Source organism: Cyanistes caeruleus, chromosome 2 (genome assembly GCF_971803275.1).
Source record: "Cyanistes caeruleus chromosome 2, bCyaCae1.hap1.1, whole genome shotgun sequence".
In the NCBI taxonomy this organism is placed as follows: Eukaryota; Metazoa; Chordata; class Aves; order Passeriformes; family Paridae; genus Cyanistes; species Cyanistes caeruleus.
In genome coordinates, this window is record NC_141702.1 from 40,516,748 (window position 1) to 40,805,105 (window position 288,358).

At 41.5% G+C, this 288,358-nt stretch overlaps 8 protein-coding genes and 4 long non-coding RNA genes across 29 annotated transcripts; 6 read left to right on the forward strand and 6 right to left on the reverse strand.

Moving 5' to 3' along the window:
* Window positions 1-42,001: 42,001 nt before the first annotated feature.
* FAXC (failed axon connections homolog, metaxin like GST domain containing) lies at window positions 42,002-69,518 on the reverse strand. The gene is made up of 6 exons (XM_023922204.2): window positions 69,212-69,518; window positions 68,653-68,788; window positions 63,292-63,488; window positions 55,893-56,110; window positions 50,204-50,320; window positions 42,002-48,663 (listed from the first exon to the last, which is right to left on the reverse strand). Exons 1-6 carry the CDS (start codon window positions 69,478-69,480, stop codon window positions 48,380-48,382), a joined length of 1,221 nt encoding a protein of 406 aa, XP_023777972.2. The 5' UTR covers window positions 69,481-69,518; the 3' UTR covers window positions 42,002-48,379.
* Window positions 69,519-79,984: 10,466 nt separating this feature from the next.
* Window positions 79,985-88,213, reverse strand: COQ3 (coenzyme Q3, methyltransferase). Of its 4 annotated transcripts, none has more exons than XM_086876623.1 (7): window positions 87,870-88,213; window positions 86,652-86,775; window positions 86,129-86,281; window positions 85,866-85,965; window positions 84,184-84,426; window positions 82,803-82,962; window positions 79,985-81,369 (listed from the first exon to the last, which is right to left on the reverse strand). In XM_086876623.1, the coding sequence occupies exons 1-7, from the start codon at window positions 87,928-87,930 to the stop codon at window positions 81,152-81,154; spliced, it is 1,059 nt and encodes a 352-aa protein (XP_086732749.1). In that variant the 5' UTR covers window positions 87,931-88,213; the 3' UTR covers window positions 79,985-81,151. The 4 variants fall into 4 exon arrangements, with proteins under 4 accessions (XP_086732749.1, XP_086732751.1, XP_086732748.1 ...); XM_086876625.1 differs by having other exon boundaries at window positions 88,034-88,184; XM_086876622.1 differs by lacking the exon at window positions 87,870-88,213 and adding an exon at window positions 87,661-87,768.
* Window positions 88,214-91,456: 3,243 nt separating this feature from the next.
* Window positions 91,457-116,660, reverse strand: PNISR (PNN interacting serine and arginine rich protein). Of its 3 annotated transcripts, none has more exons than XM_086876620.1 (12): window positions 116,430-116,660; window positions 104,412-104,530; window positions 103,059-103,244; window positions 101,072-101,295; window positions 99,214-99,400; window positions 98,756-98,946; window positions 97,978-98,115; window positions 96,861-96,960; window positions 96,098-96,151; window positions 94,643-94,813; window positions 92,044-93,145; window positions 91,457-91,803 (listed from the first exon to the last, which is right to left on the reverse strand). In XM_086876620.1, exons 2-12 carry the CDS (start codon window positions 104,497-104,499, stop codon window positions 91,773-91,775), a joined length of 2,472 nt encoding a protein of 823 aa, XP_086732746.1. In that variant the 5' UTR covers window positions 104,500-104,530; window positions 116,430-116,660; the 3' UTR covers window positions 91,457-91,772. The 3 variants fall into 3 exon arrangements, with proteins under 3 accessions (XP_086732746.1, XP_023777969.1, XP_086732747.1); XM_023922201.2 differs by lacking the exon at window positions 116,430-116,660 and adding an exon at window positions 115,376-115,970; XM_086876621.1 differs by lacking the exons at window positions 91,457-91,803; window positions 92,044-93,145; window positions 94,643-94,813 and having other exon boundaries at window positions 95,962-96,151; window positions 116,430-116,618.
* LOC147654745 (uncharacterized) lies at window positions 115,965-122,693 on the forward strand. Its single transcript, XM_086875205.1, has 2 exons — window positions 115,965-117,145; window positions 120,092-122,693. The coding sequence occupies exon 1, from the start codon at window positions 115,965-115,967 to the stop codon at window positions 116,793-116,795; it is 831 nt and encodes a 276-aa protein (XP_086731331.1). The 3' UTR covers window positions 116,796-117,145; window positions 120,092-122,693.
* Window positions 122,452-171,283, reverse strand: USP45 (ubiquitin specific peptidase 45). Of its 11 annotated transcripts, none has more exons than XM_086876614.1 (19): window positions 171,172-171,283; window positions 164,166-164,264; window positions 162,630-162,739; window positions 160,390-160,559; window positions 158,820-158,923; window positions 158,338-158,438; window positions 149,639-149,784; window positions 148,318-148,413; window positions 146,095-146,225; window positions 137,320-137,407; window positions 134,037-134,118; window positions 132,966-133,057; window positions 130,917-130,973; window positions 129,437-129,580; window positions 127,498-128,167; window positions 126,174-126,271; window positions 125,693-125,779; window positions 125,076-125,229; window positions 122,452-123,623 (listed from the first exon to the last, which is right to left on the reverse strand). In XM_086876614.1, the coding sequence occupies exons 3-19, from the start codon at window positions 162,727-162,729 to the stop codon at window positions 123,490-123,492; spliced, it is 2,454 nt and encodes an 817-aa protein (XP_086732740.1). In that variant the 5' UTR covers window positions 162,730-162,739; window positions 164,166-164,264; window positions 171,172-171,283; the 3' UTR covers window positions 122,452-123,489. The 11 variants fall into 11 exon arrangements, with proteins under 11 accessions (XP_086732740.1, XP_086732737.1, XP_086732738.1 ...); XM_086876611.1 differs by lacking the exon at window positions 171,172-171,283 and adding an exon at window positions 170,751-170,832; XM_086876612.1 differs by lacking the exon at window positions 171,172-171,283 and adding an exon at window positions 170,388-170,654.
* A 1,782-nt stretch (window positions 171,284-173,065) lies between these two features.
* TSTD1 (thiosulfate sulfurtransferase like domain containing 1) lies at window positions 173,066-175,617 on the forward strand. Its single transcript, XM_086876627.1, has 4 exons — window positions 173,066-173,190; window positions 173,329-173,484; window positions 173,699-173,858; window positions 175,196-175,617. Exons 1-4 carry the CDS (start codon window positions 173,094-173,096, stop codon window positions 175,257-175,259), a joined length of 477 nt encoding a protein of 158 aa, XP_086732753.1. The 5' UTR covers window positions 173,066-173,093; the 3' UTR covers window positions 175,260-175,617.
* Window positions 175,618-177,181: 1,564 nt separating this feature from the next.
* On the reverse strand, window positions 177,182-195,099 carry CCNC (cyclin C). Of its 2 annotated transcripts, none has more exons than XM_023922195.2 (12): window positions 194,999-195,099; window positions 193,623-193,729; window positions 190,063-190,147; window positions 189,748-189,817; window positions 188,255-188,306; window positions 185,587-185,642; window positions 184,286-184,321; window positions 182,771-182,862; window positions 181,977-182,044; window positions 181,617-181,696; window positions 179,612-179,730; window positions 177,182-178,951 (listed from the first exon to the last, which is right to left on the reverse strand). In XM_023922195.2, the coding sequence occupies exons 1-12, from the start codon at window positions 195,097-195,099 to the stop codon at window positions 178,897-178,899; spliced, it is 921 nt and encodes a 306-aa protein (XP_023777963.2). In that variant the 3' UTR covers window positions 177,182-178,896. The 2 variants fall into 2 exon arrangements, with proteins under 2 accessions (XP_023777963.2, XP_086732752.1); XM_086876626.1 differs by lacking the exon at window positions 194,999-195,099 and adding an exon at window positions 194,660-194,840.
* Window positions 194,843-198,975, forward strand: LOC111926062 (uncharacterized). The gene is made up of 3 exons (XR_002862640.2): window positions 194,843-198,147; window positions 198,597-198,701; window positions 198,831-198,975. It is a non-coding gene; the product is annotated as an uncharacterized LOC111926062 (long non-coding RNA).
* A 14,643-nt stretch (window positions 198,976-213,618) lies between these two features.
* PRDM13 (PR/SET domain 13) lies at window positions 213,619-221,346 on the forward strand. Its single transcript, XM_086875206.1, has 4 exons — window positions 213,619-213,759; window positions 215,434-215,565; window positions 215,664-215,784; window positions 219,881-221,346. The coding sequence occupies exons 1-4, from the start codon at window positions 213,619-213,621 to the stop codon at window positions 221,344-221,346; spliced, it is 1,860 nt and encodes a 619-aa protein (XP_086731332.1).
* Window positions 221,347-224,465: 3,119 nt separating this feature from the next.
* On the forward strand, window positions 224,466-228,426 carry LOC147654747 (uncharacterized). Of its 2 annotated transcripts, none has more exons than XR_015283055.1 (2): window positions 224,466-224,681; window positions 226,198-228,426. It is a non-coding gene; the product is annotated as an uncharacterized LOC147654747 (long non-coding RNA). The 2 variants fall into 2 exon arrangements; XR_015283056.1 differs by having other exon boundaries at window positions 224,466-224,658.
* A 30,436-nt stretch (window positions 228,427-258,862) lies between these two features.
* On the reverse strand, window positions 258,863-271,650 carry LOC147654748 (uncharacterized). The gene is made up of 3 exons (XR_015283057.1): window positions 271,391-271,650; window positions 270,439-270,535; window positions 258,863-263,763 (listed from the first exon to the last, which is right to left on the reverse strand). It is a non-coding gene; the product is annotated as an uncharacterized LOC147654748 (long non-coding RNA).
* LOC111926061 (uncharacterized) lies at window positions 261,791-265,994 on the forward strand. Its single transcript, XR_002862639.2, has 3 exons — window positions 261,791-261,915; window positions 263,283-263,329; window positions 263,641-265,994. It is a non-coding gene; the product is annotated as an uncharacterized LOC111926061 (long non-coding RNA).
* Window positions 271,651-288,358: the final 16,708 nt, after the last annotated feature.

The following is a 288,358-nucleotide window of genomic DNA, read 5'->3' on the forward strand; positions in this document are numbered from 1 at the left end:
TATATATGTACATATATATATATATATGTATGTATGTATGTATGCATGCATGCATGTATGTATGTATTTACCCCCTCCCCATTTATTGAATTTATATCTTGGGCCAAATGCTCATCACTGGAGCCCCATAAATCACATTAGCTCTGCGTTATCAGAGCACATGTTTGGTTTGCAGGACAACTGCACACGCACCCCTGCACAGGGCAGAGCTGCAGGGTTCACCTCCTGTGCAGCACACTTGCATCCACCCCTCTGCTGACAAGTGGGGATACAAGGAAATCTGCTGGGCTCTGCCAGGTTTTCGTCTTTCTTTCAGCAGATCCTGCTCAGCCAAAGCCACCACTCACAGTTTTTTGGCTAATACGGGGGCAAGCAGCATATGGCTTTGGTTGAGCTTTGTGCTTGGGTGCAGGCAGCCAGCACGAGGCGTGCATGGGGCAGCTAGAAGTGTCAGGAAAATCTGTGGCTTAGGAGGAGATTTGGTTCACCCTCAGGAGCTGGTGCATTCCTAAAGGAATGGGAGTTATCAGAAAAATGCAGCACCGTAAAAGGTAAAGGACTAAAGGGAACTCTTCCCCTAGCAAAATCATCATTAGCAAAAGCTACATTTCTGGAAAGCACTGAATTTAAATAGTAGCACAGTGCTAACCTGGGACAGAAAACAACTGTGTGCCTTACAAGCCTGGACTCCTTGCGTTTGTAGGGCCTTCTGACCTTGCCAGTGGGCCAGGATTTGGGACACACCCCCATGGCACATGAGGGCACACCAGGCCCTTGGGAGAGCTGCACAGTCCCAAGGAGTCCCAGCCTGCTCTTCACAGCTGGAATAATAGCCAGCTCTGCCTCCTCCCGCAGTCTGGCTTCGAGGAGGAGCACTTGGAGACTGGGAGGTGTCCAGAGGCCACAAGGATGTGTGTTTTCCCTCAGCCTAGCTCCTATCCTGAGATGTTGCACCCATGGCTGTGGGGAGGGGGCTGCGGAGGCAGTGTGAGCTGTAGGCAACGGGATCCTGCACCTCATCGAGGACACCCTCTGTAATATCTGCAAGTTTATTTTTGGCAAATCTCTGTCTCTCTGCAGCAGTGTCTCACTTGTACTGCAGCTAATGCCCAGCTGAAATTCAAATTGTTCCAGTCCCACCAGCAAGGAGAGCCTGGGGAGTGTACTCTGCCTCCATAGGGAGACATGCCGGTGCATGAAATCTTACAGGGCACTCTTGTGCCACAAGCAGCAAACCCAGCAAGCAGAGACCCACCTGTGGAAATAAAAATACTGCGTATTCCTCTCTCCTCAGCATTACAGGAGGATGAGAAGAAACAGCTTACATAGTGATGAGGATGCTCTGGCAAACATCAAGAGTACCTTGAAGCTAGATGCCATCGTTTCACAACCTTAAAGCCACAATGCATATCTCTAAGAGAAATTATTCCAATGCAAACTGGAAAACTAAATTTAAAAACTCTGTCTTGTTTTTTTTTTCTTTAAATCTTTCAAGATTTGTATTCTGTTCTGGGTGTTTCTCATAAAACATTAGACAATATCAGACATTTCAAGCCACCATTAAAAGGAATTTACTGTAAAGTTTTAGGGATACTACCACACATAAAAAGATGCAAGCAGAACACTGAGCATAGGTGAATACAACAGAGAGACATTTCAATTTCTGCTGCTTAAAAAATACTTGTTTCTTTAACTTTGGGCTACTTGTGGTTCAAAATCTAAAGAGCTTTGTCTTGCCTTTAAAGCTGCTCTTTGAACTCCTTTAGAAAGAACCTATGACAAGCAGAACAGGTATCAGGCCTTAATAACAGGGGCTAAACTCCAGTGTCTGCGGAGGATTATGAAGGATGGCCACTGCCAGAAGAGAGGGTTTACAGGCAGGAGCACATTTCAATTTTTATCTGCAGTGCAGATGATAAAATAAAATCTCGTACAACTCACCAATGACACTAAGATTGGTAGAGTGGTAAACAAGGAGAGCAGTTTGTTGCTACAGGCAGAAGGGAATTGCCTGGATGGATGGTTGCAACTCAGCAATGTGCATTTGAGGATAGGTGAACGAAGTGTAGTTCAGGTAATACATAGGGGAGCAGAGAGCAGGCTTTGCCTCCGGAAAGACCCTGAACCACTGAAGACAAGAGCCCCTACAGAAGCTCTCACAGCAATGATACTGCAGAAGGGACAGTGTGGTCTTTGGTGTATAAAGAAATACCTGGTAGAAATCACAATCTATCCTGCCTCCACAGTCCTAGATACTAATGTCCATCTCCAGAGAAGACCCCAAAGGGTCCATATACAAATAAATTAAATACAAAGCAGGGCTAAGAAGGGCTTTTCAGCTTCTCCAGTGTGGGCACAACACAGATGATGAGCAAGAAGCAAGACAAAGCACAGGGACTCCATGTTTGTGTGTTAGGTGTCTGGAGACTTTTCAAAGAAAAGGAAGCATAAGGGTATAATGTACAGTGAATTTGTGAGGTTTAAAGGAGTCTTTTATCATCCGTAAAATGTCCCTCAGTCTGAATTGTGGCACCAGCAACTGAAAAGTTATAGTGGATCCTCAGCACCCGCTTAATATTTATAATGAGCCTGGAGATCTCAGTGGCAATTCAGCCACTTGCCAAAACCCTCTGTCAGGTTGCTGATAATAATCTGAGGTCATGGGCAATGAAGTATGGGGCAGAGATCCATGCTCTTATGTTTCCTTGGAGATAGGCTGCTGTCTTATTTCTGTCCATGCTTCAGTCAGGGTGCTGGACTAAATGACCTCCTGAGGTCCCTTTCAACCTGATTTATTCCATGATTCTACCATGATACCTTATAAAATGTGAATATCAAGTCACAGGCCTCAGCCCCAGACCCTGCAGGGTTTTCCTGTCCATCACCTGTGTAAGTTCCCATCTGGACCACTCTTAACACTGAAACACTGCAAGCACCTCTGTGATGAGTGGAATTGCATGTAAGGAAAGCACGATTTTGGCCACCTGGGATTACATTATAAACACTTCTAGAAGAAAAAAAATAAATTACTCCTAGGAAATAATTGTCATTCATCATTATTTCAGCCTTCAGAAAGAGTTTTGCAAATAGTTATGCACTGCCTTTATATAAAAAAGTTAAACCATACCATACATATATGATATGCATAATATTTCTCCCTGGGATTGGCCAAACACAAGAGAGATTCTAAGGTGTGAATTTAAGTGGTTGCTTAAGTATAAATTCATACTGAAGTTAGGGATAGTTACCCTAGATCTAGCTACCAGCATTAATAATATAAACAACAACAATTAGGAGATTTTTCCCAGTTCATCATATCTAAGGCTTAGATTTTAGTGATGTGTAATGTTAATCCACATTGTTTAAATGCCTGCTGCCCTTCAAAGTATAATCCACCTGGAACAATGAGAAAAACAAGAATCAGTAATAACCAGTGGTGCTATTAATTATCCTTCATGGATTAAATGCTTCAATTTCACTGAGTTATCACCCTGTAACACTACTGCTCAAGAATTCTGCACTATCTTTCCTTGCCCAAACAAGCTGAATCACATCATTTCTTACATAGTGCTGCTAACATAGTTCAAGGCATCGTCTACATAATGTTGTTCCTGGGAGCTGGTGACAGAGAGCGCAAAATGTCTGTCCTGAGGGTTTCCAATGAAGGGCTTAAATGGAATAGAAAGTCAGAGGTCCTGAGAGGCCTTCTGGTAAAGATTGTTTGCTATGCCTTTGAGCAGAGCCCTAAACTGCAAGAGAAGCAGAATATTGGTGGGTTTTTTCTCTGTTTAAGGAGCCAATCCTCTTGAAGTTATTCAGACAGTTCTGATTTTGAAACAATTTTTTCTGGGTACCATAACTGCAGATTTAATTTCTTACTTGTAATAACTTGATTAAAATTCATCGACATTTCACCTGGAGGCCAGAGGAAAAAAAAAGTGTTACTCAGACCTTACCTTGGACTTGATCCTGCAGATCGAGTCAGTAGGGAGGTGGCTTGTATGAGGACTCCTGGAAAAGATCCTTAGTGGAATTAATCAGTATTACATGTGCTAGCATTTCTTGCAAGTAATTGACATATTTTCCTGTAAATCAGTTCAGAAACCAGCTGAAATGAAGTGGTGCAATGGATTTGGCTTCACTTTCTCGTTCAGGTCAGTGATGTGGGGATGCACAGAATCTGCTAGCAGAAAAGACAGGCATTTTCCTAACGTTTTCCCAGACACCCTGGGAGTCCTTCTCTCCATCAGACCCCATCATCATCTTACCTCTTCATTTCCTCAACAAACCCAAGCAGCTAGAGCTGGTACTGCAAGCAAATACATTCTTACTGAATGCTAAACATACATATTTTATTTGTGAAGCCCTTTCCACCACAAACGAGGTACTGGGACACTATCCATTGAGTAAGATTTAACTGCAGGGTTTAGGGCTTGTGTTCTGCTCCCTACAGCACCTTTCTTCTTCAGTTTTTGCTATTTCAACTGCTAAAAAGGGCTATCTTGCTATCTTTCCCTGACTATTTGCAAACCTGTACATACACACACACACACACACATATATATATATATATATATATATATATATATATATGTATATACACACAGAAGAGGAAGAAATTAGCAAACAGTCTAATTGATTAGAACATATGTTCTCTTCTTTCATGAAATTATGCCCAGTCTGTATTTTTTAAGTCAGCTTGTTAATCAGTATGAACACTGAAATAAAAAGCCAGTATATAAAAATGGGCTTTTCGGCAGTTCTAGGAAACTGCAAAATAAATGGAAATAGTCATTTAATGCTTACCAAGTTCAGTATATATAGATTTATTAAATGTAAGAGTACAAAGGATATGATTAAAATGTAATATTTGTTATTAAAATGCACCAAAGACTACCTGTTCATATATATGTCTCATCTCTACTAGAAACAGAAATGATCACAAAATGTATTGCTTACAAAAGGTTGCTTTGACTGTAAATAACTGCAGGTGAAATCATAGCCAGTTCAGTGAAATTTCCTTTTTTAAAAAAAATCAGCATTGTGATGTAAAAATGTAATTTGGAATCTAAAAACTTTACTTTGTGTTTATTTGAATTTCACTTAACTGCAAATATTCTCTAACTGGATTACATATTTGCATGGTCAGACTATGAATGTGTATTTTAATTATTATGTTATCTTAATGGCAAATTGACATTTTAAAATGTCACATAAAAGCACAAATTAAAGAGGCTAGTTTAGTACAATAAACATGATGTGTGACTGAGAACAGGTACTTTCAATTTTCTTCTGTTAGCCTAGTAATACTTAATTAAGCTATTTTGGGGATTAATAAAACTGTTTCAGACTAGTTTATTAAAATGCACAAACAGAAGAGAGTTTGATCCAGCAGAAGAAGGTTCAATCCCAGGTAAGTAGCAAAAACTAAAAATTCATATTAAAACTTCACAGTTTCAATCCTTATTTTGTATGATACTCCTTTAAGTAAAGAGCATAAAATTTATTTTAAAAATAAATAAAATTAAAGAATTTACTATTCAGAATGGAAATGCCCAAAATTTGCAGAAGGCTCTTGCAGTAATTCCTATTTAATGGAGAAATTGAAGATGTTTGACATGAAAAGGCAAGACAGGGATGGCTTATTACCCTTAGCATATTGATGTATTATATGGTGAATGGAAGAAAACCACTCTGAATGTCTCAGACCCCACCTCCTGATTCCTTCTCATGGACCATGTCCAGTGCTCAGGTGCTTTTGCTGGCAGAAAACTCCTCTTCCCCATACCTGATGCACATCTCCAGGACTACTCTGACCTCCAAAGCACACCCAGTTAACTCTAACACCTCCCATTTTTGCTTATGGTGCATTAAAATTGGCCCATGTCCTTACTCTTATTTCTTCTTCAGAGGAAACAAAGAAAGCCCTGAGATATGTTCTTCCAAAGGTTGTGTTTGCTGTGCCTGTTCCTGCTGCCTTTCCCTGGCCCCTCCTCTCTCTGGAATATGCAGTACCTAACACTGGTCTCCAGTGCTGAGCACCATGCTATCTGAATATCTGCATACTAGCACTGAATGTGTGGCTTTAATTATTCTTATGTAATGCTCTGGACGTACATTCATCATTACAACCTCCAGCTCCTCTGCTGCCAAACTGCTCCCTTGACAGTTATTCCCTTCCTTGCATTTCTGCAGTCAATCACACTTGTGAAGTGTAGGAGCTTGCATTTATCAAAGACTACTCCATTTTTTTGCAGATAAATTCCTAAAAATATTCAAGGTAATTCTGAATTCTAGCCCTGCCCACCACTGCTCTTGAAGTGTTTCTCAGTTTGGTATTTCTCTAAGTCTCTCAGCTCCCTGGAATCAGCACAGAGTTGCAGTGCAGCAGTGAAGGGTTGCCTGCTTTCTTTGGCCAGCTTTCCAGTTAGCCATTCACCCACCTGCCCACAAACCACTGTGTTTCTACATTTGCTCGTGAACCTGTCATGTGATACGTGACATCCAAGAATCGAGATCTATCCTGAATATCATTTTTCTTTCTCCATGAAGTCTGTTGCCCATAAATTGGTTTCTTTGGCTGGATATATTTGGCTTGATGAGGCAATTACTGGCTGTTGGACACTTTTTTGTTTCTATCTAGATGGCTGATCCATTAGTAAATGGATCACATAATGCAAAATATAATATAGCATTATAAACACAATCAAATAATTAAGTCAAAATTAGTCTAATTCCCGGAATCCCTTTTAAAGAGAGACAATAGACCCCCAAGCTGCTACTACCCACACTTCTGAAGATGCACATTCCCTTCCCAAAGGCCTGCTAATTCTCCAGCTCTTTCAGGCAGCTTTCAAGATATTCAGCCCCGACTTGTCCAGCTGTTTTGAAATGTCTCAACTTTCATGTTAATTTCTTTCTGATTTTAGCCACAGTCCTTAGCCATTAGTAACTCTTATTAACTGCTTTAGCCATCTATTTAATCCTTCATGAAATACAAAGAAATACCAAAACCTTTGCCTTCTTGGTTCTCTTCTTGTTAGATTTTCCTCACTTTTGAAGACAAGGACTGGCATTTTTGTCTTGTCTTCCTCTTACTAGTAGCATATTTTCAGAATCATGTATCTTTTAAAATGAACTTTGTTTGCTGCACTTCCATTTAACTCAGAAAACATCACCTAAAAACTATTTTTATTTTGAGGTGAACACAAAAGGAAAATGCAATTGCTTCCCATAACATAATCAAATGGAGGTTTTTCAAAGTTCCCGTGTCATTTAAATAAGCTGTATCAGTAGTGGCATGGTGAATGCCAATGAAGCACCACTGTTGTATTATAACAGCATCATTCTGCTGGTAAATTTCCCCATGTAGACAAGTCCTTAGCAGTATTCCCCAGTCTTCCTCCCATTGTGAGTGACATTTCATGGAGCTGAGAAGAATAACATTGAAATGACCCCAAATCATGACGGAGCGTGGCAAAATTTTGAAAATGCTGAGGCTTTGAACATGAATTATTTTAGGTATATCTTTCTTTTACTAATCTAGTGGAATTAGGAAGCTATTAAATACAGCAGATCAAACAAAAAGAAGCCAGGAACTGTCACACAAAAAAATCATTCCAGTCAAAGTGGGACCACCAGGCTAACAAATCTCACTGCAAAACACCTACAAGGTTACACCACTATTTGTACACCTAGACCCTGGTCATAAAATTCCATATGGTGATAAATTCAAGCTGTGAGATTTTTTTTCTGGGAAATGTTTTTTTTTTTTAATAATTATCATAATTACTTCTGTCTCTAAATGCCATGTAGTTTCTCTTCTCTTGCCAGCCTGTAGCCCTTTTAGCTGGCTTTTGTGTTTCCCTTGACAAGCTGTGGCTTCCCAAGGTGGGAAGGACTCTGAGAACATCTCCAACTTTTCCTCCTGCTCCAGAAACATTGCAGAAAGCCACCAAACTTGGCTGAGGAGGCAGCAAGTCAGCGTGTCTTTTTTCTTGGCTGTCCTGTTAGCAATGTCATCTCAACTGCATAGATGGCATTAGCTCCCATGTGTCGGCCTCTGCAGAAAATATTCAGAATTTCAACAAAACATACAACTCTTCCTTTCATTTGTAACTTTCAGGTAATGGCCAGACCATCAAACTCTATTCAGTAAATCCTCAGCAAATGATGCATGTAGAGAGAGGATAATCCCAATCATAAATTAATTGTGCATCAAAGGAGGTCACATCTTGGATATCTGCTCTCAAGAAAAATCTTCTACTGCAAATTTCCTCCCCCAAAACCTGGAGACTTATCAGGGTAGCTAACAAATATATCAGGATAAACAAGTAGCAATAAGCAGGATTCCATCCAGTTGGGATTTGAATGCCTGCAAAGATGGAGACTCCACATGCTCTCTGGCAGCCTGTATCCATGTCACTCGCATCATAAAAAAAGCATTTCTCGATGTTCAACATGTTCAAGAGGGACCCTCCTGTGTTTCAGTTTTGTGCCACTGGGTACCACTGAAAAATGCCTCAGTTCTTTGCACCCTCCCATCTTTATACCTTCTCTCTTATTCAGGTTGAACATTCCCAACTCTAATTCCTTTGTACAGAAACTCATCAACTTTAAATTGTGGTCTTAAAAGTACTTAACTTAGATGCTCATCCGTCACCGGCCCTCTCCAAGAAGCCTTTGAGCTACATCAGCAGACCACTACAGAGAAGACTTGGCTGTCATGGGCTCTGCAGTATCTATTTGGTGTTTAAATGGGAGGCTTGCAGTTGCAACCCTGTCCATCCAGCTAGGAGTAGTAAAATTCCATTTTTTTAAAAGATTTGTCTCTGTACTTAATCACGTTCCTTGCTTGCTCTTTGATAATGCTCGTTTTGGTCTCACATCTTTTTTTGCATGATTTTAAAGTGGGTGGGGGGAGATATTTCACAGGGAGAAAAATACATATATATTAGCAAAAAGAGTTTCATGCAACTATAATTCCATTTAGATCACTGTCAGTGACAGGCAGAATTTACTTTAAGATATTTTCTGTGCTTTACGGTTACTCATTCATGCAAATAAAGATAGCCCTTGAAGCCAAGTCACCTTGCCCTCTCAATCATCCACCTTGCCCTCCAGAGCTCTGGGGGGAATGCTAAATTAAAATCTGTCTGCTCTGGCAGAGGTGGTTTTTTTGATATAAAGCCAGAATAATTATTCAGACATATGTTTACAGCTGCAAGGTTATATTTTGCTGAAGATTTTTTAAAGTGAAAATGTAACTTGGTTGCTAAAGGGTTTTCTGTTTAATCACTGCAGAGGTATGGAAGACAGAAAAATTTGTGTATTTGCCCTCTTTCATCTCAGTCCTTGTGATTTGTTTGTTTAGCTCCCTTTTTTTTTAATAACATAAAATTTTGAAGGGTCAAAGACATTTCCATATCATATTATTTAAAGAGTTTAATTCTATTTTTGTGCATAGAAACAGAGTTTCCCCTTTTTTTTGCTTTCTGTGATGATAATAAACAGTGGTCAGAGTGAAATGAAGCACTACAGGAAAGTTGTGTTAGTCATGTTAAGAAGAGTTCAATGGAGGGCTTCAAACAATATTTTGAGTTGTTTTGTGGCAGTGAAGATTAGCTTGAAGGATGACAAATGCAAATCGAGAAAAGCCTAGTTGGAATTTACAAACTGTCCTGTAATAAGAAGAGATCCAGACTTTAATTTTTTAACTACAACAATCCTCAAAGCAACAAGTACAGAAGAAACAGATTCTCAAAAGGAAAACAACTTTGATGATTTAACGGCGCTCATGTTTCATAAACTTTGCAGGAAAAGGTAACATAATACAAAATAAAGCTTCCTCAAATGTGGAAATTCCACTTCAGCTATTAAACTCTCAAGAAGCTCTCTGTCATCATGCTAACTTAGTGAAAGACATGAAATACCTCTGCATGTTCCTTCTCACCTTATATTTAGCCCTCTCCTCAGTTAAGCTGGAGCTTTCAAATGATATTTGCTGCAAAGCAGGTCTGGGTAGTTTAGCAGATTGTCCCTTTTCACCTCAACAGCTGGAGCACATATGTGGCACATGAGGTACATAGTGCATCCTGATTTTTGCCTCGCTCTTTCACTAGTGTGTTGTCTAGCTGCTCCTGAAAAACAATTCTAGTTAGATCAGTGATTTTCAGATATTCACCTGCCTTGGGGTTTTCCATTGCCCTGGAAGCACTGCCTTGTGAAGATAGATTTCCAGAATCTTAGTTTTTATAGATTTATTTATTATGTAAATAATATAATTTATAGAATACATATTATATAAACATATATTATTATTTATATAATATATATTTATATAATATATATTATATAAATTATATTATATTGCATATTATTCAAACAAAAATATTTAAGAAGTGATTGACTGCTGTAAGCAGGCACTGTTAAGAGGTACCATGATCTTTTATGCTGCATGGCTTTTTGGTTCAGCAGGAAAAGACGTCCAGGTGTTTGAAGTCAAAGCTAGAGAAAAAAGTATAAACATATTTTTTTAAAAGGAGCTTCATTAAGATCTAAAAGAATCACAAGGTGAAGTTTTATGAATGTCTCAGAGCTTTCATTTCAGGAATGGATAAGTTTCTAAATATGTAAGAAATATGTAAATATGTAGGAGCTGCCTGGGCACAGAGACTGGACACACTGGCTTGTGTTCAGTGTCACATGAGCTGGTCACTGCAGGTTCCTCTGTCCTTGCAGTCCCATGGAATCAGGGACTCTGGGAAAAGAGTCTCAAGAAGCTTGCAGACAGGGAGAAATTACCTGGAGTCTGTGAAGTCTTACTTAAAGCCAAGGACCAGTTCTCAAAAAATCTTTGAAACTAGGCCACATTTTGTGGGTCCAGAAAGGCAAAAGGAGGAAAAAAATTTTTGCAATTAATTCAGAGAAAGTCTGCTTGTTTATTTTCTTCATCTGCCTGTCTCATAATACATTACACATTGTGAAATTGAAGGCTTGAGTGTAATAAGAGAGTTTGAGAAAAGAGTCATGTGCACAAAGAAACTTTTTCTCAGTTATAATCTCTAAGCCTGGATAATGACATTACATTTTTGAGACACCAAGATCAGCGTTGCAACAGCCCATTCCAAGACCTATCAGCTTTCATTAACACAGTGATTCATCCCTGCCTTAATCTTTCTTCTTAAACTATTCAAACTGTGAACCAAATAAAATGTCTGTATCCACAAGGCTTAAGTTTTACTAAAGTCTGATATTTAGCTCAAGGTCTGATTCACTAAAACATCTTCCTGCCAGTCTAGATTTGTACATTGATTTTCAGGTAAGACATCTCTTTAAAGGACCAGACTTCATATTGGAATTTAACACTGAGTACAGAAAAAGGCATGCTAACATTCAGTTCAGGGGCTTAATGAATCAAATCAGAATGATTCAGACCTTATTAGCCCCAATTATGTGTTGTTCCATCTTCTCCCCTGCCCATTTAATTTAAGAATAATCTTTTGTCTGTTATTTTTTTTTTAAGTTAGGAATCAGATGGACTGCAGTCAGGGCCACTTTCTGATACAATTTTTTCCTCTTTAATGAAAAGTCAAGGTACTTTCTAGTCTTTCTGAAGGAAGCTCATTTAAGGCACCTTTTATATTTTTTTTAAGGAGCAGATTTCTGCTCTTTGAAGATATTGCAGAGTTGTCCTCTTGTTTAATTGAAAAGCAGCCATGTTTGATGGAGAAATTCCAGCCTCAACCTGTGAGCTGATGCTTTCAAGGTCCCTAAAATACCCAGTGTTCTGTTTCAACTGCGTCACATTATGAACGGGCAAGAATCTGGGTTATCTGTAGCAGTGCAGAGAGACAGACACCACAGAATCATCACAGAGTCACAGAATGGTTTGAGTTGGGAGGGACCTTAGAAGTCATCTAATTCCAGCTTCTCTGTTGTGGGCAGAGACACGTTTCACTAGACCATGCTGCTCAGAGCTCCATCCAACACGGCCTTGAACATTTCCAGGGATGGGGACATCTACAACTTCTCTAGGCTATCTGTTCCAGTGTCTCACCTCCCTCACAGTAAAAAAAATTCTTCCTAATATATAATTATCACTAGACCTCCTGCATTTTGGATTGCTACTGCAGTCCTGTAAACAGGCACTGCTGTTGTCAAAGAAAGAAAAATCTCTTTTGAGAAGAGTTATTTAAATCCAAAGCAAATCCTTCAGATTTATTTCCATGGTATTTATCAATAACACATTTACATGTGTTGATATGATAAATAAATCATTTACGGAGAGTCCTGTTAGCATGTGTTGCTAAAAATAAGCATCAAGACAGAGGAGTTGGGGAGTACAATTGCACCAAGTCATAGAGAGAACACCAAATACTTGCCTCCCTTCATGACCCACCCTGGGAATCAAGCTTTGAAGTAGTGCTCCAATCCAATCCCTTCCTTCACTGAGAGTAACTCGTCATTCCCCAAGTGGCCTTGCTGATGGAGAGGTAAGGAAGTGTGGGAAGCCTTTGCCTGCATAGCAACCTAAGGAGCTTGTGAGCCTCCATGGATCAAATAACTATGTAATGTGGCAAGTCCATTGGAACCATTGTCTGCACATAGGAGCTCATAGACATGCCTGTCTATCTGCATGTACACATATATACACATATGTGGCACCTGCACTCTTATCAAATCCTGCTGATTGGATGGAGAGATAAATTTCAAGCAAGAATTTTTGCAAGTAGCCATCCAAATATCTTGTAATAGCATAAAAGAAAGAGGCAGAGCAAGCCATGATCTGCTATGAAACATCTCTCTTCCTCAGTCTGCAGCCCTCTCAAAAAGCACCACAGCTCTCGTTGTGCAGAGCTACAGCTGTTTCTACATCAAGCAAACCAATGAGGTGTTCTCCACAGGTCACTAGCTACAACATGAAACTCTCCACTGCATTCTGACAGCCATCCAGCTCCATCCCAAGCCTGAGTTCCTCTCCTGCAAAAGGATTTACCTCCTTCCCAAAGGCCCAGGATCTCTGTGCTCTCCCTGCTACAGCCTCTTGCCACTGATGCCCAGAGATGAGTGACGCTGGAGAGCTACGTAAAGGCACACAGACAGCTTGAGGTATGACCATGAGGAGACACAGGCTGGTGCAGATGGCATTAATTTCACAGCAGTGCACTGGAGAGGCAATTTTTGGAGCTGCCTGGTGTGTGAAGAGACTTTTCTGCCTCCCAGAACATTGCTATATGTTAGCAGCAGAGTTTTCACAGATATCCAGAGACAAAGACTCTTGACTTTTTGCCGTCGCCCTTAATACCACTGGAGTCCTTTGAGCAGGTAATACTTCCACTGTAACTGGCACCGCAGTGCTTGACAGACTTGTAAATCCATAGGCAACTCAAGTTAATATCATCCCTAGGGATATATGGAACTTGCTTGTAACAGGTGTTATTTAGCTTTTGAAGTTCCTGAAATTGCCCAGAAGTTAAGGAAGAGAGAAGAAATTTGCACAAAATATGTTAAAATACTTTTGGGGGTGTAGAGAAGGCAATGATACTGAAACCAGTGCCATGCAGATAATGCTAAAGCATTTAAATTTCAACATTTGAAGCTTCAGATTAGCTGGCTATGGTCAAATTTTCAGTCTTAGAAGCTAAGTAATAAGATCTAAATGCGACAGTGCAATTAAACCCTTGTATTTAGAAGCCAAAAAAGTATAGCTGTTTGACCTCTCCTGAAATGAGGTGAATGGGTGTTAAGTACTTACAGACTCTAGTAAGCTCCTGTAGTTTTAAGAGAGATACAGTACCTCATTCTTAATCATTCATGTCTTAAACCAGTTTGCAAAGATGCCTCAGGTGAACTTAGAAGAAAATAAGCAGGACACAGATCTGAATTTTAAAGGTACGTACACAGTCTCGTGCTGCAAACAAAGTTAAAACCAGAAAACAGGTATTAAAAACAGGATTCTGTCTTATCAAGTAATACAGTGGTGGATCTCTAAATCAGAGCTGTAGCAGCCCTTGTAGAGGAAATTTTCTATAGCAGATGGAAGAGAGAATTTATGCTCTACACTGATGAAGTCTGGGTGAAGAAAAGCACTACCAGTAGACCACAGATGTATGGATGAATGAGACAAGAGCTATTTTGAAGAGAAAATCTTTGTAGCTAATTAAGGAGACACAGGTAGCCAGTAGAGTTGCCCCCAGTACCTGGGACCAAATGGAAATTGCAAAATGTGTCTTCACTGTTCAATGAAGAGCCTTCTTCACAGAAGCCAGGTATGTCCTCTCCATACCAAAGGGTTGCCCAACTCACGTTTCCTAAGTCCCATCCATGAGGATGAACCCTCAGTCAGCTGCATTAATCAATGTCCCAGTATACCCCAGACCCTTGGAACACACCTTGTCTGGGGGTGACAAAAAGGACCTTGAAACTGCATGATAGCATTAAACATCTCACCATGCCCCTGTGAGATGGAGCAGAATTTTGTGATAACTCCAAGGTGACAGGCACCATTTGGACAAGGTACAAATTTCTTCGAAGACAAATTCACACTGGATTCCTGTCCTTCACTTAGACTCAAACCAACCAGCAAAACTCATTAAATTCTTCTGAGCTGTGTTTATCTGCAGTCAGATGAAAGAATGACAAGAATAAAGGGAGCCTAGGAAAACAATCCCTGCCATTTAAAAAATTATAGTTGAAACCTATGTTAATTTTTTTGATAACCTTTTTTTTTTTGTTGTTGTTGTTGTTTTTTTTGCCCAAATTAATCTTTTCATTCTTATATTCAGGATTGTGCAGAAACTTCAGTGCCTGCAGTATACTCACATACCCATATTCTCTCATAACTTCTCCTCCACATCCATCTTTTTTAAATAGCAACTCTTAGATAAGAAAAGTTTCTTCAACTCTTTCGGCATTTCTGTTACAGCACCTGACCAAGCCAGCCTGATCATGGAGAAAGAAAGAAAGAAAGAGTGTTCATTGCCTCATCTAGTTTCCTCTCTCTGCATGGTATAACCAGCCTGGATAACACTGGAAGCCACAAGCCTGGTGTGCATCAGTCTGATATGAACCTTTACTGATCATGTTTATCCAGCACCCACTCGGTTTGATCTGCATACCGAGCCACATGAAGGCTATGAGGCAGAAAGTGCATTTCAAAAATGTGATTTTCCTTTCAGATAAATGCGTTTTACTCAGAGCAAGCTGAATTCTAACTTCTGTCCCAGATTTTGCATTTAAAAATTACTCTTGAAAGTTGAGCAGCTAAGCATCCAAATCTATGGGGAAAGTTCCATCATCAGTCTGTTAGGCAGGAGCTTTACCCATGCACTGTGCTTTCTGCTTCAACTTTTGGTTTGTCTGGAATTTATTTACTTTTCATTGTTTTAATCACAACAATTTTGGATGCTTTTAAATGCCCAGAGGACTGCTGATCAATTGATAGAATTGCAGATACCGCCCACACAAGTCTATGGGGCTGGATGAGATCCACTCAGGGCTGCTTAGGGAGATGGTGTAAGTGCTCGCCAAGCGACTTTCCATCATTTACCAGCAATCCTGACTAGCCAGGGAAGTCCCTGTTGACTGGAGGCTGGCAAATGTGAAGCTCATCTACAAGAAGGGTGAGAAAAATAATCCAGGGAAGTGATGGAATCACCATCCCTGGAGTCATTTTAAAAACTGTGGATGTGGCAGCTGGGGACAGTTTAGTGGTAGACTTGGCAGTGCTGGGTTAACTGTTGGATTCAATTATCTTAGAGGTCCTATCCAACCTCAGAGATTCTATGATTCTAAAATTACCCAAAGCAGGAAAGGTCTTCTTTTTCACTGAAGTTACTTCTTGGTAGTCAGCTTTAATTGGGTATTCTTCACATGAAAAGAGAAAGTAGTGATTGGGAAATGTCCACCCAGCTGTCACTGCCCATGCTGCTGCTATGGCTTACTCACCTGAAATGACTACTGTTTTTGGGGAAATTTCACATAGGTGGGATATGATGCTGCACAGGACCACATGGAGGCTTTCTTCAGTGTTACAACCAGGGTCTATAGCAAGATCAGACTGATTTTTCCTATGCTTTCTGTGGTGTTGCTGTGTAATACCCCAAGGCCCAAAGAAATATTTGGCTATATGTAACAGAATAGGAAGATGAGCTGAAACAATAGCTGGGCAGATCAGAAAATATCAAAGTCATTAAAAGATGTGTCAAGAGTGACTGTGCTTTATAGATACATGCTTAAATAGAAATAAAAATGTTTGGGGACAATAAAGCCCAGGTCCCACACATCTCAAACTAATCACCTGGAAGAAGTCTACCTGCAGCTCCTCCTTGCCTCCAGTTTTCATCTGTTAGACAAAAATAGCACTGTTACCATCACCACTCTCTTTGGAGAGCCATGAAAACAAAACAAGGTTTCTGAAGCACCTCAAAACCACAGTGTCAAACAATACAGAAAAACTTCACAAAAACTAAAAACTTCTGCCTGCCAAGCTAAGTTTGAATAGTAGGCAGAGACCACACACAGAATAATTCAAAAACAAGGGGCTGAATAGTTGCCTCTTAAATAAGTATTGCCCCTTCCATGTACAAAGTAAGGCCACAGCACTGTGGGAAAAATATTGTGCAATGCTGTGACTGAAACTTCTTATTCAGGGGGGAAATTAAAGGCTGCACAGAAAACTTGGACTGTCTTGGTGTATCTCTTCTGAGTGCTTATCCACATAGCAGTTTCTTTTGAAACCATCTTTTGTTGTAATAAATATAATTGAGGGAGAGAAAATTATTTAGAGCCATGTGAAGATCCAGAGATAAAAGAAATATTTAGTTTGTGCTCGAGTCAACTCTGAGTCAGTATTCCTTACATGGATTTCTCTGATTTCAGACCCTTTATATGAATTTTTCAAAAGGAAAAAAAAACCCATCAATTTCTAGAACCTAAAGCAAACACTTGTTTGTTAAATTAAAGTTTCTTCTGTTTTCTTTCCCATACATCCCCACAGCCAGTGGTAAATAAATGTCTTTTTCTGATAGTGTTCACACAAAAGGCAAATACAGCTGTTTGAGGACTGATTTTTTGATGATCCAGATTGATTTGTGAAGAGCTTGTCACAGAATTTCTACACAAGTTCACTTTTATAATTATATGCCCTCACATCCTGAGGCATCCCAGCAAAACCTCCCAGAAGAGAAACCCTAAAATGTTCAGGATCCGTATCTCCATATCCATTAATCTCTCTATGTATCTGTATATAAAAACACAAATGTACGTACTAAATATACAATTACATTTATATACAATTACATGGTTCTATTTAGATGTATTCCTATATCCATATTTTTTTCTCTGGATATGATAAGTGGTATATCAAAGAGCTGGAGAACCAACTATTGACTCCCCAGTGTGATGCAGCCTCAGCCTGAGTGTCTGGGAAATGCACCAGGGAAAGGGAAAGCACTCATGTACTGATGTGGCTGTGGCCTCATCCCATCCCAGTGCCAGCACAGTCTGCCTTGGCTCCTGCTGGTGCTCCCAGGGCAGCCAGCGGGGCTGGCACTGGTGGAAGCAGCAGGACAGGAGCAGGACAGGGACTGGGATGGGGTCAGGGAGGAACCGATCCGTGCCGTGCCAGTGAGGTCCCTGGTGACGGCACAGATATCCCCTGCTGCAACTCAACCTTCCCAGGGAAGAGAGGGCTGGGGAGAGGAGGGGAGGCTTGGTTCCCCAATTAAATTTTATACATCCCTCCACTGTTTCTCAGGTTGCTTTCAGAATCAGAAAATCCAAGAAATATATTCACAGATGTTCCCTTGTTTATTTGTTGACTCTGTGTAATTTGTTTGCCCTAATTTGTTTTTGTCTATCATGGGACTTCCCTTTTTAATTTCCCTTTCTCTGTTTACCACTCTTTGTGGAGCAGCGGTCTGTTAAGCTGTGAGAGGCACATGCCAAATTAAAAAAAAAAAAAGGGGGGAGGGGGGAAAGGCACCGCAGATTGTTTTAAGCACTGGCTGCCCCTTTGGGCCTGAAGGCCTTGCTTGCAGCCTGCACCTGCTCCTCCTCTTGAGACACGGGGCTCCTGATCTTTATCCCCTGCCTTTAAGCTGCCTGATTCCTATTATCCAAACTCAAACAGCGTTCTCTACATTCACGCCTCCAGCACTTGGCATGAAATTAATAAGCCTGGCTGATATATTTCCCTGGAAGCCTGCCACTCTTTAACAGTGGTGTTAGATTAAAAATTTTGGCATGGTTAATGAACAGGGAAAAGCTGAAGCCAAAAGTTTCATGCAGCAATGCAAAGATTTGGGGGTTATGAAAAGAATACCAACTTTGTTCACATTTTCTGAATGCCATCCTAATTACAGGGTTAGATAACAGACACAACAAAATAGTCATGGCTAGAAGAAAGGACGTGTTCTCATCCTTCCCTCGCATTTGATTTTATCTAGCCTTTTCAATCTCATCCCATTCTGCTGTATTGTGTAACCTGAAACACAGTGGTGCTCAGTTGGGTTCAAAACTCTGCATTCACACAATTAGCACTGAAAGGGGCCACAAACCCAGATGCTGCCCTGTCCCTGGGGTCTGGGAGCAGTGCAGTCCTCCTTCAGACTCTACTGGAGACTGGGAACTACCTCTTCCCCAAATAACAAAGTCCAAGGTGAATTGCAAGTGGCAATCATGTCCCCAGGTCATTCGGGCCTTTGGGCATTCCTGATCTTCATCCATCTTTGGCTTTAACAGATCTCATTTGTAGGATGCTGACAGCACGCTTAGGTTTTTTTCACTAGAAAAAACAATCCTAACAAGAAATTGCATGTGCACCCATGTGAGTCATAAATACATACGTATATACATATAGGTATACATATGTGTAAGAAGTGCTGTTGATTCTTTCAGGTGCAAACCTTGTATCCAAATTTGTGTGACACACAGTATGCATTCACTGACTTTTGTTCTCCCACTTGGGAAAGGAACAATCTTAGTTACCCCAACAAGTGTCACTTTCTGCCCCCTGGTTACTAAGTCACGGCTATGCTGTTACTACCAAAACTATAAAAATGCTCTGAAACATACAATCTGCCAGACTGAAAGAGACATGAAATTAGTGCTAAAGCATTCTTAGCATGTCACTTGTGGGCTTGAGGTAGCATTAGGGAGAACACAAGACGTGTTTTTTTCCCTGACTGCCACAGGTCCCCTAGCTATAAAGCCACAGTGTCCTACTAGTGGCAGAAATGCTTCCCTCTTCCATTTCCTATGGGCTCTGGGCTGTACTCCCAAAAATCTCTTGAAGTACCTGACCACCCACCTGAGCTCCACACCAAGGACCATTCTCTGCTGCAGAGGCACATGCTGGGAGGAGCTCCAGCAGTCTTCTTGCTCTTGAAAACTGCAACAGTGCTACTGACAACAGAAAAGAACAACTTCTCCAGCTCAGTGCTCAGGGGAGACATGAAGTGAAAGGGCATTGTATCACCTTACTATTGTCCTAGCTGCTTTCCCTCCCCTGGCCCTTTTCTCCTCTTTTACAAACAGATTTGTCACCAGGTCTTGACCAAAGCTATTTAACATCTCCTATCTCTTCTGCAGCTCACCCCTTCCCTCTCTCCTTTCCTCCTGCCTTCTGGGATGCATTTGTATTCTGTTTGTTAAGGTATCCACTGGAACTCCATTTTCCTGGTCTTTCCATGTAGCTTTCATCCTTCAAAATTTCCTCTTCCCTACTCTATAGTGATTTCCAGCTGAGCGAAAGGAACATCTCTTCCACGTTCAAAAGTCTTGGCCATCCTGCAACCACTGAGGTGGCCAAACTCCTCTCCCTTTAGAGCAATGGCCTGCCCTCAGTACCAGCTCTGCAGAAGTGAATTGTGTCCCTCCCTTGAGTGCTGAACATGAGGTGCCCTGGTTGGGCTGGCTGTTAGCTCTTTACGCACCACGCCGTCGGGTGCGGCTCAGGAGCGGTGTCACACAGCAGCTCATGCATTAATGGCTCGCTTGCGCTCCCACGCCAGCTGCGGGCTCGGTTTATATCACAGAAAAGTGTGAAACGATAAGGAAATTGCTAATCTGAGTGATAGGGCATGGCTCTGTGCAACTCCTACCTTTCACAGCTGCTCTTTACACATGCATGCCCTTGGACAGCTTCCCAGGCTGCCTCACTCCAAGGGTCTCCTGGAACGCCCCTCCTCTCCACCTAGGGTCAAGTCATCTTCTCCTACGCTAGCACCAACAGCTGGAGGCCAATGACATATGAAGTGCATGCTGAACATAATAAGAGTTTACAATGCTAATAACTTAAGCAGGCAGCATTTGACCCAGGCATAAGTGTGACATGGCAAAAAAAAGTGATACGGAAGCACAACTTGTCAGGCTTCGCATTTTACATCTAGATGAAAGAAGGCATCTGCAAAACATGACCTTTCAAAGTGTCCTGCTTGACCTACTGTAGAGCTATTTCAGGAGGCAGGAGGGACAGGCCCATGGGGAGCTGACTAGACAGTGGGAGCCTTTGTTTCAGAAGTTTGAAATTTTGCTGAGAGTCTAGAAACCTTTTTTTCTTCAATTGCCTGCCAAAGAGCAGCAGTTTATAGTTTTTGTTTTGCAAGCAACAGTTTCAAGGAAAATTACTTTCCTTCTGTCAAATTACCAGTTTCCCATTTGAAGAAAATAGACTGGAAGGGAAGTTTTCAGCCAGTACCAGCCACCAACCACCAGTTTCTTCATTCTGCAATCCTCCTTTATGAGTCCTTTGTGCGCCATTGATCTGCACTCTTCCAGCCTACCTGACAGCCCCAGGCACAGTGAAACCGTGATTTTCTCTGTACAGCCAGAACAGACTATGCAAAAATGCTATGCATTTCCATTAGATCGTAAGGCAAGGTAGCCCCAGCCATACGCTCCAAATATTTGCAAATTTATGATGTTTTGAATGTCCAGCACACCTTTAATTTTTATTGACGAGTTGCACATTAGTTCATCATTAGTAAAGCATAATCAAAATTAATTGATTATGAGCTCACTGTGTATTAATCAGAATTGTCTGCTATTGCTGGAAATGGCAATTAGTCTATATTACCACTGTGTGAAAAGCAAACAACTGGTCTAAACACATGGTAAGTCATCATTTAGTTCCCACCATTCTGGTCTCTATTCCATGTAAAAATGGCAAAATCAAAAAAGATGTACAGCATAATCGTTTTGCCTTAACTACTGCTGGTATAAACAATAATGGAGAAATTATCTGTTCATGTGGCATTTTGGAAAGAATGTGATAAAAATGTTAAATATCTCTCTACATAATCTCACTACATAAGCTGTTCCTAGTGTCTGAGTCAGCCATACTACACGATACCACAAACTCCTCAGATTACATGGAGTTTGAGAAGTGCGGATAAACACAAATGTTGTAATTGCCAAAATAAAAGAGTGTTAAGACAGGCAGAATCCAGTTTAAAACCTAGCTTAAGAGGCTGGATCCATCCTCCTTCTGAAGCAGCTTCAGCTGAGCACATTCAGAAATCTCCCTATAAATCTTCATCTGTAGCAGCGCTTATTTCCTCCATTCCCAGCAGGCAGCCTGTTGCCTCATGCCTTGGAACCCTTCTTTAAATTAATTTCCCTTCCCCTTGTATTTTATCTGACTAGAAATTTTTTCCCCCTTAATCTTTTATATTTTAGTTTATGTTGACATATGGAAACTAATGAACATAAGGGAAAAAGACATCTGTATTTAGCCTGGCTTGCAGGAGTAGTTGGCATAACAGACAGTGGCTGGGACCTGGTTTTTGAGCATTATCCTAGTAGATGCTCTGAAGAGCTTAGCAGTCTGCATAAAACCACGATGCTAGTCCCTGTTTCAGACCTGTTCTGACACATTTGTTTGTCTGCTTTCACTGTCCAGCCTGTCCTCACACCTCTTTCCCAAAGCCTGTGAAAGCAAGTCCCAGGCTAATGCTGGCACACGGTGAGGCACTAGCAGAACCAGTCGTGCACGTCACCATTTAAGGCTGAATGAGTTGGAGGTGAAAACTCCGGTATTATTTGAGGGCTGTGCTGAGAATTGGGGCTGTGGGGGTTATTGAGTGACTCAGGGAAGGAGTGTATGAGAAATGGATACTCTGTGTGAATTGTGCACGTGTTTTGGAGACCCAGACTAAAGGTGCGTCACAGGGACAATATGATAGAAGAGATACACCAGAACTGGACCTAAGGACAACAGTCTGCTGTCACTTATTCCCCTGGCCTCTCCCAAATGGTGTCAGATAATCAGAGGTCAGCTGTCAAGCAGGAAAAATCACAAACCTGTGGCAATGCAGCATCTTGAGAAGACCACCTGTTCTTCAGAAGCCTTACTAATTCTTTGTCTTATGTATTCACAAGAGAGTGGTTTGACTACTGGTTTCTCCAGAAATAACCCAGCTCTTCCTTTTTCCCCCCCCATTTGTCTTCCTAGATTAAACTTTGACTGTATTAATTTCAAGATTTTCTCACATGATTTTTTCTAGCAGAGGAAGTGTCAGGTGTTTCCCATGAGACCCACTCAGCTGGTGTCCCCTTACTCCGGCTTTGCCGCAAGGCACAGAGGCTGGACCACCACCTCTCCCAGTCCCCAGTCTGAGTGATGCCCCTCATTCCCAGTCACACATGGGTGCTGGGGAGGTGTGGCATGAGCACAGGGCACCAGGAATGCATCCCCTAGGGGCTCCTGCTCACCTGTGATCTGGCATATTTTGGGACACAGTTCTTTTGTGATCAGTGCACATGACTGCGTCCATCATATGACTCAGTATGGCAGATTTCCATCCCAACATGTGACCTAAGAATTATCACAGTACCTTTCACACTCACCTAATTCCAAGCTGTATCTCAGCAGCTCGTATTTCCTGTCTCTATGTGGATTTCCTTCTCCTCTGGATTGTTTTTTTCAAGGCAGTGGATGGTTGTCAAACACGGTATGTGCACAGATCTGTCCCAGTCAAAGCTGGAGCACATCACTGGAGTTTTTCCCTGGGGGTGTCTGAGAACTTCATGCAGCACTCTGTGGCAAGCTCTGCATTGCCCTGCAACCAGCAAAAATATCTTTAACTACCCCAGGTGCCAGCTGCATCCTGCCAGATGGTCAGGCATTTTTCTCCTTTGGTTTCAGACTGACCCAGCAAAGATGGAACGCTCCCATCTACGTGACCCACCACAGAGCTGTGTCCTTACGCTCAGTCAGCTTTGAATGGCTGCTCTCCCATAAATGCGATACCGTCACTTTTTTAAGAGATCTGGGAGGGAAGGATCAATCTTCATTAATTTGTGAAACAGGGACCTTGCTGTTACTGAATGATTTGTTCCATGGTGCCTGGGAGCACACTGCTGCCTCCAGCCCTGGAAAACCCCAGTGCCAAGCACCAGCGTCACCTGGTGCAAAACTCCGTGCCATGGACTCGCATCTCACCACGCATTTGCTGGAACGCCGAAGGCCAGATATGCTGAAGATGCCATGCATTATCCTGGGGCCTTGCTGACACCCTGCCAGAGTCAGGCTGGCAGGAGCTGCTGAGGCAGATGCTTGCCCACATCTCCCAGCAGAAGCCCTGCCGAGCAGTGACTATCCATTGGAGGGGAAGAGGTACGAATGAAATCCTCAATACGAATGAAATCCTCAAAGTAAGAGCGTGGTGCGCTCGTGAAGTCTGAGTCTTTCCCAATTATTTCACTTAGCATTCTTAATGTTGCCAATTATACAGGAGGGTGCAATTATTCATGCTATAGGAATTGCGACATGAGAGCAGGTCAGTGGACTTTTTATTATTAGATAAAGTTCATCTCTCCAGAAATATTCTCATGGGCCAGTCTGTGGCAGCTGAATGAACTCTCCCAGGAGTGGTGAACCATTGCTAATTCCACCTGATCCATATGCAGAACACATTTCACCATCCTTGTCATCTTTAACACTATCAGCAAGGTACCTTTTAAAAAATCTGAAAGACCCTACAACAAATGCCCCTGCGGCTCTTTGCCATGGAAAAACCACAACATTTAAAAACAAAAAAATTAAATAAACATTATTCAATGTAAGTTAGAAGGAGTTTAATATAGACATGCTGAAGTTATTGTTATTGAGATAGAATAGAGAGAATAGGATAGAGCAGAACAGAAGTTGCTTCTTTGTACAGATCAGTTAGCTTATATTCTACAATTAGGAATAGTTTAAGTTGATGATACTGTCTGCTATCTCTTTGAGTCATTTTTATTTACAGGCTTGTGTACAAGGCCTTTCTTCTACCGTCCCAGTTCTACATCTCTTCCAGCCCACGCTGTACCCAAAAAATTAGTTTTCTTCCCTTGTCTTTTTCCAGCATCATGTCTTCTTTCCTTTTTCTCTAATATAGTAGATTTTCTTGGCTACATAGTTCACCAAACTCTTCCTCTCCCTCCCCTAACTAAGTTCATTTCCAACCAGGTTTACAAGAAATCTAAATTTTCTGCAACTGTTGTATCTATTTTGGTCCTGAATGCAGTGTAGTTGCCACATTCACAAGTTTTGATCAGGTTTTCCCTAATCTCCATCACAAAAATAGAGTAGTCAACCAAAGTTTGATAGTGTCCAGTGACAGATGGCTTGAAGAAAGATGCAAAAATCTTCATACAGATAATTAAGGAGAAACCTGTTCTTGGAATGTAGGACTCTACATGGAGGAAGTGTCTGCTTAAACCCTGTCTCTTGACTGGTTTCTGTATTCACTGAGGTAAAAAGGTTTATATTCCTTTTGCATTTTTCATTGCATCTAATATAGCTGTAGACTTCATTGTTGTCTGCTCTAATAGTAAATTGTCCTAATAGTAAATGTCTAATTTGCTTTTAATCCTGCTAACCACTTGGAGCTCTATCATATCAAACCACCATGACTTCACATGTTTATTTTGCATTATGTTAAAAAAGCTTTTTGGTTTTTGTTTTTAAGTAGTAGTAGTGCTTTCCAGTTTAGACATTCATTTCATCTTTTCATCTGGCATTACCAGAAAGAATATGAAATCTATTTACTCTTCCATTTTCCGCGCTATATATTCTGCCAATATGTTCCCACTTCCTTGTTTTCTTTCCAAGCTAAGCAGTCTTAGTCATTTCAACCATAACTCAGATGGAAGCACCTTCTATTTTAACAACCACCTCTGCTACTGAGATTGCAGCTTCTGCTTCACGCTTCTTTTTTGAGACAAAGAAAGCAGAACTCAGACCAGAATTCTGGGTGATGTTATATTTTATGATTTTCATCTTCTCGTATTTTATGATTTGTCTCTTCATGACATGTCAGGTATGACTGGAATGTGTTCCATCTTCAGCTCCATTCTGTGCACAGACCACCTTTCAATCCTCTCACCACAGCTCTGTATTGATCAGCCACTTCCACTGGCTATCCCAATTATTTTCTCAGTTATGCTGAACTGAGATCCCAACAATATTTATGAGTAGTTTAATCTACTCCTTCCAGTGAACTGTATTAACAGAATAATTTAAGCTCCCTTGTATTCACTATGATCAGAAATCAGCACTTTCTACATCACAATCTATCAAGTAATTTATTTTCTTTTATAAATCATCTTTTCAAAACCTGATAGTCAACACCAAGAGTTTTTGGCATAATCTCTCAGGTCATTGAACTTTTTCCTATTGGTCTTAGTTTTCACCCCTACCTGAGTTCTGTTCTAGGCCTGAGTTGATGTGTCCACCCTCCTTCATTGATTTCTTTGCATAAAACAGAGGAGTTGATTTCTCTCCCTGTGTATCATGAAAATTTACATCCAAACAAGGAAAAGCTTGCACCCTGGCTCAGGAACACATGATTGTGCTGATACTTCCTCAGTCTTAACCTAGTAGTTCAGTAAACACAAGATCCAAAATACATTTAAAGTCTACTTTAAGGCTAAAGTTATGCAGAAAAAATTCCAACATTGTCACCAAAGGAGAAAGGGGGAGAGAGAGAAGAGAGGCATGGCCTGCTGATATAAGTAGGACTGAATATGGCAAATCCTCTGCAGTAGGTGGAAGAATTTTTCTATCAAGTTTTATAACCACAGACACCACAATCAATGCATTCAGTTATCCATGATGACACATCTTCAGTCTGGCTCTTCCAAAGTGTAATTTGATTAGAAATACAGACAAACAAAAGAAAAATGTGCAATTATGCCTGGCTCCAAAGTTCTTAACAATAAACTAGTATCACTGACCCACTTGCATGACAGAAAAACTGCTGCCTGGACAGTGTCAGGAGACATTATATAATTATGTAATGAGGAAAGACCAAGATTTTCAAAGAAGGAATGAAACATGGAAACCTATTACATGACAAAAGGAGCCATCTTACCAAATTTGCAGGGCTGAAAAGCTGGCAAAGCATGACCTTGTTGATTTGTAGGTTTTTTAATTATGAACAAGAAGAATAAGAAGCCTGCAGAGGTGATGCATTGTCATCTGTTGTATATGTCTGTCTGAGGATGTTACAAAATGCTCTCTAGAGATAGATACTTGTTCTGTACATTGGATAATGAAGGGTGTCTCCATTATATCATTTCAATGTAGAGATCCAAGAGAGTAAGGGAACTGGATTTGACTTAAACCTCTAACTTGAAGACAAATGAATTAGTTTGGATGTACTTAACACAGTCTTCCTTTTGTTTAATTGCATCTTCCTTTCCAAAGGAAAGATTGTGACTCCAGTGCACAGTGACCTCAGGTGTTCACTGTGCAATGGACCCAAGGGGATGCTGAGCACAGCAGCAGCCTGCAGCAGCTGACATTGCAGCAGCTTCTCCAGAAATGAGTTTGGCCACCTGCCTTTTTAGCTAGGAAGACTCCAATATATATGTTCTGCTTTCTGCTGCAAAGCACAGGAAGACTCAGGCTAAAACCTCATGCACCTGCATTCACTGCAAAGAATCAGAATTGCTTGCAGGCGCCTGAAGAAAACAAAACACAAAACAGCAAAATTTTCCCAAATACCCCATTAAACCCACAATGAAGAGAAGAAAGGGAAACATGAGCAGCCATGAGAGAGGCACACTTACATGACTAGGTGCAGACGGATGTAATCTCACTCCAGTGTGGAAAACAGAGAGCTGCGTTACTGCAAGGATGTGCATGAGCTAAAAACTCACTCTTGTCTTTCCTCAGACCTGAGTGTCATTGCAGGAGGGTTGGTGGGGTTGGTAGTTGTGAACACCTGCTTGACAGAAATGAGTGCGAAATGCAATACTGCTTGTTCAGCTCTTTGGCAATGTTAAGTGGCTCTAAAACACTGCAAGTGCTACACATATTATCCAACTTTTAAAGGTGTAACGGGAACTGGCAATCATTATTGGCCTGGCCAGAGTCTGTGTCACATTTGTTCTTGCTGGAATTAAAAAGCATGGCTATTAAAATTTGAGTAGGAAAACTCAATCATTAGCTCATATAATTGCCTCATAATATATAAGGACTGGTTTATCCCTCTGTGATCAGACCAGGGAAATAAGCTCATAATTCTCAGGGCCCGTATCACCAGCTTTACTACTGGCCATGCACAGGCCGAGAGCCCAGTTCAAATTCTGCTCTGGTGGAAACTCTCTACAGATCAAGCACAGGCAAAAGAGCTGAGTGCAATATGAACTTTAGAGATAATGACAGGGAATGATAAAAAGCAGAAAACAAGATAGAGAGTCCTACCCTAAAGATACAGCAACACAATCCCATTAGTTTGTTGCCACTTCTCTTCTCTTGAACTCCTCTTGCCATCGGACCTTATCAGACAGACCAAGGTTGTGCTCCAGCAGCTGCCTTGCCACACAACATGGTCTAGGCAATAGTCTATTCACCAGCCAGAACCTGAGCATCTCCTACACATCATCCTGGCTCTGCTCTGCACTCCCAGAAGTTCACCCAGCCCTGATAACCCCATGGTTTAAGGAAGAGTTAATTGAACATATAAATATGCAGACTTCCTAGAGAATTAATTCCCCTGCACAAGAAAAAAAAAAAGGAAAAAAACCCACTGAATTCCATTAGAGCAAAAATAAAGGCAAACGGGCTCCTAAGGATTACAAAAATGGAAAGTTCTTTGAAACTACACTTACTAGAGTCTTTGTCACAGACTTTCCTAGAATTTGCATGTGTCATATGCCCATCTTCCTGGGGAAGGGTATAGTTTGATAAGCGTATTGTGTTTGCTACAGGAGAGCCTTCTGTCAGAAGCCACCAGAAGCTTCCCTTATGTCCACTGAAGCCAGTGCCAGCCAACTCCAACACAGACTCTCTGCTGGCCACGGCTGAACCCATCAGCAAATGCTGAATGGAACCTCTGGGATTTAAGCCAGGGTGGGCAGAAGGAGGGAACAGTGCAACAGCAACTGTGGCTGGAGGAGAGGAGCAAGAATATGTGAGAGAAATAGCTCTGCAGACACCAAGGTCAGTGAAGAAGAAAGGGGAGGAGGTGCTCCAGGTGTTGAAGCAGAGAGTCCCCTACAGCCCCTGGTGCAGACCATGGAGGCAGCTGTGTCCCTACAGCCCATGGAGGTTCAGGGAGAGCAGAGTTCCACCTGCAGCCCGTGGAGGACCCTGAGTCAAAGCAGCTGGATGCCCAAAGGAGTCTGTGACCCTGTGGGAAGCCTGTGCTGGAGCAGGCTCCTAGCAGGACCTGTGTGTGGGAAGTAGAAAAAGTAGAAAACTTTCAGAAGCTGTGTGACTTTAAAGTTTGTTAATATAACCTTATGTAGAAAACTTGTAACACTGATTTTGCTAGATGAGAAAAAATGTGCTGTAGTGGAACTATGTAACACAAGGTAATTAATAATTAACAAAACAATTAAGAGGATTTCTTTATAGTTGTACCAAGAGGGGGAAATTGTGGGAAATAGAAAAGGCAGAAAACTCACAAAAGCTGTGTGAGAACAGATCTCAGAATAGAAGAAATCAAGAATACGGAGATGCAAGGACAGGAAACAATAAGGCTGTGATTTTGAGCTATGTAGAAATAGGCCTTAGACAATATGGTAAGCAAGATAATAAAAAAATGTAATTTTAATAATGAAGCTTTATCCATTGTTTTTAAGTTATGACAAGCAGGTGTTGTTAGAGGCAAAGTCTACATGTAGTTTTAATGACTGGCTTAAGCAAACGCTTGTAAGCTTTTAACATTGCCCTGTTGGTTAGAAAGTTTTTAAAAAGGCCTTGTAACCAAGAGAATTTTGGCTGCTTTTGTAATGGCACCAGCTTTCAACATCTTTCGTGTCTCAACTTGTATTGATGAGGTTGATGCTGAACAAAATGCTCAAGGAGCACTGGCAGTCCTGTGCTATTATTGATAAATAAAGATCCAGTGCCTGTGTATCCATGGAGAGAGGAGCCCACACTGGAGCAGGTTGGCTGGCAGGACTTGTAGCCCTGTGGGGGGACCAGCTTGCGCCTGGAGGGCTGCACTCTGAGGAAGGGATCTGCACTCTAGTAGTTCATGAAGAACTGCAGGCTGTGGGAGGAATTTGCCTTGGGGAAGTCATGGAGGACTGCCTCCTGTAGGAGGAACTCCCCTCTGGAGCAGAGGAAGAGTGGGGGGGGGTCCTCCACCATGAGGAGGAAGGAACAGCAGAGACAAAGTGTGATGAACTGATCCTGTTCCCCACCCCACATGCTGCTCAGATGGGAGGTGGTAGAGAATTCAGGAGTAAAGTTGAGCCTAGGGAGAAGGGAGGGGTGGGGACATTTTTTTAAGATTTCGAGTTGTTGCCCGTTGTCTCAACTCAGTCTGATTTAAAGGGCAACAAATTAAATTAATTTCCTCAAATCAAGACTGTTTTGCCTGTAATGTTAAGCACTCAGGGATCTCTCCTTACCTCATCCCACAACACTTGTCCTCTTTTCTCTCCCCTTTCCAGCTGAGGAGAAGAGCAATAGAGCAGCTTTGGTGGGCATCAGCAAAGAAAATAATATAAAGGTGGGGCAACATTTCAGGTTGGGCAGTACAGGCATGGATCTCACCAAGGTTTGGTTCTTTTGAACTGAAATGAAAGATGCAATGAATGCTTAGGACTGACTGCACAGTTAGAGATGAATCTGAAGGAGCAGGATAAGATCTAGAGGATGGGGAGGTTTTTTATTTAGAATGAAAGGGAATGCTATGAAGGTGAGGGAAAAAACAGGCAATGAGTTTGAGAACACCTCAAAAAATCTTTTGAAGGTCCACTGGAAAACAGCTACACCATCTTCATTGGGAGTTTAACTGAGACTGATGTAGCAGGTAAAAATACCGAATAAATTTGGTCAAATATATCAGAATTCCACTGGCATGCAGCAGAGATGGACTTGATCTACTGTTCTGACACTATAATTATCTGGTAGCTGATTTATCTTCTACCCTTTATAAGATATGACAGCGTTCACTGATCAAACATAGCTTTCTTCAATCGGAAAAGGTGGTCAAACCCTTTCGTTTTGTGCGCTGGTGCCTGGCTATCCAGACCTCTTTGTATTAGTATTCTGAGGGTGGCCCAGCAGCAGAGTAGCATGGAGGGTAGCAGTTGTTTTGTTTTGAGCCCATTTTGTGTTTTTCAGCCCCAAGCATTGCCTCCAGCCACTTGCACTTCCTTAAGAGGATTATTTGCCAGTGATATTTTCTTGAAAAAGCATCAACACAATGTAATGCTGTTGCTTTTTCTTAGGAAAATAAGAGAAGTTAATGACCAGGCATATGTCCACGAGGGATTCCTGATGTCATTAACATTTCTTGTTTATTTGGTGGCTTAAAAATAGCAACAGCAACAAAACCAGACTTGTCTCAAAACTCTCTCTTAGTGAAGACTAGTTGATCTTGGTAACCTCGTGTTCTTCTCTCCCCTTCCACCACCCACTTCACTGCATAGCCTGGGAAAAGAAGCATTTGGCTTTCAGCTCTACAGGCAACAGAAATAGCTCTCAGAACCAAAATTTTCCTCCAGGTTGACTCAGATTAACATTTTTTTCAGTATTTCAAGTTAATTTAGACTTCATTTGGAGTAATTTTTGGTAAAGACTAAACCACTTGGGTGAAGTTAGAGTCAATATCTTTCATGAAGGGGTCAGTTGTGGTGAGGAGGACTTTGTGTTCTGGTGCTGAAAGCACTGGTGGAGGTTGGGCTGCATTGGTGTGGGGTTGGCTTTGGTGTCCTCCACTTACACTTGACACAGACCTACCAGCCATAGGCAATAATTCCCTTTCCACCCAGAAAAACATGTTTTTTACAGGAGAAACATCAGTACTCCTTCAGTGGGAACTTTGTTGTTATGTTCCAGGTGGGACCAGTACGTATCAAGGCAGGTTTCCAGCCTTCTACACAGCATCATTTTTCATATGTCTATGTCTTTACACATTGCTCCCAAGATAACAACACTCAATACAAAAAAAAAGTAAAAAATATCTCCTGTTGGAATTCATACGTCTCTATCTTGGGACAACAAAAACTCAGTTTCTAGTGTATTATTTTTCCAAAGAGGGAAAAATGAGGGAGTACTGTTCCTAATTTGTAAATAGAGAACTTGGAGGCCAGGTGGGCTGCCAAGACCTCAAAGGAGATGAGTTTTTAGAACTGGTTGTTGAGATGCTGGGAGAAGATCCAGATATCAAAAGTAAAAAGAAGTAATACTTTTTTTAATGAAATAAAGGGAACTGTCTGCTTATTGGTAGATAGGTCACAAGGAACCAGCTGACAGTAGGCAATGTTCAATATCTGAAACACATGAAGTGGTCACAGGCCCCATGCTGCATTTGCTGCTGAAAGGTAACACAAGGGTCTCTGTGATATGGATTCTGCATTACTCTCTGGTTTTTTACAAAGGTCATTTACAATCTATTTTATTAGAAGATGCTTTTGTCAACACATCTTTACTCCCCTGACTTTATTGAGGTAACAAATTAGAAAAGGGAACAAGGATCTAATAGCAGAAATGCTCTCCCTCTTTTCCCCAAAAATCAGTTACTTGTGGGCTGTGTAGGGATATGTGGTCATACACCAGTGTTGGGTAAGTTTCAGTTTGATACAGGTCTATTTGTGAAAGCAATGTAACAGAAAATCCCACTTCTTGAAGTTCAATTTTACATTCAGTTTTGGATGTCAAATCCAAATGGATTGGATTTTGGATCCAAACCTTAATTTGAAAGAAACATGTTGCAACCCAAGGCAGATCTGGGAGGCTGCAATTCCATGTAAAATAAGCCAGATTTGTAAATCTGTGTGAAACCACTGACAGATAAATTACACGTGTACCTACACAGTGAGTCCAATCCATTCACAGTGGGCATGTGGAGCCTGACCCAGCAAGCATCAGGCTGGCCAAATCGAGATTTTCATCAGCCACCCCATGGTTTCTCATCTGCCCTTCACGGTTAAGGGTCAGGCTCCTTTTGCTTCTCCAGTGCCGCCTGAGCATCCCCTCCTGCCAGCGTGGGCATGCTGAACCTTGCACTGGGAACTGGTGGCCAGCCAACCTGGCAGCTGAAAGGATGGGTCAATAACCTACTGTTGTGCATCTGGCCAGTGTATCTGTATGTTGTCTGCTACATGGGGTCAAAACTACCTGGGCGCCAGTCACAGAGCTCCCACCTTGTCAGCTGCTAAGGGTGGCTTTTCCATCAGAAGCTGGTGGAGATTGTACCTGGAAAAATGTGAGTTTTGCCTCTGCTGGAACCTTCTTTTTCTGCCATGCCTCAGTGCAAAGACTGGCTACTCTACTGTAAATGTCAAAAAGCTCCAAAATGCTGGACAGCTGATACTACTCAAAAGGCATCCTCTCCCTATAATCCTAAAGTTGCAAAATGGGCTCCTTGACAGGCACTCAGAGGTACTCTTGTCCCCAGTTTGCAATAGGGAAACTGAGGCATGGCAAGCGTGGGTGACTAGCACAAGGTCATACATGCCAGTGGGAGTTCTGGGAATAAAGCCCAGAAGCTTCTGGCATATTGAGACACAGGCATATATTTCATACCGCCTTGGCAGGCTGTGGATGCTCTCCTCTCCTCCCCTCACTGTGTGTGCCACAGAAACAGCCTTTGTTCTCTGTAACTTGCTTCCAAATGTTTCAAACATCGCTTCTGCTGTAAAACTGTAAAACTCGTGCTCAGTCTCTAAGGAGCACTTGTCCAGACAGTATGTGGCTGCTTCTGCTTGCTGCTAGGCTGGACTTCTGATCCTGACTATTTGCCAACTTCTATACCTTTGATCAGCATTTAGGGTCACTCTGGAGAGCTTGTCCTGACATTTCTAGTTGTTAGAGACCTTCTGGCCACTAACACTGATCATGAGGACATTTGTTTTCCTTTGGCTTTACCAAAAATTTCTACTTCTGCTTATAACTACAACTTTTACCCTCTGCTAACTTAGCAAAAAGCTAAGGCTAAAAGAGACCAGCCTATTAGCAACCCACAGGATGGTCTAGATCTGATTTTATTAAACTGTTTGTTGGCTGAAACCTATGTGGAATGTGGGTCGAGTCTTTCAGTGAATAAGGAATATTTTGGAGTGTATCTAGGACAACTTGTGAGCACCACAGATAACCACTAAACTTTGTGGGCTCTCTGCTGTTTTTTTTATTCTTGGAAGGAAGTCCTGACCTTGAAAGTTGTGCAAACATAGGAGTTGTGCAAACACGTTTCCCCTGCTCCCTTCTTGCCCTGCATGCAGCACCAGGAATGGTATCACACACTCTCCACACACTGATGATAAGCTGAACTAACAAGAATATGAGGAAAATGTGCCAAACCTGCAGAGGGAAATGAAAATCAAATCCCCTTTCTCGCATCAGCGTCAAATTTTTATTTCTTGACAAGATAGGAGCTCTGTGGAAGGGAAACGAAACGATTAAAAAACAGATAAAAACTAGAAAGAAGCTGCATATACAAGTCATTCACTGCCCTCCCGTGGCTGTGTGTGAAGCACATCCAAAGCACTCGGCAGCAAAGGAAGGCCTCCTCTTCAAGTCCATGCAAATACATTTGCCAAATCAGTAGATTTTCTTTATCTTGTCTTTCCCCATCACTTAATGTTTGGCTTTTGGCTGAAAAATAGTTTATACCTTAAATATGGGTAGAATATTACTAGAAAATAACAGAGGGTATGTTACATGTACAACTGAATTGAAAAACCATCAGAAGGTACAATGTATTAATATGAATATTTCTTTACAATTTTTATAAAATTATAATAGTGCATTCTTGTGACAAAGGGAATTCAGAAAATCTTGCTATAAAACTATTATTCTTTGAAATTAACTCCATATTTTTCCTTACTACAACGCAAGAATCCCTGAAAAATTCCTGATCAGGTGCAGATGGGATTACACAGTCTTACTCATTTTCCTGTGCTGTTGCCAAAGAGGAAGGATCAGGATTGTCAAGTGTGCTGGAATTGTTATTTTGCAACTTTTAATCCAGCTGCATTTTTGTCATGTGCTGCATTTGTAGTCAAGAGATATACACCCGAGGTTTAAGAGGTGTTTGGAAATTCTAAATCAAAAATTTGGGTACATTTTTCAGAGTTTATGCTCTTTGCCTAAACTGTTTCCCACTTTTGTTCATCAGTGATCTACAAATTGCTGAATTACTGCCACACTGCCGACACCACACAGGGGAAAATAAAGGGAAGATGCGCTGTCACCACAGAGGCAGAAGCTGAATGACAGGTGTCATTGCAGATGTGATAATTAAGGGACAGCATCTCTTCTCTGGATGTCCCCACACCATGCAGTGGCAGGGGAATCCAGCAGAAGGATGTCCCTTGGGGCCCAAATCCACTGCAGCCACCCTGTGGGCTGTTGTGAGGAAAACTCTGAGCAAGGGCTGGAGAGGGAATTTTCAAGGATGTGCAAGTCTTTCTATTAAAATACAGCTTCTCAGTAAGTAGCCAGCACAGAGGGAGAAGGCTGGGCCCTGGTTTCCTCTCCACGAGAACACAGAAGAGATGACTGATTTGGTGAGATGCAGCAAAGCCTGGAGGCATTTGTTTCAGCACAACATCGTGCATCCAGAGAGCACGTACACTTGGACAGCTACGCCCAGACACCACAAAATGAAGAGTAGGTGGTCAGGAACTGAAACAAGAGAAACTAAGGAGGCAGATTTGTCAGCACAGGGGGATCCAGGAGTCAGCCAAGCATGCTGGCGATGCTGTGCTACCACCACCTGTGTATCCATCAAAGCAAGCACAGAAGAGGTATTTGCAAAGGAATGATTGAGGACAGAACTGGGAACTTCCCTGCAGCTGACAGCAACTGATCATTAACAAGGATTCTGCAATAGAAGAAAGGGGCACAAACAACAGAATTATGTACTCTTCCCTGATGTATAAACACAGCAAGATTGGATGGGACATCTCATGTCTCTCTTCTAGGAATAAGACATAACTAAAATCAACAGCAGTGTCACATGGGCAACCCCTTGAAGGAAGATGTCAGGGTCTTTTTTGCAGCTTCTTCCAGCAGATCTCTTCAGAGTCTCTTTCAATTTTCCCCAGGAAAGAAAATAGGAATATTTATGATCAAAAGTTTCACTACTCGATCCTCTCCTAGTGAGATGGCAGACTGCACGAACAGGAGGATGCACATCATCGTGTGCAGGAGCAGCCAGCTCTGCTGGAGACTTGTCAGAACAACCAGGAGGAGGCTGAACAGCACAAGCAAGCTGAAGGCAAATAAGGTAGAAGCCCAACTTCAGTCATCCACAATGATGTTTTGCTGAATGCAAAGTGGATGATTTATTTCTGCTTCCTCATATATGGCTACTAAGAGATGAAGCACCAAGTAGGGAGCACAACACATTTCAAAAGCATGGGATGTCTGCATTAGATGATGTAATTTTGCTGCTGAAAGCTTGTGGCCTGATTCACTTGGCTTGAATGTTAAACTGTCTGGCTATACCCTGCTTCGGAAGGGGAGGTTACAGGAGGGAAAGATCAGCACTTTAAATTACAAACATCACTCAGTCATTTAGAGTTATGGATAAACAAAAACTAATGACACTTTTGAACACATAAACAAAATGCTGACTAAACTAGGCCAGAAGTGGGGCATCCAAGGGGTCTGACATCTCCGGTGCCAGTCAATCACTCATATCTATTTCATTTCATTCACATGTCAAAGAGAAAAATATTTACTTGCCTAACAAAGCTTTGTGTGCTTCTGTTAGCCGTGGTCTGATGACATGAGCTCCCCTCAGCTGCGGTACAGGGGCAAACAGGCTTAGATTACAGCTAAAAACAGCACTTCTGTTTGAGGGAGATTACACACAGAGTGAGAATGAAAAACCAGCTAAACAGAGACTTTGTTGGGCCTTTCCTTATTCGGGGCATTGTTATACCAGATCAAAATCAGGGTGATTGACGCCTAAGTTGTCATTTTAACCCCAGCACTGGAAGTTTAGGGATGTGCAATTAATAACTGGTCCTGGTGCCTCCCAGCAGCGTGGAATCAGGTAAGGGGCATGGTGTGAGCTGCTTCTTGGGCCAGGGCTGCATCAAACTCATTTCTCTAATTTTTTTTTACTTTGAAGCATCATTCAGTCTTGAATCTGATTGGAAACAGGAAAGTTTCATAAGATTTGCAAGCTGAAATGCTGCAGGATGACTTGTTCTTCAACATTTTTTGCCTCATTGAGTGACAAAGAGTGTCATGTGAAGAGGCTGCCCCAGGGGGCTGCACCATCCCAGGCTGCAAGGAAGTATTCACTCCAAAATAAATGACTTGTGGCTCCTTCAAGTAATTTCTGACATGTTTCAGTATCTGTGAAACTTAATCATCAATATTTGTAATAAAGGCTGTACGAATTAGGATTTTATAAACATGTTTACCTGAATATTAAGTATTGTATTAATCATTTCCTTCCTCATCCCGGTTTCTTTTCCCTCTTCCCATCTCCTCAGCCATCAAAAGCCAGTAGAACACAAGATTGTCTGTAGAGCCAAGAGACTGTTTAATTTAGATGATGAATGAATTTCTTCCTGACTTACAATTCAATGAGACAAGTATGCACTTAGATTTTTGCAAGTAAAAGATGTTACAGAATCTACTAATGGTTAGTTCCCATCCTGAAAAGAAACCTCAAACCTCAGCAGCAAAGAATTTTCTCACCTTATTAGCATGGGAAATGCTCAGTGTTAAGGTAATCTGACAAAAGTCATTCTGAAACTTTCAAGATGCCACCAAGCTTCAGAGCCTGGCTTTATCCTGGTAAAAGTTTATCCCAGAATCTACCTAGCCAGCAGCAGCTACTTCAAGACAGCCTGAGCCATAACTGCAATAAAGCATGCTGCTTCCTACAGACTTTGTGAACTGGAACTTGCCTGCTGCAGCCACTTGATCTCTATTGTCAGGTATCACAGTGTTAAATAAGATGGCGAGAGACCCTCCTGTGGATCTCATCCCCTTTCTTCCCCATGAAGCTTTACAATCATACTAGCTAGAATTTTAAAGCTTCACATAATAACCATAGGTTTGCATGTGTAAAATGATTGCCTGTCTTCTATTACACTCCTCCTATTCAAAGCTTCTGGTTTACCCCATTTGTTTAAATGCTCGCACCTCACCAGTCGTGGCTATTTGCCAGAGTATATCACAGTACATGGTCCTTTCTGATGCCACCAGGCTCATGGAAAGCATAGTTCCAAAGCTCTCCAAAATCTAGGTACAGATTAAAAAAATGTATTTAATAATAGGCAAGGCATATCATTGTGAAGCATTCGATATTTATGCAACCAAAACCACAGACAGATCACTTTTACAGTCACACCATTCATTCTTGTTTGTCATGTTTTTTCACTTATTGTAAAAGTACCAATATTTTCATGGCTTTCAATTTAAAAAATGAAAATTTCTTTAACAACTTTTCTGAGGGATTTGATTTTGTGAACTACTTCAGTAAGCAGGCTTTAAAATGGCTGCTATTCACTCTGGCGCTCCAAGTGGGTTCCAAATGTATCCACAGATATATAAACGGTGTATCAGATGGAGTTGCTTTTTTTCTCCTCGTCAGTTCTCCTCTTTTGGCCTCAGCAGAAATCAAATCCCTAACAATAGTTACAGCAGCTAGAAATTCTTCATATCATCCTCACACTTCTACAATTCTTTGTTATTCTGCAGGATTTTGGTAGCTGGTTATGTGCTACAATGAAATTCTAACTTGTGTTTGTTAAGACACGTAGAATAAAGTGAGTGTACTATTTGAATTATTTTATAGGAATAGCGGGGCTGGCATTGGCTTTCAGAAAATAGCTGGGAGAATATTTACTATTCAGGTAGCACTAAGCTGGGCAGGCAGAGTAGCTACAGTCCCACCTTTAAAATGTGTAACCATACTTTACAGTTGAAATATTACAGGAAAATTCTCCGGAGCTGTAAAAAGCATGAGCTGTTCACAACTCGCTCAACTACTCAGAAGAGAGAAGGCACCAACTTCACCCCCTGCTTTATCAAAACATGCACACATTTGGGAGCCACCTGCTTTCACAGTGATGCTTTCTTCACCAGCAAACCTTCGCATTTTCCCCTTCTGAATCATTGTGTGACAGTGAATCACTGATGATCTTCAGCGGCAGGACCAAAAATAGGGTTGGGCACAGAGAAAGGCTGGGGTAGGGGCAACCTTTCCTATGTTCAGCCCTGGGTCTCCCAAGCAACAGTGAGCAGGCTGTTCTACCTCCAAATACTTCAGATCCTCCTGGGAGCAATCACCTTTCCCTGCTCCACGGGCTATTTCTGCAGTGCTGCACTCACAGTGCCGAAAAGCCGCGGCAACAAGAGCCGCATTAGCATGCGGTGAAGTTTGCACCCCGGGTAATTATGGTTTTCTTTGTCACAGTGAATCACTGCATGTGAAATTACGGCAATTTCCCTATGCATAGATGTAGTTGATAAATCAAAGCTGCTTACTAGATAATAACCGTGCTTCAGGTGGCTCCCAAAGAAACGCTGCCTTCGAAACCACAGCCTAACCTCCAAGTCTTCACGCCTAAGCAGAGGAAACTCAGCTCCCTTCACTGCTGTCCATAAGGTTAGCACACCCTCAGCCACCACAGAGCCTACTGTGAAGGACAGAAAAACTGCTTCTGCCTGGTGACAGCCCATGCGACCTCTCTCCAAATGTTATTATTTCTGCGTCGCACTTCTCCTTTAAATAATTTCCTCCCTGATTTGATAAATAAGTCTTTATTTTAGACCCTCAGTTTCCATCCTAATCAGCACTTCCCTAAGACCCTCTAACCCACTTAAACTGCATCTGCTAAGAAACTATTTGATGCCTATAACTTGTTTATGTCTTTCCTTCTTTCTTTGAGTCCACCCACTGGCGCTTCCTGTATCAAATTCCAATTTCTTGCACTTAGTTTCAAGGCTCTTGACAACTCTATCTTTCTAGTCTTGTCTATTACTGCATTTATCAACTTGTTAGTATTTTTGAAGCACCCAGAAACCATGGTAATGACTGCCACAGAGAAGCTCACGAGGAAATTAATCATTCTGCTTCCACTGTAGAACTTGAATCCTGTGCAGTAAGTAAAGCTTGGGGTTCAAACTCCAAAAGAGATCCCCACCAGCTCATCATTAATTCATCACTCTCTACACCCTGCACCAGATGAGGCAGAGGTCTTAAGGAAAAAAAAACAGTAAGAGAAAGAAAGAATTGAAATCTGCACTCCACACCTACGCAAAAGAGGTGGCATTAAAACTACGTGTGCAATGGAACTCTGGTATTTCCTAACCATGGAGTGCTCAGTGTTAGAGTCTGAAGTTCCCTTGAACAGCTTCCTCTGCCTCAAACAGTACATCATGGCCCAGAAACAGTATCAAAGCAGAAGTGATCACTGGGCTTTCAGGTAAAGACACAATCGTTTTTAGGTGGGATTCAGCCTGAGATTGTGGTGTTAAATTTGATGTCTGACCATAGGGTACACTTCTGAACCATGTTCATCTCCCACAGTCCCCCTGGAGCTCTGGATCATGCAGTCAGTTCAGCAGGAGCAGTTCAGCTCACCTGACAGCAGACACTTCTGCTCTGCTGAGGAGCCCTGAGGCTGCAGGGCCACTCAGAGCAGCTCCTCGTGGATTACAACAATGCAGGCACCTAGAGAAGCCTAGAAAAGTCTTAAGATAAAATCAAGTGTTCATGGCTAAATGCACAGCCAACACTGCAATAAGACTATCTCTTCTCTCTCTTGCTGCACCTTTGTTGCTCAGACTACAAATTTCACAGCTGGTAATCTGAGCCACTGAAGAACACTGCATGCAAGGACTCATGCTGGCCAGATTATCAGGGCCCTACCACAATATAAACATTGAATAATATTAGTTGCAACACCACCATCACTTTCATTTTCCCCTTAGCTGTTCCCTTTAGGTAGGATTGGTTTGCAGCTCTTTAGCCATCATTTCAGATACTGTAGATAGCCTGTCTGGCCTCCAACTGCTGCTCCTGCTCTCAGGTCTCACCTGGATCCTGCCAGCCTCAGGTCTCCCAGGACATGCCTTGCGCCCTTGAGCCCATCTCACAACAGACATCAGCATGCAGGAAAAGCTGGCAGAGTTCTCACCAGATGCTATGAACAACTTAACTGAAACATGAGCAATATTAGAATGTTTTGGGGCTGAATGGACCTTTACAGGTCCACATTACACATCATGCGAACCCCACTGAAATGAGTAGGGACGTTGCCACACAGGATCTGGCCAGTAGATAAATGGCTTTTCAGGGAACTTACTTGTGCAGTGCCCCACGGGTTGCTGTCCTGGGGCACTCTTGGACCACATGCCTGCCTCCATCTCCTCACACAGAGAACACAGGCACACACACCCCCACCTTTTTGGCAGCACTCTGAAAGATCAGGTTTACCACCAGTTACTATAATTGACCAAATTCCCACTGGCAAAGCTGCAGTTAGCAGCTGTGTGAGCCCATATGGCCCACAACTACTGTGTAGCATCCAGAGTATTTCTCACACGCCCCAATTTAGAGATTTTAGGAGTAGGGAATAAACAAGAGTTTGAGTACTTCACCAAGATAGAAGTTCACTAGTACAGAGAGACCTGAACTTGACAGGACTCTGCTTTGGCTGCCAGCTCTTCCAAGCTTGCAATATTTAGTGTTCCAGTTTTTAGTGTTTCTGTATTTAAACCTAGGTGCACATTTCTGACCTCTGTGTTTATTAAAACATGGAAATTTCTACCCTTCATGGAATGAAAAACTCTATAAACAACCTCACCAGTCATAATAGTTTAAGGCAATGAAAGGAGCTAAAAATCTGCTAGAATGGTACTACAGGCTTGGGCTTGACTTGTCTTTGTTTTTTTGTGGGGGGTGGGGGGGGCAGGTGTGGTGTTATTTTTGGTTGGTTGGGTGTTTCAGGGGTTTTTTTTTGTTGTTGTTTTTTTAATGCAACACTGACACCGTCACTCTGTGAGGTCTGAAAGCTCAGTGTTGTTTTGCAGCTTCACTGTGTGCCCGCTGTTGACCTGTGTTTGTTCCAGCCAGGCCATGTCTCCTCCTCCAGGTCAGCCCCTCTGCTGCGTTCAGAGCAGCACACTAAGCCTGGCCAAGGACTTGCACTTGCTGAAAATTTTCAAAAATACAGTGAAACCAGCTATCACTGTGCTCTGAGCAAAGACCTTAATGTTTCTGCACTCCTGAGAGAGTTGCCTTCTCAGGATTACTTATTTTCACATTGGCAGCAGTAGCCATAAAAACAGAGCAAGGAGAGCAGGGACCCCTCCTCAAATCCAAGTTTATGTCAGTCCTTCTCTTGTGCTACACCCTGAAATCCTTCCTGAGAGTCAAGGGGAGAGGGGATCAGTGACAGAATGGTTCCATTCAAACAATGCTGGCGGCTAAAGTATTTGCCTGGGGAGATGAGGGCTTAACTGACTGGTCATTAAAGTTTCATGCAATTCCCACTCTCAAGAGAGCAACTCTCAGCTGTTCACAGCTCTACAGAAAACACAGACACAGAATAAGGACATGAACCAGAAAGGTATCTTAGATCCATTAGTTATAATTTACACACCAATGACATACAGCATAAAGACAAAATATACAGATCTTCATATATATGTACATTGATCAACACAGTGCACGATTTAAAGTTATGTTACAATTAAGTGTACAACTTCAAATATGGCTTTATAAACTAGTAATAACAGTGCTAAAATGACATATGTCTCGTGTAGTTCATAGACAAACAATATAATGCAGCTACAGCATCAGAGTCCCCATTTAGAAATGTGTTGCTTCATTTTGTTAAACCTTGTACACTGCATCTAGAGCTGGATATATCCCTTGCCCATACACATCTACATACACTTTATTCTTGCTGGATTGCACACCCCTGTCTTTGGGACTTTCATTCTTCAAGTATCCTGAAAAATAAAAACCTGTACATTCAAAGAAAGATAAGTTAGAAGAACAAATTAAGAAGTGAGGGAAGAACACAAACAATCATAGTGCCCAGTGAAAATATCAATGTGACCAGTGCAGCCGAAAAAAGCACTTTTTTTTAGGGAGCTTAAAAAAGAACAGCCACATCTTGTTTGCTTTACTGTCCACAATAAAGAAAAATTTTACTTAAGTATAATTAACTAGACAGAAATGAGAGAAGTGGTAAATTCAGGGTCACTTGGAAGCTCTGTTGGAAACTCCGGCACCGCTGAAGCAAATGGCACTTTTGTCAACGACTTCAAAGTGGAGCAGGATTTTATTTATTCTGCAAAACCTGAATGCCTTTTGGAAGCATATGTTTCAGCTTTAGCTTGTTGAGCTGAAAGTGTAAATCATTACATGAAATCCCACAAACCCTTTTACGCTGAAGTCTGACCAAAAGCCCGTAACTATCTCCTTGGCCTTGAAAAACCTGGGAGTGGTGCAACCAGGACACAGAACTAAGAGTTTAACATTGTAGTGACACACAGTGTTTTCAGTGACTGGCATTCCTGTGCTGTACACAGACTAATACCATTTAACTTTCCAAATTTCAGAGAGCTGCAGAAACCTCTAAGAAGTACTTCACAATGGGGCACCTCCATGGGGAATGACCACAGAAGAAGCCCTCCCCAAAGGCCATCGAAGAGAGGACTGCCCCAAACCACTGAGACAGAGCTGATTCACATTGCAACCCTTCTCTCCACTGAGGCAAAGCTGTGAAGACTGGGGTCACTGGCCTGAAAATTAAATGCACACACGTGGTGCAGGGGAACACCTTCACTCTATGGGACACCAGCTCAATACAACAGCCCACGTTCACCAGCAGAGTCAAAGCTCTGCTCACTGCCAATGCTCACTCCCAAACAGACCCTTGTCTCTGCAGCTCAGCTATGGGATGACAGCAGGCTGATGCCCCACAGGAGCCAGAGCTACCAAGATGAGCCCCTGCACAGTCTACCCAGCACTAAGGAGCACCCAAAGCACAGCATACATGGCTACCCCATAGCACTGATCAACTGCTGAAAGGCACTGCAGTCATTCAGAGAACCTCCAGTCCTCTGGTTCCGTGACATTAAACAGTACAGCGTGCGCGCTCCTCCGGATCACAGCTGCTGAGATGTTTGGGCACGACTCACACCTATGGATACCCATTTCCATATCCCAGCAACAGGACCATCCAACTTAATTCTGCATTCAGAGAGAATAATTTGCTTTATTAGTATCACATGCCTAAACCATAATTTTGCAGTATTTGGGGAGGGAACGAGGGTAAGGCCAAACAGCTACTTGTCAAAAAACAGATTCAAATTCTTATTCAAACACGTAAGGACAAGACCCACTTGAATTCATCCCCTGCCACAGAAATTTCACTTGGTGAGCTGCCCTGCATAAATCTGCACATAACACGCTTTTCCAGCAGGCAATATTTTGTAAGGCTTAGCATCTGACAGATACAGGCCTTTCAAGGAAAACAGTATGAAACTGTCATGATTACTTGAGCAGACATCACTGACAAAAGCAAATTTGTGCCTGAACTGTTGCTGCAGAAATATTTCAGGCAGTATTTTTTCAAAGAGAATATAGATCTGGAGGGACATTGCCAAGGTTTTAAAGATCAAAATGTGTTACTTGCAGTGCTATAATTGGATGGAAACAGTCCTCCAGATCTGAAACATCAGGTTCAGTTTGGTTTTTAAATCAAACACCACATTTTCAGGATTTCTGTAGGACCTATACATCCCAGCGCCTGTTTCCCCCATCGGTAACAGTGAGCTCTGCTGACAGAGCCAATGAGACTGACAGGGGTAAACAAATCCATTCTGACACGACAGTGTCACACAGTCAAAAACTGCAATTCACATGAGAAAAACCCAACAGACTGCTTCAAATCTAACTCCATTGGAAATGCAGGGCTTGTTTTGAACTCCCATTTGCCAAATGAGGGGCAGACCAATTACTCACTCTTTTAAAGCAGCACTATGGAAACACAAAGGCAGTACTTAGCCTTTGGCAGTATTTAAGATAAAGTAACCAGGAGGAACGGTGCTGTCTCCTCTCCAAGATATGAGCTCAGGCTCCAACTCAAGCAGAGCAGATTGGAGGATGGAGGTCCCACCCATCCACTGAACAGTGGCATGAGCCAGGCCACAGGTACAGCCCAAGTCCTCCTGCAGAGACCCACCACTTGGCAACTCCCTGTATCCCACCATCCCCTTCTCCACTGCCTACTCCAATGACCATCCAAGGGCTCCCCTGCCCTATTTTGAGAGGGGCTGCTCCTATTTTGAGGAGGTGCAGTGGAGCCCCAAGACAGCTTTCCTCCTGCCAGTACCTTGCACTGCCACTACCCCAAACCAGGCCAGGCTTGTGGCTGGGACCAGGTTTGGTGCTGGCACCCATGATGCTCTCAGAGACATCACTGACATCTGACTTGCATCAAGGGCCCCCAAACCCTTCCTAACATCACCCCACAGTGAGTTTCTGGCTGTGGCAGAGGGACCCCCAGCCAGGGAAAAACCTTATGTGGTCTGTGTCAACTCAGAGATGGCGTCCTGGCATCCATCGGCCTCCAGCTCCTGGCAGAAGCCGCTATCCCAGCTCACCTGCTGGGCAGCTGGCAATCCACAGCTGTCCCAGGTTTCATGGCTGCAGAGACACCTGCTGACCCTCAACCCACCAGGAGCACAGTCAGGACCTCCAGCATCCCTACAATGGACTCGCTCACAATTTTAATCAGTGAGGGAGGAAAAAAATAAAAAAAATAAAAAAAAAAACAAAAGGAAAAAAATATGCTCTCTGACTATTTTTAGTTCTGTACAGCCCCTCAGCACTAACATTAAAAATAGATATGATGGGAAAAAAAAGACTGCAAAACTATGAAAACGTTGTTCTTTTAGCAAAATTTTGGAAAGTCAAAAACAATTGGCTCCTCTTTAAGAAAACACTTTTTTTTTTTTCCCCAAACCAAGATGAATGAACACATTTTAATTAATTTTTTAAAACTTGTTTGTTTCCCCACAACAATTTACCAAGACAGCTTTCAAAAGAAAATGCATGGATTTAATCCTTTAAAAGAGGTCTGACTGTCCTTTAATGGTCTTTTAATGACTGGGACTCATCTGCTGCAAGCACACCTTGCAATGCTGAACAAATGGAGAAAGCACAGCCTTCAAGCATGCATCAGTAAACGAGTGAGAACATCTCCATCAGAATTTCCAACACACTAATGCTTTCAAATAGGAGCTTTTTGACACAGATTCCTTTCATTCAGAATTTCAATACCTATATTTTTGCAGATAAAATCTCTCCTGACTTGGCCATGGAGTTATTTCAGGCCATCACCTCTGCACTTTCAAGCCCAAGACTTAACTTCTTGTACCCTATACTTGTGCTTAATATCCTGAGAAGGGTCCCAAGTAACTAGATGATATCTTCCTCCTCAGTTTTGGTCCACTTTGCAAATGATACTTGTCCACAACATTGACTGGAACATGGCTCCAAGGACACGCCTATGGAATTGTGGAAACAGGTGTAAATCCACACCAAACTTGTCAGCTCTCACTGTCAGCAGTGGCTCCCATGCATGAACAGACCTGGGGCTTCATTGCAAACAAAGGTGTCCCTGCTTTCAAAGCCATGGCTAACTCCACGTTTCCCCAGAGCAGGCACTTTCCTCTGCCGAAGGCACTCAAGGATCCCAGGGAGAAAGCTATTCTTTGAGTGCTGGAGTTATTTCAAGCTCCAGACTCACTACAACTATCAATTAACATCCTAAAGCAGTCATCTGCCCTGTCTGCTCCTACAACATTTGGTACAACCAGCACATTATAAAAATTTTGCTGAGGGATACTTATTCATTTAACTGTAAATCAGTGAGAAAGTCATCATTAAAACGGGCCACCAACAAAGTGTGCAGTCAAATACCCAATTTTATATGCATATTTAAAAACACAACAGCTCAGTACATTTGATATGCTCTCTCTCTCTACTAAAATAACTAATCATGGCCAAGCAACACTGAAGTACATGCTTAACTTCAAAGCTGTGAGTAAATCTAATGGATTTATTCTCATCTCTAACCTGCATTTAGGGAGACATGAACACAAAGCATGTCAGAACCTGTGCAATCATTATGAGACCCAGATCCACATCCCAGATGTGCCAGCAAAGGCAACTTAAATTCAATTCTGGTCATGTTTTCAGTATCTGAATTTCCCCACACACATAGCAGTGCTGAGGGAACTGTCCCGTCTCACCTCCTCCCGTGCATCAGCTTTAGAGACTGTGCACTGCAAGCCAGCACAGTGCCCAGCACCCCCTGAAGCACGTTCCTAGATAGCTATAAAGCATTCAACTGCCTGGGCCAACATCTTGCAACTACACAGCATCCCACGCCTACTAATACTTCAAACTGCTTTGCAACCTTCATAGGTTTGCTATGTCTGTTGGTAAAGTACACAAAGCACTCACTGCTGAGACACACCAGACTTTTAGCAACAAATCCCAGCTCTTGCCCAGAAATAGCAGACAGCAGCCATGGGCAGGGAGTTAAAAACATAATAGTTATTCAAAAGCACAGAAGAAATTTGACCAACATGCATTCCAGATGAGTTAACATTGACATCTCCCTCCTGCATAGAAGTATTCCAGAGTAATGATTTCAGCTTTCTGCAAAGAACAAGAAACACTGACCAGCTCCTTTTTGCAGGAATATGCTTTCCTCCATCCTTCCTTGACTGTCTCCAAAAGAACTGGGAGCAATTCTTCCTGCAGATCCTGTAATATATGCACCCAAAATATGGTAGCTATCAAATAAAATTCCCCTGAAGCTTAGCCAAATAACAGAATCTTTTAGCTTGGGAAAGACCTTTGAGAGCATCAAGTCGAAGTGTTAACCCAGCACTACCAAGACCACCAGCAAACACTGTCCCCCAAGTGCCACATCTACATGGCTTTTAAGTACCTCCAGGGGTGGTGACTGGGCAGCCTGCTCCAATGCTTGACAACTCTTTCAGTGAAGGTCTTCCCAATACCCAATCCAAACCTCCCCTGGCACACCTTGAGTCATTTCTCTTATCCTAGAGCTTGTTGCCTGGGAGAAGAGACCAGCCCCCAGCTTGCTACAATCTCCTTTCAGACATTTGTAGAAAGTGATAAGGTCCCTTCTTAGACTACTTTTCTCCAGGCTAAACACCCCCAGCTCCCTCAGCTGTCCCGCACAAGACTTGTGTTCCAGTTCCTTTCATCAGCTTCATTATCTTTCTCTGGACAAGCTCCAGCACCTCAATGACTTTCTTGTAGTGAAGGGCCCAGAACAGAACACAGGATTTGGGGTGCAGCCTCACCAGTGCTGAGACAGGGGCACAATCACTGCCCTGGTCCTGCTGGCCACACTATTGCTAATACAGGCCAGTGTGCTGCATGAATCTGATGCACCTCAGCACACCACTGGCTTATCTTGAGATGGCAGTCAACCAACACCACCAGGGCCTTTTCATTACAGCATCTCATCTGTTTCCATGGAAGAAAGCTGTACCAGTCATGCCTCTTCCATTTTTGTCCTCAACCCGTTGCTGTAAAGGTAAGATAACAGCACAAACCAGTTGTGACAAATGCTCCACTTCCCAGAAGTTCATCCCACTTGGATGGGGGATCTGGTTCTGAACATGAACAAAAATAATAGATTTAAAGGTCCTGCTGCCCTCTAGACCTCCAGTTTGCCCACATGTGTTTAAAATGTGTTTATCTTGGTCCACCTGAACAATTACACAAAACAAAATATGGCTGAAATAGTCCAAGCAGTATGTGACAGCTGAATCAAGCACAATAGTCTCTTCCAAAGTGGTATAAACCTCTTCCTGACCTGAAGGAGAAAACAAATCAGGTGATCCCAATAAACAGCTTATCTGCACAATGGGAGACACTTGTACATTTCACTTGCATTGTTCATGATCTCTGTACTCATCCATGTCCACATCCGAGTCAAAGAGGGAATGTCCAGTGTAATCTGTGTCAGGGGTTTGGGAAATACTGTTCCCTTCCTCATCAAATGTTTCTGTCCTTGAATAAAAACTGAAGTCCTGCAAAGGGGAGTAAGTCTTGCTTGCTTCGCTGCTTTCCTCAGATTCATACAGAGTGTTGTCATCATCATGGTGCCATTCTGGCCAAAATTTCCTCCTTATTCTTTCACAATACATTGCAAGGTTAATCAGTTCACCTGCAACATAACATAGCAAAATAGACTTCAGTAGACATATCCAGCCAATAATGCTCTAACTCTAACCTGATGATGCAAAACCAAATTAGCTGTGTTTGATACTGTTTGAAACTTTGTAGTGCCTTTGCAAAGAGGTTTCAAAATTCCAAGATGCCATCAATCCTCTTAGCAGCTTTGTTTTTAACTTTAAGGTAACCACATACAACAAGAAGGGTTACAAATGAATAAACACAAACGCATGTATACACAAATAGAAAAATAAGTATCCCAAATTCAACCTCTATAAAAAGAAATCAAGACAAGACACTAACAGGTCTTTGTAGCAGAACTTTTTGCTTAATTGCAAACACCTGGTTCCTAAAGACAGAATTTGATCTTCTAGATGGCACAGTATGCTTATTAAGTACAGAGAATGTGGGGTTTTCACCACCAGATGGCAGCGTTGTCTGCAACATAAGTTCACATTTAATATGGCCACTGGCTCACTCCTACTGCTCCCAGCCTTAGCATCTCACGCCTTGTTTATAAATACATGTATGCTTACAGAGTAAATCATTAAAAAACTCAAAGAGGAGAGAAAGCATATTAAAGGGGAGGTGTATGTAAAACCTGTATTCATGACAGCATAAGTAGGTTGATAGGTACAATCAACCACTCTGCTTGAGTATTTCAATCTATTATTTTCTATTTATTTTCGTTAGAGACTAACCAGTTCAACAAGCATAGTAATCCTTCTAGACAGCCATGAACCCTTCAGAATGTTACCTGTGGTGCCCCAGACATCAAGGGAAAGAACTGCATAGCCAATATTTATATCCTCAAGTGATCATTATGTGAGGAAAAGAGTAAGTCTGTGCCCCTTAACTGGCAGGTTTAGCAGAGCTCTCTTGCATAGAGTAGGTTTACAGGTCAGATTCATTCCTTTTACACTATTTTACATCCTGTTCCTCCTTAGCTCTTCCCATTTTTCATGCTGTGTAGTTTTACTATGAAAAGGGATGCAAAGATACTTTAATATCTATATCACCCCACTAAAAAGAACCAAACAAAACACCAACTCTCTGTGAGGAGAAGGGTAGGTATGTTGGTTTCCAACTCATGCAAAAGCAAAGTGAATCCAAGCCAGATTTCTTCCTTATCTGGAATCTTAAAGAACAGCAAAGGCTGTAATTTCAGTGAGACAATGGCACTTGCAGTTCTACTATCAAGGAGAGTACTCAGTCCAGCAGAATTTGGCTAATGGCTGTTCTTATGTTTTCTCATGCTTTACCCAGCATTCACTACTTAGAGGCTTTAAGGCTTTGCCACATTAACAAGGAAAAGATCAAGCACAGAAATAAAAATTACAGTTTAGAACATTAAAGAGAAAACAAAGAATTTTAAGAGAAAACAACATTGCAGGATACAAATGCTACATCAAAGGCAATAACAGTCTGCAGAAGTACTGCAGTCTTCAAAATGTCCTTCCAAGATACTCCAAGTTTAAGCATGGAAAACACCACCAAGAGCTTTTAATCAGAGATCACTCAAGTTTTCTTACCTTTGATTAGTCTCTCTGGTCGAGTCCCTGGTAATGTCCACATTGCCTGTGCCAGATGTCCAAAGACAGTGGCATCAACAGTGGAAACAGTTGATCCCATAATGTACTTCTTGTCACCTGTAAATACAACAGCAAATATTTATTGACTGGATGTTACTTCTCCCAAATTAAAAAAAAAAAAAATTACAGTTCCACCTTTAGCATATTTATTTTACTGTAATAATTTCAGTGAAAAGGTTCACTTGTCAAAAGACAGGGATTCCAAAGCTGTTTCTACAGTTCAGCAGGTGAAATCTAATAGTGCAGCTTCCCCTAAGCTCAAGACTTCTATAACCAGGCCAATTACAGAGCCACCAGTGGCCAAGGAACCTCCTCACAGCTGGCAGCACTCACACACTGTACTCGTTCTGCTGCATTTAAAATCTGCTCTGCAGAAACAAAATGCCTGAAAACACCTCTACTGCCTTGGTGCAAACCCCAAACCGCTGAACCACAATCCAAAACCATGAACCTGCTGAAAGAAGCTGGTCACCCTTTACCTCTCATCCATGCAGATCCAGGTTCAATTTACTCATCCCATCAGCTGGAAAAAGAAAAGTCACACCCAAAGCTTTCCTCTCACCCTAGTTGTTCAGGCTGAAACAGCTGCAGCAGTCAGACCAGCAGCAACTTCTCAGAAATAACCTGTATCTCCCAGAAGAGGACAAAGAGACAGGCAGGAGCAGACAGGTCCTCTCACACACCAGCACTGCAGTGCCCTCACCCCCACTGACCCCTGACAGGTAGAAATCAAACAGAGGCATGTTGGGCAGGCAGGCACTAAGTGAAACAGCAGCCCTTTGGGACTGGCCAAAGGGCAGTGGAGGGACATGTCTGCTCCTCACAGAAGCTCTCTCTTCTTACCTCTCTGGGCACCCCAATGTCGTGATGGTCCTAAATGGTCACCACAGCACAAACAGAGGGGTAACCAAATAAGACAGGGAAGAAAATAACATGTTTCAAAGCCACTGTTTGCAACAAAACATCCACTGTATACTTGATTTCCCATCACAGGCAGGAGACCTGGAACAAAGACTGCACACAGTGAAACATGAGGTATTGCAGAGGTCAGGTTAGCTGGTTGCACTGTTCCTGCTTTGCCCCAAAGTGCTATAAACTCTGTGAAATGTGGTACCTAATTGAATCCTCAAAATCCAGTTATCCTATCTCCCCAGGACATTCTTCCGAGCTGCCTGTAATTCAGCAGGTTATGCAATGTTAGGTTTATTGAACAAGTCTAGAGGAACTGTCCAGTGTAAAATGCATCAAATTCCAGTGTACAGTACAAGGAATGCTGCCAACCCCCTGCACAAGAGCAGAGCAAAACAGTGCTCAGGAATAGCCAGTAACAATAACCTTCTCTGGCCTGTCAGATGTCATTTGAATATGCAGTTATCTCTCACCAGCTCTTCCACAGTTCCATCAATTTATTGTTTGAAAACTCTGTACAGGGTAAATGTTTAGTCTTTTTGGTATTTATCTGACACCCAAGCACTCATCAATCTCAAACACAGTTCAAAAATTCATCCCTAAACCACAGTTACGTGCCAGCACCAGGAATTTAGTACCATACAACTGGGTCTTGAGATTCAATCCATAGGGATGCTGGGAAGAAACACTGTTTCCATCTTGCTACAGTTAAAGCAGGCTCTGAGTTAGGGCTAAACCATCCCACCCTCTGGTTCCCCAGGCACAACACCCTACCCTTCAGGTGCATGGAAACAAAGGGCAAGAGGAGAAAATAAAACCGTAGGATCATAAAACTCCAAATTTGGTTTTAAGTCATGCTGCACCACAAAATACACCATCTGTGCACATTTTCTCCCACCATTTCCAATCTGTTCTCAAAATTTCCAGTGCAACTTTTGTCCAGAAGACTTTCTGATAGACCAGATATCTCTGTGTCTGTTTTTAGCCCAGATTACAGTGTCTGTCACATCCAGGCTGCCACAGCACTGATCATCTCAAACACCTCTCTGCATCCCCTAGCTAATCCAACAGAAATGACATCACCTGGTCACACTGGACTTGGATCAACTTTGTACTGCCCAGGAATTTGAGGGTACACAACTCCACTGTTCGCAAATGCATGCACCAGAGGATTCAAAAGCAGCTACTTCAAGAGTGAGTCAAGAAATCCCTGCAAGAAGCAGGTCTGTGGGACACAAGGCTGCACCCCTCCACAGAGGCAGGTACAGCACCTGCAGTCTGCTACAGGGCACTTAACTAACTTTAGAGTCTCAGATCCAGCTTAGTCTGACCTCTGAGTTTTCAGCTCTGAGCACCCCTGCCCCTCTCAAAGCATCAAATGCATTTCAAAATCTACTTCAGGAAGCTGCTGGCCTGCAAATCCCTGCTCAAAATCCCATCTACCAAAGAGCTGAGAGGCAGACAGCTGAGATGGCACCAACAGATTTACAGTCAGTCACTTGCCTCTTCTAAACAATTACCAAAACGTGTATTTTTATATACTGCTAATTCATGTGCTCATTCCCCACACTTCTTACACTATCACCAGACAGTAGGAAACTGCTACAATACAAGGAAATTACATTTGTGGTTTAAAGACTGCAGGACAGAGAGAAAGGTGATACCAATGGGACAGGTTGATCCCCTACAGTGGGATTAGTTCCAATTTCCATGTTTATAAGACCTGGAGGAGTCTGTCAAGGAAATGGGTATAAGGGAGAAAGAAAAATTATTCTCACAAATAAAAATAAAAACAAAAACAAAAATAAAAATAAAAATAAAGCACCGAAGATATGATTGGGAATGTCAAAATTAACATCATAAGAACTGGCAGCTGCAAAGTTGTCATTCTCTGGAAGCAGCTCTTAGAATCAAAAGTTATTCTTGTTCCCATGTGAACGGTCCCTGTTAAAAAAGGGGAGCATTAATCTGATTTTCTTGTCAGCTACAGTTTGGTATGTGCAGCGATTCGGCACCACAGGCATCATTTTTAAGCTCTTAAGATAATAGCCAAAATCCCAACTACTTTCTCTTCTGGGAAAACACTTGGATACGTATATATGGAGGGAAATCTCACAAAGATTGTGCAGGCAGTAAGCTGACTGACCGCATTCTCCTTCCCCCTTAGAAACAGGGGAGCCTCTAGTTAGACTGGAAGTCCTCATCCCACCTTCTGTCCCCATTCCAGGATACTACCTGGAGGCCACACTTACTAGATCCAATCATAAACAGATGGCTGGAGAAAACATGAGCATACTGATGTTAATGAAAATTAAGGCAATTGCAGAAAAGTAGACAAATTCACCAATAATGGGGAATTATATAAGGGAAAATATAATGATTCATGTGACTGTACACCGACTTATCTGACATCCAGTTTAAAGGGGCAGATGAAAAAAATGTACAATATTCAGCTGGTAATGTAATAAAATAACAGGAATACAGAAAATGCCCATCAAGGCTTTTTGAAGTACACGAGCACATTCTCAACAACAATCTGAAATTAAGAAGAAAAACTCTGCTGGTAACATAGGAATAATACAATTAAAATTTTGATACGGTGAAGAAGTGCTTGAGGATTTCCAGCGCTTTTTCCACAAAAGCCAGAGACTGATTACAGCATTTACCTTCACAGGGAGACGACCCAAGCTACCCAGGAAGAGAGAAGTAGGAAGAGCATCTGTCTGCAAGCTAGACAAACAAACTCTCATTTGAAACAAGTCCAATTTTGAACACATTTAGACAGTGACTAACATCTGTCAGCAAAACATGGTGGCACCTCCACCTGCTGAAACCTCAGAATTAGAACTGGATGGCTTTTAGAAAGCCATCCCCCAAGGCAGCAAAATGGCACAGGCCTCAAGACAGCAGTCAAGCAGTCTGATCCACAGAGATCTGTCTATAAGATTAAATGATTCCTTTGAACTTGAAATCTTACAAATCTGAGTGCCAGTATACACTCAGGAGAAATAAGCAAATCAAGATACTTTTACAGGTACTCAGGTACACATTTTAATTTTCTCTTGAAGGTTCTGTCTGCTCTTGGCGGAAAGAGATGACTTTAGCAGACATATCCACTGCCACTCCTTTCAGCCTGACAGAGTTGTCTAGCCAGAACCAGGGTGCTTTGCTGAGCTACTAAGTCATAGACTGAACTTGCTCCAGCTCCTGTCCCAACCCCAATCCTTGTGATGAGCATGGAGCCACGCAGTGCCAATCTCAAAATTACAGCATTGGTAGGCCCACAGAGGAGAACGTTTGGAGCCGGCCACAGCTCTGAAGCAGGCAGGACCAGATCTCCTCTTCTAAAATGAATTGCTTCCTCCCTTCTTCCCTCTCAAAGAAAAGGGACCTCTTAATCTCCAAACAACAGATTTTCTCTGAAGAGGCACTAGAATAGATAATTGCTTCCATTAACAAATAAAATACAGCATAAGAAAGTGCTGTCAAAAGAGGAGCTGTCCCCTTTCCCACTGTGTCCATGCACCTCATAGGTTTTTCCCCACCTTGGTCCCCATCCAGCAACTCAACAAGTTTTAGAAAACAAAGTTACAGAAAACTCTGTATCTGGGTCCACTGCAAATACCTTCCTTTCCAAAACAGCTTGGAAGTCCAGAAGCATGTTTTTTCCTTCCCTTTCTCAGAAGCACTCAGCTTCTGCCTTCTGCTGGGCTCTCCCCAGCTTGTTCCTTTTACCCACTCCACACTTATCTCTTTAGAGCATGTGCAGTGTGTCCCACCTCTAGAGCACAGGGCAGGGAGGCATCCTCCTGTCTCCACTCAGCCACCTCTTTACAGCAATTGTTACAGGGAACACACAGGTACCATCTCTCTTGGCTTCTCTCTTGGTTTCTCACACAGAGACATAAGCTCAAGGAAAGTGACAACCTGCACCAAGGCAATTCCTCCAAAAGCAAGTTTTACACAGATGCACAATATGTTTAGCTCTCGGTGGAGCAGAAGGCAAGAAGCACAGTGCAAAACAGTTCCAGTGCATATTTCAGCCTGAGCCATGCAACAGAAATGAGGTTCATGTAATTCTAGCTAAGTGAAGTCAACCTTAAGACTAATTGTATGGGATCCACCCGAGATAACCAATAATCTTAAATGCACCTATTTTGACAGCACAGAACCATCTCCTACTGGGAGCTTTGAATAAAGCTGCTGACACCAGCTCAACACGACAAAGTTCAGCTCATCAAAATAACATCTGCAAAGGGTTTTCAAATGGCAGCCTCATAACAATCTGTCAAACAGCCACAAATAAAAAACAGGAAAGGAAATACAACCAGGAAAAAAAAAATGAGACGCACACACCCCAGCCCCCAAAAAAGGTTTAAATAAGAGGTTTCATTTGCAGAACTAAACACTACATTTTCCTAATTTCCTGTCGCTAAATGCTCTTCCAAAACAACAGGCCACGTTTTGCTCCTCTACATACACAAACTCTGTGCCCAGAGAAGGAATCCTCGTATGCCTCTACACACACAATTTGGCAGCAAACAGTGGGAAAAGAAACGGTGTCTTTGCCAGAGCAAGAAAGGCACTAAATGACAGCTTCTAGCTTTTGCCAAAATGAGTTTATTTGTGTGTGATCAAGCTGTCAGGAAGCACTGGAGGTCAATTCCACCCTGTGGAGTGAGAAGCTGTGAAGAGAGCACCGTAACTCGCTGTACCTTACCCAGGAGGCCTGCCAGAGTCCGCATGTCCTTCTCCATCAGCGTGTACATCTCCTCCTCCGAGAAGCGCCCAATGCCATGGCCGTACATTTCCCGCTTCACGATTCCTTTGGTCAGATGGCAAAAGATCCACTTCAGCAAGTCGCTGAAGGGGCCAAAAAGCGAAACCATCTTTTGAGTCTCATGAAGATTTTCCACCCATTGGCAATAAGCTAAAGTCCTAGAAGGATGCAGAAAGAAGTTATAGCAGTGTAATCCCCAGTGAGCCCAACACCACCCTGCAGAGGCATGCACAGAGGTCAGGCAGGTGAGTGCTCACTGCCCTGATGGAGAGGTAGCTTCCCTAAACAGCAGACTCCAAGGCAACTCAGAGTGCCAGCAGAGCAAACCCATTTTACAGTACTTAGGCAGACTGCCTGGTGCTTATTCTCTCATTAAATCATGACTCACTCCAGGAGAAAACAAGATTCCTGTTGAAATATAAAGTAAAAGCTGCAGAATTCTGCTAAACTTGTGTAACAAAACGCAGTGCCAAACAGCTTTATTAGCTAAAGATGACTCACTGCACAGATCTGGGAAAGACAACAACAAAACAGCCCCCTAAAAATCAATCTTTCCCACCAACCTTTCTCCTTTCTATACTGCTCACACTTAGGCAAGCAGTAACTTTGCTCCAACATAAATACTGAAGCAGTAACTTTTCAGAAGATTTCACTTCTCCTCGGAAATTAAGAATAACACAATCTTTAAAAACTAAAATATAAAAAAGAGGTAGTGGTCATTACGTTGGTTTTCTCATGTACAGCTTCCTCCCTTCAAAATGTTGATTTCCTGAGACATTTCTAAAGGACACTGTTGCCTTCCATGTTTTATTGAATGGCAAACATTATTTTATAAAGTCTTTTTATAAAAATCTGTTTCACCAGCTTAAAGTTTTGTTTCCCACATGAGTTTTTGTTCTTTATCAATATTATAGGCAAACATACCTTAATTTGTTGCTCCAGAAACTTAAGGAAAAGCAACATTAACTTTCTTAATATCCAGCATCTTCAGAAATTACAAATAAACCACAAAGACCATATATACGAACTTTTGTCACCAAGTTCAAGGGTTGTTGGAAAAACAACTAAAGACATCAGAGTAGACAAGAAAAACACAGGAAGCCTACAGGGTCTCAGAAACACTGGGAATTGATACATGTATTCTAATCCAAGCCATTCCAAGGCTTCATTGTTTAAGTTTGGAATATTACTTCAGTTTTATCATTGTACATATTTCCAGCTCCACATCATTTCCTTAGTGCTGGTATGATTAACCTAATTCAAGAAAGGAAAGGGTAAAAAAAAGCCATTATCTCCTGGAGAACCCCTGTGAGTTTTGGTAACATACATTTTATCAAACTCACGTTGTCTACTGCAGTTCAATGCCTTCTGCTCTGTTTTCACTGAAGTCAGCAACAGTGAGGTGTGAACAGGTTTTTGCTGCAAATGTATAAACAGGGAAGAACAAAAACACACCTGCCCTGCTTCTGATGGCTTTGACCCTCCACAGATTACTCCACAACCTCCAGCAGTGTATAATTATAACAAAAGCATCCTGCTGACATTTCACGTGTTTCAACACTTTTAGAATGGGGTGTTCTACATGGTCCTGTTTTTTCAAACTTGATGGATAAACTCAAGTCGTTGAGCAGATTACAGAAATGCAAAGCTTGAATCAGAGACAGATTTAGCAGCAGCACCAGCAATACAGGAGGAATGTGAAACCAACAAATGCAGCAGCAAAGAGCTACTGAAATTCCTTAAGCACTGACTTTGTCTGGAAGATGCGGTGTGAGACTGCCCCAGTTCCAGGAACAAAGGTAAAACAGGACTTAAGACAAATGGAAACAAGGCTGCCCTGAAAGTGTAAGGGCACTCTATAGAGCAGAATGTTGCAGCAGTCATGTTTCAGTGGCCTGGCAAAGGACAAGGTCTCTTCAGCAGGTACAGCTCTGAATAGGAAAAACTCCTGACGTGAACACTAGGAAATAATTAAAATACTATGACTTGGGTTGGTAGGGACCTTAAAAATCATCTATTTCCAACTAGATGTCCACTGCAGGGACACCTACTCCATGGGCAGGGATATTACCCGTTAATCTAAATATCAGGTTATTTTAATCACCATTAATCAGGTTGCTCTGAGTCCCATCCTGGCCCAGTCCCAGCCTGGCCTTGAGCACTTCCAGGGATAGGGCATCCACAATTTTCTAGGCAACCTGTGCCTCACCACCCTTCGAGTAAAGAACTTCTTTCTAACATCTAATTTACATCTCTCCTCTTTTGGTTTAAAACTGATTCCCTTGTCCTATCACTATCTACCCACGTAAAAAGTCACTCTCCCTCTTTTTTTAAGCCACATTTAAGTACTGGAAGGACACAACAAGGTCTCCCTGAAGCCCTCTGCTCTCGATGCTGAACAACCTCAGCTCTCTCAGCCTGTCTTCACAGGAGAGGTGCTCCAGTCCTCTGATCATCTTTGTGGCTTTGTCTGGACCTGCTTAACAGGTCCAGATCTTCCTTATGCTGGGAACTCAGTTGAGCTGGAAAACAGGTGGCTTCTCACAAACAGAATAGAAGGGAAAATCACCTCCCTTGACCTCTCTCAATGCAAGCCCAGCATGCTACCTCACACTGCTGGCTCATGTCTGGCTTTTTCATCCACCAGAGCCCCCAGGTCCTTCTCCACAGTACTGCTCTGAATGAGTCCTTTTCCTAATCTGTAAATTATTATTTGAATAAGCTAAGAACTTGACCTGTGAAAGCACTGCTCTGTCTTGCTGCAAAGACCCTCCTCCCCCAGGATGGACCTGACCTGCTTCATCTGGCAACTCTACAATACAATTTAGTTCCTTTAGGACAACAGGCCTGGCCTGGAGAAGAGCAACAAGAAAAAGAAGGCAAAACAAAACAGAAAAAGAACACAGGAACTCCACTGCAGCAATCCAGCTGCACAAAATTAAACCTGGCCCTATGGACTTGCCATCATTATTGCTCATTCCAACCACACCAGTGAGCTGGCATCACATCAAGAGTGATCAACCATGCCCAAAATTATTTTAATTTCATAAAACAGAATGAACAAGGTTTCCCACAAAGCTAATTGGCCCAAACTTTAATGTAAAAATACATTTCCCCAGAGCTCACTTTCTTGTCATGGGAGAGAAGGTCTTTGGGTCTGGAATAGGCAGAAATCAGATCAGGCCTAATGACCAGGACAGCAATGGAGAACTACACAGGATTTAAGTAATCCTGCTTAGGCTAAACTGTCAAGCACAAATCTTAAGACATCTGCTTGTCCCTCTGAATGAGCAGGACTGTTACATGTCCCAAATGTCAAATTTACATGGGAACTGAAGGCAGCTAAACAGACAATCACAGGTTACTTCCAAAATGTTACAGTTCTGAGTACACAAAACAAGGAAAAAAGTATTCTGTGATTGAGGGAGAGATAAAAACACTTTTAAAACCGGCTTTACAAGCACTTTGTTGAAGTTATTCTATTCAAGGGTTCATTAATCTGTGTTTTCTACTCTTCCCAAATTTTTATTCCACCTATCATTCCTCTATTCATACTACATTAATGGAGTATTATCAATATTACAAAAGGTTAGGAAATGCCAGAATTCAGTAGTCTACATAATCTACTTCACTACAGCACAACTATACATTTTACACCAGAGTAAATATTTATGGGATGACATAATTGTTTTAAATACTGGACTGAACGGAGCATTGTGGGAAACATTACCACTCGCATTTGTGCTAGCACATCTGTACAAATCTTAGAGTATAAATAAAACAATAATGCATTAAAGAGCAATGCTGTAGGGGTGAAGTAAATCTGAAGTCTAAATGTAACAGCAGCTTTGGCCTCAATACATAAATCAGGCGAGGAGATGAAGAAAGTGACTCATCAACAGCAGCTTGTCTGATTATCCCAAAACTGGCTGAACCTCAAGACAAGGGTAAGGCATTCACAAGAATGTGAACAGGATGATATTTTCCTATCTGAACCTGTGCAGACTAGAATTCCTTGATATACAAAAGGATTGTAGAGCCAAATTCATTCCAATCAGCTGTAGAAACCCCACCCGCTGTGCAACTTCTCAGAGCAACTGGCTTTCAAGCCACAAGTGGCATTCAAGCCTCATCACTGTCAGCAGTAGGAGAGACGCTACTCTTAAAATTTGGCTTGATGTATTCAAAAATATTTACACCACAGAAATATTTTTTATGTTTAACACGTGGCAAGTCTGAATACTGACCAAAGTCAGATTCATCCATATTCTCATATCATGCTCTTCCTGTACTTCAAGCATTCATCACATATGATGCATGCTTCTTGAAAGACAAAGCAAGAAACAAGTCAAATATATTTGCAAGTGTATATATACATAGACACACATTTATAAATCACACATGTATTTATAAATCACTACAGTTGTGTTTGACAATACAGCTCAACCAATCTAACGGGTTAGTCTGCTTAAGCCAAATATTCAAGGCTTTATGTTCTCACTAAGTACATTAGTGTCACAGACCTAAGATCCATCTCCTGAGATCAAAGTGACAGAAAGCATCTCACAGTGACTGCTAGCCCTACAGGCACCAGGACCTGCCTGGCCTGAATCCCAGCAGAACTGTCGAGCCCAGCATGCCAGTTCCAGAAGGGAGTGAGAATCAGGCCTCTCTTAACCAGAGGTCCGATCCCACAAATTTGCAGCACTTATACCAAAAAACCCAATGCACTCCCCAAGAGTGGCTGTGAGTGCCCCACTGGTTTCTGGGGGCCCACAGGTCACTGCAGGCAGTGAAGCTGACTCAGAGCAAGTGTACAGAAGATGACAGAGGTCTGCATTGCATCCAGGACCTGGGGTGAGAGTCACAAAATTATTCCACTTCCATCTCTTCACTACTGCCTCGCCTCAACACCCATTCAGCTTAGAGGACTGTTTTTTCTTTTGCCAACTAAACACAGCAAAAACCTAATGGCTTACTGCATTCTCCAGGGACTGGAGCTCCAGCACCAGCTCCAAATCAGTCTTGTGCATCTCAGAGATACGGTGTAACCCCAGCATAGAAACAGGTATGCTCACTTGTCTTTCTGCCTGAGCCCTGCCGGGTGCCACAGCCTGGGGCAGAGAGGTGTCCAGACGAGGAGGTTCTAACAGCCCCACACTGCTCTCAACTCCAGCCAGAGCAGCCAATTCCACATGTAAGAGGCACTAACTGCTGAAGATGAGCCACTGCCTTGGCAAAATGAAACACTTCTGGAGGAAATGCTGAGCTTCACCCAGGGACGGCACACCACAGGATGTACTTTTCTTCTTTGTCCGATAAATGTACTACAGCATTACTTATTTATGATGAAGCTAGTTCATGTGCTGCTGGCAATGAAACAGTAGGAATCACATGACATATCACTGCTTTGGAGGCTTGGCTTTATATACCTTATTCTGCAGAAAGGCAACCACTGTTTCAAATTCCTCACCATGGGACACAAGGACACCAAAAAAGCCCTAAGCTTCTGGTGGGAAGGTTCAGGGACAGATGTGAAGGGACCCTACAACCACAGATGCAATGCTGTCAAGGAGAAATATGGTCCTACACAGTGAAAGCCTGATTTTACTTTGGTGTAAGCACAGGATGGTCAAAGTTGTTCTCCAGAAATAACAGCAGTGCAAGCGCAACACCTCATGGCTCAGGCTTTGCCTGCTACAAGGAATCTGCATAACCATGCCAACATATCAAGCCTCTGGTACAGCCAGAGGGACATACAGTAAGACTCTGAGTTGGACTTTTGACTGCACTGCAGCAAAGATACATGCCTTGGATGAACTCAGCTGTGTGACTACACAGGAAAGGAAACAGGGATACACTGCCAGGCATGCACATCTCTGCTCTTGATGTAACTTTGTCCGCCTGTTTTAAAGCCCCCTCTCTGGGCCAGTGCCTAAATTTGCAATACCTGTCTCCAACACTTGCCTGTGTCACATCCAGCAGTGCCCAGCCAGCTCCAGGGGAGCCTGGATGGACGGACAACAGCTTTACAGAGGATAGCACTTTGTAATTGAGACACAATAGCAGTATAAGCCTGCCATCAGCAATGATACATTTAACGCAGTTAAATCTATCAACCATGAAACAACAGACACTAAGGCAAGGAGATGAAGCATTAGGGGACTAAAAGGCTTCATCCTCCCTTTGGCAGCTGTAATAGCTGAGGGAGGAAAAATGAACCAAAAAAAAGTTAATTTACAGGCTGCCTGTATCATGTTTGGGAGGCTATGACACTGCAGATGGGTATAATTGGTGAAGGCCACACTTCTTGGAAGGCATAGATTTAATTTTTAAACCAAATCACTTCAATCTGCTAATTACTGAGTGCTAAAATTGTTCACAGGAGACACTAAAAATTATTTGAAGGACTATATGTACATGTATTGCTGCTGATCTTCAATCAAAAGGTGAAAGAAAAAGCAGCTAAATGCATTCAATTTAAAATTCACACATTGTTTTGAAGAAAAAACGTGCAACATTAAACTTAGTGTAGCAAGGACTTCAATGCACACTAGAAAGTAAACTATTGGGATAAAGCCTTGTGCCTGCTAAGGCAGCAAATGCAGCATCCAAGATGCATCTCTGACCTGTTGTCACTATGCCTAAACTGGAAAGGGCACCTAAAAAGGACTAAAACGTAAAGCACCAAGGAAAATATTATTTTCAAAGGTATCAGTAAAATGCATAAAGTACCAGAAAGGTTCTATTTCTATTTTCCATTCATACACACACTTCAGCTTCTCAGGATGCTGTGGCTAATACTGTACACTACCAATTGGCAGTGCTGTCAACAATACATATCAACAGGAGTACCCTGTGTTACAGAAAAGGCAATGATCTCTACTACAATCACTCACACGTAATTAAAACCAGCAAAAGTAAGAAAATAATATTCTGGATTCACCACAAACACTGGGTTCACTCCTCTACACTCCCCAAACCACAAATATATTCAGCCACTTTGATCTTTTGGTCTTTATTAAGCAGGCTGCTCCTGTTCAGAAATCATGTTGAACAGAGGAGCATCCCACTGCTGTTTCCTTCTACAAAGCTGCAGTCAAAGGGCCTGACTTTAACTTGCTTACACAGGACAACTTTTCAAGGGAATTATCCCTGCCTCATGCCACTGTACACATAAAGGAGCAGCAGTTTCCTAGAATGAAGAGAGTTGTGAAGCTAGTAACTGGGTGCCCAAGATTTCTGCAAGAGAAAAGAGGCATTCATGTCCCGTGAGGCCCGAGCTCAGGGACACATCTGACAGCACAAGAACACAGCCAGCTCTGCCATGCAAGCTTACCAGTACAGGTGCTCCTCCACCATTTTGGTCACAGCTCTGGAAACAGCTCTTTCATGGGGACCAAGGTGTTTATTTAAATTCACTCCAAGTTTCTCTTCCAAAAAGTCAATAATGAACTCGGTGCCAGATACTTTCTTGTGATTGTATTCAATCCAAGGCATTTTCCCTTGAGGGGAAAGTTTTCCATCAAAGTAGTTCTAAGGAAAAAAAAAAGTCAAATAAACAAACAAATACACAGACAAAAAAAGCCCTTTGGGTTCTGCTCCAATGAGAATATATATTTTTAAATAATTTTCTGTGTTTCTAAAGAAACAAATCCACAAATCCAACAAATGTTGTTTTTTTTTAATTAACCCTCTAGAGTAGCAGAGGCTATTCAATCAGAGCAGCAGCTTTACCCTACATGACAATTCAGGAAAAATTATTTCCAGGCCCCGCAAGGTGTTCCATGCTTTTATGCTGAATGCCATGTGATATTATATTATTTATTATTTAAATACCTGGGTTAGTTACGGTTTGGAGATGCTCAGATCTCACAGAAGATTGGACCCCTTATTCTAAACAAGTTTTAAATCACAGGACTCACAACTAAATTCAGTTCCTGCACACATCTGCACTTTTCATGTTAAAAGTACCATAAAAAAAAAATTACTATCCAACTCAGATGGCTGCATAAGGACAAACCACACACAATCACAAGTGTACATGAAAGGCGTATCATTCCCTCCTGAGCAGAAGGAAAATCTGCTTTCAGCAACTTCAAAACTTACAAATCTCAGATGTTTACACACCTACTTGTTACAACTGGGTCTCCCAAGAGGCTAGCACAGTAGAGCACAGCTGAATACTGCTGTACCTGCTCAGCACAGCACTCACACAGAAGCAGCAATGTGTTTTTTCCATGACAAGGTAAAACACGGAGATTAAAGAATTTCCATCTCATGTAACAAGCAACTGCTGGCTACCAAAACATGATCAGACATTTGTCTTCAATTCTCTTACTCCTGAAGGCAGAGACACAGGGCATAACCTTTTTCCTTTCTTGTGATTCCCATCCCCACATCCTGTTATTTAGTGAATGAAAACTCCTAGCACAGAAAGCTGAGCAGTAAAGGCTCTGCATTCAATCTCTGGCAGTCACCTCAAGCATTTCAGGACCTAGCTCCTAATTGCTGGAGGTTTAAGGTTTGTAGCTCTGGATTGATCTGTTTGGGTCCCAAGTATTTACCCTTCCTGAATCCACTTAAGATGGATTAAGGTGTTCTGGCAGCAAGAAGCATAAACCGGAACACAACTCCCGCTCAGTCTGCGAGTGCCAGCATCCTGCCACTCCAAATGCAGATGTGCAATGCACTAGGATCATGCAGCCATGAAAACAAATGGGTAACACTTCTGGGAAACAATGCCTTCTGGCTGTAGCCTCTTTCAGCGTTTGTGCCCAAACAAACAGCATGGCAGGGACACTGGATGATGTCATGTCTCACCCACCACACCCCTGCGTGGGTGAATAAAGCACCTGAATGCCTCCCACCCGCATGTGTGGGTGACACGGGGGCCATTCCATGGCACAAGCACTAAAACCACTCAATGTTTGAAACTGAAAGGGGAGCACTGCCCTGTCCTTCCACCTTCCAAGATCCTTCCTTCATCAAAAATGGTCGTTCAGCACTGAAACTGACTGATAGATTTCCATAATTTTTCATTATAACTTTACTCCAGAAGCACAAGGTTTTCCTGGAACTACACACCATGTTTAGAAGATCCTGAGCATTACTGGCTTAATCTTTATTAAGCCCTTCCATTAAGATACTTCCCTTCTTGTGCACAAACACTGGTAGTTTGCAGAAGCTGGACTTGAAGATGTGTTTATTACATCTTGCAATTACTGCAGTGCATACCATAACCCAGAAAAAAAAACCAAGTTGTTATTACTCAGCTGCACATTTCTTCAAGCACATGTATCTTATACACATAAATACATTGCCTAAAAAGATTTTCATTACATACTGTTTATCAAACAAAATAGGAAATATCTTTCAGTGACCTGAGAAAACCTTCATCTCTTGAGAAATCTGTTATACTGTTATTGTATCCATTGTTTTCAAACAGACATTTTTAGGCTTGAAAACTCTGTATCCTTATGGCTGATACTAATTGCTATCAAATATTTATAAATTTTCCACTTAAAAATTGTTCCAGTCGCTAAGCAGGGAAAAGCTATGGTAGCATTAAAAAGCAAAAGCAAACCAAAAGAATATCCCTTTTCATTCACAGTACATTAAGTGCCAGCAGAGCAACAACAATAGCTCTACTGAACCTCATTTACAAGGAATTTATAAAAAGAAGGACACAAGGTATTTCTAGGGTAATTTTATAGTACTATGCAGAAGAAATCAGATTTCACATTTTCAATTACTCCTGTTTATGATTTTACGTTCACTCACGTCTTTTCCTAAGGAGGCTGCCATTTCCACAGACCTGGCATGAAAACAGCACATTCCCACTGTGCTAATTATTTATCAGGTTACATAAAGGCTCAGCTCCTCATATTCTTGAGGAAATCAAGGAATACCCAAAAGATCTTGATGAGCACACAAATGGGGCTCTTTCAAAGCAAGCTTTACCAAGAAAAGCATCAAATGTTTTGAAAACCCACTAGGGATTATGACAGCCCAGCTGGGATGGGGCTGCCCAAATCATTTTTCATGGAAACTCTCACATAGAGAGGCAGATTCAAGAAAACACAAGCACATGACAGTAGCACATGTGTTGGGAGAAATTCAGGTGAGAGTAAGGTAGGAATACGTCACTCTACTCCAACCCTCACGTGCCATTAAAGCAGGTTGTATAACACAAAGCACAATACTCAACAGTCTGATGCACTACAATAAACACAAGGAATCAAAAATGTAAAAAAGCCGTCTGAGCATCGCACTGCCTTCTCTTCACTCCATTTCATAACCCTCCCCTTAAAGCAGTCCTTCCTCAGCAAGGTGATGACCACAGCAGTTCTCCTGGGATGAGCACCAGCTGCCACCTGCAGCACTTCTCCATCATGGCCCCCGACAGTGTGCAGGGAAGCAAGGTGTTTCCTTCTGAATCCTCCCTACACACCCACCCTGCTGCCTGCCAGGCAGCCATCGGCTGCCTCTGTCACCTACAGCATCCTAAGGGTAACACAGTCATGAAGGAACAAAATGAAAGCCTACAGGCAGAGTATAAGAAACCATAGCCAGGAACAGTTCCCCCTTCAGTTCCCCTCTCGCTCAATCCCACAGCAGCATCGATACTTTCCTCCACCTGCCAGAGTCCAATGCAGCACCATACTCCTAACACAAGGAGAGAAACAACATCTGCTTCTTCCAGAAAAGAAGAGCTGTGTCCTCAGTTCATAAGCTCACCTCCACCAAACTTGCCTCTAAAAGCCTTCAGAGGGTCACTAACCCACAAACACCTTAAACCCATGTAAGCCAGCATGGCTAAAAGCACCAACCTGGTGCTCCCAGCACCCATTCCTGCTCCTCCAAAATGGCATACAGACCATGTGGGGAACCAAGCTGAGTTAAAACCAAATAAACTAAAATGTCATGCCTCTAGCTAGGTCAGCTCTGATCAGCCTGAGCTTCTACAGAAATGCATGTGCAGGAAGGGACAGGAGGAAGCAGCTGAACGTAGGAATGTTGCTTTTGATGGTCTTGTCAGTTTAGTGTACTCACAGCTATTGAGTATTGAGGGATAGAGAGACATGCAACACCAAAAAGCAATGCTGACATCCAGTACAAAAAATAAAGAGGGGAGGATAATCCTCTGGAAATTCCTCTCTTTGAACAGTTGTGTCATTTCTGACCAACATGAGCTCTCTAAACGACTCCATCCTGAATCACAAAAATGTGGTGTTATCACTCAGAAGTGGCCATGTCCCGTCACAACCATCTTTTATAACACAGCTTTCTACAGCTACTCTCCACCAGAGCAAACTTGAGCATCACAAACCTTTGAACTGCATCAGCTGCCATTGGAAAGAAAAAAGATCTCACCAAGAGAATCATCCCCTCAAACATGCAATTTCTACCCAAATTATTTTGAGAAAAGGAATGTGCACAAAGTCCTCCTGCTCAAAGGACAAGTTCATGCTTCAGAATTTTGCAAGTTCTGTAAACCTAAATGAGGAAAATACATCCCACAGGATGGAAGTCTTCCTCTTTAGTACTCCCATGTGTCTGATTCAAGTACTACTGAATTGTAAGGAAACACTAAACTCAGGCTTTTAAACAATTAAGCAAAATGTACTGATTAGACTTTCTTTCTCCTCCAATGTAAAGGAGTTATGAAGCTAAAAATCAATGGCAAATGTTAAATGTTAAAAAAAAAGAAGTTGTAATACCATTGTTTTTCCGCTGTACAACATTTGACTTATACAAAACATTCTTCCTCGGTATGGAGTAAAATGCCAAACTTACATTATCTAGGAAAATCCAGAGGGAGAAGAAAAAAGGAAAAAAAAACAAAAACTCAGGCATTTCTTTTCCCTAAGATCTTAGTTATATACATCATCATTATTTCATCATCTTAAAGGCATTCAGTGCTTAACACACACAAAAGAAGAAAACCATCCCATGTCTCAAAGAGCCTGTGTGCTGTACAGCTTGCCAGCACCACAAGATGTGTGCCACGCCTGCAGCGTCCCTGCTCGATCCCAGTGCTAATGGGCAAGACCGTGAGATTCAAGTGTCCACTCGCACAGCTTTCACTCGCTAGAGTAGCTCAGGCTTCATTCCCTGCAGGAAGATGGCATGGGATGCACCCAACCACAATTAAGGAGCAGCAGACATGACCTCTGTAAGCAATCCTGTCTCACTTCACTAGGGAGGAAGCATCAGCCATGGGAGGTGAAGCAAAAGGTAAGCACCTCTTCCCAGGAGAGCTGCAGAGATAAGGCCTCCAGAAAAACAAGAACCTGCAGCTGTCTAATCTTGATATCTTTAGCATGGTGAAATTCAAGGATCAAATAATCAAATAAAGCAGTGTTCTGCTTCAGTTTTGGGGTGTTATTTAATGTTATATAAACTCCAGACTATTCTCCCACTTCAGCATTTCCAGCCAAGTTAACTTATAACAATGATTTACCTTTGCCATTTAAATCTACAGCTGCTCCAGATGATCTTATTCAAGTCATATCTTTAAAGGTTATACACCAAATTCAATTGGAGACATAAAAGTGTTGGCATATCCACCTAGCTGTAGGTGTACGTTTACATCTCCCAGGGTGAGAGAGACGGAGGGGGATGAGAGGCAGGATGCCTATGTACCATTTCATGCAACCACAGAGAGCTGCAAGGCAAAGGCAAACTGCTGATGTACCTGGTAGGGTAAATCAGCCATCCTCAAGTACGTTTCCATTTTCAGGCAGAACGGGGATAAACTCGGAACGCCATTCCTAGGCCTTGAAAACTGATGCAGTATGATAGCATCTTTCGAATCGAGCTCTTCCTCTTTACTGGAAAAAAAAAAAAAAAATAAAATTAAAACGGACAGGTGCATGATACATCAGTACATTAAACGGACAAAGGAGAAACCCCGGCCCTGGAAACACACTCGTCAGCCCTTAGGGCTGCTGCAGGTTTTGGTTGCCCGGGTCCGGAGGCAGCGAGAGGGCCCAGTCTGGGCCACCTGTGGGGGCGAGCGCAGGGCTCGCCGCGGAGCCGCCTCCCGCGCTGCTGCAAAGGGGAATGGGGGAAAACGGGGGGAAGGGGGGGAAAGAAAGGTAAATGGCAAAAGCACGGTGAAGGAGAGGTCCCCCCCCCCCAAAGCGCCGGACCTCTCCAACCTGACCAGGCAGGTGTAAGCGGCTCCGAGCGCGGCCTCGGCTCGGCGGGGAGCGCCCTGGGCCCGCTCCCGCCCGGCAGCCCCGCAGCCTCACCGAATGGCCAGCAGCTCGTGGAGCAGGTACGCGGCGGCGGCCAGCAGGGCTCCGCCCGTCAGGTACAGCGTCTTCTTCCACCAGGAGTCGGAGCCCAGCGCCGCCATGGTGCCGCCGCCGCCCGACAGCGGGAAGGCGACGATCTCGCCCCCATAGAAGGCGGGCGGCGGCTCCTCGGGCCCCGCGCACCAGCCCAGCGACAGGCTGCGGTTGCGGCTCAGGTCCGCCACGCAAGAGCGCGGCGCCGCCAGGCCCACCCCCCACAGCATCCTGCGCCCGGCACCCGCATCCCCCGCCGCCGAGCCGCCCTGCCCTGCCCTGCCCTGCCCTGCCCTGCCCTGCCCTGCCCTGCCCTGCCCGGCCCTGCCCTGCCCTGCCCGGCCCGGCCCGGCCCAGCCCGGTGCTGCCGGGCCCAGCCCGGCCCCGCGGCGGGGAAGGGCCGCGCCGCGCTGGGCGGCTCCGGCGGCTCCCTCGGCCGGCGCTGCGCGGCTGCGCGACCGGGCTGGGAAGGGAGGGGATGGGGAGGAGAAGGAGGGGATGGGGTGGACCGGGCCGGGTGTGTCCTGCCCTGCCCTTGCGGAGTCCGCCGGGCCCGGCAGGCGCTGTCCAGAAGCCGCGCTCGGAGGGCTGTGTGTGTGCCTGCCCTGTTAAAATGCCCGCGGTCCGAGCATCGCCGCGCTGCTGCTCCTAGAGGAACAGAATTCTCGTATTCACCCTGAATTTGGGACAAAAAAACACACGCTCACACATCCCACCCCACCCCCCCTTCGGATGTCTGGCCGCGGCTGAGCATTGCCACACTGTGTCTGTAAACATCCGCGGCGATTTTCTTATTATTATTCTAGTGCTCGATGAGGTGACTGAGGAAAACATCTCTCTGAGCAGAAAGGGAAGCAAAATGGCTTCAAAGCAAATCCCTTGGCCCGCAAGGTCACGAGATTTTACTGGCATTGAGGGTCCCAGCATGCCACTGCTGCCGTAGGATTTTTGGGTACCCCATGATGGCATGAGCAGGACTTCACCTACTTTCTGCCAAATATCCTTGGCTCTGCATGTCACACCAACCCCAAGAAAGCGCCCTTTGTTTTTTGAGTAATGCCATGGCCTAAGTAGTCCTTTGGCAAATGCTGTTTGCAAAGCTGCTCCAAAATGCTCCCACAAGTTGGATATTTTATTACGCCGTCGGGCAAGAGAAATGACCTTATCTTTAATACAAATGACCGACTTTCAGTGTCCAGGAGGGATGGACAAAGTGTGTGACCAGGACTTTGTAGATGCTTCACCTCAGGATATGGGACAGATGGGACAAAGGAGGTGAATGAGGAAGAGGAGGACCCCAAGCAAACTCATGAAGTTCAGATCCATATAGTAACTTCTAGTACCAGCAGTGGCTGGTTTTGCATTTAATTTTGCTGTGTAACATCAGTGAGAGCAACTTGAAGCTGTCAGGAGAGATTTAGGTTGGATGTTAGGGAAAGGTTCTTTACCCAGAGGGTATTTGGATGCTGGAATAGGCTCCCCAGGCAAGTGGTCACAGCACCAAGCCTAGCAGAGTTCAACAAGTTCTCAGGTGTGGTTCTTGAAGTTGTCCTGTGCCGGGCCAGGAGCTGGACTTCTGTGACCCATGTGGTCCTTTCCATCTCAGGATATTCTATGATTCTGTGATTTTATGAACTGTCTCTGCCTCCTACCTGCGCTCACCAGGGAAGGTTGCTGTGCTCTGCAACTTTTCTGCAGTAGCTCCTTGCAGCATTTTGTTTTGTTCCTCACTTTTAGCTTGTTGTTTACATATATTCAGTGGCCACAGGCTGCCAGGCAATTATGGGTTTGATACTGTGCTGATATTCCACCCTCAGGAGTCAATGTGATCAGAGAGGTCACAGCAAATCTCATTTCACTTACAGGTTATGCCCTCCAAAAGGTGCTGCATTTCTTTGTACTCATCCTTAGCAAGGTTCTGGCTGAGCAGCTTCTGCACATCCCACATGACAGGTGATGCACAGGTAATGAAACAAGAGTGGAAAGTGAGAGCAACAGCCTTTTCATGCCACAGCTGATCATTTGTAGGCAGGGCAATGAAGAGACAAGGAAGGAAAGTGTGTTTTCTCTGCTACAGCACCTGCAAATCTCAGGCTGGAGATTTGTTTCAAGTGGCAGACAGCCTAATAAATCTGGACTGTCACAGCCTGGTAGCTGGTCTCAGCTTTTGTTCCTGCATGGGAATTGCTTACTGTGTTACTGATAAGAGGGATCCAGTTACAGATGGGATCTAAGTTTCTGTGAGGGCAGGGAGAGGTCCTGGGCATCCACATCCCAGCTGCTGCCACTGCTTGACTCTCTGAGACAAATGAGCTATCTTAAAATCTGTGTTTTTATCAATGGCTGGCACGAGTGGGGAAGACCTGTGAGGGAGAGGAGAGAGGGAAGGTCCTAGCACAGACCCAGAAAAGTTAGGCAAATCTGGATGCATTACTGCAGTTAATGCTCTGAAAACTGATGCTGTTTTGGTAGTCCAGCTTATGCCTGGTTGCCCCAGGATTCTTAGAGCAGGACTTCAGTCGGGTGTTTAGCATTTGCTCAGTAAGGGCACTACTATCCTTCTTTTGGAGGAGGGCTTTATGCTGTGTCAATCCCATTTTGGCTGCAGTGTTGCCTGGAAGCTACAAGGGTCCCAAGCATAACGATGCCTCCTAGAATAGTGTGGGAAGCCTCAGCAACAGAGCACATGCACCTCATGGTATGTCAGAAACACATCTGCATAGAAACCCCAGCAGCCTTGCTCTCCTGCTCATAAACAGGATTTTTGGAGATTGATTATGACCTGCATGGTGCTGACCAGACCTGGCCATTTAAAAGGTGCAGGTCCCAATGTCACATCTTATTTGCCAGAGTTTAACAGCAAATCAAGAATATGGATAGAACACAAGAACCCTCATACCTGTCCCACACGAGGTTGTCTCGCTAGTGGCGCTCTGCCAGTCTTTCTTCCTTCAGGTTTCAAAGATTTCTGCCATCAGGTATTGAATCCATTTGGCCTGGCAGTCTGGTAGTCAAGCTTATCTGCAGGTGAAACAGCAAAAAGCGTGTTCTTAGCCTGCCTTTTCCCTGGCTGTGGAAGAATGCCATGTCCATTCCTTCAGACACTGTTGCCTGTGGCAAATGTCTTGTATTAGAGAGGATTATTAGCTGGTAGCAGGGCCCACGAACCCAAGTATTGTTTTTCCTCCTGTGCATTACAAGTGCTGCAGTCTGGGTGGTCCCTGAGATATGGTCTGATTTTCACAAATTTGACTCAAAGAGGTTCACAAGTGATGCCCACTGTACTGGCAGCTGCCTCGCTGTCTTGCTCAGGGATAGCTAATTAGTATGTTTGCTAAATTACTACTGTTCACTTTTTTGAGTGGGGAAAAGAAGAGCTAAGAGTGATACACTCAAAGCCTGTCTGGCTGCAAACACACACCGAGTGCACCACAGACTGCAACAGTAATCCCTCAGATACATCACACAGAGCAAAACAAGGTCTAATACATTAAAGTACACTTCTATGTGTAATCTGTTCTAGTGCAGCTGCTAAAAGGAAGAGAGAGTAACAGAATACAATAAGTAGATTTTTCTACTTAACATAAATCTAAGTTTGTTCTATAGCAAGCCAGATTTTTCTTCTAAAGTCTGCAATTTGATTTGGGGGCAGGAAGGCACTTACAATGTTACTACATTCTGTACATTGGCATAAAGACTCTTGATCTTGATTACTTTTTTTTTTTTTCTGTAATGTCCTTGAGTTCATTGCACATCTTTTTAAAAGCCTGAGGTTACCATGGCAAGCTGCCCACAAAGGTGGCATCGGGTGTGGAAACCACAGTCTGAACCCAGTGGTTGTGATGGGACTTTGCAGAGTGCCAGAGCACAAGCTGTCCCATCTGTGTCTTAGCTCAGAACTGAGAAAGCTTTTTAAAGATCAGAGCTCATGCTCTGAGCTCATGCTTACCGCAGGTTTTACTTTCATGTACTGCTGCCAGATGGGTTTGAACAGCAGAGTTTCACTGGCCAGATCACCCCTGGGGCTTTAAGAAATAGGGCCACCCATTTTCCACTCACTTCTTGCACTGTGCTCATCCGTGACTCCTACTCACTACCTCTCTCTTTTCCAAGTGCTCAAAGGCTGGGCAGCTTTGGACAGCTCCATGAATCAGCGTGGGTTGGTTTTACAGGTTGTTCTGCCTGAAGTGAAAGCACCTTGCTGTGCCCTTGCACGGGGACTGGCTGTCCCCAGCTCAGGCTGGGCTCTCACTTCGTGCAGGGGTCATCATCCGGTGGTATGGAAATGCTTTCTTGCTCTTTGAAGCAGCCCAGACTTCCTGAGCCCTTCACTGTAGATGACATAATTTAAGGGGTTTTGTGGTGAGGGATGAGTTTATGAGAGGTTGAAAAAAGCTTTTTCATTGCCAGCAGGCTTCCAGGATCCTTCTGAAACAATCACTGACTGCTGCCAGGATTGGTTTTGTTGTAATATTAATGATCTCTCAGGGCAGCTTGAGTTTCATAAACATGTCTTTTTAATTATTCAGATAAAAATAGCCAAGGTATAGATGCAAAACAGTAATGCTGTGTTTCAGTTTGGATTTAGAAGAGGAGTTAATGATACTTTAATGACATATGAAGGTACAAATGCATAGAAAATGCAGAACATCAAGAATCTAAACTACTTCAGTGCTATACGGAAGTATCTGTAAGTCCACATTAAGTGCAATTCCAGCAGTTCTCCAGAGTTTACTTTGCACTTGCTGGTAAACAAAGCCACTTTCTAAGGCAACACATATCCTGAGGATGCCCTGAATGATGTAACTCAAGTTCCTTGCTTTCACAGGAAAAAAAAAAAGAAAAAACCTTTGCATAAAACCTCCTGCCTTGTGCAGGTGGAAGTACTCAGGCTGGTAGCTGGGTACAGCTGACTGCTACTCAGCTGACAGACCTGCAGTTTCAATTCTTTAGTTGTTTTTAATTTTATTACTCTGTTCTACAAGCTTTTTGGACAACTGACAACTCTCACAATGTCATGATTACATGATTTATTCTCAGGTCTTTCATATAAAACTTTCTCGATAGAAGAATAGTGTTGGGAACCTGCTATAGATTGCTTGCCATAGCCTGGTTCCAAGTCTTTGCCCATTTACAAGTGCTCTGTGATTTACAGCATCCTCAGAAGAAGATTTGCAGTACATACTGACACAACCTGATTGGCATCTCAGTTCATATTTAACTAATAATAGAGATGTATGAAGTTTTTGCAGATTTTCTTACACAGATTTCCTTTACTTACCATATTTACTTTTTTTTCAAGAGATCTATATGATCTTCAGATTTTACCCTGCTAAGTAAGAATTGTTGTTCTTTGTGGGAAAATGAGTTGCTTCAATGCATCTGCCTTAGATTTCCTTGTAACTAGGCTAAGGTGGTAATAGAGGTAAAAGCACTGGCTGCTGCAGACACTGCAAAATGGAGCAATGTACCATTAGGAAAAACAAACCCTGCCAATCCAGAGCAATATGACCACAAAATGGGAAGAGGAGATCATTCCAGCATGACACATTTGTCTGCAAATAAACTCTCAGCTGAAAGCAGTTGGAGGGGAATGAGGAGGGATGGGAACAGGAAGGAGAGACTCTTCCTGAGGCCAAGGCAGTGCTTTCATCTCCCAAGAGCTCTGGAAATAAAGACAGATAGGAGAGACAGTAGCAGAGCCAATGGCCTGGAGTCTGCATCCTCCAAGAAGGTGAACTGTTAAGCACTGTAGAAGGTAGGAGGATTTTGGTGTAGTTCTGGAAAAAAAATCTTGTTAAGTAATCCTGTAGACAGAAGCTTATCCACAGGTAAGATTAAATAAAGGAGAGATGCTGCACAATTCAGATGGGAATGCTGTCCTCCCTAGACAGGCCAGGTAAAGTTTCTTTCATTACCTGTCTTGAAGTTTTTTTAGCCTGTGTAGCTTCCTCCCTTAGTTATCCTCTCAAGAGACATCATCTCATCTGACAGCACTTTCGGAAATTTCAGTGTCTTCATCTCACGCTTCCCCTGGAGAAGGTATAACCAAGGTTTCTCCAGAGTATTTCATCTTCAGCCACAGCAGTATGACCCAAGTCCTATCCTACACACACATATTTCTTCTTGGCAGACACCTTTGGTTGGCAGCTTTGGCAGGACTTTTCTCACTATGGTGTACTGAGAAATGCTGTTTGGGTGATTCTAAATACAAGAGGTCATTTTTCCTGGCTGCAGAACAGAGGCCTCTGGACAAGTCCATGATCAGAGAACCACCTCAGTATTCCAAAGCTTTGTGCTCTTGAGAGGTTAGATGGTCTTGCTGTTAGGATTGGGAGGGCTGAGAGGGGAGTAATGAACACATACCTCTCTTTGACATCGAAAGGCAATCTGGTAGTGCTTTGTGTAGAAAGAGCAACATAGGGGTTTAGTGGTTTTTAACATCCCTGAGCATGGGAGAGACACAGTGCTCAGTGTTCCTGCAGCAGTGGCAAGCACTGGGTGGCTGTGGATGTGCCCATCCAGGTCAGGACCTCCTCAGTTACAGCTAGGGAGCACCCTGAAGGGGTACCCCAGGGGCAGCCAGGTCCCATCAGTTTTGTAAAGCATGACTTGGAGGTGGATCAAGGAAGGCAGGGTGCTGAGCTGCCACTTCTGCAACAGCTGGAAGGCAAAGCTGGAAATTAAACCCCATGTTTCAGTGCTGGGGCTATGCTGCATCACAGGACATTTGAGACAAATCTGCTTATTTAGATTTGAGTTGGATACATCCTTCTGAGGTATCCTTTATTGTATGTTTTGTTTATTTATTTTATGTCTTGTATGCAGTTGTATGTGCATATTATAACTCGGGAAAATAAACACCATATCATTTTCTCTATCTTCTACTGCTGTAAGTTTTTATACTACTACCATACAAGGCAATGTTAGCAATTCAATCTCCAAGTTATTTTGGGATTTTTTTAACATATGCAACAGAGATTTCAGATTTATTAATGGAACACTAATGGTATCCTTTTAAGAGGAAAAAAATATTGTATCTTTTTAGAATAAGTGAATATTGATCATAGTGCTGGGGTGACTCCATGGGGGAATACAAGCACAATAAAATGGAGAACAAAGTATATACCCTGAATTCATAATGCACTGAGAGGTGACTGTGCAATTAATTGCATGTAAGTCAAGACAGGTAGGTGATTTTACAGTCTAGGTGAAATCCCAGCCTTTCTAGCCAGAATATAACATGAAACTTTATATTGCTTCAGTGGAACACATCAATAAAAGTAAGGTGTGCTGTCAGTGCAAACTTTAAGTGATTAGAATTTTGTCCTTTACTTGGAGAATAGCATGAATGAGAGATCTGTCCACAACTCATGATTAGTAAGTTGCCGCCTTTCCTTCTAGGAGTTCAGCAAGGGTGCAGGCATTTGGAATGAGGCACTGGAGGTAAATGCACAAAAGCAAGTGGGAGGCTGTGAACACCTGAATTTTTATGCTTCAGTTTGACACAGAGCCACTCTCTCAACCATCAGTAGTTCTTCTTCAAAGGCACACTACACTGCCCTCTATACCTCTACTTCACATTTCATCTCTCCATCAGAATCATACTTATCTTCCAGGCATTGCTCATACTCCTTCTATTTCTGGCTTTTCAATGTTCTCCCCCATTCCAGGTACTCCTGGGCACCTCTCAAACCCCTGAAAATTCAGAATCAGCACCACACCATAATAGGTGTTCTTTCTCACTTTTTCTCTTCCAGTCTGCTTCATCAGGCTGTCCTATTACAGACACTGAGTCTTCTGAACTTCTAGACTGCATAGGATTATTCCTTTCAAGCATTTATTAAAAGTGTATAAAAAATAAGTTTATTTGTTTGTTGCCTTTTTTAAAATTAAAGCTGAGATTTCAACATAGTTAAAAACTTCCAACAAGATATTCATTATTCTTGTCTCAATTCACAGCCACTACACAATTCCTTAACCACTCCTTTCTCTCTTTTTTCCATCCCCAAGGAACCTGACACAGGGTGTTAGTGGAAATACAAGGAAATAAATTGTCAAGTCCTGCAAAAATGGCCATAAAATGTCACTGGACCACAAAGGAACAATAGGCAATAAGATAGCATAATGGGAACCATGGAAACTTCAAGTTGTATTTTTATTTAAAATGGAGATTAAATGCAGACCTCCTCTGAGGCTCTCATACTACTCCAGTTGGGCTTGAGCACAATTAATGTTTCAATTATTATCTGAATGTGCTGTTCTACAAGACAGGCTGAGCCAACCTAAAAGCCTACTACCCCTCAAGGAGCTGTTCTGTCCCATCTTCTCTCTGTCCGTTTATTCCCAGTGCTTACCTCCCAAATGGCACTAGTCCTCCACAGTGGGAGAATTCAGCTCCCTGAACAGCACAACCACCAGCAGCATCCCAGGGAAACATAATAAAATAAAGGAGAGAAAGCAAAAAAAAAAAAAATATTTACTTCAGACAAGAATCAATCTGAGCAAAGAGCTGGGACCAGGACCATGTGGAACAATGTGGGAGAGATGAAACAACACAACAAGCCAAACCACAGCTGAATAGCCAAGACCACCCAAAACACCATTGTTTGCTCTGCTGGATTTTTTTTTTTATTTATTTTTAATTTTTTTTTTCCTTTTTTTTCAGGAACAGCTTCTTACTCCGATTTGTTTTATTGCAGGAATAAATGACTAGTAACAGGAGAGCCAGGGGTACAACTAGAAATAAACACATAGCCTGAAAAAGACCAAGCCCCAAATACAGTTTTTTCCCTATCTCAAGGTAAGAATCACCTCTTACCTCACCCCTAGTCCTGGGTGCATGCTTACTGCAATAGCATTGCTTTTTCACCTTCCTACTACCACTGTTCCTGTAAGCATTGAAGCTATGGCTCCATAAACATGAACAAGTTGCAAAATGAAAGCAAAAGATTTGTGTATTTATTTGATTTAAATTCTGTCCATTTCAATAGCATCTACTTTTTTTTTTTCTACTTTACTTTTACTAAATTTCTGGGCTAAGAGAAGTGTGAAAATAACATTGATTTTCTATGCACAGATTTTAAGGAAAAAGTTTCTGGAGCACAAGTGCATAGCACATATTCAATTTGATTACACTGTGCCAGTTGCACATTTATGAAAGAGGTAGTGATGTAAAACACCAAAACCAGTTTACAAGTATAGGATATTTTTGTACTGTTTGTTTTCTCATTAAAATTATTCCTACTACATTCAATCATTTCTGCATTAAAACAAAGTTGTTTTAAACAGAGGGATGAAATGCAGCTGGACTAGTTAGGATAATCCCCAGAAGAAGAAAACTGAGGAGTAAGGACTGGGGATGGAGCATATCAGGACATCTGGAGACATACTAAAAGCACAAGGAGTTGTTCAAGCAGTCCCATCTCATTTGTCCACACTGCTGTCAAAACTCTCCTGGATTGACAGGGCTTCAATACCCATGTATGAGCATTAGATTAAGTGATAAGGTTTTTGTCAAAACCAGAGGTATCCATGGATAACCAGGTCCATGTGCATGTTGTTTAAATGCCAGCCTTTTGTTCATTAGGTACAAGATCCCTCTTGTGAGCTTGGAGAGAGAACCCAGGCAGCATCAAAGGCTTTTTGTCCTATGTGCAACAGAAATAACAGTGAAAGTAGCAAAACAAAATACCCTTTGCCTAAGTGGTTCATAGTTTAATGAAAAACTACAAGGAAGTAAGAAGTAATTCACTTTAGTTGGGACTTAATCCTTGTGTGTCCCTCTCAACTCAGAATATTCTGTGAACCTATGAAGTGAGGAAAAAGAGAAAGGATGAGAAAGCCAGGGTAACAGCTACTCACACAAACATCTGGACTTAGGGCTCTTAAATAAAACAAAAATCAGCTCTTTCTCTGCAAGTTTTATAACATTATTTTTATTTCACTTGACAAGTCTCAAAACAATTCAGTGGAGGGGGGACTGCGTCTTGGGGGAAGTTTCTTGTCAGCTACCTCAGACTGTCCAGGTCTCAGTGCTTTTCAGAGCTGCTGGCAGAATTTGAAACAAGAGTCACACAGTTGTAGTAAATTAGATTGATGTTGGTAATTTGGTTAGGGGAACTCACTGGAGGCACGTGGTCTAACATGCTGGAACAGAGTTAGGAGCAGAGTTGGTTATCTCTTTTAACTCCACATTTTCTTCCAGCATGACTCCTCTTCTAAATGCTGTGCACCACACTGGTGCACACATTGGTGCATGCATGACCAATGGAGCAGAGACTGCAGAATAAAGACAGACAGGGAATGATGTACTCCTCCTGTGGACAGCATTAGTGAAATCCTTAATGAAATGTTGTAGCCAGTTCCACTGCCATGCTCCAGAAACAATGTTGACCACATGACTTTATGTGAACTTGGAAACTCACTTGTAGCAGTAATAGCTGCCATCTCAGACCACTTATCCAAGAGAAAATTAAGGGGTGACAACTCAAAACTGCAGCTGATAGAGGTACTTAAGGGTAAAAATGAGGATGTTAAGACATCACTGGTGAGGTTCCAAGGTTAAACTGCTTCCACTGATGAGCCTTTGGAACAATTTATTTACTGGTGTGGTGGCTTCTCCATCACTAAACTCGTAGCATGATGATGAATTTTCTTCAGAAAGCCAAGCTATAGTCCACAGAAATATTATGAAGCAGAACTTATTGTCATGGAAGCAATCACACCAGATACTACTTTTTAATCTTTATTAGCTATGATTTACTATTATTTCCATTATAAATTAACTATATCCTTCTGGGCATCATCAAATCCATCAGGAAACTTGGATCTGAAGGCAACATGCAGATACAACAAAGGAGAAAGAATGCGAATGTGTAAAAAACTAATTTAGCCCACCATACCTGTACAAGTAGGAGAAATGCACAAGCAACTAAAACAGGGAGAAAAATAAGAAGGGGGGAAAAAAAGTTTTGCTTTCATCCTTGGAAACAAAAACATAACACCCTTCTAGCTGTGTACAAGCAGAAAGAAAAGGGAGAAAGAAGGAAAGAGATGCAATCATAGACACACACGACACTTTATTTAGAAAGTCACTGTAAATTACTTTTCCTTATCTGGGCTCTAGAACATTAAGAATAAATAGGTATGGCACCTCAGTTATAGGACAGACTGGTAATGTGTCATTCTTCTATGGAGCTCTGGTTGCTTGGTAAGATTTTACCTTCAGTTTCTCTTTATTTGGGCAGAGGGAGGAAGTTGAGTAATAGGCACAGATACAAATATCTTTATGGTGAAGGGGCTTTGACAGCTGAGGCAATCTGGTCTCAGGGACTCTTCTTCCACTTCACAGTTACCTCATCTCAATGGCAGAAACGGCAGGACTCCACAGTAAAAGTTCACTATTTTGTTTCCTGTCCTCAGGGAGAAATGTCTATTACAGATAAAAGTGTAGATATTAAGTGTTTCATATATTTTTACCAAGTTGCGTATCTTAAATACTTAGGCTATTTTACTTATTGTACAGCACTGTGGTTTGTAACCCACTCTATATCTACACCATTATTCTGTGGAGATCTGAGTCCCAGCAGGACTGAAAACGCCACCACATAATAAAGCTTCCTCCAAGCTACCAAAAGAATAATTTGCATTTCCCTGTCCAACAATTTGAAACAAAATTTCTCATGAAAATACTTATTTTTTTAAAAGTGTTGCTCATTTCAATATTAAAAGATTCCTGAGACAGCGGGCACTTGATTTGAGACTGCCCTAAATATTTGGCCACAAATAGCACAAGTATTATTGATGTAAACAGGAAGCTTGTTGTTAGCAAAGGTTTTATTGTGTCCATCCGAGTAAAAGCTCATTTTCTGTTCTGGTGACAGTCTATCACCACACATGTCAGACAGTGCTGTCTGGGACAGTGCCAGCTGTGCCAGCTGTGGCTGAGTGCTGTTGAATGTCTGTCTGTGGCGGGGTGTCTGTGGTGTGTGACTGTGCCCAAGTTCCAGACTTGACTGCGTGCACTGCGTAGTTCAGGCTCGTGCTCTCCACCCAGCTCCAGGAGCCCGAGAGCGGATTATACAACATCCCATTCACCGTCTTGACTGAAAAGCCATCTAGGAAAGAAAGAAGCCATATAAAGCAACAGATGTTCTTAAATACTGCTCATCACTGTAATATCAAGCTCTTTAGAACTGCAAGTCTGTTCTAAAACAGAAACATGCGTCTTCCTCTGGGCTGGGGAGGAAGCTGGCCTTTGTCAGACACTCCCACATGCAGTGCCACTGGCATTGCTGGTGACAGCAGGTCCTGCTCCTGGCAAAGGCTGCAACAACTCTGTGCCAAGACCATGCAGCACCAGCAGCTACAGGGCTCTGCTAAAAACCCCAGCCTCACACCTCCTCATCTGGCTGGCTGGTAACATTTTCTGTAGGTGGTGACATGCTTCAGATTGACATCACACACTCCAAAATCAAAATCTGAGCACATCTTTGCAAGGATTCTTCAGATTCCCTTTCAGAATGGAAAACTGTAAGAAAAAGGCACACGAATGCCATCAAGGACTTGGTGTAAATAAAGAGTGATTTATCACTCCTGGCTGAGCAGCACTCAGTTCACTGCATGGATCTGCTGTATCCCAGCAGGACACAGGATGGAAGGCAGAAAACAAACAGCCTATCAAAATAAATCACACCACTGCACCTGCTTCTTTCAAAGGAAGAACTAAAAGAACCACCAGTATGTGAACCAGTATTAGTCATATTCCTTATGGCATCACTGCAAAGTGCCAGGAAAAGACCTTGCCAAGTAAATAGCTCTACTCATACTTCACCTTCCCTGCAGTGAACCAGAGCAAAGTGAAATATTTGGTGAGAGGGTTTTAAAACATCTGTTGTGAAGGAGGGCAATGGGTAGAAATTTTCCCAGCTCAGTGCTTTGTCTATTTTAAAAGCAATCAGACCAGGATAATTTAATTAGAAATAATTAAAAGCAGTATCACAGTGTTTCTCAAGAACTGACTAATGAATTTGTGGTAGGTTTTATCTTCACATTTTGGAAGAAATCTTTTAGTAACATATGAATAGAGAACATGGAGCAGCAAACCAAAAATAAAAACACCTCCTCCCAAAGGAAAGGCGAGAAACAATGCAGTGGCAGCAGTGCAGCCCCAGAGTGTCAACACAGTTATTTCCCCAAACCTGACCTAGAGTTTATGAACCACTTCAGAGCATACATTCTGTCACCAGAACACAATGGAAAGCATTGGAATTTTTTATTTAGGCTATTCAACTGAGGGCAGCTGCAACAGCGATTTTGCACAAGTAATCACTGCATTCTTAGGATTCCATTTAATTTATTTTATGCAAAATCCAGTAAGCAGCAGTGTCTTTAAACCAGGGATGATACTCTTAATATACAACTGTTAGCTCAAGCAGGAAAAGTTGTGTATTGTTGCTAGCACTCACCCCACCTAACTTATCCCTTTGCCATTTCTACTGGGACCATTTGGATATCTCTCTGCATTCCCACCATCTGGCCTGAAACTTACTTGATTCCAGGAGGCGCTCCAGTTCTTCAGGGGGAACAAATTTTTCCCATTCATGTGTTCCTTCTGGTACAATCCCCATTATTTTTTCTGCAACCACAATTCCCAGGACATAGGACAATTGTGTTTTATTGATTGTCGTAATGAATAAAGAACCTTCGGGCTAATTAAAATATTAAAATGTTCAATTAGAAGAGTATTTCGGTTTTTTAAATTGTAAATTTAATCACATTAAGACAAATAATTTGTCTACGTCAAAGTCTACACAATGGAAGAGTAAGAAGTAATTTCATCCCAGGATAGATATTTATAACATTTTAATACAAGAAAGAATATAATGTTCTAACAGTATGTCTCAGGAATCTTCAAAGAATAAAAATAATCAGGTCTTGGGTGGCCTAAAAACTATCTCCTAGCCCAAAGAACACTTAGAAAAATCACTTATAATACTTCCTGCCCAGGACATGGATAAATAAAAGGTATTAAAGCATACACAATATCTATTGTAAAAAAAACCAAAAACACCAAATAACAACAACAAAAACCCACAAAAAACCCCAATAAAACAATGAAGCAAAAAATCAAAATAAAACCACAAACCACTTTTTTAATTGAAACCAAAGTAAAATGTGAAATGCTTCCTTAATTTTTGAGACTGCTGATTGCCTTGCCATGCTTGTTTTAATAATTACATGAGCAAAGAAACAAAGTCAGAAACAAATTCTAAGTCCTCAGGAATAAGGGATAATTTCTTTGTTCCTAGTAGGCTAAAAATTAGTGATGCATTCCATTGAAATAATTTATATTCTTCTGATGACCAGAAAAAGATTAAAGAAAATCTTCCACTTCTGTGCTGAGCTAGCACCCTTCTTTGCAAATGAACTAGTATCAAGATGAATAACAACCTGATTATCTCCAAAGCTTAACTAGGAACGTTTAAAAGCAATCCAGGATCTTATCTGATGTGTTGCTAGTACTGGAATAAAATCTTGTGTCAGAAACATCATTACAGAGTTCCCATGCAGTCTGAGCCACAGCTATCCACCAACAGCAGCACTGCCACGTTTTCTCTCACCTGAGTGAAATCAGATGCACCCAGATTTCTTAAGGTCATGATGCAATGCAAACCTGCAATGCTAGGTAATGCCTTAACACCTTTCTGAGGCTGAATTGGGAAAATAAATTTACCCTAACTGTGGGTACTGAATTTGGGAAGATGTATTTGCATCATGGAGAAGAATGAAAGGCACCTCTAGAACATGCTTCTGACTTAGTGGAGAAATGTGTGCATTATAATGTGAATGTGTTTTCACATTCCTTTTAAAAAGCCACAATATTAAAAGAGCATAAATATTCCCAATAATGAAAGCAAAAACTCTCTTACCTTTAACACCTGAGAGCAACACTTGATAAACATTTCAAGGTCAGCCACATGCTCCACTACTTCGGAAGCTACAATTACATCAAAGGTTTCCATAGACTCTTCCACAATCTCCTCCAGTGAACTGGACTTGTACTGTATTCTCTTGGCCAGGACTGGATCAAATGACTTGTGCTGATCTGCTGTTCTAATGTTGTCCTCCACAGGATCAATTCCAGTAACTGAAGCTCCCAGTCTACCTAAAGGCTAATAAAAAAGAGTGTAATTTATTCTCTGCATGAAAACAATTTACTAAAAGGTTTCTGAAACTTTGCAATGTACAGACAAGATGCAGAAAGCATCAACACAAGACAAACAACAGTAAATGATGAGCTCTGATCCACCAGTTTTATTTTAAATGTTTATTAAAGCAAGAACACCCTTAGATTTGGGAAAGGTGGTATTAATTTTCTTAGAAAACTATATACTGGACTATACACACATCTAAATTGTCTTCTAGAATAATTTGTTTCCAATCCATTTTGTTACACCAAATAAAGATTTCTTTACCCTACACTCCGATAGAGAAAAAACAAAGGAGGAAAATCAATACAGTAATTAAAGGGCAGAAAACAATGTGATATTTAATTACTGTCATTACTTTCTTCAACATCCACCTGTAATGGTAAATCCTCATATCTTTTTAATGGTTACTTAATACATGATTATCTCTGTGACTTTCTCACTGCTGAGAACTAAACACTGATGTCTACTAGGATAGCAACAGCCTTGGCTGTCACTCAGGTTTCTCCGGTGTCTTCTTACTCCAAGGTTAACACCTTAGTCATCACCTCTTCTGAAACTGAAACAGGCTGCAAAACATGACCACATGTATGATATTCCAACCTGAAATTCACCAGTTGTTCAGCCTGAGAAGGTGATGCAGCACACCAGTTTTGTTGGAGAGACTCCTCTCACAAGATTACAAGATTTTGCTCAGAAGAGGAGAAAAAAAGAAGAAAGAAAACACAGGAGAGATTCAGGTCTGTTTTTAACACCTCACTTCAGGTGCTGATGAAGTTCCCAGAGTAAGTCAGCCAGATCTGTAACCCTAAATTCACAAACCATCCCTAGTCTATTGATGGGACATGGCACTGTTCAGAGCCTGAGAGAACAGTGTTCCACCACAAACAATAACTTATCAGTCGCAAGTTTGTGCAGACTTCTCTGGAGGCCATGTTACATCAGCCCCTGTACCACTGCAATCACTACTGACACAAGAGGTATGATTTATTTGCTTGATGTTATTCCATGCATTTCCCATAAGATCAAAGGTGAGAATCCCCACCCCCATGTAAAACACTGATGATAAGCAATTCAAATAAATGAATGTGTAAGAACAAATTTATAACAAAAATTACTTCTTTGGTAGTGAGAATATGATGATTCTCCTGATTTAGAATCTCAGAATTTTAGGATTTCTCATTACCAATTCCCTCATTCTCTGTAAATCACCACCACTATGCTATCTGAATACTCTCTGGGTTTTTTTGTAAGAGTGCACTGCACTCTACTCAGAACTAACATATCACAGAAGAGAAAATGTCCTCCTTGGAGGATTAGAAATTAAGCTGTGTAATCACTACAACAATTCAAATACTTTGCATGCCTTTTAACAAGAAAACGCACAGCACACTGTTCCTTACCTCACTCAGCAGTCCTCCACCGCAGCCCACGTCAAGAATCTTGATTCCAGAAAGTGGATTTCCCAGATGATAATTACTACTCATGCTCAACAGAGTATCTCTGAAAGAAAAGGGATGTGATTAAGGTCGAACCCACAAGGTGATTCAGTAGATGCAATATGTAGTTATCTTAAGTACTGGTAATTGGCTTTTTTTACAGTATTTTCTGAGGTCAAGCAGAAATAGTACATATTAAATAAAAAAATCTGTCTTCAAAACCATACCTAATAAATGGCACTCTAATGTCATTCATAGAATGAAGGGCTGCATATTCTCCTTCTTCATCCCACCACTTATGTGCAAGGAGCTGGAATTTTTTCATTTCCTTTGAATCCACTGATGAGTGTGAAGTGCTGAAAGGTCTCTTCACAGTGAACCTAAATAATGAAAGCTGAATGTCATTATAAACCAATACATGTATTTCATGCAGGTTAAATATGGAAAAACAAATACTGCATCAGAAAATGCAAAGAGATAAAACTCATGTTTCTTCAGAGATTCCAGTTACACTTGTTTAGCAGCATACAGATATTATACACTGAATAGGTAACATATCTTCCAAAACTGATGGCTGCATGCCAGCAATTTTTCAGTTGGCAATCAGTAAAACAACAACAGGCCACATCAAACATTGAAATGTGTGAGATATATAAATGGCTCCACGTGACACTGTCATGAAGTCAAATTAAATCGTTACAGAAAAGGGTAGCCCTTATCACACAGGGTTATTTTAGATACAATACTTACATGTTGCTTTTCATTTCAGTCAGAGAGACAGGCAAGGTACTACTGGATTTCAGTTGTCTTTTCCTGTTGTAATCTTGAAGGATACATCTCAGACCCATCTGAAGAGACAGATCAACATGGTCATCTGCATAAATAAAAGACAACCAAATAGAAAACATCAGCTTTACAAGAAGTCAGAGGCAAAACACGTAGTTGTAAGAGTGCTGCTCTAGAAGAATAGTAACCATTAAATCTTTGCACATTTGCTCACTATCATACTTAGGGAGCTGGGGATTAAATAAAAGAATGTATGCTAGTTCATCACCTCTGTACTCATCAAATGGATGTACTATGCCATGTTCAGAGACTGAACAATGCAACTGAAATATTTCAGTTAGTGTGAATTTCCCCATAATATTTACTCTGACCGTGAGCTGCGCACACACACCCACTCAGCAGCGCTGGGTTTATTATGTGTTATTAATAATGAGACATACACAGCTGCACACTCATTTTGCACTGTAAGGAAACCTAATCAAAAAAACCTCACGAACGATGCACAGACAGGCCAGGGACAATATCCCGCAATTGTTCTCCACTCCTACTTAGCCGAAGCAGGGCTCTCCCTAGCCCGGCGCACACTCGCTCACATCCAGCTGCTGCCTGGTCACCAACAGCCCCCGAATCACAGCAATGTCTCACTGCACCCAGAATAAACCACCCCGCGAAGATGATCTTAGGCCGCAGCGAGCGATGGAGCGATCCAGACAGCTCTGGACTGCAAAGGAGGCGGCAGGAGAACACCACCTTCCCGACGGGCCGCCGCTGGGCTAGAGCTAAGCAGGCCGGGGGTGCCGTGAGACGCGGCCGGCAGCTGCCGGACACATGCCCGGGGCCGCCGGCGGCGGAAGGTTTGCGGGGCCCGGCTGTGAGGGAGCCGGCGAGGCCAAGCCCCGTTTCGGCGTTTCTGCCGCCTGCCGCGCCGGGGCCCTCCCGCTCGCTGTCCCGTGCCCACCCGGCGCCCTCTCACCGCCCGCAGCCCCCGGCAGCGCGGCCGCCGCCCGCCGGCGCCGCAGGGCGCGGCTGAGGGCCCGGGCAGCCCCGCCGCCCCACATGCCGCGGCCGCCGCCGCCGCGCTCGCCCCGCCCCGGTCCGCGGCCGCCTGTGCCGGCTGCCTCGCCGGGCGGGCGCCGGGAAGGTTCCGCCCGGCGCAGGGGCCGGTGACAAAGCCAGGCTCACGGCAGCACTCGTCGCCAGGGCTGCACCTGGAGCGACTCTGCTTTAATGTGTGCCCCGTCATTGCCACGTCTTGGACCACGAAAATACCCGAAAGCAGGGGCTAATTTGGATTACGCAGCGACGAGCCCACAGCTCCCAGTCCCTTTCATTAGCAAGAAACACACCGGGCTTGGAGGGCACGGCACAAAGTACAAGAGTACTCGCTTCGGGGCAGGCTCAGGAGGGAAGCGATGCCAGCAGCCGGCACTGCGGCCTGGAGCAGAACCTCTGGGGTCCGCATGAGCCTGTGCCTGGGGCGGGCTCCTCATGGGAACCATCGGAGCTGGCATGCTGCCGCCTCTCGCACAGGCTGCCCTGCCATGGCTTGCAGATGAAGTCCAGGCTGTGGCCCAGGAAGGAGAAGGCTGCCTTCACTGCTGCCCAGGGCCCCGAGCTGAATGAGGTTCAGGCGAATGGCCCTGGCAGTTCAGGGCTGACACACACAAATGGAAAATAATTAAGCCAGTTTTTTAACGACACTTTATTGAGCTGCAGACCCAGTGAAAATCAAAGCCGTCTGTAAGGCAGCAGGACAGTGCAAGGCACAGGAAGCTGTGAAAAGCAGAGCTGGCAGCGCTCCCGTGCCCGCCAGGCAGATGATGATCACAGGCTGGGTTCCCTGCCTGGCTGTGCAGATGCTGGCATCTGCAGGCAGGAGGCACGGCCTGCACAAAGCCAAGGGCAGCAGCATTCTCCAGGCTGCACGAAATTTGCAGTAGTATAACCAGTCTTGGCTTGACTTCCCTCTGGTGCCAGAGCGTGCTTTATGAACTGACCTTGCTTGATACTACAACCCTCACTGCTTGAAATCTGCCTGTTTACAGGTCTCCTGTAAATACAGTATAACTCGTGTAGTAGTTAAAGTTGGATTATTTCATTTTTAAAACTAAATAAGGACTGCTGAAAGGGATCAAAAAAGCTTGACAGCAATTAAATATATGGCACGCCTGCTTAGTGTGTACCTGCCTCACTTTTCCACTCACCTGCTTTCTATCCAACAAAGCTCACAGTGGAGTTACAAGTCATTAATAACACCTCAGAGCCAGTGAAAAAACCAGAGCTCCAACAAATCCTTTATGCTAGGATAGTCTCCTTAAGAGACAAAACTAAGCCTCCCTTCAAAGCATGCATCCCCATATTATCCAGCGTTATTACTTGTCATCCATTTAGCAAACGCAAAATCTGAGCGAGAGCCAAACCTTACGTTGCCATTGTTTTTATATTTGTGATTTTAAAACTGGTTACAAGCAAGAAAATACATGCACACTGGCAATGTAGTCTACTTAACAGTAGTTAAGTACATGCATGTTTGCAACTAGAATTAGCTATTCCATGAGACAGAGCCTCAAATACAGAACAGAGCTTTTGTTATTGCGCCATATTTCAAAACACAGCACTGTTCAACAGCTGCTGAATCTTTTACTCAATTACTCTTTTTTGTCCTATCCATGGCCACAGCTAATTCTTGTTCTTATATGGTGTAGCAGGTACCTGGGGGCACATATGGACATTGGCTTGGTTGTATTCACCTTCAGAACAGTTTGCATGGAAATCATTGTTCATTTGATTCCGCACCATCCCTTATTTACTAAAAAAGTCTTCAAGGGAAATGCCTCCAACTGTTATGCTGCTGCATAACATTCAAAATCCTATGTATTTCTTTCTTGTAGTGCACTGACATATTTTTACGGTGCTCATTTTAAAATTATACATTCCCATTTTTGTACGTGTTTGCACATTTTAGGATCACTTCAGATGTATGGAATTAAAAGAGTGGTTGTTGTTTTAGCCTTTTCTGGTGAAAGGCATTTCTAAGGGGAGCTTCCGAAGCACAAAGAAGTTTAATGTATGTGATGCTGACGAGTACCGACGTGTATTTAATTACTGAGTGATGAGTAGGCCGTTATAGTAAGATTTCTGAAACAGTTAAGTACAGAGATCGTATGCTCTTTTTATTGGCATACAGTCACTACCCATGTAAGTGCATTTGTGTCAAAAAAATAATTTTCATATTTACAGGAAGTGACAGAATTCCAGTTGTTGGCAGAGTATATAAAGCTTTTCATACACAATCTTTTTTATTATTAGACAGAGAATATAAAATCTGAACTGAAAATCAAATTCAATGCATCCTGGAAACTGTATTCCTCAACAGCTTTTCTTAAGCTTATTTCTAGTTTTTTTCTGGTTCTCACAGAACATCCTTCTAGGTCATCTGAACTGTTATGCTACCTACTTTCCAGAAATTCCTCACTCTTACCCAGAGCCAAGAGTGTAGTGAGATTGGATCAATACATTTTCATTTATATTGCTACCACTGCAAGTAAAAGTTGTGTGTTATAAATTATGCTTTATTTTTCTAATAAGTATGACTGCTTACTCTATGTGAAAGATATAATTGAGGGGGTTGTTATAATTTCTAACTGATTATTTATCTGTAACAGTGTTTTGATAAACATGCATGTATTCACTGGCAATTCATTTGCTTATTAAAAACATAGTTAAAATGTATTTCTCTGCACTGAAGCAGTTTATTTCTGCATCTTATTTATGAAAATAATTACAGTGGAAAAAAGCTGCATAGCTGAATTCTGATTTAGTTAAATGGATTAATCTGTTCATGAAGGCATGCTTTGCAAGTTGCCTGTACGAGTATAATTTTTTTTCTAAGAAGATACAGCCAATCAAAGAGAATTTACTTTGATGCTAAGCCTTGTACCTTTTTTACAACTGGTGTCATACCAGACCTTTTAGGCACAGATCTGTCCCTGAATTTATGTTCTTCTGTAACAGTCACTGGCCTAGAGTTGGGTATTGTTGGTTTGTTTTTTTACTTACATTATTTTACACTCTTATTTCTAACAGCAATAGTCAATTTCCCTTAAGTAGGTAATCAGTGACTTCATTCACTTTACGGTAATATCAAAATCAAAAATTTAGCAGCACTGCTAATACATCAGTGTATCAGCTTTACATGAGTCACAATTCTTGTGACACTAAGAACCAGCTTTAATATTGACTATGAATATTTAATGCATGTGCCAAAATGTAAAGTTAACCTATTGTCAGTTTTCCAATGTGTACTGAGTGACATTTATAAACATACTCCATAAAAACATCTAAAATGCTGAGATGTGTGTAATATCCCTGTAATATCTCTCTGAAAACTGGGTGAGGAATAAAGTTCCAGAGTTTAACACTGCCACGTGAGATCTGTTAATCGCACATATTCCTAATGGGGTTCAGTCTCTTTAAGTATAGCTTGTAATACAGTGACCCATATTTTACACACACAGCATATAGTACCAGCTAGACCAAAAAAAAAGGGTTATTAAAAAACCTATTACACATATCTAAAGAAAAATAAAATGTCTTTTCTCTGTTCTTCCACACCCCCAATGAAGTTATCTCATCATGTCCATGGATTACAAGTGTTTCAGGTTAAATCTTTTTCAAGTACTTTAAAAATCTGTTATACCAAAAAAGCTGCCTTTTTCTTTTTTTTTTAAGTACTTTCTACCATTTACCACAAAATTCAGGTGCAAGAATTTTAAACAAAAAATGAACTAAAGAGCTTTATTGACATCACAGTACATTCAATAGTAATTTTAAGAACATTACAGCTGAAAGAGAATGGCCTGTTTTATAGTCTTAATAAGCACTACCGTTCTTGAAAAAATGTAATACAAAGAAATCCTATTAGGTATTTAATTCTGAGCAGCATTTGGAAAAAATACACCTATTTACAGATAAAAAAAAGGATTCTGGTTTCACCTACATAGCCACAATGTGCCTCTATAATGAGACAAGCCTTTTATAACTCATGGAATTTTTAAACGTCATAGCACTGATGCCATAAATTCCTCAGCGTTTACGATGAAGAGGACTTGTTGATCTGAAAAATAAACGAAAAGGGGGAAAAAGTTAATTGGAAAAAATAAAAGACCCCCAAACCCACACACACTTTAGGCTTAGTAATTAATAGTTTTAAAAGATTCTCCAATGTTACTTTTGCCTAAGACAAAAAGTTTAATAAATACCATACTTTATTAAAAAAGTTCATATGCCGTACACATGAAGACGAATATAAAAAAACTTTTTAAAAGTCAGACAAAATACTTAAAAAGTATACTACCTTGATCGTGACTTAGACTTGTGTTTGCGGCTTGCCTTCTTACCAGACCTTTGAGATTTCTCCATGGAGCATGACCGAATATGCTTCGATTTCTTAGCCTTCTTTTCTTTACTACTTCCTGGTGATTCAGAACTACTCCTTGCACTAGATTCAGAGCCTGATCGTTTTTTGCTATCTTTGGTAGTAATTTTTTTGCTTTCTTGTCTGGAATCCTGTCTTATTATTTTCACACATATTGATTCACTGCGAGAGAAAGTTCTTTCACTGTCTCTTTTTCTCTTTAATCTACTGTCGTCATGATTGCCAGCCTTACTTTCTTTTTCCTCTTTTTTGGGCTTATCTTTTCTTTTTTCCTGATCTCTCTCCCTTTCTCTGTTCTTTTTTTTGTCTTTATCTACACCTCCACCCTGCTCCTTCTTCCTTTCTTGATCTTTACCCTCACTTTTATGTTTGTGCCTATTTCCAGTAGGGCTTCTACGCTGGTCTTCGGCTTTACGTCTGTCCCTGCTTCTGCTGCGGCTCGCACGGTTGGCTCGCCGGTCTCTGGAGCGGCTGCCGCTTCTACGTCTATCCCAGCTTCTCTCTCTCGAAGGACTCCGATTTCTCCGCCTCTCCCCTCTTTCAGCACTGTGATTTCTACTAGATCTTCTCCTTTCCCTTATTTTCTCCCTGCTCCTACTCCTCTCTCTCCTGTTTCTGTGGGAGTAACTCCTGCTTCTACTGCGTCTAACTTTATGTGACGGTGTCCTACTGCGACTGTGTCTCTTCTTCCTTTTGGGAGAGGAAGACCGTGAAGTGCTGCGACTACTACCTGAGCTAGTGCTAAACGATGAACTGGATACTGTGCTGCTACTGCTGCTGCTCCTGCTATTGCTGCTGCTGCTACCACTGCTAGAACTTCTTGACCCATTCCTTCCTGTCCTCTCTTTACCCTCTTTCTTGAGTTCTACATCAGGTACAATTGCATTTGGAGATCTCTTCTTTTCATTAACCATGTCTGCTTCAATTTCTTTTGTCTCCTGTGATGCTAAGTTACTATTTTGTTCTTTGTTGATAAATTCATTCATCTCTTTTGAAACTTTTTCATTTTGTAGCTTTTCTTCTAAAAAAAGAGGCACACAGAAAAAAAAAACCAATTAATTTAGAGCAATATGTCAGTAATTTTCACACCATTACACTGACAAAACAAATTTTCCAAGCACCTCTCATAATACTTATAATTAAAACACTGCCACCACACCAACTACTTAACAAACCATGCTCTTTTTTTCTGTATTCTTGTAATTCTAAGAAAGTTATCCTCTTGACTTAGAAAAAGTATAGAGCCCAGTCATTCAAGAAGTCTTGATGTTATATCACGTTTTAGTGCTTTAAGATTCTCAAACAAATATCCTGGGACACCAGAACTCCTAAACTGATCTACACACAAGACTTTTTCCTTTTGCAACCTTTCTGCACACATGATTCTCTCTCCTTCCTACAAGGCTCCTCATCAGTACAGTAGGAAATACTGATGCTTCCTGCCTTTATTCGAGCCCCAGTCGCCTGGGTTTAAGGATTACTGTCTGGTCTGAAGAAGTTGTATTTCTCACATACTGAGACCCTCAGAGCGTTTCACAGAGGTTTCCAAAATAAAAAATAATTTCATTCAACCTTTGCATCACTGCCAACTTTATTTCCCCATTTTAAATTGTATCCAGAAAAAAATAACTGAGATATACTTTTTGCCTAAAAATGGCCTTTTGATGTGGGCAATCATTTCCTGAATTAATTTAGGGAATAAAACTGCATCCAGAAACCCAGAGTGGTCCAAATGGCAGCTAATGGTCAAATTTAACCCAGAAAACCATTCCAGCTGGTCCCCAAGTTATTAAGCAATACAGGCAGAAGCTAGTGTATGTTAGAAGATGCTGTACTGTCCATTAGAAATGCCTTTCCAAAACACTGCAGGAGCATTCTTCAGTATTTTGGATGTGTGGAATCAACTGCTTTACACTGTAGTTTTGCATTTCTGCAAACAGTCCCATGGAGATGTCTCCACACTGACATCTGGCTTCCTGCACTAGGAAGGCAGAGGTCACAGGCCACCACTCAGTCACTCTCCATATGGCTATCCTGTTATGCATACATCTTCAAACACTCAAAGAGAGACAGGAATATTAGGAAAACCAGAAATTTAGCTAGCCCAGCCTTTTATTAATGGCTCCAGATATTTTATTTTCAGGCCTTTAAATAAAAAGTTAAAAGGAGGAAACCATCAATTTTAAGTTCTATCATAATAACACTTTTTCCTCCAGCCTGTGAACTTGGTTCATGACTTCTTAGCATTGCATCCATCTCTAGACAGCTCCTCAGCACCGGGAGGTGACCATGCTACCATTTTGGCCTACATTACTTGTACAAAAGACAAAGTGCACCTTGTATGGAGAAGTAGATCACAGGGTTTTGTTTTTTTTTAAAAATGTGTATTAAAAATACATTATTTATAAATTTAGTTTCACATTTTTTTGCTTAAAACATTTCTTTGCTGTCAATTTACATACAGCAAGTAGTGAACTCCATGTGTAGCGGCACAGTAAGAAGACATTTTATGATTTACCTTCTAACTGTTTTTCTAGCAGTAGTTGCTGTTCTCTCTCTTTTCTCCAAAACGCTTCCTGTTTTTGCCTTATCCTGTGTCGCAATTCCTCATCATCAGTATCAGATGATTCAGAGCCTCTGTCACTCCGCTCATCTTCACTGTCTCCTGATCCATAACCACCCAGTCCACCTGCGTGCATAAAGTCCAGTCTATCACGAGGAAAGATTAAGCTTTGTTCTTAATACTTCTGTGAGGCAAAGAGGAGAGTAACATTGCCCTTCCTTCACTTCCTTGTCTCTGAAGAAGTCACTTTATTCTGGTAAGTGCCAGTGTTGTTTGCCAGTGTGTTCAAGGCCCCCGTGTCTGCAATGATGGTCACTGTCTGCTTCTACTCCTTCTGGAACAGCTTTTCTATTTTCAGCAAGCAACCACTGTGACCATGGTACTTTTTTCCAGTGTATGGAAAGGCCAAAAAAGCTCCCTGTGGAGACTGTAACAGTGCCTGCCTCTGTATCAGCAACGGGACAGAAAATGCCTGGGATCTTTCCCAGAAGACATCTCTGAAATGACTTCAGCTGCCTCCATAGTCCAAGGCTACAGAAATCCTGAATGCCATATCAATTTTTCCATATGAATTAGAAAACACTGCACTTTGACAGGTATGGAGATGGAATAGAAACAGACTTTCTTCTCCCCAAGAGATATTTGTAACTAGTGGACTGATAAGGATAAAGTCAATTTAAACATCGGACATGGATTTCTTTCAATCTGAGGTCCTTAGGATATTTACTGAGTTAGTTTTGAAACATGAATACTTGTGATGGTAACATTCAATCTAATTCATCAATATTCCATGTAATGAACACATAACTGATCACTGACACTGCTGTAGTACATTTTAGATGATAAAAGTCATGTTGGGAGAAATCTCTTGCAGTTGTGTCTCAAGCTGGAATTTCAAATCTCTCTTTCCTGTGTTGTTTCTGGCAGTATATGATATGGAAACCTTTGTGTTTATGTAGCTTTTCAATAAAATAATAATTACAAAGACTATGATATTTTTATTTATAGACTTTCACATTACTCTTCTATCAACTTTCCCCTCTGGTTTCCATGGATCAAAACAGAAGAAAAGTATGAAATAGTATTCCTTTTTGTGAAGGCTGCAGTATGCTTCTATAACTATCATACTTTTAAAAGTAAATCTAAAATTTTTACGTCTTTTCAAAATTAGGGCAAGATTCTCATACACTAAATCACACTGCCTAGTCCTTTACTCCAGCAATTATCCCACTTATATATCAGTAGGATCACCTGTGGAACAAACAAAGGTGCTGATAATGATAAAGTTATCAGAAAGTGACCCATACTCCCAGGCAATTAAAATCTAATTTCAAAATGCAATTTCTAGAAATGCAAGGCAAAAGTGAAACTCCCCCTTTAAGCCCTCTCAAAAATAAGGAACATACTTACCGAGTCCAGTGAGGGAAGCCAGTGCACTGGACTGTGCCAGCTGTTTTGCAGGAGCTTTGTATCACATCAACAACAGGAACAACATGTTAACACAAATAGCCACGATTTCATAGTCATGAGTCTATGGTATTGTTAAATCTACTACTATTGCTGTTCTTTGGAGGGAGAGAAGAAACATTAAAAACGCATCATCCATTTAAAACCACTTCTAGATTTTCTGACCATGAAGATTTAGAATTTAACTGCAAAATTAACAGCGAACAGAAAAAACCCAAATATATACTCATAAATCAAGTTCCAAGTTACAGCATCTGCACGTAATTTTCAACTTCAGTAGTTACAGACTTAGATTAACTCTGTTACGTTAAAATAATCTGTTCTGTAAGTACAATACATGTTAATAGCAAAAGCAAATTAATTACTAATTGAGGACTCAAAGTTCATCTCTTTTCACTTCTGAACAGCTTTGAGATAAAGATGACAGTAGTAAGGAACAGCTAAAACTCAAGAGCCATTGACACACAGGTACCATTTTAACTGAAATGGATTGTATGAAAAAAATGGAATAACTCAAGTAACTCACAATACACTGCACAGGACAACAGTACATGATTACTGGATTTGAACTCTACCCAAGTTGGATGCATTATACTGGAATTGTTCTTGAGGGAGAACTATGGAGGTTAAATGTTCTAAAGACATGCAAATACAGAATTTTCGCAGAAGAAACTAAAAAGAAAAAAACCTCCCAAATCCGGCATACCTTTAGTTGCTTTACGGTGAACATCTTTGGCCACGTAATAGATTTCTTCATTTGTGACATCTAAGAGAATCTCTGTCAGCAGCATTTTTGTTAGCATCATCTGAAAAAAATATTGCATATACAATTAAAGGCCAAAACATCTTGAATAAATGCTGCATTCAAATTATATCCATACAGCTTCACTTCTTTTGATGACTATGAAAGTGGCCTCCTGTATATTTTATTTAATGACTTCTTTCAAGAGACATGACCAAAAAACCAAAAAAAAGATTGAAGCTCTTTAAATGTGACCTGATTTCACAACTTTCAAGTTTCCATTTTAACTGTAAACTGTGTTTGCATGTATTGCACACAGCTATCCAAGGTACTGATCCTAATGTCTAAGATGATGTAACAAATGAATATGTAAATCAGAAATGTACTTAGACCAATTCCAATTATTCTTTCAAAAAATAAAAAGCACTGCTCTGACTGGTATGCTGCCTGTAAATCATCAGAGGTTACTTACATAGCATTTTATTATCACATATTTTCTACAAATATTGAAATGGTAGCTAGTTCTCAAAGTTGTTTATGTCTGGCCACATGCTCTACAAAAATATATTCATCAAACCTAGGAGAATGCAGGGCCTTGATTAACAAGGATTTAGTTGTACTATTTATATTTAACTGTGATTTCGAAGTATGAAGGTTGTGCAGACAGTGAGACTTGCTGATCTAGGATTTAGGGCTGTAGCACTTCCTTGCAAGAATACATTTCTTAAATTCACAGGAGCTGAGGTTGAAGCACAGATTTGGAATGGATGCGTTTAATCACTAAAAGTTTTCAGAAATTTGGTATTTGAAGCAAAACCATAGAATTAATAAAGATCAATGCAAAGATTACAGTCATTACATTATTTCACTATTGTGCTAAATATGAGTTATATAACCAATATCCTTGTTTCTATGAAAAAGCATTATGAAGAGACATGCAAATATAACCCTGCTTTACTGTACAATGCATACTGTACCGCTGTTGACAGTACCAGGCATACAAAAAGTGATTTACTTTGATATGCCAGAAAAATATGAGCAATTAAACAGAAAAACTTAGTGAGAACTACATTATTAATACCATTTGATACTCCTTTTCTTCTTCTGTCATTTCTGGTTCACTTTGCTCCTCTTGAGGAGCTGGGGATGGACTCCTGCTGATTTTCCCAACACTTACAGCTTCTGTGTTTTCAGCATCTTCATCTTCCTCATCACTGTCCTACAAGAACAGCATTACACACTTCAGGAAAAACTTAAATATCAAGCTCCTTAGTTTACGTTTGTAATAGTCAATTTCATTTACTTTGTACTGGAAACTGTATTATAGTTTCCATAAAACCATTTATTTTCTCCCTTCCAAAAAAATATGCAGGCACCTGTACCCACACAAGCTAAGAAAATACTTAGTTGTTAGATTCCTGCCAGACACTTTGGACTTTGGACTACAAACAAGGTAATTGCTAAAATAAAGGCAATGCAAGGTTTCCTAAATTGGCCTAGTTTAGAAAATACAGGTATAGGAATTTTTTAAGCTGCTGATTTGGAATTCTGACTTTCAAAAGCTCTGTATGTTCCAAAAGGGGAAAAAAAAAAAAAAAAAAAAAAAAAAGTTCAATTTCAGTCTTGTTTCTTCACTACTACAGATCAAATTACATACTTCTACCTCTTAGCCATTAAAAACTTCAAAAGTTACTTCAAAAGTAAAATATCAAGTAATTATCAAGAGAGCAGCAGCTTAACCTTACTTTAAATAATCAATGAGGTAACCAGGAATGCAGAGTCTCTCCCTTGAAGAGACTAAAAAATTGGTACCTTTCAGGAAATACAAACCTGAGCAAAAAACAAACCCTTCTACTTACAAATTTACTTCTCTGAGGTAACCGTGGGCCATCCCCTTCTTCAGCCTCCTCACTTTCCTTTTTCTCTTTCTTAGACATCTGTGAACGTTGCTGCTCCATTCTCTCTTTTTCCAATTTTTTCTGTTTTTCTCTTTCCATCTTTTCCAGGCCCTCACGAATCCAGGCAGGCAGAGTTCTACGCTTCACAGCATCTACATAAGCAAGATTTACAGTTTTGCAAGATGAAAAAACCTTCCCCCCCAAAAAAGGAACAAAAATATCCCCCCAAAATAAAGAAGTAAACCCTCCACCCCCATCAAAACAAGTCCCACATCTGATTGTGGGGAAAAAACATTTATAATGGCTTTTTCCATCCCTGCTCTTTTACTTTCTATTAAAAAGAAAAAGGTCTTTGAATTCTGCAATTCTTATAAAACACAGCTTTTACATTTTTTCATTAAGGAGTGGTTAACATGTACCAATCTGGGGAGGCTCCTGCTTCACAGGCATCGCAATAGGTGAACGCTGTCGATCTCTGAACGAGGGTCTTTCCCTTCGATTTTGAGTAGGTGCAGGAGGTGCTGGAGGACCTGGTGGCCCTGGTGGTCCTGGCTGCCAATAAGGTGGGTGAAATCCACCTTGAGGTGGACCAAAAGCAGCCCCATGCTGAAAGAGTAATGCAGTTTATTTTTCTTCACATGGTAACACTAAATGCAGCATGTGAGCAAGTCGGTCTACAAAAATCCATGCAAGTAGGAATCCATGATTTCTATGCTACTGAGATCTCTCAATCTCTTTTACCGTGGTCCCCAAGAAACAAGTTTCCTTTAAATATTTAATGACTAAACTTAGACTTGAACAGGGATACTTAACAAACCTGAAAGGGCTTCAACCAATCTTTCATATTGTGCTGAACACTAAGCTCTATAACCACCATCTAGCTCCATCAGTTCCGTGCCAGCTTAGCATCAGAGCATGCAGTTAAATAAAGAGTGTACAACACTAAAATTCAAAAGTCTAGCCACGTTAGCAGTCTTAACTACAATATGAGAACAAAAATTTAAAGTTCAGCCTTTTATTACATAAGAATTTTGCACTGTGGATTTTCCAGTAATCCTTCATAGACCTTATTAATATGACTGATGAAATTATTAGATGCCTAAATATGCAATTTTAGTACAGATCCTGGCTTCTGGGCAATCTGTATGCAATCCAAAAATCTTGAGGCATAGATGAGGAGTTTTTTATTTTAATATTTACTGCCCAGAAATGCCTAATGACACTATTTAAGAAGAGAGTGTTTAGGAAAAAGAGTATAGTATGAAATATTCTACTGAGTATTTAAGTTACTAGCACTAAAGAACTCTCCACTACAATTTCAGGTTAAGCACACCTCTTTCATTCACGGCAAAACAAGTTTTCTATGGTATTTAGAGAAGCTAATTTTAAGAGTTTGTCCCATGACAATAAACAAAAATCATAACAAACTCATGTATTGGAAAATTTTTGGGTCCCTATTTAACAATACTTTTGAACAAGAGAACTGTAAGAGGAAAAATAATCTAGGAGATAAAAAATAGGCTAGAAGATAACAAACAAAAATTCTGCCCATCTTCCATAGTATTTATGAACCGGAGGTAGGTTTTTACACAGTTAGTTTGTCATTCATATCAGGAGTTTTGAAAGAAAAATACTGAAAATGGAGGGAAGATACAAAACTTCTTTGTGTTTAAAGATCTATGCAATGCACCCTGTTATTATTAGTGATAAAACCACCTATATGTTTATTATACTATACATGTTATATGCCAAAATGAAGAAAAAAAGTGGATATGGATTTTTTTTTTTTTAGAAATACCATTGTTTATTCAAAGAATCACAGTAGATAGATATGGAAAAGATCAATGGATCATCCAGTCTATCTCCCTGCAAATACAGGACTGTTTCCTGTGGTACATTATCTAGAGTATTTAAGCATATCTTTCTGAACTTTATTTTTTTTTCCTTCTCTTTTGTTTTGTTGGGGTTTTTTTTAAATACAAAGCTACATAATGTTAATTTATATACTGGAACACAGTGATTCATTTTAATATTGCAGAAAACAGCCATTTTTCATTACTACGGTAGAAAAATAAAACCCTTTTGCCTCTGAACAGAACTGAGAACTCTAAAGTCTCTTCTGTCAATGTTTGGTTAAAATGTATCTTAGCAGACAACAGACTCTGTAGATGTTTGTAGAACTGAAGAATGAAAGTCGCCGCTAGATGATATTAGAGGAACACATCCATGGAAGGGACTCTGCGCGTCTACAATATTAAAGCAACAAATATGTTTCACCTGATAGTCAAACTGGTTCACTGGCCCCATTGCAAAGTTATCAGGAGGTCCCCCAAAGTTGTGATTGTTCTGGTTAAATATATGCCTGTTGTCAGGAGTAAATTCCCCACTGTCCTGACTGTTGCTGTCTTCAGATGGAGGAACAATTTCCATTTGACCTGGGGTTGGAGTCATCCACTGCTGATCTGGAGGTGGGTGAGGGGGCTGGTGAGGCATTCCCCATTCTGTTTAGGAATTAGAATACAATTTGATACCAAGTTAGAATAATTTATATGAGTCACCAATCACTCAGTGTTCTTGTATTTATCACAAGGTTCCTCAAAGCACCACAGATGATAAAGCAATGAAGAATCATCAATCTGCAGACTGTATTATACTGTCTCAATAATTCCTTCAACTAAATGAATACAAATAGCTATAGCTGAACTGAAACATGCAGTAGGGGGACAGAACTGGACAGACATCCTAAAAATTTGTTTTTACAAATTTCTAGTGATAGTGAACTCACCACAAGACTTACAGATTGCTTAAACTGTTAAAAAACTGCTCCTGCTTCTCTACATCAATTTTGAAAGCTAAAAAGGAGCTATTTTACTCTTTTGCATAATAGACTTGAAATGCCTGCTATGGAAAGAAAATGGTTTTCTAAGCAGCACAACCACTGAAACCCGTGCTCCAATGTCTTGAGTCCGGATAGTGGATGATTCCTTGGATTGCCCAGTATCTAGCAGAGGTCCTAGGATAAGCTATAGTCATAAGCCCTTAAACATATGTTACAATTGGCTAACAGAGTGAAAAGGCTCTAAGGAATGAATTAATAGCTTGTGTAGCCATAATTTTTGACTGACTCCTCAAAAAGATAAATTTTATGTGCACTATACAGATTCTTATAGACCGTGACAGAGCTGCCTTATAACTCTCTCCAGTAAAAGAATTAGTATCTAGCCTCTCAGGTTAATTCCTACATTCTATCCAGTCCTTTAATACATTTCTTTAATTTTTACTGTCCTTCCCATCTGCATCATAATTGGATCCATTACTGTAGCAACTAAAAAGTGCTACCATAGCTTTTCTATTTCTGTGAAAATTTCTATTTACTGTACAGAAATATAGCCAGAATACATTCTGCCACATAGAAAAGATAAAAATTCTTACATGTGCCTACAGTAGCTTGTAGCCTAGTGCAGTTAGGTGAAGCCTGATGGCTACCTCCCTTTTACTACACATATGTAAGAACTACCAATAACATATTAAGCTTACTTTTATTAAATGCTGCATTTCAATAAATTTGGATAGTGACAGTGAAAACTGGGAGTGTTATTCTTTCAACCATTAACAGAATCAAGCACAAAATGCAGTTTTCCCCAAAACAACTGAAGACATGCACATATGCTTACTAACTGTCTTGTCCATATACTTCAAGTTGCATTGCAGTATAGTGTCATAATCCAGCTTTCAGAAAACAATTTCAGAAAAATTCTTAGTGGAAAATAACCCATTTCTATACCATTCTTATTAGCAGTGGTATCTTGTAAAGTTTTAAAAAGAAAATTAATTTTTGGAAAAAAAACAAGTTTTGAAGAAATTAACAGAGGCATCCAATCAACTTTAACTTACAGTAACTGAAAAATGCTGACAATCAGATACCCAAGTTAAAAAGGATAAATCCTAAGCATATGAAACGCAATAAAAACATGCTTTTCACACAGAATTTTGCTGATCTCCCTTTTTAAAGATTTTAAGACACCTAAAGCCAGAATGAGTTATACTGTGAACTCATTCTACATGTCAGGATCATGCCAGAAGCAGGTATTACACTACAGGAGAGGCAAAAGTACCTCTCTAAGTAGGAGCTATGATTAATAAATCAAGTAGTAGTTTTGAGTTTTGAAGCCTAAGGGGCAGGGCATGTTCACACCAAAAAATGTCTGGTAAGAATAAAATGAAGAAACATGAAAAAAAGGAATGAACAGGAAGGGAAACAAACCTGGCTGCCACATTCTGTTGAAATTGGGATCCCCCTGAAAATTATTATGGTTGTTTGGACCAGACTCTATTCCTGAAATATCCTGTCCGTTTGGCATCATTCCTTGTTGTTCCACTACATTCTGTTGCCCTGAGGCTTCTCGCTGAGCAATCCATGCTTGAGCTAATGCAGCCCAGTCAATCTGGCCTAAAATAAACAGAGGAAGTTAAAAAGGTTAGAACTCACACATTTGAAGTTTAACACTTTCTCAATTATGTGTCTTATTGCTCAAGATAAATGGGCAACATTTACCTTCAGCAAGCACTGTGAGCACCATTTAAACTTATTCACAGTGTACAGTCAAAAAAAACAAATCAAATGTCAGTGTACAGACTTGCTGAAGTACAGTTTCTCTGCATATGTTCAAAATGTTGTAAAACAGATTATTTTAGATCCACATTAGGACTGAATGGGTGGTAGAAATGCATTTTTTTCATAGATGAGATAATTCTGACATCAGAAATTAATATACATATCCTTAAATTATAAATTCATTAAGATTTGAGAGTAAAAAAGATACATAGTTAGAAAATTATTTTTCAATGTACACTCTTCATATAACCCTTGCCATATATTATGTTACAGTTATCGCTCTCAGATAAGAACACTAGTAAGTCTTCTGCTTATTATCAAGTCAGAAAAACTCTCCAGTGAATTTAACAAAAATTAAAGTGAGAGTAAAACCTGTGTGCCTGATCACTTTGCATTAAATACATACCTGCACTTTCATCCATTTCTCTATTTCTCTTGATATTTTGAATTGTTCCCACCTCATTTCAATTTAAGGTATATTATGTTCTACTGTTTAAAGCATTTGGTGGTTTTGGTGGGGAAAAATAATTTCAAACAAGAGATCATGATTATCACTGCTGTAACCTATATCAAGACCCATATTAGTTTTCCAGTGAGGTTTTTCCCTTTATATATAATCTGCATTAATACTTCTGCCACACAGGTACTGAATAAAAAAGCAGATTCTCCCAAACAAAGGATTTAGCTTGGCTGAAGAACTGACAGCTATACAGATCTGGTAAATGAGGTCTAAATGTTGATCTGTATGACTGATAAAATGTTGGTAATTTGTGTAAGATAACTCATACCTTTTGCCTGTATTTGCATATTATATATTAACTATGTGAAAATATTTGGAACTAATGTATGTTTTCTGTTTTCTACTTCAGAAAAGCATCACAAACGTATTATCTTAAGAGCAGCTACAAAGGCAACTATGAGTCATGCTCTGTTACGAAGATTCAAAAATTTAAATGACAACACATTAAAAGAACTAATCCACAAAGCTTTCTATATACTTACTTGGATCTTGCTGGTGCTGAAATGACTGCATCCACTGCTGTTGGTTCAAAGGCCATTGCTGCCAAGGTTGTCCACCTTGATCCCACATCTTTTAAGTCTTTATATAGTCTATATTTCAACTAAAAATAATAGTTGTATGTTTAAATAGATGCCCATGAAATATCACATAACTGAAACTTACATAACTGCAGATACAGTTAAGCCTTGCAAAGCAAGCTGAAGCAATGCTGGCTTAATATTTTAAGCTGGAGGAAAAGGTTCATCCTTTAGAGTAATATCTGAAATATTACTGAAAGATTTCAGGAGTCTAGTACGCTTTCTCTATATTTTCACAAAGAAATTAACTACCAAATGATGTTCAAGGAGAGATATGACAAGTTTGTATGACAAGATCTCATCTGGCAATAAATGCAATTTAAAGCAAGTAAAAATATAAAAGGCACGATTGGTATCTTTGCCTGCTTCTTAAGGAAAAGATGTGTATTTCTCTAAACAAGTGTCATGCAAGGCTGTTAAGCAAGACAAAAGTCACCAAATGGTAAAACACATTGTTAATGATTGCACAGGACAACTGCACAGGTACAAGACAGTGCCCACATGCATGTTATACATTGTACAGGCTCATTTTAATGTCCAAATAATATACACCTTCAAATCTGAGAAAGAAAAATAAATATGACCACACAATTACCACCATCCCTTAAAACCACGAGAAACAATTTTTGCCGTGCCGTATATGCTTGCTGAGCAAGCAGCAGCCCTAGGTCCAGATGGCAGGCAGCAGAGCTCCACAGCCTGCTTAGGGTGAAGCTCCAGCGCCAGCTCTGTGTGAATCTGATGAGGCACAGCAGTCCAGGCAGGTGTGCTGCAATGGCACACCAGTTCTTTCCAGTCTTTTGTACCTCTGGCACACACCTAACCTGCTACGTGCGGAAGACCTGAGAGCAGTCACTTGCATTGCTCCCAACAGTTTCTCCGAAGACAAAGACTAGGCACAGTTCTGGGAACACTTCACTCCAGAAGCTGTTCCCAAAAACCAGTATGGATAGAAATGCACGGAGTGTGACCCCCTCTGTCCTACCCAATCTGTTAAAACTTCTCAACAGGCTTTCCACTCAATGAATATATCCTCATGGAATTGAACATACAATCCCTGAGTTCACGCTATTAAAACATCAAGCATGTAGGTTGTTTCAAGCAATCCAAACTCAAAAGAAAGAGAAAAATTCATCCCCTGAGGTCACAGGAGCAGCATACGGGACCCAGTCATGGCTCACAGCCAAGAGCAATACAAAATAGATGAATAGAACCTCTCTGCTTCAGAGCAAACCAGTTCAAAGCAGCCAGTGCCACTTGGGTGGCCAGCCAGGAGCAACCCCAGTGGTTCTGAGGGAGCGGGACACACACACCCCACAGACAGAGCCCGCTCTGGGCACAAGGACAAAGCAACTGGACTGGAACCTGCTCGCAAAGGCATCTTGTGCTCGCCTGCTCACACAAGGAACTGCATGACTGCTTTGAAGAGAGCATCACTCTACAAAAGTGCACCATACAAAGAGCTGCACTCAACACCAGGGGTACCAGCCCATGCAGAGATGAATGCAAGCTTGTATGCTGCATATTTCTGTCAAATTAAATCTTTTATCTGTAGATCACCTTTGTTTTGAGACCACTTATTGTCAACACTGTACAAAAAATTACATGTGTGGCTCTGAAACATTCACTTGCAAATGCCTTTTAGAGGGGCCTTAAACAAGACCAGATCAACTCTGGCAACAGGGGGAGTATTGGAAAAAACCTATCTAATACTTTATTATTTTCACTATCTTTTCTTGCCAAACTAAGTATGGAGGCTTTTTCCCATTTCATGAATACTTTTATGCTATTCAAACCATTAATAAGTGAAGACATCACCCTTTCTTTTGTCTCTTCCCATTTTTATCTGTACCTAAGAAATTAACTTATTTCACCAGTTGAGTGTACAGGTGGCTACTAACACACTTAATGCAACACTTTAGCTGACTTAAACTAGCTCTCCAGGAATTCATAGACACGTATTTCATACACTAGGCATGAGGCAGTAACTGCAAATAATATTTTCACCCTATAGTAAGAAAAAGTAAGTAAATGTTTCTTCCTTCCCTCAGTTCATCTTTCCATCCAGAATAAAAATTCTTTCAAATGTCAAAAGAAACTTGTTTACATCTTAAAAGTTATAAGAATTGGGGTTCAAGACTACTGCACAGCCTCATGGTGTCGCTTCCTTTGTTTCTAGCTGTTAAATCCTACCAGCAATAATAAGCATCAATTTCACAAATTCTGGTAGTACTTTTTTACCTCAATACATATTATGTTTCAACAAGTTTATGGAATTACACTAAAACTTAGCAAAAGATTTAAATTTTTTCAGTAATGATTTAGAAGACAGCTTTGCATATAACTGAATGCAAAAAAAAAAAATTCTACACAGTTAAATACCAATTTCTCTCACTGAAGTGTAACAATATTAAGACCACTTCTACAAATGAAACTAAATTGGAACCTCCTACACACAGCTTTCATGTGATAGGATTAGATGAGATTTATTTTTACTGGACTGGCCCTGTCTCTGTCCTAAAATCTTCAGTATTCCAGATTTTTTAAACATGTTCCAGCTAACACAATTATATATCTATTTCTCAATTGAAATGGACACTTAAAATTCCGCCCATTTTTTGTTTCTTACTCTCATGTCTTGATCCTCAGTATGGACAAACTGAAGCACTTGTTTAGATCATTAACAAGGTCTAAGGCAACAAATGCCCCTCCATCTCAGTAAAACCTGCCCTCCCAAGACAATAACTGCCTTATTATTTTACAAGATATTCAAATAAATCTTGTGGGAAAGATATATTCCCTTGCAGCCTGTAGCGACTGGCATGTGAAATAGTGACCAAGGGATAAAGTAGATAGGCAGTGACCTCAGGCAGCAGCAGCATTCATTCACCCCCTGGCTGCCCTGCCAGCACATTATTATGCCCTAGGACAGCGAGGGCAAATCCACACTCCTAAAGTAAAGGAAGTGGTACTGAAGGACCCCACTGTGTCCCCTTTAGAGAATAGCACTGCCCCAGGCCACCCCGCACTCTCTGGGTGCTTCCAAGCCCGTCTCAGGTGTCAGCATGGACCTGGGAGCCCACAGGCAGTTAGGACTTGTCCAGTCTAGTTTGGAAGGTCAGAGGCTTTCACTCAGCACCACCTGGCCGCAGAGCCAGAATAAAAAGCACAGTTGGGTTTTAGCTGTTAGCATACATAGTTGCTCATCCACTGCTCTGCAACATAATATAGCCCAGTCTTCAACTTGCCCTAGAGAGATTATTTCACCTTATTCCTGCTGCTCTGGGGAATGAAATCAGGTGGAGAAGTACAAAGCAATATGTCATGGCATGGAGCTGGTTTATATTTTGATGCACAACATTATGACAAGACAGCAACAACAGTGTAAAACCCTGAAGAACTTCAACATTTGATTAATTCAATTTATGCCATTCAGAGCAAAATAATTTAAAATCACTGCTATTTGAAACAGCTAATTTTAGTTTGTGAACTGTATCTGAAAGGTTTTAATTCTGTATTTCATTTGTACTTCTACGGTTTTCTTGAAGAAATGCTGAGTTTCATAGGATCGCAAGTATAAAATATGCTGGCTTTCAAGCACACATTTATTACCAAATTCAATGTAAAAACATACTTTACTGATCAGAAATATGTACTAAACAAATACTTAAGCAATGACATCACTCTTTTTATGCAACATGCAGAAGCTCTTTTTCAAATATGATGTGAAAACTGTCCAAAACTGATTTTTATTTCAACTCATCTCCCTTATTGAGCAATGTGTGTTTTACAGAAACAGGAATTAAACATGGAAGGAATAAAATTCACACTTTAAAATGTTTATAGAAGTACTCTTTACATATACAGGCTAAAAGAAAGTCACATGTATTCAAAATTTTTAATATTGAAGACTAGATGTGTGGCTCAGAGCCATTGAACAGAGGAGATTAGTTCTAGGGCCTCTCTCTATATTGTGACCTGCAACAGCAGGACATAATTTTCTGGGAAACAGAGTTCCCTGCTTTTTAGTTCTCCACTTATTTTCCTGCATTTTCTCCAAGTTTTCACCAACTGATACAAGGTAAACAAGAAAAAGGTACTTGATACAATTACAGGGAGGCTAAAGGCATTTAAAGATGGTTCATTGCCTTCAAAAGCTGTTTTGCCAAGTACTGCAGTATCTATTTATATAGATATTAGATATTTATATAGATATTAGTTTCATCTGCTTTTAAGTTTCAGAGGCAAAAACCCCACTGAAACTTTTAGCTCTTCATTTGCAGTTGCCATCTTCTAAAAGATAACTAAAGTAAGCATTTATGCTACTTGATGTTACTCTTTTTTACCTAAGGGCATTAAAGGCTTGAAACAACTGGAATCTCTTGTCCTAATGCATGTGATAAGAAACAACCTGAGACACAAGTAGCAATTACTAATGGAGAGAAGAGACTCAAAGTCCTCTCCCACTAACTAAAATCTGCACTGACAAAACTAACTTAGGATGCTGCCACACAAACAATAAACAAGTTTTTTTTTCTTAAAAGTTCTGAAATCAGCACCACCTGAAATAAAGAGGCTTCACACCTAATATAACTGACAGCTCTATTTCCCACCAGCGATCTAAGGCCAAATACGCAGCAGAGCATCCAAATCAGAGTGAAACAAGCTTTATTTTCTACTGAAGCTGGAGGGGAGGGAGATGAATACTGGCTAAAATTCACTCAGTTCAAACGTTACTTTAGACACTTAGTAACAGAAGGGTGCCTCAAGTCCTTAAGAGGTACTGGTTCTGACATCACTAGTGCATACAGGAGGTTTGAAAAGCAACAGGTGCAAAGAACGGATCCATTTTACAGGCACCTACTTCCAAAGGAAAACACAGATACTACCCCTCCTTTACAATGATGGGTTAAGGTTCTTTCACTTAGCTGTTCTGTCCCTCAATTCAATTGGACATAGCCTTTTTTTCTTTCCTCTCTCTCAAGCATACACAAAGAAACAAAAGAACATTTATTGGTGCTACAAGAGCTGTTCCCCAATGTCTGATCACAGAACAGGAACCTGAATCTATTAAAAATCTGTTTACCAATGAAGAAACAGAAGCCAATTCAGGATTCTTTTTGTTTTATACAGAAGCACAATCACATGAGCAAAACACCCCATCAACTCACATTTCATTTCAGTTACACATATTTAACAGATTATGGAAAGTTCACATGACATTTCAAAATCCTGCTGGAGCTCTTAAGAGCAAACATATTCTGAAATACGTTCTTTCACACGTTGGGTTTTTTTCTTTTTAAATTAAATTTCTATTCAAAGGCTGGACCAGAATCTGCTGAAGTTTTGTTAAAGCAAATTACTGGTATGAAAATGTGCCAGCCTTGATAGGGCTGCTGGTGAGGGCTCCCCTGCTGATGATAAAAGCTGAGACAGCAACATAGATAGGACTTACCTTGATCACCATCAACCTCTGAGAGCCAACAGCACTCAGAAACATTTAAATGTGGTGTCAAACTCTCTGTTTTTGTATTTAAACTAACTTTGGGTAAACACAAAGAGCATATTTTTAAAGGCACCTTTCCTTTCCTCTCTTTGATTGTAACATGCATCTCAACTACCAATTACATCTCAACGTTAACTTGTTCTTTAAGGTAAAAAAAGGCATCTCCTTCAACCTATTTGTTAGCATAATAAGGTATTTTCCAACACAGTTGCACAAGGTGTCCAGGCACACCACACACTGAAAGGCACACATTTAGAAGATACTTACCTGTAAATAGTCTTAAGTGATAATCTGCAAGCTCACCTTTAACTCTGGGAGACTCCCCCAAGCACTTCCCACAAAACACAGCTATCTTGAAGCAAATTACCTATTTCCATGCCAACAGGAATATACCCTGTCCAGGAGAGCATGGTTTCCTGAGAATTCACCAATGGCATGGTGCTTAGTGAAGGCCCTTGATGTCAAAGATGGGGCCATCTTTTAGACAAGGCTACCAACAGAGCCTGAGCACTAACAGGCTCACTCAGGTTCCTTGGACAGCCCTACCTCAGTAGTTTCATACTGTAAACTCAGAAAACTCATTACCAGTTCAACAGCACTTGTGCAGAGCTAACTGTGCTCTGACCTCTCAACACAGGAGAAGAGCAGTCTTAGGGAGCAAGGCTCAGTCCTGGGAACATCAAAAGAAAAAGCTTGCTTGTCATCCTGGGGATACTATCTTCCTTAAATGCTTTATGACATTTGCTGCAGCAGAACTGAAAAATATCAAGAAATCTCCCATGGAAAGATAAGCAAGATCTGTTCCCAAACAAAATTTAATACAGCTAATGGATAAACTGAATTGCTCCAACTCATGCAGCTAGCCCAACACAAGAAGCACAGGGACCTAGGAAGTTAGCTCAGCTCCACAAAAGAATCAGGAAGATAACTAACCATACCAAGCTGTCCTGATGAGTGCATCTTGCACACACTTTCTTGCTCCTTCTAAGTAACTCCCATCACTCTGACAATCTACTTCTTCCCAATATGAATGTTACACACCATCCTGACTATGCAGAACACCTCACAACTCGACAGCTTCTGCACCAGATACAGAGATTCTGAATGGCTTGCCAGGAAATTCATGAAAGTGATATTTCTTAGAAATGAGAAAAAAGTAATCTTCAGAATATGAAATCAAGTATTTGTTAGAAGCTAGATTATCTTAGCTCCAAGAAATCAGGAGACAGCCTAAGAGCCAAGCCTAGACTAGAAGGAGAGTGGCACTCACCTCCTGCTGTGTGATGAGCAGAAGAGATCAAGGTTAGGAACTCCTGCATCAGACATCAGTATCACTGAACCTGATCTTCAGGGCACAATCTGTTGGTGTCATTTATTCAACCCTGTAGACAGACTAACAATTCTGGAGCCCACAGCCAATAATCAAGAGCCTTCTGATGCTGAGGGGATGATGTTGCATCACCTTTCTGATCCTGCTACTCATCATTCCTGAAGAGCAGGTCAATATATGACACAAGATGGCCTGACAAGTTTTACCTGCAAACTGAACTCTTAACACACAGCTGCAGGAGCTTTTCTGGTGACTAAAGATCTTGTCTTGCAGGCATTCCAAACAGTCATTGCATTCAGCAAATAAATATCCATCATAGCAAAGAAATATCATCAACAACCAAAAAAAAGCTAGACAGATGTTCCACATCCTCTAAGATAACCTGACAGTGCAGCCACGATTTTTGACTATATTTAGGTCTACACAGTTGAAGGGAAAGACCCCAAGAGGTAGGAGTCCTTGTTTGTAACAAACTGCAATTACTGGTTTTGAAACAAATTATTATTAAACAGTCAGTGTCATTAGATAGGTAATCTTTTGGTACGAGTTTAAGACAGTACAAGCAAAAAAGACAGATTAGTCTCTGAGGCTCTCTGTAGAACCTGGGCTACAGAAATCATCTACATCACATCTTGAGAAGGATCTCAAAAGCATCTCATACTCTGTGGGAAGGGTTTCTTTATCTCATATAGATTTAGGCTCTGAAGGTGAACCTAAAGGAAAATGGAGATGTTTCAGAGCTCTTTGAAATCAATAGCCTGATTTCTTGATATTTCATGTGGGTGCCTCATTCTAATGTAAGGGTTTTACTTTTCATTCAAGACAGCTGGTATTGACTCGGTGAAGTTTTAGCACAGTGACTGAAAGCTTATGATGAGTTTCCATCATGAACTTTGTGCAACTGTTCAGTTGCAAGCAAGACAAATCTACTCCTACATTCAGCAGACCAGGATCAAAGCAGTTAGTAGAAAGACAGGAACAAGGCCAATACCTCCAAGAGTTCAAGCTGAACAAGTGTTGCTGGAGAGCCATTTCCCTCCTCCCCTTCCTCCCACTATGCTATTGCTTCAACAGGGCTATGGTAGCAAAGACATCACTAATGAGGTTGGAAGGAATAGTGGATAAATACTCTAGGGATACAACATACGGCTCACATAGTTCTCCCAAGGAATTAGAAAGAGCAGCTCATCCATGGTATTATCAATATCCAGCCAAGCTGGAATCCGAAGTCAGTAATGGACACATATTGTACAAACTCCAAAGACATCTATTTCAAAGCACTCCATACTGGAAGGAAATGTAAACTGAGCACTTCTTCCATAACTGTGTCACTGGAACAAAAAATACTTTTCTGTAAGAATTTGTACATAAGAGGTGCAACTGAAGAGAATTGCAAATGAAAAATAGTTTTGCATACCCAAAGGAGACCCCTACCAAGATGAAAAATTTAATGCAGAAAGGGTATGACAAGAATTATCATTGGCTGGTGGTCTTAGCATAGGAGACCCAGGTAAGTCAGAACACTTCTGCAGTTAAAGAGATGTGGGAGTCTGGAAAAGTGCCGTATCCTATACACCCACATAGGAACGAGCCCTGCAAGATACTACAGAGTGGCCACAGACACATTCACTCTGAGACAGAATGAATGTATACTGTCACTCAGACAAAAAAATACCAGCTTCAATTTTACTTGGTAGAATTCATTTTTACTACTATATTATACTCAGCTGTTGATCATAATATCAAATATTTATGGCGTGATTTAAGGCTACAATAAATCAAAAAGTTAAAGTAACTGTCTTCCCTGCTGTTTCACTCATTACACTTTCACTTGGCCAAAGACTTTAATACATCATGTAGGGCACCACCCTAACTTGTTCCTGGTATTTAATGACCAGATACTATGCATCATTTCTCCTCATGAGGGCCAGAAGCTGTACCTATTTGCCTGTTGGCATCTGTTTAGCATGGTATCAAGTCAAAAAACATGTGAAATCTTCCAGCTCACTTACAGTTGTGCATCACTAAAAGTTGCTCCACTGCATTTTTTAACATCAGAACTGTTCCTTCTCAGACTGAAGAATAGAGGCTTTTCAAATGTGTAACCAAGATTCAAAAACAGAACCAGAAAAAGAACTGATGAAAGTATCCAGTATCTTGCTCAGTATCCATGAAGTTTTCCAGAACCTGGTTCACATATCAGTACATCTGACTAATATTTACAACGCTAACAAAATGAAGCGGCATGAAAAAAGTTTAAAAAACAAAACAAAACAAAATACCAACTAAAAGAAAAAAAACTGTGAAATCTTCTTCAGGGAGTCATCCTCCAAGGTCTGTAATTTCAAATGTAAATCCACATATCCACTGACCTGAACACAACTCTTAAAAAAAGAACAAAAGGACTAGATATTGGCATCCAGGTACCATTTACTTATTTTTTGTATTTCTAAGACATGAAGACAAACATGTGATTTGATTATTATAAAGTACCAAAATCACTGCTAGAACATTTACTACCACAGAAACATTATCGTAACTTGGGCAGTTTAAGTCAAAACTCTACTGGGTTTGGGGCGGGGAAGAATTTATTTTTTTCCATGTACCATTCCACTGAAAGTCCTGATGCAGGATTTTCAATTAGCCTTGTAACACAGCATTATTTCTTTTCTCAAGTGAATGGTCCATCTACAACCTCCTCTGCAATGAACATGCTCTGCACAAAAATAAATAGTACCACTAACTCCTCAGTAATCATGAGCAGATATTACAATTAATGATAAATACAGTTATCACTTAATAAGGGATCAGCTAGTGATGAAAGTAAGAACACTTTGAGAGCACCTAGCCAAAATATTATTTGTCACCAAAAGCAGAATAAGAACATACCTCAGTCATGAAAAGAAGTGAGACCAGACACTCCTGCTCCCATTGTATATTTGCATAATCCTGCACCTAACTAAAAATCAAACATGGTTATGACTGCCCTCTACCACTACAGTTTATAAGGTGAGTTAACCACTAACAAATTGTGGAACTGTGTTAAATTGTGGACTTTTAAGCTCTACAACACCTCTGAGCCCAAAGTATAGAAAGCATTCTTATCAGAGCAGGAGTTTGTATGTCATACGGAACAAAGACAGTACAGGAAGTCTTGTCATGGCATAATAGCAGAGATGACACAAGGTTTGCTGCTGCACCAAACAAATTAAAAACCAGGAGCTTGTCTGTCAGCAATCCTAGCAACTTGTCCCCGGACACAGCTGAGACTTTCAGTTCCCCTCCATTCTACAGTCAGGGGAGCTGGAGCATCTGTCACCTCCATAGGAACCATCTTTAGTGCAGCTGGACTCCAAAAAGAGGTTTCTTACTCCTACCAACAGTACATGTGTTCAGCTGGACTGCATCGGTATTTGTAATCCTGTCTTTGGAAAATGATGTTAGAATACTGTCTGCTGGTAGACATGCTTTATGCTTTGAAGACCACCATTCCCCCTCTCTAAAAGGTGGCTGCCTCTGCATTAAAACAAAGCCTTTAGGGCAACCCTTGTTTCCTATACCCCACATTTTCCAATAGATTATTTGCTTGGAAACATTTACAAGTGTAACTATAAAAGAAGAAATGAACAACCAGGGTGACTGAATACTCTGCATAATCACTTGTTACAGAAACTTCATTAATTTTGTCTGGGGTAGCACATCACAGAATTATCCAATGGTTAGAGTTGGAAGGAACCTTGGAAAACCATCTAGTTCAACATCTTGCATGAAATGATGTTGCTGAAAGTTCTGTCCAAACTGATCTTGGACAGCTCCAATCGTGCAACAACTTATATGGGAAACCTGTTCCACTATTTCTGCACCCTTATCATAAAAAAATTCCTCTTTATGTTCAGCCTAAATCTGTATTTCAGTTTAAAACCGTTGTCCCTCATCCAGAGCTCTGGTAACAAGTCTTCCATCATTTTTTTCATGTAATAAAGTACCTCTCATACCATTTAGGTACTGAAAACACCAAATACCACTACATACCGCAATAAGGTCTCCCTGGAGCCTTCTCTTTTGCAGGCTGAACAATCGCAGCTCTCTTTGCCTGTCTTCACATCAGAGTAGTTCCAGCCCTCAGACCACTTTCGCGTCTCCAACCTTAACTGTAAAGCCTAGCACGTCCCATTAAAATTCACTTCAACAACTTTGTGGGATTGCCTAATGAAGTACGGGGAACCTGCAGGGATAGGTGCTGAAGGCAAAAGGCTTTCAAACCCATCATCTGAGGATCCATTTAAAAACATCCTGCGTTTGCCAAGCTACTGGTCCAGGTATCTTACAAATGCTGCTGTGTGAATTTCAGTTCTCTGGAGCCCTCCAGTGGAACGAACTCACAGGAGCGGCCACGAAACCCATGAAACAGCACAAATATCCCACAAATGCACTTCATCCGCAGGAGCCAGGCTGCTGACACAGCCAACTACCAAATCCCAGTGCACATGTTGCTTCCCTAACTGGGTTACCGGCTAAACCAAGTAGACGCTCTGCCCCGCGGATCCACGGGCGCTGCTTCCCCGGCAGCCGGCGGCTCCCCGGCACGCCCGGGCCGGCCGCGCGCTCCCAGCATCCCAGGATGGCCGGCCCCGCCGGGTCGCGCGCTCGGCACCGGCCTCTCCCGGCCCCGCCAGGGCAGCGGCAGCGGCGCGGGGCGGCCCCGGGACATGCGCAGTGCCGGCCCCGGGCCCGTCCCCGCCGGGGACCCCCGCCGGGGGGGGCGGCGCAGGGCAGGGGGGTCCCGGGGGTCCCCGCCGGCCCCCCCCGCGCCCTCGCCGCGCATGCGCAGCGCACCGCCTCCCCCCCACCCCCGGACGGGCGGCGGGGGAGGGCGAGCGACTCTCGGCTCGTCCCTTCTCGTCCTGGCCGCCGGTTTCCGCTGGCGGCGCCGCCGGTTCCTCACGCCCGGCGAGCAGCTGCTGCCGCCGCCACCGCGGCGCGCGGCGCCCTCCCGGTTCGGCTCGGAGCGAAGGGGAAGACCGGGTCAGCGACACCCGCCGGCCCCCCGGGAGCGCTGACGAGCGGAGCCCTCCCCGCTACTTACGCGCTCCCCCGCCTCCCGCCGCCGCCGGTGCCGCCGCTCCGCGGCCGCGCTGCTGCCGCTATCACTCCTCGTCTTCACGGACAAGACAATATGGCGCCCGCTGGCGCTCACCCGGAAGTGAAAGGCGTCACGGTGCTGACCCTCGCCTGGCCCACACGGGCTCCTGCCGCCGCCATCTTTGCTGAGGGCGGCCGGGCGGCGCTTCCCGTTTCCCTTGTCCCGGCCGGCAGCGCCAACACCGCGCTGCCGCCATCTTTACTGCGGGCAGCCCCGCCGGTCCCGCCGCGGCGGGAGAGGGAGGCGGGGACGCGCTCCTGCCCCGGAGCGCTGGGAATCCAGCGGGATTCACCTTCCCGCCTGCGGTAGTGTGAGGAGGCCCAGGGGAGGCAACTTAGCTCCGGGGCCCCACAGGAAACTTCTAGTCAGAGTGAGATCCGCGTTTCCAGTACGGAGTCGACATGAAGAAGTATATAAAGCTGCGTGAAGAAGTATATAAAGCTGCGTGAAGAAGTATATAAAGCTGGTAGCTACGCGTGGAAGTGGTGCAAGCACGTAAGTGGACAGGCTCTGGACAATGGCCCTACACTGAAATACTTAACTTTGTGTTGCACAGCTACAGGGTGTCAACATTCAAAGTCAGGCCGGTGTATGGCTATCAGGAGTGTCTGTGAAGCAGGACAATTCTCCAAGTACTTTATTCTGAATATCCAAATTCTGTGAGTTCTACTTTGATTTTTTTCCTTTTGTTTTAATGTATGAAGAAAAAAAAAACCTCACCTGCAGTAAACAGCTCTTCTTGTATCAACAGTAGGGATGATTCTGTAGGCAGGGACTGGGACTGAGTAATTCCATTTCTTTGTGTGGAGCAGAGATTTCCATTAGCTGGCACATTACTTACCGCTGGGATCACTGCCTTCTCTTCCTTCAGCGTCATGGATTTAAATGCCTAAAACATCCACAATCTCTCTGGTCATTGCATGAAGTGATATTAATACCCACACACTTCGTTACTGCAAAGTTAACTCTTATAAATCTTTAGAAAAATGAAGGATTCAATAAACTTTTGTGATTATTTCAGTGTAAGATTTGTCAGTGCCACTTAGGCTACATATTAGTGTTGGCTGAAACATTCTAGATCTTCCCCTTTACGTGTCACATGGAATGGCAGGATTGAGAATGCTTTCCATGGACAGAAATGCTGTGGAAATTTTAAGTCTGTCCAGTATCATCCCACAGCTGGAACTCCAGAGTGATGCTTACGGATGGACAAACTTCCAGCTGCTACTGAAACTGGGCATGTGAGGGAGTCCCACTCTTGGTCTTGGTCTTATAACAGAATTACAGAACTCAGTTCTTGTAAAGGGAACAAACTTTATCTATGCCCTTTGCCACAGATGGTGAGGCAGGGGAAACAAGCAGTATAACTTTGAACTCATCTCTGGGGAGCTTTTTCACAGGCAATGATGTGAGATAAGATAAAAATACATTAACTCAGATGTAAAACATACAGCTTATATTTAAATAACATCGTTTTCCAAACGGCTGGATGTTTTATATACACATTTTTCTAACTATATAACAGATGAAAAGACAAAATTAATAGATGACAAATGCAGCTATTCTCTCAGAAACTTGTTAAAGCACCTTGGGCAGACTGGAAAACTGATCAGACTTGTGTTTGTTTTTTAAATACAGCCTGTACGTAAGACCCTGTTTAATTAGTAATATTTGGAATTGGAAACCTACAAATGAATGTACCATGTATCAGCACTGTAATGAAATTCTAAAAATACTATTTGTTATTTAAATATCTGCAGAGTCGAGTCAGATTATTAGTTCAAATAGATGAAAAAAAGAAATGAATGAAAACTAGATGAAACTTTTAACATGCTTGATTTATTGCTCACAAGTATTTTGAACTTAGCAACAAGATTTTTGGTTACTTAGATTGTCTTTTGTGTAAATGCAAGCACATATGACCATATCAGGGATTATCTCCATGTACAAATGACAGAAGAATCAGAACTCAACTTTGTGGAATGGCTAAATAGAGAATGGTTGACATGGTGGTTTCATTACAGAATACACTAAAATAATTCCCAGGTTACACAGCTCAAAAGAAAAAAAAACCTAAACTAGCAAAGCAATGAGGAAATTGCTAAAAGGTCATAATCCCACTCAAAATAAATGCTCTTGTTTTCTTTTAAAAGCAGTACTGCACCTTTATATTTTGTACTAGAAAAATACTGGAAGCTGCAATAGATGTAAGAAACACTCTAGACACTTAAAAGTTCGTTTTTTCTACTATCAATGAAGATAGAAGTATTTATAAATTTATCTAAGTGGAATTTACACTAAGTAGTTTTGAAGTGGTTGCAATGCATTGCAATTATTATAACATATAAATTCACTTAGATTTCTTATGTAATGTTCAAAGAAGTGTTTTGACTTGGATGAACAGACATCCATCTGAAAATATATTTTATAATTAATTTACAAAAAAAATAGATTATGAATAATTTTGAATAATCACTTTTCCACCATTTCTGCATTTTGTTTATACACCAATAGGAGAAGTACAACAGATAGAACAGCTGGTAAAATGACAGCCTAAGACATGGTAAATAGACACAGAAGCAACAATAATTGGTTCTAAAATAATTAAATTGTTAATAATAAATTAAAAATGGTTCTACCAAAGAATAGTGGTATTTCTTTCACATAGAAATATAAATCTTTGTACAAATGCATAAATCTGTAAAGGGTACAGCAAAACAGAGTCCAGAAAACTAAGGAATATCAAATCTTTGTTTAATCAGGGCTGCTGTAAAGCTGTTTTCTGAGGTGTGCTACCATTTTCTAATGAAAATTGAATTCGCAAATTTTTGTTAACAGAAGAATTGTATTTAAATGCATTCTTTGTTCCCATCTAATTTGTTTCCATTTTAATACATTTCTGAGTTTCTACTAAATAAATGACTCCTTTCTTAGTTTGGTACCAATATGTTCAAATAAGATTTTTATAACAGGTTGAGAATGTAGATGCTTTCATTTCATGCCCCTTTATGATTCAGTTTATGTTAGTATAAAAAAGAAGCATACAGAGAAGCAAATGGTGGAGTTAAGACATTTCAGCCTTTTAATGAATTTATAAACCACTCTCACCTGCTACCACTTGAAATCCATAGGCAAGAGCACTTCATTGATACATACAGAGGGTGCAGATGGGAAAGGGAAGGAAGGTTTGGCAGACTGCATAGATTTAATTTTCTAAACAAAGGCAATTACAGTGTATACACTCTGGGCAGCAAAGTTCAGGGTTTGTTTTTCCTTCACCTCTATTTGTAGCCATCTCTTAGGAGAACAGACTAATGCAAACATGATGTCTGTACACATATTGTAGATAGACTGTTATAATAAATCTCTCCATCACTTTTTGCCACTTTTGGTGTAAATGATATATAAACCCAAAGATAACAAAATTCTTTCTTATAATCTGTACTAACCCTTAGGTGATGCAGTGGTCTTTGTTGATGTCTCTGTTCTGGGAAAACTTATATGGAGTTCCAGTTGTCCATATATGTAAATCAGCTACTTCCCATAGGTGAGGTTTACTTACTGATGAGTGAGGAACTATCTAATTTGAATCCTTTGTTTTACAGGCACTGTCTTGTGACTGGTCAGCAGAGAGCTGTTCAGGAGTCACAGCTTTTCTCAGGGGTATTGCAGCCTGTAGGCAGAGCCAGTGTGGTGCTGGGGACAGACCAGTCTACAGCTACAGTAGCTTTTCCTGCAAGAGCTTTGCAAGTTCACAGAGTAAGTGATCAGATTGGGAACTTCTTATTATGCTTAAGGATCAATGAAAGCAAAGACATTGACACAGAGGCTTATGGAGACCCCAAAAACATAAAGAACAAATGGGGCTGATGAAGAAAGCAGTGGTGCCTGTGTGAGAATAGAAGGGTGGAATGAAGAGAAAGCCATTTTGAAGCTATGCCGCATGAAGACCCAGGCTACTGCACTTTTTCAGGATGGGGGACCACAAAATTGTGGTGAAGCTCTGTAAAGAGTACATGTTGTAGGCCTAAAGAGACTTTTGGTTGGTAATATAAGACATTTTAAGGAGAGTCTTAAACTTTCAAGCCCTTCACTTAAATTCTGAAAATATACAGCTTTACAATAGTGTGCACACATCTGGCAGTTGCAGGAAACTGCCAGTTCCTTGACTCTAGAATCATATTTAACATTCTAGCACATATAGGATGTATACTCTGGTATTCTCAGAATGCTCTGAGCTTCTTTTCCAATTTCTGATAAAGTATTATAAGAAGTCTTCAGTATACATATGTATGTAGTTTCTTTAGAGCCAAACTTCACACAAAAGAACTTATGTCTGTGTAAAGGACATTGTGACTTGAATCTAAAATCGTGTGTAACATCTTGCATTGATCATTGGTTTTTTCATTTTGAAGGCATAACTTCACCTATTGCCTTTATTTTTAGAAACTGCTTTTTTCTATCATATTTTCATCTGTTCCTGACTCAAAGCTTACAGTTCTGCCAACACAGCTTTTTATTTCAACTCAGAATGCCTCATCTAGGAGAAACAGTGATGGCTATCTTGAATAAAGGTGTTGGGTATTTTTCATGGCACTTTCTCTCCATGTTCTATAAAATACTTGTAAATACAAGTAAATGTTCCCTGGCTGTTAATGAGAAAATAATCCTGCCAGCATCTTTTATGGCATCCTAGGTGGTTATGTCCACTTGGGAAAATTTCAGCAAACAGTTTGCAAAAACAGTTAAAAAGAAGCAAAGACAGCCTCACGAATTTGCTGAAAATAGCATTAAAATAAGAAGTAACAGCTTAAGAACCTTGTTCTGTTTCTCTCCTAGTTATGCAGTCTAGGGAAGTAGTTCTAGGCTAAAAATTAGATTAATACGGGTACTTAAATTCAGTAGTTTTACTGAAGTCAGCAAAAGGAGTAACTTCACTCTGCTGGCTTTAGGGTGGAGGATTCACTCCATGTATCCTCCTGGCAAGATTGTATCACACAAGTGACACTGTTGCTATTTGCTACAACTGTTGCCTGGTACTAATTCTGAGTGTTGAACAGCTATACACAGAGGAGAAAGGTGTATGTAGGTGGATGAATGGTATGGGAAGAGGCTAAAAGAGAATTAAGGTGTTTTAACCAACTCTCATCTAAACATTATCTTTCTTTCTAACTTAGTGTAGACTTAGGTTAAGATGTTGTTAGCTGGAATACAGATGGCTAAAGCTGGCTGCTTGGTTTCTCTGTGTTTTACTACTTTTGGGTAGACTGAGACAATTTTACTTTGTAGAAGGAAAAAAAAGCATGGTTTTGGCCAAAACACATAGCCTAATTTTGATCTAAACAGAGAAGTTTTCCTTTTGAAAATAAAATCCTGTGCAATCAGAGGCTCGCTCCATTATGACTGTCAGGTGTATGGCCTAACAATCCTTAGTGCCTGCAGAAGAATGTGCAAGTCGTGTGGCTGTGAGATACACCTCAGCAGTTTGAGCAAGTGCAATTCCAGCAGGTTGTGCCATTTTCTCATGCACAAGAGGGAATGCAAGTGGGATGAAGCTTCGAAACAGATGTAGAGAATGGGAGAGTCAGGCAGGTAGGTATGACAACATGTGGTACAGACATAGGGACAGCATGTTTTTTCATTAAAAAAAACATTAACATAAATTAAAACAGTAAGCATATATTAACATTTTTTCTCTACCAAAAGAGGAAGTCATACAGGATGGAACTATTACAGAAGTAATTTGTATTTAAACAACTGCTTATTAAAGAAATTAATTACCATTTAACTTCAAGTAGTCATTAAGTCTTGACCTTAGAATGTATCTATTACTCTGTGGGATGGAAATGAGAAATTACCCAAGGAAGTAACACCTCAAAACAGGGCAGTCAAACAGTCTACAGAAACCAGGTCCGCCATTAGGACACCTGCTGTCCCCCACTGCTGACAAAAGGAAGTCCAGACATTTATCAGAGGGCAAAAGTTATCATTTACTGTCCATCTCACACACACAGTGCAAAAATAATTTATAGTTTATTACTCCTGTGAGAAAAGTATTCAGGAACAGATAAACAAGTTCATATTTGGAACCAAAAGTAACAGAATTTACTGAATTATGCTTAAATTCTGTACATACACAAGCTTATATGCTGTACATTGTCATAATTGTGAAGTTGAAAAATTAATAAATACAGAAATTATTTGCAATTCTCTTTCCTAGAAGGTAAAATGACAATAACTATTGATGGATTTATGGTGTGTATATATATCTCAGAGATATACTTGATGCACTCCAAGTACATATTTATATTGAAACAGGAGTACATTGCTATACCAGTGCTGGTTGGGGACAACTGAAAGGGTACTGGGTATCTGAGGATTCACTGTCACTATTTAGAAGCTATGTTTTCCCAATCTATTCCCAGCTCTTATCAAGAAAGTGCACTGAAGCATTGCCCAGAGACAGCTGTCGTTAATCCATTCTGGAAGGACTTTGCTTTCAAATTACTAAACACGGAAGCAACACTATTAAACAGGCTCTTGTTTACAGAAATCTTAACAGCTGACATCCAACCCAGTGATGGGAAGGGTCTGGACTGGATCAAAAGAAATTGAACACCTTGTATTGTTACTGTACACCAGCAAATCCAGGCACTTAGCGCTATCAGTATTTCTATTCTCAACTGTTCTACAACTATGGGCAAAAGCTTATCTTTATCATAATCAAAAACAAACCTTCCCTAGACCTCAGTAGGATAGGACATCATCTTACATTCTAACGGTACTGCGTTTTAATGAACCCAAGAATTTTACATGTTTGGCAAAGTGCATACTTCAAGAGAATCATTCAGATATTTATAATAGCTTAACTGAACTTCAGAGTCAAAATATGATAAATTCTCTACAAGATAAAGGCACAATATTTACAGGTACTCTTATCACTGCAGCTTTAAATAAGGTAAACTAAATAACACTATCATCTTTGAAATTAAACTGTTAAGAATTATAGTAATAATCTTTCATAAAAAAGTAGATATGCTTGTGCATTTAGTACTCTTGATTCTGGAACCATCTGAACATGGGCATCACTAACGTACACCCACTGTCCTCCTGATGCTCCCATGGCTTCTTTTAAACCTGAAATGCAGAAGCAAAAGAATTTTTTTTCTTGTCTTTCATGACATCATCAAGCAAATGCAGTGGCTATTTCAAAAAGCTAGAGCAGCTTCTGACCTACAGGAGTAATTCATTACTTAGATACAGTCTGCTATTCATTTTACATGTCACAATGCACTGTAAGAGAAATTGGTAGAAGACAATGCCTTGGAATGGATGCTAACATAGTTTTTTTCATATTTTTTTTAGAAAGCCTAAGATATTTCCAGTACAGCTTGCTGAGTTCCAACAGTAAGTTATACTACAGCACAACCAGTTCTGACATAGCAAAAAGATCTTATTTTAAAAACTGTCCAGTGTGAAATTAAGAAACAAAAAGATCTAATCTGTTCTAATAATCACTGCAAGACAAGCGTAAGACTGAACAAAACTTTGATTTAATGAATAATGTAAAAGATTGTCTTTCTGGGAAATGAGCTTCAAATGCAAAGTGATACTACATATGATAGAAAGGGTAATGCTTGGTTCTCACTGTCCCCCAAGAAGGGAAACAGTAAATAGATTTACCTAACTTTGACAGCTTAATATATTATTGCTGCTGCAAATTTTTCACTAAAGATCATGTCCTGGAAACTTATTTCATTCTTGTCCTTAGGTGACTTTATGATGCTTGTATTCTCAATTGTCTGTTATGCATATCCATCAAGTATTAATAAGAAAGAACTAGTCTGCTGTTCTCAAAATGCCAACAGAAACCCTACACCAAACCTTGTATCTTCCATGATAAAGATTCTTGCTGTTCACATTAAACCAGAGTATTTCAGATTTTTAAGTATTAAAAAATTCCCAGTCCTAAACATAAGATACATAATAAATGCTCAAATATTCAGAAAATGTAATTTAATTTAATGTCATAGATTTGGTGTACTAAACATACATAGAAATGGTATGTAGAAATTTCTACATATAAACATAACATAGAAATGGTGTACTAAACCATTTTCAGATACCAAATATGCCATATAATTAAATTTTACCAGGCACAACTATTCATATGGATGTATTATTTTGAGTAGGAAAGAGGGGAAAGTTTTGCCTTAATTATCTGTTTAATAGCTGAATCAAAATTCCATTATTCACTCAGCTCTATATGGGATTAATAGGAGAAGTCGGATATGCATTGTGTGCAACAACAACAAAAAAGAATAATTAATAGAATCAGAGGTTGGTTTGGGTTGTAAGGAACTTCAAAGATCATCTAGTTCTTACAGCTCTGCCATGGATAGGGACACCTTCCACTGAGGTTGCTCGGAGCCCCATTCAGCCTGACCTAGAGCACATCCCGGAATGGGGTTTCTACAACTTATCTGAAAATCACAGATTATTCTCAGCTAAAAGATTATTTGCTACTAATCCCTGTAGACAGTTACTTTTGGTTTATAGTAAAGGAAAGGAAACGCTGTTTGTACATACCCAGAACAGTTTTAGTGGTAGAAATATGCTCTAGCAACTTCTTGGAGGATGTCCTGACTTTCACATACGCCGCATAATGACCACCTCTCATTGAGCCGCTGTGCTCCACTATTCCATAAAGACTATACAGCACTCTTGCACCATCCATAACATTCTGCAACCCCAGAAACACAAAAAACAAAGGTGAATTACTTCATGATGAATTTTACAGGCCTCTTAAGTAGCTATCAGCAGTATGATTCCAAAAGATGCAAACATTCACAGCATTTCTAACAGCAAATAGTACTTGCAAATAGCAAGTAGTACTTCTATTACAAGTACTCAGTAGTCTTACTAATTTAGTTATCATAGTGGCAGTAATACTTGTCCTTAATGCTGTTGTATACACCAACATCACCAGGCCCCACAGCTTAACTAATGTTACTGTGATATTCTTGATATGAATGGGATTGCACAGTTACAGTTCTGATCTTAGGACATTATTTGAAAAATTCACTCTACAATTTAATTTAAAAAGGAGGAAATAATCATCATTATCATCACAATCAATCCAATCTAACTTGTGGTCAGGATACCAACAGCTGAAGTACAATAGAAATGAAGATTTGATACAGTACCTTGCAAGATGCAGCACAAAATGGTGCTAAGTCTAAAATCAATGGGAAATCCACATGCCTGTTTACTTTCCGTAGACTCAAACCAGCCTTCAAAAGAAAAAAAAAAAAACAAACTGTAAAATAAATATTTTTACTAGGAAGTTTTTTAAAGATAAGATGTATCACTATACTATTAAAATTAACCAAATCCAAGAGTAAGATTTTAAATGGTTTAAATGATTTAAACCTTCTTTGTTATGTTTTCAATACAGTGTCTGCTATACATAAGCATGATGGACTCATAAGGCTTTTCCCTGGATAGATTAGGATTGCTAAATGCAATCTGAAGGTGTTAGGATAATCACAACATCAGCATGTTTCAGACAGTGCTTCCACCAGATCTCCATCTAAAAAGGCAGTATTGGGGTCCACAATGACACTTGAAGAATTGCACATCCACCAATGGGACAGAGAAATATACAAGAGGAGTTTGGCCCTTTACCTGGTGGAATCTTTTCAGGTGGAGAATAAGAATAGCAGGAACTGAGGAAATCAGGAGCTGTTTCCGAGCATTTGTGTAGACACCTTCCATTTTCTTTTCTGTATTTATGAATATCAAAATAATTTGTAAAGCGAAGGCAGTTACATGAAATTTTTACAGTACTTTCTAAACATCTGACAGAACAGATCTATGCTGTGTTTTTGTACTTGTTATATAAAACACAAGGGAAATTTTGTAGAGTAACAAAAATATTTTCTCATTTTCCTGGTTATTAAGAAACATCATCTGTGAAATCTGAGCATTATTTTAGCCAGTCTTGTGAAAATCAGATCAGAAGCTGGAAGCCTGTCCATTTGAGGTATAATGGAGCATTTAATGTTTAATTGGGTTACTCTTACATCTTTTGTTTTAGGAAGAAAAAATAACTAATGATTAGTTGTGAATTGGTTTTCCTTTTCCATGGTGCCCATGGAACCAAGGTGTTATGGACTTAGAGTCCAATGATGATTAAAGGAATTATTATAAAATACAAATAATTTTTCTGAATTTTCTCATGCTTAACTTTTATCTCTCCAGATATCTATAAATGCACTGCAAACAGGCATTTTTTGTTTTTATACAAACTACCTTTATTGTATTTACAAATTCGCAGAAGAGCTTAATTTTTTTATTCTTCTGAATTTCCATACATTAAAAACCCCAACCCTCCAGTCCTTCTAAAATGTTAGTTTTTCATTAAGCTGTTTTTCTTATTTGGTGAACTCTAATGGTCCACTTGAGCTATACAAGCATGGAGGAAAACATTGCCATAAGAGGGTACTTCTCTCTCATCTCCATTCTTACAAATTTTTGAAATTTTTTTTCCTCTCTTCATTAGAACTCTCTTTTTTTGCCTCTTTTCCATAGGTAATTACATTACTTCCCTGAGTATGTAGGCTACTGGGGCTGAATTTATTTATTTCAAGCATTTATTTCAGCATTTATTTCAAAGCTTTGAGGATTGTAAGGAACAGGAACAGCAGCAAAGTTTAGTATCGAGTAATGCACATACTCCGTTTACAGTCTTCTTTAAATTCTTTATCTTGGTTAGAATAAAGATGCAAAATGAATTCTATGTTGCATTTACGATTATGTTCTAATATAAAAATTAGTTTTGTTGCCATGGCCTGATGAAGTTTTAAATTGTTATAAGCAAGCTTTGCTTGGGGAGACATTTTCTATTTAACCACAGCAGGGAGGCCCACGCTGGAGCAATGAAAGAGCAGCCAGCACACAGGCTTTGGGAGGCAATGCTGGAAATTGTACAGCGGTATAAGCACTTTACCTGTGGAGTTGGTTTTCTTCTGATACTTCTGTTTCCTTTCTGTGCAGCTCTCACATAAAAGCTTGTTGTTCCCCATTAAGAGCTCTACAGAGGTGAACTGGTACAGGCAGGACTGAACAGAACATTCCTTTGAGCTAGTTATGTAGCTTTGGGAAAGTGTCTGGAAAGCATTTTGAGGGTTTTGGGATAGTGAGGATTTGCCTACTGAGAACATGGAATTATTTGATAAACCTAATGCTGAATCTCCACAGCTTGATTTTTTATCCTCGTGTACAGGATCACAGAAGTTAAGCTTGGATATGGCACTGGAAATCATCTCTTCGTTGCTGTCGCTTGGCTTGTTGTGCGGCGCTTTAGGGTTTAAATGGTTGACATGAGCACCAGACACACTGCTAGGTGGGCTCAAAGGTGTTTGTTTAGAAGCACTTTCACTTTCTGAGGCTTCACTGTCTGCATCAAAGCTGCTTTCGGAGCGGCTGGCTTCCTTCTCACTGCCCTCCGTCTGGCTTCCATTGACAGCCGCCTCTGCAGAGGGGTCTTTGGAATACAGCACACCAGAGCTACCTTCCAGCTCAAGCTTTCTGGCTTTTTCCTGCATGATAACAGGACTTCTTTCTTCTTCCTTTGAGGAAGCTTTTCTGGCAAGCCGTCTCTCATGGTTCAACTGATTCTGTAAATTATGGCATTATTAATTGCCATAAATATAAATAGAGGGGAGAAACAGGAAGCAGATTTGTAAGCAAACAAATCTTTTGAAACATGACAAATGCAAAGCAAATTATTGGGGGGTTATTTTGTTTTATATTCTCCATCTCTTATGATTAAGATAGGTGATTTCCTTAAGATGATTTTAAACTAATTTAGGATTAGGAATCTACATCCCAGTCAGCTAAGAGCATTATACTTACTGTGAGATCAATATTTCCCACAACTAATTACTTTCACTTTGTGACAGCTGTAGATGGCACATTTGAAGTGGTATTCCCTTAATCTAATTTAAGCTTCTAAAAGGTCCTCAAGTTTAAGCTATTCCCCTGGCCTCCCATAAGAGACCGTAGTTGATGAGCACCTTGAATTGCAATTCACCTTGCAGGCATTTGTCATAGAATTGACAAAGGCAAAGGCATCCCTAGGAGGATGTTTGCTGATTTGAATGTTATCTGAAGTTGACTATTTTTTAATCAAGATTCCAAGAAGGAAAAAAAGATTGCTTCCAAAGAAAACTACTCCTGTAGATATAAAAAAACAAACCCACAAAGCTGCCATAATTTTAGGTGATTTGCAAATGTTCATGACTCTTTTCTTGCCTACTTTTGTTTGGCTACTTTTGAAATTAAACAAGCAACTTTCCTTCCCCTTTTTTATTTTTTCTTTATTTGAATTGGATCAAAATTCCAGTGGTACCAATGGGAATCCTTCCATTCATCTCAATAGTTTCAGTTTTAGGCCTTTTCTTCTAAAACAATCAGTTTCTGCACTACTTCTTTCCATCCTTTCCTTTATTTCTACCTGGTGTCCTTTTTCTACTTCTGTCTCATTCCCTTCTCCTGTCATTCTTTTATATTTTGTACTTTATATGTTGGATTTTATACAATGCATTTATTCTCCACATGTCTTTAATATGTTAGGACCTGATTCATATGAGATTTTATGGCACTCAACAGAGCACAGACCCCTGCAATAGTCCCAAAAGCAACATGAATTTAAACTAGCCTGCAGATTTTTTTTTTCCTTATAAATGAAACCCTGTAACTGAAAGCTAAATGGTTACCAATGACTAATTTCTCACACTTCTAATGATGACCTGACAAGTCTATGTCAGCTATATATATATACTAAAAAACCCCAATGACAAGTGTCAAAATTCCCTAGAAGTTCTCAGTCACCCTAGAAACCTGAGTTAACTCAGGATGACTGGTTAGCGTATTTAAGTTCTTACCTTATCTTTTGTTAAAGTGTGTTTCTTGACAATTTTGGGTTGATTATTCAGTGTACCGATAGAAGAACAATTATACTGACCAAGATCTGCCTCCTGTACACTTTTACTTTTACCTGTTCTTCCCAAAGGCACAGGTTTTGCAACCTAAGAAATTAGACAGGAAATTAGGAAAGGCAACATATCAATTTTGTATTCCTTTGCAACTTACAGAAAAGATGAATGTAGGTGGATTTTTTTCCTTTATTTTAGCAAACAGCAACCTACATAAAACCATTTAAATGACTCCCTGAATTGTGAAATAAGACTACTTTTTAATTTTTTAAATCATAAACTCACTGTCAGCTCTGAAGGTTCAACTGAAAGCCACAAGAAATAGGAATGATACAAAATTTCTGTATGTAATACAATACAAAATAATCTGTTCTACTATTGTATAAGCACTTGCATAGCTGTATGAGATGTAACTTTATCAAAAGGGACACAGGTCCCCCTAAGTCAGTCCCTGGTGCGGCCTCTGACGACAGAGCTGCCACACCCCCTATCCGTCACTGGCAGCTGCACATGTGGCCTGTAAAGGAAAATGCTGACTATAAAGTAATGCCCATCCTCAAGTGAGTACAGAGACTGCTAAACACCCACAGAAATTGCTCTCAAACAGAACCCAGAAGTGCCCTTGTTACACATGGGAGCCAGAAAGGACAGGAGCCTGGATACTCAAAATGCTCTAAAAGCCTTAAGTCCCATATGCATCTGCACTCAGTGCACCCACAAAGAATTTGTTATGGAAAAAAAAAATGGTGTTTGGAGAAAAATACATTTTATACAGGAAAAAATATTACTTAATTACTCTCCCTTAAATGTAGATGAATATATTCAGGATGGAAGAAGAACCACTCCCAACCCACCCCCACCACTCTCAAATTAAAAGCCCGAGTCCTGAAAAAACAGTTTATGCCTTCAAAGGAACACAGCAGCTAATGGAGGCAATCCATGAAATGCTGAGAGCACCAGAATAAATAAATTAAAATATCCATTTTACAAGTGTCTCATCCTGTAGGTAAACATCAGCCCAAGGGCCTCAGGTTCTTTAGATGCAAACCAATAGGTTAGAACCTGAGTCTGTGGACCTCAAGGAAAAGAAAAAAAAAAAAAGGGCTTACAATCATTTTGTTTATATAAGTACATGCTATTGAATTAAGCAAATCTAAGACCTATATATTCTGTGGGTTACTGTGGGCGTTTGATCCAAGTTTGGACTAATTTAAAGATATATGCACTTATGACATATTGCATATATATATATGTATATATAAGAAAATCATACAATGAATAGATGGATAACAGTACATGTAGGTACTGTTAACAGACAAGGTTACATTTTTAGGCTTGAAATTGAAACTATGTGTACATGGATAAATATCTTCACAAGGCTATTAGAAACAATCCACTGGAAGCATATATTATATATTCTGTTTCTTACCCTCTCCTCTATTATAGGAAGTGAAAGATCAATGAAAGGTTCTTTTACTGTTGAAATCTTGAAGAAAAAGAGAAAATGCACTTAAACACAAAGAATAGTATATGGGTTTAGTACATAGCTCCCTTTATTTAATCAATGTATTATCAAAAACTATACAGCAAGCTAATTACTTACAAGAGGTATGAAACTACAATGAAGAACTTCCCACTAACTTTTAAGAAAAATTATTAAGGTAGCTCTAATTTTCTTTCTAACACCAAACAAAACTTCAGCATGGCAAGGCAAAGGGCAATGCATGTTCATCTGGACATGAACTGATTTGAAGCAGTGTGGTGCTCACTTTCTCTGAGCTCCAGATGGATTTTCAAGTCACATGGGCCTCTGTGGTACCATTCTGCAGAAAGCTACCTTTTAGAGTTTCCTGCTTCTGGACACTTCTGCCAGGTGTTTGAGTTGTTATGCAGCAAGGACTGGTTAATGATAGTTAAGTGACAGGTTCTAACCTCATTCTCTCAGTTAAGACTAAGTCAGTTTTACTGGTTACACTCAAAAGCTTTGTTAGGTTTTTTGATACCATATACTAATTGGTAAAATAAATTAAATTACAGGGGAAAAGGGACTTGGAAAAAAACCAACCTCTTTTTTTGTACTGAGGTTTCACTTTGCCATGTATAAGATGGAAATATCATGCAAAGCATACCTAAAGACAATCTCTTTCAGCACTTTCAATCTGCCTTTATCCCTAAGTTCCTTATGGTCTCTCCCTTGCTGTTCTCAAATTCCTTCCAAAACTGACTTATCTTACCTCGGAAAAGACTGTGAAAAACTAAACCTTAAAAAAAGAACTAAAAATCATGTTGTGTATTTAAGTTACAGTCATGCCATCAATTATTGTCTCCATGTCCCTTCTCTTGTATTTGTGACCCTGTCTTCCACCTGTGACATTTGGTATGGACTGCAAGCTTGTTTTTTATCTGTTGTGCAAGGGACTCAGGAATGTTTAGGTTCCAGTAAACCAATAAATGAGATCAAAAGCAGGCAGCTCTGGTGACTTATTGCCTGGTGTGCAATGTTCAAACAGGGGTTCCTCTAAAGTGTCAGTTTGCATGAACAAACACGTATCAAAAGTATCTTGCCAGTGCGGGAAAAGGAAAATGGAGGCTAAACTCTTCCTCAAAGGGCTACAGCTAGCATATTCCCAAGTCCTGTGCAGGCAGAACATAAGGATCCAGCAAAAATAGATGAGACATGCAAAATACATACAACCTCTATTTTTTATATGGTCAAAGTTCTTCATTGGTACTAGTAGCACATTGAAGAGTAATCTACACATCACACACAGAGAAGTTTACCTGGCACTGCAGGACTGTGATTTATTTTTCAGATTGATTAATTTACTTAATCTCTATAATATGAAATAGAATGTTTTAAACCAAACACAAATGTAACATTCAATTAGAAAAGTCATGCAATTAAGATTTTTCTCTGCCAAACTTAAAAGAAAATTACAAGGATCATGAAAAGCATTTATGATGGAATGTCAGTAATATTAATTATGAAAGGAATATACTGTTCATTAGGGTTATTATGTTAATTATAAAAAACACTTCAAAGAAAAGGAAGTAATTTTAGCATTTTCCCAATGATTCTAATTCAAAATAAGTAATTTCCAATTTTCAGGTGTATCCCAGAAGAGAAGGCAGGAGGATTTATGTTTTAAAATAGGTGTTTTGAAAATACCAAATAACTCAGTTAACATGTAACACACGTGATTATAGAATTTGGAACCTCCAGCCTTAAGTCAGATGCAAAATCAAGCCCAGTACTTGAATCCTTTTTGAATTCAAAGGATTGCTTTTCCTAGGTTTGGGAGGATAATGCTTTAAAGAAGGAATACATCATTTCAAATGAGAAAGTTTCAATAAAGGCTTGTTTTTAGAAACAAACAAACAAGTATAAAATTGGCAACACAATTTTATACTTTCAAGACAATGTAATCAAACCAGTATGTGATCTATTCCACATCAAACCAAATTCCAGAATACCTACATTTTCACATTCCTCACACATGACAGTGCTAGTCAATTCACCAACAAAGATCCTATCTATGAAGTTCATCTTCACACCCTCTCTTCCATATGCTGAAAAAACATTGCCTTTTTTAAATGTGAAAAATAACACATCCAATGCCACACTATAAGTACAACAAAATACTTTCTAAGATATCTCAGAAAGCACAATTTTAAACATATTCAAAATGTTTTGAACACAATACAGTAACTAATACATCATACACTGTTATCTCAACTTTTAAAAACATTTTAATGAGAAGGCTCCCTTTTATCCTTCCCTTCCCCATCTTCTGTAAGAGTAATAATACTGATTATCTTAAGAAGAAGCTCTTAAAAAATCTCAATTTTCTTTTGAATACATAATATTGCATTGCCTTGATATAGACACTGGAGTAAACAGAGAGATTATCACCCTTTCGAAATGGTTTTTGCAACTATAAAGCTCTAGAACATGAAACAAAATCTTTTTCTAATGTATTTTGGACAGATTTAGGAAGGATAACTTACAAAACATCTAATTCATTAAAACCTTAATTAAAATAAAATCACCCAAATTAGAACTACTGAATAAACAAACACATGCAAAAAAAAAAAAAAAAAAAAAAAACTTCTTCTTTTGAAAAAAAACTGCCTTCTTTAAAAACAGCTGCCTATCTTGACATTGTAATTGTATTTAGAGTGCTCACAGTACCAGTCAACTGACAGAAATCAGTTTTATTTATGGAAAGTGGCCTCTCTGAGTATAAAGTAATTATGACTATGTAACAAATATAGAGCAGGTTATTTTAGAAAACAAATTTAAATTCTACCTATTTTTAAGAGATGGACTGATTACCATTGGGGAGCCTTTCTCCTGGATACAACGATGCAAGTCAGCACATACTAAGTCTCTAGACTTTAGGTACACACTAGGCGGCACTAGAGTAACACAGAATAAAGTCTGGCCGTTACAGCACTTCGGATCTCCTGTTCACAATAGGCAGCTCTGAAGAAAATGGTATTTAAAGACTAGTGCAGTTTTAGAAGTTTTCAATAAAGAGTTGCATACCTTTGACTTTCCTTCTTGTTTCTTCATCTGCTGTCTTAGTAGTTGGGTTATTGAATGCTTTTAAGATACCAGTTTGTATACGCTAGAAGTAAAAATAAAACCAAGTATTTTAAGTGTAAATATTCTAAAAACCAGTCATATATGATTAGACTTTATCTTATTTACATAAAATAAACATAATTTAATATTGTAGAACTGTTGTTGTCATTCATTAAAATAGTCAAAACTACATGAGCTTAACTTCAGTAGATAATCATTCAAAAATTTCCTTTCCTTAAGAGGGAACCATCATAGGGCACTTCAGAGGTTACGAAGAAACTATGAGATTTTCAGTGAACTAATGCTATCCATTTCTCCCACTGGGAATGGACTTACACTAATTGACTAGAATACAAAATGCTTGGAAGGCAGCTAAGAGTCTTTCAGTAGCCAGACTTCAGTGACTGCGTTTGAGCAGAATTTTTATCACTTCTGTTTATTTTCTAACACTGCCAATTCCAGAGGGATGTTAGAAAACCTTAGAAGAGAAAGAAAACTTCTTACAAATCCATGTAAATGTTATCAACATTCACTCAAAAAAAATCCTAAAAGCTATAGTTTTGAAAGAAGGATCAAAAAGAAGCAAATTCATTTATGAGTTGTAGCTGCCCTTCCAGACAGGGGGTCCTTCTCCCTGCTATTTCTCAACTCCCTGGAGGTGAAGAGACGTATTCCTGGCAGCAGAACTGCATGGGCTGGTAGAAAAGCCCAACCTCTGACATGCTGCAGAGAGAGAAGCAGGAGGATGAATCAGGTCCCCTGACTCTGCTAGCATGCATGACCTGTGCTTTCCCTTTTCCTGGCAAATATCCTGTCTCTCTGATCCACAAACTCTAGTAACATGTACGAGTCTCCCTTGTTGGTATGCAAGTGACATTTATAATTAAATACTGAAGTCGCACTTAGAGCAAAATACCATTCTAAGAGACAAATGGTGATCTCAAACCCTCTGTCCTAACAGGAAAAGATTAATAAATGGCTCTAGTTTCCAGGCAGCAAAGCACACTTCCAAGCCACATATCACTGTAGTGTGAGGATGACAGTGTCAGAGGTTTGGTTTCCAGTTCAGACACCCATCAGACCAAGTCATACTCCGACCTTATGAGTGTGTGACCTGGCTTGTGAATTAACTCCCGCTGCCCCGAGCTCAGCTTTGTTCATCTTAAAGCCAACAATATACTAAAAGGATTAATCAATAGGTAATTCATGAAGTTGAGCACCATAAATGGGTTTAGGGCCATAAGCAACCCTTTTGTTGGGATTAGCTCGTTGAACCATTTATTTAGGTCAAAGAAAGACATAGTCTTTGAATGGGCAGGGTGCTTTGGACAATGGCAGCAGACATTAATCAATTAGCAGCAGGGTTCAGCCACTTCAGGCCCCGGTGTGAAACCATCTCCAGCCCACATTGCTAAAGACAGCAGACGCTATGTCATCTTTATTGTTGTATGGCCAAGCTTTTAGCTTAAAAGTCCACTTGTATAAGCTTTCTAACTTTTTTCCTCAGGAATATGAAAAAGTTCAGCACTGGTGTCAGATACAAACACAAAACTACACAGAACAGGCAAAAGTGTAACAGGATTTTCAGTTAGCTCCCAAAACTAGTGCTGTGTCATGTATTATATGTATTTCTCATCAAAATTAAGGGTTTAAAAACAACTAATCCTGACAGGGATAGGAAAGCAGGGATGACCAGGCTCCTGCCTGTGCCCAGCTGGTTGTCTGCCATCTACAGACCTGAAACATGGGATAATTTAAAAAAACACAGGGGGAGGGAGGGGGAAAGAGCTTTTACTAGTACTGTCGGTGGCAGAGCACCCTGAGGTGATAAAAGATATGTTTGCAGTCATGCACCATTAGGGCAGCAGTGGGATGTAATTGCAGGACAGGGTGGCACCTACATCTCCCTGCCTGGTGATGGAGTGGCAGAAATACTGCCCAAAAATCACCATAAATTCTTACCAACTTCCACCACTCTTTTTAGGTAGGTACTGTAGCTGTCACTGCTCTCTAATAATAAGTGATTCAAAAGGAAAATGCTAATGTAGGTTATTGCAATGATGGCACATCCACTGGTGAAGGTGACAGGAGACTGACTTGAGGGGAAAGTACAAGCACCTCCTGGAGAAGCAGCTTAGTTGTTGTAATAATCCTGTGTGATTGTAATGTGATGTAATAATCCTTTCTGTAACATCTCCTTTGTCAAGAAAACATAGTTTTCACCTTTTATTACATAAAAATAAAAAAATAAAAAAAATAAAGCTTCCCTCTGCTGCAAAAACATGACAACTGTTTTCTAACTGAAGTCAGCTGCTTCTATTGTGTGCCATGTTCAAGACATCATTTTCTAAGCGTGAGTGTCAAGGTTTAACTGCTTCTTCTTCCAGTTCAGTTCTGTTTATAATCAAGAATGCTTACAAGACCAATAAATATTAGGATTCTGGCAGGATGGGGATTTGTTCAGCTCTACTCTAGTGCCAGGAGCCAGGCTCAGACACAGCTTTACATCTTATCTGTGAGATAATTCAGCTCAGGATCACAACATTCATCAGGTTACTAAATGAAAGGGAAGAGGAAATACTCTGGTCAACACAAGATTTAAGCCCTTCCTTTAGAGGAGGCCTAGAAAAGGCTATTTACCACAAAGTATCATCTGAAAAGAAGGGCCCAAGACTAAGTTAGACAGATTAAATCTGATATGGTCAAAATAGGAAGCACAAATAATGAAGGAAAAGACATCAAAAAAAAAACTCACACAGGGACGTATTCAATATAACACACTGCTTCTACTGCTTCATGTACTTGGGCGTAGATTTTAAGCAAAGAAAAAATGGATATATATAATAACTATGGGTAGACCCATAGCTATGAACTGCTAATTTTTGTTCCAAAGCTTTAAAATTCACTTTGTCAGCTAATGCAGAGGTCCTACCTTTACTTTCTTGACGTCTCAGTTGTCTTATTTTTCCACCTGTTCCTTTTTTTAAAGGCAAACAACTTGGATTCCTAAAACTCTCATTTTCTACTTACCTTATTCCTACTGCTAATTGAAACTTTGGTTCCAATCAACTATTTTAACTCAACATGAACATAATGAAATATCTTTTAAAAAAAAATATTTTTCTCAAGATAATGGAAATAGACACTCCTACTTCATTGACTACATCTTTAAAACATTGGGAACATAAAGAACAGTTAAGCAATGACTACTAGTTCACTTTTAAAAGATACACAAAGACATTACTTTTGTCTCCTCAATCCTGATTGCATCCAACAGATAGTGAAGAAGCTCCTGGCTGTCCTGCTGCTGGAACCCCTTAAATCGAGGAGCCCTATGAAAGAAACAGTAAAGAATTTTAAATTATCTTGGGAGATTCTTAACAAGACAATGTCAACATCACACACTTGTTGAATACTGGGGTATAAATAGGTACAATCCCTGCAGAACTTCATGGGGCTTTGGGAAGCTCCTGGTGCAGCAGGCAATTTCACCAACAAGGCTGCACTTTAATCCAGGTTACAGTTTGATTCTACAGAGTATAGGTTGACTAAAATACAGATTTGCCAATGGAGTATCATCCATGCTAGCAGCCCTTTCCTGACAGACTAAACCAGTACTTCTATATCATCAGTCATTCTCAATGTCATGGAAGAGAGAGAAAGAAGATTTTCCAAGTGCATAACCTCCTTTGTTATCTCATCCTTTTCTCAATCAAGGAGACATCTCAAATGTGCATAAACAGTCCTTTTAGATCATCAGCAGCATCTGCATCACCCTCAGAAGCCAGAAGAGGAAAAACATCCATTTCTGACTATGCTCCCATTTACACTGGTGATCTTTTAGACAACTGCACAGGGGTACCGTTGGATCACTTCTGAGACAGCCATTCAGTACCATCAATCACTACTATTCAAGAACTGTTGAATTCTTTTTTTTAGTATTCACAGCATTTAAATGTACTCCAAATATCATATTTTTCAGGCAGAGATTACAGAGAAATTAGAAAAAATAAACCTATGAGTATATGGATAGATCCTTAAGGTGCTCTCCTTGCCACAGCCAGAAGGCTTCTAATAAACAGTTTGCATCTTCAAGATCTTGCAACCTCAAATGAGTGAACAGTATTTACTATTAACACATCTCTATTCACTATTTAAACTGTAACTGACTGGCCAAACCATACCTTTCTTGATAGGTTACGCTTTAGATCTTTAATTACAGTCTTGAACTACTTAAATTAAAACGAGATTCCAAAGAATCACAAGGAGTTGGAAGAGACCATTGGAGGTCACCTGAGCCAACCTCCCTGCACAAGCAGGGTCCCCTAGGGCAAGTTACTCAGGATTGCAACAGATAGGTTTCTGAATTTCCAGTAATGCCACCAAATGGCAGGTGTGACTCTTGCTGCAGACTGAGGTGAGTACATGCAGGCCTGACCACGTGCACCCCTTCCAAAACCTGCACAGGGGACAACTGGATTAGCACAGCTCAAACAGGAATTTCATCAAACTGGCAGAGCAGCCAGAAAAACCAACCACTCACTCAGCTCCTCAATTTTACTAAATACACATTGAGCCAGTTTTCACTCTGAGCTGTGGATTGCATGCTGTGGCTAGCCAGTACACAGAGCTGCAAATACACATTGGTATTTCCCCAGCACAATGATCTCACTTGCCCAAGCAACGCTCTTCAGCTGTTCAGGTATCCGAGGGTTAGTGAGGCTTCCATCCCACTCACACACTAAAGCTTCTCAGATTTGCCTTAGAAGTTTGTGCTCATGGAGAGGAGAAATTAAAGGTGATCAGAAAAGACCCCAGATGTGCAACACGCCTACAAGTGTAAAATGTAAAGCTGGGCAAGGTGTCAAAGCGCCAAGTCAGGGCACAGCAGACATGGGCTACAGGCAGGATAGAGACACAGGGGTCTCAGCTTTGAGCCGCTCCCTGGAGGCACCTTGGGCTGTAACTGGAGAAGGATTGAAGGTGACAACGCAGAGATCTAAGGTCAGTGCCTAAAATTAAATGGAGCAAATCTGGACCTGCATATGCAAAACAACATGTTCACATTTACAAATAAGATACTTTCATATTTGCACTTCTTATCTAGTTTTTGAAACAAAGTTGGCAATATCCTGAGTTAAAAATTATTTAATGATACTACTGTACTGTAAGGCTTACCATAAAATCTGGAATCAGTAGAGTGGCTGACTTTTTTAAGCATTCTTTTGAAAACTATTTTTTTTATGAGCAAGGAAACCTCAAAAAATTGATTTCAAATTTAAAAAATTGAAATAATCTTAAAAATTAAATATTTTGCTTAATATGCCTAAAATGTTATTTTTTCTATTAAAATAACATGTTTTATTTCTAATAAATTTGATTTTAAATCGCAAATACTTTATGAAAAGCACTGAACCTTTATTTTGGTTCCACTAAAACAGTCAATATACATTAAAAAAATAAATAACGTATGTAGCTGCATGCATGCAGTTTCACTTTTCAGTTCACTAAAACAGTTTTCTCTCACTGAATGTCCACAAATCTGAAAAAACCCAGATGCCAAAATCAGTTCAATTCTGAGAAATCTGGTTACTAAGCCACAGTATTATCATTAATTTATAAGAAATTTCTTATTTTCCTGAGGCAGTGAGATCAATGAGTATGTTCAGCCCATCTCCTCCAGTACAGGCACATTAACAGTTCCACTATAGCAAGAAAACCTTCCACATATACATGTTCTGGATCCTGATATTAATAGGGATTTTATTATTTTTTGGTAACAAAAGCAGGATCCCTGAAAGGGGAAGGGAAGGAATAAAAGGGAAGAAAAATTAATAATTACTTGATAAAGGAGAAAGCAAAAACTCCATCACTATTACAGGAGGGTTTTTTTCACTGCAGAGACATCTCACAAAATTAAGTCTTTAATGCAAATAAGGAAAAGTCCCACACATACTTGTTGTTACTGCAGTGTAAACTACCATTGATGAGTATACAAAAACCATTTCAGGTGAAAATTATTTTAGTAATTTATATTCCAAAGTAAAATAATTTACCTGCATGTTCCACACAGCTTTTTTAGCTTAAATTAGAGAGGAAAAAAATAATTCAGCCATGGAAATTTTTAATTTTGGTTTGTTTTGGGTTTTCTTCATTTTATTAGAACACAGTGCATTTACAAGTACGGGATTAATTAGGCTTCTCAGGGCCTGTACTAAATCTATATGCCTGATTTTAATGGAAACAAGGATGATGGGAATGAAACAGCTGCCACTTCAAAAGTGAAGTGGCAGGGAAAGTGACTTGTAAAGGGTCCCTGTAAGGTTGAGTCATTTACTTGGACTGACAAATAATGTCATTGTTAACACTGCTTAAAACATATCTAATCTGTCATTCATGTACAAAGCATGCTATGTAATGTTGCATATAGTAATATCTAAATATCTCATCTTCTGTGGAAAACATTTGAAATTAGTGCATTTGTTTTGGGGGGGAACCACAAGAGGAAACAAAAAAGCAACACTAAGAAGAAAGGGGAGAATTTCACACCTTACAATGCATTTACTGGAAACTTCCTACATTTATAAACCAGTATGAGAGAAGAAAAAGGAATTAATCCATGCTGATACACAGAAATCTGACAACTAAAAGATGTGTGCTCTCGTCTCCTTGAAAATATGCTTCAAGCAATATCCTTGGCAAAAGTGGGGGACTTGGAGATGGTTGGTTGAGTTGACCGCTCACAGATGTGCTGACATATGGAAGCCAGTGCCAATGCGATACAACCTGTTGTACAGTGTCAGCAGGATAATGACAGAACAGGTTGAACTCCTGCTAATGGCCATAAGTGGTGAAGGACAACTGTGACATCTTATCTACCCTCTCGCTGCTCATCTGGAGACCAGTTGTAATTGCTCGATTGTCAGTTAAAGAAATACTTTTCATGAAGATCTACTTCCTAGAATGCTGCAATAACAAAAACTACATAGTAACATAGTATTTCAAAGAAAAAAAAACCTAATAGTTTTAATTCCTGTATTATATTCATTTGAGAGAAATTAAGCTATGCATTAAAAGCAGGACTGAGATACAATTAAAGTAATTCAATCATACTGCACAGAGCTGACATACTTTCACTGTCTCTATTAAAAATCTCCTCCAAAATCATCCTTTCAAGATCTATCTTTGTGCAGAAGATAGCCTAATACCTTGGAAAACTCTAGAAACAACAATAAGCACCTGGAAACAAAAAACAGAAGATGCTATTTGATTTTTTCCGTAAGGCAACATGCACAGGAATCCTTTAATGCTGTACATACACTACAGAGTTCTGCCTGGTAGGAGGTGCTTGGGAGGAGCCCAACCAAACATGGGCTTGCCTCCACATGTAAGTAAAAGATAACACCAGGCACTACTGCACTATCTCAAGGGCATGGTTAGACAGCAGTAAACTCTCCTTTGGAGGTACTGGCCCATCTATTTCATCTCACCTTCCCCTAAAAGGGAAAATGAGATGCCTCTACCTTCTTGCAATGCACCAGATCTATTTCTTCCTTTATGCCCTGCTGAGATTTCCAACAGCACACTGCTCTGACAGCTAGTTCCATAGGTTAGCCCTATAAAATGTTTAAAAAACTCTTTTTTTTTTCCCCCAGCTCTAAATCTACTGCCTTTCTGTTTCACAGACAGCTCCTTGAACTCTTATGAGGGCAATTAAAGAAGCACAGATAATTTATAATTTATCATTCATTGTCTTCTCTTGCTGTCATGTCTTCTTTTCATGTTCTCTCCTGCTTAAACTCCTAATATTCAAGTCCCTGTTGACATAAAAGCTTCCTATTTTTGTTACCCCTCCCTAAATTCTGGTTAACCCAAATGGAGAATACACTGCCAATGTACCTAATAAAATTACTGATTTTCTTCTTCATTTTAGCTATAAGCTCTGCTTATGCAGCTAACCAATACCACACACTGAAAATATATATGTGTGTTCTCCAAAATGCTATACAGGTCTTCCTCCTGAGCAGAAGTGAACATAAAGCTCAAGAACACATGCAGATGATTGCTGCCAACACACGCTTTTACATGCAAATTGTCTACTTTGCACTCATAAACTTGTTCCTAAAATTATGAAAACTCTAACAAAGTTTGCTGAAAAAAAAAGACATGTAATCTCTCAACTGCCGCTGCCCAGAGAAGCTGTAATCTCCTCTCTCAGAGCTCCTCAACGTGACACAGCACCACCAGCAAGGCACATGGAGGCATGACAATGACACACAATAATTCATAACTACTGCTCAAGGAAACATAAACTGTGCGTTCCGCTGCTATTATACTCAAATGGTAAAAGTCAAATGGGGAAAATAAGTAGGCAAAAAATCTTTTCTAAGAAGATATTTTTTCTTAAGCAGTATTATTTCAAAAGAAAATTATTTCAAAAGAAATGGCTCAAAAAGACTCCTTAACTAATGAAATAAATCCTGTTTCCTTGATCTCTTATATCTTGTATAACATTACCTCAGCTTTCCTTAGCATTTCCTCTCAAAAGTGATAAACACGTAATTGTTCAGGTCTCCCCTCCAAAGCTATTGTTCTGTTAATATCAACAGTCCTAACCACACATGACTTCCATTCTGCCAGTCCCACCTCTGCCTTCAGTTCTGCTTTCTGCACATGAGAAGGAAGGATGAATATCTTTGGAGAAGGAAGACCCGTGTAGATTTTGTGAACACCAATAAAATCTTTGTTAGGGAAGTATTTTTTCCTGCATGGTAATGTAGCAATAAAATACCTCTATTAATATTAATGGAAGTTTGAAGCAGCTAAATTTTGTAACTCCTTTCTGGACTCATCACTTACATGCTTCAACATTTACTTGCCATAAAAAACTAAGCCTTCTTCCACCAATAAAATTATTCAGTCATAACAAATAAAGGAAATAAAATTTATGTCCTCTTAATACATCAGTGTTGCATTAGTCACTAAGTCTCCAGATAAGTCAGAAGTCTGCAGTCCTGATATTCAGCATAGTGGAAAACCAACAGAAGGGCCCCGTAGCTATGCTCACAATCTGTCCTCGCAAAACATCTGACAGCTGCAACACTAACAAAATTAACAGTGGATGAATTAGTACCAGACGCTAAACAGTTGCTATAGAAAGACTCATCCACTTCTTTTCTTCTTCTCCCCTTCTTCAACCTGGCTACTCCACCACTTGATAAAATTAACACTTGGTATCATTTTTTTTCTTTTATTATTCAATTTTAAAAAAGAGCACCACAAATGTCCTTTCATACACAAGATAATGAACTTCATACCATGATTTCCTCAGACTCTTAAAGAAGCAGTTTGCAGTTGAAAATGACTGTTCCAGTTCTTACTGCTTCTGAGCAGTGAAAGTGTATCCACTTGCAGGTTTTGGGATCCCACTCAGGGATATGCCAGAGCTGCAGCTGAACAAGGCAGTGTCTGTGCCCTTTTCTATTCTATACTATCTGTACAATCTCCTTCATAAATTCTTTACTGAGGAAAGGTATGGTGATCTACTGTATACTTGCACTGAGACAGAAAGAGCTGTGATGGGGAAAGAATGAATTAAAAAAATTAAAAAAAAAAAAAAAGAGGTTGCAACTGGAGTCAGCAAACTTTCATGTAATATATATAAACCCAAAACATTACTATCAGAATAGTAATGCCCTTCCCCAGGTCCTTCTCCCAGATACTTGTGTCAGTGTAGTTCTTCCTGTTCTTCCTTTTACATATTCATCCTGTCATCTCTTTAGGAAAGTTGTTGTCTGAACTTTGCTTGTTGAATAAAAAGAGTTTGTGCTAAAGCAGCATGAAGACCACAACTAGTACCCGCCTCTGGGATTACTTCATTAGCACAACCTCTTGGCAGCATTCAAGAAGCAGTTTTACAGAGAACACTGCAGTAACACAGACTTCTTCCTAGCTGAAACTCCTGCAATATTGCCCTTCTCTCTCTTGTATTTCAACTTTGATGAAAAACAGAATGTCAACTTTAAAAAAAATAAAAAGGCTTTGTAAAAATGGCATGACAGAACATTGCATTCATACTGTTAAAGCTAATAAATAATACATGTATTCAGTTTGCAAAGATAAAGATTTCCCATTCTCCTACTTTTACCAGTGCACACTGCTGAATTTTCTGAAACCCTCCCTTTCTTGCTTGTGTCACCAACAATGAGAAAACAATCCAAAGACCAAAACCTTCTGTCATACCTGTCCAGCACCTTACTGCCCCATAACATCTAACTTCTCACTAACAGGATGTGGCTGACACTTTAGTTGTTTGTTGATAGCAGAGCTAGTAAAGGACTTGTATCTAAGTGGCAAAGATAATAAAAGTAACAAAAGTAAGAAGTAGGGATGAAGGCAAGAGGTAGGACCTGGCAGATACATGGCTGAGCAGCAAAAGTCTGCTGACTACATTTAAAATGCTTCCATTTTAGCTGCCGTTTAAGTGTATGCACATCTTAATGATCAAAAGACAACAAAAAAAAGAACAACTAGATAGCTGAGATTTAATACTAACATCACTTGATGTCTACACAAATCCACATAGAGCAGAAACAAAATACCTGTTACTTCTAAAATTACCATGCCATCTGAAGTGCACTGCATTGTGATTATTTCACAATGAATTTGCTATAATGGGCTTCAAAACATGTTTTACATCATTTCTTCACTTCAATCCTTAATACTCACTGGGAAAAAACTACCATTGTTATTTAATAATTTTCCTTCCATTTCTCAGCCAACTTTAATTCTTACACTCACATTTTTGAGACAGCTTTGAAACACAAGGATAAGCAAGAAAACAAAATAGTTTTCCTTCCTATATATTTTTCTTCCAGGTAGATAATGCTAAACAAAGAATATTGCTGTTTGATTCAAAAATGTGTAAGGTAACACTCATTTCCTTTTACAGATCAAAAGAATCAAAAGGAAGACAAGTACAATAGAAAAAATACAATATTAGATTTCTGAAGGTGAATTTTGAGGATAAAGGAAAGGCAATGACTTATTTCTTTACAGAAGTAAATTGTCCCTGCTCTATTCTAAAAGCTTTTGTTTCTTTCTACCATATTTTAAATCCATTCCTGCTCAGTAAGGTTGTCCTGGAACTCCATGATAGAAGGCTGCAACTTTCTGCCTAACTCTTGTGCTGCAGTATGCTTAAAGTTCCATAGAATAATACTGTATAAAATAAATTATCATACAACATTATTCTTTTTTAAATATGAAATTCATATACACCATCCTCCAGTTACTATGCTTCTACAGATTCTGTTACTATTAAGTCAATAATTAAATATTTGTATCAACTTTTAAGTAGGTCTTCTACAGGTGTTTTAAAAAGCAAGATTGTTCGCATCATAATTGAAAGTACCTACAAAGCACCACTGTAAACATTTTCCACACCAACAAACAGGAGTTTCTTTAGGGCTTTTAAGCTCTTTACAATCTGGAGCCGTATGCCATTTCAGTACTGCTTCAAGTCCTTACTTGTTAGACCCTTTTTAATTTTGAATTGATGCCAAGGTTGGACATCATAGCAGAGATTCCCATTTAAAATCTTATTTTTTTTTACAAAATACCTACACACACTTTGTGCTACTTTGTTCACTACTTTGTAGTGTTAGCACAGCTTTATGCTAGCAAACAACAAAACCCGGAAGGTAGTCCTATTTTGTAGTCCTATTTTCTTCAGTATTACCATGCCCTCTTCTGCTCCCTCACACTCAGTTCAAAGCCTGTTGCATGCCATGGTTATGAACTGGGCCATACATTATGGGAAGAGCAGGTAAAACTCTGGAGTGCAACAAGGAGTCCTTCAACATCAAAACATGAAGAAGCTGTTTTCTGGACTGCCTGGTAAAAATCTAAGTGTTTTTTTTAAAAAAGTACAATAGACATTGCACACTTAAAAACACATCACTGGAAACTAAAATTTAAAAAAATAAGTGAAAGATGAGCTTGAGGACACAATACATACTTTTGACAAAGCTGGCTGAACAGCACTTTTGGAGACAGAGGACCTTTTCCAGCCTCCCTCATGCTGTGAAGGAACAAGAACATTGCTGAAGTCAGAGGTCCTGGGCTGGACAGGTTTACCACCAAAGGATCCTTCAAAAACAAAGGTAAATTACACATCAGATTTCAAAAGTAATGACACAAGACCTCTTTCAAGTTACTAGATGAGTGATAAAGAGCAATGTAACTTTCAGTCTTAAGAGTGTTCCAGGGTGCTTTTTTCTAAATGTTGATGTCACCCATTTGATTGAAATAAATAATAAGTCTGCTCTTAAATTAAGGAGTAATAGTTGCAAAACAAAACAATTTTTGGTGGTAACCGATAGCTTTGGAAACAGGCATGTCAATGAGCCATTCTGGTTCTCACAAAAACACACAACCTTTTTATTACCTGCTTTACCCTACCCCCACATGCACTGAAATTCATCTGGAGAAACAACCCAGGTGACCACCTCGGTAGGCTAAAGTAAGATTGTGCTCAGTGGCTCTCTGTTACCCAAGCTTAGGAACAGAGTCCAGCTTCTCTGATCTGTGAGCCACACACTGAAATTCCCACACATCTGACAGCCACGGAAACACACCCTGTTCCTCCACAAACCAGGTGCTCTGAAGGTACCAGCAGTGGTTCACAGCAATAGCTGATGGCAGATCCCACACACACCCTGTGGCACTGGGAGACAGGCACAGGGCACATCCTGTACAGCCCCTCTTGGTATGATGTTCACCCCAGCCAGCATGTTCTGGGTCTGGAAGGATCCAGCCAGGTGCCAATCAAGCCAATTTTAAAGAAGAAGACAGTGCTACACTGCTTACGCACCACATGCCACAATGACCACAGACCACCAGCTTTCCCTAACATGCTCCAAGGTTTGTATGTGCCTGCAGTGCTCCCTACTAGCTGACCTGAGTCTCAGAAAAACAGATTACAAGTGCCAGATAAGCACTTGGAGAGGATGCCATGTCCAGAAAGCAGATCAACACAAAACATAAGCACTATGGATACACATAGAAATAAAGTATTTGCTTTATATGCACTATCAAAAGGTGGGAAAAGGCCCCTTCCCAAGCAAGAAGCTGCAGGCTTCTACACTAGTAATAATTAGACTACTGCAGCCCTCTTATTTTGCACTGGCATACAATGACCAGAAAACACAGTCCAAAGACCTTATTTACATTTTAAGCACTGTCATGAAACAAAAAAAAAAATAAAAATCTTTCAACCTTATGGCTGTGCAAGTTACACATCAAGCATAAGCCAACACCCCACTGGCTTGCTAAGCCTTCAGGCAAAAACAAGCTCCAGACCTCTGTTGTGGCTCAGGGTAACTTTGTGAAACATGTTGCTGCTCAGAACTGCCACTGGAGGAAATAAAGATAGCAATGCAGTGAATTTCACACTGTTCTCGCCTGAAGAAGCTATGAACATCACCTACAGCAACACAGTGAAATCATCATCATTTCAGAGGTATCTGAAGCAGAATACCATTCCTCTACCCTCACTGCTACCAGAAAGCTCACAGCAAACAGCAAGAAAAAAAGGAAAAAAACTAAGAAAAAATCCTCTGTATACTGTTTGCTTCAGCTAGCAGAGGGAAAGGAGTATTATCTTTATTGCCAACAACATATGATGAAACCCCAAGTCCCTAAGACATGACCAGAAAAGCAGAATATTCTTTGGATAATAGCCATAGGAGACACTTTCCCATATGCCTGCAAGGAGCTTGAAGACAAGAAACTTGTTCCTCACTGAAATTTCGCCTCTCTCATTTTAATCCCCTAGCCTGTGAAACATGTAATAAACTTCACAGGCCTTATCAATGAAGGGCTGGGATGGACTGGAATAAAATACTTCATGGACACTTTCTAGAGCCAAACAGACTATTTTCTGTATCATATGTTGATACTGAAGAAATTAAACTGCAAATAGAAATAAACCAGCTGCTCCTCCTTATCATTATTTGATACTTCAATATCACAAAATGTGAACTGAAGTAATTCTTCCTCCTTCTCCAGGGTTGAGCAATGATTTTTGCAAAAGAAATCAGTTCTCATGATCAGTAATATAAACCTGCTAACAATTAAAATGCAAAAGAAATGGGAGAGTAACAGTGTGCCTTTAATGCCTTCCTGTCCTCCAGCTTCCTCCCACGTGTTCCCAAATTTGTATTTCTTAGTGCATACTTACCAGTTGAGAATCTGAAGTATGACAGATTTTTAACTTTGTTCCTTTCTCCTTTATCTCATACATCAGTTCATTTAGTACGTGAGTCTGTGCCAAGTTCTTAAGGAAAAAAAACAAACAACAAACCATGAGAAACATGCTGATTGTTCAATTACAGTTTCTTTAGATTCAGGGATAGACCAAACCAGATACACTTCATAATGTGTAACTGAGGTTTAGATCTGACCACTAGAAAGAGAACTAAAAAAAACACTGACCTGTTTCTAAAATTGTATTTATTTCTTTTTCTGTAATTTCAAAAATAACTTTGCTATTTACATTGAACAACAAGATTCTTTTTTTTTTTTTTTTAAGATGAGGACATTATCAGAAACCATTTGCCTCTTTTAAACTCTGCAGTCGCTCTCATCATGACCCATGAAGCACAAAGGCTTTGGCACAATGAATATTACCTCTCTGAATTTAGGAGAGAAACCAGCTGAATATATCTCAGCCTTTTTTCTTTATTTTTGGTCAACTCTGACAGCAGATAACTTAGGTTTCTATGATGTCCTAAGTATGGACAGATAACAATTTGCAGTTCTATTATCTGTTTGACGAGTTTTGTAATCAACACCATAAACACACTCACATAAAGGTGAGGTGTGCCAGTGCAGAACACTTTTGTAGCAGCTTTCTTTCACTTGTTCAATCCTGTCTGCAGACATAGAGATATCTCTGCTCAGCTGATAAGCAACAGGATGGTGCAATATAAAACCAATAAGGCCACTGCTTTTTTTGAGGATGTCGGATTGGTTGTACACTAAATATCAATAGATGTGTATTAGTATAGCTCATTCCTTTGAATGAATTTTCAGAATATAGTCCAAAAAAAATATAATCAATAAAAGTAATTTTATAACTGCATCCATTGTAGGGGTTTAAAATCACACCAATGAATAGTGCAGACATTCACCTTATGCACACAATACCACTATCACATCACCAGTATGGTAGGTACCCTGCATTAGTCATGACTGATAATGCTGAACTTCAAATAAAACCATATGCTACAGTACAACCCACACACATACGCAGTGTGTAAAACACTTGGCATTTTCACTTGTTTCATTACTGTCCAAAATGCTACTGATCCAGGAATTCTTTTTTATTATAACAAGAAACAATCTTTGGCTAGCAAGAAGCAAAAAGAATTTGAAAAGGACTTTCAGAAAGTAGAATGAAGATTTGTAATACTCAAAACCTTTTCAGAAGCCCATAGATTATACAGAGTTAGTATTTCTGAAATCTGTTAAGATTAAGTGGTATGATATTTCCATCTTACCTGCATGACAGCATTAAAAAAGCAGGTATTTCCTAAATTATTTATTCCTTTAACTGGAACTGATGCACCATTACCAGAGCTTTTTCCTTTCAGTATTTCACTTGTTTCACTGTTTTCTTCACGAAGACGTATGATTTTTGATGAACCTATAATTAAATTATAGATTAATATGATGACATAACTGCATAGTTTAATCAATGAAGTCCTTCCATAACTATGTCCATTAACTTTAACATATATGGAAGATACCTTGGTAATACTCTATACTGTATACTAATTGTCTGCTATGTGCAGACTTAAAAACACCAAAAACCCAAAAAAACAGGCACCAACAGATAAAGCCCTGGGGGGTAAAAAAATGCCCTCAACAACCACATATATCCAATAAAACCTTCCATAATAATCGTACCATCCTATAAGACTTCCACAATTACACAAGCAATAATAAAGTAAAATGAGTTTGTTTATTAACAATAGACAGCAAAGATATATGTTCATTAGACACATCAGAAACACCACCCAAAGGCTGCTTTTTGGTGCACTTGAAAGGAGGCAGCCCAAAGTTACCACTGAACCCTGCAAGTCTTTATCAACTATAGTGCTCCATTCCAACTGCCTTGTCAACAGCCCAACTGGACTCATTATCCCTACATTTGCTCCTCAAATCACCTCCCTTTGTCACAGCCTGAGGAATTATTAATGCAATCCACATACATACGATGCTAGTGTTTTAATTTCAAGTAACAAAAAATTGATAAAACTATACTATAACATCCACATAATTCCCTGTTTCCCTTATTATTTAAATAGATGAGGGGCAGCAAAGTTAGACAGTCATTAACTTGTAGCCTAGAGGTAATGGAAAGACTTGAGATAACAATATTTAGCCTGGAATTCTACTAGCAACTTTCATATTGTCATGGTTGCAGGACTAAATGTGAACATTACTGACATCTGCAGTGTCTTAAATATTGATTAACAATGCACGTCAATGTAAACGAGTTATGGACTTAATAGATGCCAAGAACTGTGATGCTACAATCTCTGTCTTGACATATGAATTCATGTATTTGTTCTAATGAGTTTCACATTGAAGTCTCATTAAAGTGTTCTTGAGAAATAACTAACAGACCTATTTACGTTAATGAAATTCTCATGCCAAAAGGTTCTTTTATGTACACTCCTAAATACCTTCTTGCTTAGAAAATGAAAAAAAAAAATAATTAAATAAAAAAGAAGTCATTAAAATATCTATTGTATCTGGCAACAAGCTTCTGACGCAGTCTGCCTGCACCCTACAGTGCCATCAAGGCACAACTGTTCTTCCAAATTGTATCAGAGTTTTTCAAAACAGAGTTAGAGGTGCTTTGCTGTTTAAAAACATTTTTAAATGTTCTTGTTAACAGTGCTTACACAGCTTTAAATTACTCTCCTTTCCACTCAGGTGGAAAATTAAGACAGTACAAGGGCAAAGTAAAAGACAGAGTTCTCCTTGAAAAAGCAGACAAAGTGGTTTTGAACATAACAAACAACAAGCGAGCTGCTCATACCCTGAAACACGCACTGTTTTAAGGGCTACATGAAGCAACACCTTTTAACTGGCATGCTTAGAAGGGGGATGCTACAGTATCTGAGGCTCTTCCACGCACAGAGCTCCAGAACAACCACAGCATGGGAATGGAAGCTCCAAATATCTGCAACTCAAAGGCACTTCTCTCTCTCAGAAGTTTAATATTATATCTGGAGATGTTTTCCCCTCAGAGAAGAGGGCTAACCAGAGTAGTGCTGGGGAAAAGAGATGGTTAAAAAGAGAAAAAAAAAAATTATAGAAAAAAAAGCCAAAATTGTGGAAATAATTTGTGTATTAGTATACCACAGTTGTTGCATTTATCCATCGGCATTCAAAAACATCTGGGACAGCATCTTAAAGTAAACAATGTTCACAGGGCCATCTGGACAAAACTGCAGGCAAAAATTAAAGCATAAGCATATGGAAAAGCAGATTTTTCTCTTCCCTTTAGCTGTACAGGATGACAAATGTCAAACCTAGATCTGTCCACGCTTCACTGTGCTATGCTTTGCAGCACCACCTGGCTCTCCTTGCACAGCCACCAAATATGGACAGCACTGCCACAGCGGACCATATCTGCAGGGCAAACTCAATAAAAGCATTTCACTTCATGGTTAAATGGCAGCTTCACACAAGTAGCAAGGTTCCATTTGCTGAACCTTACATATAAATTATTTAAGGGAGGGAAAACAAAGCCAAAGCATGCAGCTTTGTGATAAGAGCTGGATGAATATGCAATTAAAAAACACAATAAATGAGAACCAGACATCCGATTGCCACAAAGCTGGATAATTAATATCGGGATAAGAAATAATAGGAAATAGGAAAAATGCCTGGATGTTGGTATCAAAGTTAGGAACCTCCTTTCCTTCAGGTTTTAATTACTGCCTCTTGATTTTTTAATAATTTTAAAAACACAATCCACGTGACATTTTATTGGTTTTTGTATCTGTGAAAAAGTCCTGACAGAAAAGTGCTGCTTTGCCATTACAAACATTATCCGCTGCCTTGCTTATAACACACGTATTTTTAAGTACATACACAGAGCCAGAGGAGGTACAGCCGTTTTTAATTTAGCTCTGCTCAATGTCCCCGGCTCAGTGATAAATGACAGACAGGCCTGAAGCTGAATGTTTACTTGACATGTGAAGACTTGGTCAGTTTTAATAGAACATGCTGGTAATGACTGTGATAGCTAATACTTCTACAGACTGGGGCTGGAGGGTTCTCCTGCAAGATTAACCCAAGGCTACAAGCATGTTATTAATCAAAAAGCTAGTATGTAATTTTTTAAAGTGAATTTGCACTGAACAACTGTTTCATGGACCCTTGCCGACTCAATCTTGCAATCCTGTAATTTAACGGGCGTGCTTTTGGGTATGAAAAGTGACTTTTAAGCCAGCATATACACAAGGATCCCAGCTGAAGGATTCCATCAAAATGGCTGTCATCTGCTGCTGCCCACAAGGACCTTCAGCTCCTGGCCTAACAGAATAAAAGAAGTAGTCCAAGTCATTTGTCCACATGCAGTAATATTTGTCATGAAGGACCTTCTTAACATTAAAGAGAGACAGACGGGTGAAAAGCACAGAAGTAATTAAATTCAGACAGACTTCTGTCGTTAGTTAACCCATCTTGTAGAGAATTGACATGGTGACCCTTAAGCTCTCTGCCTTTTTCAGGTAGTGTGGACTTCAGCTCCAGGCAGGCCAGTCTGTCCACAGCAGGGACAGAGCATCCCACTCTGCCTGGGACTCACATTCAGACTATGCTGAATCAGACTCTTTCTGCTGTTTTGCTGCAGAGGTGACCTTTCTGATGCAGCTATACAAGGAAAATTCTCACCTAAGTTGTGCCTTGATCATCAGAACTTTCTCTTCCTTTGACAAAGTGTATCTGGCTGCAGGGACACTCTTCTTGAGCATTCTGCCAAAACCCATTGCTTAGCTCCATCCAGACCATCACACCCTACTGACCACCTCTCCAGAGGCACCAGGTCAGTGCCTGCCTCTGCTCCCACCATGACATCCACCTCCAACTCTCAGACAGCTGCCTCTGTACACACAGACACAGCCTCACACTTAGCAAAGCTTCCCAACATCACCCTGCTCTCCCCCAGGAAGCCTAGAAAGCCCTTTCCACCACAGCCCTGCGAAGAAGGGCAGCAGAAGCTCCTCCTCTGCTACAGCTCTTGATTCCAAAGCACCCTTTTCTTCAACTTTCTTTGTGCCTGCTCCACTCACCTGTGCTCCTGTCCCATAAGCTCTCTGCAGCCAGGGAACATTGCTTTGTCCCACAGCCGCTCAGCACCAGCCTCATGGGCAGTGACTGAGGTTCCTAAGCCAAACATTAGCACGGACAACGATTCATTCCACAAAGCAGAGCCACTTACTGCACCAGGAGTACAAACACACACGGTGCTGACACATCTGCCTGCAAAAGGAAACTCACTGTGGGTTCCCTATCAATTTATTTTGCCAGCATTTCAAACATTTGCAATGCACATGGACTTCTGTACCACCTTTGCTGAAACTGAGCTGTGCCTGGGGCTGCAGATGGTATGCAAGCAAGAAGATAAATGACATCAATTTTTTTTCAGCCAGGGGTGTAAGCACTTTTGCTCATCTTTTCAATGCAACTTTTTTTTTAATTAAAAATAATGGTTCCAGGAATACGTACTTTTATTCCAAGGTCAAGCCTTTCCTATTGAATACAACTCTGGTACTTCAGCTGAAGGTCTTCACAGTAAAAGCAAGGTTAATAGACTTTCTTTTACCAAGTTCTCATCATGCTGTACTACAAAATGCTACTAAATTGTCTGGCACTCCTTTTTTATCTAAAAAATTTAGATTTTTTTTTCAACACTGTACAATAATGAGAATCCAACGTTAAGAAAAACAGCCTGGTTTTCGTCTGAAATGATCACTACCTTTACATTTTAAAAGCCCAATTTCTCTAGCAATGTTAATTTGCTACTAAATCAGAGATTATAAACTGAAATTATATTTTATGAGTCTTGCCACAATGTTACAAGCTAGAAAAGACATCTGCACAGCGTGGCAGAGCAACCTATTCAAGGACTGCTTTTCATCCTCTATTCTCAGATGACTTGTGTTAGTTACACCTCAGAAGTAAATAAGTACATGGACAGGAAAGGTAAGAATTTGTGGTTAAATATGACAGAATGCCTAAAAAATTTTTGTCAATGACTCAAGTTTTCATTCCTTTACAATGAGCTTACTAGCAAGTAAGCAAATATGAAAGAAAATGTCTGACCAATAACAGAAATGTCGTTTTGCTAAAGTGTATTTCATATTCAGAGAATCAACATAATCTGTTTTATTTTGCTAGTTAATTTTAAGTAGATAGAATGGTCTTCTATGACTCCAAACTACATGTAGTAAAAGTCACTTAAGAAAGAATACTATTTTTTTTCAATATGATCCTTTGTCGATTGCTAATATCCACAGCAGAATGCAAATCTGTAAAGCTATTTGTCACACTACCTGTTTTTCCATAGGAGTCTGCAACTCTCACGTGTACTGTAAAATTATATCTATTTTTATACATCAGTTTCAGCCATCAAAAAAAAAATCAAGTTTCTAATTTTCACTTATTGGCAAATCCAGGAAGCTGAACTTACTAGCAAAACCTCATTCCTCTGCTTGCCCCTCCCAACAATAAATTTAACTTCAGAATTCGAGAATATATCTTCTTCCTTCCCATTCTATTGCCACACAAACCAATTTAATTAACTGCTCTAGAAAAAGTATGCAATCATATGCTTCCACCAACATATAGTTTGGCTTTTGTAAAGGCAAATATGCATAAGATTCACTTTTAAGACTGCAAAACGATTTGTTTTCTCCAGTAAATGAGCAGACACACAGATTGCAATGTCTCAGCATGGTTCCTGTGTACTACATGTGCATTATGTCCATGTGAAGCTCACAAGTGTGCCACACGGACAATACTGCACCTGCCTTTCTGTGGAAATCATCACGGCCTGCTAACCTTCTCCACAAAACAAATTTCTGGGTGGTACACCCTAGAAAGCAATCTTGCTTTCTTCTTCCAGCTTGTGCCCAACATGACCTCTTAACCAAACAGACTCCTTAAAAAAAAAAAAGGGGGAAAAAAAAGAAAAGAGCAGGCATTGCTGGGTACAACAAACCATAGGATCAGATGTGAAAATCACACAGCTGCAAGCATTCTTTTGGGAACCCAGCACTGGGATTTATCTCAATCGCTTAATGTAATTACAAAAGTCAGTCATGTAGTAGTAATGTAATTTGCACATTTTTACAGCTGAAGTGAAGTTGAATCTTTATGAGAGACCAAATGAAAAGCAAGGATCCTGCTGCCACACTATTCCACCACATTAGTACCAAATGACAAGCATTTTGCTTTTGTTTATTTTGCAAGATGCATTAATTAGGAAATCTATATAACCCTCTCTCACATGTTTCAACTGATCATTTTATCTTTAAACGAATCCTGCACTTTTGAGAACTGAAAAAAAAAAATCCTAGCAGCCCTCATTTGCTACTTAATCCATGTTGATACTGCATTTCTACAGAAATTTCTACACAATGCTATTTGAATTTTAATGATGTACCATGCCAACCAGTTGTTACAACAAAAAGAAATACAGACATAAGATGAATTTTTGTTACAATGCCACATTCTGCTATGAGAACTGTCTTCACTTTGACTACTTTTTTAGAAAGAAATTGAAAAGCAATGGGGAAAAAAAGTACAAGATTGATTTTTAAGTGAGAAATATGAATTTATTGTTAGTTTTACACTACTTCTCACAAGTTATTTTTCATTATTTTAAAATTAGCTTATGTTTTTAAGGTGTGAATATACAAAATAAATTTTTTAAGTCTACACCACCTAATAATTTAAAGAATGATAGTTACACTGAAAATATCAGTGGAACATGAAATAAAATGTTACAGTAAAAGAAATTAAACCAAAACAAAAGTAGATTTAATTTTCACAGTAATACATCATGTCCTTTTGTGTTCTGGACAAAAGCATGAATTACATTTCAATTTCAGATTTTATTTTTTCAGAATCCCTAAAAGTAATCTAATTTAAAGAAAAGAAAAAAAACCTTTAGACACATTTCTGTAGGGGAAGTACCAAGTCTGTCATTTATTAAAATGAACCAGGAGTGCCAATTCTGGTCAGGAGTTCCCTGTCCTGCACACCAGACAGTTATGAATGCATGGCTATTTTCCAGCCTCTTCCAGCAAGGAGCCTGGCCTAAAGCAACAGACAGTCCCAGGCAAAGAGCTTTTCTGCCTTTTCCTCGCCACTCAGGAAAACCCAACAAATCATCTTTGGGCCAACGTTCCCAGAGCTTTCGGGAATGCAATCCAAACTGCTCAACACAGAGTGGAGAGGGTCACAGACTTTCACCTTTAAAACATCACTGGAAGTACACACATACATGCTTTATGCATGAATTCAAGCCTGCACTTGAGCCTCAACCCCTTCCCAGAATGTAGGAGACACAACTGCCCTGCAGGAGTGACCCTGGCATGCTCAGACCACTTGCTGCCAAGGCAGACACCTGCAAGGCTATGCCTAAGCCCTAAACAAAAAAAAAATACAATTTTGGTTCCAGTTACAGGGAAGTTTCCAGTTATATCAGCAAACATTTACATGAAATGCAAGCATTTTCAAAATAGACTATCAAGATTAAACATGAATATACAGCAGAAACATATGCTGCCCTGCTCTGCTATAAATACACTTAGTTTTCCTGAGTTAGTCTGGAATTTTAGTTGCTTAATTTAAGACATTTCACAGAAAACTTCTAAACTTCTTAATCTGAAAGCATTAGATGTTCTGAAGTTTCACAAATTAAGAGTCTAAACCATAAGGCACAGAGTTGTATCACAAAGAAAGTCTTATCCAGCAGTACAATAATGGAATAAAATGGTTTTCATTACATTAAGTGAAATAAAACCACCACAGCATTTTCATCTGCAAGAAAGCTGCAACATTCATTAATTACACATAAATTTGAAACAAAAGCTGTGAACAGAAGTGAAATCACATGTTGTATTTTCACTGCTCCAAGAAAAAAAGATGCAAAAGGTAGCAATATATCAATTTATTAAAATTAAAAATTGAATATACAACCTGTGACTAGAACAAAATTTTGTATTTTTAAGCAGCCCATCATTTTTTCCCTCAAGAAATATGTAACATCTCTTAAAACTGGTAGGATTTACCAGCTGCACATGCAGCTAGAATACTTAGTGTAATTCTATAAGGCAACTATTCTCCTTTCTTACTTCAAAATGGTTGATTATCTCTGTTAAAAGATGCAACCAATTGTTTTAAAAGCTTACTCAATGTGTGTTTTGAGAAGCAAATGTGGAATTCAATGCACTCTCTTAAGTCACAAGCCAAAATGCTGCCACATGTGTTACAGCAGGGATGAATAACATCAGCATTATCAAGAGTAGACAGCGAGGGCCACACATACAAAGTTCTATCAACTATCACATATATTGAGAAGGTATAGTATGCTCCTAATAAAAGAAAATAATTTAATACTATTATATTTTAATAGAAATTAACATTCTACCAATTAAAACCAAATAGCAAAAATGGACAAGACATCCAACAGCAGAGTACTAGACAATCCACTTACACAAATCTAGCTAACTGTGGAGAACAAGTTTAAATCTGACAAATTTAAGCTGTGATACATCCATGCCAAGAAAATTAAATTATTTTATAGTGAATGTATAGTGTACACTTCAATATATTTTTATGCATTAATGTATTCATTTATATGGCCTTATCTTATTTAAGGTAACAACTCCTCTATGGTAAGCTTTCTTTGTTAGAGACAGAATTTTGAAAAACTGTCCTACAGTGCCCAAAATATTTTAAAAATATAATCACACTGGAGAAAAAAAGTGACACTATGTTTCGACAGGCATTACTTCCCCAAGTAGATTTCCAATTATGAATTACATCATGGTCACATTGTACACAATTTTTCATTTGCATTTTTAACATGACTCAAAATCTGAAATGCATATTTTTAGAGACAGTATGTTACAGGTGTCTTCAGACAAAACTATTTGTGCAAACTTACTTGGTTCAGCCCTGGCACCATGTTTTTGAAGGAAATCAACTATCTGAGCCAGAACCTTTTTGTTGCAATGCGTTGACAGCTCTTCATCACATTCATAACACCTAAACGAAAGAAGAAACAAACTGGAATTCAGGGCTTTCTGCATGCACATCCCAGCTCTAGCAAACCTCCCAAACAGCCTTACACAAATTACTTAAGCTCTCAGTTTCAATTTTTCACACTAAAAAATGGAACAAAATTGAATTCCTTCATCTCATGTATGCTCCTCTATAGATCAGTCCCAATTCATTGTGGTCCTTACAGATTTAAATAATTTCAGAGAATACAAAGGACAAACACATACTGCCTCCAAAAAGCCTACCTTTCTTCTATAGAAAGCATTAATTTTATCTGTCAGCATCATCCTTTATCCTGAGAAGACAATGCTTTAAGTTAAGTCCTTATGTAAAGGCACACAGAAACACCTGCATACTGACTCTTACCATATGATCCATGTGCTGAGGTTGATAACGATGCAATGAGGTTCTGTGCGTGCAGTTTGGAAGTGTTTCAGAGAATGCTGGCCTTCCGAATTCTTACTACATCCCTAAAAATGGACACATCAACCCAGTAAGGGGGGGGGGGGAAGGAAGCAGGAAAAAACTACATCATTAGTAAAAAACTACAAAAACTCCATTTTTCAAAACTAGACAAGAAGCTATTCTGTCCTCCTTATTTAGCAATTGTAAGGATTGAGAGAATTTAACATTCTCATCTTTTCTACTTGGAAAAATCACTTAACAATATAGAGATTTATTAAGTTTGTTCTACAGACAAAAAATTATACCATTCACAAAAGCAAGAATGCTCTAGTAATTATGAATGAAACAACTATGTAGCATATTTGGTCCACAGAATATCAAGGAAGGGGACAGCACAGGTAGCCCTCACTGCTCAAGAACGTCAAAGGCATTCCAGATGGCAAATGAAAAAAGTACATAAAGTGCTTTGTACTACAAAGCTGCTCAGAACCCACCATTTATCTACAGCAATTTTGAGAGAAGGCATTTGCAATTGTTCAAGTGTGAACAGAGTGGGACTTAGATTCAGGACTGAATCTCTGAATAGGCATGAGTTTTAGATAGCGTTAACAGCATGATCATGAAGAAGCATACAGAATTAACTCCTTTTAAAAGCTCTCCTTAATGGAAATTTTTCAAACAAGATGTATGAGTCCTCCTCAGATCTAGTTAACTATCTTCTGAACCCTGTGAACAGCATGTTTCTTTGCAAAACCAAATATGTTCATATTATACTGGTAGGAGATGGCTTCTATAGTAAAACCTACTCAAAGTAGTTTTCTATAGTAAAACCTACTGAAATCCCAAGAAAATTGTGAAATACTCTGTTCAGGAAATTACTTGCTGAACCAAGCCTCACACTGTCCATAAACTGAATTTTTTCTTTACATCACTCCCAGGGCAGAAATCTGTGAAAGCCCTTGGGATCAGGACCTGCCATTTTAAACTCTGAGGCCATGATTTGACATTATAACTGATCCAATCTAATGGCTAGTTGCCACAGGAGCAGCATTCTTACTCCAGCACAGTCCTTTCTCCCTTTCTGGTTTCAATCAAATCTAGGAATTGAGTCTTCACAGCACAAGCTCATTCAGCAGTATACATGTTTGGTTTTTCATTCATTCCTATTTATGGGAACTTCTGCCAGAGGAGCCAGCTGAACGGATGCATTTCGCAGCCACACAATTCCCATAGCCAATCGTCTGTAAGTGGCAAGAGGATACAGATAAGAACAGAGAAAAGGCAGAACCATCACTAATTGTGAGGCCACACCACACTGTGACACACAAAGCTAACCCTAAACACTGCCAAAAAACAAGATAGGAAGGTAAGGTCACATCCCACTTCGCGAGGAAGCTGAAGCAAGGACTCTCGGAACTAAGCACTTACGTCACACTGTTCCTCTGGAGGTAATGAGATGCCAAACACAAGGATCCACAACAGTGGTATCCTTTAGGAATGCCACCTCTGCAAACTGAGTGCACATGCTTACCTGAGAGCCACATTTGAGACACAGCCAGATGTCTGAAGGCGCCACAGGCTCACCATCGCTCATCCGCCTCTCCTTCAGGCATTCTGCACAGATTGACCACACGCTCTGAGCCACCGCTCTCTTCACATGGTGCACATCCACTGCTTGGCTCACGTGCTGGCAGGTTAGCCCTACAGAAAATAACACATACTTGCTTTCATCCACCAAAAATAATAGCCATGAAAGAGAGCACATGTATACTCAAAGACCATAGTCTTCAATGAATTCAGCATTAGGAAAAAAAATAGCAAAGCATTAGAATAGGAAAGATCAGCCAGCTGCTCCCCACGTACTGAATTTTATGAAGGAATCTTTTTCAGTCTTTCCATAATGGAAATTCTTTTCAAGTCAATAAATGCCACCTCTTAAAACCAGATAAACTACTTTGTACAAAAGTACAAGGATTACTTTTGTAGAAATCTAATTTCCTGGTTTTTTGACAATGAAATAATAGATGAATCTATTTTTGTATATAACAACACAGGCCATTGACCTCTTTTCAACCCATAAAGAAAGATTTTCAAATACCAATGCATCCCTACTACAACTGCTCATTCTGAATGTGAATATCAACCATTCTTCTCTGTCATATTTTTGTTCACAAATTCCACTATATCACAGAATAACCTAGGTTTGAAGTAATCTCTGAAGGCCATCTTGTCCAAGCCCTCACTTAAAGCAATGCCAAATACTAATTTAGATCTGTATGCTCATAGCTTTTTTCCGCTTGAGTGTTGAGCTGAGGGCTCACCAACTCACTAGAAAATCAGGTTTCTGTCTGACCACCCTCAGAGTGAATATAAAATAAATTTCCTCACACCTAGTCAAATTTTCCATTTCCAAATTTGGTCTGTTGCTTTTAATCCTTTCATTGTAGACCTCCTACAAGAACCTGGTTCTGCCTTCTCCGTAACTACCAACAGGCAGTCAATGAAAGAAATTATATTTTCACTCCTTTGGCTAAATAAAGACATTCCCTTCAGCCCCTCTTCCCACATCATGTTCTCAATCTCCTCAAAAATGTGGAGGGGGATGAACCACTAGCCTCACTGGCAAGACAGCCTTTCTTGTAAGAGGGAGCCCACAACTGGGCACAGTTCTCCCAATGAAATCCCACAAGTGTTGAAAAGATGGAAAGAATCACCTGCCCGCCTTGCACTCTCCTTAATACAGTCCTGCCTACAGTAGCACATCTTGGTTTTATTCAGTGTGTACATTAGGACCCCCAGGACCTTTTCTGCAAAGCTGCTTTAATTTCCACCCTGTAATGGCATGTGGTTATGCCCAGGTGCCAAATTCTCCACTTGCCATTGTTGAACACTGAGAACTTTCTGCCTGCCCATTTCTCCAGCCAGTCTAAGTCACTCTGAATGGCAGACCTATCCTCTTGCAAATCAACTGCTCTCCTCAATTTGTTGCCATGAAGAGATGGCAGAGCACAGCCTCACAATGACATCAACCAGTTTTCTCAGCACCTTCAGATGCACTACATCTGACCCCATGGACTTGTGCATGTCCAGTCTGGTTAACAGTTCTCAATTTTCTACTCTGGACAATGTCTATATCCCAAAGTCTGCCATTAAGGTCAGGAGTCAGGGAGGATCAAATGCAGAGCTCACATGTGAGGATGGAAGCAAATGAAGAATTGAGTTCCTCAGCTTTCTCCCAAATCCTGTGTCCCTAGAACCCCCACCCCCTCATGCAGCAGGCTTGCATTCACCCTAGTCTTCATTTTACTGCCAGTGTATCCATACAGGCTCATCTTACTCTTTAAACCCCTCACCAGATCCAATTCTAACTGAAGTTGCTTTACCTAATCCCTAATCCTGAACACTCCAGACTTCTGCAAGGGCAGTCCAAATCTGCCTCCACCCTCTCTGCCATTCCTTTTTCCCCCTGAGCTCAGCTGGAAGCTCCCTGTTCAGCCACGCAGCCTCCTGCCACGTGTGCTTGACCTCACATGGAGAGGAAAGGACCGTTCCACTTTGAAGAAGTTGTCATCGAAGATCAACCAACTCTCCAGCCCTTCAGGGAAGTCAGTGTAACAACTGATCATGTCATAAACACTTGACTGGGGATATTTCTGTTATAAATTCAAGCAAGGAAAGTATTTCATGGTACCAATGATTTGTGGTTTTCCTCAGTCAACATGGAAGTTCTTAGCCTCCAACCTCAGGACCAACATCGCCCTATGTTCTTACCTGAAATATCATCTGAAGAGTCCTCATCCTGTGGCCTGTTAGGCCTTTTGCTTCTCTTTGGCTTCTCAGGGTTGGTTCTTGATGGATCTTTCACCCGCATCTGTTGCTTACTAGGAAAGGCAAACAGAGGTTACTCTATGGTTTATTGAAGTGTTCTGCTGAATATAGCAAGTTCAAACTCTAAAAGCACAAGACGGAATCACACATTCGAGCATCACAAGCACAGTTTTAGGCTTGGTCTAATGTCAGCTATTGTGTAACAAGGAGTATGAATGTGTCAGGAATGAAGACTTAGAAAAATGTTGCAACACCAGTTACACTACAGGACACTATGAATTGTAGCTGTAGGAAAAGGGGACACATGCACACTCACTCCTAGGTAGTGGTGTTAAATATTTGAGGTATTAAGATTATTTTTGTTATTGCAAAGTAAGTTATCACAACTACAACTACCAGAAAAACATCAAAATAAACGTTTCTCTTCCTTAACATATACCCCTTATGAAAGGTTTCAGTCATTATCTACCTTTGGCACATTCCCTAAACGTTTTTGAGCAATTTCAAACACTTTAAAAAAATAAGTCTTCCAAATCTGATTAGTGTTCTATCCTACAAGGGATGACAGACTGGAGAGCAAATTGACTCCTCTAGTAAACAGTGGAGAATCCATAGAGATGAAGTCTCTCATAGGTAATTTGTCATTAATCAAGGAGTCCTATGAGGAACAGAATTTAAAGCACAGATATTTGTCAGTGAACGTCAAAAAAAAAATCCTTAGACATTTCAGCACACCAGCCATTTAATCAAAATCCAAATGTGAATCCACTGAAGGACTGTAGTTGCGCATCATACAGACAGCTGCTAGGGCTTAGTATACAGTTTGTCTTTTAATGGTGTGGTTCATAAAAACAGATTTCTGTTTTCACATACAAAGCATATGAATATAAAATAGTCAAATACTCACACTGAAAACATATGGACCATTCTGTTCAAAAATAAAATGATGCCTTGTTGTGTACCAAAAACAGGCTAGTAACGTCACCTGAGCCACCAGAAACAAAGATTTTCAGCTTTGTTTTCAACTGGTTTTCAGCTGTGCTACTGCATTTAGGTATGGGAAACCTCTAAAATGCATCACATTTGGGAATAGCAAAAGGTATATTCCTACTACAGATCAGTTAGTTTGGTTTGCCGAAGTTTATCAAGTTTGTCTACTTAAGATTTTTTAATCTTTTCTGTACATGCATTTAGACCTTTGTAGTACTGAAGCTCTGAGAGACACACAAATCAATCAGTATACTGAATTCAATATTCCCTCTCCTTACTTATCCACTAAGCCAATCACCAGAACAGTCATCAATATTGATATTAGAGAACCACCACCACTGGTATCTGAACAGCCTTCCCTGAAGCAAAGCAGGCAATCTGTACCAGTGAGCTCCTGTTCCAGGTTCCTACACATTTGGATAGATGTCCCTGCATCTGGCCTACATCCCTACACACTGTTAGTGCGAGAGGTTTTCTGCATGAACCTACCCATTAGAGATGTGCTTTGGACAAGTCAAATTTTTGTAGAGTATGAAAGAAATTTTTACTCGCGCTTCCTTGCATCAACAGCTTCACGTCTCCTCAAGCCTTTAAAACACAGTGCATTATTTTGCAAAATGCTACATTTACACAGAAATTAGCTTATACTATAATAAATACCATGATGTTCCTAAATGACAGATTTCAAATTTTCATATACTTATGGTTATAAATCTTAGACATGCAAGTGAACAGTGACACTGAATTCAGCTTTGCTGATTTCATGGGTTCCCAATTACTGTTCATACAGTAAGAAAGATCTAAATATTCCAGCTCTTGATTATATATTATCAACAGATGTTAGCACACCTAATGTTCATCAACAGCCATGCAACCTGGCATCCCTAGAAAACGAGGAGGCTCACACAACTTCAAGTTTTGCCTTGGCAGGTTCTCATATATACCCAAGTTTCATGTGAAATTACCCATTGCCACTTGTCACACTGTTGGTTAACTGAGCACAAGATTCATTAAGACATTCATCAAACAGTGGGGCCTATAGAGCTGTTGTGAGAAAACACAAGACCTTGCACTAAATTATGTCAAGAGTCAATAGCAAAGACAGCAAAAATGTCCTCCCTAAAGGAACATAGTTGTGTTTAGGTGATTCAACATTGACATAAACAATCTATGAGGTCTTTTCAGCATAACAATTTTGATCTCTTTGGACAGATTATGTAAGACTGTCCAAACCACAGACTTCACCCCAATGAAAGTCATCTTCGTATCAGTACATTTAGAGAGGTCCCATAAATAATTGTAGGCCCAACCAGCTGAAATACAAGTGTTTCCCACCTGTGAAACCCTGTGGCCCTTAGAACAGGTGACACAACCTAAATCAGGGCAAACACAGCCCACGGCTGGACCCATATCCTAGGGACCCTCGGGACACGGCAAAAAAACAGTGTCAGCTGATACCCACAATGACTGAAAGCACAGCACTTCTAACCCAACCTAATCAACGTGGCATTAGAAATGAACACTGGCATGAGAAGCTGCATTCACGCTGCACAGCCCAGACACTTTTCAGTCTCCTTTCACTAAGAGCAGGCAGAGGAAAAGACAACACGGACCATTAGATTAATTACTTTTCATGGACACACACATAGACGGATATCCATCAGACAATGTTTACTGACCTGTGAGCTCTTGGAAAAAACAGAGCATATCAAGGACTTAGACAGCCAGGGTTTGTGCCTGGTTTTGAAAAGCACAGAAGTGTGATGGGAGGGTAAGAGCAACAAGCTACTCCACATAATCTACGGTGTGGGCATATATATGGAGTACTGCCTGCCCTTTTCCAGTACATTCAGAGACCAAAAACATTACAAATTAAAGATCCCATTTAATAAAAACATGAATCAAATAATTTCAAAATCAAAATGTTTATGCCAGGAATTTGAGTTAAATGAGGAAGAAACTTAGGGTGCTTCAGAAATAACTTCTCAGAAATATTTCCGTTTATGGGAAATAAAAGATTTGAGATTTTATTGGAATGAAAATCCTGAACAAAGAGACTCAAGAAAGCATAAAATATAGCTAAGAAAAAAAACAAAAGGGATGCTCTATAGCTTATTGTTTGCCATAGGCACAAGCCATTCAGAACAAGCAGGCAAAAGAGAAAAGAACAATTCAGACAAAATTAACTTGACACACTGAAGATTAAAAACCAAGGAAGTATTCCCATAATTTAACTCTTTCCAACCTATTCTCATATTTTTTTAATATGTCCAATGAAAATTTTCTGTCTAGAGCCACCAACTATGGAGTATCCTAAAGGGGACAGATATCCTCCTCTTCCTATGCAAAAAGAGGTCACCACGAATCTTTGCTTGAAGTTGTCTTTTGTGATGGAAAAGCAAATACATTTAAGTTTTTCATTTCGTACACATAAAATCAAGTCATGGTGCACATGATATTTGGCTAATGAATCTGACAAATAAAAAGACACTGATTTTTGTGGTAGAAAAAACTGACTTTAGAGGGTATGTCATCTCTACCCTCATCTCTACTTGGCACACGGTAAAAATTTTAGATAGAAATTATGCAGTTTTGTTGGGAAAAAAACAGAAAATACAAAAAGTTAGATTAGAAAAACCTAAACCTTTTCCTTTTAAAAAGTAATTTCATACAAAACTAAGAACTAATTCTTGCCAAACATGTTCATATTCTTTGAGCTCAGCATACAGGAGTTTGAAGTGTAATCATCACCATCACTAGCTATTCTCAGTTGACTTTTTACTTCTTAAAAGACTCCTTATGTCAATCTTCCTACAAAAAGCTGATTAAGATCAAAACCTCCTCACTCAACTGCTCATTTCCACCATTCTATAAAGAACAAACCACTTCAAAAGCAGCAAAACGATCTGCCTATCTAATTTTAAAAGCTTCAGATTTGACAGAGTGCCAAAAATCAATGTGCTGAAATTGTTAAGTTAAATCTGTGGTGTGCCTAGACTATTTTAAATGTAAGATATGCTTGAAATAGTCTATATTTAACAGCATTAATGTTTCTATATTTAGAAACTGACCCTCTTCATAACGTATATATTTAGATACCGGCAAGAGTTGAACGAATTCCTAAAATAAATAACTGCTATTTAAAAAAAAAATTATTTTACAGTAATTCACTAGAGCTAAGACAAATAAAAGTTACAAGGCTAGTACAAGGCTAGTATGAACTAAAAATCACTTTTCCTTGGGAAAGTAAACCAAACTATCAGGTTTAAAATCAACCAATCAGGTTATTCCTCTTCAAAACATCTTTAAGCAAGAGAGTTGGAGAAGCAAACTGTCTTCACTGTCTCCATTTCCTAAAACCTTTTCCCATCTTACCATCTTGCACTTCTCACTTGGAAGATGAGTCCCTCCTCCTAGAATGTCTACAGTTCAATTACTAAATGTTGAATTATGTCATCTTTGTGAGTCTTCCCATGGTGAACCTTCACCATGATGCTTGTAAGAAACACAGACCAGAACACCAGTATGTTAGAGAAATAACCTGCTGCACTGATTAATATCATATCACCGCTTCCATCTGCCTGTATCCACTTTTCCCCTCCTCTTATAATTAGGGTGTGAGCTCTTACAGACAAGTGCCACATTTTTGTTCTTATCTGTGTAATACCTATTACAATTTTTCTGATTCTTGATTAACTACGAGGATTACAGTTGCACTACTGGAATGCAAACAAAATAAGAATTATACAAAACCCACTAGCCTATCTAATCATACTGACCCTATGAAATGTAGCCAAGTCAGTCTACAGATAATCTCCAGGTATTATTTTGGATATGGGTAATACTCTCCCAGTAGGACTATCAACTAGCTGTGAAACCAGTATTGTTAATTATTTCATCAGTGAGCACCTGAATTCAAAGAAGCTGGGGTGAATATATTTACCTCAATACCTCAGTTCATCTGAGATAGCTGAAATTTCAGCTGTGTCACTACTTTCAATTTAAAATTGTGTAATTTCACATTGCTAATGCAAATGTGAAATGTGTCTCACTGAAAGGCCAGAGCAAACACTGAATACTGGGAAAAATTAGCATTTTCATGTGACTTAACAGAACTGTCCGGCTGTCAACTGCAGCCCTGCCCCAAAGGTGTGAAGGAACAGCACAGATGTGCAGATTAAGACCAAAGATATTCAAAACACATCTGTGAAAGGTCCCTGTGTGGAACAGTAATGCCAGATCCTCTGCAGAACTGCTACATGTTTTGATGTAAGCTGCAAGTTGATATATTTCGGACGTCTGTTGCAAGCATTACCTGTGGCATTTTGCCTTGCTCGCCACTAGCCCAAGTGTCACCCAATCAAAACAGGCACCACATCCATCATGGTCAGCAGCTGGGCAGTGTCACCCATCAGCAGGCCAGGAGGCTCAGCGCTCTGACAGGAACCAAAACCTTTGTGGAAAACAAGCCCCCGCTGCCTGCGAGAGCAGTAAAAGGACCAGAATTGTTGACTGGTAGTGGCAGCAAAGCTTCCTCCCCTGGAAAATGTCATCTGAAATTCTGAAAGCATCATCTCCAAGATTTCCTAGCCCAAAGGCACATCACACATCCTACACTGTCACTGGAGCTCAAACGCCAATCCTGACTTTGTATTATCAGTCCTAAAAAGGATGAGACACTAATGTACTTTCTGAGAAAGGAGTGAGACAGAGGCTTTGGACCTCTAGATACAATTTTCCAAGTGACAGTAAAAATCTCATAGTATCTCTCACCTTCAGTAATCCACTTTAGCCATCTGCCCATGTTAAGTATGTTATATCAACTTTCATGTTCATATCCTCCACAATCCCCCTCAGATTTCCTTCTAAAATCCCCTGCTACAAAAAACTTTCCTCTAAGAATGAACAGAAGCCAGAAACAAAAATGAAAAGACTCTGTAAGTGGGTTTATGACTGGAGTATATTAAACATTGAGTGGGTAAAAAGAGTAATACTTTGATGACATATTTTTTGCTAGTATCTTATAGCAAAGTTTTACAGAAAATTTCATATATGCCTGGCAATATCCAGCCCCATAAAGCAAACTGCAACTTTTGTTTATGTTCTCTATCCCACATTAAATGTTTGGGGCTTTTTTATAATATATCAAAAGGGAAAAAACATCTGGGTAGATGCATGCATAGTCCAACACAGGTCTTTCTAGAAAATTCATCCTTTAAAAAGCAAAATGCCTAAGTACCATAAAAAAACCCCATATAACTAATGATGTTGGTTTGCAAGCAAAAACTTTGTATGCGAAAAGGCAGTCAGATGAGAGACTGTGCTCTCCCATGATACAAACACCAAAGTTACTGTACCATTACCACAGGAAATCTGAGGACACAAGAATTGAAAAGCTGGAAAGTAACCAGTGAATTCATGGTACCTTGCCAGGAAAACCATGGCCAAGAAGCATGGAAAAAGCAGTCCAAGATTTTGTAGCAGCAAATAAAGGCCAATATGAGCAAAGGATGAACTTTGGAGAAGTGCTAATTCTGTGAATTCAAAGAAATAAAAAAGGAACTGTGGTTGCAGCATGTGTGTGAGACAGAAGGTTCAAACCCACACAAGACAATACTTTAAGCTAAGACTCCTGCTGTACCTCTGCCTTTAAGGGCTGATTTGGAGAACATGGAAGACAATGGCTGCCCATAACTTCCCATCTATTCTGGAAGGGTGTTGTGGGAGTTGGTTAATCAGTGAAGGTAGAACAGATAAAACAGTAAGTCACTACAAGTTTGAGCTCTTTGAAAGTCTAAGTCTTGCCATCAAGAAAGAAAAATAAAATTCCATTTCCTTCCTCCACACAAACTGCCCCAGTTTGCTTTGATGGCATGTCTGAAATGGAACAACCTGTCCTTGATCTACAACTGATGCTCAAAACAGAACCCCTGAGACACTAGCTGCAGTTCTGTGAATCTCACAGAAATAAAGCAACAAAGCACCAGTTCTTCAATATTTCACGAAGAAATATGACAAAATATTTACAAGTGTAGTAAACATGAGAACAATTTCACAAAGGCATAATCTGCTTCAAGCCTGCATATGTTCATGCCATTACTATGTTTCTGTTTTAATAGCTAGAAAACAAGAGCAGAAGGAATCCCTTAAATACAAGTAGTCTGTTCTTTATGCTTGTATGAGAGGATTATTTAATGGAATTGGGAAATACTTGTAGTTAACTACAAGTAGACAACTAGAATACAGAGCTACACTTGCAGCTACTGCCATATTGATGTCTTCATTCTACTGTCCCTATGTTTAATATGCTGTTGTGTATATCCTGTTTAACAGTGTAAGTAGCAACACAGCTATAGCAAGGGCAGGACAGAGTCCTAAAGTAAAGGACAGCAAAAGAAAGGAAGAAGGAAAAAAAAAACCCAAACAAACCAGGAATCAAATCAGAGAATTCCAATAACAAATAAAACGTGGAGAGTTGCAGCTCTGGGTCTAGAACAGCACGTCTCAGGCTACCGGCGAGGACCAGCACCGGGCTGTCACCGAGCACCGGGCCCGCCGCACGGCACAGCGGAGGCCGCGGCAGCTGCAGGCCGGCACACGCAGCGCGGGCAGCGGGCGCCCACCGCCGCCCCGCTCCCTTCGCCAAGTCACCGGGCCGTGTGTTCAACCCGGCCACAGCCGCTGCTGCCGACTGTCCTCACTCTAACACACCGAGAGACGCGCCGCGGCCCACGGAGGCGGCCCGGCGCTGCCGTTCGCATGTCTTGGCAGGGTTAACCGCTCCACACCGACAGCGGGCGGTCGCCACCCACGACAGCAGCTCGTCGCCGGCGACCGAAGACGAGCCGCACTTGGCCACCAGCCCGGCGGGAGAAGCGCCGGACAGCGCTGCCGCGGGCGCCGCCGGCAGCAGGGAGGAGCGGCCGGCCCGGCCGGGGGCCGCGGCGGGGCAGAGCCCCCTCCCACCGCCCTCAGCCCGCGCCCCGCGCCCGCCCGGCCCCCCGGGACGCGGCTCCGCAGGCCGCGGGCCCGGCCGTCACCACGGCGGGGCCGATCGGCTCGGCCCGGCCCGACCTTGCGGCCGCGGCCGAGGCTCCGCGACACCCCCCCGGTTCCGCAGGACGGGCCCGGCGCCCCCGCGCAGTGCCGCCCGCCCCCTCCCCGCGCCCCGCACTCACGGAGCGGCGGGCGGCGGCGGCGGGCGCGGCGGCGGCAGGAAGCGGCGGAGGAAGCTCCGCTCCGCTCCGCCCACGGCCTCGCCGCGCCGCTCCCCGCCCCAGCCCCAGCCCGGGCGGCTCCGTGCGGAGCCCGGGAGAGCCACACGAGCGGCAGCAGGGTTGTTGCTGGCTCCAGGGCACAACGCGTCCCCCGGGTGGGAAGAGCGATGGGGAAGCGGGGCCGGCCGGGAGCGCTCCGGAGCCCACTGAGAGGCAACAGGTAGCGACAGGTCTGGCTGCGAGGTACCCTGGAAACTCAAGACAAATGGTGGGGTGACCTTCGCTTCTGAATTTTGCTGAATGAGCTGGAGATGCTGCGCTGGGTATGTGCCCGTGGGCAGCGCGCTGAGGTTTGCCAGCGCTGTGGACAGTCGTACCCAGCGGTTGTACAGCAGGGTATGTGCCCTGCGTGGATTTTCGAGGCAGCCACCGTGGGGAGGACTGGAAGGAAAACAGCGTCAAATGTGCATATCCCCACTGAGGACAGGCGGAGTAAAGGGTTTCCAGCAGTCGAGGGAGGAGCTACTGGAAACTGCGTTGGGTGCCGCTGGGCTTGAGTGTGGGAGGTTGTACAGAACTGGAAAGTCAAGAAGAGGTGAAATGAAGAGAGTCCCAAGAGGTGAAACGAAGGAAGCTGCTGAGGAGGAGTTGACTGAGTGCACCCATTAAGACAAAAGGCGAATTGAATGTGCTGCTTCCCACCTTTTCACCAAGCTGTGGGAGTTTGCTAAGCTTGATCTGTTCTGACCTCAAATTCTCTCAGTCTTTCACGAGATAGCCAGTGAATGCTTCCTATTTCAGCAAACAAGCTAGTGTGTTCTCTCTTTTTGTACTTAGTATGGCCCAGGGTCAAATCAAAACCATAAAAATGTTTCTTCCTGTGAATATGCATTTCATATGACAAGTGTTCTGGTGCTTCATGTTCAATGTTTATGGTCCTTATGTTGATACGTGCAATAAGTGGAGATTTAAGTGTGGTCATTATATTACTACAGATAAAATATACCGTAAATTATACTTCAAAAGATAATTTCTAGAAGTTGTGCATTCTATCCTTACCTTGTGGGAAATGCACTAAACCTCAATTCATATAGAATATACTGCTTCAGACAGACAATTTGCAAATGCCTGTTAAGGAGGCCATATGGAGAGGCTGGCAGAAGGGCAGCTAGTGAACCAGTTATATGTGCCAAGTTCAATTTGTCACACTTTACAGTACCAAGAAATACTGTGTTCTCATTTTGAGAAGGAAAACTCTCATTAGTAAAGATTCAACAACCTACTCCTCAAAATGCATCTTTTATGAAAAGATCCAGCATGCCTGCTTTTCAAAACTAGAATTGCTGGTATGTAACATATCTACAAATGTATGCAGTAAATACGGAGTACTGATCTAAAATGTGTGGAACAGAAGAATCCTCATTTCTCCATTCATGTATGTCTTGGCCATTAGTCCTTGTGGCTGGAAGACTGACAGCTTTCAAAACTAAAACTAAAATGTTCAAAACTGAAACCAGGGATCATCAAATCCTAGAATATTGTCAGCTGGAGGGGACATACAAAGTTGAAGTCCAGCTCCTGACTGTGCACAGTACAGCCACAGGAATTATACACCATGTGCCTCAGAGTATTGTCCAAACGCCTCTTGAAGTCTGGTGGGTCTGGGGCCATGAGCACTTTCTTGAGGAGGCTGTTCCTGAACACCCTCTGGGTGAAGGTTTTTCTAATATCTAACCTAGACCTCCTGTGATGCAGCTTCATACCATTCCCTTGCATCTGCTCATTGGTCACCAGAAAGGAGATGTGCCTGGACCACATCTCTTGTGGCTGTAAGGGGACCGTAACCGTGGTGAAAGTGGTGCAAGCCAGTGCTAAAATCACCTTTTCTCCTTGGCATAACATTTAGAGGTTTAGATGTTTAAATTGGATTTGGCATCAAAATTCTTCATCTCTTTCACGTCTCAGCCTTTGGTACTTTCAGCGTCTCAACGGTTTGGGCTGGCTGGTAGAATTTACGCGGGGTAAATGCTGGCTGTACCGAAAGCGGAGGCGCAGTCGGTGTGACCTGGCTGCCGGCAGGTGCCGGGCGGCTCCCCTGTGCCGGGCAGCGGCCGAGGCTCCGCGCCCCCGCCCCTGTGGAGAGAGGAGGCGGTGTCTCCTCCCCGCCGGGCCTGGGGCCGGGCCTGGCTGGGCGGCCGCCATGGCCGGGCGGGCCGCCATGGGGCCGGGGGGCTGGTGGCGGGCGGCGCGGGTCCTGCGGGCGGCGGGCGGCGGCTGGAGCCGGGCGGCAGGGCCCGGTGAGCAGGGGAGGGGATGGGTCTGTCCTGGGCCGGGGGGAGCGTGGCCGGGGACAGCCCCGTGTGGCTGCGTTGGGCGGCGCTGCCCGCCCCGAGCGAGTCCCGCGGCCGGGCTGAGCGGCTGTGCCTCCCCGCCAGGCCCCACCTGCCGCAGCCTCTGCGCCGCCGCGGAGCAGAACCTCTCCTACCAGGAGCTCAAAGACCTGAAGAAGGCCAACGTCCTTCACATTGACGTGCGGGAGAGGTGGGAGATCGACAGGTTTGGAAAAATCCCGGAGTCCATCAACATACCGCGTAAGTTGTCAACGCCGCTATGTGCAGGCGTCGGGCGTTCCGTGTTCCTCCTGGCTGCAGAGGTCAAGTGGTGACTGAGCAAAGGGGAACAGTGCTAGAAAGCTGCTGGCATATGATAAGGCTGAACTTTTCCTCCAGAGCAATTACAAGTCTTGCAATGTAAACCTGTCTGTGGATGGAGAATAAACAATAGCTTGTTTCCTGTATTTCCCAGTGGGTGAATTAATGGAAGCTCTACAAATGGACCCAACGGAGTTCAAGGAGCAGTATAATCAAAAAATGCCATCCAAGACAGACCCTGTGGTTTTCTCCTGTTTGGCAGGAACAAGAAGTAAACAAGCACTTGGTTTTGCCATGTCCTTGGGTTTCAGCAGGTATGACTTTAAGAATGGGATTAATGAAACTTTCTGTCATGAAGCAGAACATGTACTCACCTTGGGGGCAAGGGTAAAAAATTACATGTGGAATATGAACAAAACAATTGGTAATTGAGTTAGACACCTCCCCTTGTCTCCACTGAACCTCGAAGTGGTAAAAGTGAGGTGTACCACCCTCTGAAACAACCCCTCAGCAGCTCTGCACATGTGCCACAGGTGACACAAGCTGCTGCATGACCACGCTGCCACTGAAGGGTCCTCTGCCTCTTAGGGGGCCCTTGCTGAGATTCTCCTTTCTTACACAGCTTCATAAGTACTAGTCTTGAGTTGCAGGAAGATTGGAAAGGTGGAGAACTGCTTGCTTTGGTAGCAGTACAATCTTAAATGCTTTAAGAAGCCACACCCTTTGTTGAATTGCATTCTCCCCATAGAGTTCACTGTTGACAAAGGATGCCTTCACTTCCTGTAAAGCTTTGGATTATTTGCCAGGAGTAAAGCAGTGAAGGCAATAGCTAACAAAACAATGAGATGATGGTACAATGAAATGCAGCATTTGGTTTGCAGAATTGTTAAACCTATCTCTGGAAGGTACTTCGCTGTCTTGAAGACTGCAGGTAAAATTTAAGACACTGGTTACTTGCTTGTGTTTTCACTGAACTGGAATTCAGGAAATGGAACATTGATAACAACTGTAGTCAAAAGTATGGAAGTATGTTCTTGTTTTAAAGTGAAGAATTTCCTCCGTTACCTGTTTTTTATGCTGCCTAACTGAAGGAGTCAATACTGGTTTTCACAGTGGATTTTTGTTTTACAGAGTTTAGTTTTGCTCAGGGCAATTTCTGACCTATAGAGCATGTAGGTGTGCAAGGAAGTAAAGATCAGTGTGCTGGGTTTATTTGGTGACAACTGAAGTATTAGACATAATAAACAGACTGTAAATCTCTCACTTCTGAGAATCTGTTCTCACAATCTTTTAAAAAAGAACTGGCAACTGTTTAATTGATCCAGCTGCTATTTCTTGCTTGATGTTTGAATTCCATCATTGTCATTTGGAAGAAAAGAGTTACAGAACTCACTCCATGAGAGCAGATAGTATTAAAGGAATGACTGTCTGGCTCATTGAAGCTAGATACAAGTGTATATGGTTGCAGAGAATTTCTGTTTTGGTTTTTTTTTTAATCTGTTTTTTGTAGGGCTTTTTGTTTGTGGGGTTTTGGGTGTCTATTTTTTACTTTCGATTTCTTTTTTTTTTTTTTTTTTTTTTGCTGTGTCCTCTTAATAGACAATATTAAGCAGGACTTTTCTTAAGAAAGGCATTTTCTGCATATTTCCAGAGTTCAGCAGTATGCAGGTGGCTTTGACGACTGGGTAAAACATGAACCTCCAGAAAAGAAATGAAGATGACAGCCCCAGCCCTTACCCCATCAAGGCTTCAGGATGGTTTGTAGGCTTTAGCAAACTGCATGCATTCCACTTCCAAAATAAAGCTCACTACTGGCTTCTTGTGTAAATGGACATTCACCTTCAAATAGCCATGCATATCAACTGCTTGGTTTAAATTATACCCAAAGACTACGACATGAACAGAGGACATTAAATTTGCTCAAACTTTCAACCTTTACTTTGGGTTATGGTTTTGGTGAATGTATGTGAAGAGAACCTAAGTGCAGATAATGTTTACTTTTTTTGTATGATGTAGTTTATGACAGTTTAAACTCATGATGATAGGACAAATAAAGTTATTATTTCTCCAGTACATGTGTTGGGTAGTTTGTTTATAATAGTCAAACTGCAGATACTCTAGTATCAAGGGATCAAGGGGACAAGAGAAACCCACTGCTGGCTGTGTTATGCCAGGCCTCACCAGGACTAACAATGCCTTCTGGAGATCATTAAAGTCAGACTGTATTGAGGATTTCAGAGCCACTGGAAATATTTAGTTAAATGTATAATTCATCTTGCTTAGCTGTATTGATCAAGCCACGAAACTTCAGCATACAAATGAACAAAGCAAGGCAATTTAATCAACCAAGTCAGTACTTAGTCATAAGCAGCCAATGCTTCCTTTTGTAGCTACATTAACATTTGTTTGGAACACCTCAAACTACATAACCATAGAAAAGAATCAAGTTATTCTGTGTTACACAAAGATCTTTCTAGCCCATTATTTTCTGTTTGGCAGCAACTGGTAATAAACATCTGAGGAAGAACATTAACAGGGTTAGTATGTAGGGATACAATCTCATTTACAACTCCAAGTGCTTCAGGCTTTGCATGTCTTAGTATCTTTGGGTATTTGTAAATTTTCAACAGAAACTCACACCAGACACAGCAGTAGTGAGAAATCTTTCCCAAATTGCCATGTATTCCTTTCAGCAGCTGCTGTGGCTTCTTCTGTCAGAAGTGAGTAGTTGTCACCTATCAGTCTTCACACCACCCATGATTTTTCTAGACCCCTGCTGTCTTTTCTGAATTGAGGAGTGGTGGGTTGGTTTTTTTATAACTGAAAAATTATTGTATACCTCTTTTTTATTTTTCTTTTTTATTAATCATGGTTGGTTTTTTGTAAAATGTTTCTCAAACTATTTGTAGCTTGTCAACTTAGATAATCCTTTCCAATTTGCTTTCCAAATTATGGGGTTTGAGATAAATAACTTTTCTGATCCAGTTTGTTTCCTATGGGATTTTTCCTTAAGTCTTTTTCGACTTCTTGAACTATAGACAGCTTGTGTTTGCTTTGACACTTCAGAGTCACCTGTTGCCATATGATCTGTGAAGACTTTCAGCTATCTCTGAGACAGCACATTTTTATGCACCTCTCCTTTGAAGTGAAGCACTTCTTCACTTCTCACTTTAAAGAAAGGCGATTTTTTTTTCCTGTCTGCTTAGCAGCAAGACTGTTGAATTCACATTGTGTTCCATTTCTTATTGTTCAAAATTACATCGTTTTAAAACTGTCTTCACTGAATCCAGCACTTTTGACTGCACTTTATTGCCTTTCACTGTTTTTACTGGAATCAAAGTTGGTAAAATTAGCCTCATCTTCCCAGCAGAGAAATGCCTTTAGAAGCTTCTAGGTACCATCAAGAAGTGCCTGACATTTTAGCTCTGAGGTTTAGGTCCCATTGTGCTTTACATGTGAAGCAAAGTCAGCAAAGACTCTTCAGCAGCAAGAAAAAATGTAATCACTCTAGCCAGAATTCTTTATTAATTCCCCAATTACAAAACATGAACTTTCTTGGCAGATTATGTGGTGTATGTGAGAAGACTGAGGCTTACCTAAAGAACAGTTCCTGTTTAAGAACTCCACACAACAGAGGTCAAGTCGCTTTGATTTATTTCTATTCCCCAAGTCCACATTACAAATAGCACATTTTAGACTTCAAGAAATGAAAGCAAAATAGCCAAATTCCACTTAATCAGTCAAGTGTCTATAAAAGGTATGGATCAAATGGCAACCAAGTAGCAAAGACCAAAATGTATAACTTTTTGTGTTTGGGGCTGGTTCACATAATGGTTTATGGAAATAATCTGAACAGAAATAAATGCTAGCAGCCTAATGGGCTACATACAAAAACACTTCAGTTATAATTCACTGAATTACCAGCCAATTACAAAGACAGGTATTTGCAAAAAACAGGTGGGTTTTTTTAAGGGGCCAGTTTTTTGAACCAAGACACTTCACAGAGCACATGTTTTCAACTATCTCCTTCCAATATTTCAGGGCAGTGAAATGTTTTGTTTCAGGAAAACAGAAACAAAAAATAAAAAAAAAACCAAAAAAAAACCCCAAAAAGATGAGAGAGAACAATGTTACTGAACTTTATCATTTAACTTTTATACTTGGGCAAGTTGGCATTCAAAATAAAGTTGTAGAGAACTTAATTAGAAACAAAGTTATCTAAAAAAATCAACAAATCAATTAAGGCCAATTCCTGTCTTCAGTGGGATATCTGCCTGAGTAAGGAATGCAGGATATGGCCTTCTGTTTGAAGAAATCTCATTTTCTCCAGCACAAAGTTAACCAAGGAATCCCAATTTCAGTTATTCTAGAGTTGCTTCTAACATCCCAATTAAAATTAGCCAGTATGAAGCTCACCAAACACTTGATCCTCTTAAATAAACTCTCTAAAGAACCACACAAATTCACACTAACAGTGAAGGCAGACTAGCAGTGTATATCTTTTCTACAAAAAAATCCACCATAAAAAATAGCAATAATACCCAGATCTGTACTTGATTGTGAAATATTCTGATTGTACCATACAGTACATTTATTTGAAAAAAAAAAAAAAAATCCTAGTATGTTGGGTTGTCTTAATTTATAACACTTGAAATGTTTCAGAAAACTGCAGAATCACTATACATATTGCACTTCTCTGATAAGCTGGGCTACTATGTATCATGGCAAAAACAACCAAGTAGATCTACTGAGGAATACAGCTTTTTTAAACCCAAAAATAGAATCTGACTTCATTTCCTGCAGCTTTCATTAAAACTGTAACAATATTCTTTACAGGCTCTTCTAGGCATTTGTTTCAGAAGGACTCTGTGTTACTTGTTGCAGAATCTGTATTTATTTTTTTTTTTAAATCAACAAAACTGAAGGTAATGGATAAATTCAACATAGAGTGCACTATCTTCCTTCAGTCACAAACAAAATGAAGACAACACAAGTCATTAATACAGTTACACTTAGGCCTCGGGTTACTGTTACTCTAAAAATAGTTCACTTCAACACAAATAAAACCAATAATGAACTATTTGTTTTGAGTGAAAAATGTTACTCTTTTGCAGCTTGGTTTAAAGTTTGATTCCTTACACTGAAAAATCTTAGCACATTTGCTCCAGCGTCAGAGAAAATGATGTAGTTTTAGAGAAAAAGCTTTCAAAATGCTTGACACAAACAAGCTATTTATTCTTCGAGTTTTTTGTCAAAGATGGTACTAAAACCTTCTGTCCATTTCATGAACACAGGAAATATCCCAGGATGTCTTGAGTCAAAGTGGTCCATAAAGAAATTCTTTGGAATGCCTTAAGATTGGCTATAACTAGAGTTCTGGCTACCATTTGGACCCTGTTCTCCTTCACTGTTGAAGAAAACAAAAACATGTCTCTTCAATAAGAAGCATCACATTACATTTTTATCCTTTTTTTTTAAATTAAAAAATAAAGTATTCTGAAAGCAGTAAAACCTTTTGAAATAAAATCCATCAACATATACATAAATAGGTCAAAATATTCTGCTCAGTTTCATTAAAAAATGCAAAGGTTATTCTCAGTATGCATAAATAATTTCACCATGTTTATGTGAATAATAATTTCAATATATTCCCATGAAGCTGCCTGCTGAATCTACTTCAGAAGTCAACATTGCAAAGTTCACATTACATAAGCATGTGCACAGGAATTTGTGTGTGCAGATTCCCCCAACAGTGATATTTAATCACAGTAATTAAATACGACATCAAGCAGGCTCAGTTCTATTGAATCTGGCCCAGCCATGGAGCCTCACACTGGGGTTCCTTACATTTGCTGAGCTGTATTGATCACATTCTAATCACATTAAAACTCTCTGTAAGATAATGAATGTTATGCTTCCCACTAGCTCCTGAACAAGCAGGCTGGTTTTGTATCAGAAACATCTGCACTGTAAAAATATACACTATACCTTGAATTAAACATTTACACATTCTTAAGATCCTAGTCTAGTTTTTCCATAGGAAGGGTGTAATATGGAAGTACTGTACCTGTTTGGAGGTGGTTTTGGTTTAGGCATTTTACTAAGAATAGTAGCCATCTCTTTCCTCTCATCGAAGTTCTTCCACTGCTCATACAGCTTCAGAATAACCCTGATTATTTCCAAAATCTGCATTAGAAAGAAAAAAGATCCCAAGGTCAGACATGACAGTGATTTTACCTTTATCATAGCCCATTTAAGTGTGCAATTAACTAAACAAGCCCCAAACTGAAACTAAACATCACAATTTTCATATTATAAACAGAGCTGTCTCACACTTAATCTGTTCACAAAAAAGCATTTAGTCAGTTTTTTTATTTAATTGTGAATCAAAGCCTGAACTGAATACTTTCCTTTTCAATTGTATTTACTGCTTTTCTTCCCCTGCAAACTAAATACCTTTTTATTTATTTATTTATTTGCACCTACTGTCCAGCTCTAAGCTCCTAGGAAAATACAGACCTGGGCAGAATGACTGCAGCTGAACGACCACACATTATCAAAACAGTAATTGATGATTACATTATCAATGTTCTATACATATTAAGGGCACAGTATGGGAAAACAAAAGCCCAAAACCACAAAACATTCATCTGAACTTTTCCTTCCAAGAAACAGAGCCAAGAAGTTTTTAAATACTTCTTATATTCTTATATACATATAATAAGAATTGTTAACACTTCATATTCCGCTTCTGGAAGCGTAAGCATTCCACACCTGGTTGGACACTTTCTATCTACCTTAATTTCCTATTAAAATTCTAGTGCAATATTCTATATAAAAGCTGGAGAATGTTTCATTCATAATATGTTTCATCATTCTCTAATAGACTTCTTTCTGCTTTTTAATACATGAACTTTGATTAAGTGCTAGAGCAATATATTTTGTCCTTGAAACAAACGTTATAGTTGGTGAAGAAATCCACGGTGCCCATGTGAAAAAATCAAGCTTAGGCTTTATCACTGACACGAGAACCAATACATGTAAACATTCAAAGATATTCAGTATCAATCTTATGGTAATTTTATCTATTAAGTACAGGTTAGTTCTCTTTTGCTGCCAGTTTATTATCACCCTGCCATTAATGTACGACAGCATAATTCACAGAGCTCTTGACACAGCATAGCATCCACACTGAGCTTAAATTTCAAGATAAATCCTGGAATACAAACACAATGCTGAAACATCAGTGGGATAAAGGGCAATACCAGGGGCACAAAGAGAAATGGCACAGGTCAGTCATAACAGGCTATTTAATTCTAGACACTCAAAAAAGACTGAAAGAAATACGTGCTAACTGAAACGGTGTGATCAGGAATATGAATACTACTTTGATTTCCTTGCTGGAGCTAAATAAAGGTTAAAGAAGCAAATCTAAAATGTCAAAGAAACTAGCGAGGATGAAAAACATTGTTAGTCTAAGGACAACTGCACGCAAAACCCTAATAAATTAATGAAGGGGATTATTTGCCATGGAATTTGCATTAGCAGGGAACTCAACAGAATGATCTTGGTGTCTCCCTGTTTAGCACTGATTGAAGTCACAGCTCTGGGCAACCTGAAAGTGTCAAAAATGTTCTACACTATGCTATACTCTGCACATGTATAAGGAGAAAATGATAATGGTGTGCTGGCATGATGCTGAAAAGTGAATCAGAAAATCACATGCACTTGAAGTCAAACTGGTGCTGGCAATCTTGTGTGATGGGAAGACACTGGGAATTCTTTTTCTGGAAAACAATGTAAAAGACATTTGGTTTATGTTTCTTTCTGGAAAATGGCAATACCAGGAATGCTGTTCTATTATGCAATGGTTTTGTATTGACTCTTAGGGCAGGGTGATAACCAAATAACCTGACATTGTCTCCCTTCCAAAGAGATCTGCCTAACTTCAAAAGCATTAATCAAGATCATTGAATTTTAAGTTCAAATCAGTATTGTGGATGTGTAAGACAACCATGACTACTATTTCTGGTCAGTCCATAAACAAGTGGTGGGAATAAAAAGCAGAGTACCTTTTCCATATCAACAGATAGCTCAGCAAACCATTGCCTTGCATCCTTCTGCTGGACAACACAGGCCACATGTAGGCAAGCTGCAAAGATCAGGTGACATGGATATTGAACAAAGATACACTCCCAACACAGTTAGAAATACTCAATTTTTTATAAACCCTACACAGTTCAACAGAGAAAACTCAGGATTCATTATCTAACTTTTCTTCAAGGCTTTTTAAGTTACAAGGCTACAGTGTCAGTGCTGTATGAAACACAACCTGAAGCACCTTATGAGAGCACTCATCACAATGCTTGTGATGGGACAGTACACAAAATACATCCAGTTAAACATGACAGGAAACATTACTTGTTACTTACCTAGAGCTATCATGAAAGGAGGGTACAGCAGACAAAGATCAGTTCTATATGTGTCATTCACTATCCTCCTGTGCAAAAAAGAACTTGTAAGTATCTTTCTATTCACCTTTAGACTATATTCTGTCAAAAACTACTGTTGGTTTACAACTATATCGTCAGTTTTCCAGATGGTCTCAACTATGAGGCTCCAGGGCCTCATCAAGGAAAGAGATCTTTTCCCTTGGAAAAATCTCTTAACACCTTTCTTTTTTCCCTTGAAATTACAGCAGAAGTTTATTTGGAAATATTCTTTTAGTACATTAATGTCTTTCTTCAGTGGATGTGTATGTATACTATCAAATAACAAGGGCACAAATAACTAAGGGCTAGCATAAAAGTAATACTTCTACTGTCTTTCCATATTTGAAACAGTTGAAGAATAAGAGTTCTGCCAACACAGTTAAAAACCCTGTATATTGCTTCTACCTCCTATGACATGCTACAACAAAAGGACAATGTTGACACAAAGAAATTTCCTCTACTCATAGTCACCATTCAGTAATGTTAAAACTGTGCTATTAGAGCTAGTCTAAAAAATAAAAATTAGACCACTGCAAAGTAAAATTATTCCAGGGTTAAAGACAGAATAAGCTAAATCAGGGACATACACCTGCACAGGTTAACTAGGGTACCCTTTGTATTCAAATATGGCTAAGCCTGCTTTGTTCAGCAAAAGCTTAACCACCTTTGAAGCATAACTATTAAACACTTGCTTTCTTGATGAAAGGAGGAACTATTTCCATTGTCTTCATTACCATGCGAGAGGTAGCAGCATGTCTTCTTGGCCCATATCTTGCACATATTGGAGCAAAGGTCTATAAGGATGATACACTATCAAACAGCAGTCCTAGGAAAAATGTCATTGGGACAGAAGTTAGATTACAATGCAGATAATGTTGTCACTTCATATTAAAACATTTGGTTTACAAGTCAATTACTGATTATTTTTTCAAGTAGCATTCTAACACCTAGCCCTGCTCTAATGAGGGCAGTGCTCTCTTTAGAATACCATTACACAGCACAGTTGCCAGTCTGTCAATGTCCTTCCCCTAAGAGACACAGAAAGTCACATCTGCAGCACACTGAAACCTCATTTGCTTACAAACCCGTAATTCCCACTTGGAAATACAAAACGCTGCCAGAAAACAGTCTGCTACTAAATACCATACATGGAGAGCATGCCAAAATAATTGATGCTGGTTTGGAAAGAAAGAAAAGAAAAATTCCACTGCTCTCAAATCCCCTCATTTCAGGTCCAGATAAACAAGAAGGAATAATCCTCTTGCTAAAAGCAGCCAACTGTGCGGATACCACAGGGAAAAAGCCTGGGTTTTATGTTACATGTGCTGAACACTTAAGTGAAACATAGTTACTGCACACACTATATATTGCATAGCATACTGGAAAAATAAGTGAATCCCCAAAACATAACTTCTTGTAAATGCAATTGCTTGTACTAAAACTCCTGTATACAAAATTCAAGAGTTACTACCAAGTATAGCAGAGGTATGAAAGACTAAATCTAAACAATAATCTAAAAACTGTATTAAAACAACTTGTAGGTACAAACTAAAACTTTGATGTGATCTCCTCTGTGCTCAGTTCCCAAAACATATTCTCTCATCTGCTGTCTAACTCACTAAGCTGCTCCCTGGTTTCTCTGTCCCTTTCTCTACACTTGAGCAGAACTACCCTAGTACAGCAGTACTAGAGTTCAGTGCTTAACCTGTCCAAGTCCAAGCCATATGCAGAAATTAGGCACCACTTTATCCAAGCCCCTAAGAAGCCTGGGTTGCCTCCTTTCAGCTACCTGAGCAAACACAGCAACGGGATAGCTATTCTTACAAAAATCAGGTATGGCTCCTTTCTTTGAAAGCATCTGGAAGAAAATGTCCTACTGTGCTCCTTTGATCCAACAGCCTAAGAGTTACAGCACCATCTCAGAAAATGGGAGGCCTAAATTCAGTTTCTTTCTCACACCATTCAAACCCACATCTCACTTCCTAGAAGATTACTCTAATTATTAGGTTGTTATAGACTAGTCTGAGTGGGATAGTACCCACACCTTCTGCTAAAGCATATATTTGTAGCCCCAGATTCTTCCAGGCAAGAAGTAGAGGGCATAGAAAGAATACAACTCCCCATGGTAATGACTAGACATTCCAACTAGGGAAAAAAGGACACTGACATCCCAGTCTCTGCATCAGGACTTAGATACAGTTACGTCTCTCATAAAAACAGAAGCAGTTCCACCAAAAAACTCAACCTACCATTAATTCTAAGAGATAGAATTCACATTCTAGTATCTGTAAAGAAGCAAAATCACAGTTAATAAGCAGCACGTTTCAGGCAGCAGAAAGAATTAACTGACACAGTTTAACATCACAAATGCACAGGAATTCTCAACAACTATTTCCAACAGTCCTTAATGCATTTTATCTGAAACACAAAACCAAACAAAAATATTATTATTGGCTATTGCCTTATCACTATCACAACTTAACTCCAGTAATAATAACAATGAATTTAAATATTTTACATCAAGTTTTCTATGAAAGACTACTTCATTGGCAGCACCTGTCTGATTTGTTTCAACATCTTGTAGCAGCAAATTGTTCCCAGTGCATAAAAACTTCACAGCAATAGAGAAGTTCTTTTGTAGAATTAGAGCATCTTCATCAGCCCACTAACTTGTCAAATAGCCTTTCAAAATGTTTTCAGATTTAATTTCACATGAAATATTCTCTCCAATTGCAGCAATTAAATCAGCTTTCACTCTCAATAGAGAGGGTGATGTATTGTATTGGTGACATCAAGGAAAAGACTGGACTAATTTGGCTACATGAAAGCAGTACTCCAAAATGTATTTCCATTTGCCTTTACCTGTAAAACAGCAGTGCAGTTTTATTATAAGGCCTTAAGTATTTTATATTCAGATGTATCATTTGGCTTTCTAGATTGGCTGAAAACCACCAAAAAAGTATTTTTTTACAGACAATCTAAAACTATTGAGATGTTTAGCTTTCAAAATTCTACAGCACAGGTCAAAATTGGTTTTAAGAAAAATTACAAAACTTCTAAGTATTGTGACTGAGAATACCTTGAAAACCACTGGTAATTTTAAATTTTAAGTACTAATTAAAAACTATTTTTCAAGAGACATAAAATTTTACAGGCAAAAATAAAATTGCTTTCTGTAAGCCAACTGCTCATGTGTGCAAAATTGGAAGCACTCCAGGTGCAAAGGCCATTTACTTTCCCTGGAGCAATGTATCTGTAACCAAGAATATTCAAAAAATCCTAAATCTCTTTTCTCATCATACTATAGAAAAACTACCATTTCAATCACCCTATTACATCACTTTTCTGTCAACAATTTAAGGAAAGAAGGTTACATAATATTCTTATTATTTTTAAAAGTAACTTTCCCAATATTCTATGCAAAAATAATCAAGAACAGCCCTGACATATGAGGATGAAAATATTTATTTCTTGGAATTTAAAAGACAGAATCTCCTGCTAATAATTATTAATTTATCTGATCAAGCTGTATTTCAAATAGCATACTTACATGGTTCATCCTATAAGGAAACTCCTTTGGAAAGGCATATGAAAACCTAGTTTTCACTACAGTAAACACAAAAAAAGTGTGTTAAAAATAATGTAAATAATACTTATACTTCATTCCCTTTCTATTCATTCATCTGTACACAGCATTTCAATCTGGCAGCACAACTTTCAGTTTGTGGCTTTCAATACAAAAGGTTTGTATTCTAAAGAGAAGAAATAAATTAAAAGATTTAAGATCCTGAAAAGGAAAGAGAAATACATCTGGAAAGCCAGATTTTCACAGATACTCAGCCAGACACTTTGGACTTTGCTTTTGGTTTTGCTTTTTTTTTTTTGGACACTTTGACTGCTGCTTTGGACACTACTAAGTCTTCTGGTTCACCACCAACTAGCTTAGGGACACCTAACTTCCCACAAGTTACACTCACAGAGCTCTCCAGCTACTGATGTTCTGGATGTCAGTTCCAAATCCAAATGGAATTTTCATGTGGGATTTTTTACATAGGTTTGATCCTTCAACATGCAAGATTTTAAAAGAACTAATGAGGTCTTAGAAAAGCAAGCTCAAGGGCAGGGTAAGGGATTTCTTCCAGGCCATAATGTAATGATGATGTCCAGTTGAGATATTTAATGAATCTTTGTGTATTTTACAAGGAGAATGAGTACAGTCAGTGCACTGGTAGGAAGCATGTTAATATGCAAAACCAGAGTGATTTCATGTCAGAACACTGAACAAAGAAAAAGAAGAACACTTGAAGATGTGGATTTGAGATCTGAACAAGTGAAACATTTAAAAATCTATTTTAAGTCCTTGTCCTCCAAGGAAAACAGGTAACATTTAACATCCTGGAAGTGGACAATATGCCTTATATTTATGAGAGACAGTATATTATTAAACTATATTATCAATATTACTTCCAGAAAATCAGTATGACATTCACTTCAAAGGAAAGACAGCATCAGTCCTCTGGACCTAAGAATTCACCATTCAGACCTATGGTGAACTTTGCTAGAAAATTTGTTGTAGGACACCAAAACTGGGCTACTGTTCAGAAAATTTAATTATTTCAAGAAAGAGAAGAATCAATAAAAGAGTTTCTCAACATGTATGCAAACTGAAGAGGTACATGGTAAAAAAAATACTAATTGGAGAAAAATAGGGAGAAAAATAACTTTTCCCACAACGCAAGCCATAGACACAACCACTACATGGAGCTATCATTTTAGTGAGATGTGTTAACAAAGGAAAAACCTTTTGAAGAGGTTGTTGAAAATCAGGCAAGGATTATCTTCCTTATAAAGGAAGCAAATGTTATTAACTTCAAGCTGTTACCTAGCTAAAAACAAGAAAACCTCTTAAACTAGACATTATTACATTAGTCACCCTTTTTGTTAGGCTGCTTTTGCTTTTACTTGTCTTGCCTCATCTTTTCTTGCCCTTGGTATTGAGGCCTCCCAAATACCACTGTGTGCTACCAAAGCAACTCTAGTAAAGGAAGACCAGATAGAATAAAACAATAAATGCTTGGAGAAAGCCTGTTGCATTTTGCCCCTACTTCCATGAAATGCATAGTACTTATCAGGGCTGACAGGACTTCTAGGTCTGAAGGAAGGGCTGTGGGGAAAATCTTCTATAGGATCCTGAGACTGGGATTTTGAGAAACAGCACAGCTAAGAACTAGATGTCCACGTAAAATCAGCTGCCACATATTCACCAAAATCCATCTAACCTTCTCAGGGATGCATCAAAACTTCCACATAATGATGCTTCTGATGTAAAAATAGCAACTCTCAGTGCTAAATCCAATACTGGTCTTGGTCATGCTGGCACCAAAGATGTGTTTCAGTTCCTGGTGGCAGAACTGTCACACGGCCAGCCCCATGGACTGATACACTCTCTGCATGCAGAGGCTACAGAAGCAGCCAGTCACCTGTCCCCTCAACAGCTACGAGGGATTTTGAAAGCGCTGACCTACATATATTTGGAAGAGCACAGCCAGAAATTGTCCACTGAGAGCAGCTGGACCTTCTGGATCAGATAATAGCATTCAGCTAAGGAAGACATTACTTTGAGTTTGATGGACAAGATATAAGTTACATGAACTGGGAAATACAAGACAAGTGGGAAAGATAGAGAATTAAGTAACTACAGTGTAATTTTATTGAATTCATTGTGAACGACAGGTTATAAAATGTATTTTTAGAAATAAATATCATGTCCAAAGACTAATTTTATGATGGAAGAAAAGGATTTAAAAAACCTGAAGATATACAGCCTACCAACAATTCTTAAAACAGGTACTGCCACAGAGCCATACCTTTTACTAAACAGACAAAGCCATAAATTTCCAATTCTATCTTTGAGTAGTCAGAATTCAATTTACTACTTGAGGTTGTTTATAAATGTCAGTAGCTTTATTTTATGACTTTGCTTTCACTTATGCCTGGCATAAATTCCAACCATAATTAACCAAAACTAATACAAAAAGGACCCTTCTGTCTCTGTATTTGGAAACAGAAGCCATTTATTTATTCTAAATGGTTTTAACTGGCTCTTACAGTCCGCCATGATTTGATAAAAAGCTACCTTCTAAAAAAAAGCAAAGAAACAAAGTGATCTCCCTATAGAGATACCTAACTAGAGTGTAATGAAAATTACTGATACTTACATACAGAAGTAGCAGCAGAAATCAACCTTGTATTTGAAACAACACCAAATTCCTGAAGAAAAAGAATGCCAAATGAGGTGAACCACCTGAAACACCATATACTCACACTGTTATCAAATTAAAATAATGGCTTCTTACTAAACTGGGATTCTTTTTGCAGTATTGTAGTATTTGCTTTTTTCCCCCACCCTTTTTTTTTTTTTCTCTTTAAGGTGAACAGGATTAAACTCTTTACCTAAGAGTTATTTCATTGACTAGTTTCTTGCTTGTTTGTGAGGAACAGTAAAGATTTACGAAAGGTACTAAAGCCACAAAAGCTCAGCTGGCTAACATTCTTTATATAAAACAGACAAGAGGGCTTCAAGAAGGTTATTTTTTTCCTTATCCCATTTGGAGAGAAAACTGTCTCTACAAACCTGCCATTAACTACCTTTTTTAGTTATGTTTTCCTGAAGTCTTAGCTCCTCTGCTGAGACAGCAATCTGAAAATTTTCTATATACAGTGTTCTTTCAGAGAAGTCCATAGCTGAATCAATAGTGCTGCCCTCTAAAGCTGCAAAAGCTTTAGGAAGGCAACACAGACTTGTAATTTAAGGTACATCTATGTATATAAATCTAATCTATGTCTGTACCTGCTTAAAGGCTTATTTAAAGGTTGATAAAAAAAAAAAACACTCTCCCTTTTTTACGTGATGTCTTCTAAACACTGAAAAGTGTCACAGGACTTCTACTGACAACAGTATCACATGTCACCACTAGTTTAGTAGGACTGTTTCTACAGTCCATTAAGTATTTGAGTTCCTTCTGTAAAATTCCTTAGTGCTGACATATAAATTGGCCAATCTGACTTTTTTCCCTTACACAGACACTTCTCAAATAGCTGTAAAACTTGCCGCACTACAGAGGACTAACAGCAGCACCCAGCTGATGCCAACTCTTGGCCACATTCAAAGGGAAGTACCAATAGTGGAGACACAACCCTCTCACCATGATCCCTAGGGGGTCAGTTCCTTATGATAATTTCTCAAGGACAGCACATGATCTACAACATACTTTTAATTCAAGTAATGAAAGTGTGGTAAACTCTGAGGATCCCTTGCTATATGAAAGAGAACAAGATAATTAGGAAAAAATTCCAATTATGTTTTAAAGTTTGAGTAAATATAAATAAGGAGAAACACACCAGAAAGGAGACACTGCTTAAGATATACACAATTTAAGATACAGTGTATGTAAATATGTAAACACTGTGTCACAGTGAAACAGTCATTTAAAATATTCTTTTCAATTTTCAGAGGCACTTCAGGGTAATTCAGACAAATTTTGAAGGCCTTCTCTGTCTCCTTTTCTTAAATGTTATAGAAATCTATGCAAAAAAGAGAAGGTTTTAACCCCCAAAGCATGAAGAAAGACAAAAAATTTATAAGTCCTAAACGTTTTCTTTCTCTCATACATCACATAATGTTACATTAAAAAATTGTAATACTTCATACCTCTACTTTGGATGCCAAAAACACACACGTAGGAGCCATTAATACTGGATCTATACTTTTTAGGGAATATCTGAAATGTTACAACAAAATTATAATATGTTGTTTCATACATGTAGAACGATTAATCTATTAAGAGCACCACACTTCCTTTTGAAAAAGCAAAGCTTAAGTTAACTTTATTAAAGCATAAAAGCTTTACACCATCCAAAAAACAAAAGTGGCACTGTTTTTAATACAGAACTGCATTTTTAAAGGGCTACCAAAATGTGCCTAGCAAATGTTTTATTCTTGTACCATCATAGTAAACAGTCCTACCTGGCATAGAATCTCTTGAAGTAGACTGTAGCAGTGGCAATAACTTGTTGTCTTAATTTAAGGTGTTCACCTAAAGCCTGGATAACTTAAAAAAAAATGAACAAAAGCTTGAGTTGAGTTTTTTTAAACAATTTGACACCAAATAGCAACGGGTCTCAAAACATGGCTAGTGCTGGGGATTCTAAGGAGCAGCACCACAGTCTTCTCCCTCAGTTCAGTTGCTCTAGAGAGACACAACACGGTGCTGTGAACCTACAGACCTGCAGGTGAAGAACCGCTGCCTCCTGAAGCTTGGGGACACCTTCAAAAAGGAAAAGGAACCTTGACTTCACTGTGTACAAAATGAGTATGACCTTTAAGAAGATGACAACACAAATCTCAGAAGGGTGAAGCTCAGGTTTTCTATTTTAGAGCAAAACAAATTCAGACACAGGAAATATAAATCCCCAGCTCTTCAGTGCCACAGAAAATTGATGGGTTTCTCTCAAACAAGTAAAGCTGCCAACACAAACACGGTCATTAAATTTGGCAGAGGCAGCAGGTGTTAAAAAAATGACATATTTAGTCTAGGGAGAGGGGGTGGGAGACCAGAGGATGCAGTCAGCTGCTCCATCATGGTGGTCCTCTGCCAGTTGGCCAAGAAACAACCCTGGTGTCATCTGTGCAGGTAGCTCTTGTTTGGCCTCCCAGGCAAAGGAAAGGTGCCAAGCAAATTAGATGCATCAAGCTGGGATTAAGAGCAGGGGTTGGATGTAAAGAATGGCACAGTGAAAAATAAGGTTGTTACTTGTTATTTTTCCCATACTTCTTCGCCGCCATTATTCTGAGCACGGCTCGGCTGGGCGAAGACTCCCTCTTCTTTTTTTCCTCCCTCATGAGAAATGTCAAAAACAGTACCTTAAAATATACTTAAGTAGATATTTAGAATATGTACAGCAATACCAAGACAGTGACCACTGGTGGGAAAAGCAAACAATTCTGTTGTCAGTCATCACTAAATTCTTAGTCTTTACTTAAACATTCAAGTGGAGAATTTTTTATCCATGCTCTTATCACATATCCCCTGTGAATGGCCAGGGTACACATTTGTCACCCATGGGCAAGGCCCAAAGCAACACTAAATGCCTATCTCTGTCATATCATTCTTTTTCTAGAGAAGAATGCCAAATTGGGACTAGTTTGACAGTGACAGTAGGACAAGCAATACTTCCGAAAAGGGTGTTAAACCCAGTATGCAATGTCTGCACAAATATCAAACATTTTATCAGCATATCTTGGGAGGCTGGAAAGAATTTTTGACTTTAATTTGACCATGGGGCTAAAAAGCTGTCCTACTACTAGGGCATCAAAAAAATTCAAGTATTAGGCTAAACAGAATTCTCCAAATATGTTTCATACTCCCATGGGATTTTCAGGAATGGTTAGGCCATCTGCTGTCAGAGAAAAATCAAGTGTGGTTTAGGAGAAAAAAATGGACAGGAGCCTAGAGAGACTTAATGAAATGGAAGCTTGTATATGCTGGGAAAAAGTCCAACACTTGTAATTATTCTAGTATTTGAAAAGAAACTATAAGATAATTTAATCCTGTACATTTACAAAGTAAGTGGGTTTAGTGGTTTGTTTTTTTTAATAAATGTTGTTTTGAATCTGAGTATTTTGGTAGCCTCTAACACAAACATTACTGCTTCTGCCCATAATGAAAAAAGGAAAACAACTACTACACTTCTCAACCAAAACCAGTTAAGGCTTGGTGATCCAAACAGAGGAACTAACATCAGTTTCTTTTTTCAAACTCCTTTAGAAGATGTTATTTTTCCTTTTCTTCATAGCTGCAGGGAGCTATACAATCAGTTAGTGATCTACTGCACTTGTTTTCCAATGAGGAAGCAGCAGGAAATTGCCCCTCTCCATGCAGATTTTAATTGCTTTAGGGAACAACCATCTCCTGGACTGACACACACTGAATGTGACATGCTGTGGCCGAGCCTCATCTGCTCTCAGGTAGTGCAGATGGGAGACAAGGGGGGACCCAAAGCACGGCCTCTGTTCAGAGGCAGGCGATGATACAACCATCGAGGCGAGCTCTGCCGGCACACAGAGTACCCCTAACTGTCCTGCCCTCTTTGCTAGAGAGGGGGAGAAGGCCCAGCACCACTCTCTCCTGCAGAGTAGGCTGTGTTCATACAGGCACAGGGGAGATGCTGGCAGAGCTGTTCTCCAGCTGCCCCCAGTCACTCACCTACCTTTAGGGCAGGCATGAAGTGCCAAGGCAAAGGACCCTGGGACAAACCAAAACTAACCAACTTGTTTACTTTGTAAAGCTTTGTTTACTCAAGAAAAACAATTAAGTGAAACACTCAAAAAGCATATTTCACAGTTCAAATTAATACTAGTAAAAATTAGCATAGAAATACAGTTTTAAATATATCCATAACCCTCCTTTTGTCTCGTTTTTGTGCTATGAAGTTATGACACTTGGTTTTAACCTCAAGAAATTTCAGGACTGGATCAAATGGGTAAATCATTGCTAGCTTCATTTCCTAATGCCCTATAAGCAATAACACAGAGGTATCCATAGTGATCATGTTTATAGCATATGCAATTGTTACAAAAATAACTAAGCTAAGAGAGAAGCTGGGATAAATATCTTTCACAGATATCATTCCAGCACTGACATAAGATCTTCCAGTGGCTTTGGGAAAGTCACTTCACTTCTCTGTCTCAAGTCTGGCCAGACAGCTGCAAAAAATAGCCATTCTGTACTTTAAAGGACTGCTGCAAAAAACAGATAAAGAGCTGCTTACAAACAAGTTATTAGCTAGCAATATCCTTTGCATAAGGTGATTTTTTTAAATACTGAACAATTGCACAGAGAAAATTTTACGTGCCTTTGTGCCAGGTATGGCCATTCATACGGATAGCTAAATGCTTTGAAAGATCAAGTAAATCTTAGACAATTTTGCATACAAGTCCCAAACTCTCTGTGAGAACAGGCTGCCTGCCAACAGCTCTCAGAAACTTACAGACAATTTGAGAGCCACCTGGTACTGGGAAATCAGTCAGAAGACAAAACACAGGCTGTGTTGCAGGTTTCAGAGAATGTAAATACACAAATAACAAGTTTCCAAACTCTGCTGTTTAACAGGAAGGCACAGATCACCTAAAATACTTACCCCACCCTAAGAACTCACCAGAAGCCCAGGCTGAGTACTAATGCTTGACACTGAGCCTTTAATACACTAGCTTAGCAATTTCTGCTTGCTTCTCCTCCTTTTATGTTTTGATAAGAACCTCTTGAAAACAAGAAAATTTTCTGGTTTGTCCCATCACAGGTTAAAAGGTTATATATGCAGCTAATTAGCCTTCAAGGTCTCCTAGAATTATGTTAGTACTACTAACAAATAATGACGTTATTTATATTCCACACCTTTCTTAAAATAAGCTGAAAAAGTATATGTAATACCACAATGAAAACATTACACTCCTTAAGCAATTCAAACCTCCATTTAGACATGGCACACATTGCACAGATTTTATGGCAGAAATAAAAGAAGTTTTACCATTAGTAAAAAATATCTGTAGCTTCCAATATTCTTCTTCAGTCAGAAATTTCAAGTCTTTCTGGCGTTCTTTCAATAGATCTTGCTTATCCAAAATCCATTGTAAGCTAAAGGAATGGAAAATAATTTCAGCAATTCTTTATCAACATTATACTGAGCGTCTCCCATACAAACAGACTAGGAATTAAGGCTCGGGGATAAAGGGCTTGTGGCCTATTAAAAAACCCACAATCTTCTCAAGCAACTGTTCTTCGGGGTTTTTGAAAGTTAGACAACTGAAGAAAACCCAACAAAAAACCAAAACCCAAACAACAAAACATGAACTACCGGGGCTGAGATTAGCCTCCACCAGTAGCAAACTGAGCTGGCTGTACAGATCTTAGACCCTGACAGTCACTAACAAGGTTTATGTTGCAGCCATTTCATTACGGGCACCATTCAAACCTTGACGCGCTCAGCATGAAGCATTTCAGGGCAGAATCGCAGAATCCATTAGGTTGGAAAAGACCTCTGAGATCATCGAGTCCAGCCCAGGACCGAACACCACCCAGTCAACTAGACAATGGCACAGAGTGCCACGTCCAATCTTTCCATAAACACCTCTCGGGACGGTGGCTTCACCGCCTCTCTGGGCAGTCCGTTCCAGTTTCAAACACACTTCCTAATGTCCAACCTAAGCTGAGCTCCGGCTGCCCCGCCGCTGGGCACAAGCGTGTCAGGGACCCAGGCTCCCGCACTCCGCCGCTGGAGCCCGGGGTGGGGCGGGCACCGACACCGGGACGCGACCCCTGTCCCGGAGCGCCCAAACGCTTCACAAGCGACGGCTGAGCGGGGCAGGCTCGGGCTGCTACCGCAGCCCAGCCGGGCCCCCGCCAGGGCCCCGCGGTGAGCAGGCCCCGCCACTCGCCCGCCGCTCCCCCGGCCGCCCCGGGCCTCCCTTCAGCTCCGTGCCCGCCGCCCGGCCCGGCAATGAATGAACAGAGCGCGGCGGCGGCTCGCAGCACCCCTGCCCCACGCCCCGCGGCCGCGGCACCCACTAGTGAGAGCTCTGCCAGAAGTTCCCGGCCATGGGAAGCAGCGGAGCGGGGAGGAGGCGCCCGGGCCCGCGATGCCCCGGCCCCGCCGCCACAGCGCCGCCGCCCCCGCGCCGGCAGCAGGAAGGAGGAGGCGGCCGCCGCCGCCGCCGGCCGGCAACACGCGGCGCTGGGAACCGTTCCCCCGCGCGCGGGTTCCGCCCGCCCCGCCGGCCCCCGCAGCCCCGCCGGCTGGCCCAGGGACGCGGACCGGGATGAGCCGGGAAGCACCTTCCAAACCACCCAGTCCAGCCCCTGCCATGTGCAGGGACACCTTCCACTAGGCCGGGTTGCTTAGCGCACCGTCCAACACGGCCTTGAACGCTGCCTGGGATGGGGCAGCCACAGCTGCTCTGGGCAACATGTTCCAGGGCCTCACCACCTTCAGGTGGGAAGGATTTCATCCCTATATCCAGCCCAAACCTGCCCTCTGTCAGTGTAAAACAGCTGCTTCTCCTAGTAAGGTCCCTGTTGTAAGCAGCCAGGAAGATCCAGAGCTTGCTTGTGCTGTCTCCGCCTCACCTAAATTTCACTTTAACTTAGCTGTTCCTAAGTTTTTACAGCTCGGCTTGCTCCCTGCTGGAATTTCCCTCATCGGGGAAAGCCTCTAGAGATATTCACTTAATAATTATAAATTTAAACTATAAACAGGAAGTACATGGGCCTTCTTTCTTTCCATGCTCTTTCCTGTGGTGCCTCTCATTTTTAGCGGGATCTGAGATGTTATCAACACATGTATTGAGATGTATCAATATCATGCACTTGAAAACTTGGGAACAGGTAAGTCAAAGGGAAGTTTAGGTCCTATTTCATTTAAAGGGAAATTTAGGTCCTATTTCAGAACTATGAAGCAGAGAGGGAAGACGCACAGGGTAAGATGATGTCATGGTTTAGAAATTATATTCTCAAATGTCGTGTTCACACTGAAACTACTCCAGATCCCACATGACTCGAACACTTCCCTGTCCCCTTGTCCCTCCCCTGTGGGTGGCTGGAGAGCAGAACTGGAGGCACAAAAGGTAAAGATCATGGACTGAGAGAAGAACAATTTACTGGAAACAGCAGTGAGACAAGAAATGAACAGTAACTCCAACAATACTAATGACAGAGGGTACAAGAAAACAGAGGTTGTCGCTCACCCTGTGGAAATCCCCATCAATGCCCAACTGCTCCCTTTGCAGTGCTGTCCCAACCTGCAAGCAAGCCTTTCTCATGCCCTGTCCCTGGAAAGTGACAGGAGGTGGCATAGAATACCCTCTAGATCCTGGCCCTGGCTCCTCCTGGCTACAGCAGAAATTAACCCTGTCCTGGCTGGAACTGGGACAGATGGAAACAGTGGTGTTTCTAAACGTCTTTGCTCACAGAATGAGACACCATTCTGACATGCCAGAGAGACTCTAGGTTTGAGACAGTTTATACATAGGAATGTGGAGGAGGGAGGTAGAGAAAAAAAATTTTATACCCTTTATCTTTCCCTTCTCAGTGCAAGGAGACATGATGGAAACCACAGGTTGGGTTTGCTGTGAGTCTGTGGGGGCTCTCTGACCTGAGACCTGACACCTTTCCCCAAAAAATACCCAGACTTTGCAGGGTATGGGAAAAGGTACTTACTCTGCTCTGCCAATGTCTCAAAGAGGTGAACCAAATTCCCAGCAAATGCCCCAGATCACAGCCACCCACGACCACATCACACACAGCATAGCACAGCACCAAGGAATCAGCAGAGAGTGAGACAGAGGCTGCTGTATAACAGAGAAGCATGTCATCACCTCCCTGAACATACTAGAGTGACCAAAATAGCAGCAAACCTCATGTTTCTGGTTATCACATCAAGTGAGCATCTCCCTTTTTTTCACCATCTTTCTCTACCTGACCCCGGCCTTTTTCTTGCTCTGATTTAGTACCTGTGTTTTCTCACTCTCATGGGGGTGATTTGGGCTTCTGCACAGTCAACAGCTGGATGAATATGATCCAGCTGTGTGCCCTGATAGCCAAGAAGGCTGATGGCATCCTGGCCTGTATCAGAAATAGTGTGGCCAGCAGGACCAGGGAGAGTGATGATCCCCTTGTACTCAGCACTGGAAAGGGTGCACCTCAAGTGCTGTGTCAAGCTCTGGGACGCTGAGGTGCTGCAACTTATCCAAAGAGCAACAGAGCTGATGAGGGGTCTAGAGCACAAATCTTATGAGGAGCAGCTGAGCGAGCTGGAGATGTTCAGCCAGGACAAAAGGAGGCTCAGGGAAGACTTTATCACTCTACAGCTTCCCTGAAAGGAAGTTGTAGCAAGGTGGTGTCAGTTTCTTCTCCCAACAAACAAAAGATGGAACAAGAGAAAAAGGCCTTAAATTGGAGCAGTGAAGTTTTAGATAAACTGTCTTTACCAAAAGGCTTGTCAAGTGTTGGAAGAGGCTTCCCAGGGAAGTTAGTGGACTTACTATCCCTACAGGTACTTAAAAGATATGGGGATGTAGCACTTGGTGACATGGTTTAGTGGTGGACTTGGCACTGCTGGGTTAACTTGATGATCTCAAAGATCTTTTCCAGCTTCAGCAATTCTATGGTTTTACACTGCAGTATGGCAGGAAATAATTAGTAGGGCCTTGGCAGGATATTTACTATAGCTATTTTAAACACCATTGCTGCACTGCACACTGGGCATGGGAAACAGCTCTGCTTGCCCTGTATCAGGCACCACGGGGGCTGTCTAATACTGCTGGAATGGGAGCACTTGGCACCACAGATTCTTGCCAGCTCCACTCCCAAGCTTTTTCCCAGCAGGACAGACCTCATATTGCGTGACCCCATTTCACAACACTGCAGCAGACCACACCAGTACCAGAGCTGTGGAGGAGGAAACTCCCTGCTCCACCAACCCAAAACCAGAAACAAAGACTCCTTGGGGTACACATTGCCCTGCTCAGCCACCTTCCTGGTACCCTACAAGGGGACGCCCTGTTGGAGATCCTCCCTTCAGAATGGCACCGAGGGGGCTTCCAGTGCTTTGAGAGGGGGTCATTCTCAGCCCTGCAGCATCCCTTGAGCAAGAAGGCAAAGGTTCCTTGCTGGGGATGCCCGTTGCCGGGCCAGGAGGCCTGCAGCTGGTATAGACCCACAGTGCAGGGGATCTGGTTGCCATGTGTGGATGCCACTATGGCTCCATCTCTCTGGAGGCCCAGCTGGGAGATGCTTTCTTGGGCAGGGCCATGGCAGGGGGCAGACAGGGCAGAGCTTTTTCCCCTTGACATTGCTTATTTTCCAGGAGCTATATGGAGGATAGCTTTATTTACCATGTCCTCTGTGTGTGTGTGTCAAAACAAGCAAAAGAAGATTTCATGAAACAGATGTTCAGTGCTGCTGTGTGTTCTGATGTCTCCTGCTCAGCCTCAGACCTGGCTGCTGCTCTGAGGGACATCCAGATATAGGATGAAAAAATCGCAGCCAAGAACCTGCAGGTAAAATTATACTTTGTCATATTTGTGAGATGAAATTATCTGTCAGCTCTGCTGATCTCTTCCCCCTCTACCCCCCTAATAAAAACCATCACAAACATATTGAATATACTCAGTAGCCCATTGCTAGATATAAATATACACAGGATAGTAGGATAGATTTTTTTCCCCACAAAAAAACAAACCTTCTTCCAATCCACATCTTATAAGTAGCATGATAAATAGAATGATACATGGTCAGTTTTTTGTTCATGGGTCCTCCTCCACAACTGGAAATACAGTATTTTCTTTATCTCTTTCCCTTGGATGAACACAAAAACAGTCTTTGCTGATACTCTCAGGTTTTTTCACATGTTTGCATATTCATCTAATAATGGAAAATAGTACATATCTTTTCACAGATCTGACAATAAGCATTCTTGTTTTCCCTCTGCTGTTTAATATCCCCTCAGGAAATGAATGAGTGGTACAAAACCAGATTTACTGACTTTAATAAAGCTTCCACAAAACATGCTGAGAATGTGAGCCATTTCAGGGAAGGAATAGGGAAAAGAAGTGTAAGTGGAATTGAAAACCCCTTCCAGCTTATGTTATGTCACTTCTAATGGAAGCCTTTGTTATGATTTCACTAAGTTAGGTAATGTGACAGTTGTCTGATATTTTTCCCAATAATGGTGGTCTTTTAGGCTGTATTTTGCAACAAGCGAGGTGGATTGGAGGAGTAGTGACCCTGGATGTGACCCCATGTGTCAAATCAGCAGGAAGTAGCCACAAATAATATTTATACATCTGAAATAAAAATTCTGCTGCTCAGTAATGCATGTATCTGAACATAAGGACTCTGTTGTTTTGAATGACAATGTCAGGGGCAAAGAATTTATATTGGAGAATTTTTTATTTGAAGCACCATCACACACACTTCCCCTTCCACACAAAAAGAAGATTCCTGCAACCACTTAATATTTTACGTAGAAGACATTTAGAATAATTTCATTATATGAGGGAAGGACCTTAGAATAATGAGGGTATCGTTTACAACATGAGGATAAATAATGAGGGAGAGAGGTGTTATTAAAACCATCAGCTCTTTTGTGAGAATCCCTTGTTGAGGATAAATGGTTCAGCCACCTCCTACTGACCTTTGCTTAAAATAATTTTAAAACTCAGCATTCCCACATAGTAGCCTGTTATTTCAAAGGGTTTTCCTTTCTGGATCACAGACACTCTGGCATTTAACCCCACCTCCTCTCAGTAAAATATGCAGCAGGAGCATATGCAGGATGGAGTTTCATATCCAATGTTATGTTGGTTTGATTTTTTTCCTCTTCTGGTCAGCTCCTCCTGTAACCTCCACTCCAATGGCTCATGTTTTCCATGCAGGGAAGTAGCCTTTAGGTCTGGATCCTGAGCAGCTCACCCTGCCTAGGCTGAGACAGTTATTCAGGCTGTCCTTCAAACCCTGGGAGCTACACAGATCAACCTGCAGGCCAGACACTCATTCACATGGGGCATGTGCCCCATCAGGGAGCGCTTTGCCCTCAGGAAAGACCAAGCTTCCAGGGTCACTCCATTGGAGACCTCTGCTGGGGCATGAACAGTGGACTGAAGGTCTCTTAGGTAGCCTGTACCTCACAGGGAGAGTTTGCCTCTCTCTCACCTCTTTGCAAATATTCAGTTAAACAAGCATTAAGCAGTGATGGACAATGAGAGGCTTCCTGAGAAGTCAGGAGGCTGACCACAGCTGCTGCCCAACAAGGACAGGAGACCTCTTTATCCTACCCACATCCCTGGGTGCCTTTCTGCACCCTAAGCAACTTTTCATAGAATCATAGAATCATTAAGACCTCCGAGATCATTGAGTCTAACCTTTGAGCAAACACCACCATGTCAACAAAACTGTAGCACAAATTGCTACATCAGTTGTTTTTTTAACAGTTCCAGAGATGATGACTCCACCACTTCCCTGGGCAGTCTGTTCCAATGCTTAACCACCCTTTCAGTGAAAAATTTCTTTTTTTATGTCCAGCCTCAACCTCTCCTAGAGCAGCTTGAGGCCATTCCCTTTATCATGTCATTAGTTGCCTGGGAGAAAGACCAACCCCCACCTTGCTTCCACCACCTTTCAAACAGCTGTAGAGAGTGATACAGTCTCTCCTGAGTGCCCTTTTTTCCCAGGCTGAACATCAACCTCTCCTCATGATTTACTCTCTAGACCCTTCACCAGCTTGGTTGCCCTTCTCTAGACACACCCTAACACCTCAATGTCCTTGTAATGAGGGGCCCACAACTGATCAAGGACTTGAGGTGTGGCCACACCAGTGCCAAGTACAGGGAGACAATCACTTCCCAAATCCTGCTGGCCACACTACTGCTGGTACAGGATAGGATGCCACTGACCTTCTTGACCACCTGGGCACATGCTGGCTTGTTGCCAGCTATTGACCAGCACCCCCAGTTCCTTTCCCACTGGACAGCTTTCCAGTCACTCTGCCCCCAGGCTGTATGCTGCTTGGCATTTTTGTGACCCACGTGCAGGGCCCAGCACTTTGCCTTATTGCACTCCATAGAGTTGGCCTTGGCCCATCAATCCAGCCTATCCAGATCTTTCTGCAGTCTTCCTACTCTCCAGCAGATCAACACTCTCACCCAACTTAGTGTCATCCACAAACTTACTGAAGGTATACTTGATCCCCTTGTACAAATCATTGATAAAAATATTAAACAAAATTGAGCCTTGGGGAAACCCCACTACTGACTGGCCCCCAACTGAATGCAACACCATTCACCACCACTCTCTGTGCACAGCCAACCAGACAGTTCTTAGTCCACCAAAAAGTGCTGTCCAAGCCGTCGGCTGCCAGCTCCTCCAGGAGAATGCTGTGGGAGACAGTACTGAAATCTTTACTGAAGTCCAGGTAGACAACATCCACAGCCTTTCCCTCATCCAGTAGATGGGTCGCCTGTTCATAGAAGGAGATCAGGTCAGTCAAGCAGAGCCTACCTTTCCTAAACCTGTGCTGACTGGGCCTGATGTCCTAATTGTCCTGTACGTGCCAAGTGATGGCACTCAATCTCTTTCATAACCTTCTCTGGAACCAAGGCCAGGCTAACAGACCTGTAGTTCCTTGCCTACTCCTTATGACTCTTGTAGATGGGCATCACATTGGCCACCCTTCAGTTGCCTGGGACCTCTCCAGTTTGCCAGGACTGATAATTAATTATGGAGAACAGCTTGTCAAGAAGAGGAGAAATTGAGCCTGCCTCAAGGGTGTAGATTTTTGCACTGAGCTCTTGGCCCTTCCAGAGGAAATGATACTGCTGTGAAATGGAAGCGGCTTGCAGCCCACCTCCCTGCAAAACTGTAGGGATGCTCCTGTGCTACTCCAGGCTTCTACAGAGGCTTTTCCTGCTTCCACAGAACCTCTCTCACTATACCTCCAGGTTTTCACTCAAAAACCTGCATTTCCCCCTGGAGAGCAGCTACTCCACCTTCAACCCGAGCCTCCCGCCATTGCAGCAGTTATGTCGCTTTTATTAACTCGAATAAAATGAGGAACACTTATTTTCTTGCTTGATTCGGTCCTGTGGGACCTCAGGAGCTGGATTTTCTGCACGACTTCACGAAGGTATCGGGTAACCTTGAAGCAACCCGGCAGGCGGGAGGGGGTTGCATCTCCTGGTGAGCTTGACAGAGCCTGGCCTGAGGAGAAACCCACCCCCTTCCTCAACAAGCCTCTGACATTAAAGGAGAGAAATAAGCAGAAAACAGAGAAGCGAGTTAATTAGTTGCATCTTCGCCGGATCACACTTGAGAGATGCTTTTACAAGGGCAGGCTTTGCTGCCTTGCTCTATCTGGTAATGAGCTATTTCTCTCCAAGCCAGAAAAACTCAGAGGGGATTTCTAGATCTATATAAGAAAAACTATACAACCAAAGAGAGAAAATATATCCCTATCCTGTTCTATAATTCTGTGTCTCTATTACCCTGGACAGGTTTCATATATGAGAAACACACACACAGACATATCTATATATCTATACCTATATCTATATCTATATCTATATCTGTATCTATATCTATATCTATAGCTATAGCTATAGCTATAGCTATATCTAATCTATAGCTATAACTATATCTATATCTATACCTATATCTATATCTATATCTATATCTGTATCTATATCTATATCTATATCTATATCTATATCTATATCTATATCTACATCTATATCTATATCTATAGCTATAGCTATAGCTATAGCTATAACTATATCTATATCTATATCTATATCTAATCTATATCTATATCTATATCTATATCTATATCTATATCTATACCTATATCTATATCTATATCTATATCTAATCTATAGCTATAACTATATCTATATCTATATCTATATCTATATCTATATCTATATCTATATATCTATATATCTATATCTATATCTATATATCTATATCATCTGTATCTATATCATCTCTTATGCACATCTTTTCCACCTGGTTTTGTGGGCTCCCAAAGGGAGTTTGAGAAACTGCTGTCTTCTCGCCCCGAGTTCAAATGGCCTCCAACACAGGTCGCGTCTGGGGCCGGCCCGGCGGAGCCTCAGGACAGGGATCCCGCAGCCTGTTCCCCGCAGCATCCCACGGTCTCTCCGCACAATTTGCGCGGCTGCGCTGCGGACCCCGCGGCTCCGGGCCGGCTTCTGCTCCTACGGACAGACTGCGGGGGGAGCGCCCATAAGGTTGATATTTATAGAAGTTGAGAGACACGGAGAGCGAGGCTCGCTTTGACCACTGGCACAACGGGGAGGGTGACAGCTTCAGGTGGGCTGTGATGAAAATCCAGATATTTCCTGTCCTAGAAGCTCATCCCAGGTGACAAGCGTATTTTTGATTTCCCCAAATTCGGGAAAAAAAAACCCTTTTTTCTTTGCAAGGTTAAGTACTGGAAAATCTCAGCACACCGGCTACGGGGCACTCGGGCTGTAGAAGGAGCTGTCCTTTCTCAAATAAAAGCTGTCCGGAGTTGCAGGGTTTTCCACAGATCGGGCAGGGCAGGGACTTAGCCCGCAAGCCTCAGTGCCAGCGGGTGCGGACAGCTTGGTGTGGCGTTGGCAGCTCAGTGCCCGGGACTGCACTGAGCTATCAACCTCGGGGGCTGCCTGGAAGGCTCAGAGGATATGAGTGGAAGTCAAGTATTCCTTCTATGAAGGCTAGTGTTTGCAGAATGTCCAATCCCACACTCATCCGAAAGCAGTTTCTGTACTTGGGGGTGAGCCCTAAAGCCCGGGGTGCTGCTCTGGCTCACAGGGACTGCTGAAAACGTTTTCTCAGCGTTTAAAAATAAAATAAACGTTTATTTTTTTTTTTTTTTCAAATCACTCGGCACATAGATTTAGATACAATAGTAACAAGTCCTTTCCTTAGACAGAATACCTATACGAAGGACATCCTAATTCAGTTTTAAAAACAATGACACAAAAGAAGGGATTAGTTCGACTCACTCATTTTGAGCTGGGCAAAGCTTGATTCAATTCCAGTTTTAAGTGTTCATTCCACAAGTAATTTAAGGAAGTCAGCTTGTTAAAAAGACCCCCACGCCAAATACCAAGCTGTGATAGAAATATTTGAAGATAAATTAGATTTTTCCTCCTAGCTGTGGAAGAGCTAACCCTTCTGTATGTGTGTGCCTGAAGTGTGCCTGAAGTGTGCCCTTGTTTTTCTGTGTGAGAGATGCAGAATGAGACAGAAACTTTGAGGTTAATCTGTCTTCTTCTTCTAAATGCATATTTGAATATTTAGACTGAAAGATGATGACACTGGGGAAGCTGAGGGCAGCGGTCCACAGGCGATTGGGCAAAAAATTCTGAATAATTTTATTTAGATTTTAATAGCACAAACAATGAATAGAAAGAACAACATTACATCTGCAGGCTGTTATGAAAAATTGTTTTTGACAGATGACACCTACAAGTTTCTTTGGTCTTATAACTCCAAATCTGTCAAAAATGATGCATATTTCAGCGTCGGAATTTGCAATGGCAAAATAAACAGAAGAAAACGAGCTGTTCTTCATGATGTACTTGATAAACCCTAGATAATGTGGGTTTAACCTACGGTATTCAGTATATGTAAATCAAATATTTTCTAGTATTGCATATCTTTATTGGCTTAAAGAAAAAAAGAAAAAAAAAGAAAGAAAAATGAAAAAATAAGAAAATAAAAAAGCCAAGTCATAGGGACCAGAGAAAGACCTTTCAGTTTGTCAAATTCATTAATTAGAGAGCTGCACATACTAGAAGATGCATTTTCTTGCTCTGCTTCCTGCCCCCACCAACAATTTTACCATGAGGGAATGTTTACCAGAGTGTAACGAACAGTTTCCGATGGCTGCATTTTTGCTAAAGTTCTATTTTTTTTTTCTTCTTGCTGATAGTCGTATCTTGAAAAGTCGTATCTTCAGCATAAAACGCTGAAACCCTTAACAACATTATATGCGCTCATTAGGAAGTCAGCTCTGTTATAGCCCTTTCTCCTACTCGCTGGCAAAACCGATCTCTTTCTCCATTTACACTGTTACCAGCCAGCCAGCAAGCTCTGCCCTGCTCCCTGGTGCCACTGCACTGAGAGATCTCCCTTCCAGCAGCTACCATTTTTTCATCCCTTTCTTTCTTTCTTTCTTTCTTCCGTGCCACTGATTTATTTCCCCTGCCTCTCCTCAGATCAAGCTCTGGATTCGGCGGGAGCCCAACAGGCGAAACCACCACGGTTTGCACCCCCCGACTCCCGAACCGAGGGCATCCGCTGCTGCAGCGGGCACGGTGCCTCTTCCCCGCCGCACCCGGATCCCTCTCCTGTCCCGCCACTGATGGCACTCGCTTCTCCCGAGGTCTTTGGCATCCCCCTACCAAGCAAGCTCCAGCTATGTCGTTGCTGTTACCGTACTATAACTGTGCCCCTCGAGGAGAATATTTACAGAAATTAAGTGCCTTGTTTTACAACTGCAATTCTTCTGTAAACACAGAGCTGATTTTAAAAGATATTAACCTCTCTTCCCCCCCCCGCCCCTCCCCTCGGTCTTCAGGAAAATGCAAGAAATTCACATAATTCTTTTTTTCGCCTTGAGCCGAGCTGAGCACGGCAGAAAGTCCTCTGAGGATGAGAAGGGGAGCTCTTGTGGGATGGGCTCTCTGCCTGCGTGCTTTGGCTTCTCCTGTCGCTGCACAATTTCATCCCTGGAAGAGATTCAGGGTCTGGCTGGAATCTATCAAGCTGTCAGAACGGATAGAGACAGTCTGTGGAAATGCTCAGAGAAGGGTACTCCCACTGTATATTTAAAAACCCCAAACAATTAAAGCCTAGACTGAAATAAAAAGTCAGTGCTAGGTTGCCTGCCTAGAGGTGAAGGGAACCTGATTTAAGTGTTACAACCGCTGTCTTTACAAAGCCTGACTCGGAGAGAGCTCAGATCAGAATATAGCTCCATGAGTTGGATTTCAGTGGATATTTGATGCTGGAGGACAGGGAGGGAGGGAAGCACCCCCTGTTTCCTCACCCTGCTGCTCCCTGGAGCGCAGGAACAACTCGGTGCCACGCAGACTTCTAAGGCATCGGTCCTGTATACGTTCAGTAACCTTCGGCTTTTCCACATGCTTTTCAATAAATAACAGCCCTGTCTCTCAGGGACGGTCAGGAAGGAGAGGAAGTGCCTTCATCCCTGCTCTCTTATAACGAAAACCATGGAGAAAAAAGGATTATAGTGACCCAAGCATATCAATTTATAAATAAATGCCCGTGTATGTTTACACATTAACATACTCGGGTGCATGTGTACGGACCTCGCCCGCATCCCTGCTGTTTCTGAGGTGCCTGCGACACTTCTGGATACTGTAGCTGTAGAGGCTTGCGCGCAGCTCTGCCTATAACCGGAGGAGCAGCCCCCAGGCAGCGGGTTCTCCTGGACATCCCTTCCACAGGCACCTCGGTGGTGCCGGGCAGCCCGAGGCAAAGCCCCTGTTCTCCCGCCCTGGCCCCTGGGCCGCGATTTTCTCCCCAGGGAGGGGCCAAGATTTGGCTCAGCAGGGACAAACACGGGTTACCCCGGCAGGGCTAGGGCTGTTCTGACAAACCCGCCCGCTCCCCTGCTCCGAAAGCTAAGGCAGCGCTGCCGGCTGGCGCTGGGATGCCCTTTTTTATTTAAACATCGTAGCCGTCTCGGGGCGGAGGCACGTCAGGGCTGGGCTTTTGCCTTTTCCTCCGGCCCTTAGCCAGCCGTAATTGCTGCGAAATTATGTCAGGAGCTTCTACCGGTCTGAGCGGCGGGCACTCGGCACGACCGCTTTGCCCCGTCCCCCGCACAGCCGTGCCCGCCGCTCTTTGTCTTGCAACGTCGGGAACCCGACGGTGCGGGGGGAGACTGGGAGCACAGAGCTCTGTCAGCTTCTAAACGAGACCTTCCACTTTCCAGGAGCGGTATGCAGGGGCAAACCTGCCCTAGAGAACCGACTTCAGTCCTTGATCTGTCACTTCAGCAATATCTGCTGTTAAGAGCCATAGAGCTGCTTTCCAGGCCAGCCTCCTCTCGCATGTGGCATACCGAGCCCTGTTCAGCGCTGAAAATCGGGCACCATGCCCAGGAGACTCACGGGACACTCCTGGTTTCCTCTTCCCACCCGGCCAGCCCCAGGGACCTGGGAAGGTGCCCGCAAGGGTGACCAGCGTGATCACTTGGGAGAGGGCAGGACCTTTCCTACCGCCACGAACAAGCCTACAGGTAGCACCAGGGCATTTCCCATATGGAAGGGACACCCAGCTCAGCATCACCACAGAAAGTCGTGTCTGTATCGCCCCGGGGTTGCCGAGCTCTGCTGGGCACTGCGGGGACACGGGCTGTGAGTCCAGCCAGGTACTTCGGCACAAAACAGCCCCGTCGGGACGATGGCTGCTTTCAAGAGGAGAGCGGAGAGGATGAGAGTAGCAAGCGGTCACCAGCTCTCCATCGTCACATTGGTGCAGAGTAGCCTCTGCAAACAAAGGCCGGTAGCGGTACAGGCACTTTTCTGTCTGGCTGTGATGGGATTAAACATCATCTTTCTGATAACTGACCGCAGAGTTTAGAAATCACTCACCTAACTGTTAATTTTCTCACCACCATTTTGGGCTACCACATCCCGACGACCTCACAGTGTGGAGGCCAGGCCTGGGCTTTGGAGGTTGCATCTCACTGTGGCCCCACAAGCACAGCCCACAGCAGAGGCAGGATGCTTTGCCGTGCCGGGGCTGCTAGGCCATGGCTGACGTGCAGACGGACAGACAAACAGGCAAGGCAATAGGTGGATATGGACGTGGAGCAGCTTTGCTTTAAAAACACAGACCGACAGAGAGGTTTGGGTTGAAAGGAATCTTTCAGGATCATCCAGTCTGGGCCATCGTATTGTGCACTAAATCAGGCAGGCCCGAGCAGAGAGTACAGCCCTCGGCCATCCCTGCTGCAGCAGGACAGCATCCCAAGAAAACCTCATTTCCCTGATGTCAGCCTGGCCTGAGCAGGCAGTGGTGTCTCCCTGAGACATGCATCTCCTCTCCCTGCCTCCCTTCCCCTCTAGGAGCCCATTCATTAGGCTAGAATCGTCCAAGGAAGTTTTTTCATGGGGTTTTAAACTCCCGTGTAATCCCCAGGGTTTCTAAACCCAAAAGCAAGCAGGGCACGAGAAACCTGAGGCTTGCTGCCCTTCTCTCTGAAGGGAAACCCGGGGCCAGGCTCTCTCCACTGCCAGTCCCTGTCCCCGGCAGTTGCCATGCTGGCAGCCCCGCAGAGGAACATTAGACTGGTCATTTTCTGAGTCCCCTTTATTTCCTCAATTTCTCCCTGAAATCTTTATAAATCCCCCTTTTCCAGGGGAGTGTCCAGGCGGGTGGAAGTCTGAGCACAATGAAACCTGAGAATTTCTGTCACTCTCTGCATATGGTCCGAAGTGCTTTAATCCCAATTAGGGGCGGCTGACACACGGTCCTATTCATCCCAATCAGCTCTTGAATACATTTGCCTAGAAATGAACTTCACAAATAGACTTTCTCCTAAATGTGCCCAACAGCAAGGAAAATCGAATTGAGGCAGGGGCTCATTCTGAGGCGATCGAGGGAGAAAAGGTATGAATTTATAAGGTACACCGAAACATTGCAATTCAGCAACAAGTTTACTGACTTTTATTTGCACCATGTCAACCGAAAGAACCAAGAGATACGGTGGGGGTTGCTGGAGAAGGGGAATACGGTTAAAAGGCAACTTTAGACAGACTTTGAATACTTTATGCGGCAAGCTTCGCCTCCAATTGAAGTTGGGCTAAAAAGAAAAAAAATCTCAGCCCCTACACTGGAATTTTTAACGAGCACAAAACGTGTTTGAATCAGATCTGGGCTGACGCTCGCGATTAACAATACGAATACCAAATCGAGCTCCTGTCATCTGCCCGGATTCCCATAGAACCTGAATTACTATTCAAAAGCTGCTTTAATATCCCACCCGCATCTCGTCTGCACCGCACAGCTGGTTGGGGGCCGCCGGCCCGGCCGCAGCCGCTCGGCCCCGCCGGTCGGCACCGCCCGCCCGCAGCACCGGCACCGGGCACCGGGCACCGGGCACCGGGCACCGGGCACCGGGCACCGGGCAGCGGGCACCGGGCAGCGGGCACCGGCAGCGGGCAGCGGGCAGCGGGCACCGGCAGCGGGCAGCGGGCACCGGGCACCGGGCAGCGGGCACCGTCACCGGCACCGGGCACCGGGCACCGGGCACCGGCACCGGGCACCGGCACCGGCAGCGCCGCGGCGGGGCGGCAGCGGCTGCTGCGGGAGGCGTCACGGGGGAGGAATGGAAATGAGGGGAGGGAAGAGAATAGAGGAGAAGGTGGTAGAGGGAAGGGGGTTTGAGAAAGAGCAGCTGAAACTAGAGAAGGTGAGCGAGATCGAGGAAAAGATACTCGGAAAAGGCAATAGAGAAAGATGGGGGAAGGGAAGGGAAGAGAAGGGAAGGGAAGGGAAGGGAAGGGAAGGGAAGGGAAGGGAAGGGAAGGGAAGGGAAGGGAAGGGAAGGGAAGGGAAGGGAAGGGAAGGGAAGGGAAGGGAAGGGAAGGGAAGGGAAGGGAAGGGAAGGGAAGGGAAGGGAAGGGAAGGGAAGGGAAGGGAAGGGAAGGGAAGGGAAGGGAAGGGAAGGGAAGGGAAGGGAAGGGCAAAGAGGAAGAAGAGGAGAAAAGGGGAAAAGAGAAATGGAGAAAATGGGAGAAGAAGAAAAAAAAAAAAAAAAGAAAAAGAGGAAATAAAAAGCGAAAAGAAAGAGAAGTGTCCATTCTGGTCTCTTCAGTTTAAAGTGGATTTCCATGTTTCATGGTCTCAGCAAGCCTTCCCCCCGCCCTCCACCCCGTGCCTTGCATCCCAATCCACCTGCCGCGGAGCTTCGCGGCCGGCTCGGGCGGGGACGGGAGTCTCGTCCCGTCCCGTCCCGCAGCCCGGGGAAGGGCAGCCCTGTCGGGGCAAACACATTTGGGAAAAAGGTCACCCCGGGAGCCGCCGGCTGGGCCGCCCCGCCGGAGTATGGCCTGCTGAATGAACTTGCAGCATTTTGTTCCAGCCTCCGCTGCGGTGCTCTGCGGCATAATGAGCCGGGCCCTGTATACAGGCATTCATGCTGGTCTGAATGTGGTGTTGAACCTTCTCTGTGCCGGAGCGGTTTGATGGTTTGAATGGAGCTCCCTGGTGGGACATTGCTCTCTGCAACTGTGCCTCTTTGGATGACTGTTGTTCCTTAACATTCATGCCTCATTATGGGGCAACCTGTTAAATCAGGGAGAACAGTGTGCCAAAGTGTTACTCAGGGGCACCGGCAGTTCAGCGGTGGGCATAAATAAGGGCCGCCAAGGAAAATAACTTTCATCGCATCTCTGGGCAAAAGTGATCTCTCTTTAATGGTGCCTCTAGCAGCCCGGTTTAAGTATATAAAGAGCGATAGTGGAATGTTTTGATTGAGTCTAAACATTGTCTTTGAATAAAGCTGAAACCATGTAATTAATGTGTCTTTTTAATAAGGGACAATACGGTCGTTCAAGCTATTTAATTTCATTTAATTTTCCATCCCATTTGCTCCAAAGGCTGCTTTTACTTTTAACACCCGGCCTTTCATGCTGCATCTTGCTCCAGTGGGCACATTAGATCGGTTTCACCCTTCCTTTTTAGGGAAGGAAAAATAAAAGAAAATGTGGTTCCTTTCCTCTTTTGTGGACAATTTATTTCACTTGGGGAACTTCAACTTTGAGCCACAGGACAGAATAAAAATTGGAGAACTGGTGTGAATGCTTCCAGAGCAAGGGCTTTTCTTTTCTGAGTGGATGGGAACCAGCCACAATCGGCTATATTAATAAATAACTTTCCTCACAGTCGGCCTTTACATGGTCCTATTGATAAAATTGTTCGCGTGTCGTTCACGCTTTTTGACTCATTAAGGCCTGGGAGGGAGCGGCTCCCGAGGCGGAGCAGTAGGATACCTTGGTCGCCTTAAAGGCCCTCTCTCTACCTCTGCGGCTTTCGGAATTTCAAGCCGGTCTCATCCTCGAGTGGCCAGGCCAGAGGTTACAGGGACATGTTCATGGCTTAAATTTATTGCTCTCAACTTCTTGTTTATCCTTTTTTCCCCATTCATGCCGCTGATCAAAGGGGTCATCTTCAGTTCCCCACATCCTCTCCCCCCTCCTCTTCCCAACCCTGCCGAAGTGAAAACGATCCCATCCCTGCTCCCGGGACGGTCCCTGGCGTTGCACCCCGGAGAGACGGGACCGATGGTCACCGATGCTGCAGGGGGAAGGCACGGGGTGGGGCGGGCGCGACATTTATCTCGCGTGCGCACCAATACGGACCACTGCTAAAAATACATTCGCAGACTACTACTCGGTGCCGGCCGGCACCCCCGGTGGCAGCGCCCCGTCCCGTCCTTGTCCCCGTCCCTTCCCGGTGCTCCGCTCCGGGGAGCCCCGCGCTTCCCTCCCGAGGGCGGAACGGGCCGCACGGAGCAGCCCCGGCTCCCGCCGCTCCCGCAGAGCCGCTGGCACCCCAGGGCTCGCCCGGCCCTGGCAGCGGCCGCCGCTGCCCCGGGAAGGCGGCGGCACCGGGCGGGCTGGCAGCGCATTGCCGCGGCGGGCCCGCAGCGAACGGCGCCCAGCGAGGACAAATATCATCGCAGCGGCGGCGGTGACTTGCCAGGCTGAGCTCCCAGTGCTTTCCGGAGCGGAGAAGGGCAGGGAGGGCGGAAAGAAGATTTTTGCGGCCGCCAGCTGATGAGGGGCGCCGGTGCAAAATCGCTCTCGTTCCCCGCGAGCATCCCCGTGGCCTTTGCTCTCACGGTGCCACTCGTGACCGCGGCAAACAAACCCAGAGTAAAGCTCCCGCGCACAATCGCATCGAAAGTGACGTGCCAAGGTTTATCTTGCAGAAAGCGGATTACTTGAGAAGAGCCCGCTCAGTTACCTGGCGTGTATCGGCAAATATACCTCCGAGCTTTTTGGATTTCCTTTTGAAATTTATTAGGGCTGACTATTACAAAAACCCCACGAGAAAGAAAGAAAGAAAGAAAAGAAAGAAAAAAAGAAAAGAAAGAAAGAAAAAAAGAAAAGAAAGAAAGAAAGAAAGAAAGAAAGAAAGAAAGAAAGAAAGAAAGAAAGAAAGAAAGAAAGAAAGAAAGAAAGAAAGAAAGAAAGAAAGAAAGAAAGAAAGAAAGAAAGAAAGAAAGAAAGAAAGAAAGAAAGAAAGAAAGAAAGAAAGAAAGAAAGAAAGAAAGAAAGAAAGAAAGAAAGAAAGAAAGAAAGAAAGAAAGAAAGAAAGAAAGAAAGAAAGAAAGAAAGAAAGAAAGAAAGAAAGAAAGAAAGAAAGAAAGAAAGAAAGAAAAGGTCCATATCTGCAATGGTTTCTGAAAGCAGTGGATAAAATCTCATGTGCAACTTTGCAACTTCTCCAAAGCAGAAAGGTTTAGAATTTTTTTTTTTTTTTTTTTTTTTTTTTGAGTGTTATGAGGCATGGAGCAGAGAAAACCCGCCAGCAGGAATTAGGCAGGAGTATAAAAGCGAAAGTTGAAAACTGAATTTGTTAGTGTCCTTCCTGGTCTGACAGGCGTTTCTGAACAGTTGCATGCACTTAAGAAAAAAGTCGCACACCTTTCCTTTTCAGCTCCTGGGAAATTCCTGGGACATTCATCCAGACTGAATTATAAGATGACTTAATCCTAGCACTTCGTTGTATCTTAATTAAAATATTTGTGCGAAGAGGAGGGACATAGGGGCACACTCCACTCGAATATCTTCGTTCTGGCTTTATTTACATTTACTTTTTGCAGGTTCCACCTCCTAAAGCGGTTTTGGTGCAAGAGATTTTGTGTGTGGGCGAAGAACTTGTGGATGTATTAAAGGAGGAATCCAGCCGCACACTCTTTGCTAGATATCTGTGTTATCTACTGGCCGTGCCTGCCTGTTTCCTGGTGGCTGTATGTCTCTATTTCCTCCTGTCTCTATTTCTTAATAGCAGGAACTACAGACACAGCTTCCCCAGCACTTGCAGGTGCAGCGGTTTGTGTTTTACAGGGGCTACGGCAGCTCATATTTTGTGCTATTCAGCCTCCTTAAGGATCAAAGCTCTTCTGAAACAGATTACTGGCCTGAAACCAAACCACTGAGATGGTAATATGGTCGTTCTTAAAAAAAAAGTGTAGGTATTTTCTGGTGTTTTCCCATCAAGTACCTGCCCAATTTCTGTATGGCACACGCCGGGAATCAATAGAAGTTAACAAGTCCTCAAAACATTCCCCATCTCTTTGTTTAATCTCCTTTACAATAAAGCCAAGGGAAGAGAATTAAAAATCTTTGAAGTATATTAAACCTCAAAAGGCTCAGCCAAGTAGACTTAAAATAGTCACTTATTTTCCAAAACTGGTTTGTCGAGGAACAATAAAAGGAAGTAAAATTTATGGAGAAATTATACAGTGGATTTGTCACTTAAAATATCGTAACTGTCTCGGGGACAATACCCCATGCTGAGGATTAATGGTCCCTCCAGACCTTTGATTCACCAGCGCCTTTTCTTTGCCCTTGACAAATTGGATTTTTAGGAATGGGAAGGTCGCCTGGCCCATTGTCTGCCAGCCATTCACTCCGCCTGATTATGCAGGAGGGTTAGGGAAAGGCTCCATGTGACCCTCTTGGATGGGACTCCGCAGCTGCTCGAGGAGCCAAACTCTCTCACCAAACTCTGCGCCCCAGAGCATCCCCCTGCCAAGGGGTACCCCTCCTGCTCTCGTTGAAAAGCCGGCGTCCGCACAGCGCCGCGTCACTCTGCGGGCGGAGATACGGCTGTGCTCATCCTCCCGCCGCCTGCCGCTGTCACTCCGGCCCCCTTAAGTAGTTGGGGTTCCCGAGCGCTCCCACCCAGCGGCAGCGATGCAAACCAGCAGGGCTCCGGCCATCAGCGTCAGCGCGGAGAGCTGCATCCCGGCTGGGCTCCGCCTGGGTCCTGTGCCGGGCGCCTTCAAACTGGGCAAGTACCTGTCAGACCGCAAGGAGCCAGGACCCAAAAAAAAGGTATTTTCCTACGGTCTCTCCTGCACCGCTGGATCTTGATTATTCGTTGGCTCCGGGAGAAGAGGCTGCTCTTCCCCCGTCTCTCTTCGATCCTCCCTTCTTAGAGCGAGCCAGGAAAGCAAAGGGAAACATTTCCAGAACGTCTTGAGATGTCTCCCCGTGGTTTTGCCAGGAAAGCCTGCCCGCCCGTGCTCTCTCTCCCTCCTAGCCAGCGCCGGGGCCCCCAGCCCGGCCGGCCTCCGGGGCGAGGCCAGAGGGTACGGGGGCTCTCTCGGAGGAGCAGACGCGCCCCCGCCTTGGATATAGACGTGCTGGAAGCGTCGCCTGAGCCCCGTGCCCGGTGTCGGAGGGCCCTGGTCCCGCCACCCAGCCCCCCCCCGGGCCTCCGCTCACTGGGGCATTGCCCCTTTCCCTGGTAGAGCCAGGACGTGCCACGGACGGCTCCTCGCACCTGGAGCCCCGGCGAGGTGCGGGCATGAGGCTCTCACAGCCCCCGGGTTTTGTCCCGAGAAGGAGCAGGGTAGAGGCAGATGCACGGATTTATTTCTGCATTTGGCTCGAGTTCGTGCCCCAAATCCCTATTCCCGGCAGCGAGTCCTTCGGCCTGGGCCTGAAGGGAGTGTGGGGCGGGAGGGCCGGGGCTACCTCGGAGACGGCGTCGGGGTGCGGGTCGCAGGTGTCGGGGCAGCCCAGCGCAGCTCGTCCTTCCCCCAAAGCCTCGGGGGGACCTTCCCCCGGAGCTGCAAACAGCCCGCAAAGCCGGAGCGGGAGGGAGGGATGATGGCCACCCGGCTACCGGCTTCGAGGTCAGTCCGTGTCCTAGCGAAGGATCGAGGAGGAGGAGGAGGAGGTGAAAGGCTTTCGTCCCGTCCATCAGGCTCTTCAGGGGGCTGAGGATGAGACCCCTCCTTTCGCCCCCCGGGCAGCCTCGGCTCACGCGTTCCGCTCTGATTTTTAATGCACTTTAATTGTTTTTAAACGCTCTGCCAGCCCACTCAAATTTATTTCTCATCTGGCTCCCTTGGTTTCTCGCTTTAGACTGCTTTGTTCCGATGACTTTTATTGCACGGTCATTCAGGGAATGGGCACTTCATTTTCTCTTTGTATGGGCAAACAGATTATGAAGTATGGGGCTACAGGGACTTTGTAGCTGAGCAGAATCTTCTCCCCTTTCCCTCTCCCCATCTCCCGACAAGTCCCGCATGTCGCAATGGTTTTGTATGGACTCAAAGTCTGCATAAACTCTTAAAAAAAAAAAATTAAAAAATCGTACCTAGGCATTTAATGTAGCGTTAAACGAAATGTAGCAGCTGCGGCTGGACAGGGCGCGTTTGGATCAATGCGACCCAAGGGAAAAATCCCTTTTCCCCTCGCCGAGCACGAGGTTTTCCATCCTTACCCTGCAGAGCTGCAACCCCCGCCAGGGCAGTCGCATCTCTCCCAAGGCACCTGCGAGCCGGGGAATGTCCTACTCAAAGGTGGACGAGGATGGCAGCGTTAAATGGGTGGCAAAAGGAGATGCTCTCGCCGCTGCTTTCAGCTGCGATGCTCAGCATCCTGTCTAGTGTGGGGAAGCAGCTTGACGGGCCAGGCAGGCAGGGGGACGGGTAAGCTTTTTGCTCTCTTTGTGTTTCGTTTCACGTGAAAATGACAGCAGTGCCGCCTGTTTTCCAGGTGCGGATGGTCAGAGGGGAATTAGTGGATGAAGCCGGGAGCTCAGCTCTGGAGTGGATAGGGTTAATCAGAGCTGCCCGAAACTCCCAAGAGCAGACACTGGAGGCTGTTGCGGATCTGCCAGGAGGACAGGTACCCCACTCGCGGCTCCGGGCTGGCGTGGCACCTCTCTCTGCCACCTGCCTCCCCTCTCAAGCCACCTGAAGAAGTTTCCTTTCTTCCCTCTCCAGATTTTCTACCGGGCGCTGAGAGATGTCCAGCCGGGAGAGGAGCTCACCGTCTGGTACTCCAACCCTCTGGCGCAGTGGTTTGACATCCCCGTCACGGCCACGCCGACGCACGACGAGAAAGGTACAGATGCGGGCGCTCATTTCAGAGCAACCAAATTAAATGAAACAAAACAAGCCCTCTTTAACTGACACCTTTGACGGGAACTCAAACTGCGGTAGGCAAACGTGGGCCCCAGAAAAATAAATGCCAGTACAGCTGCCGTGAATTTAACACACCACCCTTTAAACTAAGACTCCATCTGCTTACATTTAAAGGGTGATCTATTAACTCGGTAGCGTGTGGAAAGGCCCCCGTGCGTCGAGTTGTTCCGTTATCGTCCTGATTTAATGATTCTTTGATAGGCAAATAGGGTTTCTGTGAAACATCGCTATAGCTGGTATGCGAGACAGCAAATTGGTTCAGTAGTTTCTAAAAACATCGGGTTTACCTTCCGTGCTCAGAGTTTCAGAGATTCTTTTCAGGTTCTCTTGAGGGTAGATTCACATAATCAAGCCAAAACTGGGCAGTCCCTGTAAATTAGAATACATTAGGTAAAAGGTTAAGTCGGCGTCAAATCACACTGAAATCAGGACATCCAAAGATGTTGGGAAGGGGAAGACACCCGTCTGGGACGGCTCGTTTCAAAAAAAGGGGAAGGAAAAAAAGGACGAAACACTTCAGCGTTCACTTGTCGGGCTTCCCTGGCTGCGGCCACCCCCTCCCGCCGGTCCTGGGTCCGGACGCTCCCTGGGGCGTCGGTGGCGGCAGCTGCCAGTGGGTACCACCCTGGGGCTGAGCCCGCTCCGCGGGAGATGAGGGAAATGAGGGAACCCCAGACGCTCCTGCTTGGCGCAGAAGATCCTTCAGCTCGGCGGTGTCCCCGGGAAGGGAGCGAGTACACGATCCGGGCAGGGGCTGCCCCCTCCCCCCGTCACCGTCGCTCCACAAGGTGACCAGGGTCCGTCCCGAAGGGATGGCCGCGGGAAAACCACGTATCTCATCGACTCGTGTTATGTGCAAGAGCCCAAATTGAAAACTACACCCGGAAAAAAAACCTCTTGGTCACCTCTCTGTCCCCGCCACGTCGAAGGGCGGTGAGGTCACGGATCTTCCGAGGGTCACCCCCTCGAAAAGCCTGCCGAAATTTCGGTAGCAAGGAGGACACGACGGTGAGCTGTGCCCCATTCCTCTCCAGCAGCCCTTGCTGAGGATGGGTACCAAAGCTACTCGGGGGACAAACGAAAGACAGCTCAGGTCAGCAAGAGGCTCCCAGCGTGCGGCATCCCCCTCGCTCCGTCGAAGCAAGGCTGATTTGCAAAGCGGCCCTACGGATCTGCTGTGTCTTCGGCCCCACAGTTTCCAGTCTGATTAATGCAGACTCAGAAAAAGTGTAACAGCATGCTGAAGTGCTCTTCTTTTAATGATCATATGCTGAAAAAAAAAAGCCGAAAAATCAAACTGAACTCCCAAACCGCCACCGACCGAAAAAAATGACAGCGGAATAATTCGGAAGGTTTTTTTAAAAAAAAAACCACAAAAAGGAAAAACCAAACCAAATCAAAAATTTGGAATTCTTCTGTGTTTGACCCCGTTAATTTTGGTCACCATGGTGAGAAAGGTGGTTTTTGGTGGGAGTGTTTTGAGAGGGTTTTTTTTTTGTTTGTTTGTGGGTTTTTTTGGTTTTTTTTTGGTTTTTTTTCCCCTCGAGCCGTTCTTTTTGAACTGGAGCTGAGGGAGGGAAGCGGCGGGCCGGGCTCGGTGGCAGTCGGGAGCCGGTCCCATCTTTTGCCCAGGATGTCGGGGCCGATTCGCGCCGCTGCAGTGACCTGCACAGGCAAACGAAGAGAGCGGAAGGGGGTCCGTGGCAGTCCGTGGCCATAATCCTTTCCATCCATACCTCTCCTTCACCCGTTTGCCGTCTCACGGCCGTGGGATTGCCACCGCGGCTGCTTCTCCTGTGGCCGATGCCTCTCAGGGGTCCTGGCAGACACAGTTCCGTCTCTCTCCCTCCTCGACGGGGCGAAAACCAGCGTCCAACGCCTTCACAATGCTGCAGATCTCAGGACCGCCTCTCCACGGCTAGCGAGGAAAAGCTGAGCGCGGCAGCGAGGACACAGGCGGGGAGATCCAGCGCGCAATGCTTCCACGCGAGTTTCCCCAGGAGAGCGAAGATTCCGTTTTCCACCCTCAGCGGACATGGAGTGATCCCTGTCAAAAGCCGTCTCCAAAGGCCATCGCATCCACCCCGGCAACCCGCCCTCCCCGGGTGCCTGGCAGACGAGGGGCACGACGCGAGGTCTCACCCCGTGTCATCCCTCACGGGATTCCCCGAAACGTGAGGAGCTGCCCTCAGGCCTGGAGCGGGCTCTCTTTTCCTCCTTTGGTGTTTCGGTGCATTCAACTGCGGGGCGAGGGTCAGCTGAGGACGGTCAGCATGGGCAAAAGCCAAAAGGGAAATTCAGGGGCTTATCAGCGGAGTATGGTGACTGGAAGAAACGAGAGAAAGAAATATGGGTACAAAGAGACAGAAAAAGAGGAGAGGACAGAGTGAGGAGGGTAAGGACAAAGGAAAGGGAAAGGAAAGGTAAAGAAAAGGGGAAAGTGGGGGAAGGAAGGAAGGAAGGAAGGAAGGAAGGAAGGAAGGAAGGAAGGAAGGAAGGAAGGAAGGAAGGAAGGAAGGAAGGAAGGAAGGAAGGAAGGAAGGAAGGAAGGAAGGAAGGAAGGAAGGAAGGAAGGAAGGAAGGAAGGAAGGAAGGAAGGAAGGAAGGAAGGAAGGAAGGAAGGAAGGAAGGAAGGAAGGAAGGAAGGAAGGAAGGAAGGAAGGAAGGAAGGAAGGAAGGAAGGAAGGAAGGAAGGAAGGAAGGAAGGAAGGAAGGAAGGAAGGAAGGAAGGAAGGAAGGAAGGAAGGAAGGAAGGAAGGAAGGAAGGAAGGAAGGAAGGAAGGAAGGAAGGAAGGAAGGAAGGAAGGAAGGAAGGAAGGAAGGAAGGAAGGAAGGAAGGAAGGAAGGAAGGAAGGAAGGAAGGAAGGAAGGAAGGAAGGAAGGAAGGAAGGAAGGGAGGGAGGGAGGGAGGGAGGGAGGGAGGGAGGGAGGGAGGAAGGAAGGAAGGAAGGAAGGAAGGGAGGGAGGGAGGGAGGGAGGGAGGGAGGGAGGGAGGGAGGGAGGGAGGGAGGGAGGGAGGAAGGAAGGAAGGAAGGAAGGAAGGAAGGAAGGAAGGAAGGAAGGAAGGAAGGAAGGAAGGAAGGAAGGAAGGAAGGAAGGAAGGAAGGAAGGAAGGAAGGAAGGAAGGAAGGAAGGAAGGAAGGAAGGAAGGAAGGAAGGAAGGAAGGAAGGAAGGAAGGAAGGAAGGAAGGAAGGAAGGAAGGAAGGAAGGAAGGAAGGAAGGAAGGAAGGAAGGAAGGAAGGAAGGAAGGAAGGAAGGAAGGAAGTGGCGGAAGGAAGGAAGTGGCGGAAGGAAGTGGCGGAAGGAAGTGGCGGAAGGAAGGAAGGAAGGAAGGAAGGAAGGAAGGAAGGAAGGAAGGAAGGAAGGAAGGAAGGAAGGAAGGAAGGAAGGAAGGAAGGAAGGAAGGAAGGAAGGAAGGAAGGAAGGAAGGAAGGAAGGAAAAGATTCCTAGACAGACAGGTGGCCACAGAGGCGGCGTTTCACCGTCTGGGCTGGGGAGATGCTCCTCCTTGGGAGTGCCCTCCTGGCAAGCAAGGCCAGGAGGGGGAAAGTGGAGTCTGAGCCTCAGCGGTGTCGGGCAGCCACCACAGCCGCGGCCACCGAGGTCTGTTCCGCTTGAGAGAAGTCGAAATGGGACGGGGCACAAAGGGCATTGTCCTCTGAAAGGGAACGATTACATATGGCCCATACATATCGGATATTGTCTCGCCGCGTAATGAGGGGCTCACGATCATTAGATTGGCCTTTGTTCGGTGCAGCCGACTCCCTGACATACGCTACCTCCTCTGCAAACGCCAACAGATGGGCCCTCCGACAGACGACTCGCGGCAGCAGCTGCTCCCCCCGGCCCTACGGCGCCCCGCTCGCGGGAGCTCGGCCCGGACCGTGCAGCGCCCGCTCCGCTCCGCGGTCCAGCACGGCGGGGGCGGGACGAGGCGGAGGGAGCGCGGGGATGCGCGGGGAGGCGCGGGGATGCGCGGCAGCCTCTGACGGGTCCCTCCGCTTGCCTCCGCAGGGGAGGAGCGGTACATCTGCTGGTACTGCTGGAGGACCTTCAAGTATCCCAACAGCCTCAAGGCGCACGTCCACTTCCACTGCGCTCTGAGCCACGGCCGGCCCTTCCTCCATCACGACCACGGCCGGCCCGCTGCCACCGCCTTCGGTCTGCCCCCCAAGGAGCTGCCGGCCGCCTCTCTGCGCGGCCACCCCCCTCCCGGCTGCGGCCCTCGGGAGGCCGTCAAGCGGGAGGCCGTCGCCGCCTCTCCGCCCCTCGCCAAGCCGGCGTTGCCCAAACGGGCGGCGGGCAAGGAGGAGCAGGAGCGCGCCCTGGACATGAGCGTGGGGGCCGCCCGCGGGCCGGGGCCGCTGCTGGGGCCGGCTGGCGGCAACGGGCTGGCTCTGTGCCCCGGGGCGCGCTCGGCCTTCCGCCCCGCCGGCTCGCTGCGGGAAGAGGCGCGGGGCGCCGCCGCCCTCGGCTTCTCCAAACTGCTGGGGGGACTGAAGGCGGGACGCGCCGCCGCCGAGGCGCCGCCTAAGTGCGGAGCGCTGCCGGGTGAGGCCGCCCCGCAGGCAGCGGCGGCGGGGCTGGCTTGCGGCGGCGGGCTGCGCGCCTTCCCCCTGCTCTCTCCGCTGGAGGAGGCCTCGGCCTTCCGGCAGGTGGAGCGGGGGCTGCCCGCGGCCGCGCTGCCGCCCGCCCGCTACCCGCCGCTGCCCGGCGGGGCCCTGGAGCGCTTCGCGCTGCCGCCCTTCGAGGGGCTGAAGGCGTACGCGGGCGAGTGCGGGCTGCCGGTGATGCCGCTCACCGTCTACAACGGGGAGCTGCTCTACGGGGCCGCGCCCTACTACCCGCTGAAGCTGCACCTCGGCGGCCTCCTCAAGTACCCTGAGTCGGTGTCGTACTTCGCGGGGCCGGCGGCGGGTCTGCATGCCGCTGAGCTGGGCTCGCTGGCCAGCATCGACCGGGAGATCGCCATGCACACGCAGCAGCTCTCCGAGCTGGCGGCCGAGAAAGGCCGAGGGAGGCTGGAGACGCTGCCGGCGGGGGCGGCCGCTGCGGCCGGAGGGAAACCCAAGACCGGGCACCTGTGCCTGTACTGCGGGAAGCTGTACTCCCGCAAGTACGGGCTGAAGATCCACATGCGGACTCACACCGGCTACAAGCCGCTCAAGTGCAAGGTCTGCCTGCGGCCCTTCGGGGACCCCAGCAATCTCAACAAACACATCCGCCTGCACGCCGAGGGCAACACGCCCTACCGCTGCGAGTATTGCGGCAAGGTGCTGGTGCGACGCCGCGACCTGGAGAGGCACGTCAAATCCCGGCACCCGGGGCAGAGCCTCGGCAAGGCAGCCGAGGACAAGAGTGACTCTGGCTATGCGCAGCCCGAGCAGGAGCAAAAGACTGACAACGAGAGCGACGTGGACGTCTGCTTCACCGACGACCAGAGCGACCCGGAGAGCGGCAGCCGGCACCGCGAGCAGTGATGCGGGAGGCGGCCGGGGAGGGGCGGGGGTGAGGGGAGCGCTGCAGCCCCCCCTCCCCATTGCTCTGGGCTCCCGGGGCGGTCCCACGGGAGGCCGTGTCGCGGAGGAGCGCGGGTTGGCGGGCAGAGCCTCCGGCGGGGCGGGCAGGGGTGCGCGGGCGTCCCCGGGTTCCCTCCACAGCGTCGCCCCCGGCGCTGCAGCTGCGGTGCCGGGACAGGGGTGGAAGGGCAGAACCCTGGCGGGCCCGGGATCTCGCTGGACAGGCACCGCATCCCGATAGACGCCCGCAATTCAGTGGCCATATATTTTTATTGTACCTTCGTGTCGAGAAAATTGTGCCTTTTGGAAACGATGTTTTTTTCTATGCGCTCTCCCATCACTCGTTCCAGTGGTCTGAGCCGTGGGGCTCAGCAGCAGACCCGGGTCTGCAAGCGCCTCTGGCACCTGTACACTTTATATAACACCTCGCTTGTGCTTGCTCGAGTCCTAATAAAGAAATACCAGCAGCTTTTTGGAAAGACAGAAAAGAACAGGCAACAAAAAGCCACTCCTGCAGCACAGAAGAGGTTCGCATAACAGGTGCACCCTTTGATCAAGTTGCAATTATTTATAGCAGATAATATTTGAGTAACAAATGTAAAATAACTATTAAAAAGCATGACTCTAAAAGCACGCACTATATAATTTTAAAGGAAATACACTCTCTGTTTGGTAGAATACAAATGTGGTGTATGTTTGTTTTCTAATGAACGATGTACAGTGGATACAGTATTTTGGTCTTGGTTCCAGTTTGTCATGCGATTTTTTAAAAAAAGAAATAAAGTTACTGACAAACTACTGTTTGTTCGTTGAAGTGCTGTCAGAAGGATCTCGTGGTTCTTCATAACACTTCTGATGATTGGAAGCTCAGACCCATCTGTATGCAGCGTCTTTGGGTCAAGCTCTAAACAATTTGACTCTGAATGTCGCCTGAGCATTTTCCTTCTCTCACCTAAGGGCAAAAATCCCAAATCAAATCCGTTCTCGGTGTCTCGGATTTTTTAAATATTTTTTTTGTTACTTTGTTGTCCACAAGGCGAGGGCAGAGCTGTTAAAAGCTGAACAATATTAGTCTCTTTTTACCTGTTTGCACTCCGTCAAACGTGCCACTTTTGCAAACGCTTCTTTAGAATCGTTGTTACTTTTATTCGAAGGAAGAATCTTCTTATTCTTTGGTATGAAAAACCTGAAACGAGTTCAACTTTAAAAAAAAAAGACTGTCAGAAAATTATCTCTTTCGCCTGGCAGCTCCTCCAACTCACCAGGCAAAAAAGGATGCAACACTGCCGACAGTGACCCGCCAGCTGTGACCCGCCAGCTGTGACCCGCCAGCTGCGCGGGTCTGCCCGCTCAGGTCCAGAGCTTTCCGTGTGCCCCGGGCAGGCAGAGCCAGGGGGGAACCCCGCTTTTTGGCTTAGCATAGCTCACAACTCTGAAACAGACGGTGAATTTCTTTGATTGTTCCATGCACTTAGAAGACTGTGAGTTTTCAGGATCGAGCCCTGTTTCAGTCTGGGGTGTAGGCGATGCAATGTGAAAAAAAAACAAAACCAAATTACTTTCAGTATCTGTGAGAATTTCAGATACAAATATGATCATTCGTTTGCTCACTGAAGGCTATATCGTGCTTGACAGCAATAGGAAACAGGAATTCAAATTTCGATTTTGAATTTCCTTTAAAGCTTTGACACTGCAGAGTTGTTTTTTTTTCTTTTCTTTTTCCCCCCTGATTTGGCCTTGTACACCCACTTACTCGATACATTTTATCGCAAGACGAAAGTTATCTTTCTGACATGAAAATAAATGGAAAACCTTCTCCTGCAAAGAGGGGGATCTTTTTAATCTGTTGGCGAAGTCGAAAATCCTGTTGTCATTTATAGCACCGTCAGCAGGACCTGGAATATTTCCTGCCAGGTCTTTATTTCAATATATTTGTCTGCTGCTTTCCCAAAGGAGGGCACCCACCATGGAGCTGCTGCCGGGGATGGATGCATCATGTGTGCTGTGAGGTCATGGAAAGGATATAATAATTTAACTGTGATACGGGAAATATTTTCATGTCTTTAGAGTTTGCGAGTTTTGATAGAAGTGTTCCATCAAATCGTAATACTTGGGCCACCCTTAACAAAAAAAAAAAAAAAAAAAAAGAAGGAAAAAAAAAAAAGAAAAAGAAAAGGAAAAAAAGTACTCCAGAGGGTCAACTTGTGTGAATTAACGGCCTGTATATATAATAATTAGTCTTAGAGTTAAGGAAATATCCCAAACCCGAGTTAAATGTAACCAACCTCAAATAACCAAAGCCAAGGGGAAAAAAACCAAACAAACAAAGAAAGAAACTGCATATGGGTTGTCGGCTTTTTTTTTTTTTTTTTTTTTTTTTTTTTTTTTTTAATTGCTATGCAGCGGCTAAATCAAAACACAAAGTACAGACGGAGACACGCAGATGAAATTCTGCCACATTCACTTTTAGGACCCCATTCCTCCGAGGTTCCTAGCGGAGGCACAAGGTCCAGCATGGGCTCACGGGCGAGCCCCGGTGACCGGCCCGGGATGCTCCGGTCCCCCGGAGCTCCCGCACCCCGAGCGGCCTCCGACAGCCTCTCCTAAGCAGCGCTGCCTGCTTGGTGTTATTTTTAATCTTCTCCCGTGTTAAGTTTTATTAAATTTTACCACATTTTGGGTTATTTTATTAAATTTTGATTGATTTTATTTTATTGTCCCGGTCAGGCCAGGGATGAGGCGACAGCGTTCTCCCGAAACCTCGGTGATCTGGGCGGTGTCGGAAGCCCGGGATGCAACCGGGGCCAGGGAAAACAGCATTTCAGGCGGGTCAGCAGCCGCAGCCGCGGGTTCCGGGAGCCTCTCGCTCCTCGGGATGGAGCTCTCCGGGCTCCGCGGGCTGAGGGCTCCGGCTCCCGCTGCTCTCCCGCTGCTCGGGGCGCGGGGCGGGCTGAGCGTCCCGGCCGCCGCCCACACCGCTCCCTCCCTCAGCCCCGGCCCGCGCTGCCAGCGCCGGCGCTGATTGGCTGAGCCCCGCGGCGACCCGCGCTCCTATTGGCCGGTCCGCGCGGCGCGGCCCCGCCCCGCGGCGGCTGCGCTGAGGGCGGCGGCGGGAAGGGTGCGGAGTGTCCTGGGGATGTGGGAAGCGGCTCCGTGTGGGCTCTGTGGGGGCTCTGTGGGGGCCCAGCTCCCGGGCTCATTAAGTCATGTGCCGGCCATGGAGGTTCCCGCGTCCTTCGGTTTCCCTGCGGACAAATTTGTGTCTGGAGGGAGGTGAGAAAACTTCAGGTCGTAGGGTAGGTGCGGAGCTGATGGCAGAGCCAGCCTGGGCGCAATACCCGCGGGTTTTTGTGTTCTTAGCGTCTCTAGGTCTACCATTGCTTCTGGCTGGCTACCATTTGAAGCTAGGGAAAAAACAAAAACAAACCCACAGGTTTTGCCTTCTGAATTTGGTAGCTGCAGTAAAGCAGATATGTCCTCTGCATTTTTATAATAAAGAACATAATTAACCATATTTGCAGGACAAAATGTGGAAAGCGTAGGCAGAAAGAATTGTGACGGAAGAAAGACTAACTCCTTTAAAATATTACTCATTGAGATGCTAGTTTAGTCAAGGGCCATACGCATTAAATGACAAGATTTCTGTATTTTATTTTCTGTGAGAGGACTCAGGTTTTTTGAGTCAAGTCGAACAGGGAATGACGGCTGTATTTTGTGAGTGAAGAATAGAATGTTATTTGCTTGTTGGAAGTCAAGAGCCAAGAAGAATAAATAAATTGAGATGGCTTTTGGACATTATCAGAAACTAGTCTAGGCATTTTGCAAACTGGTCTTTTGGTTTCCAAAGATTCACATCCAACCTCAGCTATCCTTGTAAAAGCAATTGATTTCAGTAACATACCATTTTCTAAATTTGGGAAGCAGTTTTGATGATTATTGGCTCCTCCTTTATTACCCTTTCCATAGAATCACTATCAAGAAATCTGGATGCATCTGGCAGGGGGTGCAAAGAATTGCAAAAAAAGTAGGTTGTAAGGATCTTGAAGGTAATTTCAGTTTTCAGCCAGTTTTTCATTTTTTTTTTTTGTGGTTTTGGCACAAAACTCTGTCATATATCTTACTAGTTAATGCTGTAGTTACTGTTGAATCCATTGCCTGAGGATGCACATGGGAGATGAATGGTGCTGTGAATGACCAAGCTGTAGGGCAGGGTCTTACAGACCAGGGGTCTAGATCTTACTCCTCTAAACTTGCTGAATGGGTTTGAATACAGTCCTGAGTTTACAGCTTTAAACAACCCCTAAAATTACCTGATTTTGTAAAGGTGTTGAACACTTGCTTTCCCCAGTGAAGTTAGTGGGACTGATTAAAAATCTGCCAGGCACCTTGACATCTAAGTGGGATAGATATAGTCAGCTGTAATGCAAGTGAGATTAGATTTTGAACTTCTTCATAGTGCAATACTTAGGGAGGGCTTGATCACTTTAAACAAGGAAATGGTTCTATACACTTAGTGGAATATATTTTCAAAGATTTTTGTATTAAACTCATATTTTAAATCCACACACATGCACACACGTGATCTGATCAGAAAGCTCTGCTGTAGGTATGAAAACACATGCGTTCTTCAGGGCCCCTTTCCATGGCTGCAACTCTGGTGTTGCAAAGAAATGACTTAGTGATCCAGAAAAATCTATGAGTTTGTGTGGGTACATTCATGCTGGAAATATTTCCAGGGAAATATTTTAAATATTAAATTAAATAAAATAATAAATATTTTAAAAATGTTTTATTTTATTTTTTTTCCACTAGAAGTTATGTGCTTGGAAGTACATTCTGAAATAGTCAGTGTTTGTAAGCTGTACATGTTTTTTAATATAAAAAAAGAATCCCCACACCTGCATCTGATGAAGTGAGCAGCAAGGCTTGGATTCATATTTCCTGTGTGCCAAGGAGACACGAGGATGGGAGAAAATCTAACTGCCCTTGGCTTCAGGTCAGGGAATGGTGAAGATCAAGGATTCTGTCTGAAAAGAGTAATTCTGCACTTGACTGTGAGCAGTTACTTTCTGAATTTTCACCTGAAGGTAAAGTTCAACATGTCAAGGTCATGTTCAAGCTCACTGAAGTTCATTGGACCATATCAGATAAAATCTACAAGCAACGAAAACGCTTTCAGGTATATTCAAAGTCAATCCAATGAGGAATGATTCCCTTCAGCATATGTTATGCTATAAACTTGTATTTTACAAGAAACAGGAGAAAGTTTCTTAACAACTGAAAAAAGCTGTAGCTGAAGGAACAGATCACTAGAACTGAGGTGTGTATTTATCTGTGTTTAGAGCTTATATTCTGAAATGTTATGGGAAGCTATGAGCAAAGTTCATAGTCTTTTTATGTAGATTTGCATATGAGTGTGTCTTTTTGACGTTTAAATTTTGATTTTTTTAATCTGTTCTGTTTGGAATGTATTATCCTGTTTCAAGGGTAGTGAAAGTCTTGAATTTATTTTTTTAGACATTGTAGACTGCTTGCTTCTAAAGAGAGTGGTTTAGTAGCAGATAGTTTGAAGTCCTGATCTGAAATGGAGTAAGTGTGATTTAAAAAGACAACATCAGTAAAGTGAGGTTCAGAGTGCTAAGGAAAAATTCACCACTGTTCTGCTGTTTGCATCACTTCAATTTCATTGCTGATGGCTAAGCAGTTTCAGTGAGAAAACTTTAGGAAGAATGGGAAGAGGTGAAGTCCTTATACTCATTTATAGTTTTTAAAACTTGCTACTGAGTCAGAGCAGCAGAGGCCTGTATTTTAGTTTTGGAGCATATGACTGACTCTTACAGCATGAACAATTTTTTTTTTCTCTGTTCAGAAAACTGGAGGACTAAAAATATGTTTCGGCTCTGAGTCCTATTTTTCTGTGTATGACTTGTGCTTACCTGTTTTTCAGTAGTCTAAGCTATGAGTAGCTCACCAAAAAAGCAGACAGTGTATTTTTTAGTATACTTGCTAAGTCAAAGAGGCTGAACACTCGGGTTCTCAGAGGTACTCCACTAAAGAGCCTGCTAGCTACAGCACGGGGCTAAAGAGTCCTGTTGGGAATGCACATTTGCAGCTAAGCAACAACTTGGAATTGCATTGGAGTAGCTACACAGCTGATGGTTGGTCTCCAGTTTTTTCTCTCTGTTATTTCTCCAGAGAGCTCCTCCCTCCTTGTAGAAAAAAGCAAAACTGACATTTTTTGATGGAAACAAAGGACTGTAGGGACCTTCAGCCTCTGGTCTGAGATGAGGCAGGATTCTGGTTGTAGCTCACAGCACCCTATGGCCCACAGTGACAGTTGTCTTTGTCAGTGCCCATAAGGAAAACTACTTCAGCTTTGTGCAGGCCAGAATTCACTGCAACAACACACTGAAATTTTATGGTCTATTTTTTTTTCTTTTTCTGTTTATAAAGCAAAAACTTAGTTTAACATCCCTTTATTTTGTGTTGCTGACAGTCAGCTAGCTAAGAATAATACCTTTTGGACAAAGCAGAGGGAGGAAGCAAAACAATTTTTCACTGCTTTAGTCTAAGACATCTAAATTGTAAACAAGTTTGTTCTATTATTTCAGTGGTTCTGTAACATTGTATGCTAATATCAAAAAGGAAGCTTAATTATTGAAAAAGTGAAGGAGAGTTAAGTTCCTGAACTAGTTAATTTTAGTTTCATGTGAGGCAACAAAGTGGCTTAAGCATAATTTCTTGAGTTAGCCTGTATAAGTTTTAGAATATGCCTCTATGCTTTGCCATGATCTTCCAAAACGTTTAAAAATAGAGAATCTTAGAATTTCAGAAGGATACATATTTTTTAATAAATAAATAAATGGGAAATAAATGTATAACTTTTTGTTCCTGAATGAAATTTGTTGGGAATTATAGCTCCTGCTTTTGTCATAGCTAATGAAAAAAAAAAAACAAAAACCAAACCTGTTGTAAAGGGATATAAAAAACAGTTGAAAAATACAATTAGCAAAATAAAACCATTCACAATGATGCAGACAATTATTTGTCTCAAATATTACATTCAATATTCGTCTTAAATGAGAAGAATTTATATAAAAACCATAATCCTTATCTCTGATTATATGCATCTCTTCCATAAAGGTCTGATTCACTACACTTCAGATAAGACCTTCCTGCTTCTTGCTCTCAGCTTAATGCTTTGTAAATAAAGAAATTTTAATGTGGCACAGAAACTAATAGCAAATGAGAATCCATAGTTAGAAGGATTTCCTCAAATGGTTCTTGTAAAATGCTTGTCATATTTAAAGTCAAGCTGCACATTTATAAAACAAGGAATACATTTCACTGATTAAGATGTATCATGTAAGAAAACAAACAGATCCTTTGCTTTTAAAATGCCTTCTTCCTTTACGCAGCAGATGGTGCTAGATTGTGAATATATGTCAATTTGATTTATTTATAGTCTGAAGAATATACGGTGAAAGACATGGCATGTACAATGTTTGGATAGACTACATAGCAAACTGATCTTTATAAACTCATTTGTTTTGGCACAGTCTTCTGTGGTGTGCATGCTTTTCCTGATGTCTTCTCTGCACCCTTCCAAGACTTTCAGAATTGCTATTATGCTTATGAAAGATGTCAAACCTTACAAGCACATGAATGACAGAATTACACTCAGTTCTAAAAGGTACCTTTCAGCTAAAGAATAGGTAGAGTAGAGATAATAGGAGTTTAAACAAACTTAATTTATCTTTTGTACTAGAGCCTATACTGTCAGCATCATCCCAAAAGTCTGGCAGTTTTCCCAGTCCAGGTCTGTGTGTTAGTGCTCCTGGACTTAATCGTAGCAGGTAAGCTGTGCTACTGAAAAGACAAACATCTACAGAAGGGTGCATGTACAGACCTGCACTTAGTCGGTCCCCCAATAGGTCTTTGGGCTCACCTAGAGTGCCTATCTGCAGCTGGCATCTAAAGCTGCCAGAGGTAAGAGCTGCAGAAGTGTCAGTGCACAACTATCAAAGCACAGAATGCCACATGGCTTCTAATGTTATCCTGCCCTTGTGCTCTCCTGCCCCCATCCAGTGTGAGCCATTGTCAGAGTACAGACAGCTCCAGTCACATCACCTGTACCTCAGCATAACTGGATTTGTTGGCTGGAGCATTACTCAAGGAGCTCGGTGTGTCACTTTTGAGGGATTACAATGGACATTTGGTGTCTAAGTTTTCAGGGCTCTTTGGAAAATTCCAGATGCAACAGTATGCAAAATAGGCTGTTTTGTCCCTTGACAGTGGGAACCTTTGATAGAGTCTGTTAGTTTAGATCTTGACTTCTCCTTTAGGAAGTGATAGATCAAGAAATATGCAAAGTTAGAGCTTAGTTGTCTCATCCAAGACCTTGAGGATGAAAGAGGCAATGTCATTGTAGCCTTTCCAGAGGCTTTTCCTGGACTGGAGAAATACCCTTTTGGGATCCTTCAGGTGCTGATTAGAAGTTCAACAAAGGAAAAAAGCATGCTCAAACACAGAGGAAAACTACTATGTATTCACTAAGACATTCTCAAATGTCACATCAGAAGTCAGGTCCTGAAGTCAGTACATTGGTAAGTATGAAGAATTAATACATTAGTAATATAGAGACTAATGAGTTTCCAAAAGAGTGAGAGAATGTTTAATCCTACCTATCCTTCACTAGAAGTGGTTACTAAAGCAACTGCAGGAAGTTTCATCACTAAACCATAGCTAGTGTCAGTATAACCAGGTGTTGCTGCAATTCCTAATAAGTGAGGCTTCAAACACAATAATGGCATAATTATTTAGTGACTCCACAGATGGGGAAAACAATATGAAAAATAGTCCAGAGTCTTGGATTGCCAGAGTAATTTTCTCAGAAAGACAATTAAAGTGTTACCCAAATTCATCTTATTAAGGCTTTTAAATATTGTTGCCTCAGTTTGAATGTTTATGGAAAAAATCTCCTGTATTAAAGCTTCCCACATAGAGTTCAGATTCTTTGCTTCAAGGTCTTGCACAAATTAGTTCCCATCTGCCTTTTTTCTCCCATCTTCTAGCCCATTTCTCGCCTGCCTTGTCTGGCTCAAACCTACTCCTTTTCCTACTTCTCACCTCTGATTTCTTTTCTGGTAATAATATATCTAAAAAATTTTGCAAGTTGCTTTGTGGGACCACAAACATCTTGTTTTCCCTGTTGAAGAAGATTAAAGTGTAAAAACAAAGAAATCATACAAGAATAACATGTGTGCTCTGTATGAAACTTGCCTGAATATTGAGACTGGATTATATGTAAGTAACAGCTCTACTTGGTAACATAAAAAGTGCTTAACTGTGCAACATACTCATGCTGGACCATATCATATTGTTAATAATGGAAATCACCTTACACCCTGACCAAGTTCTTGTCAGAGGATTGGCCTTTGGAAACAAGGAAGGTGTCACAGAAGCTGACTAAAGGAGAAGAAAAGAAACTTATGAGAAAAATAACCAGTAATGATGTTGAGCTAAAGTTAGTTGGTGCAGATGTTGTTGAAGAGTTATAGCACCATATGATTAGATCCTGGATTCACATGTGAAAGCTTTCTGAAATCTTAAACAGAAATCACTGACAGTTTACTTCAGGCCCCTCTTAGCAGAATTAGTGCTTTTGCACTCTCAACCTGAGTTAGTAGAATTTAACTCAAGCTTTAGCTCTTTAGTAAAAGTTTAAGTTGACCTAGCTATTCAGTGGAGTTAGCTCTTTTGAGGAAATCAAACTGCTTTGTAGTCCTCACTTGAGTTACTGAGTCAAGTCCTGACAGGAAGGATATATAGATTTTGGGTCCTTTGCTTAGCTAATACATAGACTGACTTACCTGAAGTCAAGTTGCACTTTCCCCCCTTCCATCTATTTCTAAACCATTTTTAAGGCCATTTTTTTTTTTTTTTTTTCCATACAAGGTGATATCTTTCTACATTTTTTATTGCAAAACATTCCAGAATGTCCAATGACATCAGTATCACGTATTTTGCTCTGGTCTAGGATAAGATCTTCAGATTTCCTAAACACTGTTTAAACAATCTTAATCTTGTTTCCAAAAAATTGTTATATACCCAGAAGAATTTCATTGCAAACGTGACTGCCATAACAACTTTTTTGTTATAATTCTGGTATTCTCAGATGTCTTCAAAATTAGCCCATTCAGGAAGGTGTCTTAGGATGTGTGCAATAATGGAGCACAATATGCTTGAATAATTAATTTTCAGTTCTGCCCTTCTGCAGCTCCAAGCTTTCTTTGTGCCCATTCTTGCTTGCCCCTGTAAGAGCTAGTCATCCTCCTTTGGGGATTCTTCTAGAGAAAACATTGTAAAGTTCCTAGGAAAAGTTGGAGGAAAATGATTTTTTTCAGGTTTTATTTTGTGTAATGGGGTAGCTTGACTGAGATTGTTTTAACAGCTTTTATTTCCCTGTCTGCCTAGCCAATTAGTCCTTAGGTTTTAACAGCTGAGAAGAAGAGATACGGCTTTTGTGGGATTTGTTTCCTTTGAGACAGATCCCCAGATATTGCTGTATTTCCCTGAGTCTCCTGTCCTCAGCTCAGTGGACTAAGCCCAGCTCTGTAAGTGGCTGACTTCAGGGTGTTTGAAACTGAGAGGCAGATCACCCTCCATGAAATGAATTAGATAATCATGGGGTATTAAGGAGGTATTAACAGGGCCTGCTCTCTGCCCATGATCTCTTTGAGTAAGAATTATGATATCAGACTGCAGTAGAGGTTTCTGGCAAAAATAAAATATGTTGTATGTGTTGACATGTGTCTTGTCCCTGGAATCAGTGCCCTGGGGAAGGACCTTAGCTTCAGGATTCAACCAAACATACACTAATCAGAGAAGGCCCCTGATTCCCCACCAGCCTTGGCCATGTCCCTGGGTAACAGCGAGCACTACTGATGTGGAGCCAGGCTTTCGGGCTTCCTCCAAGGAGAGGGAGCCCAGGCTTAAGGACACATGCTGGAGAGATGACAAATGAACGCTATGAGATGTGACAGTGTGCCTCATCCCTGCAGGAGCCCCCTCTGTTGGGATGAGCCGGTCCTATAGAGCAATCTTCACTGCTCCGTATATCTTTTCAATAATTCAACATGTGGGGAGAGCACCGAAAAGGCTCCACTGATCTGTTAAACCACTGATCTCTCCTGTTTCCAGTGCCCTCTTTCCTAGCCCCTGGTTTATGATAAAAAGTAATCGCATGTTATATAGGCTGTGAAGGATGCACATAGTGCAGCAATGACTACTGAGACCCCAGGAGGAGACTTGCCAAGTGTGCAGTAAGACCTTACAGGACAGGTGAGATGTGTTTGAGACAGTACAGACATGACTGAGAGCCTCCAAAAGTGCTGTGCAGTGTGGATAGAGGCGGATGATGCAGCCATGGAGGCATTTCCACGGACAACTCAAATGGACAACCTCCCAACAATACTGAAGTGATTTTCCTGGTTGCAGAGAGGGGGCAGAGCTTAGTGCCATATGGGCGTGGCTAAGTTGTTGTCCTGTACCGGGCACATCCTCTGTGGGGGGCACGGTTTTGGGAAGAAAAGGTAAGAACTCTGCTGGAAGTGTGTCATTTTTTGCCTCGCTCTCTCCAGTGGGAAAGCTGTCAGCACTGGCCCTGCAAACTCCATCCTTTTCTGCCTCCACTTATTCTCTCCCATTTTTCTCAGACACAGCTACAGGATGTGGTGCTGAAAGGAAAGTATCATCCATGTGGAGCTAAGTTGAGATGGTGAACACCTTTCCACAGGTATAACACCTTCTTTTTCTGTTATTAATATTGGTTATTAATATTGCTGCTGTTACTGTGTGTTTCTTAATTGCCTTTTGCTTTCAGTAAATTGTTACCTCAACCCATAGTCTCTGCTTTTGTCCCTCTCTTACCAGAAGGAGCAAGGGAAGGGAGTGGCTTTCTTGGAGTTTAATTTCTGGTTGGTGTTGAAGCACCGCAGTGACCAACAGGACTTAATATCGGATATATTTTCAGTATGCAACTAAGTGACTAAGTGCTCCATTTCCCAAAACTCTCAAAAATGTTATCTTTTTGAGATTTTATCTTTACCACAGTAAGAAGTGATTTCTTGACTTCTTAATTTATTAACTTCTCAGTTTTACCTGTTTGTGTTCAACTTGACTTAGTCATGTTGACTTTCATCTTTATATCAGATACTTAATTTGCTCACCAGCCACTTGTTTTTGCAATTTATGGACTTCTCAAGGTAATATTTTCTCTGCTTTTGCTTTTCAATTTCCCATGCCATTATTTATAATCCCTTTAAAACTTCTGCTCTGGTTCAACCAGGTTGCAACCTTTAGAAATCTAGATGAGGATCCTCTAAGAGCTACTTTTTCAATTTTGTGTTTCTTATTATAAGTGGATTCTGAGTGAATGTTGCCATAGCCACTATAATACTGCATGTCTGACTCAACAATCTCAGCCTTGTTAAATGAAAACAAGAAATCACCAGTTTGAGACTTATTAGGAAAAAAAAAATCTTGCCTTTTAAAGTTTTTTTTTTTTATGTTCTCATGTTCTTTGAGTTTCTTTAGCACAATCTAATAACTGCTTTATCTCCCCACTGTGCTGTAGGCTATTGAAAGTCTAGCATCTCTGAGCAAATAATTGACAAGTATGGAAAACTCCAACTCTTGCAAACTGCTAAGTCTGCATGGTTTGCCTCTTTCTGCTTGTTTCCTTCTAGATTTACCCTCTGGCTTTCCTCTCAATCTGACCACCAGGAAATGTTCTTTAGCAGTTGGGAAGGAGCTCACAGTATCAGGGGGCTCACCCAGAGCATCTGGCTGGTGAGGCTGTTATGAGGGGCTGCCATCCTTGGTGTAGTGGCTGTTGAGCCAGGGCAAGCCAGGCTGGTGCAGTATCTCAGTGCTGAATGTGGAAACGACCCTCCCAACAGCAGCATTCACTGCCCTCCTCTCTCCTGTCCTCCTTTTTTCCAACAGGAGAAGCAAGCTTGATCCTTCATGGTGGCTCCCTATGTCTCCCATCCCAGCTCCTTTCCACAGCAGGAAGAGCCTAGCCCTGGGTCCTCTTGGTAGGAGCTGTTCAGCTGTTTCTGCCATAACAAAACATGTCATCATTCAAGAGGCTATCCAGTCCAGCATCCTGCACACAACAGAATCAGTGCATGGTCATTCAGGCCAGGGTGCTCGTGGCTTTGGAGATGTGGTACATGCAGTGGAGCTGTGTCTGATCATAGAAGAATGTGAGTATGGCCTGGGCGGGGGACGAAGGGCCAGCTGGAGCTCTGTTACCTTTCAAAGCTAGAAACCAAAGAGACAAAGAAATTTTTGGGCTTAGGTCTCAAGGTGATGTTCACAGGTTGATCTTGCTTTTCAATGGTCAAAACTACTGTCAGTTCTCAGTAATGGCCAGCAGTTTTAACTTCCTTAGGTGTTTTTCTTTGTTTTCTTAAATGCCAATCTATCACAAAGAATAAGAACAGAATTTCTTGCACAGCTGTTTATCTTGAGATCAGCAAGGCATCTTATACCATCTCTTACAACATATTTATTGATGAACTGATGAAGAATGAACTAGATAAATGGAAAACCATTTGAACTGCTGGTCTTGAAAGCAACTTGAAGTCCAGCTGGAGGCCAGTCACTAGGGATATGCCTGAGGAGGCCAATAATGTTCATCAATAACATTTTCATTAAATACCTGAACCACAGAATCACAGAATAAGCTGAATCAGAAGGGACATTCGAGGATCACGGAGTCCAACTCACAACCCTTCATAGAACCATCCCCAAAAGTCACACTATGTGCCTGAGAGCATTGCCCAAACACTTCTTGAACTCTGTCAGGCTGGTGCTAGGACTACTTCCCTGGGGAGCCTGTGCCATTGCCCAAATACCCTCTGGGGAAAGAACCTTTTCCTGATGTCCAACCTAAACCTCCCCTGACAGAGCTTCAGGGCATTTCCTGGGGTCCTTCCACTGGTTACCAGAGAATAGAGGTCAGTGTCTGCCCGTCCTCTTTCTCTCACAAGGAAGTTGCAGACTGCAATGAGGTGTCCTCTCAGGCTCCAGGCTGAACAGACCAAGTGACTTCAGATGGTTGTGAAGATCCTTGGCAGGCTCAAGAAACAATCTGAAAGGAGTCCCATTAAGTTCAAAAAACTTAAATGTCATCTCCTGCCACTGTGAAGGAATGACTTGTGCATCACTACATACTGGAGACAAACTGTCTGGAAAACCAGTTTTACAGGAAATGGCTTGGGGCTCCTGGTAGACAACGGACATGATCCAGTAGTGTGCCCTCACAGTGAAATGGCCAACAGCCTTCTGGGCTGGATCAGGCAGAGCATTAGTAGCATCGAGGTGATCCTTCCTCTTTACTCAGCCTTGGTGAAGGCCCAGTGCAAGAGAGACAGGGGCTTATTGGAATGAGTCCAGTGAAAGATTATGAAGATGATTAAGAAAGTGGAACACATTGCATAGTGAAGGCTAAAAGAGCTGTGGTTATTCAGCCTGAAGAAGAAAAGGCTCAGGAGGATCTGATCAATGCATCCATATGCCTAAGAGGAGTGGCTGGAGAAGGCAAAGCCTGTACAAGAAGAGTCAATGGGCACAAACTGAAACAGGAAATGGAGTGATCAAACAAAGATTCCCTTTGAACACACATCTTAAAGCTGAAGCCTGGCAGTTGTGCTCAAAAGCAAGAATTAGGAATTTTTAATGACCCATCTTAATCCCATTCTTCATATTCAGATACACATTATTTTGTTTATGATTTGCCACCTTTCATGGTTCTTTTTTATTATGACTTTATTATATACAGGCTTCACTTTTCTAAAACTTCTGTCTCTCCCTCTCTCTCAGCTCTACTCACAGGTAAATGTCTTTTGTCAAACTGTAAGTACCAGGTATTGCTTATTCCTGCTAAAGAAGACTGGTAGATATTTCAGTGCAAAAACAGACATGTAAGTAAGGTGTATTTTGTGATCAAACAAAAAAAAAAAAGACATTTATTTGTTAATTAGTGTTGTGTTTGGTGTGAACCCAGTGAAAAGGTCTTACTGAAGAATCTGTGAGGTCTGTGAATACTTTTTCAGGTACTAACGTACTTGTGATATCTAGCAAGTGTATCACAGAATTTGATCAATAAATTGTGATTTTTTTTCTGATTAACACATGTAAATCTGTAAGAGCAACTTCTGTGCCCTACAGCAAATACTGGGGACATAGTCACAGACAAACTTAAATGGCTACTTTGAGTTTTAAAATACAAGATTAAAAACTATTCTAATAAATCACTAAGATGTACACAGTTTTATTCCAAGCTTTTTGATGCCATTACAAATAAGTGACAGTTTCATAGGAAGTATTTAACACTGTGTGTAATCACAAGAGAAAAAGCAAGGTAACAAAATTATGCTAAACCAGGATATTTAACAATTAGCCAGGAAGAAGCCACTTTAGTAATCTGAGTCAGCTAAGGATAGAGACTCTTTGCATCATCAGGGGAGTAAGTTGCAGATTTTCAAGAAGTTGAGTGAATGTGTTAAAAAAAGTTCATTTTCTAGAATAACAAAAGCCTCCCCATCACCTGCATTGTTTTTTAAAAAGTAAAAATGACCTTGTCTTAAAAATTAGGTATCTTGCCCACCCCCTCATCTCAGTACTGATGCCTTTGTTCCTTACCATTAGCTCAGATCTAACCTGTAGCTTCCTGCTGGGAGAGAACCCTCAGAAGGCAGAAACATCTGGTGTGACAGCATGGGCTAGAGAAAGGAGACACAAGTTTGATGGACTGCCTTTGGAACTGGAAAGGGTTTCTGTCTGCTCTCCCACATTTTGAGTTATGTTACTTTTTTTGTTTGGAGCCTTCTGCTGCTATTGTGGCCCAGGGTAGCTCAGGACAGCAGGAATCCCCTGGACATCAGAGCCTCAGGGCTCTTGAGGAGATGTGTGCTGTTTTACATTCTGCCATCACAAAACATCTTGGGGGATTGGATATTTACTTCTGCTTTTCTTGTGCTTTCTGGCTGTTTTTATCCATTTATGGAAGCAGTACCAGTAATGGAAAATAATTTGCCTTAAAATAAATAAATTTCCTGGTGAACTTGGCGATGACACAATGGTATTTATGCACTTGATTCCAGTTCTTCTCCCTTGAAATACAAGTCTTCCTCTCTTCTTTGTTCTCTGTATCACTCCCGTATCACTCTTCTACATTAACAATATTTAGTACTGATTTTCAGCCTCTAAGAGATCTAGAATTGTGCACTGTGGTGAAGCATATAACCTAAGTTTGCTCTCTAAAATCTGTCTAGGCTGTAGTTCATGGAGATTTGTGTATCTCCTAAAATATGTTTATTCTTTATTTTTATACTCTTTCATTGATATGTTGCTACTGTTGCTTATATTCAAACATTTCAGATTGTACACAGGAATGAGAGCTTGACTAAGTGTCATGAATAACACTTATTTCATGAGTAGTGACAGCAGGGATCTGTTCTTGTTCTTTTCAGAATTTTTGTGATCTTTCTATGTCTTATTTTAGGATTGTTGATGGAGGTCAGTAATTCACAGGCATTTTCTGAACAAATGAGAAACTGAGAAAAGTTGAGAGCATGAAATAATGTGTCAGAGATTATAGGAATAATTTATTTCTTCATAGTAGAAAGATAGAAATTAATCCTTTTCAACACTGAAAAAAAGTTCAGTTTGCAGTTTCCATGAAGAGATCTTTTTCCTGCCACTTACTTCATGCTGGACTACCAGTTCTAATAAGGAACTTTCAGTATTCACATCTTTGTGATTCTTTCAGAAACACTAGATCATTTGTTCTTAATAACATTACTGAAAAATACCAGTAATTATATAATGGCTGTAGAAATCACATTTTAAATAAATGAAGAGAGAAATGATTTTTTTTTTATTATAACTCTCCAATTTATATGTAATTACCAGTTATAAAAGAACCTTCCTGGTATGCATAATGACCACCTTTTGTCCTTGCATGAAAAGTCGAGGTGTTTTCATTCAAGGTTTTGTTCTCTTCAGCTTATTCCTGGCTGGTTGGGGAGACAGAGGCAGCTGTTTTTATGACAAGTCACACAGCCCTTCCCCAGACTATTGAAAGTGTTGGTTTGAAAACCAGCTGGGTGTATTCTTAGTCTGTCAAGCCCAGGCCATAGAAACAAGGATCCTGGGCAAGCTAGTTGAAATGTGCCATTGTTAAAAGGGAGCTGTTCTTGATGTTGTTTTTTAATGTTAATAGAAACTAGAAATTACTAATTACCTGTAACTGCTATGATTTAAGAGTAATACAATAGAAAACATGCAGACAACATAAAGCAACACGCGTTGTTTTCCCAGTTACTTTGGGCTCCACTAGAGATTTGATTCTCCGCCATCTTTTGTGTAAGTACATATAAAATTCTACAAGAAAAAGATGCAGGGCTAGTCTTGCTGTATCAGTTGTTATGTATTATCTGTAAGCTGCTGTAGAATTCATAATCAGAATGAAAAATACCTTTGTTTTTTGAACAGAAGGAAAAAGGTTACTGTCTGTGTAACACCACAGCCAGCTTTTTGACAGAAATTTGCCAGATAACTGACAGGGGATGATGATGCTTTTGGCCTTCATCTTATTTGGACTGGAAGGATATTCTTAGAGATGGAAAATGTAGAAAAGAAGTGGGGCCTGTAGATGACATAGTCATGGACTGCATTAAAATTGTAGTCACTGGGACAAAAGGAAAACTCTGGACATAATTCTTGTGGAGGCGTGAGTCTGGTGCTTGACAGCAGCCTGGATACATAATTACAAGATGAAAAAGCCTCAGGTGATTGAACCTGAGTGACAGGTGTGAGAGTTCCTCTGTAGCAGCCTTTGTAGCCTCCAGTAGTTTTATATACTTGACCCACATCATGTGAGAGTGCTCAGAACAGCAGTCTCTTTGTCATCACTTTTGTGATGGCATTTGCAGGTACAGCAAATGATGGGTACGAAAAGGACACCTGCATCTTTTGGCTTGTCATGAATTTAACAGCAACTGAGATGAGTGCCTGCTGAATTTAGTACACTTATTTCTGGAAGAAACTTTGCTACCAATAATGACCTATATTCTCCTTCAAAAAAATAGGGAAATGGCCAGATGTTTTTCCTGCTTCAGTGTCTATCACAGGTTTGAGTCTGTTTTGGCAGAAGTATTCCCAAGAAGATGGACAAGAAGAAAAAAGTATTCTTGCTGCAGTGCTATTTTTTTCAAATTTTAGAAACTCTTGGTTTTAATTTGGAATATGGGTGAGTGAAGAATACTGAAGCTTGACTGTTGTCTTCATGAAAATTTCCCCCAACTTGCATTCTGAAAATTGCTCTTTAAATTACAAAATCTTTGTTTTGTACAGTGTGCTTTTTGAACAGTAAGAAATTTGGTCAGTGATAGGTCTGCTTTGTCAGTGCAGACTTCTCGTGTTGTGGCTGCCAGACAAGTGAAATGAATAGGTATAAGAAAGTGAAATTTCAGTTGAACAAGCAGCAATAAAGTCTAGTGTTGCAATATTCAGCATCTAACTTTGGGCCCTAAACTGTCTACCTACAGATATGTTTTTTATAGATTTTGAAATTTTGTTTCAAGCCTTTTTACTAAAAGACTAAATCTAGTCCTAGATCTGAAACACAAAAAGGTGGAATAAAATGTTTAGTTTTAGTCACCACCATGGTGAGAGTCTGGTTTTCTGAGGATTTGGATGCTTTTCCATTCTTTAAACGTCCCCATACTCCCTATTTCTCTGCAATAATTTTACTTTCATTTTTATTCCCTACACTTCTTTATGGTGCCTTCTGCACATCCCCCACTGCCCATTCCTGCTCTTGCACTGAAGCCTTTCTTTCAGCCGAGGCAAGCTGGCCACCCACAGGTGTCTGTCAGAAGGGAGCTGAGTTGCATTCTGATCTTCCTGGGTGTCTTCCCTAAAGCTTGGCTGACAGCAGCGAGAGCCAGGGTGTCAGTGCTTAGCCAGCTAGGTCTCAGCTTGGAGCTGAGTCTTTCCAGCAGCTAAAAAGAGCTAATGTTAGAGGGAAAGTTAAACCATTGTTTGTGAATGGAATGGTGGCTTCTTTTAACTATGGGTTTAAATAGTCAGGTTGGATGAGGCTCTGAGCAACCTGGTCTAATGGAAGGTGTCCCTGACTATGACAGGGATATTTGAACTAGATGATCTTTAAGGTTTCATCCAACCCAAACCATTGTAATGGTTCTGTGATTTGCATTTTACTGCAAAAGCAATACTTGCTTCAGTCAGCCTCTTTTGGCTATGAAGTGGGATCAGTCAGGAAATACAAATTACTGCATTGTACTAGTTTGAAATCAAACCAGTGAGAGATCGCAAGTCAGAATTATAATTTAATAGGAAAATGATAAAAAGAATAAATGCAATAATATCAAAAACACTGACAGAGTCAGAATACAGCCTGGAACCCTGTTAGGGTGATGGTAGTCGTCCAGATGAGGTGGTCTTGTTGAAGCGTGATCTTCTGGAAGAAAGGGGGTCTGGTCTTCAGTTGAAAGTTCAGCAGTAGCTCCTGTCCTCTGGAAGTCCCGTAGGTAAGGGCTGTTGTGGTGTTCGAATTCTCAGCTTATATCCAGTATGGAATGCTTGGCTCCTCCCTCGGGGAGGAGCATCTCACAATGGGATGGTGAGTCATGAGATAAGGCCTTGATGAGCCATTAACAGAAAACAGTCCAGGAGGAAGTTATCTCTGAGTCATGCAGCAAGGCAGTGGTGGGCCCATTAACAGGGGACAATACAGGGGGAAGTTATCTATGAGTCATGGGGCAGGGCACTGATGGGCCCATTAACAGAAGGTAGCCCGGGGGGGGGGGGGGGAGGCAGGGAGCACTGCCTCACCTGGTTTCAACAGTACATGAGGATGGTGATAGAATATACTGCAACCCAGGACATAATCCACCCCTTATTCTATTACCATCTACATAATTCCAAATCAGTACCTTCTTTAAACTCCACACACACACACACACATATATATATATATATACAATGGAACTTTACACACAGTTCTCACTTAAAATGAGGTCTCTTTGTGGCACACATCGGGTTTCCCCATCTTTCTGCATTACCCACCAAGTGCAACCAGGTCCTTGAGCGAAGACAATCCCACGGATAGGTTTGCTCTTGCCTGAGGTGGGATTAATCTAAACAGTCTTTCTTAACATACCTCTCATGTGTACCACAGGGACTTTATCTCCATCCACCGTGTGCAAGGGTTCAGACTGGGCAGGACCAGCTCGATTGATGGATCCTCTGGTGTTAACCATCCAGGTGGCCTTTGCTAAGTTCACTTCCTAATTTTTGAAGGTTCCTCCACTAAGTGCTTTTAGGGTAGTCTTGAGTAGTCTATTGCACCGTTCAACTTTCTCAGTAGCTGGTGCATGATAAGGGATATGATAGATCCATTCAATTCTATGTTCTCTGGCCCAAGTACTTACGAGGCTGTTCTTGAAATGTGTCCCGTTGTCTGACTCGATTTTTTCAGGGGTGCTATGTCTCTAAAGGACTTGCTTTTCTAGGCTCAAGATGGTGTTCCGGGCAGTAGCATGAGGCACAGGGTATGTCTCTAGCTATCTAGTGGTTGCTTCCACTATGGTCAACACGTAGCGCTTGCCTTGGCGGGTTTGGGGAAGGGTGATGTAGTCAATTTGCCAGGCTTCTCCATACTTGTACTTGGACCATCTTCCACCGTACCACAGAGGCTTTACTCGCTTGGCCTGTTTGATTGCAGCGCAGGTCTCGCAGTTGTGGATAACCTGTGAGATGCTGTCTATAGTAAGGTCCACTCCTCGCTCACGAGCCCATCGGTACGTTGCATCTCGTCCCTGATGACCAGAGGCATCATGGGCCCAACGAGCTAAAAATAATTCTCCCTTGTGCTGTCAGTCCAGATTCACTTGTGATATTTTCACCTTGGCAGCTCGATCCACCTGCTCATTGTTACGGTGCTCTTCATTAGCCCGACTTTTGGGTACATGAGCATCCACGTGTCGAACTTTCACGATCAGCTTCTCTACTCGAGCGGCGATGTCCTGCCAAATCTCAGCGGCTCAGATGGGTTTCCCTCTGCGCTGCCAGTTGGCTTTTCTCCATCGATCCAGCCATCTCCACAGAGCATTAGCTACCATCCAGGAGTCAGTGTAGAGATAGAGCCTCGGCCACTTTTCTCTTTCAGCAATATCTAAAGCCAGCTGGACAGCTTTAAGTTCTGCGACTTGACTCGATCCACCTTCTCTCTCGGTAGCTTGTGCAACTCGTCGTGTGGGGCTCCATACAGTAGCTTTCTATTTCCGGTTAGTGCTTACAATTCGGCAGGAACTATCGGTGAAGAGGGCATATCGTCTTTCACTCTCTGGTAGCTCATTATATGGTGGGGCTTTCTCAGCACGTGTCACTTGCTCCTCTTCTTCAGAAGATAATCCAAAAGTCTCACCTTCAGGCCAGTTTGTTATAATTTCTAGAATCTCAGGGCGGTTCAGGTTTCTAATACGGGCACGCTGTGTAATGAGGGCAATTCATTTGCTCTAAGTAGCATCGGTGGCATGATGCGTGGAAGGAATCTTTCCCTTGAACATCTACCCCAGCACCGGCAGTCGGGGTGCCAGAAGCAGCTGCGCTTCAGTACTAGTGACTTCTGAGGCAGCTTGGACTCTTTCATAGGCGGCCAAAATTTCTTTCTCTGTTGGGGTGTAGTTGGCTTCGGATCTTCTGTAGCTTCGGCTCCAGAATTTCAGTGGTCGACCCCGAGTCTCACCAGGCACTTTCTGCTAAAGGCTCCAGGACAGACCATTGTTCCCGGTTGCAGAGTAGAGCACGTTTTTCACTTCTGGCCTCGTTCTGACTGGACTAAGGGCTACCGCATGAGCGATTTCTTGCTTGATCTGGGCGAAAGCTTGTTGTTGTTCAGGGCCCTAATGGAAATTGTTCTTTTTGCGGGTAACCAGGTAGAGAGGGCTCACAATCTGGCTATATTCAGGAATGTGCATTCTCTAAAAGCTTATGGCACTTAGGAAAGCTTGTGTTTCTTTCTTGTTGGTCGGTGGAGACATCGCAGTGATCTTATTGATGACTTCAGTGGGAATCTGACGCCGTCCATCTTGCCACTTTACCCCCAGGAACTGGATCTCCCGGGCAGGTCCCTTGACTTTGCTCTTCTTGATGGCAAAACCAGCTTTCAGGAGAATCTGGATGATCTTCTGTCTCTTCTCAAATACTTCTGCTGCCGTGTTCCTCCACACAATGATGTCATCAATGTACTGCAGGTGTTCTGGAGCCTCACTCTTTTCTAGCACAGTCTGGATCAGTCTATGGCAGATAGTAGGACTGTGCTTCCACCCCTGGGGCAATCGGTTCCAGGTATACTGCACACCCCTCCAGGTGAAGGCAAACTGAGGCCTGCACTCTGCTGCCAGAGGAATGGAGAAAAACGCATTTGTAATATCAATGGTCGCGTACTACTTTGCTGCCTTGGATTCTAGCTCATACTGAAGCTCCAGCATGTCTGGTACGGCTGCACTCAGTGGTGGCGTGACTTCATTCAGTCCACGGTAATCCACTGTCAGTCTCTATTCTCTACTGGACTTACGCACTGGCCATATGGGGCTGTTAAAGGGTGAACGAGCCTTGCTGACCACCTCTTGGCTCTCTAGCTCACGAATCATCGTATGGATGGGGACCACAGAGTCTCTGTCGGTGCGGTATTGCCGACGGTGCACTGTTGCTCTGGCAATTGGTACTTGTTGTTCTTCAACTCTCAGTAGTCTCACAGCAGAAGGGTTGTCTGAGAGACCAGGCAAGGTACTCAGTTGTCTGATGCTTTCTGTCTCTAGAGCAGCTATCTCAAAAGCCCAGCGATAACTTTTTGGGTCTTTGAAGTACTTGTTCCTGAGGTAATTTATGCCGAGGATGCATGGGGCCTCTGGACCAGTCACGATGGGGTGTTTCTGCTACTCATTCTCAGTTAAACTCACTTCAGCTTCCAGTACCGTGAGCTCCTGGGATCTCCCTGTCACCCCAGAAATAGAAATGGGTTCTGCTCTCACATACCTTGATGGCATTAGAGTGCATTGAGCGCCGGTATCAACCAAAGCCGTATATCTTTGTGGGTCAGATGTGCCAGGCCATCGGATCCACACTGTCCAATAGATCCGGTTGTCCCTCTCCTCTACCTGGCTAGAGGCAGGGACCTTCTAATCCTGGTCATGGTGCAGGCCATGCAGAGAAAACAAAACAGCAAGACTAGGCTGTCCTTGGCATCCAGAGAGAACTCAATATTTTTAAAAACTGCTGTGCCTGACCTGAAAGGCTGGAAGAAACCACTCTCCACTCTTCCCACCAAGGGCAGGGTGCGATTGTTGAGAAGGTCCCAGATGTAGCAGCCCAGACTAGGACAAGCAAACAAAATTGAGTATATATTCCGAATGGTATTCATTGCCTCACAGGTTATCATGCCATAAGCATAATAAACCAATAAAGCAATTCTCATACCATTCCCTGGTCTCAACAGGAGCAATACAACAGGCAAGTAGTTCCCCATGTGAGGGAAAATATAGAGAGCAAGATACAGTACCCATATAGACAAGCCAACCACCATGGTGGATAGGTTTCTGTTAATATGAAATTGCAATTCTGACTTTCTCTCAGGTTAATGCCCCACGTTGGGCGCCAAAATATGTACTAGTTTGAAATCAAACCAGTGAGAGATCGCAAGTCAGAATTATAATTTAATAGGAAAATGATAAAAAGAATAAATGCAATAATATCAAAAACACTGACAGAGTCAGAATACAGCCTGGAACCCTGTTAGGGTGATGGTAGTCGTCCAGATGAGGTGGTCTTGTTGAAGCGTGATCTTCTGGAAGAAAGGGGGTCTGGTCTTCAGTTGAAAGTTCAGCAGTAGCTCCTGTCCTCTGGAAGTCCCGTAGGTAAGGGCTGTTGTGGTGTTCGAATTCTCAGCTTATATCCAGTATGGAATGCTTGGCTCCTCCCTCGGGGAGGAGCATCTCACAATGGGATGGTGAGTCATGAGATAAGGCCTTGATGAGCCATTAACAGAAAACAGTCCAGGAGGAAGTTATCTCTGAGTCATGCAGCAAGGCAGTGGTGGGCCCATTAACAGGGGACAATACAGGGGGAAGTTATCTATGAGTCATGGGGCAGGGCATTGATGGGCCCATTAACAGAAGGTAGCCCGGGGGGGGGGGGGGGGGGAGGCAGGGAGCACTGCCTCACCTGGTTTCAACAGTACATGAGGATGGTGATAGAATATACTGCAACCCAGGACATGCATTTACTTGGCAAAGGCATTTTATGTGGAATCAAATTTGAAAGGTATGGAAGTACATCAGCTGATGGTTGCTGATTCTGCTGCTAATGAAATTGCCTTTGTTGAGGTTAGAACTAAAAGTCTATTCATCAAAATATATGGGCAAGTGGATTTGTCATATCAGACATTATAATAAAAATCACTAAATATTTAACAGTCCTACTTAATATTGAATTAAACATCTCTCTTGTTTTCAGCAATCCATTTATTTTATTCAGTTATTGCTTAACAAAGTGGACTGTATAATGATCAGGGGATTTACAATATGTAATTGGTTCCTGGCGATAATGTATATGTATCTAGCAAGTAGCTGAATTTTCTCCATCCAAATGGATTACATTTATTATCTTGATAGATGTGTAAAGATAATTAATTGAGGCAACAATGCAGTGCAAAAATTCTACTCAGCTTCTAATGGAAAAACCCCAGCTCTTCACATTTTCATTTATTTGGTTCCAGATTTCAGTGTAAACCCATTTTGTCTCTATCCATGTAACATTAGGAAGATTTTATAGCTTGAAAGTGTGCAATGGCGAGTCTGGGAGGTGATGATTGAGAGGATCACAGCCTTGAGGAGTCCAAAACAAGTGTGGTAGTGTGTGCTTCATACTATGATTATGGGTGATCCAGACAGGACAGGCTCTCCATAGTGCTTCTCTGTCAACTGCATCTTGTTTATATTTATATCTTTTGCTTCTCAATTACTTGCAAAGTATTGAGAAGTTGTGCGATTAACACACATAACTGAAGTGCTAAGATGTAACTGTATGTGTTGTCTGCCTACTGTGACAGGCTGTCGTTGCATAATCGCCCTCAAATGCTTCACAGAGATGGTGCTGCTTCCTAGAGCCCTGTCCTGAAGGAATCTGCAGGAATCTCCAACCATAGCTTGTAAGGACCCTCTGTGCAGAAAGAGAGCTTCTTCTTCCGACCTTGAAATCTCTGAAGATGAGACAGAAATACTTGGTTATCGCCGAACACCAAAAACACCCGAACACAGCCCATCTAAATAGTCCTAAAATAGTACTTTCTTTTTCACTCCACAGAGATACTTGTCTTCTTGACTGTCAATAGCAAGTGAATGGTAAATTTAATACACAGTAGCGCATGCTAAATCCTACAGGTAAATTGCTGTCTTATTTGTAGTAATTTACTTTCTATTTAACATACTGGAGTTGTTCCAAGGACATCTTTTCACAGAAGAAGCAGATGTAGATGAAGTTTTGCACAATTTAGGCCGTATTTTTTTTTTCTCAAACATTTAATTAGCAGGCATTAACACAGCCAGACACTTGAAATGGCACTAAAACAATTGTTTGATATTAAACAGCACACACATTCAACTTGTGAATGGAGTAGTACTGAAAAGCTTGAAAATATCAACAAATTGCAGTATGTTTAAAGAAGAAGTTTTAATTTTCTTCCAAGGTTTTTTTCCTGCAGAATTTAAAAGCTGGAGGAAAAAAGTTCCAATGAATACCAAAAACTAAAAGAAAATGAAAAAAAGAGTATTGTATCAGAGATTGTATCTCTGCCAAGATCTTATTAATGTGACTTTCACAGATCAGAAAAAGAACTGTGACCCATATTCTAAAAGCTGTATTGAACTGCTGCACTCTTACTTGGAAAAGTTTGATCACATTATTGTGGGGAGAGTGGGACCCTGAATCATCTTGTTAAAAATTTGAATGCGAAAAATAAACCTAAATAGTATTTAAAGTAAGAAGTTGGTAACAAGCACAATAAACTCAGCTGCACAGTAATTTTTGCAAGTTGTTGAGTGTTTAGGGGCAGTTCCAACAGGTGATTGCAAAAGCAACTGCTTGCTTTTCTGAACTTCTCTGACTACACTAAGAGCACCTGAATGACTGAGACATGAGCATGTCCCAAGCCGTCTTGATGCTTCAGGATATAGCTCAACCTCCCTTGAAGATGCTTGTTAGTAGCAGCCCGAGGTCTAGCACTCTGCATGGATCATGTGTAACTCAGAAAAAAAACCTAGATTGCATCACCTAAAACATTGATTTCACAGTATTCTACCATCACTTAGCCATCATTTCACTAGTTTTTTTTCCTGGAGTACTCTTTTATTTACATACCCTTTATAGACATAATTAATCATAAAAAAAAAAAAAAAGAGAACATAAATGATATCATAAACTTACTTTCACAGAAACAAAGGTTTTCTAAAACATGCTGAAAATTTTGTTATTTGTAGTACCTCTGGATAAATAAATTTGGTTTATAACTGCTTAAAAGACAAAAAACAACCTTCTCCTAAGTCATATATTCCTAGTAATCATGTACCATCATAGACAGAATTTCTGTACAAAGTCTTTTATACAATTACAGGCCTGTACTATGAGAAGACTAAATCCTGAAATATATCTCCCCAACATCTCCTCTGTATTTTTGGCTCATCTCTTAACCTGACCTATCCTGCAATCAGGAACATACTTCTTACAAATCAACAAATACTGAATGAATCTGTCCATGGCAGAACCCCATGATCCAAAACAAGAAGTATGTGTGCAGATAATTTCTGTAAGTACAGTGGTAAATGTATTTCACAAGGGAATCACAAAAATCCAGGTGTGTATTGCTCATATACTGCTCCCACACAATAAGCCAAATACTTTCACAGAATTTAATCCCAACAAACAGGAATTAATTAATATGGAGAGCTGAGAAACAACTAGCTACAGAGCAAACACTTCCATGAAACAGCCAGTGCATCTTTGACATTTTAGTCCTGATTTTTAAGAAAGACCTATATAATTCTTTCAAAACACAAGTCTGGGAAAAAAAGTGTATATTTTGATGGATTCTGGACATAGTAGATATGACAAAAACAAGAATTATAGGGTAAGTTAGTATTGCAATTTATACAGTTGGAAGGAATGAAAAAGCTGGAATGACAGCTGTTGGTGTGCATGTAATTCTAGAAACACTGCAAGCAGTCTGCTAGAGAACAATTTGTTTGAGCTTACTGTAATTCTTTTAACCAGTTAGGCAAGTAGACAGCCAGTGGGAGTTGTTACCCCTGGAGAAGGATGTGGATGTTATCAAGAGGACAGGAAATTGATAGCCTCTCTATGACAGTCTCATGAGGAGTAAACAGTTATTTGCCACTTGTAAAAGATTAGCCCTGAATCACAGTATGGAGAAGAGCACATCAGAGCCTGTGTGAAACCACACAGCGTGGGATTTTCAAAACAAAGCACTCATGTGGCAAAATAAGAGAGTAGTTCATGCACATATTATTGTGAGAAATTAGCATATGTAGTACCATTTTCACACTCAACCCATGGGGTTTAGAAAGAATCAATTATTGCCAGCACCTGCTTTGGATAGCAGTTTTTTTTTTCAGCTGGCCAAGAGATCATGCAAATGAGTCGGAAAACTTATGATTCCCTTTATGCAGCGTGTTGAGATGGTGGTTGCCTGCTGGCTAAGGTGAGTTTTGGAAAGGTCACTGGGGATGCTTGGGCATGCATTGTGTAGGGAAAAGGAGAAATGTACATTTGATCTGCTGAGCTTAGAGGAGACAGCTCTGGCCACAGTCAGGGTCATATGTTCACTTGCAGGTGGAAAGAGCAATGCCCCACACAGTTGTCAGATGAGGAGTCTTCTTCCACGCCTCTTATTTTTTTAATTTGGAATACAGCCGTACCAGGGGGTTACACAGCTTATTGCTGGACACTGTCAGAGCACTGCTACATCAGCCTGACCTTTGCTTTTACCTGCCTTGATGCCATTTCAGCTGCTGGCATTCAGGTAGTTCATTTCTTACAGCACAGTAGGTTGGTACAGTGTAGAAACTGTCCCTTATGTGGCATGTCCTGCTGAATTCACCATAAGTGGGGCTGTTTATCAGCCTTCTCTCATGGCCTTATTTTCACTTCAGCAGTGTCTGAACTCTGAATAAACCTCAGTCATATTTGCTTCAAGTAAGAACATTTTAGCACAGAAAATTCAGCTAGTGTCACTCAACATATGTCTTTTGCTCTCAGTCACGATTTTCCTGTTGCAGGACTTTAGATTGCAAATGTTTCCAGCAGCAAAGAAACCCAGGTAATTGGTTTAGACCTTCTGCCCCTCCAGAGAAAGATTGCAAATGGGCAACAAGGGAATAACAACATCCTGAGTACTGGAGAAATGTCCTTTGAAATTATAAAGTGGAAAAGATTGGCTATGTCTGCACCAGTAAACCAAACAGGACCAGGGTACATGGCCAGCTGCTCTGTTGCAACCATCTGCACTGTATTTTTAGTGTGGCCTGTGGCATGGCTACTCTTGTTCCAGACACCCAGAGAGGGGCAAAAAAGTGTCATGCTGAGAGGCTGCTGTGAATTGCCCAAGCAGCCTCGCCTGGTCTGAGCAGACTCCAACAGCTGTTGCCATACCAGGCTACTCTGGAGACACAGGGATGATTTGGAATCACCAAACAGGGCAAAGTTTTTCAATCTGCAAAGGAGAAGCAGGCAAAGCACACAAGGTGGTGTGAAGGTTGGCGTGCCTGAAGGCTGGCATGCCCTATGATGTCAAAACATATATTTCATAGTTTTCAAATACACACCAGACCACTAGTTACCTTGAATATTTTCTGCACATTGTAGGCAAGTTTTGAACAAGTGTTGCCATTTTAAAGTTGCCTTGCTGGTTAGCCCCCTTTTTTACTTAACCTTGCTCTGTTCTACCTGAGGTAAATAACTCCATATTGCAGAGGAAAAGATTTTTCAAGTAATTTAATCACCTCTTCATATAATGATAGAACAAAATTGGCAGAGGAAGCTTGTTATCCATCTGGGGTACTGGTAAGCAGTTATTATGTATAATGAGGCTTTTGTCTTGCAGCATTCTGAAGATCATCTTGAACCCCTCCTTGAGTTTCAGCAAAGGGACCGTCATGTCAAATTTTCCTTTAACGTCTTTTCCCTAATCCCTGAAAAGAAATTATGTTATTATATGGAAGCTCATTTGAAGCCTCAATTTTCTTGAGTATCCTGCTCTTGTGGGGAGTACCAGGTGTGCTCAGAGACTGTGGCCTTCAGGTTCAAATTCAACTGGCATTCTACAAGTCTTTGATTTTTCTTCCCCTTCTGCTGGAGAGGCAGTGGTTGTCTTGACAGCAAGAACAAAGCTTCATCCTTGTACTTTGATGTGTAGCAAGGTTAAAATAAATCCAAAATAGGCTTTTGAGAAACTGAGTATTTTTTTAAAGACAGAGGTTTTAGTAAAATCTCATGATAAGATATATTAAAAAATTGTTGATTGTATGCAGGGTATTTGATTACACCCCTCGCTGTAGAAGATGAAGATGCCACCCATAATAATGTGTGCTCTGCAAGATGATTTGTGAGGTGTAACACATTCTGGACTCAAAATGATGCTATGCTCTCAGAATGATATCCCAAAGGAAGACAGAAGAGCACTCAAAAAATTAGTTTTGCTTAAGAAGTACAAATATTGAAAAATAACATGATTATACTAAAACCAACAAGAGGAATTCTGGAGTGCTGGAGGGACAAAACAAGCTATTGAAAGAGAAAATAAGCATTTTGCCTTTCACTGTTTTATAGAAATTCCTTCAGCAGTGATTACTATACTGTTGGCCAGGTTTGCAGAGACTCATGTTCAGCTATTCTGTATTGATAAGAAGACAACATAACATTGTAGGAAGCATTAAAAAACCAGTTTATGACACTGGAGTTTTGAGCTGTTTTTTAAAAAAAAAAAGTTGAATGACCCACTGTTTTCTCAATTTAAAACATATTTGACTCTATAATGAAGCTCTATTTGTATATAAAAACTTTTGGTGAAGGCAGAAGTTACATATTCATCAGGTTCACTTGGAACTATGAATTTACACATATCTGAGAAATTCTTTCTGCAAATGCATCTTTTTTGCTCTTTCTCTGCTGTGCCTCACCCTCCCTCCTCCTGCAGATATTGTAGGCACTTCAAGAAACTAAAAATAAAATAAATTAACAAATAGTGAAAATAACTAACCAAGAATTTCATCCACCTCTCAGGTGAACTGCCGTGAGAATAAAATATGTCTGTGTTAAACTATATTCTCTATCATGTAACTGAAAAGGAAATCTAAGATGTAGAAGTACATAATGATATTCAGATCTGCATCTATTAGAACTCAATTAATAGTTTCTTTATTATTTATTTGTTGCTATCATGTGTTGAGGGACTGCACAAGGTCATATCTCAGAACAGACACCTGAGCATCTTTATATTGCATCAGTTTCAATTGTTATGACCTGTATGTGATCTGCATTGGTGCAGCCTTACCTTGAATATTGTGTGCAGCTTTGGCCACTGCAATATAAGAAGGATATAAAGATATGAGAGAGCATCCAAAGTAGGGCCATGAGGATGGGAAGGGAAGCCTTGAGGGGAAGCCGTATGAGGAGTGTCTGAGGTCACTTGGTCTGTTCAGCCTGGAGAGGAGAAGCCTGAGGGGAGACCTCATTGCAGTTACAACTCCCTTGTGAGAGAAAGAGGAGGGGCAGACACTGGTCTCTGCTCTGTGGTGACAGTGACAGGACTGAGGGAATGGCTTGGAGCTGTGTCAGGGGAGGTTTAGGTTGGACATCAGGAAAAGGTTCTTTCCCCAGAGGGTGGCTGGACACTGGCACAGGCTCCCCAGGAAAGTGGTCACAGCACCAACCTGACAGAGTTCAAGTAGTGTTTGGGCAATGCTCTCAGGCACATGGTGTGACTTTTGGGGATGGTTCTGTGAAGGACTGTGGGTTGGACTCTGTGATCCTTGTGTGTCTAACTCAGCTTATTCTGTGATTCTGCAAACAGTTGGTTGCTTTACAAGAATGAACATTAATTTCTAGTGCAACAGACTTACACTTAACATCAGTTCCTCTAAAAATAGCAAAAATTATATAATAGACTTACAAATACTGACTACTGTTGGAATAATGGCCGAAGTTAGGGACTAACTTAGAGAAAACTTGGGGACTAACTAATGCTACCCTGAATGCTGTGCAGCTGCATATGTCAAAACATATCTTTGGGTTGCTCTTCTTACAGTAAGGGGAATTGCTATTGATAGGCAAAGATGAGTGTGTTTCATGGCTATGCCAGGGACCTGCAAATTTAAGACCATGATTCCAAACAAATTGTCTTCTTCATAAGAGCAGTTGTCAAGATATACCAGGATGGTACATATCTTGAATATGGTGTATTCTGGTATATCTTGAATGTGACAACATGGAAAACCAATGTAAAATATTGTATTTTACTTCCCTGCTGGAATATTATGCTAGCAGAATAATTGTGACAAAATGTGAGAATATATTTCCTCAAAATGTAGCTTTATTAACCTAAGAAGGACTGGAAAGCATGATGAAACCAAGAAAAAGAATGATTTTTAATGACCACTGTAGAATTATAGACTGTTGTTTGAAAGAGGTTATGAATGATAATCTCTTTAAGTTATAACCTCTATAAGAGGCTTCTTATGCAAAGGGCTTTCCAGAGTAGGTGATATTTTCTAACAAAACAAAATGAAAAAATGGAATGTAAGATGCTTGGATAAGAACACAAATTCTTTAAATTCACAGATGATATTTCTGGTTCACTTGTTTTAAAAAGAGATTTAACTAATTCCTAGTGTGATTTTGGTGGTCACAGTATGTTACCAAAGGCAGAAGGGTCTGATGCTCATATTAAACTTTACCCTCTTTCCAGTCATACAAATAAAACTTGTGAGTGGTGTTGCTGATAGCCCAGAACTCTTGGTGCTTGGAAATTCGGTGACTGGATATTGCAAATTTACATTCTTGCTGCATAAGAAGAGATTTGGAACGCATTTTACTGTGAAAGGTAGCTCTACACAGGCCTATGTGCATCTCTGTGTAGTTTGCTGTCACTGGTGGTTTTCTGCTGATTTGCAAATTGCTCAAAGAAGCTGGTGCTCCACTTTATGGGAAGGATGGTGAGTTGAGCATTATTCATTGTTTCAGTTATGCTTTCTTTTCTATACTTACTGAAAAGCTTGTCTTGTGCTTACAAATGAATTTCAATAGCACATTTAGAAGGAAAATGAAAATGAAAATGAAAATCAAATAAGAGTATCTTGGCCCTCTACAAAGCAGAATTTTCCTACGCATACCTCTGTGGTAATGTGTCTCTGTTCAACCTTGCATGTTAGAAAACTTGCCAGCTAACTTCAGGGTCTTTCTTAATTTATTTGCTACACAGGCAGAAGTAAAAGGACAAATAGGATGGGTGATTCTTTAGATCCCTTGGTGACCTTCTATTAAGGCAAAAAGAACATTCAGGCAAATACAAACATTAATCTGTATTTAGAAATTAGCATACTGAATGTCGAATACCTTAGAAGGAAGATTATGTCTTAGAATCAAGTTCATTTATCACCTGCTGAAACAAGTATAGATGCTTAGTAGAAGCTAGATTATTTTCTAATAAATGAAATTTTAGTTAATAACTGAAGCTTAATCAGAGCAACATATAATTTATTTTCATTAGACTCTATCAGTCTCCTGGGAGACAAGGGTTTAAGGAAATTCAGCAGCTGTAGGATCAGCCAGCAATTTTTTTTCTTGATCTGAATTTTAGAGTTTTAATTATTATTAATTTATTTTATATTATTTATTATTTATATTATTATTAATTTAATTATTATTTCAAATAGTTTCTCTTGATGTCCTCTCTTTGTAACTGCATGTAATTATCTTAACATTACGAGGAAATACCAGAAATTGGAACATACCATGAGTCTACTACATGACCATAAAGAAGTGGGTTACAATACTGCAGCTTTTTCTCATGGATGGCCTTGCAGTTTTTCTTTCAATTATCTGAAAATCCACAACAGTAATTTAATATGTTGATAACTAAAAGCTTATTTGTTTTACACTAGTATAGAATTCGTATCCAAAGACGAAGAACAGATAAACTGTGTAGATATGTACAGTTAGAAAAAAAATATAATATACATAAGATTATGTCTGTGGATATTCATCAAGCAGTAATGAAATGTACTAAGGCTGTACATTCAGATGTAATGCCAATAACAGCCAGAATCTGGAACTGTTGCCATATATCAAAGTAATAAAATGGTGCTGGTATTCATAAGAGATTAACGACTTAGATTTTTGTTTCCTCTGAAGAATTCATGATGGCAAAAAAATCCCACCACATACTTCCACAAAAGATGTTGGTTTTTTTCTTGGTATCTTTGGAAGATGCAAACCATAGGACACTGCCCTGTGGAGGACTTGTCAGCTTTGATGCTCACACAAATGGTTATCTTGGTGGGAGGACAATGGGCAAAGCTTAGGGAGTGCGGGGTGTGAGACTCCCATTTGGCTGGGTGGCATTATTGCCAGCCAGCTGTGCTGCATGTGGCTGGGCTGGAAGGCCAGCTGTGCCCATGCTGCCAGCTGTGCCTGTGCTCCAGGGTAGTAGATGGCTGAAAACACAACTCTGTCCTTCTGTTAGCCTCATGGGTGGCCTGTCCTTGGATGTTGGGATGAAGGCTGTTCTTAACTAATTTTTTTGGGTTTTTTTCATTTGCCTGTAGAGTCAGACTCTTGAAGTTGTTGTTTTCACTTTCACCTGGCTTTTTTTTTTTATTTTTTAGCTTTGCCTGCTCTTAAATATTCAGAGCTATCTTGCTGTCTTCCTTCTTTAACTTTCTTGAGCCATAGGAGGTGAACTCCTGTGTTGGTAACTTGTTCAGCCTTGGCTGAGTTATAGAGCGACTTTCTGAAGCTCTTGCCAGCAGCTGGACACCATGCTGAATGAGGCTGCTGCCACAGTGCTGGCTAGCAGCATATCAGAGCCTCAGCCCATCTCTCCATCTGCTTGCTGGACCTTTCCTCAGGCAAAAGCATGCCAAAGACTGCCCTTTCTGTAGCTCAGCAGTAGATAGCTTAGCCACTGCTGCTACTTCCACCCCTTGGCACAGAGTTACACCACAACTGCAGCACTCCCATGGCAGGTTTGCTTTAATTGCTTCCAGTACAGTACAATAAGCATGTACGGGAATAAGTGAACACTTGCTGTGTGGCATCAATCTTTAACTTTTGTTTTGTGTGTATTTTCTTCCTAGACACCAGACCAGGCAGACAAACATCTCTGCTCCTCTCTGACTGCCACTGGAGGCTGGCTTGTGTGAGAATTATTTTTACTAAGACTCTGAGAATGTGAGAATGGTCCAATTTCTCTCTTCCACTCATGTGCAGTGATAGTAACTCTGGTGGGAACAAAATAGTTAATCTGGCTGCAGGTGGATACAAGAAGAGGGACATTGAGGCTCTTCATCTGTCCTTATGGAAGCACTGATGCATGTTTGATTTCTCCAGATAAACAAGGAAAGACAAAATGAGGGCAAATCCTTTAACTTGATTGCTGGTTTAGATGTGTATTAGGGATACAGAATACAACACAAGATTTTCTTAGGAGTGAATGTGCCTTCCATCTGCACCTGGGACCTTGTGGAGCACACCTGAGAGAATCAAGTATGAAGCAGTGTGTAGGATGCTATCCTGAGTACCCTATTGCAGATGGAAGGCAGGGTATGTCTAGGAGAAAGTGAATTAATATACTGATTTCCAACAAAGTCTGTTCTTTTAACGTGTGTGCAAAGTGTTATAAATTATTTAAAGAAAAGTGACAAGTCTGAGACAGTCCATAGTGGCTTGGCATATACTCTGTTTTAAACAGCTGAAGAATAGGTTCTTGTCAGACAGTGCCATGGAGGACACCTGCTTGCCACCATCAGAGAGACAGGGTATGCCAGGCCTTTCTGAAAGTTAAGAAGGGGAAGTTACTTCTATGTGCAGCCAACAGGCTGGTTAACATTCACAGGGAACGGGTGAAAAGTTTGGCCAGAGCTCATCCTACCTTGTGGCAGTATGTGGAGGTCACCTGCCAGGTGATACTGGTACATTTGTCATATATAGGTACCTAACCCCGATGTAGTTGTTATAGGCTTCCTTTGTAATTGATGGGTGGGTTATTCTCTTTGGATATTTGATTGGGATGTGGATGTTTAGAGTGTAGAGGTCTCAGATTAGAGGACATAAATCTCATCACCATCATGCTGAGGTGTCTAACTGCATTCTGCTATTTAAAGTCCCTCTATAATTTTACTTCATTTTGAATCTCCCTGTAAATTCTAGCTCTATACTATAGGAGATAGAGGGAACTTGCCTCCTCTATCTAATCAATGTTTTTGGGGGACACTGGTTGCATTCCAGCTTCTCAGAACCTGTTTCTCAGCTGACACCTCTCAGGTTCTTGAAGTGCTGGGGTATCACACAGGGAACAAACCAGGAAACCTATCCACCCTGCCTGACCTAGAGTAGGGAAAACTCTGCTCCTTCTCACCCAAACTTCTCCCCCCACCAGAAAAGGCTGTCAGTTTGCAATGCCTTTGCATTGGGATTTTAACTCCAAGGGCTCTTGTATCAAACTCGGCAAATGAAACTGTGCTGAAACTGGCACAAGGAATAGTTCTGGCTGGTATGAAGAGGCTTATACAGCATTCCCTGTATCTGGAAGGACTTTACCTGAGCTGCACTGAGCAGCCACAAGTATAGACAGTCTCTTTCTTTCTGCTCTTTGTTTCTCTTCCTGCCACCCCTTAAGGTCACGGGAAAAAAAGGAAGGAGAAGAGGGCTCTTTGCTGCAGAAGGACCTCCCTCTGTTCAGCATATGAGGCCTTGGGTGGTGAGTGTGACGAGCCTAATTTTCCTTTGTGCTCTAAAGATCACCGCATTGCTTAAAAATTGTGGGCTGTAAAAATTACCATGTTTGTTGTGAACTACACTGAACACATATTCCTGTAATTATTATGTCCCTCATATCTGTGTGAAAACTACTAACACAAAAAAGGCTCTGCAATTACGTAGCTACTTTCTCTGTGAGTGTTCTTGTGTTCTTGAACAACTTTGCTAATTTCTCAGCGGTATATTCATAAGAAAGATAATAGAACAGAAGACTTTTAACTGGAGTCTATTATGTGTTTTTCCATCTGTTTGTGATGAACCAGAAAGAGCTATGTGTTAGGTCTTGCCTTATGGCAAATCCTGATCTGCAGTTGCTGTTTTCCCACACTTACTTAAGCTTCTCTGCACATCCCCTCGCACAAAGCAGATGCCGGTGCCACAACCGGCCTGAGAGCCTCCTTCTGAGCACAAGAGGCTGTTACACAGCCAGGTCCGCGGGTCTAGCCTCCAGCAAAGCCAACCAACCAAACAAAAAAAGCTGCTTTCTGTTGACATCAGATGATCTGAAACTGGTTTATCGATTGAAAAGGCAAAAGAAACACATGAGATCATCAGTTGTCTGCTGCAGGCCTTGCGGTCTCTTTGGTGAAAGGTTTTGGGAATGAAAAATAACTCCAGAAAGTGCACAGTGTGTTTTCCTTCTTTTCAAGTGTAGCAAAAAGCAGCAGTGCTGAGGAGACCCCACAAGGAACAGATAATATTTTCTCTTTTTAAAAAAGATGAGGGATAAAACGCGTAGTAAATTCTCTTTCCTTGCGTTGATGGTGATTGCTTCCTCTCCCCAGAGCTGAAATCTTGCCATATTAAAATAATTGGGAGTATGCCATGAATGTCAATAAGGCCAGGTTTTTACACTTTTATTCAGACCTGGACTCTCTTTTTGGCAATTGGTCCCATCGCAAACTTTCCTCCAGGGAGCCACTCACTTTGCATTATTTTCCTATCCCCCTCCAGTGCTACAAGCTGTCTGTCAGAACTACAGAATATTGTCAAAATCAATGAAGCTGATAAATGTGTTATTAAAAGACCAAAATAATCCTGGACTTCTCTCTCTTTTTTTTTTCCCCCCCCTAAAGTATTTAAAGGTTTTTGGGTAGGTTTTGAGTGTGAGGAGGTTGAAATTACTTTCATGTGCAACATTGTGAAAATAAAACTCACAGTTGATTTGTGGAGTTACGCTTGCTTATAGAATAATTTCATGACAATTTTTTATAAAAAGTTCATATTTATAACCATAAAAATAATCTATCATATAATTTTAAAAACTGTATTTTATTAAGAGGTGTGATATGTGTTTTCTTACATCCTCTAATTTTGATTTAAATTGCAACACTTTATATTCATATTGACAGAATATTCAGAAACATGTATTAATTTAAAAAACAGTTGATTTTGCTTCTCATATTTCCCATGAAGTAATGGGATATTTCCCATGCATAATGGTCCCATTTTTTTGGACCAAATTCTGCTTACATTATCTCAATAATTCCAATAACTTCTGTTTTTTGTATCTATTGTGTAAAAAAAAGGATAATCTATATTACAATACATTTTGTGGCATTTTATATCTGACAACCAAATCAATGATTTATTAATAAGGGTTTTTACAAACCAAAATATTTTATCCTTAACATTTAATCTACATAATGCACTTTTTAAAGACTTAAACTTCAATCCTATGTAATCTGCAGCAAAATCTGTATTTATTTATTTCATGCTGCAGGATCATGCATGGATATTTACATATATCTGGTCTACTGAAAAGGCTTTGTGGGCTTTTCATTTCACGTTGGGCTACAAATATTTGTGAGTGGATGTTAATGTGACCTGTCAAATTAATGTTTCCTATGCCTTTTCAGAGGCCTAGTCTTAGGCTTTGAAATTCACCAGATAAGAAATACATGGCCCAAATGATATTTTTTTAATATCTATAGATTCTTGGATATTTGTTTTTCAGATTTATCCATTGCTTGGTACTGCTGTTGTTAAAGACAATATAAAATCTTTCCAGTCTCTGCTTTCAAAAGTAGCTATAAGGAGGAAAACATGACAAACATCTTGCTTTTGTGACAACATTATTACAAGTCTAGCAGGGGTCTGGTTCTACAGCCCTGAGAATTTATTTTGTACCAAAGCTCTTTGAATACATAATGAATACTCACAAATAGAGAACCTTTTCAGACGGTGTGCTATTGAGTCAAGTTCATCAAAGTTAAAGCAGCATGTATTTTCTGAAAGCTGTAGATGATTACACACTGGTCCAACTTCAATGAGTTCTGATAATCATAATTTCCTGCAATAGAGTTAATTAAATTATGCTCTGCCTTGGGGCTCCTTTTCTTAAACCAGTATGATTGTAAAATACTCTATTATGCTGCATTTCTGCCCAGCAGATTCTACTCAAGAGAAACCAACCCAACAACCACATTTGTTACATAGATGTAAAATATTTCTGTTTAGTTTACACTTATTCCATTAATGTGCTCATCCTAAAAGGCACCTGCCAAAACCGGTGGAGAGCAGGCATCTCCTGAATGAAAAGGAACAGGACAGCAGCCTGCCTTATCTCTTGGGGGAGCTTTTGAGCATGCCCCTCCCTGGCCCCTGAGCCTGCTGCGAGCCAAGGGGCAGCACAGCAACACTGGGAGGGCAGAGAGGCTCTGCACCCTGCCATGGTGCTGCCACTCTCCAGGGACACGAGCGTCCAGGGCTGAAACTGCCAGCTCTGGTTGAGAGCAGGGACCGAGGACTGCTTTTGTGTGGCAGCTTGTAAACTGTCCTCATCTCTGCACCAGAGCTAGGAGACTCTTACTTTGGAGAATTCAATACCTCATTTATGAATAGTGCTGCACTCCATAGTTTAGTCATTTGAGGGAAGAAAGCTATTAGAAAAATGCCAATTTACTGTTATCCTCAGGTAAATAAAAAAAATGGTTAGTCTAACTCAACGTGGCTGGGAAAAGATGGTACAATCACTATGGAGAATTTAATGGAGCAATTGATTTCCTGAGGTTCCTATATTATACTTGATGTGTGACTTGCCAGTTGAGTCTCATTTTCCAAACCTGCTGAAACATGGTGCTTTTAAGATTTTAATTACTAGGAATAGTAATTGAGAATATCTGAGACCATGTTTGATGTTATTTTTTAGGTAGAAATCTGCTGTATTTTTTTTGTCACAGATTAATGTTATTGTTAATAATTTTAAGAAGTATTGAAGACACTTTTTTTGCACCATCATGATTCTAACACAAAACCTCAACCAAATTTCCTCAAGTGCATTTGTCTGTATTAACTGAAGCTTCATTGAGAATTATTTTAAGTTTCTTGCCTATAACTGTGTTATTCTTCTATAATAGTGATAAGAAACTCATACTGTTATTTTTTTTTTTAATCAAAATTTGATTCTAGATCCTGTTTACTCGGTTTTCAGAAAATAAGAAGCAAATTACTTTAGTATTTTTTGTGACAACAGAAAGTATTTGTGATCTTCTGGTGGGGGCTGAGTCCCATGGGGTTCTGTGGGAGCAATAACAACTTGTCTCTCGTCAGCCATGACCAGACTACTACAGAAACATGCTTATAACATGTACTTCCACAAAATTGTGTACCTGTGGAATTATATTAATATTTCATAGAAAACAATGGATAAGGCCAAATGCATAAAAAAATATGAGTAAATTATAGCTTCTGGCCTTGCTGAAACAGTTGATCTCTGAACTTATGGTTTGTGATATCCTTTGTCAAAATCCTATAATTGATATATAGTTAGTCTTTCTCAATCTGTTACACTTCAAGAATTCTTAGACTCAGGTGGCAGTGGAACATGTACAGTAAAATATTTTTGATTTATTAACTCAATTCCTAGCTCACCTGAGATTATTTAAACTGAAAATGCAAACACATAGATGTATATATGTAGTCTTGTTGCTGCAATACAGTGAGCAAAGCTGGTTTAATTTCTGGATGGGCTCAATTTAGTGAGAAGTCGATATATGACTTATTTCTAAAATGCCTGGCTCTCAGAAACTCCACCACATCCTGCTGCAATGAAAACATATATATTGTAATATTTGTTTTGGAAATTTCTATATTGGCTGACCATATGAACATGTTCTCATTGCCTGCTCAGGCCTTTGAGCAATTTGCAGCCTTTTGTTATCAAATAAAGGCTCTCTGAGCCTCCTACTTGAGCACTGAGTTTACCAGCTGCTATCCACTCCTGGAGCTCATTAGGGGCCTGCTGTTCTGCTGAGAACCACACCACATGCTCTTCCCCGCGCTGGCGGCGGATTAGCCTGTTGCTGCTCCTTAAATTACCAGGTACAAAAGGTTGTTCTGTTCCTCCATGGAGAACTACCACTCTTATCCTCTCTGAAGAGGCTCTATATCATGATCTCTCTGACTAATTAAGGTCCACAGACAAGCCACAGGTTGTTATAGAGGGTTCATCCCCATGGTTTATAGCAGTAGCATATTTTTGAGTTTTGTTCATGAAGGATTAAAGGTGCTGTTTCCCAGAATCAAGTCCTAGAAAAGCCAACAAAAACCATACATATTTATGTAACCATTTAAAAAAATGGTTTTTTATATCACCTCTTATCAAGCAGATTTAATGCTATTTTATTCTACTTTCAAATGTTATTTGTGAGAAATTTTATGAATGTTAAAAGTTATTCTAAATATGAGGAATAAGTTGAATTAGCTTCTGTCTCGAAATTATTTCTTACTATTTACAGCGAGGGGTATTTTCATATAATTCTGTTTGGAAAGAATATGGCATTTAAAAACCAAAAATGTTGACTAGGATAGGTCAGTTGGGAAGTACTTTCATTGGTTTATCTGAGCTTCATTTTTGATGGATTTATGCACACTTATGTATAATTTAGAGTGCCATGTGGGAGAAAGGCTTTGAGATCTGCGCAGAGCAGACCTCCATTCCTGTGTCCACAATCTGTAATTCCCAGTGATTTACTGGTCCATACTGGACTGTGTTTAAGGCATTCAGAGAGATTTTTCTTGGCTGTTTTTTGTTGTCGTTTATTATGTGACAGATTATGTCCTATCTGCTATGTAATGACATTAGATATTTTCTGTTTCCATTCCCAGACATATGATGCCTATGAATGAATGGGAATTAGTTGCATCTCTAGTAATGTAGCATGTGTTCCTCAGATATCACATACTGATCTGAGACCTTGTCTGGCAGCTGAAGGACTCAGCACTAAGCCCAGTATTTTGTACAAGCATCATTATATGCTGGTGCCAGTAAAGAGTTGCTACGTGCCCATCATCATAGAATTATTTACATATAGAAAATATAAATATTTGTAATATGTATTTCTACAGTGTGTTCTTCAGAGAGCCTCAAATAATGAATAGGGAAAGAAGAAATGAATATATCAGTTAAGGAAGTAAATTATGGACCCTTTTTATAGGAGATTACTGATTATACAGCTTGTTTTTCCTGCTATTCAGTATGCAGATGTGAACTCATATTTTCCGGACTGATCTGCAAACGAATCTTGGCACATAGTAGAATAGTCTTATTTTAATTTAGAATGGGACAAAACCAGCGTTGGAATCTTTTGGGGAAGTGCATTTATATTATCCAGTGGCAGTCAATGGCTCTATTATGTGTTCTGCCATCTGCTCAGAACACAACCAAACCCAGCCATCCTTCCCTCCAGGATCTCAGAGCAGTACCATGAGATGTACCAGCCACTCTAGAGTACATGTGAGTATAAATGTGTGTTGAATGTTAAAATGGTTGAGAAATTTCAAGTGCAAGGAAATGATTTCATTCTACATGTTTAGATACGTACATGTGTAGCCTCAGCGTTCCTGGTGATCCCAAATATCTATTAATGATAGTGTAGCCTGGCTGTTCGTGTACAATATTCAAAGGTGCATATCTAGTAATCTGTTATTAAGACTATAATACTTGCTTGAGCAATGTTTTATTTATGAGAAAGAAAATCACCCTGAGATCTGCAGGAGGGATGACACAGCAGGACACAATAATACAGCACTTGTAATAACTTCTAGACAGAGATGATCAAGGAGCCAGTAGAAGGAAGATGCTCTGCTGGACTTTATCTTTTGCAATAAAGAAGCGTGCATGGATGATCAAGGAGGTGCTGGAGCTTACAAGCTAGATGTACGGAAGAGCTGGAAGAAAGGAGAGGTGATTTGTAAGGGATATACAGAAATGGTCTAAAACACAGATATGAGGTTTGGAAAATGTGGAGCTGGATCTGGCAAGGGATAGAAACAAAAAAGGCTTCGCAGGTACATTGCAATAAAAAGAAGATTGGGGAAAATTTGGGTTTGCTGCCAAAAGGACTGGGGGACCTGGTGACAAAAAGACATTGAGAAGACTTAAGTTACTCAGTACCTGTTTTGTCTTGGCTTTTATACTGGTAAGACTAGTCTTGAAATGAGATAATGCAGTAATGTGCATTAAGAAATAGCACAAAAGCATGCACAAATAATTGCATTATTGAGCATTGTTCATCTAAAAAGGGTTTTAAAGCACAGCAGTCAGTCCCATCAAGGGACCAGTGTTCCAGGGAAGTAGGGACAAGTTTTATTTCAAAACACAGTTTCCACAATGATATGTGCAAAGTGGAACATTTTAAGCACAAATATCTGTAAACAACCATTTGTGCATACATTTGTGATGTTTCCACATAGCACTGTATACCTGCTTTGTGTGGATGTCATGACTTGGAACCAAGAGTGCTGGTGAAGCAACTTCTTGAATGACAGCTCCATGAAAAATAGCTCCTTGGTATGTGTGCTTAGTTAAAAGTCTCAGGGAAAGAAGCAACTGGGCTGTGATTTCTGTGGGCATGGTTACAGCAGAAATCTGCCAGCCAAAGTCACTCTGTAAATGCAGTTCTGAACCTTAACTTATTGTTACAGGTCCAGCCAACAATCGGGTAATTTCATGGTTGCAGCTGGTAAAACTGACTGACATTTATTTGACTACAGAACAAAAATGTGTGAAGCTGGTCTAACTACACAGCCCCCTGAGGATGTCTTTAAACAAAATTCACAAGGATAAATACTAAGAAATAAAATTTGAAAGAATGTATAAAGCCCATCTGATATACTCTGGCCACTGGAATTTAATGGGATTTTTTCCAAAACCTAAATGGGTGAAAATTGCATGCCTATGTTTTGGAAGTTTTTCTAACTGAAATACATGCTCTAGACTTGTTTACTCTTGATAACACCTTTGCTTTCTCTCCTGCAAGCTGGGAATTGCATCAACAAAATATGCTGCAGCTGAAAAAAATCTGACTGTATGTTGTAACTTTTTCAGGTTTAAAATATTCCTTTTGGACCCTCATTCATGTGCAAGTGAGAATGTTCAGGTTTATCTCTTACAGATTTGTTTTGAAATGTTTAAGTGGTGATTCTGGTGAGATTATGTTGCAAGAAACTCAAACAGAACAAATGAGAAGGGAGGCACCCATGATTGCAAGTTATAATAGCTGGGACTTCATGCTAATGATGTGAAAATTTAGGATTGGTTATTCTTCCTAAGTCTTGAGAAAAAGAAATTATAAATCTAGTATGTGTGTAAAAGAAATTTGTAAATGCATTTGGAAAATACACCAAAGAAGGAAATCTAGCGATGGATATTTAGTCAAGAAATTTTCATTTTCGATGCTTTTTGCCCTTCCATGCAACCTAGCACCCCTGAATTTATCTAATAGAGTGTTTTCACAGCCCAGAAGAGCTGTGAGATGCCCAACCACATCCTGGGCTGTGTCAATAGAAGGATGGCCAGCAGGCTGAGGGGCTGACTCTGCCCCTGTACTCTGCCCTTGTGAGACCCACCCTGGGGTGCTGTATCCAGATCTGGGATCCTCAACACAAGATGTGAACTCTTACATCAAGTCCAGAGGAGAACTGTGAAGATGATCAGAGGGCTGAATGATCACCTCTCTTACAAAGACAGGCTGAGAGGACTGGGGTTGTTCAGCTTAGAGAAGAAATGGCTTTGAGGAGACTTCACTGCAGTCTTCCAGTACTTAAAGGGGGCTTATAGATAGGAGGAAAAGCAACTTTTTATACCGTCAGATTGTGTCAGGACAAGGACCTATGGTTTTAAGCTGGAAAAGGACAAGTTTAGATTACATGTTGGTAAGAAATTCTTTACTTACTCTTTTCTTACACGGAATGAAAGTAGCATAGATTAATATTTATTTTTTCCTTCAGATGTACAAAATGTTAAGTCATTTAATGGGATAAGTCATCTTTTTTTAAATGTATAATATTGTGGCACAGATTTTTGCACTGCCAGCTTAGGAACACTTCTGTCTCAAAAATAAAGCTAATTTGTAGTTTGGTATTGTGCAGATGAGGAGGCATCTGAAGATGACAACAAAGATAAGAATAGGAATAAAAATAATGAAGAGCTGCTGGTCATTTCAGGTCTGTGAAATGAAAGAAAATAGGAATATGAATTCCAATTTCAGAAAAAAAACCTTTGACTATAGTCTTCTTAATTAGTTCAGCTGGGTTCCGCAGAAGATACAACATATTGGCTGCAAATCAGCTTTTCCAGTGGTACTTGCTTACTGAAATGGTAAATGCTTTAGTGCGTTCTACACCATTTGAGATGCTGAAGAGTCTTGTTGCTCCTAAGTTCTCACTACAAAGATTTTTTTTTTTTTGTATAACATTGCTTTCTTACTTACTTACCCCCTCTAGCTCCTGACTTTACTAAAAGTCTTTTGAATTAAACCCCAGCAAACTGCTCTGCATTATATTAGTTAGCATCTTGCTGCTGATGGAGAGCCTCTGCCTGAGCTACATCATTAGGTCTCCTCAAGAACAACCTTTATTCTGATTTTTTTCCAGGAATAGCCACATGGCTGTAAGTGGGCTTGGCTCAAACCCCAGAGGTGGAAAGGCAGGCAAAGGCTTTAGGGTGTGCCTGCTCCAGATTCCATAGTGTGCACTGCAGCAGGGGTGACAGCCACCAGCTGCTGTGGCCATGGAAGGTTGGCCACTTCAGGGTATCCATCACAGAGTCATAATGGCAGTATTAATGATATAGCATTCCTTCTTTATGTGCCCATGTGGGCACGGTTTTTTGCAATAAATACAGCCAGGTTGTTTGCTATGCATTTACCTGGGGGTATAGTATAGCATGCTCTCTCTTCCTATGGGAACACAGTCTAAAAAAATATGTATGAGTTGAGAGAAAGGAATACATGAGGCTTCAGCACAGAAATCATCAATGGCTTCATGTGAGGTGCCTTCCCTTCCCCACTTCTTGGTTAAACAGCATTTAACTTCTCCACCTCCCCAGCACTCCTTTTCTTTCAATACTTCTAATATGAACAAATTGAACTGTTGAAAGTAAGTGCCATGACATAAATCAGTTTTGAGCAGGGATTAGAATGGGGCAATATCATTGGCCAGGCCATTGTGCCTCCAGAGGGGAGACTGGGGCAAAGGGTGGGAAACCAGCCATTGTCCTCACACTGTCTTCAATGGCATTGTTAAGGAAACAGGTGTGAAGCAGCAAGAGAGAAGTAAAATTATATTGGTCCTTGAAATCAATGAAAGTCAAATAATGAAGTCTGAGAATGAAGTTTCGTGTGGCAGAAAAAATAGCAACAGCAAGTTAACATGTGGGAATGACAGTCAAAATTATAATCTCAGGAGTAATCTCACAGTTTTCCACAAATTGAAAGCATCTAGTATAGTCAGGAGAAAGCTGCAGGGACTGTGCTAGGAAATCATTAGAACCTAAATGAGATATAAAACCCAAGTGCCATTTATCTGTGCATTGTCATGCTGTGGTCAAGGAATCAAGTCCAGGAATTCAGTTTCAGTTGTGTAATATTTAGGACAAAGATTAAATATTTCAGACAGAATGCCATAGCACCTGTGATATGACATAGGATACTGTGTTGGCTGGAAGGAGAGAGATGCAGAGATTGAGGGTGTACTTTCAGTTTAGATTAACATGAGAAAGGCCATACTAAGTCAGACCTAGCCAGCTACACTGGTTGTAACAATGGCCAAAAGAAGATGCCACTTGGGAAAAAAAGAATTGCAACAGAGCAAGCATATGAAGATAATTTCCTGAAGAAAAGTGGAAAATAATGAAGAAAAAAAATTCAGTAAAACCTGGAGGGTAATCTCATGGACTGTGGGAGAAATACAGGGATACAGCAGATGAGATGCTCCAGTAAATGCCACTCTGTGTAATGTGGTGAAGTAAGAGAAGATGTGTTTGAAAGTTTGAGGGAAATCTGATGCTGAAGAGGTGAAATTGCTGGTAAATTCAGGAGGAAGTATGGGAGTCCAGAGTAATGGACAGTACATGATAACAGCATTTGCTTTCACAAATAATTATTGACTGACAATGAAGCCATGGGATGGCTAAATGTTCATGAATTCATAGTCCTTTCAGCCAAAAGAAACTTTGAAAGATATTTAGAACATTAAAAACTGCTTTGAAATTCCTTGAATGCTTTATGTTTGGACACTTGTCAGGAAGGAAATAAGGAGCTAATCTGAGGAAGCTGGAATGGGAGGCTGATCTTACTCTGTTTTCCTAGGTCAGAAGCCAAAATGATCCATCTCATTTGGAAACATGATTGCATGTTAGAGGGAGCTGAGATTAGAGAGGGAAGAAAGATAGTGGCTGTATGCATGCAGCTATGTGTGCAGGGGCTGTTCTTAGGAGGACTATAGGTGAAGCACTGGTGTTGTAGATGGATGTGGCTGATATTTTGGGAAACTGGGGAGTAATTGAGGATCAATACTAAGACAGATGAAGGGCACAATAATGCAATTGAGAACTGACATTGATAGGGCAACTGGAGGGGTTGGAAGTTGGAAAATCTCAGAAACAGGTGCAGAGAGAGTGTTATGAGAGCAGCAAGTGTCCTCTCCCAGGTGGTGGGGTATGGTCTGTGTCACATAACGAGATATGAACTGATGAAGAAAAGATGAACTATTTGTGTACAGCATCATAAATTCCCAGTGTTGAAAAAGAAAGGAACATTGTAATGGAATCCACAGGTATGCTCTTTTATAGAGGAGAAGCTCAAAACAATACTGTTGCTGTTTGAGTGAACTCTTTGTGACTTATATCCATTCCTCCCTTGATTTTTTTTCTTGGTAGGCCACATGGCAATCCAGTGGTGGATAAGGAGACTACCCATTATCATCCTTGTTCCTGACAAACAGCAGCTTTTCACCCTGTGGGGCTGATTAGTAAATGCATGACTCATAAAAGATTTGCCCAGAGGTGAATTTGGCCCTTGAGGCTGTGCCATGCTCTGATTTAACAGCTCTGGAGTTCTGAGATCAGGCTGGAATAAGAGAAAATTTGGTCCTTTATAGTTTGTAACATCTATTTTGAGACTTCATCCAGCACAGCTGCACAATTAGTGTTCAACAAAGCAGTGCTAATTATTTACAGATGCATCCATCACAAAAGCTCCTGACATTCAAATTCAGAGTTTCTGGAGCAAGTGAAGGTGGTTGTGACACCACTTAGCCCCACATGACAGCACTCAAACAAGTAACTTGAATTTTATGTTAATGCCTGCAGAGTTACCTCCTTAGGCACTGAATCTCAGGACAAGGCACTCATGCCATTCTATGATTTTTGGGGTGTCAGTGGTCCTGATGCTCTTTTCAGGCAGCAGAAAGATGAAGAGTGGAGAATCCACTCCAGACATATCAGTTTCCTTTCTTTTCTGTTCTCTATCCTAAACTGGAAGGAAAAGGGACATTTCTGAAATTAATCACCAAGATACTTGATACAAGTAGACTGATTGGAGAATTGGATCATTTTGAAGCCTGACGTCTTAAGGTCTGGTTTGGAAGAATGTCTGAGTTTTCCCAATGGTGGCTTAAAAGTATGCACAGACATTTACAATGCCTTGGTTCTATCCCTCTACTTATCTGAAATAAGTAATTTTCTTCTGACAAATATATAAGTTCTTTCTGCATGAGGTTGGCAAAATTGGTATAAAGCAGTGGACTAAATTCGCTACAAAAGTGCATTATTATTCTACACTACAATGAAATCTTTAAGCAATAAGTGAAAAGCAATCTTTTAAAATCCCATGATCTTGATTTCTTACTCATGTTTTGCTTGAAGATATTGAAGTAAGTGGGCTGTGGAGAATCAAGCCCATTATCACTGAATTCAGGATGGGATTTCTAGACATAGAAAAGCAAGGTTCCCACTAAACAAAGCCATGATGCCCTAGATTTTCTTTCTAAAATCCATCAGTTTTTGATGATTTTTATTGTGTTAATCCACACTGCTCTTGCTCTTTCTGTTGCTTTCCTTGTGGGTTAGAGTGAGATGGCTGAAAATTCATACTCTCCTTTTGGCCTCTGGCTGGGGGCTGACTGTCACCCCAGGCATTCCCTGTCTGGGGGAATCAGCCCTGGGGCCAAGGGGAGAAAAAGCCTGTGGAGTTTGCTAGCCAGCTTGTCAGTAATGTGAATAGTGCTGATGTTTGCTGCGAAGCAGACACCTGCCTGCGAGGAACTGGGACGAGACCAGCAAACTGTTTTAGGTAGGTCAGCAAACAGCTGTCTGCTTGTGTAATTTAGTTCTCCTAATTTGGAAAGGGTTCTTATTCAGAGATGGAGCTGTTTGCCTGCTGACAAGCTCACACGTATTATGTTGTGCATAATGTGCATGATTAGCACTTGTTTATTGGAGCAATTGTGCTGTGGTGGAGCAATGGCTGCTTTTTTTGTGTGGCAGGGGGCAAGTGGTAGCAAGCTCTTCTCCCTCTGGGAGAGGCACTATAGCATGCAGTGAAAAACTTTGTGCATTTTTACCAGTGGAGTTCCTCTAGCCACGTGGCAAAGCAAACATTTTGTTGGAATCAACTCTCCTGGTTGCATACAAGTTCCTGATTTAGGTTTGCAGGCCAGTCTGCAGGTAGAGAACAAGGGTGACTCTTACTGCTTTGTTTTGCAGTCTTCTACCTCATATATGGTACAGACTAACTGGCTGCCTGTAAGACTTTTTGGGCTAAAAGTTCTGTAATTACTTTCAAAATTTGCCTTTGAACCTCAGGGAGACTCTATAATAGCATTTTCACTACTTTTATGAACATTCTTCTTTGCCTTACGCTAATTTTGCCTGTGGGTGAGGCATATAATCACATGAGACTTTCACAGATCTACTGCCCTTATATGACCAAGCTTTTGATACAAGAAAACTCTAATTACAGTCCTGAAATTCACTATAAGTTTTAATCAAATATATCACATATTCATGTATTTGTTCAATGTATTTGTTAAAAATCTGGAGGGTTTTTTAGGTTTATTTCTTTCTTTTAATACAGTGCTGGTTTTACTGTAGTGCAGAATACAGTGCTCAGAATTTACAACTAAATTAAAAAGGCAAAATAAATACTCTGATACAAAATTACATTAAAATTTCTTCTTATTTGATAAGGATTTGATTATCCAATTGTATTTTTTTCCTGTGTGAGAAATATTCAGATTCAGTTAGTAATGTCAACATCCACTCTTATATGGGCATATGTGTTTTTGTTTTTGGAAAAAAGTCCTTTATAGAACTTTAAAAAAAAAAAAAAAAAGCAGACTACTGGAAGAAATTGTAAAAAAAGAACAAAAGAAAAGAACACATTTTATCTCCTATTTACCCGTATGAGGCATCTAACTATTCAAACCCAAAGCACATACAAAATAAAAATTCCCTCCTCTTCTTCTGCCAGAAAACAATACACCATATGAACCATTACTCCATGAAAACACTTACCCTCTATTCACTTGCTGTTCCATTGTTTTCTTTAGCACTCCACTCTTAATTTAAATTGACCTACCCACTAATAGAATTTAACTTATTTCACTCAGCCTGTAAGATACACCTGCAATTCTCCCTTGCATTTCCTCGGCAGGGTTGGAGAGCTTTCCACCTTTTTTCTGCCTTCCCCAGCTGTGCATTCTCACCCTCCTCCCCGGGAGGTTGCTGCCTCACTTCAGCCCTGCTCCTCCCATTGTTCTTCCATCCCAGCTCTCAGCTGGATCTGCCAAATGAGCTATTTAAACCCCTCCAACACTTATGAGGAGGAAGATTTTGTTTTGTTTTGCCTGGGACTAGAACACTTACCAGACTCAGTTTAGAAGTAGGGTTGAATACTTTGGTCTGTGCAGCAGACAAGGTGATAACTGGGAAGGTGGTGGAGGGGGAACTGGATAGGATTGGGGTTGGGAAGGGGGGACCTGGAGCACCTTGGTGTGCTGGTGAAGAAGCAGGAGGGGAGCTAGAGTGACAAATGTCCCTCCCCCTGGTGCAAGCAATCTGAGAACAGGTTATAAAAAGTGTTTTTGGAGAGCTGGGAAGTGTTACCACAGAGGCCTCTTGGTTGGTTGGAAGAGTGAATGAGGAAAAATGGAGTTTGGATCTGAGGGACAAAATGAAAAATGAGAGACTGGTAACAACCATTAGCAGGGACATGATGAGGATAATGATGGGGGAGCAGTTTAGGAAAGCTGTTTAGAAACTTGATTCAATGGAAAAATATTTGCTCTGAATTTTTCCTGGCTGCTGACTTAAATGAAATAAAAAGCAAGTGGATTTTTTAGCAGAGTGCATTTTTTAAGTGGGTGAAAGGATCTGTGGTTGATAGCAGGAAAAACCATCTTCCAAATCTCTTGTCTGGAAAAATGAAATTTAAACCATGCTGAGAGCATGACTGACTACTCTCCCATGGCATCATTTGGGGGACAATCAGACCTTGTGTTAGACCAGGCCACAGACTTTTTTTTGATCATGGGAAAGGAGGTTCAGTAACCATGCCCAGCTGTTGAAGACAAACATGCTGACAGTTCTGCTATGGCACCCTCTGAACAGGGCAACTCTCCCAGCAGAGCTGTTTGCTTTTGTAACTGATTTCACCTGCTGGATGAAAGCCAGAAAGGTAGGGCGATCTGTTCTTAATACCAGCAGTAAGAAGGGTTCATCTGTCTTCTGGGAAGTTTAATTCTTCTCCCACTCTTTATTCAAATTGTTATCTGGATTTGGAAAGGATGGTTAAATCTAAATGCTGATCCTGACTCAGGCAGGTGTTGTGAATGTGGTATTTTCTTGTCTCTTAAGTGTGGTCCAGCAAGCGGAACATCCTTCTATGACAACCTTTCTGCATCCTACCTTGCTCTTCCTTTTTTCCAGGAGGTATGTGATCCAGGTCTGGTCTCACTACAGGCCCCTGTGCTTGGTGATCTCCAGTTTGTGGGGGTTCATTGGTTTATGGGCCTTGCTTGGCTGCAGCTGTGGGCAGTGACATGAGAACAATTGCAGCAAGGGCTGGAAGTAACACAGGAATTGTTGCTCCTGGAGGATGGGGACACCACCCAGTTTGCATGAATGCTGCATATTTTGTAGGGATTTTCTGAATGGAACAAACTGATTAAAATCAATGAATGTGAGTGCAGGATGTACTGGCAGTCTGTCACAACACTCATATCACTTCACATCCTTCCAAATGCAGCTGAATGGTCTGGCTTTTGTGAAGATGGAGACTGAAGCTCTGCTGTTCCTCAGCTGCACATTTTCATTGACCACAGTGGTTGGGAAGGGCACACAAATCTTTCCATGGCACCACAACCCTTTCTTTGCTTAGAGTGAGTTTCCTGAGCCAGCTGCCTTCAGCTAATGCTGCAAGGCCCTCCAGCAGCTGCCCAATCACACCTGCATCAGCTGGGCCTGGTGGGAAAAGAAACCTTTTTAAAATGATGGAAGTACACATCTCAATCTCTAAAAGCATCTTAGCCCTTCCCCAAACCATAAGAAGTGCTCCCTGAGTGACCTGAGGACAATTTTCTCGGGCTTGTTTTTCAAGGTACAGCCTGCTGTAGTCTCAGGCTTTCCAATGTACAGCTTGTGTGCGCGCACACAGCTGCTGCTGCATGGCTTGCTGAAGGTTTAACCTGAAACTTTGCCTCTTTGCTCATGAGTTTACAGCCCAACTGCTTTCATGTCATCTGCATCTTTTATGACCCCCCTGGGTTTTGTTTTTCTTTGCCAGCTGCCATGGGTCCTCTCTATATTAAGCAATACTACCTTAATTGTGTCTATTTATCACTTGTTATACAGAAAACTCACTCTTGCTGTTCTTTCATCCTCCCACTCATTTTTAATTCTAAGGTCCAGCTGTTAATCTTATAGGTAAATAATCTGTTAAAATTGTAGTCTTTCCCTTAATAGTTCCTCTGTTACTGAATTTTACTGAAAGCTTTTGAAAAGAACCCTCCCCAGTTTTTCTTTTTCTGTACGATATTTTCTTGATTCCCCAGAAGAATCCTTTTATGGTGATGAACAAGATCTTTATTTACATATCCTATCCTACCTTGTACTTTTTGTAGCATGCTTTTTATGATTCAGTAGTTCTTTATTATTTAATTTATCTGGTTCCCATAAAATACCCTGCTCTCATCCCAGGATGTTCTTCTAGCTCTAAAACTTACTGTGGCTTCTTCCCAAGCTCCTGTTCTAAGAAATAATCCCTAATATTCATTATGTAAGACAGGAGAAATGGAGAGAAGGGAGAGCTCTTTCCAACCTGTGTCACCAACTTGGTTTTATATTTTCATAACTCTGGTCATTAAGCAACATTTGTTAGAGACAAGAATGTGAAAATTTAAGTGTCACCATCTGGGTCTAGTCAAAGGCTGGGTGAATCCCATACACCTTCTAGGCCAGCAGTAGATATTTAAGGAAAAGTGTCTGAAACACTAAAATTTTTATAGTAGACTGATCCCATCTCTTGTACATCCTCCAGACTTCCAGAAGACATTAGGTTAAGGACTACCTCAGTCAGAATCTGGATCATTCTATCTAATAGCCCCAGTGGACTTATGTCTTTATGTGAAGAATCTTGGGAGCAGAGCAGGAGCACTCTTGTGTCCAATCTTTTGTTATAGCAAGCAAGATCTTCAAAACATACCTTAAAATTGTGTAGCCTTTTTTTGAGGCTTTGTGATGCAACTCTCCATTCCCCTCAATTAGAGAGAAAAGCCTGGACCTTTTTCTGTTCAGTGGAATGGCCAAATGAATATTATGGTAGTAGGAGAGACAGCTTGAGGCCTCTAGCACCAACTGCTCTCAATTAAAGATTTTCCTGTCACTGGTTACCCTATGTTTGGCTATCTTGTGGTGACTTCAAATAGCCAGTTTATTGTCAGATTAGTAGATATGGGGATCCATTGTTAGATCTAAGAAGGACAGAAGGCATTAGAAAACAATACTGAAATTAGTGTTTGGTGACAAGGTGATTTAGATTGTGTAAAAAAATCACTGAACAGCTGCAGACTAACCTCTGTGTGTATGTGGAGAAAATAAGTTTGCAGCCAGATCAGCTGTCTCGTTCAAGATGGATAGGTTGGAATAAGTAGCCAGGACTTGGACAGGTTGGAGATGGGGAAAGAAGGGCAATACAGCATACTGCAGTTGAATTCAGTATATGTTAGGATGGAACTGGAACCCCACACAGTGTTCCCATCTTAATTTCGTTCTCCAAATTAGGACGTTTGTATCCACATTTTGCTTAAAAATACATGTGCTTCCAAGAAGCAATGTCTGTTTTATTTCACTTTTGCACTCATGCTTCAGGGCTAAATAGGTTTTCATATAAATAGGTTTGTTTTTGGAGTTTCTGGCTGTAATAATATTTCCCCCCAGCATTTGGAAACTGCAGATGGCATTTTAGGTAGCTTTTCTAACACAAGGATCTTGTGCCTTCGCTGGTTCTTTGTACCAGGACACTAGACATATAATTGCATGAATTCCTTTGTGCATTATTCATTATTTTCAGTCACACAAACATATAATTTCCTCCATAAGCTACCATGTGACTCAAGAGTCAATTAATTGCTATTTTTATCATGGCCGAAGTTCAGTCTTTATTACTGAATGATCTGTAAACAAAATAATTTTGCAGCATGATTAGAGGATGTTTCAAGTTGTTCTTTAATATAATTTTGGTTATACAATTAAAAAAATAGAGTAGAAAAGGAGCTTAATGTTCTTAGTTCAAATTTAGTTTAAAATTAGATTTAAAATAACCCATAAAAACACAGCAGCTATTGCATTACTATATGCTCCTTGCAGTTTGGAATGTGAAGTTTCACCCAATTTTATGTCAATATATTCTCATTTGGATAAAACTGCATTGGATAGATGCTGTCTGATAATAAGAGAGTCCAAGAGATCTGAAAACTGTCTTCCCCCCCCCCCCCCCCCCCCCCCCCCCTTTTTTTCTGCTTCTCATCAAAAACATCTCAGGTTTGCTCAACAGGTTGTAGATAAGATTTATGAGTGTAAAATGTCAGGTAGCCTTTGTAAAGTCTTTGCAAACCATGATTAAGGTAGAAATAAGAACTGTACAGATACTAAAATTACATCCTGAGCAGAAAAATAAGTTATGGTATACCTGAGTACTTTAATTAAAAAAAACCCAGTGAATACCTATGTCAGCTTCTAAAAGCTCTTCAGTGATGCTGGAGTCCTGTGACACTGACCAAGTGCTAGAGCTCATGGAGATTTTCCAGGGCAGAGGCAACAACACCTGCATCCTGAGTTCCACATTCCTCCAGCAGCAGCTGGCTTTGAAGTACAGCAAAAGAAAAGTTGTGGTTCTTCCTTTAGGTAGAGGTGCTCAGTTTGCAGAGTGCTCAGGCAGATTGGAGAGGACTTATGTTCCATGGCTTCTTCTTTTATCTGCTGATATAAGGATTTCCACTTCTAATCAGTTCTGTCTCTTTCTGTTTTGCCTAATCCTGCTTAGCTCACTGACTGGATGAAAAGGCTGATGTGCTTCTCCACAACTCTTCATTGCAATGAAGTCCCCATGCTCTGTGGAGGCCCCTGGCTGTGAATTGAATGAGGAGCATCAACCTGTTTGTGAATATAATGCTTCATCTCCAGTGTAGGATAAATTAGGCATAAGCTGATATTTTCAGTTTTTCCTGGCAGTTTGCTGCTTGTGGAGCAATCTGTTTGAATAGCATGAATTGAGGTAGCAAAGAATATGTGCAGTAACATTTTAATTTTTATCAGGAGTGTGTTCTTGGGCTGAATCCCCTCCTCATTCCCATTGACAGCAGTGGCTTTGCATTGCAGAATGCTCTCACAATGCTCCATCTGGTTTCTTTTGCAATAAATGAAATCTGGAATTTGGTCCAGGAGGACACATCATGTTTTCCTGGGATGTTGTGATGTAAGCCCACAAAATGCACATTCTGCAGTGACTGGCTTCCCAGCATCAACTCTTCCAGACTATGGACTGGCTCCTGTTGGGTTGAAATACTTCCTAAATACAGACATAGCCTAATGAGACTTTTTAACCACATAGAATACAATAGACCTTGCATGGGCATACGAGAAATTCAGGTGCCTTGAATTCTGCACCTTGCAGAATTTAGAGTCAAAACACCTCAATCCTTTTTTACATCCTCAATCCTAAGTACATGTTCATTGGCACCTGCCCATATAATTCTGCTATTCAGTTTACCAAATTGAGACATTTGCCATAAGCATGTGAAAGAGAGATTTGCAGTCTGCATTAAAATCTTTCATCAGGAAGAACGTGCTCATTAGTGCAATATTCACTTTAATCTCATCTTTTTTCTTCTGCTGCTGCACACTGCTCTTGTATCAACACTGATTAGCAGCTAGAAACCTGGCCTGCTTTTTTCTTACATGTGCATCCAGCAAATCGGGGATGGACCTTAACTGTTGGTAGATGGTCAGCGAGGCTCTCTCTGTATTATGTTCATGTTGTCACTCACAATGTTTTCATTACGAGCTTCATTGTTTACAGTTAATGTCCTGGCTGTTACAAATTCTATCAGGATGAATTGTAGCAGAAAGGCTTGTAGATTTGATTCGATTTTCCTTTGCCAGACAGGGTGCAGAATTGTTCCCAGTTCTGTTTTTTGTTTTAATGTAGGCTTTCAGATACTACTTCCCAGATCATTTGTATCTAAACAGAACTCTGATCAAAACAAATTTTTTTTTTTTCCATTGGCTGTTTCTGCTTAGTCTTCCAAGTGCTTTGTTCCTAGAGCTCTTGGTGAAAATATATGAGAGATCTTAGGAACCCTTTCTTAATGGAGGTGCTGATTTTCTTTCTGTGTGTGCTTGTGTGTATGTGAAGAAAGAGGTAATTTTTTTTTAAAGTGGAAAGCAGTTCTTATAGGTGGCTAAACTACAGAGGTCATCAGCTCTCAAACATTATCCTTAATAACAAAATAAATGATTTGGTGCTGTAAATCTAAACATCCAAGTTTAAGTCTGGAGGCAGTCCAGATTCTCATCTTTTAGAGCTCATGTTCAATGGGAGCCTGTGAAAACTATCTGTTGAACCACAAATTAGACACAGTTTCTCACAGTGCTTACTCATCTGTGAACGTGAACATAGTAACAGACAATCAAATGGGATCTGAGAATGACTGCTGCATGTTTTTACAAAACAATGGGGAATGTGGAGTCAAAAGTCTCAAGTTTCAAAGCTGTCATGGAAAGGTATGGCTCTTTTATGACTAATTTTCATTATAATCTAAGATTTTCCCTCTAACTAAATTTAACTGAATTCTACTTCACTTATCTAGCAACTTAGAAACTATTTTAAAAAAGGCATTAGGGTTTTTCCATTATTTCAGTCATAAGGTTATGTTGACTTCTTTGGCCGCTTCATTTTTTAAGGAGATGTTTCTATGCTTACATTTGAACTCCTTTAGAGCAAAATGCAGATATAAATAGTTGTGATTAATTTTTCCTCATTAGCTGAATACAATGTTTTGCAGCTGTTAATTTGGGACACAATAATACATTAAATGAATTCCATCTTCCCTGGGACAAGCTACAGCACCTACACAGAGATATCTCAGGTCTGAATGTTTCTTCTAAGTGAAAGCACTTGGGTGTATGCCAAGCAATATCTCCCAATGTACCACTCTGGCTGTGCCCCCCAAAGCTTTCTGTAAGTCACCAAGCTGCAGCATATTTCTTTGCATGCAGAGCCTTTTTCTTACAAGGCTTTCAAAAACTTAATGTAAAAATATATATAGAATCAACTGGCAGCTGACTGGCTACTGCATATGCCACATTTGTGATTTTAGTCGAATGCAGTGCTCCAGGAAAGAAAACCCACTCATAATTTTGGCTACTGCCGGGCATGGCTCAGGCCATCACTCAGACTTTGCTGTGCAGCTCTGTCAGGCACATCAGTCCTGGTTTGCAGCACTTCTGGTCTCCCATCCCTCAGGCAGCATGGAGCCGATGCTACAGTTTGCAAATGGGTTGAGATAGGTATAGAAAGGAGGGGTATATCATCAAGTTTCTGCTATCACTTTGCTGACTGAAACCTTGATTTTTCCCCCCTTTCTTCCTTTTTTTTTTTTTTCCTTTTCCCCCTACAAGACAGAGGAGAAGTCCTTTATATAAACAATTGTATTTTCATCAGTTGCAATCTGACCTGCAGTAAATTTGCTTTGCAGAGTGTTCTGTCTTAAAAAAAAATATTCCCATCTACTAGAGCCACTGGAATAAGTGCTTCACATATAAATAAGCTCTCTACTGATTACAATATTTTTACAACTAATAACACAAAATTTACCAACAGGAAATCTCATCTGGACAAATATCAAAGTATTTGCAACATAATACTGAAATTAAGAGCAATAAATTTTCAGAGGAATTACTATTTAATGGTTAAAGATGAAAAATCTCACAAAAGGAGAAACAGATTTTACACAGGCTCTCTGTATTTAAGTAATTAAGGGCAAGTGCAGAGCTGGGCTTTACTTGATCATTGAAATCTTAAATTGCTCATCTGGGTGTTACCAACTCTACTTTGTATCTCTGTGTATGTGGGAGGTGGCTGAGTAAAATCAGTTGGCTTAAAATTTCCATGCAACACTTCTAAAAATTGTGCAGCTATATTTAGGCACATGTGCAATGAGAGAATAATGGGGAGTAATGTGTTTTGGTATAAGCACAGTAAATTGCCTTGGATCAGTGTCATATTTATACTTTAAAGTGTGAACTCTGGTTGGATAAGTATATAAATGTAGAAAAGTAAGGTAATTATAATTTTTCCTCCTAATTCTACAAAAAATCTTACTAATGTTTAGTGTCATATAAAGTAAGAGCTGTCATCAAAACAAAGAGAATGGTCATTCTGCTCTTAAATACCAATTACTTTCTGTCAGGATTGTAATCATTATAAGCTTATCTTTGATACAAAATTCCTTCCTTCTCCCATATAGAAATATTGATTAATTCCTCTAAAAAAATCTCTCTGTTTCAATTCCAAGGAGAATTCTGTGAGCAGATAAGAGTCTTTTTCTAGGTTTCTTTGTACACCTAATCTTTTTGATACGTGGTTTGTTATTTTCATAAGCCATCATCACCCAAGTTTGTAAATAGTCAGCCAGATCAGCATGGATGGCTAATCTGAGTGTGTTCCCCTGCTATAGCTCTACCTGTGCTATTGGTACTTTTCCTTCAGCATTTTTCCCTGTGAATGCTTTGCTTTATCTCCAGGTGCTTGGTGGATTTAATTTCATTTATACATAGTGGAGGGAGTTATGGGAAGGCAGTGGGCAAGCGATGTAAGCAATGATCCAGTGAGCTTGCTGGAGGCTTTTTCAGTTTGGATAAACCTGTACCCAATGTTTAATGGTGTTGGTTATATTATAAATGACATGTTTGAGAGCTTTGGTTGCAGAGATGAAGGACTTGGAATGAGCTGCTGCAGGAATATGATGTAGAGCTAGAGTATAGACAGTGTGTTAAGGACTGGCCGTAAAGTGGGCCTTTTTCTAAACCTTGTTTGGTGTGTGTATGTCTTTGAAACACTGCAAATAGCTCAGGACAAACCAAAAGTCAATAAAAAACTGCTAATATCTCTTGTTGACAAACACGTTCAGTTTTCATTCTTTAATACACAGGTGAGTGTTTACACCTTATTTTGTGACTTTCTGGTTTAAAAAGATGTGGCCTAGTGTGTTAGAAATTAATCTATCTGCAGTCTGTGTGAGGTGATAGCAGTTTTATCAGGGTTATCTGATTTGGTGACAATTTTTTACTGGCTAGCAGTCTTTACTGTATATAACTTGATGGTGCAAACCCTTATTTTACAATTTACTCTCCAGATTTCTCCTTATGTGCTCAAGAAAGTGAAGCTCAAATACACATGTTCAGGCAAGAACTTTGGATTTACTGGCTCCTTCTAACATACTGCATGTAGTGTTTGTGGAAACATTGGAGCCACCAAGGAGAAAACAGAAGTGTTGTGCACCAACTTCCCTTTCAAATGAAAAACAGGGAGAAGGATTGCACTTCTGGATACAAACAGTGGGGTATGTGAAAGCCTCTCAGTTAATGTTGTGATAACGAGCCTTCCTCCCCTTCTTCAGTGACTTCCCTGAAAATGGGAGTGTAGCATGAGACAAGTCCAAAAGCTGTAGTGCCATACCACATAGAAAAATTGCCTTTTCTATTTAAAAGAGGGCAGACATGTTGCAATACTGTGCATGCTGTCCATCCAAGTGCATCCTTGCTGGAACCAGTGTCCTAGAGAAACAGTCTGACTGACTTGTGAGCAGGCACACAGCCAGTCTAACAGACGGAGGTCAGTGAAGTCAGCCAAGAGACCATGCACTAACTGCACACAGAGTGCGCTAGCTAACGGCAGGATTCCCAGACAGAAACACCCAAATATCTCCTGGTAATCACATTTTCATGTACTGGGACAAGACAGAGATCAAGAAAATGTCTTTAGCAAGAGAAGTAGAAACAGGAAGATATGAGAAGTGGTTTCTGTGTGGCTTACACCAGCAGTGTAGCTGTGGTGTGTGGAATTACATTTTAAAAAGTGTGTTGTCTTTTAAGACCACTGTCAGAACCAGGCAGGCAGGGGAAGGACTAGCTCTCTTCAGAGGGTGTGCATTCAAGGTCATAGGGGTTGTTTGTAATATATTAATGAAAAGAGCCTGATTTCCTGACTGTCTTTTGCCTAGGATACAAGACCAGTGAAAGAAGACCAATCTTTTAGCACTCCCACTCTTATTAAGCTGATCTTTATTTAATGCTGCTGGTAATGAGGACAGGCTTGTGTTAGTAACAATGATTTTAAACACATGTGATAACCAAAGAGTGGTAGAAACCAGCTGAACTATCATGCAAGGAGCTGAAAATGAGGATCAAGATAAATTGCCACCATAAAGGGAGACTAAAAATGCAATCTGTATAAAGGTCGGCTAGTTACTTGCCAGTGACTTGGTGCATCCTGCAGTAGTAGGATCTTGTCATTTGCAGAGCAATGTAATAAAGGCATGAAGTGTTATGTTGCATTTGGGATGCTACAATAAAAAATAGTCAGCATTTCTTCTTTGACTGGCCTTTGAAGCGCTTAGAATTGAGCCATACACAGTCTCAAAAAGGCTTTCAGTGAAGCAGGGTCCAGCCATTGTGTTTTTAGAAATTCTTGTATTGTTGTGAGTTGCAAGAGTCAAAAGAAGAGAGCAGATTGAGTTGTGTTTGACAGACAGCACAGTCAGGACTATGAAGCTTCCCCTGCATCATGCACTGGAGAGTGGGCGGAAAACTGACTAAATAGTACCAGTGCTTCACCAGGCAGATGGTCAGGCAAAGGCCAAAGTCCTCTGTCCCTCTCTCCTGCCTCTTCCAGTTCCCAGATGCAAGTTGAACTGGCACAGGGGTTGCTGTAATTTGCTGCTGGTATAGACCAGCAACAAATTACTCCCCTGAGGAACAAACAGGAATAGGGAAGAGCATCTCTGAGGCATAAGACCTCTGGCAAGATTCCTTACGCACCACCCATCTCTCAGGGCTGTGCCCAGAGGCCCAAACTACCCTGTGGAGGATACTTCTGAAGCCACCAGAGAGAGGAGAACCTTTCTCCCACCTCCCGAATTTCCCTCTCCCCTTCTGAAGTGTAATCAGTGTAGATAGATGTCAACTTGATTACACTCGAAAAAAAATATATTGGTACGTGTCTTGGACCTCAGTGTAGGAGAGGCACACTTGCTTGCTGGCTTGGAACAATACCTTTAGCTAAGGAAACTTGCTCCTACTTGCTTGTCTCTTTTTGCATTTTTACATTTTCCAGAACTTTGGATGCAAAGGGCCACCTTCAAAAAATGCTTGCTGTGCAATAACTGGTAAAGCGAGACATTGCTTGGTGTGAGTACCAGGGTCATGATTGAATCTCAGAGGTAATATATTCAAATAGGCAGCCAAAATAAAATACTGATGGTGAGCCCTTTACTCTGAACTTGTATTTGCTTCATAAATCGTACAGCTTTAACTGTCTGGAAGTAACTTTCATTTGTATTTGAACATAGCCATACTTAAGGATGCTTTTTTCTTCTTGCTAAAGGAGATTCATATGATACAGCACCAAGGTCAGGGATTCCCACAGCTCAGAATCATTGATACATTTATGATCACTGTTTCCCCTGTCAGGGTGGGATACACAGCAGTTTCCCACTGAAAAAAAGACAACTGGCAGTGGGGTTCATCTGAGCAAATGTAGATGCTTGCAATGTAGGTCTCCAAATCCCAGTTTTGCATCCGCTGCTGTTAAGGGTCAGTGGAAAAAGATAAGCTTTTCTAGGCGTGATTTATTTTGTTTTGAGATATCTGTAAAAGATCAGACTTTTGTATAAGAAAAGACTCTTTCTTAAAGTGCTATTGATTGCACAGAGTTCAGGGTGAGCAGCTGAGATGTTTCCATTGCAATTAAAACATCCATCCTACTCAGGGAGATTAAAGATTGCAGCAGGATTTAGGTGTTTACATCTGAAATGTAGATACTCAGAATGCTTTCTTAGTTGCCACTTCTCCTTGGAGATACCAAGGGTTCCCGGGGACCAAGTCTGTAGATTTGCTAAAGGCAAGCATGCCTTTCTGTGAGGCACCTTGACTTCCAGTGACATTCGCTGCCCTAGGCTTCCCCTGTTCAAATGAGGAAAAAAAGCAAAAAACATCAGTCAGGACAGAGTATAGCTCTGAAGTATTACACAGTATAAGCAAAGACAGACAAAATATTATCTGAAAATCCAGAGACAGAGATTTTGTTGTATTTTTAAATGATTTAAATTTTTGGATTGACTGGAAATTCCTCAGAAGCAGAATTTTTGGGTGATATTTTGGTTACAGCTTATTTTGCCAAAACACATGCTTTCCCCATGTAAGGGAAAAAAAATAAGTCTTTTATTTATGTAGGATATTTTAGCTGCAATGGCATTTGATGCGTGCCCACACATATCTACATCCGTGCATATACATATAAAAACTATATAAATATTTCCAAATGTTAAGCACATTGTAAGTGATAAGCAGAGAAGGACAGCATTGTATTGACTCAAATTAATCCCTGGTAAATACAGAAGCCTGGGAAGACAGGTTTAACAGGTCTTACCACTGTTGTTGGTAATTTGAGGAAGGTAGCAAGAGTGGAAAACATGGTACAATGCGATGACCATGTGGCTATTCCTGTTTCCAGGTTCCATGTCCATTTTTAAAGATCTATAACTTCCTAATGCCTTTGGTGGCTTATTGTTAAAAATGGTATTAAGTAGACAGTAGGATTCAAACTCGAAGAAGGAATTTGATGCCTAATTCCTGATAGAATCTATTATCACTCCTTGACACCACAGCAGAGTTGTCTGAGCTGTTAGATTTCTTGTTTATGCTCCAGCAGCAATATGGTTTCTCCCCTCCATCAACCCTCTTGAGAGGACTAGAGTTCATACTTATGGCTGTACTCTTACTCCTTTGGTCCAGAGTGGTTCAGTGGAAAAGTGACCATAAATCTCCTTTTTTTTACCCAGTGGCCCACTTTTCCTTTGGGGTGTCCAAAGTATCCTGGATTTACATGCAATTAGTCAGGGTTCTTTGTTTTTCCCAATAAATCAAACTCTGATCAAGACACACTGCTGTGGGTGACAGCTGGTCTCCTCTGCTCAGGGTAAACAAAAAGAGTGGAATGACCACGTGGTACAAGGAAATGTTTGCAGGGAAAAGATATTCTCAAAGCTGCTTTTTGTACAGTACAAAATTTTGGACCCTGCTGTCTTTCCGTGATTTTTACAAGGACCTGCAGTGACAGGACAAGGGTGAATGGCTTCAAACTGAAAGACAGTAGGTTTTGGTATTGGAAGTTCTTTGCTCTAAGGGTGGTGAGGCACTGAAACAGGCTGCCCAGAGAAGTTATGGATGCTCCACACATGGAGTTGTTCAAGGCCAGGCTGGATGAAGCTCTGAGCAGCCTGGTTTACTGAAATGTGTCCCTGCTTGAAACTACATGATCTTGGATGTTCCTTCCAACCCATTCTATGATTCTATTATTTTCCCGTTGCATTGATAGATTTGATTTTTTTTTTTTTTTCTAAAACAAGTAGAAAGAAGTGTTTCTGGCTTTTGATAAGAGAGTACAAAACAGAGGGTCTGAATTCTGCCACTGTCAGTTATCTTGAACATCACCTACCCTACAAATAATTCTATATATTTTTTAAAAAGTATTTTTTAATTACCATTTAAAAGTACTTTTTAATTAGAGTGAAATGCAAATTGAAGAAGATAAACATCACTTTCCTTGAGGTTAAATACAATAAGATTCTCCTCCTGCAACCTTTCCTCCATCTCCACTTTTATTTTTCATTTCACATAATTTCTGCTTTTGAAGTCATCCTCTTCTTGTGCATGAACAGTTCACTTGTAGATTGTGTACAGAGATTGTAAAAGTGGCTCCTCAGAAATAACAAGGTGGAACAGCAGTGCTGGTTTCCTGAAATAAAGAACAGTCTGAAAAATAGCAAAGAGATGGCTGAGGGAGAGGTGAACTGGGAAGATGTGTTTGATAATGTATGGCTAACGAGAGGGGACTGGAAGCTTTGCTGAAGAATGGCAATAGAGGGGTATTGTTGTGCTGTGGCTGAACAGGATTTTCTCTTTATTACAGAAAGCACTTATCTACATGGGCTGGCACAACCACCTTTCTAAAATCACATCCCTCTGGACTGCAGTACAAGCCCCCAGCCCTGTGAGGCAGACTTGGTCCTGATATCATCACTTTAAGGAGGTTGTGATAATCTCCTGATGGAAAGGGTCATCTCTTATGCAGAGAACAAGAGTAAGCTGAGCCTCTTTTCCTTCTCCAACTTACAGGAATAAAAGATGAATCAGAAGCAGAATCAAACCCACTGAGTTCCAAAACTGATTGTTTGCCTCTGTGATAGTCCTCCTTTTTCTTGTCTTTGTCCCTGAGAATCTGCTTTGCCAGACCAAGGGCACCTTTATTGCTCATGAACAACACTTGTGAGGGTTGGAGCTCCCTGACATACATGGCATGGAATGAAGTCTTGTTGCTTATTCCTGGATGGACCATCTGGGGGAACAGGAGCACTTCAGAGATCAAAGGCGACAGTATTGCTGACTTCTCAACCACAAACAAGGAGCAGAAAGAGAACCTATGGAAAAAAACCTGATTAATGGTATCTTAAAGTGGATTGTAAGAAGAAGGGGACAAGAATTGAGCTCCTTTACGTGGATGGCCAAAGGGTCATGCAGTAGTTAGAGAGCCAGAGAAGTCAGACACCTTTGATGCCTGGCCACAGCCTGAAAGTGGGAAGGGGACAAGAAGGATGAGTGGGAAGAATTCAAGTGTTTCCTGCCAGCTGAGTTCCATCTCACCTGCTGGAACCTGGCAGACATCAGGCAGCAGAGGAACTCTCAAAAATAAGTCCTTTTAGTTTTCTTATGAAATATTTTCACTTTAAATGAAGTATTTTCACTTTAAAGTCATGATAAAGTGTGAGAGATTGTGTGTGAAACCAGCTGCAAAGTTTTTACTTTTTTGTATGACTGGTCTTGGTTTCTCTCTAAAAATGGCATTTGTTGCACTTCTTATTGAACACTTAGCTAAGTTAGAAGCAAGGATTCTATACTTATTAATGTATTTATTTAAAATTCCAAATTAAAGACTAAATTCTCATGAGAAATGTTTTTTCATGATTTCCATAAAAAAAGCCAAACTGGTGGAAATCTCATTATCTAGAAGTTTTGTATATAAAATCTGTAAAGTAGCTGTAGCAAAAGAGTAAATAAAAGTCACTTTAGTAGTGACATTTAAATTACATAGCATTATCCGTGTGTGAAAAACTGTATTTGTACATGCTTACATTGCTGAAACCTTTATTTGTTAGAATCCAAGTGCTGCTGCTGTGCATAAAGTACTCTGTGAGGTACACCCATATGTTTCCAAAGTAGCATGAACGTGTGCACTGATGTTGATCCAGAGGAAGCCTAGGGGTTCTTCCTTTCCCTCTTGTACGCTGATTATTTCTGCCAGGCCCAGAGAGATCTGTGCGAGCACGCAGGGGCCAGGGCTTGGTGACAGGATGTACATGCAAACAGATAGCTTCCATGATGCTCAGAAGTCTTTTTTTCCTGAAGGTGCCATGCAACAACATCTTTGAGTTGTAGGAGAAGACAAGCATGGGGCAGACGGGAAGGACCCGGCCCCATTGCTCTAGGGCTGGGGTTGGTTGGTGCACAGCGCCCCGCTAAAATGAGGCCCAGAAACACTCCTTCTCAAGCCCTGTATGTAAAGATGTCAAAAATAAACCATGTAAATATGCCAGAAAGAATGATACTTTCATGTTTTTATGCTAAAAATGGATAAGGGAATTGTCAGGACTCTTGAGAGCAAAAATGATAATGTATGACATTAAATATTGACTTAAAATATCTGTTTTGCCACCCCTTTCTATTATTTCAGTATGCAGTTGCTTGAAGGTAAAGTATGATTTTTCTGTCCCCTCTGTAATAATATATAATACATCAGAACAGAATTTTCTAAGTCTTGTAAAAATCAATCCACTTTCCCTATTCAAATGTGGATTAAATATATCAGATCTCATAGCAATTATATTTCTGATCTTTTCATTGTTCATTGTCTTTGTCAGGAAAGTTTTTTGGGAATGTTTTCCAGGCTGAAAACCTGATTGGAAAATTGTGAAATGTGAGGTTTTTGAGTGTTTAGTAGCATGCTAAGTAATCACACTTGCATAGTAAAATCTTTAAATTACTAGAAAGTGATGATGTAGTAGGAATAGTATTTACTGGTAGGATCAGTAAGATGCTGTTTGTGTTAATAATTGACAGGAAGAGATATCTTCTGTCTTGCAGTGCAAATTGCACAGTTAAGTCAACAGTGAATGAGTTTTCATGGTAGATGCCCTGTGTAATGTGTCCAGCTGGGAAATGTGTGTCATAATCCAGCCAGGTATGAGCATAACTTAGTGTACTGTAGATGCAGTTCTTTATCTGATATTATTTACTGAACTGGGCGGTCATAGGAAGTGACGAGGAGTTATTCAAAATAACACATTTGACATGCACATGCTCATTATTCTGTTTAAAAACCAACACTGAATGCATTCCTGTGCATGATGATATCTTCTCATTCAAATGGTTTCTGCTACTCATGGCTTGATTTTAAAGTAATAATTACTGTTACACAGAGCTGCTTCTCTGGAGAAAAATGCTCTTCCTTGGCTGTGATGATGTGTGCCAAGCAACCTTTAGATTTCACCTGGAATAAAATTTGAGGACTTGGAGCTCTGTGTGTGTTGTCTGTGAGCACATGTGTACACATGCACACATGGGTACTGGCATTGTGACACAATGCAAGCA

What these genes read in the sequence shown, in the direction of transcription:
- CCNC (XM_023922195.2), bottom strand. Translation starts at nt 195,099, where the DNA reads ATGAAATCCTTCCCACCTGAAGGTGGTGAGGCCCTGGAACATGTTGCC. An exon ending in TCTATCTCTTAGAATTAATG is followed by an intron (nt 182,863 to 184,285) that starts GTAGGTTGAGTT and finishes CATTTTTCCTAG; the next exon opens with GACTGCTGTTTGATAGTGTA. An exon ending in TCCTTTCATGATAGCTCTAG is followed by an intron (nt 181,697 to 181,976) that starts GTAAGTAACAAG and finishes TGATCTTTGCAG; the next exon opens with CTTGCCTACATGTGGCCTGT.
- USP45 (XM_086876609.1), bottom strand. Translation starts at nt 170,437, where the DNA reads ATGCGAACGGCAGCGCCGGGCCGCCTCCGTGGGCCGCGGCGCGTCTCT. An exon ending in GAAGAAAACCAACTCCACAG is followed by an intron (nt 126,272 to 127,497) that starts GTAAAGTGCTTA and finishes TCATAAATACAG; the next exon opens with AAAAGAAAATGGAAGGTGTC. An exon ending in TTTGTGCTGCATCTTGCAAG is followed by an intron (nt 125,230 to 125,692) that starts GTACTGTATCAA and finishes CTGGGGTTGCAG; the next exon opens with AATGTTATGGATGGTGCAAG.
- PRDM13 (XM_086875206.1), top strand. Translation starts at nt 213,619, where the DNA reads ATGCAAACCAGCAGGGCTCCGGCCATCAGCGTCAGCGCGGAGAGCTGC. An exon ending in AGCCAGGACCCAAAAAAAAG is followed by an intron (nt 213,760 to 215,433) that starts GTATTTTCCTAC and finishes CCTGTTTTCCAG; the next exon opens with GTGCGGATGGTCAGAGGGGA. An exon ending in GCCGACGCACGACGAGAAAG is followed by an intron (nt 215,785 to 219,880) that starts GTACAGATGCGG and finishes TTGCCTCCGCAG; the next exon opens with GGGAGGAGCGGTACATCTGC.
- COQ3 (XM_086876622.1), bottom strand. Translation starts at nt 87,745, where the DNA reads ATGTGGGGCGGCGGGGCTGCCCGGGCCCTCAGCCGCGCCCTGCGGCGC. An exon ending in ATTAGAGTGCCATTTATTAG is followed by an intron (nt 85,966 to 86,128) that starts GTATGGTTTTGA and finishes CTTTTCTTTCAG; the next exon opens with AGATACTCTGTTGAGCATGA. An exon ending in GGAGCGCCTCCTGGAATCAA is followed by an intron (nt 81,370 to 82,802) that starts GTAAGTTTCAGG and finishes TTTCTTTCCTAG; the next exon opens with ATGGCTTTTCAGTCAAGACG.
- LOC147654745 (XM_086875205.1), top strand. Translation starts at nt 115,965, where the DNA reads ATGGCCGGCCCCGCCGGGTCGCGCGCTCGGCACCGGCCTCTCCCGGCC.
- TSTD1 (XM_086876627.1), top strand. Translation starts at nt 173,094, where the DNA reads ATGGCCGGGCGGGCCGCCATGGGGCCGGGGGGCTGGTGGCGGGCGGCG. An exon ending in GGAGTCCATCAACATACCGC is followed by an intron (nt 173,485 to 173,698) that starts GTAAGTTGTCAA and finishes TGTATTTCCCAG; the next exon opens with TGGGTGAATTAATGGAAGCT. An exon ending in ATGTCCTTGGGTTTCAGCAG is followed by an intron (nt 173,859 to 175,195) that starts GTATGACTTTAA and finishes GCATATTTCCAG; the next exon opens with AGTTCAGCAGTATGCAGGTG.
- FAXC (XM_023922204.2), bottom strand. Translation starts at nt 69,480, where the DNA reads ATGCTGTGGGGGGTGGGCCTGGCGGCGCCGCGCTCTTGCGTGGCGGAC. An exon ending in CACGAGCTGCTGGCCATTCG is followed by an intron (nt 68,789 to 69,211) that starts GTGAGGCTGCGG and finishes TTTTTTTTCCAG; the next exon opens with TAAAGAGGAAGAGCTCGATT. An exon ending in GACTCTGGCAGGCCTCCTGG is followed by an intron (nt 50,321 to 55,892) that starts GTAAGGTACAGC and finishes TTGTATTTACAG; the next exon opens with GTGACAAGAAGTACATTATG.
- PNISR (XM_086876620.1), bottom strand. Translation starts at nt 104,499, where the DNA reads ATGTGGGATCAAGGTGGACAACCTTGGCAGCAATGGCCTTTGAACCAA. An exon ending in CAACAGAATGTGGCAGCCAG is followed by an intron (nt 101,296 to 103,058) that starts GTTTGTTTCCCT and finishes ATTCCTAAACAG; the next exon opens with AATGGGGAATGCCTCACCAG. An exon ending in TACCTCAGAGAAGTAAATTT is followed by an intron (nt 98,116 to 98,755) that starts GTAAGTAGAAGG and finishes CTGTTCTTGTAG; the next exon opens with GACAGTGATGAGGAAGATGA.